The sequence below is a fragment of the Mytilus galloprovincialis genome, chromosome 11, assembly GCF_965363235.1.
Source record: "Mytilus galloprovincialis chromosome 11, xbMytGall1.hap1.1, whole genome shotgun sequence".
Lineage (NCBI taxonomy): Eukaryota > Metazoa > Mollusca > Bivalvia > Mytilida > Mytilidae > Mytilus > Mytilus galloprovincialis.
The window spans coordinates 6,062,320-6,315,470 of record NC_134848.1 but is presented as its reverse complement, the minus strand read 5'-3'; the positions used below and the strand labels follow the sequence as shown (position 1 = coordinate 6,315,470).

The following is a 253,151-nucleotide window of genomic DNA, read 5'->3' as shown; positions in this document are numbered from 1 at the left end:
TCTAGATCATTAATGTAATTTCCAAATTTTGAGAGGAGTATGCAATTCATCTGTAAGACTTTAAATGTTGTGAAACATATTCTGTGTTTTGTCATATTTATGACTGTTTTTTTCTTTAAAAACACAATATTTTTGTTAAGAGTCATTTGTTTTCAACTTTGCCAAACAAGGATAGATAACTCAAAAAGTAGGGGAGATAACTCAGATAAAGTAATTTTATAAAAGAAAATGTTGTGAATTTACTTAATTTACTATGTAGGAAGAAAACAAGTCAGATGACCACCTTTTTTGCTTATCTGAATGCATGTTATGAGAGTTATTTTCTAAATCTTCTCACATCACTCCAAGTGCTCCAAGAAAACCTCTTTCTAAATAATAAACATCTGTTTTATCAGCGATCAAAGACGGCCTGCAGAGTTATTGTGAAACTGCCAATTCTAGAGGTGGCGTGAATCAGATGTGGATACTAAACAATCCAAAGATCTTTTATACTACATACAATCTAAAAAAAATCCCTCTTGCAATAATATTAAAATTTTTGACTTTTCTACACTTTACACAAGTATTCCCCAATCCAAATCAAAAGACATTTGAAAGAGTTGGTAATTGCTTTGATTAATAAAAAAGAATGGCCAACGTAGATACCGTAGTATCTTGTCTAAGGGAGGGATAAATCCTACTTTGTAAAGGATCACTCTGATTCAAACAAAAAATTCTCTGAAACTGGCATTATCAAGATACTTATATTTTTGAAAAGATCATGATAAAAACTTAATATTGACAGATTATTAAAAGATTATAAGGTTTTGAATCAAAACACCCCTGCCACCTTTACTAGGATCAAAAGAAGCTTTATCGATCATACAAAATAGCAATGGGCATACAAAAAACATCTTTTGTCGTTTATATTTTTAAAGATATCACGTGTCAAATTTTAAATTTGTAGGTTTTTTGAAAGAGTTTTTTAAGTTTGGACATGAACTGAAATTAATCACAACAAAAAGTAGGTTTGACAGGAGATTGACGTATTTCGTGAACTTCTGAATGCCTACAAGAGTATTTTACGGTTGAATCTTTATTATCGTCATGCATGCACGTTTATCAATCTTTTCTGTTTTTGGTTCCTCATCCAATTGCGTCGCTACAACTGAATTATAAATATCTGTCATACAAGTGGAACGCATAGCTAGCTATAAAAGCAGGTTCAACATAACATTTTCTTCTGAAAATGCCTGTCCAAGGTACGGACTATGACAGGTGTTTTCAATTTGTACTGTTGGTTTGTATATTCGAGCGTTTGATTTTGTTTTAAGGACTCTCAAGGAACTTACTTTAAATAAATCAAATTTAAGCAGTAATAACTGCCCATTTCTAGATTTAGATATTTCGGTTTTTAAACGGGAAACTCCACACTAAAATTTACGACAAAAAGGACGTTTTTTCGTTCCCTTTGGATATTTTCCGATTTTTAAATGGTGATATTCCTTTTGCACCATCTTACGATGTTAATATTTTAAAGCTCGTTCGCTATTCCCGTGTCTGTTGTGTTGTTTTTGATTTTAACGAACGTAATCAAAGTATTACTGATAAATTATCAAACCAGTGATATCGTTACAATGAATTACTTTAAACCTTTTCTAATTTTTTCCATGGATATAAAGAGTTTGTTTTGAAGTTTGTTTGTTTCGGTAGAAAACTTATTTCAAACAGGAAAGCACAACCTCATTTTTACGGAAATGTTGTTAACCGTACCCTGAAATTTAGAAATGATCCTGGTAAACTTATCGCTCCTTCAAATAAACTTTTTCCAAAAGGTTACCAATTATACACTGTAATAAGATCATTTAATATTGTTTCATTGGTATGAATATTGTTTTTGTTATCATAAATTAAAAGCAAACTAGACCGTTGGTTTTCCCGTTTGAATGGTTTTACACTTGTAATGTTGGGGCCCTTTATAGCTTTTTGTTCGGTGTGAGCCAAGGCTCCGTGTTGAAGGCCGTACATTGACCTATAATGGTTTACTTTTATAAATTGTTATTTGGATGGAGAGTTGTCTCATTGGCACTCACAACACATCTTCTTATATCTAAATACTACTACTATGTTAAATTCTCACTCCTAAATTCGTCCGAATTTTATACAATTCTAATCTATCTACATGGCTAAATAAGAGGGAAGTCAAAATGTAGGCTTGGTTTGCTCGCAGTAACTTAATATTTTCTGCGCGATACAAGATTTAATAAAGATAATAACACATTACAAATATCTCTCAAGAAAAAATACAAATCTAGCTTTTCTAAACCAAACCATTATAAATTAATGCAAATCATATACTCTGCAGAACGTGTCGTACTTTGAAGTTACTGTGAGCACCTCGATACATATTATCCAACTTATATGGGACTATATGGGACTATATAACCCGACCCGTATTCTCGCCTAAGAAATGCCCGTGCAGTACTAACTAAAGACTTATATGTAGATACCATCAAACCAGTTCTTCCAACTTGTTTTACAAACTTTATCTACAAAACCAGTTACTAAATATAGAAATAGATAAGGAAAAATCTAAATATAACGGAATAGAAATAAATGTATATACATATACACATTCATGGATATTCAATCAGTCAAAACCTGTATCTTGGCATTGCACAATGTCAAGTTTTTCTCTGACTGTCCATTGGATGTTGGATGTGTACGGATTGATAATTTAGTCTTAGATGCATGATTTTTTATAGTTGTTAGTGGCTCTGAACTAGCTGTCAGTTAACTGCGAGTACTCTCATATCTGTTGTTGGGATGTATACGTACCCGGCCACGTCTGCTTGTATTTTTGTCCATCTGATGAGTTAAGCCTTTTTCAACTGATTGTTATAGCTCGTTCTTATGTTGTATTGTTATACAACTGTCAAAGGTAAGAGGAAGATTGGGATCCCGAAGCATGTTAAACCCCGCCTAATTCTGTATGCAGTGCCTGTCCCAAGTCATGAGCCTGTAATTCAGTGGTTGTCGTTTGTTTATGTGTTTCATATTTTGTTTTCCGTTCAATTTTTGCACATAAATTAGGCCGTTAGTTTTCTTGTTTGTATTGCTTTTCATTGTCATTTTGAGGCCTTTTATACTGGATTATGCTGTATGGACTTTGCTCGTTGCTGAAGGACGTACGGTGATATATAGTTGTTAATATATGTGTCATGTTGGACTTTTGTGAAGAGTTGCCTCTTATTTTCTCTTTTTCAATTTACCTTTGAGTACAGTATTTATGTAGATATATGTTTGTCGTTGTGTATTTGAGAAAGTTGTTAAGGAATGACGCTTCGTTTGAGTGTAAAATATAGTAGTGGTGCGCTATTAGAATTCCTTGGTTACCGACGATTAATTTTGGTAATCCACCACACTCAACAAATACATGTATGTTTTCAAATATTTTGATAATACGACCTGCATTCATTTGTTGTTGGAATCAGTGTGGTTCTTCATAAGATCAGATCGTTCATGACCCCAAAACAAGTAACAAATAATTAGTACCTACAAGTTATAGTGTTTGGAAATAATCCATCACTGTATTTCGGAAGGTTAAATGTAGTAAAAAGTTCAATCACAAAAATACTGAACTCAGAGGAATATCAAATCGGAAAGTCCCTAATCACATGGCAAAATCAAATGACAAAACACATAAAAAACGAATGGACAAGAACTGTCATATTCCTGATTTGGTACAGGCATTTTTAAATGTTAATGGTACATTTTCAAACGGTAGTAAGAACATCAAACATCTTGATTTATAGATCGTTTTTAATACGGATTTATGTGCGAAGTTTTGTTCTCTCTTATAATAGTATTTATAAAAGGGAGATTTTCAAAATTCTCATCTTTGCGAATATTATAGAGATATTTGTGGTATCCATGTTTGTAGCGAATTCAAAGTTTTTGACTGATACAATATTTTGCTTAAAAAGCACTAATGCTAGAAGCTATGTCTGTTGGGACAAAACAAAATATTAAACATTTCTATCCGCTTGCTTCTTAAAACGGTCCAAACAGCGTGTTCATTGTACATCTTAGTTTTAAAATAACATAATTATGATAACCCTTATTCTGTAAATTTCCAATGAAAATCATTTTATCATTGTATTCATTTTGTCAATACATGATTTCTTAATTTTATACGCAGTTTTGTAATCAGTAAAAATATAAAATAACACATTTAATAATTTATTGCGTCCGAAGCGCTTTTCTGGATTTATCTTCATCAGGAACGCTCAAAGCCAAACATGTGAAATCCGAAGATGTATAAGTACCGAAAATCGTTGAAGAGCTAAATGTTAAAAATACCTAAAATAAATAGCCAAATTCATCTCAAGCCAACTTTGCCTGAGGGAGTTGAAACCTTAGTTTCATAATAATTTCAAAATTTATAAACGGACAATTTTAGTAAAGTTTGTTTAATCATGTCAGTACCGAAGCACTGACTACTGAGCTGATGATACCCTCGGGGACTGATAGTCCACCAGCAGAGGTATCGACCCAGTGATGTAAAAATATAAAACAACACGTTTAATAATTTATTGCGTCCGAAGCGCTTTTCTGGATTTACCTTCATCAGGAACGCTCAAAGCCAAACATGTGAAATCCGAAGATGTATAAGTACCGAAAATCGTTGAAGAGCTATATGTTAAAAATACCTAAAATAAATAGCCAAATTCATCTAAAGCCAACTTTGCCTGAGGGAGTTGAAACCTTAGTTTCATAATAATTTCAAAATTTATAAACGGACAATTTTAGTAAAGTTTGTTTAATCACGTCAGTACCGAAGCACTGACTACTGAGCTGATGATACCATCGGGGACTGATAGTCCACCAGCAGAGGTATCGACCCAGTGATGTAAAAATATAAAACAACACGTTTAATAATTTATTGCGTCCGAAGCGCTTTTCTGGATTTACCTTCATCAGGAACGCTTAAAGCCAAACATGTGAAATCCGAAGATGTATAAGTACCGAAAATCGTTGAAGAGCTATATGTTAAAAATACCTACAATAAATAGCCAAATTCATCTAAAGCCAACTTTGCCTGAAGGAGTTGAAACCTTAGTTTCATAATAATTTCAAAATTTATAAACGGACAATTTTAGTAAAGTTTGTTTTATCATGTCAGTACCGAAGCACTGACTACTGAGCTGATGATACCCTCGGGGACTGATAGTCAACCAGCAGAGGTATCGACCCAGTGATGTAAAAATATAAAACAACACGTTTAATAATTTATTGCGTCCGAAGCGCTTTTCTGGATTTACCTTCATCAGGAACGCTCAAAACCAAACATGTGAAATCCGAAGATGTATAAGTACCGAAAATCGTTGAAGAGCTATATGTTAAAAATACCTAAAATAAATAGCCAAATTCATCTAAAGCCAACTTTGCCTGAGGGAGTTGAAACCTTAGTTTCATAATAATTTCAAAATTTATAAACGGACAATTTTAGTAAAGTTTGTTTAATCATGTCAGTACCGAAGCACTGACTACTGAGCTGATGATACCCTCGGGACTGATCATCATAAATTGATCATCCTTAATTTCTAATATTTTACATAGTCCGAGATTACTCTGACGTCCAACGGCTGTTTTGCCAGACAAGCTGGGGCCGTGGGACGACAGAGCTCGTCCCATATAAAAAAAGTGGATATTTGCCCACCCAAAATAGATGCGCTGCTTTGTCGCTTCTGGTACCGATTGTGGGCCTTGAAATTATATAAATCGGGCATGAATCTGTTCATTTGTAGCTCACCTTGCCTAAAAGGCCAAGTGAGCTTTTCTCATCACTTGGCGTCCGTCGTCCATCGTCCGTCGTCGTTAACTTTTACACAAATCTTCTCCTCTGAAACTGCTGGGCCAAATTACACCAAACTTGGCCACAATCATCATTCAGGGATGATTTCACTATATAGTTTAGGGCCGCTTAACGGCCCTTAAATCGGCAAGCGGCTCCCCAAAAAATGTTTGTAAATATAAATTCCCAATTCAGAAAAATAAAACAAAAATCGGTATTTCCGGAAAAGTTTCCGTCACCGATTAAAGCAACTATAAATTTCACAGTTTGTCGTCAAAACGTAGTAAAATCCTGATAAGAATGCTGACTATGATCGCATTTTATTAACAACGATTAAATTATGTCAACATGATGTAAATAATGTTGGCGGCCGGATTCAATTGAAGTTAAAATGATGATAAACCATTCATGAAATGAGACCCTCTCCCCTAGAATATGATGTCATCATTATGGAACTGTTTCAAAAGATATGAAACTGATCCAAATAATTTTAAAGTTCACTAGTTCTATTGCTTTAAATATCTTATTAATTAAGTACATGTAACGAATCGAAAAAAATGCAAGTGTACAATTAAGGTATGTCCAGGATAAGTATAACGACAAGATGCCAGTGATATAGCATACCAGACGACGAATACAAGTGATGCACCTTCGAAACAGGATTTCCCAATGGATAAAAACTGGTAGCGCCTCCTTAAAGGAAATCCTGGTTACAAGAACAAGGAATACAATAAGTATATCCTTGAAAAATACGGGATCCTTGTGTAGTCTCAATAAACTAGATTGCAGAAAAAGACATAAAGTCGCTGATAAATTCCAATACTGTATTAAAAACACATGTAAAGTATATACAACAACATAGTAGATATAACGAACCAACACTAATCGGACTCTCTATTTCTCTCTCCCTCCTCGCACTAACTCTCTCTTTCCTTTTATACCATACTCTGCCCAGTTACATAACTAACATAAAGATATGCCCCACTAGGGCATATTATTGCTGAGTAATCATTTTAGTAGGGCTCTAGGGCACCATTATATAAACTTTACTAGGGCAAATAATTGCTGACTAAGCAGTTACAGGGCAACCGTGCACCATAATAAGGGCTCAGTTGCACCAGCAATTTAGGTTAATAGGTCAACATGTGGTTTAACTTATTATGTTTCCTTGAGAACAAAGAGATCAATCTAAATATAGCAATTACTACTAAATATATCAAATCTAGAATAATTCTGATGAAATTTCACTAGCACTGAATGAGCTTAACACAATTACTATAAAACTATATAAAAATGGGTATTTCAAATCTATGATAGGGCAAAAACATTACACAGCCCCCCTCTTAACACTGAACCTCCACTGTTCAGTACTTAACACCAAAAATATCATATAAAGCACCTTATAAATCTCATAAAAAAAACCCAATATAAAACTTGGTTCACATGCATGTAAATAAAATAAACAACATTTTAATAAATCCTAACTCATGTAGGTAATATTATGCATAGATATACGTAACAAAAAAAACAAACAAACAAACAACCTCCATACAGTCATACTTTTAAATGCACATTTAAGATAAATGACCAAAAAGGGCTTTAGTTTTTAGACACCAATAATATTAAGGGTCTTAAGCACCAACATTATTAAATTATCAATTAAAATAATACATATAACAATAAGAAAACTGATTGTCCCCAAGGTCAATACAAAATCAATAAAAATAAAACAAAATATAATACTGACTTGTGTATTTTATGACTAGAATCCCATTTAAAAAAAAAACTACATATAACATAATGCTACTATTCATTAACAAGGTACCAAAATGGCACATTTGGGACTCTGAACAAAATTATGGTCCAGGACGGAGCAATATAATATATACATCTGTACGAAAATAAAAGGGCTTGAGATCTCCAAAATTATCAGGGATCAACATGATCAAAGCGTTAAATACCTCCATATTTACCGTTACTAAACAAACTATAAAATAAGAGAAGGGTCTAGCAACACCAAAAATGAAAGGGTTACAGGACACCAAATTCAATAAAAATACATGCCCGAACATATCAAATACTTCTTATAAAATAGAGTATGGAAACAAAAGGAATAATAAAAAAAAATTACAAACAAACAAACAAAAATTGTCTACATAAAAGTACATTGCAATTCGAAAAGTGTCTTTCTCCTCCCTTGGTAATCCTGTTCTGTGTTACTCGGCCTCAGCATTGTCATCTGATAGTTCCTCCACCTCTGCTTCTCTACGATGATCCTCTTGAGCGTGTTTAATTATTTCCTCTTGCACATCTCCAAAGAAGTGGTCCCAGTCTAAATCTCTTGGGTCGTGATGTAATGACGACCCAAACCTATGCTCTCTTCTTTCTGAAAGTAAATTGCCGGTACTTCCTTGAAAGTGTTTTGTTATGATTAAGGTTATAGATATTGTCTCTACAGTTTCAAAATAGTCACTAATTTCCTCGACCTCTTCATTATTATCAGCTTCATCTTCACTTTCTGACTGGTACACTTCTCCATATGATAACCCAGACGAGCCAGCAACTTGTTCATCTTCTGGGTGAATACGTACAGATGTGGACGGCCCTGAAGTTATAGGGGTCTCATCAACAGGGTCAGATGTCACGTGACTACTTGAACTGTAGTTATCTGACAATTCCTTTAAACTGTCCAAAAGTTCACCTCCCACGGCTCCTTCTGTATTGTCGATAGAACTGGGCCCATCAACAGACACCCCTAGTGTTGAGCTAGTGCAAGTAGCGCTCATCTTCCGAACTTTGCGGCGTGGTTCAAGTTCACTCCTGTTGCCTTTCTCCATCTTGGTTTGCCTCACTTTTTCCTTAGCTCCATTGTGGCCAAAACCATGGGCACACTCTAAATGAAGGACTAAGTATTCGGTAATAGAACTTGTTACACCTGAGTTCTGAGTTGGCCACCAACTTCACATAACTGACCTGTTCGTCATGCACCTGATTCCTGTGCCTCCTTAAATTCCTCTTGTTTGCATACTGTTGCCCACAGTCCTCACAAATATGCTTTTCATTATTATTGTTATCCATCTTTGCTTCGTTTTCCTCTACCAAGTGTATAAAATCTTTGAATCTCGCTGGTATTTTAACTGCTCTTCCTTTGCGTGTTTGTTGTTTATGTTTTGGTCCAGTAATTTTCCCGCGCAAAGGTTTACATAAGTATCGGACACGTGTCCGGAGTACGCCCGGACTCCGGATTGTACTAGGGCTGGTGCCCGAATCGTTTGGACTTATTGCATAATCAACATCTGGAGAATTATTTAACTCAGACTTTTCTTTGTTTTCAATTAATGGACTGGTCGGAATTTCACCTCCTACTTGTTTTTCCGTGTGTTGTTTTCCCGTTTGGTCTACTTTATCCTCGATGAAACGAGATAGGGTTGGAAAAACTGCCGGGACTTGCTTTCTCGGAATTTTTGCAACCCAATCGAGTTTCTTATTTCCTCTATATGGTTTTAAATTGTCTCCATGTATAATAACCGGCGGTGATTTCTGTGAATGTTGAATTTTAAAAATAACTTCGCTAAATTTATCAACAACTGCCCATGGGCCAGTCCATTGTCTAGAAATTTTTAATTTAAGTCCTGGTGTATTCTTTTTCTGGTTCCTCCAAACTAAATCGCCTACCTCATAATTTTTAGGTTTCACACGGGCATTGTATAATAATTTCTGTCTTTCTGCCGAAATTTTCAAATGTTGCCTCGCATAGTCATGCGCCTTTCTCAATCTTTCTTCAAGTTCTTGGACGTAATCAGACGCAAATTGAGGTTCTTCCGTATTTTCATCTATAGGTTCCGTGATTATTTCTAAAGGAAGGCGTTTCTCTTGACCGTAAACCAATTTATGCGGGCTAATCCCGGTGCTCTCATGTGGAGTAGAGTTGTAAGCCATAGTGAGAAAGTCCAAATATAAATCCCAGTCTCTTTGGCATGATTTTATGTATTTGGAGAGCATATCATTGATACCTCTGTTCATCCGTTCTATCATCCCATCTGAACGAGGATGTAAAGGAGTTGTTCGGGTCTTATTTATTCCTAATAGTTGGCACACTTCTTTGAACATTGCACTCTCATATTGCCTGCCTTGATCGGAATGTATCTCCAATGGACAACCATATCTCTTAACCCAAGTTCACACTAGGATGTCCGCGATAGTTGTGGTTAGCGTATCGGGTATTGCATATGCCTCTGTTAGCTTGGAGAAATAGTCTCCTATGACTAAAATGTATTTGTTCTTATGGTCAGTTATAGGAAAAGGTCCTGCAATATCTGTAGCAATTCTCTCAAAGGGGGAACCGACTACATATGATTTCATGAAATGCCGCTTCTTATTAGGCGGATTTTTGCGTTCTCCACATATCTCACATTTGTTTACATAGTTCCTCACGGACTCTTGCATATTTTGCCAATAAAACGGTGAAAGTTTCGCTTTTTCACAAGTTTTCTTTATCCCTACATGTCCAGCAGTTTTGTTATCATGTAAGTACCAAAGAACTGTTTCAGCCAAAATTTTAGGCAAACAGATCTTCCATCTAGCACTTTCCGTATTATCTTCCCAGTACATACACAAAACATCATTTTTTATCTCGAGTATTTCCCATCTAGCTAGCCAGAATTTTAAAGCCGTACCTTCTCGACTTATCTCTTCCCATTTAGGCTTTTCATCTTTCATTTAAAATCTAAAATTTGTTTCAAGGTACCATCTGCTTCTTGTTTTTCACGAATTGAATTTAGACTTAAATCGATACTAGGTTCATCTTTATTCTTTGCTGGTTTTGGTCTATTAGGCTTCCTCCCCCTTCTTAGAGTTGGTGTTTCTCCGGAAACATCGTTACCCAATCCGGGCGTAGCGACGTCTGAAATGTCGGGCAAACGTCGTGGACTAGGGCAACTTGCTTCGGGGTCCTCTAAATCTCTGTGTTCCAAATCATCATCGTCTGAAACCATTCCTACAGTCTTACTTTCTTTCATATGCTCAATTTCAAACTCATTTGGTCCATCATATACATAATTCCAGGGCATTTCACATTGTTTACAAATTTCTCCGGATTGTATTACAAGTCGAGACATAGCGTCGGCATTACCATGACGGGCACCAGGTCTATGTTCAATTACCATGTGGAACTGACTCAGTTGTTGTATCCATTTGTGTATTTGACCATCCGGGTCTTTAAAATTCTGCAACCAGGTTAATGAACCATGGTCTGTCTTTAATTTAAAACGACGCCCAAGGAGATAATGTTTGTAATACTTTGTAAAGTAGACTACTGCCAGCATCTCTCTTCTGGTTACACAGTAGTTCCTCTCTGGTTTATCTAGGCTGCGGCTACCATAGGCGATAACGCGCTCTTTACCGTCCTGTACTTGTGATAATACAGCCCCGATGGCATAGGCGCTGGCATCGGTATCCAGAAAAAACTCGGACCCTTCTGCCCGGGGATATGCCAGTATGGGTGATGTAATCAACTTCAGTTTCAGGTCTTTAAAAGCTGTTTCACAAGCTTCTTCCCAATTAAAAGTCTTTTCCTTTTTAGTCAAATCAAATAGAGGCTTGGCAATTTTGGAGTAGTCTTTTATGAACTTCCTGTAATATGAAGTCAGGCCAAGAAAACTTCGCATCTGAGTCACGGTATTGGGTCTTGGCATACTTTTTACTGCTTTTATCTTTTCTGGATCAGTCTTTATACCAGATTTTGAGACAATGTGGCCTAAAAAGGAAATCTCTTTTTGCAAGAAATGGCATTTTTTAGGTTTTAACTTCAAACCTGCTTCCGACAGTCTACTCAAAACTTTCTCTAAATTAACAAAATGGTCATCAAACGATTTACCAAAAACGACTATGTCATCTAAATATAAAACAGCTATTTGCCACTGTAGTCCAGCAAGTGCCTTCTCTATTATTCTTTCGAACGTACTCGCCGCATTACATAGTCCAAACGGCATGGTGGTAAATTGATAAAGGCCACCTCTAGATGTTGCAAATGCTGTTTTCTCCTTGTCTGGTTCTTCCATTGGTACCTGATGGTAGGCCATATCGAGGTCGAGTGACGTATACCATTCAGCCCCATCTAAAGCATCTAGATTCTCATCAATACGTGTAAGCGGGTAGGCGTCTTTGATGGTCTTTTCGTTTAATTTCCGGTAGTCAATACACATGCGCCAAGTCCCGTCCTTCTTCTGGACCATAACTGTCTGTGATGACCATGGGCTTGATGACTTTTCTATTAGTCCCCATTGTTCCAATTTCTCAATCTCTTCCTCCAAAGCCTGTCTCTTATATAAAGGTATTCGTCTAGGGGGTTCTCTAATAAGTGTTTCATCTTTCAGTTTGATCTTATGTGTCCCCAAATGAGTACGCCCTACTTCACCAGGTTTAGCGAAACACTTTTGATTATTTAAAAGAAAATTCTTAAATTTAATTTTCTGTTCTTCATTTAGGTGTGAACAGCCTCTTTCTAATACTGCATTCAAATGCTCAGGTATCGTGGCTGCCATGTTACTAATAGGAGCCACGTTAACCTGTAGAACTGGATCTTTACTCTTATTCAAATTAAAAGTATGTCCTATTCGACTTACTGGAGTAAACAAAGCCATATGGGTGTGTTTGTAAACCACAACATCATTAGGTCCAGGGTTAAATACTCGGGTATAAACGACATCATTAGCTGCATCGACTAAAGTCCTAGCGATGGCTAACCCATATTTCTCCAGAAATGGTCTTTCTGGTGTTAAAATACCAATTAAACTGCTCTCTTCTGTAGTACCTGCCCGATTTGTCACACCTGACTTAATTATAGCTTCATGCCCAGCCGACACTAACATGTTTTCCAGGGCTATAACTCTCCCGGGCCTATTACTAACATCGCCCCCTTCTAGGGGTATTCGGCTGCCCTTAATAATAAAACTAGCCTTATCATGATCCCATACACATCTGTATGTGGATATAAAATCTTCACCTATTAAATTACAATTTACACCGCCAACAACAACCTCGTGTTCAAACACTTGGTTATGAAAAGTTAAAATCATCTTGGCCTTGCCAAGACAATCCAACTTTTGTCCATTAGCTGCAACATAATTCCCACCGACTGGGTGAAGTGCTGGCTTATCAACCATCATATCGTAAGTATTCTTAGATATAAAGGTGCTTTTAGCTCCTGTATCAATTTTCCATATAACAAGGGCTCCTTCTATCTGCCCCCGTATCAACATACATCCAACACCTTTTACACGGACATCTGATGCAACGACCGCCGGATTATCCGAGGCTCCAATTTTAGGGCCAAGTGTTCCAGACGTATTATTATCACTACTACTACTACTACTACTATTTAAAAGAGGCTTACCCTCTTTAAGCCTCCTCCTCTTCTGTTTTCTCCTTTTACGTTTACCATTAAATCCACCATTCCCATTAGGCCGCTCACGAGTGACCGACACCTGGCCTCCGGTGTCGGCCCCTTCTAGTTTAACGGTCTGGCATCAAAATCTCTACGAGGTTCCTCTCGTCCCCGGAAATTCTGTGAACGGTTATCGTATCTAGGGTATCTCCCTCTTCCGCGTGCATTACCTCGGCTGTAGGGTCGTCCTCGGTACCCCCTGCCGGAATCATACGGGTAACTATGGGGGGACTTTTCTATACTTCTATTATTCGCCTCGTGATCTGTTGAACCTATAGTTCGGGAATTCCCATTAGTAGCTACATCTCGTATGTCTACCCCATCATCTACTTCATAAATTTGTCGATTTACTATCTTGCCGTCCTTAGCAAGATCTTTTTCTCCGGCCCGCAAACACTCTTCCTGCATTGCACTCAAAACGGCATCTTGCAGGGTCTTAGGTCTAGTCCGCTTAACGGCTAGACGAAAATCTTCTGCCTGACCACATTTGTCTAGAAAAGATTTTATAGCGCTTTCTTCTACTATTTCAGGACTACTAGGGTACGCCTTCCTATACAAGTCCTCAATTGCCTGGCCAAAGTCTCTTAACGACTCATTAGGTTGCCCTTTTCTCAGCTTGGCCTCACTTACATAGCGTTCTTTCATAGCTGTATGTCCGAATCTCTCTCCCATCTTTTCTTTTAGTCTATTGTTATCTCTTTGTATCACTAATGGAATTCCATAGGCATAAGTCTCAGCTTGTCCTCTTAGTGTACTTAAAAGGACCCTTCTGGACTTTTCGGCATTCCACCTGTTTAAACCAGCCAGGTTTTCAAAATATTGAAGGAAGTCATTCCACACGTCTGTACTCGTCCCAGAAAAGGTTCTTCGAACAGAGTACTCTTGTGTATGAGGAATATTTTCCAAAACGGGTTCCTTACCCTGGTTACAATACCTATTATCAACCTCTGCAGTTTCAGGTTGGTTAAATAATTGCATCGTTCCACGTCCTTCGTCCTCATGCATGGCTGTGTTCTCCATTTTAGGTTTTATCATGGGCGAGATATAGGTCCGGTTAGAAAAACCTGACTCATCTGTTGCCCTGTGCGAGTTATTACATTGTCCATAGTTTTGTCCGGGAAGCCCAACAGGAGGTTGCCTGTGCCCGTTCGTGGTGCATCTTGCATTCCATTCCGTCGGACCCTCGGACGTTATCTTAGGACTATATAGTTGCCCACGTATCGAGGAGTTTGCCAGTTCATCTTCCCCAACATTATCCGGGTAACCGCTAAACCCATAATTAGGATCTCGCATGTTCTCGGACCGTGCTGGAGGGGTATCATATATATCATGAGTGCCAAAAACATAATGCCAAATTAGTTTAAAACAATAGTAAAGACAATAAGTCCAATGATTACTAATAAGCCGGACATCACATATTCTTGTGATCTCTGGACTACTTTATTATTAGGAAAATAGACCCAGGCTACTGCTACCAGCCCACTACAAACAGAGAGCAGACCAACCCAAATTAACCAAAATTTTCTCCAGCTATTCCTTTTATCTATAACTGTCTCCGTCATATGATTATCTTCCTGGACGTCTCTACCTGGAGCATCCCTCGGTGAACTTTGCCCGGCTCTCCGTCTATACGGCATGCCTCGCATTGTTTCCGTGTGGATGTCCCTGGGAGTACCAGTGGCAGGGGATCTGCCAAACCCAGAGTCATCTGGGGAGAATAATCTATTTCTATAATGATAATGTCTAACCTCCGAATTTATTGGAGTCCGAGTAGGTGTTCTTCCTCTAACAATCCTAGGTGTTTCCATTGCAATATCCACAAGAATGAATGTATCTTCTTATTTACAATAAAGTTTTTGAAGTCACACTTATTGTATTCCACCGCTGCCACCAATGTAATGAATCGAAAAGAATGCAAGTGTACAATTAAGGTATGTCCAGGATAAGTATAACGACAAGATGCCAGTGATATAGCATACCAGACGACGAATACAAGTGATGCACCTTCGAAACAGGATTTCCCAATGGATAAAAAACTGGTAGCGCCTCCTTAAAGGAAATCCTGGTTACAAGAACAAGGAATACAATAAGTATATCCTTGAAAAATACGGGATCCTTGTGTAGTCTCAATAAACTAGATTGCAGATAAAGACACAAAGTCGCTGATAAATTTCAATACTGTATTAAAAACACATGTAAAGTATATACAACAACATAGTAGATATAACGAACCAACACTAATCGGACTCTCTATTTCTCTCTCCCTCCTCGCACTAACTCTCTCTTTCCTTTTATACCATACTCTGCCCAGTTACATAACTAACATAAAGATATGCCCTACTAGGGCATATTATTGCTGAGTAATCATTTTAGTAGGGCTCTAGGGCACCATTATATAAACTTTACTAGGGCAAATAATTGCTGACTAAGCAGTTACAGGGCAACCGTGCACCATAATAAGGGCTCAGTTGCACCAGCAATTTAGGTTAATAGGTCAACATGTGGTTTAACTTATCATGTTTCCTTGAGAACAAAGAGATTAATCTAAATATAGGAATTACTACTAAATATATCAAATCTAGAATAATTCTGATGAAATTTCACTAGCACTGAATGAGCTTAACACAATTACTATAAAACTATATAAAAATGGGTATTTCAAATCTATGATAGGGCAAAAACATTACATACATATATATACTTTTGTAATTGCCTTTCTGAATTCGACAATTGGCCAGTTCTTTTGAAATACATTTAAATCAAGGTAAGTTTATAAAGATGATCTGTTGAAAAAATACCCAATGGATGATTTTTTTTTCACTGGTTAATTTGGCAAGCTGTTTTGCTATTTAATCTAACTTCAAGATATCTCATAAACTTTATAAGATATCGTATATAATAGTTCATTAGATATTTGATATAGTTTGAAAGATATCTTATAAAGTTGATAAGATATCTTATATAGTTCAAGATATATCTCAAATAATTTATGAGATATCTTATAGTTTATAAGATATCTCATATAATTTTCTTTATCAGATATCTTATAAACTATATAAGATATCGTATAAACTATATAACATGTATAAGATATCTTATATAAAGTAAATTTGTAAGATATCTTATATAAAGTATATTTGTAAGATATCTTACATAAAGGATATTTGTAAGATATCTTATTTAAAGTATATTTGTAAGATATCTTATATAAAGTATATATGTAAGATATATATTTTAAAATCTATATTAGATATCTTCTATATTATATAAGATATCTGTTTTATATAAGATATCTTATAAAAAATATTATTTATGATATCTTATATATCATAGAAATATTATTACAGATATCGTATATAAATTATAGGATATTTCATATAATTTTCTTAATATGATATCCAATAAATCATATAAGACATTTTATACAAAACATATTTATAAGATATTTCATATACTTTAAGATATCTTAAATAAATCATATATAATATATGTGATATCTTATATATTATGAGATAATTTGAAATTCGAATAAATAGCTAAACGGCTTGCCATGTAGGTTTATGTTAGCTGGTACTTGTGGTATATATGTTTTTGTAATAGGCCTCGCTTACCAAAGTTAAGATAATAGTGCATCATATGCAATGATATTCATGTATTACAACTTCCCTGGTCCGAATCCAATAATTTCTTTAATCAGTGTACAGGTGATATTAACTTAATATTCATTTTTCGTTTTTACAGGAAAATGCTATTATTTCGTCTTAGATTGTTTGCATAAAAAATTCCCAATTGGGATACAAATTCCCTATTTGATATTCAAGGGACCCATTTGAAAACACCTGGAATCATCCCTGTCATTGGGGTATCTTGTTTAGTAAATGTGTCCGGTGACCCGGCCAACCAACCAAGATGGCCGCCATGGCTAAAAATATAACATTGTGGTAAAATGCAGTTTTTGGCTTATAACTCAAAAACCAAAGCAATTAGAGCAAATCTGACATGGGGGTAAAATTGTTTATCAGGTCAACATCTATTTGCCCTGAAATTTTCAGATGAATCGGACAAACTGTTGTTGGGTTGCTGCCCATGAATTTGTAATTTTAAGGAAATTAGGCTGTTTTTGGTTATTATCTTGAATACTATTATAGATAGAGATAAACTGTAAACAGCAATAATGTTCAGCAAAGTAAGATCTACAAATAAGTTAACATGATCAACATGGTCAGTTGACCCCTTTAGGAGTTATTGCCCTTTGTAGTAAATTAGTAATCTTTTACAAAAATCTTCTCTAAAACTACTGGGCCAAATTAATCCAAACTTGGCCAAAATCATCTTTGGGGTATATAATTAAAAAAATGTGTCCGGTGACCTGGCCATCCAACCAAGATGGCCGCCATGGCTAAAAATAGAACATTTGGGTAAAATGCAGTGTTTGACTTATAACTAAAAAACCAAAGCATTTAGAGCAAATCTGACAGGAGGTAGAATTGTGCATTAAGTCAAGATGTATCTGTCCTGAAATTTTCAGATGAATCGTACAACCTGTTGTTAGGTTGCTGCCCCTGAATTGGTAATTTTAAGGAAATTTTGCTGTTTTTGGTTATTATCTTGAATATTATTATAGATAAGAGATAAACTGTAAAAAGCAATAATGTTCATAAAAGTAAGATTTACAAGTAAGTCAACATGACCGAAATGGTCAGTTGACTCCTTTAGGAGTTATTGCCCTTTATAGTCAATTTTTAACCATTTTTCGTAAATCTTATTTATCTTTTACAAAAATCTTCTCCTCTGAAACTACTGGGCCAAATTATTCCAAACTTGGCCACAATCATCATTAGGATATTAACAAATGTGTCCGGTGACCCGGCCAATCAACCAAGATGGCCACCATGGCTAAAAATAGAACATAGGTGTAAAATGGAGTTTTTGGCTTAAAACTCAAAATCCAAAGCATTTAGAGCAAATCTGACAATGATTAAAATTGTTTATCAGGTAAAGATATATCTGCCATGCAATTTTCAGGTGAATCGGACAACCCGTTGTTGGGTTGCTGCCCCTGAATTGGTAATTTTAAGGACATTTTGCCGTTTTTGGTTATCTTGAATATTTATATAGATAGAGATAAACTGTAAACAGCAATTGAACCCTTAAGGAGTTATTGCCCTTTGTAGTCAATTTTTAACATTTTTCATAAATTTTGGTAAATTTAAAAAAATATTTCCCACTGTAATTACTGGGCAAAGATCATTATAAATAGAGATAATTGTAGCAACAAGAATGTTCAGTACAGTAAGATCTACATACACGTCACCATCACCAAAACACAATTTTGTCGTGAATTTATCTGTGTCCATTGTTTAATATGCACAAAGACCAGGGTGAGCGACACAGGCTCTTGAGAGCCTCTAGTTCATTTATCTCTTCATTTATGTAAGTTTCACCTACCTGCCAACCTTTATTTTTCAATATTTATTGAGTTCATAATGCAGAAATCGATGGGTCTCTGTGAAAACTGTTAAAATATTAAAAAATAAAGGTTGGCAGGTAGGTAAAACTTACATAAATGAAGAGATACATGAAAAACGAACAGATTGATGCCCGATTTATATAATTCCAAGGCCCTCAATCGGCACCAGAAGCGACGAAGCAGCGCATCTATTTTGGGTGGGCAAATATCCTCTTTTTGATATGGTACGAGCTCTGACGCCCCACGGCTCCAGCTTGTACGGTAAAACAGTCGTTGGACGTCAGAGTAATCTCGGACTACTTTTTACAGTGCTTCTTTAGTTTTTTTAAACACAATATTCTCTATTCTCAATTTTATTACCTCATTTCGCACTATTTATCATTTTTTTGGCGATTTTAAATCTCAATCAGATCTTTATGACTGGTTATGTTATATTGCATAAATAAACATTCTATGAGTACACAGTCACATTATTTACAATTTAATTACCTAGTGGTAAATATAGTATTCGGGAAAATAAAAATAAGTCCGGAAAAAATACGTTGTTGGTTTACTTTTACATTTACGGCAATTGCAACTGTTCTGTATAGGTGGCACGGTAGTATTTCCTGGCCCATAAGGGATAATGATAGCCTTTTTAGAATGTTCACCACTTTCTAACACTGCAAAAAATTCTACATTCACAGTTAACTGAAGTACTTACATTTTACTATTCAGAAATGAATTTGAATATGTATCATGACCGTTTACTTTTTTTGCTATTTTTAAAATCCTAAGGCCACTAGTACTTTAAGGTATTTTATGGTGGAGTGAATACAAAATTCTCAAACATTCTCAAAAATTCATTTTCATCTGTAGGTAAAATTATTTCATATTTTTCTACACCTCATTCATCCCTCAGTTTGTGAAAGTATGTTCAGTTGATACTGTATTTTTTGTCCAATCACACTGTTTAGATACATTTACCTAAGTATGGTACACAAAAGAGCAACCTAAATTCTGGAATGCAAATACTACCGTGCCACCTATAAGGAAGTCCTAACTTACGTGTAAGTATAATTATTTACATTTAATAACGAAGTGTATCAAATATATCATAAACTACAACATTGGCGGACGGATATTTTTAGAATGTTTATCTTTTGTTAGTGTATCTGTGTAAAATCTATTTGAGATATATAAACAACTTGACACAAAATTAAGTTCTAAAGTTATAATTATTTGGTGTTTTCCAACTAGTGTAATGATATGATAATATTTATACTATATCAATATTCATTCGTAAATAAAAGAAAGATTTATAAATAGGTATATGCAGTATGGATGCCAATCAGACAGCTCTCCTTCCAAGTCACAATGTATAAAATGTATAAAAAGTTCGTTGTACTGTTTTTCTTCAAGCAGCCAATTAAATTGTATACATCTTTACATAGAAATTTAGCGCTATAAATGAGCTCCAAACCATTTTCTACATTTGAAAATGCCTGTACCAAGTCAAAAATATGACAGTTTATGTCCATTCGATTGTGTTTTATTATAAGATTTTGCCATTTGATTAATGACATGCCGTTTTGAAGTTTCATCGGAATTTAGTATTTTTTTATTTCAATTTTTACTACAATATGAAATATCTCTGACATAATCACACACTTTACAATCGGTTCTCGATAGTTACATGTCAGTTAGAATTTTGTATACCACAAAACGCATTAAGAACAAACACCGAATACGCTCCTGCCTAGCATTCGAAACTACACATTATAAGATTAGCTGTTCATATTTTTGTCTCCATTGATAACAGGATCAATTGCATTTTCTACATTACTTTTTTAACAAGTTATATATACATTTGTCGTTTCATTGAAGATCAGTATTTTATTCATATCATAACATAAGTTGTAAATTATAATTTCTTCCTATATTGATTTAAAGTCATATTAACTTGAATTTGTTTTATTGGTTTGAACGGCTAAGCTGTACCATAAAATTCATGAACAAATACCTTTGTTTTATCAAAATCTTCAGAAATATAATGCTATTGGATTAAAATGTTTTCGTACTCTTTTTCCCCGAAAGTTTTTCCGCATGCAGCGAGGTTAACCGCGATGCCTCTCATTAATACTTTGCCTTCTGCTTAGTGCATATGCATGACAAAAACCGCGATAACGGAAAGGTAAAAGAAGAATGTGTCCTCAGTGCACTATAATTTTCTATGTTCAGTGGACCAACAATATGGAGTAAAACCTCTAATTTGGCATTAATATTAGAAAGATCATGTCATAGGGAACATGTGTTCTAAGTTTCAAGTTGATTGGACTTCAACTTCATCAAAAACTACCTCGACCAAACACTTTAACCTGACCTCGACCAAAACTTTAACCTTAAGCGGGACAGACGGACGAAAAGACGGACTCACAAACCAGAAACATAATGTCAATAAAAGGAGCATAAAAAAGTAGGAGGGTTTATTATATAGTGCAGGAATTGCATAAATTGGTTAAGGTTAGTACATTTTCAATACTTAAAGGTTTTTACAATCATAAATACATAAACCTCTTTACATCGAGGAATCTGGACATTTCAATATTAAAATATATAACTATTGTTTGTTTGGCAACTGTCTTTTTGTTATCCAGATACAAAAATTGTGCTATGAGTGCCAATGAGACAACTCTCCATCCAAGTCACAATTTATAAAAGTAAGCCGTTATAGGTCAAAGCACCGTCTCCACACGGAGCATTGGCTCACACCGAACTAGAACCACTTATGAACCACACCAACAAACGACAACTTCTGATCAACATATACCTGACTAAGGCCAGGTGCAAATAATTGCAGCGAATGTAAACATTTTAATCTTTATCACAAACTACACCCATAAGAATGGCCAAAGGATGACAACTATATATAACAACAATAGTGTAATTAAGACATTATAATTTACATAAAAAATAAAAATAAACCAAAAAATTAAACACTTATTAGAAAAATCTTTGTATTCAGGTACATAACCTTCACCCTTATCTGAAACTATAGTGAAACGTCACAACATTGAAATACGCAATATAAAATATCAGTTGAAATGGCGTATATCAATCAAAAGACATAATAACACGTGTGGACATACACTAACGAATACATTTGATCTATAGTACCATGTAAATACAAAATCAATAAAATAAGGGATGAAAAGTTACAGTATTATTCCGCTGTGAAATGGGAAGAAATAAAAAAGCTTGAACCAAAATCCGCCATTTTCTGAATTATTACAGGTAAATGTAAATAAAAGTAATTTCTATGTTCGGTATACATGTACAGTTCAAGTGAAGAAAGGCATTCGAAATATCTATCATATTAAGTAATGTTGATGTTGATAGTACGAGGTAGTGAACATTTATAGTAATATCAAACACTTTAACATACATTGTTTGTTCCTGGTGATTTTATTAGATTTGAGCATCTGAAAACTGCTTTCGCCTTAAACAGACAGCCTCATATGTATATCTAAAATTATGAACAAATACGAACAATCGAGTTTTATCACCAAAATCAATAATATTTAACATTTCTGTTCCTATTCAATATACCCTAATTTTCCAGTGGCAGTCAAAATTTCCCCGACCATCATCCCGAATGCCCTCTATTATGACAAGACCTACCTATTGTATTTATTGTTAAATTGTCCTCGTCCTGAACATGCATGAAATAGTTGCTACTGGACGTTAAGCAACCATCAACTAATCAATAAATCAATGGATTATAAATGTTCATTACATTTGACACTTTTCCATATTGTAACTGTACATAAAAGAAGGCTAAGGGTATATCACAATGCGAGAGCAAACAAACGATAATATACAGATTGAATTGCGCTGTTTTTTGTAAAGTCAGAATTATTTATCTTAGAAAGGACACAACATTCAGAATGAGTAATTGGGTAATTGGCTTCGGACGTGCAGCTCGTCGTTGGATACATGACAATCTATGAGAAGAAAGAGGTAGGTATCCTGTTAAAGATATAAATTCAGGAATATTCACATTACGTTGAGAACAGAATAACATGAAAAAAAAAGAAATCTATGTTGCTTTCTTAACGTCAGTTATATTTTTTGAGAGATGGCTTTCGTGAAGTAATATCATAAGAACATCACTAATATAACACCGCTCTAATTACAAGATTTGAATTCAACTTGGTTCTACGCTTTTATTCATTTATTTATTACTGTATGTATAATAATAATAAACAAAACCAATATAGGATAATCATTAATGACAGAGATTTACAGCAAAATACACGCAAAAAAAAGGTTCTTGAATTTTACAACAGTATCGTTGGTTTATTTTTTTTAAATAAGTAAAATGAAGTAATAGCATTTAACATGATATTTTTATTGTGATTGTACATTATATTTTAGCATGACAAAATCAGCTTTCATTGTGCATTTTTGCAAATCTTTGATTATTTGGCTGACTTTTGCTAAACATTTTCGTCCTTTTTGGTTTATAGCTCCTAGGAGTCTGATGCACAGTAGTTGTTGATTGTTTAGGTAGTTACTATGTGTTTTTCGTTTCTTGTTTTTTATGTACATTTAGAACAGATCGTTGGTTGTCCTGTTTGAATGATTTTACACTAGTAATTTTGGCAGCCCTTCATAGATTGCTGTTTGATGTGAGCCAAGGCTCCGTGTTGAAGACCGTACCTTGACCTACAATGGTTTACTTTTATAAATTGTTATTTGGATGGAGAGTTGTTTCATTGCCACTCATACCACATCTTCCTATATATATTGACACATCTGTGTCGTCTCTGCTATCGTTCACTAAAATATCGTCATTTGAGCTTTATGGACCAGCAATAGGTTGTAATTTATGTTGAATTGGCCAGTCCGACATCTGTGCTTGATCAAGATTCGTAACTATCAGAGCTTCCTCTGCCTCTACATTAACCCTATGTCTGTATTGTTTCCAAGAAAGCTACGTATTAATCAGAAATAGAAGGAATTGAACTGTATTGATATGGAACACGATGTTGACGTTATTGCTGAGAACGTAGTAAGATCACGGTAAGAACGTAGTATAATGATGGTAAGATTGTGCTATAATCGCAGTAGAAGCGTGGTAAGATCGTGTTGCAATAGGATAACTCGTGGTATGGTCGTAACGAGAACGTGATGAGCGTAGAAATCTCTTGATAAGCATCTTTCTACATCTTCTTCATCTTATTTAAGCTTTTCATTTTCAAATATCGTGGCATCGAGCATCACTGAAAAACCATTGATTGTCTGGTGCAGAATAATTAATATCTTTAGATAAGTTGGATTTATAACAAACTGCACATATATATATATATATATTATAGTTAATTGCTATTAATAAGTATTGCAATATGCATTGTGTTTAAATGCAATATCAGTATTTAGTTCTATTTTAATCTTTAATCAATCCTAATTCTATCTTACTTTTGAGATATAGTTTTTGATATGTGACGTAATTTTTCTGCTGTTTCAGAAATTTTATATATTCAAATGTGACGTAATTTTTAATGCCTTTTCATCATCGTATGTGACGTAATTTGTAATGCCTTTTCACCATCGTATGTGACGTCATTTTCATAATTTACTGCGTTGAGGCCTGGACTGAGTCGGATGTGTCTATTCTGTTTTGGTCATTCATTATGTATTCGTGTTTGTTTTATGTAATGAATTAATACTTCAGTTTCATTATGTATATCTGGTATAGTCATTTGATAAAATTTACTGTTTGCAATAGCATTAATTGTTATAAATAATAAGGATGTTCTTATCCGAAGCATAAAAACTTAGCCGTATTTGACACAACCTTTTTCAACTTTTGATCTTCAGTGCTGTACAACTTTGTACTTTTTTTCGCTTTCGATCTTTTATATCTGGGCGTCACTGGTGAGTCTTGTGTGGACGAGGCGCGTTTTTGGCGTATTAAATTTTAAACCTGATGCTTTTTGTTAGTCATTAATCATGTGTTTCTTTGTCTAATACGTTTTCCTATTTATTTGTATTGTAGTCCTGTAATATTATGTTGTCATTTCTATGTTATATTTAACATTGTCATTAAAGTGCATGGTTTGGCATGCCACAAAACCAGGTTCAACCCACCATTTTTTCCTTTAAAAATGTCGTGTACCAAGTCAGGAATATGGCCATTGTTATATAATAGTTCGTTTCTGTGTGTGTTACAATTTAACGTTGCGTCGTTTGTTTTCTCTTATTTTTGAGTGTAAATTGACATTGCGATAAGACGTGTCACGGTACTTGTCTATCCCAAATTCATGTATTTGGTTTTGATGTTATATTTGTTATTCTCGTGGGATTTTGTCTTATGCTTGGTCCGTTTCTGTGTGTGTTAGTTACATTGTAGTGTTGTGTCGTTGTTCTCCTCTTATATTTATGCGTTTCCCTCAGTTTTAGTTTGTTACCCCGATTTTGTTTTTTGTCCATTGATTTATGAGTTTGAACAGCAGTATATTACTGCTGCCTTTATTTATGTTATTGCAAATACATTTTGCAAAATGAACGCTACCGTTTTGTTGTGGCTAACTCAGAATTGCACAAAAACCTTCGACATCATTGAAATTCATGCTTGCTACTTACATGATAAGGCGTACCCTATTATGAATGAACATTATTAATTCTGTAAATTGTAACCCTCCGGTTGTGTCTGACCAAGACCAAGACAGTAAACCCAGGTTTCTTTACAACATGAAAACTAAATAAATGTAAAATATAGAAAGCATCGCAAAACTCTAGCGAAAGAGATATCGATTGATTAGTGAAAAAGTAAATGACTAATATAATGACTTATACAATATTCTTTTTCAAAACACAATTATAAATTTTGTCTTGATGTTTCTAATAAACATATTATTGCTGTAAAGTCCAGTTCCTTTATATGTTATTTATAATGTTAATATGACAACCTATTATCGTCAACCAGTATAATCACAGTATATCTACTTTTAGCGCAAGCGCATGAATACACAAAACTGGCTTTTCACCGTCACGCCCAACTTTAATATACCACCAGACATTTTCAATTTTTGACATCAGAACCCACAGTTTACATAGGCCAAGATTCAGATGCAATAAAGTTATTTCTATTATAAAACAAAATAAATAATAAGTCCAATTAAAATAATTTGTAATGGTAAAATTTCATAAAACGTAAATTCTGCGAAAAGATATCATTGTGTTTGCATGACAACGACACAAAGTGATGTCATATGTATGTATCCGTAAACAAAAAACAAAAACAAAACAAATGTAAGCACCAAGCTTCTTGTACGCCTCAGAATGCATAAATTTACGTTAGAAGAACACATATAACTGAAAATGCGATTAAAAAAAGGAGTATTAGATTATATAAAATTAGTAATATTATCATATAGGGGTAAAGCAGAACAGCCAAAAACAGTATCGTGTGTACAGGGCTTTCAAGGTTAAAAACATATCGAATTTGTCCCATTAGAATCGAAATAACCCATGGCAATTATAGATTTGTTTTCATTTAACCATGGGTTGGGCATTTATATTACTATTTTTACCCCTCGCCTAGAATGTAGACTAATGGGGTGTTAAAAATCATAAATATAGCAAAATAGGGAAAAGTTTACAGAATAAAGAAAAATAGATTAGACAATTAAAAAATACATTATCTGAAAGGTTTGTTAAAATTAAGGAATAAAGAAAAATAGGATAAGTTTACAGAATAGATAAAAATTGATTAGACAATTAAAAAATACATATCTAAAAGACCCCCTTCCATCAAGACCTTCAAATATGCAACATACTCTTGCAGGCAGCCTTATCGTAATAATAATCTGATATTTGCATATGTTTGTTTGTACGATGTCTTGAAACAATAATATTACAATTTTTATTTCAGGACCACGCGAGGGTATGTTTAATCTTTAGTGATACAAATCACCAATGCTTTTGACAGTTTCTTCGGAAAGAATATAAGAACTTAGTTTTTCTTATATATTTATTAAAGGTATTTTAAAAGTCACATGACGTTGTAATGGTCAAGTGATTGTTTACTATAAACACGTGTGTGTGTTTATATCAAGCACATGGTGTGTGTTTACGTTCAATTGGATTGGATGGTATATACCCGTATTGCCAGTTTTACGGGTATATGCCCTCATGATTTTCGTGAAAAGCATGATTAAGTATTACTTAAGGGGTTAGTTTAAGAAAATTAATTTATTCGAAGTTTGCCTATAGTTCAACATAGCAGCATTCGTTATTGTGGTATGTCTGACTCCGAGAAACTTCTAGATTCCGACCATGAATCTTTGCCAGCTGGTACTAGTGTACATTCGTTGCGTGATGGTATTTCTGCACATCATACTTGGAATAACGAGTTGGTGGATACTTTCTCGCTGTTTAAAACCTATCTTGACGGAAAGATCGCTACTCTTCACAAAGATTTGGCAGTTGGCAACGAGAATTTTGCTACTAAACTCAAGCAGGAAGTTTCAGTTAAACTCAAAGTTGAGGGCAACCAGATACAATTCAACTTTAATTGTGAAATCATGGCCGACCTTGTTAAGCTCCAGAAGCGTATTCGGGATGAAGATGCAGCATGTCTTAAATTGTTATCTGGAGCTTTCCTTAAGGTTCAGAAGGGAAATAAACTCATCCGCATTGCAGACAAATCTCCCGCAGGATGGAAAACCGTCCGTGAATATGAAAGCGACGACCTTGCCTCTGACTCTGAAGATGAGAAGCGCATTCGTTCTGCAGAAACCCGTGCCATCAGGAGTATCAAGGAAAAGAAAAGACCTCATCCTTATAGAACCGCTACAGCTGCTGTTTCTGCTCCTTCTGCTGCTATGTCTAATCAACATAACGTTAAACAAAACAACTATCAAAAGCCGCCCTTTCGGACCGTCAGACGGAGGGAACCCTCATCTCATGACATGTGTTACAACTGCAACCAGCTTGGTCACTGTCGAACTCAGGGCCCCCTCCTATTCAGTACAAAACCAGGTGTCCAAGGGACAACAAGGCAACATAATTAATGATAAGTATTTTTATACTACTTTTTGAGATGAAATTAATCTTTACGGACGGTTTGAACTGTTTATGTCACATGCAAAATATTTTGATAATATTGATATTTCATCTGTTGCATACAGGGTGAAATATAGCTTACGTAAGCATATACAATTTTGGAAACATATAGGTGCTAATGAATCTGTTATAAATACTATCAAAAATGGGTACGTTATTCCTTTTTTGCAGACTCCTACATCTATGTCATTTAAGAATAACAAATCGGCTAATGTCCATTCTAAATTTGTAAATGAAGCAATTTCAGAATTACTTAATATCGGGTGTGTTATTGAAACTCCATTTCAACCATTTGTTGTAAATCCGTTTAGTGTTGCAGTTCAAAGTCCGGGCAAAACACGTCTGATTTTGGTTTTAAGTGAACTGAATGTTTTTATTAAAAAAGAAAGAATAAAATTTGAAGACTGGAAAGTGGCTTTAAACTATTTCACAAAAGATTGCTATCAATTTAAGTTTGATCTTAAGTCTGGTTATTTTCATTATGACGTATGTACTAAACAACAAACATATTTAGGATTTTGCTGGCACAATAAATTATACTGTTTTACAGTGTTAGCCTTTGGTCCTTTATCTGCTCCATATGTATTCACTAAATGTGTACGTCCAATTGTATAATACTGGCTAGAAAATGGCGTAGATATTGTACTTTACTTAGATGATGGACTTGGAATGGGTAAAAATAAACAAGAAGCTTCCGAATGTTCATCTTTTGTAAAAACGTCTTTGTTAGAAGCAGGGTTTCTAATTAACATGGACAAATCTATTTTTGAACCAGTCCAATTTTTAGAGTGGTTAGGTTTAGTTTGGAATTCGTCTGATTTTTCAATTAGTATATCAGATAGACGGATTGAAAATACCATAACATCATTGGTTGATGTTTTGAATGACTTTCCTAATTTCGCGTAAATTGGCTCAGGTGACGGGAAAATTAATTTCTATGTGTCCAGTCATGGGTAACATAACTAGTTTAATGACCCGTTATTTGCACTGGGCTTTTGAAAACAGAGTTAAGTGGGATATAAAGTTAATATTGGAATGTCCCGATTGTGTATTCAATGAGCTCTCATTTTGGCTGAATAACATTCTAAGATTGAACAGAAAACATTTAGCAGGTTATTCTTTTCCCCACGTGGTTGTATATTCTGATGCTAGTAATGTAGCTGCTGGTGCTTACTCGATAGGTATTGACTCTAATATTTTTCATCAGATGTGGACTTTACAAGAGTCCATACAGAGTTCTACATGGAGAGAACTTCAAGCTATTTTGTTGGCATTGATGTCTTTTAAAAACTGTTTAAAAAAATAAATGTGTTAAATGGCATACAGATAATAATAACTGTGTTTTCATTGTTCAGAAAGGAAGTACAAAAGTACATTTACAAGAGATAGCTATGAATATTTTTAAGTTGTGTTCTGAATTGAATATTACGTTAGATGTTGTTTGGATCTCGAAATCTGAAAATACTAAAGCTGATTATATTTTAAAAATGATTGATATAGAAGACTGGGGAACAAGCATAGAATTTTTTAAATTTATAGATGATATGCGGGGTCCGCATACTGTGGACAGGTTTGCGAGTAATTTAAATAAAAAAATACTGGAATCCAGGTGTTGAAGCAGTTGATGCGTTCACGCAAAATTGGAATAATGAAGTTAATTGGATTGTTCCCCCATTTCTGTTGTCTGTAGAGCAATTACACATTTGATTTTATGTAAGGCTAGAGGCATTTTGGACAATGATTTTTAAAAGAGGTTCGCATTTGCAACCATATGTAATTGAAGTTTTAGAATTTCAACCAAATCAGAACATTTTTATTCATGGTATGAATAATAAGTCCTTGTTGGGATCTTCTGAATTCGTTTCTAGTGTTTTAGCTATAAGATTGAACGCTGAGTTCACGTAAGAATTTATGACAAGGCTGTAGAGCAAGGTCGCATAGTAAAGACAAGGCCAATTTATTTGCAAGGTCGTTTGTTGATGACAAGGCCAAATTTAATACGCAAGGTTTCACTAACATGGCCAGTGTGGAAAATAAATCCGGCAAGGTCATTTAATTATATTGTAAGCTAGTAGTATATAAGATTATATTTCTATTTCATATGCACGTTTTTCAGATATTTTTTCATGTGGAGTATGGAATTCCTTGACTAAGCCAGTCGACCAAGATTTGTCATCTTTATCTATTTGCCTACCTGAGTTCTGTCTGCGTTCGAAGGCCCAGAATACCAAAAGAAAATTATTCATATGCATTTAACAATTTCTGTAAATGGTGTAATAACTATTTATATGTTAAACCTTTACCAGCTTCAGATTTTTTTGTTTCATTGTACTTAATACACCTATCAAAGACATTTGTTTCGTATGCTAAGTATGAAGAAGCATATTATTCCATAAGCTGGGCTCATAAACTAGGTGGCTATCCCAACCAGTGTTATTTACAGTTGTGTATATCGGTTAAAGAAGGAGCTCATAGAAAAATTGGACATTTTATTGTAAATAAAAAAGAACCTATTACACCAGATATTTTAAAGAAATTGTAATTAAATATGGTCAAGAATGTAACAATCTTATAGAAGTTAGAGTTTGTTGTATGTGTCTTATTAGCTATGCAGGGTTTTTAAGATTTTCTGAAATGGTAAATTTAAAAAGATCTGATTTAAATTTTACTGATACACATGTCTCTTTGCTCATACAGAAAAGCAAAACTGATCATTATAGAGAAGGCACACAGGTTATAATTGCTAGAACAGATACACAAACATGCACTGTTAGTATGTTGAGAAATATTTATTATTATCCAATATTGACGCATCATCTTCAGATTATATATTTAGATCTATGTATTTATGTAAAAAATCTAAGTCTTATAAACTGAGAGGTCTTAAACCTTTATCATATACTAGAGTAAGAGAAATTATATTATCAGCTCTTGATTCTATCGGTTTAGATAAGTCCAAATTTGGATTACATAGACTGAGATCAGGTGGAGCTACTGCAGCTGCATCAGCTGGCATTCATGACAGATTATTCAAGAAGCATGGTAGATGGGCTTCAGATAAAGCAAAAGACGGCTATGTAAGAGAAAATATAAAAGAAAAACGGACAGTGTCTAAAAGTTTGGGAATATAATTTTCATAACTATACTTTATATATGTATTACTCTTTGTTCACATCTCCTTGGCTTTCTCTGTCTTTCAAAAGGCTGCTACAGCTGTAGGCACACTTATCCTATTTATGTGTTGTTTTATTTATTAAATAATTTATATTCGTTCGAGTTGGCGAATTATAATAAATATATTTATTAAAGGTATTAAGTCACATGACGTTGTAACGGTCAAGTGATTGTTTACTATAAACACGTGTGTGTGTGTTTATATCAAGTAAATGAAGTGTGTTTACGTTCAATTTGATTGGATGGCATATACTCGTATTGCCAGTTTTAAGGGTATATGCCCTCATGATTTTCGTGAAAAGCATGATTAAGTATTACTTAAGGGGTTAGTTTAAGAAAATTAAGTTATTCGAAGTTTGCCTATAGTTCAACGTAGCAGCATTCGTTATTATGTTTACCCACCCACCCACCCTTTTATGAGATGGTTATCGTCAATATGAGTATTAGCCTATATTACATTATAGTAATATGAATTTTTCCTCTTTTGTAGATAGTTTTTGATTGTGTCACTGTATATTACTGTGCTATTGTATGATTGGATTGGTAGTGTGCCTGAATACTAAAGTGAAGGACTTTAGTTTGAGAATCATATTGAATGTAAAGTTAATATTAAAGGCTGCTACAGCTGTAGGCACATTTATCCTATGTATGTGTTGCTTTATTTATTAAATAATTTATATTCGTTTGAGTTGGTGAATTAGAATATAAGTTATTTTAATTTGTTTCTTGGGAAGAAGTATAAGACCTTAGTTTTTCTTGTAATTTTAATTCTTCGACTGAAGTACTTCTGTAACTAGACAGACATTAAGTTTAACATAGAACACGATACGCAAACGTTTAAACAAAACACAAATACAAGTCAAGACCAAGATAGGTTCACTTTGAATAAAATGTACTGATTGAAATCATGTTTGAACGTAAAGAAGTCGAAATTATACATGACAATGAAAATCCAAGCGTGGTATACAAATAAATAAATCGAGGGCAGAAATAAAGTTATCTTTTTAAATGCAGATATTCTAACGTGAATCTTTAAAAAAAAACCGACAAAAAAGGATCTGTTGATTCATCATTATCAATTGTTTCCTTTTTGGATGTGATGTTTCCTTGGTCCCTTCATATGGTGTCATTATTCTGTCACTGAATTTGCGTCTGTAACGGCTCCAAAGATTTAAAAGAACGCTATTTGAACAGAGAAGTAATCGTTTCCAAAACTTAGAATAAAACATAAAGAACATGCATACATAAAATTAAAATTGAGAATGGAAATGAGGAATGTGTCAAAGAGACAACAACCCCACCACAGAGTTGACAACAGCAAAAGGTCACCAACAGGTCTTCAATGTAACGAGAAATTCTAGAACCCGGAGGCGTCCTTCAGCTGGCCCCTTAAGAAATATATACTAGTTCAGTGATAATGAACACCAAACTAAATTCCAAATTGTACACACGAAACTAAAAATTAAATTAGTACACGACTAACAAAGGCCAGAGGCTCCTGACTTGGGACAGGCGCAAAAATGCGGCGGGGTTACACATTTTTGTGAGATCTCAACCCTCCCCCTATACCTCTATCCAATGCAGAAAACTAAACGCTTAACAATTCGCACATTAAAATTCAGTTCAAGAGAAGTCCGAGTCTGATGTCAGAAGATGTACCAAAGAAAATAAATAAAATGACAATAATACATAAATAATATCAGACTACTAGCAGTTAACTGACATGCCAGCTCCAGACTTCAATTAAACTGATTGAAAAATAATTATGTCTTCATCATATGAATATCAGGAAAAATCCTCCCCGTGAGGGGTTTAGTATCATACCATCATAACATATATGAGAAGAACATAACCCATGTCATGCCAACAGCTGGTTTATTTATAATAAGTGTGTTTAGTTCCAATGTAAAGACCCTATAAGTGAATCAATATTACCACGAAGTATGCAATCGTTAATGACTTGACAACAGTATCGTAACTATATCCCTTCTTAATAAGTCTATTTAAAGGTTTTGTTAGTTTCTGAGGTGAATACTGACATTTTTGTGCTTTATAAAGAATATTTCCATAAAATATTGGATGTGAAATTCCTGAACGCACAAAAAGTGCTGACTACTTGCTTGTAATACCCTCGGGGAAATAAATCTCCACCAGTAATATGTAGTGAAAAATTATCATTAGATACCTCTGTATAAACACTACTGATTTGGCTTGAAGATAATTGAATTATGCTAATCAAACAACCATGATAAAAATCGGTTGACCTCTTTCTTTCTTAATTGATTAATTAGACATGTTTTGATCGACTCTTGTCAATGAATATGTCATATATTTGTTGTTGATCCAGTTGTAGGTGCTATATTCAAAATAATGGCCGATATTTGTTTTCCAAAAAATTGCTTCCATTGTGAATGCAGTTGTTGCAGTATTAGCACCACAGCCACCACCGCCACCAGATCCACTGAATCCACATAGTTGATGGTACCAGCACTACCTTACAAAAAATGTATTAAAATATTGTCTTGTTTTATATACATTATAAGTAAATTATGAATCTCTATTATGTAAGAACTCGTATGAATATCATTATGACATAAGATGTTCTCTAACGGTATTCTATAGCTGTATTTGTAGTCAATTGTGCTCACCGTCTTTTGCTGTTTTTTTTGTAATTGCGTTTGAAAAGTATTCTTTTTTTGTCATGTTGGATCTTTTTTTATAATTTACAGGTTTCAACTTTATACTGCCTTACAATCAATACAGAAAAAAAGAATATTTTGTTTTATATTCATTACAACTAAATCAAGAATCCTCATTATGTAAGAACATATATTAACATCATTACGAGCAGATGAAACTAACATTAGTTGTGATAGTATTGTATCCTATACATATAGGTGTACTTGAAGTCAAATTTGCCCACCGTCTTTTTATTTATTTTTTGGCGCTAAAATGCTTCTTTTTTGTCGGGTTTGATCTCTTTTTTTTTTAATTTAAAGTTTTCAACTTTTTACTTGTTTGGCTTTTTAACTTATTTGATTTGAGCGTCTTACATGTACCTAGACGAAACGTGCGTTATGCGTATTAAATAATAGGTATGATACCAGTGATGACTATTTACTCACTTTAAGGACGTTTTGTGTCTTTTTTTCTTAAGTATAACCTGTATACATGTTCATTGTCATTCGATTGTGGCTTGGACAAAAAGATAAAACATGTTTACCGTACCGTGACGTGCCCGCCATTATTATTTTACAAAAAACGTATGGCGGAGGAATGTAGAGGACTTTCATCAAATAATATCAAGGATTTGAAGTCTTAGTGTATCAAATTCACTGGATATCTGCAGATATAGTTTTATCTTAGAGTACACATTTACTTTATGTAGGCCAAGTGTTGTAGATTTTCATTAAACATCATCTATGAAATATTGAAGAAAGCATATTGCAGGAGAGAATTACCTTCTATAGATATTAAGCGGTAAGTCTAAGGAAATGTCTTAAGTTATAATATTCTTACATCTAACAGTGCGTAAAATTAAAATTGGAGAATGAATGAAACTTGAAGACGTGCTTACAAAATATGATAAGAAAAAGAAGGGGAAAAAAACAATAGTTAAAAAACTAATTGTTCAGAAAACATTTTCTGAATTTTTTCCAGAATTAACTTTCTAAATGATTGACTTCCTGTTTACTGTAGTTGCTACAGTATAAAAACCATATGTACCGCATAGGCAAATACAGGGGCTGGGGCTGGGTCCCCTTTCTAGGGCAAAATTTGGTTGATTATATAGGGAATATCAGAAGCGTGCCTGAAGTGGACGCCCCTTAGGTGAATCAGCATCCCCTTACAAAACGTTCTGGATCCATCACTGTTCCTTCATACTGATTCTAAAATTGTATAGTTTTAAGATCGCAATTCAAAATACCGTAGGTCCTATTTTGTATGTGCTTTAAGTTCATTATACTTTTTAATCACACATTAGCTAAAATGATAATTTCGTCTTTGCTTTTGCGATAATGTCTGGACTGATGACAAAATTTTACGACCCTCATAACACACATCAATACATGCTTTCTATATTAATGTCAACATGTGTATGTTAATCTTTTAGAATCAAGTCAGAGCTAAACTTGCAGAAGTGACGGATTTAATTAGTTATCAAAGTTATCAATACGCCAGACACTCATTTCGTCTACATACGACTAATCAGTGACGCTCAATTCCAAAACATTTAAAAGCCAAGCAGGTACAAAGTTGAAGAGTATTGATGACCCAAAATACCTAATACGGTTATCTCAACACTCGACAAAAATAGTTTTGATAAGAAGGTAATAGTTATTTCTGTATAATATCTAATACAACTACTACTAGTACATGTAGTGCAATTTTAGGTCCGTATTCAATTTTTCACATACATATCATAAGTTGATGATTATGAACCTAAAAGATTTTATAAAAACTCAAATGCAAAGAAATCGGTTTCTTGTTAGTTAATATGGGGTTTTTAAAACTTATAGTAAAAAAGAATACATTATAAGAAAAAGAACACATGGAAATTACAAGCGATCTAAATGTGTACTATTCTCATTGATTGAACCCTTTGTATGCAACCTTTGATTGTGTTATAAAAGGAGGATCAAATCAACAGCCTCCTACTAGTACATTAACTGTCATATTGAAATTGACGTATGTTACCTAAACGATATTATCATATGATAATTACAAACTAATGCACTACCCAAATATAGATATGTTATCCACATTTACATCATTGTATAAAATTGGACCAATATGTTGAACAACGCAAAAGTAATTAGATAATGATATTTTAATAAGTTATATCATAGTAAACAATTTATCATCATTTTCTACATTTGAAAATGCCTGCACCAAGTCAGGACTACGAAAGTTGTTGTCCATTCAATTGATATATTTAATCAATTGATTTTGTCATTTGAATAGGGAGTTTTCATTTTGAATTTTCCTCGGAGATCAGATTTTTAGTGAATTTACTTTTCAAATAAATGTGATCGAAAAAAATAAACATCTATTTATCTGCAGATAACATCTCACCTTGGATGCACACATTTTGATGTTTCGGATTGTTAATGTTCACATTATATTATCTTGCACAACATTCGGATAAATGAACACTATATTTTATAAACTATATAACATAGAGGTACGTATATATACTTGGATCAATGACCTTGCAAGTTATGAAATGACATTGATTAATTGGTGTCATTTTTTATAAGTGTAGGAAGCTGAAGTGCCTGAGAAACCAAGGACCTTCAAACTGACAATCACAGTCAATTAAGATTAGACTCGAATGCACCTGCACGAGCTGGGTTCGGACTAACATCCTCAGTGTTGACTGGCTAGTAAATAAAGTAGTAGGACTACATAAACCATTTGGCAACCGAGACCTATATGCAATGATATATACGAAAAAAAGATTTGAGCTACTTTATAACTTATTAAGATCGATAACTTTTAAATACATTCAAATACTTTGTCAACTATAATAACATAAATGGTACCAATTTTCCTGCACCAGATGCGCATCTTCAGCGATGCTCGTGTCAAAAACATTTGAAATCCAAAACTTGTAAAGAAAATTTTAAAACTGAACAGCAAGTGTTTCGGTTAAATGAAGACGAAGTCTTTTTTATTAGATAAAACCTATATTGGGTGATATAAATGAAGGCAAAATATCCCATCTATATCTGTTATAAATAAAGCGTAGAAATTTTGATTTTCTATTTAAAACTGTTTTCGTTAATTTTCTTAAAAAAATTAAGCAATGAGATAATTTGAATTCAAATTAAAAATTATAAACGTTAACCACTTTAGATCCGCAATTCTCTTCAACTTCGTACTATTTTGGCTTTATAAATATTTTGATATGAGCATCACTGATGAGTCTTGTGTAGACGAAACGCGTTTCTGGCGTACACATTTATAATCCTGCTACCTTTGATAACTATTAGACATAGATTACCTAAACTGTATTTGGCAAAGTTTTAGGAGTCTTGGTCTTTAATGCTCTTCAACTTCGTACTTTAATCAGCCTTTTTAACTTTTTGGGATTCGAGCGTCACTGATGAGTCTTTTGTAGACGAAATGCGCGTCTGGCCTGAATACAAACATTTGTGCTGGTATCTATGATGAGTGTATTAACTGTAAGCAATAGTATTATGAAAAGAAAATACACGACTTAAAATATCAAGTGGAATAACAATATGTCATTGTCTTTATTTTATGACCTTAACAATGTTTTCAAAACGGTCAAACTGTCCAATACATTGGTTGAATTTCCAACGAATCGTGTTGTACAATGTTGCTTTTCATTTTAGCCATGGCGTTGTCAGTTTTTTTTCGATTTATGAGTTTGACTGTGCCTTTGATATTTTCTGTCCCTCTTTTAAACCTCCAATCCAGTTTTCCATGTATTTTGTTTTGAATGAAATTGTATCCTAAGTTAATTATGTGGATAAAATTAGTGCTCTTTTTCACAGACAGAATATTCTCTGCAGATTATTTGGTGAATATTAAGAAAGTTAGTACACATACGGAAAAATATTATTCTGCATGATTTGTTATTTTCTTTGTTTATGTGTTTGCCAGATTTCATTACACGTAGTATTTAATAAAATTAACGGTACCAATTTTCTTACACCAGATGCGCATTTCGGCAATACATGTCTCTTCAGTGATTCTCGTGGTCAAAATGTTTGAAACCCAAAGCTTATATAAAAGATGAAAACTATAATCCAAAAGGTCCAAAAAGTATAGCCAAATCCGTGAAAGGAATCAGAGCTTTGCATGAGGGAGATACATTCCTTAATATATAATAATTTCTAATATTTTATAACATCAAATTTAATTAACACAAAAAATCCGTATTTTCATGCCAGTACCGAATTACTGGATACTGGGCTGGTGATACCCTCGGGGACTAATAGTCCACCAGCAGAGGCATCGACCCAGTGGTAGTAATAAAATTAACGGTACCAGTTTTCTTGCACCAGATGCGCATTTCGACAATACATGTCTCTTCAGTGATGCTCGTGGCCAAAATGTATGAAATCCAAAGCTTATATAAAAGATGAAGATAAAAGAACATACTGATTTATGGAATACCCTGATTGACACTGAAACTTCATATCAGGATCAACGCAGACAGTCGCTAGACATATTTCCAAAAATGTCATTTCAAACGTAAATTCACAAAAATACTGAATTGTGTGGAAAATTCAATCCGAAAGTCCCTTATCTTAAATGGTATCATCAGTTGACAAAAAACAGCAAACGAATGGACAACAAATGCAACTGTCATATTCCTAACTTGGTACAGGTGTTTTCAAATGTAGAAAACAATTTCCCGATGCCTGCGTTTATCACCCATGGATTGACACTATATGTGTACCATACGAAAATAAAAGGGGATATAGGATATACAACAATGAAACTATTTTATTTTCTTTCATCGGTGAATTTGGAAGGTTTTTTTTCATATTGTCTATTTTCCCTGTTTTTCAGAAAGGAACAGATCAATCACAATGTTCAAAGAAAGCCTAGAAATCACAGTTGCTATTGGGTTAGGACTTGCAGTTGGTCGTTGGATAACTTCAGGCATACCAGAAAAAAGGAGTAAGTATGAATTAGGATGATTTAAATGAAAAGATTTTGTTCAGTCAATATCAATTCGACCTTATCTATATAACAAATAAGGAGATGTGGTATGATTGTCAAGCAAACAACTAAACATCAAGGTAATTAGTAGACAACTCTTTTACAAGCAAACAAACAATAACTGTAAACTAAGAGGGCAATAACTTCAAGCACGGGGACTTATTCTACGACACCAAACAGCTCCAACATCAAACCCTCACATCAATATGAATACATCGTAACGTTGGAAATTACATGCAAAGTTTTGGTAAATAAGTAGTTAGTCCGGTTTTCTTCTACATTGCCTAGAGGTATAGGGGAGGGTTATTATCTCAAAAACATGTTTAACCCCGCCACATTTTTTGCGCCTGTCCCAAGCCTCTGGCTTTTGTCAGTATAATTTTAAATTCTAGTTTCTAGTATGTAATGCGGAGTTAAGTATGACGTCCATTATCACTGAACTAGTATACATATGTGTATAAGGGCCAGCTGAAAGACTTTCCCAGGTGCGGTAGTTTCTCGCTTCATTATACCCTTTGGTGGTTTTCAGCTCTATGGTCGACTTGCTGTTTCTTTTTTTTTTAATTATTCGACGTTACAAATATTCAAACTAAACACTTAAAAATCGGAACTCATTTTTGTATGATTTCTTGTAATAATATGATACATTTTTTTTTCAGAACCCAAAGGAGATGGTATGTATTATATAAAATAACAGATATTACAAATGTCTTAAGCAAATTTCGAAGAAATGAGTTAACAGAGCTCCAGATAAGAAATTGGGTTTTTTTACCCACCATTTTCTTTTATAATTGGGTGATAAAGTTTTTTAATTGCATTATCAATTCCAATTCACCCCTCATGTTAATATTAAATTGGGTTTTTCACCACCAAGCTCCTTAATGTATTGGGTTTTTTCATCAACACAATATTGAATATTTAGGCAATATATCAACCCCAGATTTTTTCCCATCTTAAATATGTTTCTTTCTTTGTTTAGCTGTTTTATTTGGTTTAGGGTTATGGTTAGGGTTATTTGCTAGCTGTTTTATTTGGTTTATTGACTGAGAAGCAATTGTAGGTTTAATTTGTGTTCCGTTTCAAACCTTCTGCCAGTTTTGTATTCTCATATAAACTGTAAAAAAACCGGATATGTGTATTCACAGGCACTCGTCTTATACCTTTATATAATAAATTATGAGACCAGTGCCTGTGTGTGTATTCATTAATTAACCGTAAAATGGAAAAAAAATAGTATATAAACTCTAACTATACTTGAATGTTTTTGTTTTATTCCAATTTTCATAAATCTGGGTTACGTTGTCTTTTATTAGAACTTTTGGTTTCTGATGCTTTATCATGTCATAATTGATTTGGCCTTTCATCTTTCCAAAGACTGATTTCGTTTTTGAGGAAACCCTGCTTTTATTAGCAATGTTCTCGTTAAGGTACGCACACACGCCCGTGTGTTCGATGGACACTTCCTAAAAACACTGGCTGAGTCTTGTTATCATCATAACTTTCCGTAAGCTTTTCAAAAGAAGCAGAAAACATGCTTCTATTCAATATTTTTACCGGATATTCACTTTTGTTTTAATTCAATGTATGTAATGATAAATCCCAAGCAATGCGAAAAAAAGTATGACTTCATGACACACGCTAATTGGATAAACGCCGAGAAGATCGAAATGTTTTCAAAAACATGTGTTCCTATTGAGCAACGGAAAACTCTAACAGGGAACCATTTCAGCTACTTGATGCAGGGATCTATTTTTAGAACGAAAGGAAATTTCCAATTATAAATATAAAAAAAAGTTTACGCGACGACTGTAAACAGATAAGGGTAAATAACGCAAATGGCAAATGAATGGTAGCCAATAAAAGGGTTGAGAACTCATGGTTTTGGAATATAATTGGGTTTTCCTTTGAATTAATTGGGTTATTGAACCCTGCAATGGGCCATTGCATTGGGTTTTTTTATTATTTGTATTGCGTGATCACGCAAATACGCAGCTTATCTAGAGCTCTGTGAGTACACACAACGGTTGTCCGTGGTATTTAAGTTACTCGGTAGCAAGTCATTTCGTATATTATCATTTATTAATGCCAGTCTCGAGACGCCAGTTGTGACTTTATTGACAAGTTTACAAAGTAACAACATCAATGGTATAGCGCAATAATTTGAACTAAAGCGCGTGCCAATACTTGAAAGAAATATCATAAATCCCAAGTTATACTGATTTAAAAAATCAACAAAAGGTGAACTAATATATTTACATCAAGAATTGAAACACATATAAATCTTTCACGAGGTATGAAATGGCATACATATAAAACTTCAAAGAGGTAAGAAAGGGGATCAGTGTTAATCTTTCATGTGTACGAAATGAATGCATATAAACTTCCATGACACACAATAATATACATATAAATGCTCTTCTTAGTTAAGGTATCAATTTGAAATCTATAGTTCATGTTAGTGTCACCTGACTACATCCTTAATCTTGTGTAGCCACATGCCATTTAAACCGGAGTAAATATAAATATAACAACTTATAACAAGTTTCCTTTTCATCATGTCTTTCGTTTGTTTTCGAACGAAACACATGCCAAATGTTTTACATTAGTTCCCTTCTCTTATAACAAGTCCAACATGTACAAAAGTATAAGAAAATAACTCTTAACATGTAAAAGCAATGATGTGGCTGAATATTGAGGACTGATGGACTAAAGCTTTTATTTGTGATACGAGTTCTATGAATAAAAGATACACCATACTACATGTTCTTTTCTGAACACTTTTTCTACTGATTTTATAGTACGTTATTATGTTGTACTGTTATACCACTGTCCCAGGTTAGGGGAGGGTTGGAATCCCGCTTAAATATTTGTGGATGTATGTGTCTGACCAAAGTCAGGAGCCTGAAAATCAGTGGTTTTCGTTTGTTTATTTGTTACATATTCGTTTTTCGTTCATTTTTGTATTTAAATAAGGTCGTTATTTTTTTTTGTTTGAATTGTTTTGCATTGTCATTTTGGGCCCTTTTATAGATAGCTGACTAAGCGGTATGGGCTTTGCTCATTGTTGATAGCCGTTCGTTGGCCTATAGTTGTTCTGTAATTCTGTGGCATCTTGGTCTATTGTGGAGAGTTGTCTCATTGGCAATCATATCACATCTTCTTTTGTGTAGTGAATGTCTTTTGTTATGTGCTATGACATCTTGTGGTCCAGGAAATTCTTAATAAAAACCCGATAATAAGATAATAGCGTTCTTGGATTAGTAAATTATCAATACCATACCGATCAAAATATACAAAAGTTTGCAAAACATGCAAAAAAATAAACCGATGAATTGCAAAAATAAAAACGATACAATTGCATCTTGTTCAATTTCTAGTTATTATTAACATTTTTTTTTTATTTACAGATGATGTTAATGAGAGAACCGGTAAGAATTTTGTATACAGATTTGTTTTCTTTTGATAACTTTCAAATACATGGTCTTGTACATGACTAAAGAGCTCTTGATCGCTGAATCGTTATTTGGTGCAGTAAATTTGCTGCTGTCTTTATTTATTGTCAGAGTACAGCTCTGAGGATTAATTAACTAATTAACGATGACGCTTTAGTTAACTACTGTGTATAATGTCAACAGCTTGGAACAGTCTTTGATTAACATTATTTATATGCTAATATATATGTTCGATTAAAAACTATAGTTTTATTCTAAATATAAATTTAAGTTAAAGGCTGACTGTACTTTAATGCTTTCATTTATTCACATTTTATATCAAATATTGCAGTTTGTATTGTAGCTAGATGAAAATATGCTTATAAAAATATCTCATATTAAAATCGGTTTAATAAATATAGATTCTACCACTGCATGGAGTGTAGTACGATATTTTAACTCTCGAGATTGGATAAATATCGTATTACACGATATTAAGTGATTTAATCTGTTTCTCTAATGATTTTCAAACAATATGCAGGCAAACGTATTCCTTTTTTTAGAATTGAGATCAAACGAACCACACGTTGATTAAATTATTTGCATACAATGGGTGTAAAAAGGGATAAATTAATGAAGAATTAGAGAAATGGTAATATATAGATAGGTAGATGTCTACTTTGTTTATTATATATCGTCTAGTTTTTTTATTAAGGTGTCGGCGAAAGTGACCAAACAATGGCTGAATATTTATACCTACAATTAAACAACACTTGGAATGCAGTTGTGGCAGTAGTGGCACCACAGCCACCACCACCACCAGATCCACCGAATCCACATTTCTGAAAAAATCGTCAAATGATCAGTGCCTGAAAATGAAATTTGGAAAAAAATATACATAATTAGTTAATGACATATTTCAATTTTTTCACTCATTATATTAACATTATCATGAATATTTTTACGACCAAATGAAACTGACAATAATTGTGCTATCATGTTTTTTATTGGATTTTACCTTATATATTTATCAATAAAGTCAAATATGTCCGTCGCTATTTAAAACTCTGTGATTGTCGTTGGTCGATATCTGCCATATTTTTTTTTATCTTCATTGTTTAATCATATACCAGGCCCTATTTTTCATGTAGAACTTTTGATTACTGGTAACGGTTGTATGGTGTCCTATAGTTGGTGATACTTATTTGTTTGGTCTTTGCTAGATAGTTGTCGCATTGAAAATCGTTCTTTATTTTGAAGCAGGACAAACAGAGGAACGAGTGGACGCGCAGACCAATGTGGGGCATAAGACGTTTTGTTTATTGTTACAAAAATTAAACATATTTTTGCAAACATTGAATAAACCATATGTGGATTCTTAGAACAGGGGGAAAATACCAACATGCAAATTCATAAGTCGAAAATTAAATGTGAAAGAGAGAAACACCAGTACACATAACACAACATAGAAGACTGAGCAACAGGAACACACCAAATCAAAGAAAGAAAAGACATCAGTACATATAACACAACATAGAACACTGATCAACAGGAACACACATAATCAAAGAAAGAGAAGACACCAGTACACATAACACAACGTAGAAGACTGAGCAATCGAACCCACCTAATCAAAGAAAGAGAAGACACCAATATACAATGTTTATCCTGGTGTCTATGATGAGTTTATTTGTAATAAACCTTCAGATCACAGTAGGTAGATCATTTAATTTCACTTTCTATCATATGGATGATTTCTTTTCGTTCAACTGATAGTCACACTCATTTGTCAATAATTAACTGACAACTATATACCTTGAAAAGAAATAAGCAAACAGGTGTAAAAAAATATACAAAAAGAATACAACAAAGCCAATTAAAGACTCCCCCCTAACTAAAAAAAGGGTATTCTATTGTGCTCTGAATGTGTAAGCAAATCCTGCTTTAAAAGTTGAATGCGAATTAAAAAGGGGGAATATATACTTTCTACACGTATCGCAAGTTTTATCATTAAGTATGACATCATACAATTGTTCAACGAAATCAATTCCTGATATATGGGTTTATATAATGTTGGTATGATATTATTTTCTGTTCAATATTTGTTATAAAAGAGGGACTAGATATAGCCGAGGGACAGCCAAACTTATAGTCAGAAATGGAATTGACAACTCCATGGTCAAATAAGAAAAAGATAAACAGACAAATAAAAGTCGCAAAATTTCAACAAATATGAGCAGCACAAACGTCACAAAAACATGAATGATATCAGGTGCTCCGAGAGGGTCAGGAGATCCCATTCCATAAGTGACGCCTGTCGTATTGTTCATGTTGGTACAAACCCGGGAATAAACCTATCTCGATTTATCTCAATTTAGGGGAAAGATACGGGATTGTAGTTAAGACATCAGGAACATAACGCGCGTCTGGCGTACTAAATTATAATCCTGGTACCTTTGATAACTAATTATTCCTGAGTTGGTGCAAAATCAAAAGATCACAAACATCAAACGAATGGATAGCAACTGTCATATTCCTGATTTGGTACAAAATAAAAAGATCAAACACATCAAACGAATGGATAGCAACTGTCATATTCCTGACTTGGTGCAAAAACAACAAATCAAACACATCAAACGAATGGATAGCAACTGTCACATTCCTGACTTTTTTCCTATCTTAAAAATGGTTGAATAAACCTGGTTTTATAGCGCTAAGTCTCTCATTTGTACGACAGTCGCATCACATTTCCTTACATTGAAAACGATGCGCAAACAAACAGGCATTATGTGTTCACATGTCAAAACTAGGGGTACATCAGTCAGCATTGTGTTATAATCTTAATCCGAATAAAAACTAACAGATATTTTACAAAGAAGCACAAAAATACATTATGCACACATAAAATTATTCTCAGAAAGTGTAAGAAAAGGCTATAACAGGATAGAACACCATAAAGTATTTTTCTATGAATTCGTACCTTGGATGGGCTTGAGTTTTCAAACCTGGTCGCCTTTCCATCTATTTCTTTGTACTAATGCATTCAGGAAATAATGCTCTTCAAAATACATAATGGGAAAATAACTCTTGGTCTTGTAAACGTTTCCACAGGTAAAAAAAACCTAGTGGTAACAGGAGGGAAATCACCCATGGGGACAATTTGTTTTTGTCTTAAAATTTGCAAAATTTTATTACATGCTCTAGTTATAATATAACAAGACAAATTAGGGGCAAGTTTATTATATAATATATCATATATGTGAGAATCGGACGCCTGTTGAAATAATTTGGATATTATTTGAATGATTTAGTTAAAAAAAAACACAGGGGACAACATGATTTCAGGAGGGGTTGAACATTTAAATTACAATATTTTATTGGAAGAAATAAAAGAATTAGTGTTTAATTGGCAGGAGTTGGTGCATTATATAATTTAGTTTATGCTGAAACTTAAAATTTTCAAAAAAGATGGTTGAATAAAAAAATAATTGCTGGTGAAGTGGGGGGATATGGAAAGTAGACTTTTTCAGATATTGTCTCATATATCAAATTCAACAACCATATTCATTGCTTTCTTTTTTCGTATTTTATCAATATGAAATTTTAATCAACCCATAAAGGATTGAAAAATTTTAAATACTGGGACTGAATCGTTAGATTACCATACAAATGTTGTAGAATTGCGCGTATGACGTCAGAATGTAAACGTCACACAGATAAGGATATACAATAATTCTGTAGATCAAAGTATGAAAAGTCTTTAGTTCGGTTAGGTATATCCTCTGCAGCATGTACATTAGAAGTTTTTCTTGTCCTTCTTACTGTTTGTTTATGTACTTATTGTTTATTTCTTCTAATAATTAACCACGTCATTATGAATCAATGAACAGAAAAAGGCCATATAGAATAAAAACATTTGCGAATGCGAAGGGATGATTTTAAATTCGCCACTTGGAACTCTTGGGGTATTATGAGAAAAAAAGTGCGGAATAACTGCCTATGAAACTACTCTTAATAAGAGACCAACATGACACAGAAATAACAACTATAGGTTATAGGTTACTATACGGCCTTTAAAAATGAACAAAGCTCATAGCGCATTTTGTAATTGAAATAGTGTTTTAAGATAGTTTGGACTGTCTTATCTTTTCATTCTGTAATTTTTAATAGAAACAAAATATCTTCAATTTGCAAGAAAAACAGTTTTCATATACAGTTAAATATGACTGTCTCTTTGGTATCTTTCGTCCCTCTTTTAAACCTGTTTAAACCGAACCTCTTCGGGACTTCAGTTTTTTTTCGGTACTGGCCGATATTCGTTTGTATCAGATGTAGATTACTGAAAGTTAGTTTTCTAACGTGTCTGAAAGAATGAATGAAAACATCGACTTGTTCTAGCGTAAGCTACAGACGCAATTGGAAAATGTGCGATATAAATCGAAATGTAAATTCTGAACTTGAACGTGTACAGGAACATGGATGCTTTTCGTCAAACATATCGTCATTGTCAAAGGTAAAGGCATAGTTACATGAGTAACGGAAGTTTTCCTCAAACCATGAAAATTGGTTCCAATGAAAGTAAATAAAGAGTTGTTCGGTACTGGCCGATATTCGGTTGTATCAGGTTCACAACACATACAATTTGATATGACTGTGCTTAAGAATATGTTTTGTTTATACAGATTTTCGGTTTATGCAGGATTAGGTTTAACAAGGTTTCACTGTTTTATTCATTTATCGAATTCATTAATAGAAATTTATTGTGACAACTTAGCCAAACTTTCCCTTTGCAAGTCATGAAATTATATTGATTCGTTTCGATTAAAACAGAAAAGTAATACAGTTTTAAAAATATTTAACACGTAAAAGGACAAAATACTGTCCGCAATGTAAATGAAGAATTTTAAACAAATAGAGATATCGACAAAACCCACACCAGGGAACTTAAAAAATATTGAAATTTAGCTTTATCTATTATTAAATTTTAATCAGTTATTTCTCTTTTATCATGGTTTGCTAGTTTACGGTTGATAGCAATTGTTCTGAACATCTAATTCAAAAACATCGCGGTTACATTGCCTATGTAAATTTTAAAATTGTTTGTATGCACATTGAGCGACAAATTTATGTGACGTATATAATTTTTCTGACGTCAGACACTCAAATCAATCCATGTGTTCGTAGATAGTAGATGTTTTTGTGTCCTGTTAAATTGTTCCTTTTAAAAGTTTTGGATTCTCATAAATTCTATGTATAACTTTTGGACTTGTTTGAATCTCGGTCTATTTCTGTAAAAAGTAAAATCACAAAAATACTGAACTCAGAGGACAAATTTATTCTTGCATTCTTTTGATTTTTTAACCCTGTATGCGTACATTGCCTATGTAAATTTTAAAATTGTTTGTATGCACATCGAACGACAAATTTATGTGACGTATATAATTTTTCTGCCGTCAGACACTCAAATCAATCCATGTGTTCGTAGATAGTAGATGTTTCTGTGTCCTGTTAAATTGTTCCTTTTAAAAGTTTTGGATTCTCATAAATTCTATGTATAACTTTTGGACTAGTTTGAATCTCGGTCTATTTCTGTAATTTATTCTTACATACTTTTGATTTTTTAACCCTGTATGCGTACATTGCCTATGAAAATTTTAAAATTGTTTGTATGCACATTGAACGACAAATTTATGTGACGTATATAATTTTTCTGACCTCAGACACTCAAATCAATCCATGTGTTCGTAGATAGTAGATGTTTTTGTGTCCTGTTAAATTGTTCCTTTTAAAAGTTTTGGATTCTCATAAATTCTATGTATAACTTTTGGACTAGTTTGAATCTCAGTCTATTTCTGTAATTTATTCTTACATACTTTTGATTTTTTAACCTTGTATGCGTACATTGCCTATGTAAATTTTAAAATTTTAAAATTGTTTATATGCACATTGAACGACAAATTTATGTGACGTATATAATTTTTCTGACGTCAGACAATCAAATCAATCCATGTGTTCGTAGATAGTAGATGTTTTTGTGTCCTGTTACATTGTTCCTTTTAAAATTGTTATACGTTGATGACTGATGTACCCATATTTTGACTATTTTATTAATTGTGACTGTTTATTTAACGCATCATGTAAATGTAGCGGAATTTGATGAGACTGTTTGCTAAAGTGAGAGGGTTAGCGCTATATAACCAGGTTTAATCCACCATTTTCTACATTTGAAAATGCCTGTACCAAGTCAGGAATATGACAGTTCTTGTCCATTCGTTTTTTATGCTTTTTGTTTTTTGATTTTGCCATGTGATTATGGACTATCCAAATTGATTTTCCTCTGAGTTCAGTATTTTTGTGATTTTACTTTTTATTCATTTCGTATGGTTGACTGCAGCATGCAAAAACCTATAGAAAAATAGGTGTGTTTTGTTCGGATTAGATCTTTAAAAAATAAATTTAAAAAAAATGAAGGTAGTGACGTTATTTTTTCTTTTACAAAATGTGATGTCAATCTATACTTGATCTTTGGAAGATGTGTGTGACACTGATGATGTCGAATGTCAAAATCCGTAAATTTCAAACCCAGAGGAGATAATTTATGGACAATGTTATTGCAATACTGCACTTCGTAGATTACTGAAAGTTAGCTTTTTAACGTGTCTGAAAGAATGTATGAAAATGTTCTAGCGTAAGCTACAGACGCAATTGGAAAATGTGCGATATAAATGGAAATGTAAATTCGGAAGTTGAACGTGTACAAGAACATGGATGCTTTTCGTCGAACATATCGTCATGATCAAAGGTAAAGGCACAATCAGTTTATATTCATATTTTATAAACTTACTCATCAGTGTATCGCATAAATGTGGGTTTATTTATTTTCATGGGAACCAATTTTCGTGGATTGAGAAAAACTTTCGTAGACATTTGATTTCGTGCAAACATATATAATCATGTGCGATTCTTTGAACACTTAAGTCCGTGGTTCACCTGCACTGATCAAATCTACTACAAAAATTGGTTTCCAACAAATATTAATGAGGCCATAGTATATATTATTACTTTTGGTGACTCAAGCAGTAAAACATCTATCAAAGCTCAATAGTCTTTAAAATATCTTCATTAAAAAACATAACATTCCCTGAAAAAGATAAACATATCTCTTTGTTTCTATTATGCACATTTAAACTATACGTAACTCATTAACAAAATGCTTCTGGCATTCCAATATCGACACCTCAGATGTATTATGGTTTTCAAAGGTTATCCTCGGGTGAATCAGCAACTCTACATTCATCACAACTCGGCCGATTCCGTAGAGAACCGGCGTCACAACTCGGCCGATTCCGTAGAGAACCGGCGTCACAACTCGGCCGATTCCGTAGAGAACCGGCGTCACATGAAGATTGCCGATTGTGAACCTTTACTTATTTAGATAGTACGCAGTTGTCCGAGTTGTGACGAATTAAAACAAAATGTTACGCAGTTTCCTGTCTAAATTCTACCTTTTCAAACAGTTTTCTGAAGAGGCTTTTCTTATTCGTAGTCTTCAATTTTTAAACTTTTTAATGCGTATTGTTATGACTTTACTTTTCTACATTGACTAGAGGTAAAGAGGGAGAGTGGAGATCTCATAAACATGTTTAACCCCGCCGCCGCAATAATGCGCCTGTCCCAAGTCAGGAGCATCTGGCCTTGTTTAGTCTTTTATGATTTTTAAATCTAGTTTCTTGTGTATATATTTATTATAATTACAGTGATGATTATGTATCACACTTAGATGACTTGCGAAGTACATGTATGTACACTTGATGGAAGGGCAGTTAATCATTGCCTCGTTCTAAATAAATGTTTGCTTCCTGCTCGTCTATTCAATTTAAGTTATGGTGTTTAAAACTAGCGTGATGTAGATGTAATAGCTAAAGAAGGTAAGTAATATTGTTTTTTTTCTATATGTTGCTAGGAAAGATATACTATTATATGTTTTCTTCTATTACGTAGCTTTTGAAAAGCAACTGTGCTTCAACGTAAAGAGGTTCTACATAGTCTTGCATCCTTATAACGTGGGTTTTTAATAACCGGCATAAATTATTCTTGTACACTTTATTTCGTGATAGAATTTAGCAGACAGTGTCGAAATACTAGTTAGCTATGTATGTTATATTTGATAAACAGTGAACATATTCTGTAAAATGTAGATGTGTCATTTTAATTTATTTTAAAAGTTTTAATGGAATTTCCATTTTATCATGGACCTTGTATATTTGTTAGAATGTTTATCAACTAACTGATCAATTAAAATGAGAGTAAAATAGTGTTGCTCGGTAACATTTTAAGATAAAACAAGGCAAGCTGGCTGTGAATCATTTTTGCAATATGAGATGCTAAATTCTAAACCTAGACCATCGAACCTATGATACAACTTGCGAGAATACTCCAACGTCCAACGACTGTTTTGCCAGACCATTATTATCATCTGTGTCTTAATGACGAAAGGCAACATATAATGTTATCAATATATCCTCTTATATTTAATGCGTTTCCCTCAGTTTTAGTGTGTCACCCCGATTTTGTTTTTCGTCCATGGATTTATGAGTTTTGAACAGCGGTATACTACTGTTGCCTTTATCAAACGATTGATAAGCATGTCTGTCTCAGTGACACCAGGCAACATGCAATGTAATCAAACGATTGCTTATCATGTATGTCCCAAATGACACCAGATAATATCTACCTCTTCATTATGTTGTCCCTCCGATTGACACCGGACAACATAAAATAAGAGACACTGATTGATTATCATGTTTGTCTCAATTACGTCACATACCACACAACATAATCCATCGATTGATTATGTTGTCTGTCTCAATGACGTCAGACATCATACAATTTAACAAATCAATTTAATATGCGGTTTGCCATTATGACTAGACACCATATAATAAAATCCATCGATTGAATATGTTGTCTGTCTCAAGGTCAACAGACAACATATAATAGAATCCATCGATTGAATATGCTGTTTGTCTCAATGTCAACAGACAACATATAATAAAATCCATCGATTGAATATGCTGTTTGTCTCAATAACACCAGACAACATATAATAAAATCCATCGATTGAATATGTTGTTTGTCTCAATGACACCAGACAACATATAATAAAATCCATCGATTGAGTTTGTTATCTGTCTCAATGACACCAGACAACATATAATAAAATCCATGGATTGACTATGTTATCTGTCTCGATGACAACAGACAACATATAATAAAATCCATCGATTGAATATGTTGTCTGTTTCAATGTCAACAGACAACATATAATAAAATCCATGGATTGAAAATGTTGTCTGTTTCAATGTCAACAGACAACATATAATAAAATCCATGGATTGAATATGTTATCTGTCTCAATGACAACAGACAACATATAATGAAATCCATGGATTGACTATGTTATCTGTCTCAATGTCAACAGGCAACATATAATAAAATCCATCGATGACTTATGTTGTCTGTCTCAATGAAACCAGACAAAATGTAATAGAACAATGATTTTTGAAAACAACAGAGGGAGGACAGCAAAGGATATATTCCGTCGAAAAGTCAATTGATATTTTATAGTGTGTCTAAATATACTAAATATTTACTACACTCATAATAAAATGTATTAAAACGTACAATATATAAGGTTAAAATTAGCTAATGTATAGAATATAGCGTGTCTACTTAAAACCTACGGATGATTTCAAGTGTAAATATCTATATTTACAACCTATGTCTTCCTATTATGATGAGTCAACATTCAACTTATAATGTTATCACGCAGTACTTATGTTGCTTATGTTTAAAACCTGGTGTTCAAGGTCGAACTAAATGTAATGTGACAGAATATATGAAAAAATAATAAATTACCGGAGTAGTCATTTGTACATTGGCCGAGTGTCATCATCTTTATGTTCGAGTTATTGGTCGAGTTTTATAAAATATACAACATGAGTAGTCATTCCATAGATTTGTAAATAGTTATCTTATATATTGCTCGAGTGGTGTTTTTTTTTTTGTGAAGATTGGTTAAATGTTATCTAATGTATTACCTAAGTAATATTTTTTTTGTATATTTGCCGAGGGTTATCTGATTTTTTCTCACAGGGGTTGATTTGTAAAATGACAGAGTATTGTCTATTAATTACCCAAGTGGTAATTATGGAGATTGAAAGAGTGCAATCTATAACATTACCCAACTGGTCATTTTGTCAGATTGGCCACTGCTCATCTTATTTATTACCAAAGTGGCTATTGTGTAGATTGGCCGAGTGTGGTCTTTGTAGATTTGCCAATTTTGACTTATATATTTACCGAGAAGTCAATTGTTATCTTACATATTGCATGACTGGATTTTTTTGGCATTTTGGGTGTAGTCTAATATATAACCTACGTGGTTGTTTTACAAATAGCAACGTGTTACCGTTTATAGATGTAAGACTCAGGTCGACGTCCGAACTCTAATTGACGTCCGTTCATCAAATCGATGTCTAAATCTGACGTCACAATAAGATAACATTGCAAATCGACGGCCAATGTTATGTTCCTCTTTTCGACGTCTTTTTTGTTGTTCTCAAATTGACGTCTTTGTTCGTTGTTCTCAAATCGACATCCAATTTTTGGCTTCTTCAATCGACCTCTGTTTTATGAACTTGTCGCAGTGAAATCACAACTAGACATAAAGAAAAAGATCGCGTTTATTATATTTCAATATAATTTTCCTTGAAACTTCTACATATTTTTTTTTATACACTTAAAAAACATCTTTTCATGTGTAAATAAAATTTCAAATCGTAGAAAAGACTGTAAATGCCTACTGTTTTTCATTAGACACTTACCAATTACGCCGAAATGTAAAAAAAATCGGCGAGTGTGATATTTCAACGGATTTAATAAAATGAACAATTTAGGACATACTTCAAATAATATTTACTAATGTAATACATAGCAAATTTAACATTCATTGTATAATTTTGTCACAAGAAGGGTAGATCTGTTAATTGTGATTTGGGTCTGCAGCATTCGTTCGAATTTTAAAAAGCTCTTTACAACATGAGAGGTTTGTGTTTTCATACATACATCTATATTGTTATCGATTCCGAAACTTCTAACAAATGCAATAAAAACGACCTGGAAAGCAAAACGTTTTATTATCACCAACACCGTACGCGACGTCTAACCACCTTTTAAAACTGTTTTAGTTTCCATATTATGTAGAGAATCATCAATTTAAGTGCATTTAATATTTTGAATACAAATATTGTTACTAGATATATTTTCATCTGATATTGAACGGAATATGTTGCCCCTTTATGTAATATAAGTTACGATTATTTGAAAACGCTTATTAAACAGCCAAATGGATGCACAAAAGTAAAAATAGGACCCACCAGCACAGAATCAGGACATGTCTAAACTAAGAAAATACACAATTTAAATAAATTGCACAGGTTTTTCACAAAATAATTTTGTGGTGTGGATTTTGGTATAGAAAGCGGACTCCAGAAGCATTTTTGTTTTATTTTTTCAGTTCTAGAATTTCAAAAAATGAGCACTTTTGTGTTACGCTTCCTGAAACAGTTTAGATGGTCACATTTTTAATTGCTTTCAGATGAACCCATTAGAAACAAAATTAAAACATCGTAACTGTTTCCTTCCATTTTTTTGCGAGAAAACGTCAAAAATCTTCATTTTCGTCTTTGTTTACATATTTTTAATGATCTCCAGCACCATTCAGAACCGAATCACCATCACAGAACGTTCTCTCGCAGGACAACCTCACCCACCGTGAATTCGGTTATTGGGGAAAAAAATGGAAATATACCATGTACACGTGCGTGTTCATTATTTTACTTTGAACTGCCTAAAACCCAGTCTTATGATAGAGATAAATGCGCCTAGTCCGACCTTGAACAAATGAAGTAGAACTAAAGAAAAGTACTGCCTACGAATCATAAAAGAACAAATATATGAATTAATTATTCAAACCTTATCAAATTTCGGAATAAACTACACGCTTCAATTTTAACTCACAGTTTATGCCGATCATGTCGAATGCGTATTTTACATTGATTGATACTAATATTTTTATGTTCACTTATCAATAAAATTAACGGTACACATTTTCTTGCACCAGATGCGCATTTCGACAATACATGTCTATTCATCGATGCTCGTGGCCAACATATTTGAAATCCAAAGTTTATATAAAAGCTGAAGAGCTATAATCCAAAGGTCCCAAAAGTATAGCTAAATCCGTGAAAGGAATCAGAGCTTTGCATGAGGGAGATACATTCCTTAATTTATAATAATTTCTATCAATTTGTAACATTAAATTTTAATAACACAAAAAAATCCGTCTTTTTCATGCCAGTACCTAAGTACTGGCTACTGGGGTTGTGATACCCTCGGGAACTAATAGTCCACCAGCCGAGGCATCGCCCCAGTGGTAGTAATAAAATTAATGGTACCAATTTTCTAGCACCAGATGCGCATTTTGACAATACATGTCTATTCAGTGATGCTCGTGGCCAAAATATTTGAAATCCAAAGCTTATATAAAAGATGAAGAGCTATAATCCAAAAGGTCCAAAAAGTATAGCCAAATCCGTGAAAGGAATCAGAGCTTTGCATGAGGGAGATACATTCCTTAATTTATAATAATTCCTATCAATTTGTAACAGTAAATTTTAATAACACAAAAAATCCGTTTTTTCATGCCAGTACCGAAGTACTGGCTACTAGGGTGGTAATACCCTCGGGGACTAACAGTCCACCAGCAGAGGCATCGACCCAGTGTTAGTAACAAAATTAACGGTACCAATTTTCTTGCACCAGATGCGCATTTCGACAATACATGTCTCTTCAGTGATGCTCGTGGCCAAAATATTTGAAATCCAAAGCTTATATAAAAGATTAAGAGCTATAATCCAAAAGGTCCAAAAATATAGCCAAATCCGTGAAAGGAATCAGAGCTTTGCATGAGGGAGATACATTCCTTAATTTATAATAATTTCTATCAATTTGTAACAGTAAATTTTAATAACACAAAAAATCCGTATTTTCATGCCAGTACCGAAGTACTGGCTACTAGGGTGGTAATACCCTCGGGGACTAATAGTCCACCAGCAGAGGCATCGACCCAGTGTTAGTAATAAAATTAACGGTACCAATTTTCTTGCACCAGATGCGCATTTCGACAATACATGTCTCTTCAGTGATGCTCGTGGCCAAAATATTTGAAATCCAAAGCTTATTTAAAAGATGAAGAGCTATAATCCAAAAGGTCCAAAAATATAGCCAAATCCGTGAAAGGAATCAGAGCTTTGCATGAGGGAGATACATTCCTTAATTTATAATAATTTCTATCAATTTGTAACAGTAAATTTTAATAACACAAAAAATCCGTATGTTCATGCCAGTACCGAAGTACTGGCTACTGGGGTGGTAATACCCTGGGGGAGTTATAGTCCACCTGCAGAGGCATCGACCCAGTGGTAGTAATAAAATTAACGGTACCAATTTTCTTGCACCAGATGCTCATTTCGACAATACATGTCTCTTCAGTAATGCTCGTGGCCAAAATATTTGAAATCCAAAGCTCATATAAAAGATGAAGAGCTATAATCCAAAAAGTCCAAAAAAGATAGCCAAATCCGTGAAAGGAATCAGAGCTTTACATGAGGGAGATACATTCCTTAATTTATAATAATTTCTATCAATTTGTAACAGTAAACTTTAATAACACAAAAGATCCGTATTTATCAAAAGTTATGAAAATCAGCAATCCTTATCATTTCGCATGACTTGGTTACTGTAAAACAGAATTTATTCTGATGTTTTTATTATTATTGAGATAAATGCAATCGAGTTATAATTGCAGCACTTTAAACTCGCATTTTGAAAATTTGTATATGAAGAAAACAGTATTTTCAAATCTCAACAGTTTGTCAAAAAGTAAAATAAAAAAAATACTGAACTCCAAGGAAAATTCCAAAAGGAAAGTTCCCAATCAAATGGCAAAATCAAAAGTTCAAACACTTCAAACGAATGGATAACAACTGTCATATTCCTGACTTGGTACAGGCATTTTCTTATGTAGAAAATGGTGGATTGAACCTGGTTTTATAGCTAGCTAAACCTCTCACTTGTATGACAGTCGCATATAATTCCATTATATTGACAACGATGTGTGAACAAAACAGACAAAAACAAAAGGTAAAAATGTCACAAATAGGGGTAAATAGTCTAATTCATTAGGTCACATTTGTGAAAAGTCAAACGGCTGGTTACTTGTTCAAAAATCGGTTAGCATCATGTCTATAAAGTGTCGGGATTAGCCTTAGCTTGAATTTGTAAGGTTCGCTGACGGCACTATAAATCAGTTAGCATCATGTCTATAAAGTTTCGGGAATAACCTTAGCTTGAATTTGTAAGGTTCGCTGACGGCACTATAACAATAAATCTGTAAATTCATGTAAAAACAATAAGGATTATGACAGTTGTTGTCCATTCGTAAGTTGTGTTTAAGTTTCTGATTTTGCTATTTATAAATAACTTTTCGATTTGTGAAATTGCGTTGGAGTTCGGTATTTTCGTTATTTTACTTTCTACAGTACATCCGATTTTGTTTAACAACGATTGAATAAGTAGCCTAATTGACCTTTTTTGAAAATATTATATGATTCCTAGATTTATCAGAGCATATACACGTTGAATGCTTATTTCAAACACTTTCAGAGTCTTAAGTAAAACAAACCCTTCTTTTTATAAATTGTTACTTGGATTGAGAGTTGTCTTATTGACACGTATTGTACTTATTGTAGGGACAGTTTTACTTAATATATTGTCCCTTGGGAACTTATTTTCTAAGGATAATATTTAAGTTTACAATACCACATCTTCTAATATCTACCTTCTGAATCATTATATACAAAAACACATGCTTGCAGTACATTTTAGGTGTTTATTGTTCATAATGCACTTATTTAGTCACATGTCGACCTAACTATCCACCATAATAACTGTTCAATACCAAATATGTCATGATAAAATGAAATGTACTAACTGCATCATGTTGTGTCACGTTAAATAACTTACTTGTATGTACGATACAAATGAACCGAAGACAACTGGCTACATTGAAAAACTAAACTGATGGAGAATAATTTATCTGCTGCTGCTAAATAAAGATATGTCAACTCGTCCCTCACATGCATAAAACTTTAATCTTATTAAGAAAATTATACATATATGCAACCCTTGCTTTTTTAAGATATCGAAATGTGCTGTGTTTATCGCATTGCGTGATTACTGTTATTACTTAAGATTAAAATAAAAACGTGTACAAATTGTCAGACTCTCCCATCCGTAATTTAGTCAATGTATACTACACTCAAAAATGAAAACATTGAATAGTACAGTGAATAAAGTCGAACCAAGCTGATGAAGAGAAAATTATGTTTCCACTTGTAACCTCCGGATGATGTCAAGTTGAAATCGTTAATAATCACACCCTTCATCTTCCTGTTATGATGAGTCTACATTCAATTTATACTTTTACCACGTAGTACTTATCTTGTTTATACATATTTTCAAGGTCGAACTAAATGAACAACACTATCAGAAATGTACAGTCTGACTTATCACATATATTTCCCGAATGTGGTCTTTTTGGGAGACTGGTCGTGTTTAATTGGTAGACATTATATTTGTCCATCTGATGAGTTAAGCCATTTTCAATTGATTTTTATAGTTCGTTCTTGTGGTGTACTGTTATACCACTGTCCCAGGTTTGGGGAGGGTTGGGATCCCGCTAACATGTTTAACCCCGCCACATTATTTATGTATGTGCCTGTCCCAAGTCAGGAGCCTGTAATTCAGTGATTGTCGTTTGTTTATGTGTCACATATTTGTTTTTCGTTCTTTTTTTTACATAAATAAGGCCGTTAGTTTTCTCATTTGAATTGTTTTACATTGTCTTATCGGGGCAATTCATAGCTGACTATGCGGTATGGGCTTTGTAAATGTCTGTGTCATTTTGGTCTTTTGTGGATAGTTGTCTCATTGGCCATTATACCACATCTTTTTTTTTTATATATTACTTGTATTCGTCTGTGCTTCAAAACTGTTTCTTTTCCTGATAAGATATTTCAGATTGCTGGGGTCTGATGCATTCTGTCAACCCTTTTATATACAATTCAGTTGAATAAAGAAAATACATGGTCATGATAATTAGAAACAAAAACAAAATTATTAAGACAGTCCCCCAACAAAATCATTGTTGTGTTTGTAGTGAAATCTGGAAGACACACAACAGCAAAAATTACAATACTATTATTTCAATTATGTTTTTGATATGAACAATATTGTTATCACATCAGATAATTTTAAGTGTGTATTGATGTATCGAATAGAATTTACATATGTAAGAGGCGGTACCAAATTAATTTGAAAAATTATATACGTAGTGACCAGTTGTTCTTTTTGTCCACGGCAGGGTTATCTTTTATAAAAAAAATAATTGTATATTTCATGATGATGATGTAAACTTGCATATGAAGGATACCTCGTTCTAACTAGAATTACTACTGACAACCGGTGTCAGTTGAGTGTTGGTAACTAGGAGATAGCTGTATTGTATTTTAAGTTCGACGACATCAATTGGTGATTTTATGGTCGCAAATTAAGTTAACTGGTGACATGTAAGTGGAGTATCAAATCACCAATTGATGCCGTCGACGCTTAAAACACTATATTTTTATCTACATTCTTAAGAGAATGATGGAAAACAACGGAAAACCACACATTTAAAATATGTCATACGTTGTCTGATCTTTGATACTTTTTATCACGGTGTACATGTAGTGCTTATATAAACATATGTTTTCAATATTGTAATTTCAAAAGCAAAATGTAGAGTTGGCCGATTGTTTTTAATCAGAATCTCTTATATTCTTCAATGTGGTTTTTTTCTGGTCAGATATATCGCTACATATTACTGCGTGTTGATGCGTCCTGTTGAGATCTTTAATAAATTAATTCGACAGTATTGTCCACATTATTATACTTATTACATGCACAATTATTTAAAAAAAGGGAACATTAAATAATTTATTTTAACATTTTACTATTTCAAGACAATGTAAAATAGATGGTTGACGTCTTTTAATACGATTTACCCGCCACATTGTTGGTAAGCCCGTCCATAGTCAGAAGTATGTAGTTCACTGATTGTTCATGTCTGTTGCAATTGCTTTTCTTAAAAATTGGTTTGTTATAGATTAAGACAGTTTGTTTATGTTTCATGTCGATGCCTTTTATAGCCGTGTATATAGTATGGAGATTTCTCGTTGTTAAAGTCTATGCGTTTGTCTACAATTGCTTACATCAATTTCATTCGACATTTGAAGGATACTTTTTTCATTGGCAATCATTCCATATCTCTTATTTTGATATCAATCATTTTTAATGAAATCAGAATCATTAATTATGGTTGTGAAGTTAGCGGTCGGTTCGTTATTCGATATTCGATACTAACTATCCAAACGGCTGCTAGCAGTCGGTTCGATATTCAAATTGAGTTGACAATCATAAAAAAATATAATATTTGATAACATTAAAAGAATGATTTTCAAAGTTGAAAGGAGTAAGACGATACGTAGGAAATCGTTTTATGACCCCTTCAAGTTGTCTCAAAGTTTCGTTATCCTCGAATATAAACTTTTATCAATGCTTATGTAAGTTGCATATTTGTCGTTGTGTAAAATAGATTTCTATCAATAAAACTACGTCAACACTTTAATTTATATCTAACAATTCTTAAAATAAAAACAGAAACCGTTCACTCTAGAAATATGAATAAAAGATATATGAAAAGTCCCCTAAAATATATAGTGAAAACCTACCTGAGACCTCTTAAAGGACGATGAGACATCCCCCTCCCTGTTCTTTTAATGTCTATAGAATTCGACGAAATCATATAAAGATTATATAATAGGATATCCCAGAATAATGTCCTCTTAGATATCCACGCAGGGTTTATATTGTCACTTTTCAGCAAAATATTATCAGCATTTCAGAACAAAGAGTGCATGTCAATACTAAGAGCCCTGTTATCTCTTAATCTGCCTAATATTAAGTATACAGTTAATTGATAGGTAGTTACAAACGTGACTAAAAGGAATATTGGTACACTACCAGTCTTCTATGTTAACGGAGGGCCCAAAGTCCCAGTTTGATATTCAAAATATTCAAAATATTAGCGCAAACCTACCTGAGACAGAATATATCTATGAATGCCCAAACAGAATGAGAAAGCAAACCAACGAAGCAGAACAATCGAGACATCTAAAGTCATTTTTTCAATTTTTTGTTATAATAGACAGATGTCTATACAGAATGAGACAGCAACCCAACTACACAGAAATATCAAGACATCTAGAATCAACATGCGGTCTTTCATATTATACTAGACAGATTTCTTTACAAAATGAAACAGCAAACGCACGACACAGAATAATCAAGATATCTACAGTCACCAAATAGTCTTTTTATCGAGATGTTTATGAAGAATGAGGCAGCAAACCAACGACAAATAATAATCAAGACATCTACAGTCAACATACAGTCTTTCAAAATATAATAGAGATATGCCTATACGGTTTGAAACAGAAAACCAGCGACACAGAAGAATCAAGACATCTACAGTCAACATACAGTCTTTCAAAATATAATGAAGATATGCCTATACGGTTTGAAACAGAAAACCAGCGACACAGAAGAATCAAGACATCTACAGTCAACATACAGTCTTTCAAAATATAATAGAGATGTGCCTATACGGTTTGAAACAGAAAACCAGCGACACAGAAGAATCAAGACATCTACAGTCAACATACAGTCTTTCAAAATATAATGAAGATATGCCTATACGGTTTGAAACAGAAAACCAGCGACACAGAAGAATCAAGACATCTACAGTCAACATACAGTCTTTCAAAATATAATAGAGATGTGCCTATACGGTTTGAAACAGCAAACCAACGACACAGAAGAATCAAGACATCTACAGTCAACATACAGTCTTTCAAAATATAATAGAGATGTGCCTATACGGTTTGAAACAGAAAACCAGCGACACAGAAGAATCAAGACATCTACAGTCAACATACAGTCTTTCAAAATATAATGAAGATATGCCTATACGGTTTGAAACAGAAAACCAGCGACACAGAAGAATCAAGACATCTACAGTCAACATACAGTCTTTCAAAATATAAAAGAGATATGCCTATACGGTTTGAAACAGAAAACCTGCGACACAGAAGAATCAAGACATCTACAGTCAACATACAGTCTTTCAAAATATAAAAGAGATATGCCTATACGGTTTGAAACAGAAAACCTGCGACACAGAAGAATCAAGACATCTACAGTCAACATACAGTCTTTCAAAATATAAAAGAGATATGCCTATACGGTTTGAAACAGAAAACCTGCGACACAGAAGAATCAAGACATCTACAGTCAACATACAGTCTTTCAAAATATAAAAGAGATATGCCTATACGGTTTGAAACAGAAAACCTGCGACACAGAAGAATCAAGACATCTACAGTCAACATACAGTCTTTCAAAATATAAAAGAGATATGCCTATACGGTTTGAAACAGAAAACCTGCGAAACAGAAGAATCAAGACATCTACAGTCAACATACAGTCTTTCAAAATATAAAAGAGATATGCCTATACGGTTTGAAACAGAAAACCAGCGACACAGAAGAATCAAGACATCGACAGTCAACATACAGTCTTTCAAAATATAATAGAGATATGCCTATACGGTTTGAAACAGAAAACCAGCGACACAGAAGAATCAAGACATCTACAGTCAACATACAGTCTTTCAAAATATAATAGAGATATGCCTATACGGTTTGAAACAGAAAACCAGCGACACAGAAGAATCAAGACATCGACAGTCAACATACAGTCTTTCAAAATATAAAAGAGATATGCCTATACGGTTTGAAACAGAAAACCAGCGACACAGAAGAATCAAGACATCTACAGTCAACATACAGTCTTTCAAAATATAATAAAGATATGCCTATACGGTTTAAAACAGCAATCCAACGACAAATAATAATCAAGACATCTTCAGTCAACATACAGTCTTTCAAAATATAAAATAGATATGACTATACGGTTTGAAACAGAAAACCAGCGACACAGAAGAATCAAGACATCTACAGCCAACATACAATCTTTTATAATATAATAAAGATATGCCTATGCGGTTTGAAACAGCAATCCAACGACAAATAATAATCAAGACATCTACAGTCAACGTACAGTCTTTCAAAATATAATAGAGATATGCCTATACGGTTTGAAACAGAAAACCAGCGACACAGAAGAATCAAGACATCTACAGTCAACATACAGTCTTTCAAAATATAAAATAGATATGACTATACGGTTTGAAACAGAAAACCAGCGACACAGAAGAATCAAGACATCTACAGCCAACATACAATCTTTTATAATATAATAAAGATATGCCTATACGGTTTGAAACAGCAATCCAACGACAAATAATAATCAAGACATCTACAGTCAACGTACAGTCTTTCAAAATATAATAGAGATATGCCTATACGGTTTGAAACAGCAATCCAACGACACAGAAGAATCAAGACATCTACAGTCAACAAACAGTCTTTTAAGAGAGACAGAAGCTTATACAAAATGAGACAGCAAAGCAACGACAGAGAAGAATCAAGACATCTACAGTCAACATACAGTCTTTCAAAATATAAAATAGATATGACTATACGGTTTGAAACAGAAAACCAGCGACACAGAAGAATCAAGACATCTACAGCCAACATACAATCTTTTATAATATAATAGAGATATGCCTATACGGTTTGAAACAGCAATCCAACGACAAATAATAATCAAGCCATCTTCAGTCAACATACAGTCTTTCATAATATAATACAGATATACCTATACGGTTTGGAACAGCAATCCAACGACACAGAAGAATCAAGACATCTACAGTCAACAAACAGTCTTTTAAGAGAGACAGAAGCTTATACAAAATGAGACAGCAAAGCAACGACAGAGAAGAATCAAGACATCTACAGTCAACAAACAGTCTTTTATACAGACACATGCCTAGACAGAATGATACAACAAACCAACGACAAATAATAATCAAGACATCTACAGTAAACATACAGTCTTTCATAATATAATAGAGATATACCAATACGGTTTGAAACAGCAATTCAACGACACAGAAGAATCAAGACATCTACAGTCAACATACAGTCTTTTAAGTGAGACAGAGGTTGATTCAAAATGGGCCAGCAAAGCAACGACAGAGAAGAATCAAGACATCTACAGTCGACATACAGTCTTTTAAGAGAGACACAGGCTTATACAAATGGGGCAGCAAAGCAACGACAAAGAAGAACCAAGACATCTACAGTCAACATACAGTCTTGTATACAGACACATGCCTATACAGAATGACACAACAAACCAACGACACAAGAATCAATACATCTACAGTCAACATGCAGTCTTTTATACAGACACATGCCTAGACAGAATGATAAAAACAAACCAAAGACACAGAAGAATCAAGACATCAACAGTCAACATACAGTCTCTTAAGAGAGACAGAGGTTTAAACAAAATTGGGTAGCAAAGCAACGACAGAGAAGAATCAAGACATCTACAGTCAACATACAGTCTTTTATACAGACACATGCCTATACAGAATGATAAAAACAAACCAAAGACACAGAAGAATCAAGACATATACAGTCGACATACAGTCTTTTAACAGAGACACAGGCTTATACAAAATGAGGCAGCAAAGCAACGACAAAAAAGAATCAAGACATCTACAGTCAACATACAGTATTTTATACAGACACATGCCTATACAGAATGATACAACAAACCAACGACACAGAAGAATCAAGACATCTACAGTCAACATACAGTCTTGCATACAGACATATAACGATACAGTATGATACAACAAACCAACGACACAGAAGAATCAAGACATTAAGACATCAAGACAGATGCATAATATCAATATCGAAACCTTCCCATGTCCAAAGGAGTAAAAAGTGATTTAAAATTATTTAGCATAAAAGATATGCCACCAGATACAAGATATTAATGGTGTGTGCTCGATCATTGGAACATCAAATGGTTAATAAGTAATAATCAAAACGTTTAAATAAAGGCAACAGTAGTATACCGCTGTTCAAAACTCATAAAAATATGGACAAAAAACAAAATCCGGGTACTAAACTAAAACTGAGGGAAACGCATTAAATATTAGAGGACAACAACGCCACAACATTAAAATGTAACACACACAGCAACGGACTAAGCATTAGACAAAATCCGATGAGATCTTTACACGTATTGAATGCATTGCTCAAAACTAAATAAGTTGAGGCTGAAGAATTAGATGTTGCATTTAGGTTGTTTGAATACGATTCAACATTGATGTTCACAGTTTTTTTTATAAATTGAACAAAGCCTGATACATCAATTGGACTATAAAGAGATCACTACAATCATGTAGCGAAAGAAAAGTACATGATTGAAGCCCAGTTGTACATTTATCTGAATATTCTAAAGAATGTCACGTAGCGTAGGCAAAGTACACGATTAAAGACCAATTGTACATTTCTCTGAATATTCTAAAGAATGTCATGTAGCGTAGGCAAAGTACACGATTAAAGCCCAGTTGTACATTTCTTTGAATATTCTAAAGAATGTCACGTAGCGTAGGCAAAGTACATGATTAAAGCCCAGTTGTACATTTATCTGAATATTCTAAAGAATGCCACGTAGCGTAGGCAAAGTACATGATTAAAGCCCAGTTGTACATTTATCTGAATATTCTAAAGAATGTCACGTAGCGAAGGCAAAGTACATGATGAAAGCCCAGTTGTTTATTTATCTGAATATTTTGAAGAATGTCATGTAGCGAAGGCAAATTACATGATTAAATCCCAGTTGTACATTTATCTGAATATTCTAAAGAATGCCACGTAGCGTAGGCAAAGTACATGATTAAAGCCCAGTTGTACATTTATCTGAATATTCTAAAGAATGCCACGTAGCGTAGGCAAAGTACATGATTAAAGCCCAGTTGTACATTTATCTGAATATTCTAAAGAATGTCACGTAGCGAAGGCAAAGTACATGATGAAAGCCCAGTTGTTTATTTATCTGAATATTTTGAAGAATGTCATGTAGCGAAGGCAAATTACATGATTAAATCCCAGTTGTACATTTATCTGAATATTCTAAAGAATGCCACGTAGCGTAGGCAAAGTACATGATTAAAGCCCAGTTGTACATTTATCTGAATATTCTAAAGAATGCCACGTAGCGTAGGCAAAGTACATGATTAAAGCCCAGTTGTACATTTATCTGAATATTCTAAAGAATGTCACGTAGCGAAGGCAAAGTACATGATGAAAGCCCAGTTGTTTATTTATCTGAATATTTTGAAGAATGTCATGTAGCGAAGGCAAATTACATGATTAAATCCCAGTTGTACATTTATCTGAATATTCTAAAGAATGCCACGTAGCGTAGGCAAAGTACATGATTAAAGCCCAGTTGTACATTTATCTGAATATTCTAAAGAATGTCACGTAGCGAAGGCAAAGTACATGATGAAAGCCCAGTTGTTTATTTATCTGAATATTTTGAAGAATGTCATGTAGCGAAGGCAAAGTACATGATTAAAGCCCAGTCGTACATTTATCTGAATATTATGAAGAATGTCACGTAGCATAGGCAAAGTACACGATTAAAGCCCACTTGTACATTTATCTGAATATTCTAAAGAATGCCACGTAGCGTAGACAAAGTACATGATTAAAGCCCAGTTGTACATTTATCTGAATATTCTAAAGAATATCACGTAGCGTAGGCAAAGTACATGATTAAAGCCCGATTGTACATTTCTCTGAATATTCTAAAGAATGTCACGTAGCAAGGCAAAATACACGATTTAAGACCAATTGTACATTTCTCTGAATATTCTAAAGAATGTCACGTAGCAAGGCAAAATACACGATTAAAGCCCAGTTGTACATTTCTCTGAATATGCTGCAGAATGTCACGTAGCGAAGGCAAAGTACATGTTGAGAGCCCAGTTGTAAGTTTATCTGAATAATCTAAAAAATGTCACGTAGCGTAGGCAAAGAACATGATTAAAGCCCAGTTGTACATTTATCTGAATATTCTAAAGAATGTCACGTAGCCAAGGCAAAGTACATGATGAAAGCCCAGTTGTTTATTTATCTGAATATTTTAAAGAATGTCATGTAGCGAAGGCAAAGTACATGATTAAAGCCCAGTCGTACATTTATCTGAATATTCTGAAAAATGTCATGTAGCGTAAGCAAAATACATGATTAAATACCAATTGTACATTTATCTAAATGTTCTAAAGAATGTCACGTAGCGAAGGCAAAGTACATGATGACAGCCCAGTTGTTTATTTATCTGAATATTTTAAAGAATGTCATGTAGCGAAGGCAAAGTACATGATTAAAGCCCAGTCGTACATTTATCTGAATATTCTTAAGAATGTCATGTAGCGTAAGCAAAGTACATGATTAAAGGACCAACTGTACATTTATCTGAATATTCTGAAGAACATTATGCATCAGTTGGATCTGTTTGATTGGATGGTGTAAACCAAGCTGTTTAAAAACTAATTGTTGGAAAAGATTTATATTACTTATTTTTTTTGTTGTTGTCTGGCCTTCAAAAAACTATGTCCGGATTACATTACTGACAGATTAAAAACATCAAATGTATATGACAAAAAGTTCTTGTGCAGAATATGTATTGGTCAGTTGTACATTATGTCTATTTAGGGTTCTAACTAACTTATGTATGAAATAAATTATTATCTTTTGATAATCTCAAGTTCAAAAATATAAAATTACACTTCATATTTAAAAAAAAAGCATCCCACAGTGTTGATTCCGATCTAAATTATTGAATAATTATATTAAGTAATCGTTCCGTTTTCTATGCAAACTATCATTTGTATATACTAGGTAATGGAAAAGTTGAGCACTAAAAAACATGTTTAACCCTGTCACAATCTGTATGTGCTTGTCCCAAGGCAACATGAGCCTGTAGTTCGGTGTACAATCTGTATGTGCCTGTCCCAAGGCAACATGAGCCTGTTGTTCGGTGGTTGTCGTTATGTCTTTCTTATTTGTGTTTATAAATGGCTTTGTTATTAGCATGCTTCAATTTTACACATGTGTCATGTCTTGGCCTTTTACAACCGACTATACGATATGGGTTTTTCTCATTGACAAAGGCCACACGGTTGCCTATAATTTTACACATTTGTCGTGTCTTTGCCTTTTACAATCGACTATACGATATGGGATTTTCTCATTGACAAAGGCCACACGGTGGCCTATAATTTTACACATTTGTCGTGTCTTGGCCTTTTACAACTGACTATACGATATGGGTTTTTCTCATTGACAAAGGCCACATGGTTACATATAATTTTTAACTTTCTCTTCTTTTAAACTCTGGTTGATATCAGTCTCACTGGCAATCAACCCACTTCTCCGTATCTTTATACTAAGTACTGTTTATCTGTCATATGAATTAAATCCTATTTAAACTTGTCGTTTATAATGCAAATGTTGTTTCTGTAACTTTCTTGAATTTTTGACAGATTTCAAGTCAGTCAAAGTTCAATGATTAGTTAATATTGACAATAAAAGACCTCCACAAAAAATATGCTGTTGAAAGTACCCCGCCTCTCGGGTCGCGGGATCTGAAAATCCCTTTTTGTTTGGAGGTCTTTTAATGTCAATATTGACTTGCCATTGAAATTTTACTATCAAAGGAAGTTTGCATTTTATCAAGAAAGTAACCTCTTAATTTTAAGTTCACCTCTTTTCTTATGAAATTAATGTTTTGTATCGTATAAGCTAGGTGATCGTGGCGCAGGATTACGATTGAATATTTTACGTGTACATCTTTAGTTTAGCCTCCTTACTACTATAACAATGGATGAATTCATATTTAGGAAGAGAACATGTTAATGTGATATGAATATAACCCGTAAAACCCAGTGGGAAATCTAGTGACAAAATATTACCTCCCCTGAAAACACTGAAAGCTACTAGATCTTCTCTATGTTGTCCCATTTTAGCAAGGACGCTATCGATTATGGTATCACAGAAAAAACATTCTGGTAAATAGTAAAAGTAGAAATTAGTTGAAATAAAAACAAAACTTCCACTCAATGTTATCAGTTTCCTCCTTAAGTAGCAAACGGCAAGTACAGTAGGCTAAAGAAGCGTGGTGTAAAATTGGTTCAAAATGTTGCTAAGCGAATAAATTCTTGGAGTACTTACTTTAATTATTTTTTTGACTGTCTGTATCTCTCTGGAACAAGCTAATTACTCGTATATATGTAGGACTCGGAGGTGCAATGGGGACGCTAAAGTGCGATTGTCTACGACGAAGTGCGATAGTCCATAAGCTGATGCGCGATGGTCTATATATGTTCTTATTTATAGTTTCGTGCTAAATGAGAGATCGTTCTCTTTAATTTTGCTGCATGAGGATGTTTGTCGGTGTTAACAGTTTGTCTTATCCTTGTCCTCATCTGAGATTACTATATGTGTTATAGTACTCTCACCTCAGTCCCAGCTTCCCATTTACCGTAATATCATAACACAAAGAGTATGTCAGTGGACCCATATATAGTTAAAGATTTCCAAGCACAATCGTACGTAAAGGTACTTATTATATTGCGTTTTAAGCTAGCTAGCAGCTATCACATTTTTAGTCATTAAAATAAGCACTATTTTTGTCCAAAGTCTGAGAGTAAACTTAAACGTTACAATTATGACTTATTTACTTAATAAACAAGAAAGCTTCTGCTAGCACAGATATTTACTTCTTCATCGACATGACATGAAAAACACTCAAAATATGCAATTGATGTAACCCATCGCACTGCAGCGTAACCACCATCGTACTTATGCGTAGTTATCAACGACATAGCGTCAAAATGCCACCATCGCACTTCAGCGTCAAACCATAGCACCTCAGCGTGACCATCGCGGTTCGGAGTACCATCGCGGTTCAGAGTCCTACATATATACAGCTAGATCAGAGAAAGTCAGGGGAAAAATTCCAAAGGAATCGATTGATATGCAGCAAAGCTTGGCACTTTTGAAATTAAGGAAACTCAAACAGACCTTAGCTCGATGTAAACATTGAATGTGAATAGATCAAGAAGACCGAAAATACTTGAACAAAACTCGAGACGACCTTTTCTTAAGGGCATCCGATACAGTTTCTCGATATAATGTCATTTTTATGAGTTTGAAATATGTTGTAGGTCTTGGCGAAATAGAACACAAAATAAAGCATAGGTCACCGTGCTTGATTTCGAGAAAATTGAGGCTGAAAATTGGGGATTTGTGTAATTTTGTAAAAAAATTAGGCAATGTTATAAAATGTTTGGAGCAGATATTCTTCGTCGTAAACTATTAAGATCGGGTTCAATTTAAAGCTGTGATAAGTGACAATAAGGGAAAAAAATTCACTATACGAATAACTTTACAATTAGTCAAGCCTTGATTGACATTCCGGACCAGATGCTCAAAGTGGTATTTTTTTAAACCTAAACAAATGGAAATAAAGTGTTTCTGAAAATGTCATTTTTATAATTTTTTTTCAAAACTGCATTTTGTCATGCTTTTTCTAAATCTCAAATAAAAAATATAGGTCACCGTGCTGGATTTCATGATAAACGCGATTTATCCTAAAAATTGCGTCCCCCCTTTGTAACCTCAACGTTAGCGCTAAATTGCATGACGTCGCTGGAAGACAATTTCGACGTTATCTCTGAAAATTACCAGCGACATTTTTCAGATGTATAAACATTGCTTGTAAACTACTATCTATAAATTGGTACTACTGTTTTCGGAAATAAAATCATGTGAATAACAAATACCTCTCTCTGTTTGTGGTCTAAGTGAGAAGCAGCTCAAGAAAACTTATTACGGACTGTTGACAATTTTTACGGCTTATAAAATTAGACACTCGACAATTTAGAACTTAACATACAGGTACATTTACTGAACACACTCGTATATTATTTCATACCGTATGTTGACCTCTAGATGTTGTCCTTTGTTTTGTTTTGTTTGGTGGGCTGCTGTTTCATTACAAATATTCCTTTAAATCCTTTTATTCACGTTTTAATCACTGAGAAATCCGTTTTTGTTGATACGAATTAAAAGTTAACGTCGTTTGGACAGTAAATCAAATTTGACGCGCATTGTAATTAGAATTAGAATTTACGTAAGGACGTAAAACATTTCGAATGCAAATTAAATTAATTCAAATGTTTGTTAATGGGCGTTTTTCAATAAAAACGTATTTTCTTGTCCTAGCCACATTAAAAAAAATGTGTTTGATCTTTGCAAGTAATTTTTTGTGCAGTCAGTACATTGAATTAGATTTAACATTTTTAAGCAAAGAAACAGTTAATTTTTTAAAGGAATTGCTAATTAATTGATTCCTGAATGGTCCAAAACAACCAAAATGGCATGTCCCTAGACCGCCTGTTCAACATTCATACTCTAAAATATCGTAAAAAAATGTAGAAATAAATTTTATTTTTACTTAATATAAGTTCTTTAATAATTCAAAAGTATGTTTAGAGCCAACATATTATAATAAACTGCTTTTTTCAGAAGTTGTGTCCCTAACAAAATGTCCACTACCAAACGAAGTCATTAAAATTTGCTAATAACCCGTTTTATAAAATGAATGTAATTTTTGTTTGCAAGAGATATAAACATTAGGGTCTTACAAAAGAAGTGATGCTTTTATAACGGCAATTAAATTGTTGGTAAAAAAAATTGAGCACATCAAATGGACCAGAGTGATACCGTATTTTTGTAAATGTCCAATACGAAACGGGTCAAATCTCCATCATTATCTGGTTTTAAAACTATGAAAAAAATATCAGTGTACAGCTTAATACATGCTTTGATGGATACAATCAGTCTTGTTACTTTTGCAGTATAGGGATTGTGGGAAAAAAAATAAAACATGTAAATACGTCCCCTACGAAACGGTCACCTACGAAACAAGTATGGGAGAAAAACGTTTCGTAGGGGACAGTACCACTACCATGCAGTCTTTTTTTACTCTTTTTTCAATTATATTCGTGCAAAGCAAATACCAAGGGTTAGTTTCATGTAATTTTTATTATGTTTTTATTAACATAGAATAGGGTTGATGTCAACTACGAAACTTTTTGTCCAATACGAAACGGATTTGTCACCTACGAAACGCATCAAAATGTCCACTACGTAACACGAGTTGTACCTTCATATGTGAAGTACTGTCTAATCTTTATCGATAAAAAATGGTTCTCCAATTCAGAAAAAAATAGATTTTCCTAGTATATAAAGTAAACAAAACTGAATGTCTATAGGAAACATTTAAAATTGCAAACATATGTGTGTTTAGAAGCAGTTTCGTAGGGGACAAAAGTCCCCTACGAAACAGTACTCAAATTATGAAAAAAATATCATTTTAAGGAGTATTTAAGATTGCACTTTTTGTTTACAAACAGGTCTTTAATAGAGGTATTCAAAATAACTCTTGAAATTAAATTTTAGACAAGTTGATTTTCTATTTTTTTTAGGTCTGAAATATACGCTTTTATTGAAAAACGCCCTATTAATGCGAATCGAATTCGAATTACGTGTGAACTCAACATTATCTTGCAGAAGGAACTTCTTTCTTTTTTTTTTACATAAATTGTAGCACATAAATAAGGCCGTTACTTTTCTCGTTTGAATTGTTTTACATTGTCATTTCGTGACCTTTTATAGCTGACTATGCGGTATGGGCTATGTTCATTGTTGAAGACCGTACAGTGACCTATAGATGTTAATTTCTGTGCCATGTTTGTCTCGTGTGGAGAGTTGTCTCATTGGCAATTATGCCACATCTTCTGTTTTATGTGGTCCGAAAACAAAAGAAAATCTTATGAAGGAGAATCTTCAATTTGCTAAAGGATGCTTTTGTCCAGACAGAGAAACTATAATTTTGAAATATTTGATTTGGCAAAAACGATTGAATTAATAGCGAGAGGACTGGATATCTTACGATTAGTTGAGATCAAAGTCTTTCTCTTATAGCGTAATTTTATTGGTAAATAACTATATATTTTTTTCACCACAGCGTGTACATAAAATATTACACGTCCATTCCTCTGTCTGTCTTTCCTGTCCTTCTGGTTAATTACATTTTTCAAGTTTACAATTCTTGCCAACTTTCTATAAAACTGATGTCGTATGGACACGTTCGAAAATCAGTGCATATCAACTATTAAAAGAGTTATGCCATTTGGAAATATGAATTATAATAGAAATTGCAAATATATATAATTGTATTTGCTGTCATTCTGTCATTTCTCTAATATATTTATACAAAAATGTAAAGGAAAAATAACAACTACGAGCGCATGATACGTCCGTCGTGTTATGAAAAAACATAATACAAGTTTTTTTAAATAACACGGGGGTTGTACAGGAAGACAGGCTAAGTATATCCTGACTCATTCATTATGCTTGCTCAATAAGAAATAACATGTTTTATATGATCCCCAAATTGAAGTCCAATAAAATTTCAAGAACTCAAAAATGAATTAAAGAATCATCACGAAAAAGTATACAGATCTTAAGAATAATTTAACTAAAAAGTATGTGAAGTTTTGTGTAATAATTATAAATAGTTTCTTAGATACGGCACGACATGTGAAAACCCCTTCTTTTTGTCATAAACTCAATAACTAAATAATAAATGAAATTCTGAATCATCCTAAAAAAGTGTATACAGATCTTCTCATTAATATAACTGAGAAGAGTGTAAAGTTTTTAAGCAATAGTCATAAATCGTTTTTGGGATACAGCAAGAACTGTGAAAAAAAAATCGTTTTAGTTACAAAGTCCTGTAACTCAAAAAGTTCACCAAAAATTATACAGATCGTTTGACCATCATGACTGAAAAAACAATCATGTACAGTTTTAATTTGGATAATATCCTGTACCATGTTTACGACGGACAGACGGACGCGGGCATTTGTATAACATAATTCGTCCCGTCAAAATTTTTACGGGTGTATAAACATATTGTTGGCTATTGCCTTTTGTTAGATAACATACGTGCTAAGTGGAGGAAATAGGAACTTTGTTCTTTTAAAAAGTTGTATCATGATTGTTTATATTAGCGGCATACCATTATTTTTTTTAACATAAATAAATTGAATAAATTGTTCAGAAAGGAAATCTACTTCTTCGTGTACCTACATTTTAGGTATTAGTTTTAAAATATCATTGGTGTCTTGTGCTCTATAATAAAATGTCAGAAAATCGGATCCGGACCAAATCATTGATGATGAATGATAATAAAATTGCATGATATTTGTAACACCAAAAGGGCCAGTCGTCTTGCGGTTGCTCACTATACGATATTTTGTGGAAGATCTCATAGAAACAATAATGTATTTTATTTCTTATGATATTATTAGACTGCTATTCTGTTTGAATCAAATGCACTAATATTAATGGCGTAGAAGTTAGCATGCGGGAGAAACAGAAATTACAGCATCGAAATTCCACATTACGATTCTTATTATGGAAAATTACACGCCATGCATTACGTCCCGCAAAAAGTGACGTTTTGCATGAATTCAAATGCTTTACGTGGCGCCAAGAGTTAACTCCCTTGAAACTGTATCGGATTCCCTTAAAATTGTATACACAATAGTAGAAAGATACTCGATTTATAAAAATAGTTATCTTTAACTTTTTTAACCTGCATAGAGAGACTTTTAGATTTTTAAGTTCACAAAAAGACAATATTTCTCTGTTGAATGTACATGTGACAAGAGCAGACCGGAGTGCTCGATAACTTACACTACAGTCCAGGTGGACTTTGTCATTTCCACTCGTCCACGGTGGACAAACCAATGCCGTCCACTCTCTGTCCACGTCCGTTGTCCACCGTGGGCGTGGTGCCCACCCTATGCCGTGGACTTCCGTGGGCGTATTGCCCACCCTATACCGAGGACAGCCGTGGGCGTGGTGTCCACCCTATACCGAGAACAGCCGTGGACATACAATGCCCACGCCGGTAAACGGTGGGAAGAAGTATGCACAATTCTAGATATAACTCGTGATTTTCGGATACGTTTGATGCTTTTTAAGGGGTTTATTCCAATAAAATCTTTTTGTAAAGTAGTTTGCAATATTTCATGCACTTTTTATCTTTGTAAGAGACGTTTAAGGGTCAAACCTTTACCAGTTCACCGAATGAATCAACTTTGTCAACAGGTGATAATAAAATTGACAAGTTTGTGGAATGTGGAAGGTTACCGAAGTAGATTTCGCTTAACAATCTGTATGAAAAGATTTCCAATACAACCATATTATTGAGAAGGAATGTTTACATGCTATACTCTCGTACTAGTATTACAGGGTTCTTGTGGCGTACATCTTACACACACAACTTTTTAACGATTTAAAAAAAAAGACAGAACCAATTTAATGTCATATTTTTTTTTTAAATATAACCAAAAGTCTTTTATCTGACAAGAATACCCCTTTTTAGCGGACAAGTAATTTATTCTTTTTTCTGTTATTGAATACCAAGAAAGAAAATAAATCCCGAAATTAATTCGAAACTTTGATACTCAATAGTTTCCCAGCAAAATATTCCCATCCTTTGGTTATAATTAGTGTTCGTCCAGTGGCATATACAACAAATGTGATGACGAGTTCTTTCCTTTGTTCGAGAACAATCTTATTGAAATATAAATCTGTGATTTTACTATGTCCACAACTTCAATGAACCAAAGCAAGTTATACATCGACCTGTATTTAAATCAAATTGGTTCTCTTCTTCTTCTTCTTCTTCTTCTTCTTCTTCTTCTTCTTCTTCTTCTTCTTCTTCTTCTGGTATACAATAGTCTATCGACATTCGATGATTACATACTGTTGGCATACGTGGACTAGTCTATTTACAAAACTTTTACCCCAATTTATTCGAAATAAATTTTTTTCTTATGTTCAATGTATACATGTATATATTTTAAATTGCGCTATCGGCCGTGTACACTGATCAATACCTGCAGAAGTGAAACGATGCATGAACTTGCAAGACCGACAGGAAATCGCTTGAATACCTGGACGTGTCACCTCACACCCCTCACAATACCTTTGGAAGTAATACCTTTAGTCATGCTGGTGATCGGATGAGGGAAGATCAGAATTTATTTGGATAAAAATTATTACTTTAAAGAATTATGAACAAATAAGATTTTCGAAAACAATTTTCACGTAACATTTATTTATGATTTCAACTTTGACTTTATACCTAATTCCAATATTAACAGTTTAAAAACAACAGACCACGGTAATTTAAAAAAAAAATAAGAATATGTTCCGTATCAAGTTAGTTAGTCGGATAAAACAACCATACGATTGACAAGATATCGACACGCAATTACGACTACATCGGTTACTGTAGTTTTGTTTCTTTGTGGTTTATAGACATATCGGTGTTAAAAATCAGGAAAGAAGACAAAATGGCTGAAAGAAGAGAATTGATACTCTAAATTTCAAATCGATGGTGATTGCTTATCTAGCGGAATAAAACTTTAATATCTATGAATTTGAGCATTTTTATACAGAATGAACATAATATCAATTTTTGATTTTTTTGCGAAGTTTCCCTTTTATGTCTGTGTCATTTTGGTCTTTTGTGGATAGTTGTCTCATTGGCAATCATACCACATTTTCTTTTTTATACTTACTCAAATCCAATCTATTAGAAAAACTAATTATTTCAAAAGAATGACCACTATACACTTCCACTGCACTATCATTAGAATACTAGTAGAATAGAATGACATACAAATAAATAAAAATTACATATAACTGTTATACATATATTTGTCGTATTATGAAGCCGTAGTTTACAGATTGTCACCTTATTGTAAGCAATCAGTAAAGAAACATGGTTAATGAGCACGTGTATAACATGTACAATCAGATTATAGTTTATTTAAATGACATATCGATGCGTATTGTGATCGATTGATTTTAACGAGAAAGGTCACGCTAAGATTACTTGCATACGGAAAATATGTCGGCGAATTGCATCCTTTTGAACAACTGGCCCCTGAAATCAAGCAATTTAAAAAGGAATCTTCTTCTAAATGTGGACAAGTTAAATAATTTTCCTCAGAAAAAAGTATATGGCAGTACACAAGTCTTAGCATGAAAACTATACTTATAGTTATAACAAAACATATGCATCCTTTTTTATTTTAATTAGAGGTTTCATATGACTTTAATATAATATATAACAACAAACAAGAGTATACTGATTAACAATATAATAGTTGTTACGGTGAGGTTGAATTCCCGGTCATTTATTCATCATCCACACAGTAACTTGTCTCCGGAAAACATGTGTCTGTGAAGTGTACCTTAACCTCACTTTGGGGTATAGAGATGCGATTTTTTTTCTGATACAAGTGCTTGTCACCACCCAAAAGAATTTGTAGTCATCCGATGTTTTGTCAGTACATTGATTATTTCAAGATTGGTGAATTATTGATTTCAACGTCTGTTTAAAGACAAAAATGGATATGAATAGTAAACGGCACTGGAGAAAAAAAATATATTTTTATTTAAGCTCGAAGACAATTTTGAATAGTTCTTTCAACATGAGGTTTCTAGCACACGGCACTTGATATATGTTTCATTTTTATTCAATTGCAAACTTTTGATAAGAAGCTCGAAGATATACTTTCCCTAATACAATGAATCGACATACATGTTACGTTCCCCGTAAGAGCCTTAATCATTTCCGGCCAATTTGAGCTCGTCTAGTCAGCAATCTATTGTAGAATGATGTCAATTCTTGGTTATAACAATTTTAAATTTAACATGAATGATTGATGTCAAAGTTCGTTTTACGATTTAAAATTGTGCAATAATATTTTATCAAACGATTTTAAATCAATTTCACGGATTTTAAAATTTATTAGAATCGATCAGAGATTCGATCTAATTAGTGTATTCATATTGTTTAACATGTCGTTAATATCAAATGTGTTCTTTCTTTGTTTGATAAATATTTAATTGTATTTTTTCAAATGTTTTATTGATGCTTATTTGTGATGTCAGGACAGTTCAACTATCTATGAGGTATTGAATTTGCTTCAACCCATCACTTAAGACTTTATGGTATCCACTCAAAAGGCAGATATTCATTTTTGAGGATCATGCAAAGAGAACTTTATTATCCTAATCGCTATCAGTATTTCTTTTATATACATGAACACCTGCTCCAAAGTTTTTTGTTTTTTTTTCCCGTCTTTTTAATGCTGAGATACCTCCTTAACAGTTAATAAAAAAGAACTAGATTTACGGCATGAATATAGTTTTAATCAAAAGGTTACACAAGATGCATATATACACATTATATATAATCTCGGTAAAATATCATATATGCATTTGAGAAAACCAAACAGAATAGAATTTGAATCTAATATGTACTGAGTCATTTCTTTTAATATAATTCCTCATAGTTGACAAATACTAGTATACAAGAAACCATAAGAAGAAACAATCCTGCTATTGTATTAGTCTATATATATATATATATATATATATATATATATATATATATATATATATATATATTTATATAAAAAATTATACAAAATTTATAAGTTCAAAAGCCCTTATACATACGAATTATTCCAGAGACTTCAGTTCCAATGTTCTTATAATCTAATCTGAAATTTATTGGTTATTTTAAAGGAACAGATATAATTTTGTCAGAAGAAATATGATTCGTACCAATTTTAATAGCTAATAAAAATATCCTTTTACCAAATAATGAGAAATATGATTCGTACCAATTTTGATAGGTAATAAATATCCTTTTACCAAATAATGAGAAATTTCTAACCGGGAGCGTCTAAACACCACCTAGGCCATCGTGGTGCACTAAGCTCCTGAAACTGCACTAAGCCCATGGTGGGATGGTGTTATGAATAAAACAATCATACCATCGGATGTATTTTTTCCTCAAGATAATATATCTGAATTTTTTGTCAGTACATTTTGTTGTTTTGTCGTAATATGATTTTTTCTGTCATCAAAGGTTTTGTCCGACAGCACGTGCAAGTAATTAACAGGTAATAAAACCACTGATCCATGAAGAAATGAAGAAATAAAGAAAGGTTATTATATAATAACGGTGTCTTCCTCAAATGCCAACATTTTATATGTTACCTATACCTAAGGAGGTTATATTAGAAGCAGAGTGAACACTCTGCATGATACAAAATTAGCATCCCCAGGATATCAGTTCGATCAGAGAAAAATGATAAAATTATAAAGAAGCCGACATGTTTATCACCCACTTGACATGGCCCTCTGATGTACCGGGCTGTTACCGCTAGCAGTTCGGGCTATTGGATAAATCGCATATGTCACGTGATTGTTATCAGTGACTGGGTCATATAGTTCAGGTGAAATTTTGGTAGCAATGCAGTGTAGAGGTGTTTATGATATGATATCGTAATATAACCTCCTTGCTATACCTTAAATGCCATTAAAAATAGTTTTTTTTTGATAAGAGAAAATGGCAGATTTTGGGGTTAAAAAGAGATAAAAAAAATTAAAACATTTTAAAATCTTTTAATAAAAAAAATTTGAAATGATTTTTTTTTTATTCTGACACATAAGAAATTCGAAATATTAAAGAAATTTAAGTGAAAATTTTAAAATTTAATTTAAGTGGGCTGTATGGTAGGGTGCGTCTAAACACTGCTAAGGAGTCCTTAGTCCTTAGTGGACTAAGGACTTATAACATGTCACTAAGGACTAGATGGGGTGCTATTAAATGTAATTTCTTTTCATATTATGGTAGATATTGATATCTAATGCATAAAAAAAATAATCTTAGATAAACGAGATATTCAACATTATTTAGACACGTGCCTGTTTTTCTTTGATATGCCGAAAATCAATGAACCGTTTGACACGTGTCAACTGATTACACGGGAATCCTGCTATATCTATAGTGTTTAATCGACAAGATTGGTAAAGTTGGAAACTAATAAATGAATTGTTGTTGAAATTTTATTCATGTTTTTTTTTCAGAATGATGAAGTATTTTCTCAAGTGTATTTTGTAATTATTTCATATGAATTATAAATTTGTCACCAGAGCAATATATCTAATGCCGGGTTTTTAATTTGATGTTCAAATTAATAAAAGACTAAAATATATAAAAAATTTGATAACAAAATAAAGTGTTCGAACAATAGAAAGGTATGGAGCTGAAACACTTTATTTTGTTTCTTGTGGTGCACTTTTCAAAATTTATTTTCATATATGAAGACTTTAAGCAATGTATTATTGGACAAAAAGAAATCAATTTGATAATAAATCTTTACTACATGCAACCACATTGAGTTCATATATGAACTGGTTTGACAGAGATTATCTTATGCGACCATTTTTAATTTTTTTTAAATATGAAGAAAACGTTTGAGCAATATATTTTAGGGCACAAACGAACTCATTTGCTAAAAAAATATTTACTACATGTACATGTAACCAAACTGAACTTACATGTAAACGGACGTATTTGGACGGAGTTTATATCTTTTGCCTTTGCTATGGTTCATTTAAAATTTATTATCATATGAAAAACACGTTCGAGCAATATATTTCTGGACAAAAACGAGTTCGCTATGATAATAATTTTTTACTACATGCAACATAGACAAGACGATGTGGTATGATTGGACGGTTTCGATTGGACAACTCTTCCCTAGAGACACAATGACACAGAAATTAATAACCATAAGACCCCGTACGGTCTTCAACAATGAGTAAAGCACATAGTCATTATTTCATAAATCATTTCAAACAATATCTTAAAGAGACAAAAAAAAAAAAAAAAAAAATCGGATTTCCTTATAACATACTTGTTCTTCTTTAAGAAAAATAGATATAAAGAAATTGTATATGAAATTATTTCTGTCGGCTATTTTCATTTTTTCACGTGATAGGTTTGGATATAAATATTCAGATTTTATTGTATTACAAAAACTAATATTTTCACATTATGTGCAATTAGCACTCACACCACATCTTCCTATATCTATGGTAAAGGCATATTTGTAAGGCATTCGTACGACGCATTCTCTTCTGTCAAAATTATATATTTAGCTCTGAATTAACACATAACGGAAAATTTGCGTAAATAATGCTTAAAACTGTGGAACATTTTCAAAAACATTTGTCTCTTTTATATAGTTAAAAATGAAACAAAAACTCGATAAATGATTTTTTAAACTTTACTCTTAGAAAAAAAAACAAATGTTGAACAATTACGAACACATGAGTACCGTATGAAGTCTTTGTAAACAGACCTTTTGTCTTGATATCTCTTACATAAACATTTTAACAAGCTGACCACACTCTAAACTGACCAAATTCATGCACCTATTGCAAATAACTTTGTCGGGAATGAAATAAAACAAAAGCAACATTATTTGTTCTTTTAATCATTTTAAATAAGAACAACACATCTACTTATAAATATTAAGCATTTTTTTGATACAATTGTTAATTATTTAAAATAAAAATATTATGATTGTTTAATCAGTTGTTTTGTTTTACAAAATGTAGTTCACAAAGAAGACATTTTGTCTAGTGGTGTGGCTGACTGCATAAAGCAATCCAGGATGTTGCGAAAGTAAGGTCCATTTTGGTCAATTATCTATGTACTAATATATTATTGATATTAACTACTTGTTTAGAACTTTTCCCAACGTATTGTACACATGTTGTATATTTCTTGTGTACAAATCTATAAAGTTTGCATTTTAACCTGTCAGGGTTATTTTGATATAAAGTTGTAAATTAAACTTGTACCTGTATGAAATATTTGCTACTGGACGTTAAAAAGCTTCAGTCAATCAATGATACCAATATTAAGTGTTGCTTCAACTAAATTGAAGAGCGGTTAACTTAAGCAATAGACAATCTAACCGAATTCTAACATCGCAATTCAAATCACAAAATCTTTTATTACTATATCTGATGATCGAATCACAGCTCAATGAATACGTACAAACAACGCTAATATCTTGTGTGGTTTATTACCTGTCAATTTCATGAGTAAAGATAATGAAGATAATTAACAACCGATGTTTTAACAAGAATTTGATTTTAACACTGGTACATATATAAGCGTCCGTCAGTGATCTTTTCTTTCATTTAAAGTTCATAGTATTTTTATTTTTCCTTCTTGAAATAACGAAATGAGGTCGAAAAAAAGAAATTTCACGGCATAATGTTTATATAATAAGCAATATTTTTTGTCGGTTTATTAACAAGGTTTTTCCATGACTTTTTTATTCAAATATGTTCGGGTTGAATCAGTTGTAAGTGACAAATGGGACATATATTTAAGATTAAACGAATATAGTGAACAGCTGATGACTTGTAAGCACGTGGCAATAACTGCCTTCTAAGGCAGCAACCATTTGATTTTCGAGGGGGGGGGGGGGGGGGGGCTATGGATTTTTTTTCCGTACAAATTTTTTTTTTCACCTTCGGCGAAATACAATCTATTTTTTTGCCGACAAGTCGAAAACAATTTTTTTTCTTTCAATTTTAGCATTACATATAGTGGCAGCTGAGGGTGTAACAAACAATTGTTTTTTCTCAGGGTAAAAAACAAATTATTTTTTTTCTCCAAAAACTGGAAACAAACTTTTTTTCTCCAAAAAAATCCATAGCCCCCCCCCCCCCCCCCCCCCCCGAAAATCAAATGGTTGCTGCCTAAGAGCACATGTTACTCTATTGAAATAATTCAGTTGGCATCTTGGTTTATTGTATCTACACGGCAATCAGTATTTACGACAACAATTTTAAAATGGCAAATTCACATAATTTCAATTTAAGTTTATTCATTGGTGTCAAATCAATACAAACTGAACTCTAAACAAAACATTAAGCTAAGGCTTCCTAATTCACGTACAAAACAATGCAAAAATTTCACAATGTTTTACTATAGGATAAATTACTCCATGTACAAAGTGTTAGAAGTGCATATCAATACATTTACAAATCAATAAACATATGGCAACCACTTTACCGATATATAACGTTCATGGATCGACCCCGCCCACCCGATCTCCCGTGGACAGCAGTGGGCGTGGATTCCACGCTATACCGTGGACCGGTCGGTGGGCGTGGACCACAGATGTCCACCCAATGCACACGACATACCGTGGACAAGTGGACACGTGGGCGGGCGTGGACCGAAATGTCCACCCAAATGCACACGCCCACCGTGGGCGCGTGGAAATGACAAAGTCCACGTGGGCTGTAGTGTAGGTGTGAAAATATAGCAAGAACACTGACACTAGTTTAATAGACATCTATTAAAAATATGAGACAGAATGGTGCGATTGTCAATGAGGCAAGGTACCAGTATCTACCAACAAGAGACTAAATAAGGTAGAAGATCATAATGATACATGTAGATAGATGTTTTGTTACAATACATGTATGCCTGTAGATAGATGTTTTGTTACAATACATGTATGCCTGTAGATAGATGTTTTGTTACAATACATGTATGCCTGTAGATAGATGTTTTGTTATAATACATGTATGCCTGTAGATAGATGTTTTGTTACAATACATGTATGCATATATTTGTAAGAAATGTTTGTTGAGGTTTGGAGTTATACAAGCTTGGATTAAACAAAAACAATGACGAGAACCATTGACAAACAAGAACGTAGTTGTATTATTGTAACTTTCAGACAATTTATAGCTTGATATTATATATGTGGTGTATTTTGTGGCGCGTTCATGAAGGTTGTACATTGCCTTAAATGGATTAACATCTGCTTTCTGGTGGTGTTTTCTCATTGACATTGGCAATCATACCACTTCTTCACATTTCGTATTAAGGATGTACTTAGGTGAGATTTTGGAATTGTGTCAAATGTTCGTACTCCTTGGTGTTTTTCCATACAATACAATGTAAAATATTTTGCCCCATAACACCCATTTATTTTTTCATATAACACTTAATAGCTCATGAAAGGTCATTTACCAAAATTTAAGACGATTCTTAATTTTCTTTCTTTTGTTTTGAGACCTAATAATACCAATGCAAACATAAGGTAAAAGTCAGAGTCAGCCTTTTCCCGTCATATTTTAAATCTCAAATATCTCGAAAAGGAGGTCCATGACATATCAAAATTTTAAACTTATTTATATCCTTAGTTGATGCTCTACCAGCTTATAGTATCCATTTTAACTTCTTAATTTATTAATTTTCACCTAACCTCACCTAGGTACATCCTTAAGGATTGTCAGATTTTCGGAATCCTCTGGTTTTATCCATTTGAATGCCTTAAAATTGAGAAGCGAACTCCCTTAAATGTTAAACGTTCAGATAATTAAAGATTTCTAATCTCAGACCTGGCCACCGTTTCACAAAGCCTTCGTAAGTCGACGTGTCATCGTAAGTCCATCGTAAATAAATCGTAGGATTTACAGCCGTTTCATAAAGCCGTCGTAAGTTAAGATGATCGTAAATAATGCGTAAATCCTGGCGTAACTTACTACAGCTATACCCAGTCGTAACTCCATCGTAGTTTTTCTACGAAAATGAATTAATCCATCTAACATGGCTGCAGCGTTCGTTATCTTTGGTCAAGATGCCTCAAATGTTAGAAGACTAAGAAGAATCTTTGATGTGAACAATGTTATAGAACTACACTTAGGAGATAACTGTATTGTATTTTAAGCTCCGACGGCATCAATTGGGGATTTGATGGTCGCAAATTAAGTTTACTGGCGACGCGTTAGCGGAGACAGTAAACGGGTATTTGCGACCATCAAACCCAAATTGATGCCGTCGGAGCTTAAAATACAATATTGTTATCTCCATTCTAATGAAGCTGACAGAAAACAACGTTAAAACATGTATATAAAATCTGTCATATGCCGTCTGCGCTTGCGCGTACGTCCCATAGCATCAATTTTCAATTGATGCCATGTAAGAAAGTGACGTTATCCAATCAAAATGAACGTTACAAACGTTGTTGCATTATTTGTATATGCAAACAACTTACTTAATGCAAATCTAAGGTATTGATAATTGTTTACACATCTTATTTCCTACCGGCGTACGTCTTAACAATTTAATAAATAGGCTTTCTATCACGTCCGCGTTCTGAAATCTATTTATAATTATATCACTATAGGCACAGTGGTAATCGATAAAACGTTTAAAGAGGATGTTTTATTCCCATTTTTAAAGTTATGTGTACAATATAAATCTGAAATCACTGTTTCACAGTCAAACCAGATAATAATTATTTTTTGTTGTTATTTCGGCCAAAAAAGAAATGTATTTTAATTAGAATGTCGAAATAAATATCTGACATAAATTAGTTTCGTGGTTAATGGAATTTATTGCAACTATTTAGATATGTTACTGTATGCCTTTCTAGTGACTATTTTTGGATCGAATTTAATGTAGATCATATATACCAAAACTTATAAAAAGAGGGGTAAGCTGCAGATCAATAAGACTTTGTGTAGATGCGACATGTCGTAACAAATTAATACAGTAGAAAAAAAAATTTGGAAGGGGGAGGGGAAGTTAAATATTGAAAAGTGAAGCATTTTTGTCTGTTTACTTTATATTTTTTTATTTAGGGACATTGCCACATGCACCTGTGTCTATCAATGGGAAGGTCGACTATCAGTATGTAATATATATGTAGGACTCTAAAGTGCGATGGGAACGCTAAAGTACGATGGTCACGCTAAAGTGCGATGGTATACGCTAAAGTGCGATGCCTCCATACGCTAAAGTCCGATGGTCCGCGAAATAGATGTCAGAAACGTAGTTGGATTATGACGTTAATTGATACAAACTAAAAATGAACATGCCGGAAGATGAATTACAAATATTATTTAACAATTTCAATGACTAAATCAATTAAAACCTAACCGTGCTTTGGTCGTCTGAAGCGAATGTGTTTTTTTTTATGCTGGAAAAAAGATTTGTATCCTTCAGTCAACCATTTTACTATTTAGATATAAAAAAGCATTCGCATAAATATCCTATATCTTGCTATTATTGGAACGAGTTCATTAAAAGCATTATGTTTGTTGCAGTTTATTTTGCGGTCCCCGTAAAAATATTGTCGCTTTTATTGTTACGCCGGTAAAATAAAGGTATATGCTTTTAAGCGTAAATTTTATAAATTGTGGACTTTAACATCAGTTTGTGCATTGTAGGAAATTATAACATGTATTTGTACTCGATACGAAAAAGGATAAATCAAGGCGAACACCGCCGTTTTCTCGCACTTAGATTAAAGCTTGTACAAATAAATATTTAAACTTATTCCGACATTGGCTGAATTTTGTATTTGAAATGACGACTGTACGGGAAGGTTTTCACATTATCAATAGACTGTTTGAACGACAAGCTACACAAATTATCCAATACGCCATATTTGTTAAAACTCATTTACAGGAAATACAGTATTTTGTGATAACTTCATTACCTTTATAGCAATTATAACGTGGTCAAACATTTAAATTTATATACAATTAAGCTGTAAACCATAAAGTCTGTCACATCGTATGTTATACCTTAGCATAGGTCTACTAGCTTTTGCAAAAGGACTTGTGTTTTAACATCCATGTACTTTAATGTTTTAGACTTTAAACATTACCCTAGTGTTCCATCGTACTTTATTGTGTTTTACCATCGTACTTTAGCAAACAAACAACCATCGCACTTTAGGATGACACACCATCGTACTTTAGCGTAGACCATCGCACTTTATAGTGACTATCGCACTTATGAGTACCATCGCACTTTAGAGTCCTACATATATATATGGATTGTCGACCTTCCCATTGATAGATCGAAACAAGTGCCTGTTCACATCTCTCCTCGGTCTATTTTCTTTTAAGCATATTATTCAGGGAAAGAAAGCCAATTATTCTATACACAATAGCCGTTTCAGCTATACAAACTGTTGGAAATGTAGGTTATAAGTTAAAAAGATAGCAATCAAATGACAAAGACAAACTAACGACATCCAGAAGGCAACATGGTATAGTATAGTTTTCAACAATATAGATAGATGTCTATGTTCAACACCGTATGCGTACTTTTTCAAAATACGCATACGTCGGACTGTTCGCGTACGGTCTGCTAGATTTTAAGAAGTTGGTCAAGTTTTAATACAAATAAATATATTACAGATCAACATGACATAAATCTCGAATTGATATAATAAGTTCAATTGTAATTGGAATAAAAACTTATTGTTTTGACTATTGTAATAGGTCGCGTTAATTTAATCTGGTATAACATGAAATTCAATATTGCTCACTGATTTGAAGACATAATGAGAGTGCAAAGTTTTTCGAATATTTAGAAACTCTTCTAGAAAAAACGTCAAAACAGCTGTTTCCTTGTGAAACAACAGGTCAGTTCTAGTTTTAATATAAAAATAAAATTTGATAGCAACGATACAAAAAAATAATATTAAATCGCAATTCTCCAAATAATGTAACAATTTAGGAAAAAAAGAAAGAAGCCTAAAAAAAATAACAAATTTTTAAGTACATAAACGCGTATTTCCCGCTTTTCGTTACACTACAAGAAACTTTCCTAGGAGCCGTGGATTGCGGAATATCGTCTGTATATTTCCAAAATATTCACGTAAATTTATGGCGTCGTGTGTTAAAACAGTTATTGGCCAATCAAATCGGTATATATTATTTAATATTCACGGTTGGGAACCCATTTAACACAAACCCCTGCGTCGTAAAAATTACATGCTTTGTATATTCTTTAGCTTTTATATACTTAGTAGGCAACCCTTTTTGTTGGTTGGTTGTATCATAATATTCTCATGCACCGACTTCTAAAAGAGACCACCAAAACTCAGCATCCTATCCCGCTAATAGGCGCTTGAATATCAGATATTTATTTGAAATAACACAAGATATATGAGGTTGTGAATGAGGTTTACAGAATAGAGAATAATGCCCCTCCCCCCCCCCCCCCCCCCCAAAAAAAAAAGAGAGAATATAAAGTAAAGTTTATTAACAAAATAATTAAACTCCGTGTTTTCTGCATACCACATTGAATATTGATATACGTATATTAGACGTTACGCACGGTATTCGGTCTATGTTTCATTTGACCATTTCTTGATGCATAAGTATGACAAAAACAAATCAAATCTACGCATTATTGAATAGTAACTTGTCTTGATTTTTCATTTGAATCGAAATTAAATAAAACCTGATTTTAATAAATTTAATGTTATGTCTCATTACAATGAGTTTGTGTTCATAATTTGCCGTATTTACCGTGTAAGACGTAACAACAAGCGCCAACCATCCATATAAACGAAGAAAAAATACTAACTACTGAATGGATTTCGATAAAATTTGTACAAATGGGATATGATATATTCATATATATTATGCTAAACGGTCACGATAAATATCCTGTCAGTTCGCAATCTAGCAGCCATTTTCGAAATTCCATATAGCTGTAAGATTTGAAAATTCGAGTACACAAAAATGAAAGCTAACACTTCAATATTATAATATTTTTATATAAATAATAGGAAAAGTTCGCCACCTCTACATAAAAATGTGATCTTATTGAATTTTACAAAAGAATTTTTAGTTTTAACATAGCTTCTCCCATTTTATTTTTTTTTAGTATTTTCCGTGTCTCCCGTAAATGTTACCATAGAGCCATTGTTCAAGATTTTTAGTACGATGATAATCTAGGGTATTTTAGATTTGTGACAGACAAATGAACTATGCAAACAAATGTTATTATTGAAATTTGTTTTTTTTAAAAAGATTTGGTTGTGCCTTCAAGGTTAAGGACACGCCAAATTTTTCATCAATTTCTATCAAGTTGTCCGTGTCTCCCGTAAATGTTACCATGGTTACCACGTCCAAATTGAACGATTTTTGCATGGAACATGAATGTAACGTTATCATATATAATTGTATTTCCCATCTACTGAAAGTGTATCATGTTGTGTCTTTAGCATTTGACACGTTCTGTGTGATGATATTATTTTGGGAGATATTTTTTTGAATAATTATTTAAATCAACAAGAAAATTTGACTTCCATCAAAATTGTTAAGCCATTTGCTGATCGTAAAAGCGTTGGATGAATAAAAGTATCATGCAAAAAGTAAAATCATAAAAATACTGAACTCAGAGGAAAATCAATTCGGAAAGTCCATAATCATATGGCAAAATCAAATAACAAAACGCATCAAAAACGAATGGACAAGAACTGTCATATTCAACTGACAAAAGATAAGGTATTTTTTAATGCAAAAGAATTGCATTTAAAACCAAGTGACACAGAAATTAACAATTGTAGGTCCCTGTACGGCCTTCAACAATGAGCAAATCCCATACCGCATAGACAGCTCTAAAGGCATGATTCAATCATGATTTTATTGATATTATCCAGCGATTTTCATGTGTTAATTTACATGTAAATTTATCAAAATATGACTCTAAATTTTCGGATGAATATATATGTAGTACAAGCTTTAAACATGCCGAAGCTTTCGTTTTTGCATTCTAGTAACATAGATGCGTCTGCTAGTACGATTGTATATGTTGTATACACTAAAAAGTAAAATCACAAAAAATACTGAACTTAGAGGAAGATCAATTTGGAAAGTCCATAATCACATGGCAAAATCAAATAACAAAACGCATCAAAAACGAATGGACAAAAACTGACATATTCCTGACTTGGTACAGGCATTTTCAAATGTAGAAAATGGTGGATTAAACCTGGTTCTATAGCGCTAACCCTCTCACTTTAATGACAGTCTCATCAATTTCCGATATTTGTACATTGATGCGTTAAATAAACAGACACAATAAATATAATAGTAAAAATATGGGTACATCAGTCATCATCGTTTAACAATTTTAAAAGGAACAATTTAACAGAACACAAAAACATCTACTATCTACGAACACATTTATTGATTTGAGTGTCTGACGTCAGAAAATTGTATACGTCACATAAATTTGTCGTTCAATGTACGTACAAACAATTTTAAAATTTTCATGGGAATGTTAGCATACAGGGTTAAAAAATCAAAAGTATGTAAGAATAAATTTAAGAAATAGACCGAGATTTAAACTAGTCCAAAAGTTATATATAGAATTTATAAGAATCCAAAAATAGTTAATTCCACTACGCGATTGAATGATTTTGACGTTTGTGGTTCAACGTATATTGTAATTCATAATAGAAATATATCATAATGACATATAATAGAAGAATATCATACTGACGGGATCTTTTAAAGTACAGAGTCACGTTATAAGAACAAAAGAAATACAAAAAGTCGCAAATACAAAACAAACCACAAAAAAATGAAAGCCAATACAAACACATTGACGAGATGTATAAGTACCGAGCCACGTGAAACGGATATCACATGAAACCATTCAACAGTAAAAGTAATATTAATAATAGAACAAAGACAAATGAAAGAACTATAAAACACGTTGTTAAGATGATAAACAACATCAGTACGAAGAATCTATACATCAAGACCATCGTGTATTATTTGAGAAGTTGATACGGAATATTTATCAACAAGGTCTTGGTACCTCCCGATGAACTTTTTTAGAAAAAGAACGAGACGTTCTTTGACATACCCCTGTTTCATCAAAAGTCATTTCCACGCATCCGACAAACAGACGCATTTGAAATTACTCATTATATTTCAAGGACTGTAGATGACATTTTAATTTTAAATAAAATCAACAATTCTAAACTGCCGTTTTCATTTTAAAATCTGAGGATGAAACTATAATTATAGATAAAGCAAAAAGATCATAAATAGTAGCTGTTGCTGCGATTGACCTGAACAAGAATTATTTTCCATTATAATCTTCTTGAAAACATATATTTAAGATGTTGATAATACGAATAAAAAGACCCTGAAATTATATTCGCGAACTGTGGTTAGAAAACTAGTTGAAGGTGGGTTAATCAGTCAGGATCCTATTTCGTCAAAATTATCTCCCCATTACGCCAATTCATTTTCACAATCGTAGAAATGGAAGCCATTGTAGGGATGACGCGCTACCAATTTTGCTCTTGGAAACCGATAAATTTATCCACATTGCACCAGTACGATCCGTATATGTCAGTTGCATTTTATAAGAGAAATGTATCAACTCGCTAATGAACATCAGTTAATGATCTTGTCTGCATTGATTCAACTTAAAACTATTGTCTGATCGGTTGTCAGGTGGATTTTTCGAAAATTCATAAACATTTCAAAAATTTTAATTAAATATTTCGTGGAAGGGCAGACTAGATTTTTTTAGTGGTTGAAGACTATAAACCCTAGTTATCACACACAAAAAATAATAATTTTTCGAAGATATGCATTTTCATCATCCAACTTGAAAGACTGTCGTCAATTACTTTTAGTAAAATAATAGCTATTCGAACACACCTACTCTGTTTTTGTGATTCATTAGATAGGTATTTCACTTGACCCATATATTTCGTCTTTTAGTACTGTGATTTTTATAAGTTATAAAGTCAACCTGTAGCTTTGATATATAAAAATGATAGAATCTGAAGCGAGACGGTGTATGAAATATTTTTTTATTAATATCAGTCGGTGAGTCAGTTAAATTTACTGTCTAATGGTAGGGTGCACGCGAGGGTACAGTCCTTGGGTGGTGTAAACTTCAAACTAACACCATACACCATAACACCATAACACCATACACTTTTACACCATACACCTTGTACCATTACACCATATACGTTACACCTTTGCACCATACACCTTACACATTACACATTACATCATTACGCATTCTATCTACACGATCCGAAATTACCCATAATGCAATTAAATTTCAAATATTAAGATTATTATCATTGTTTAGGTTTACAATTTGAATAAAACAAAATAAAGGGAACTTCGTTTTCAACTAATGAAATGTCATACACCATCATTCACACCTTTCCCGATCACACGTTACACAATCACACCATTCCTCATACACCATTACACCATTCCTCTTACACCATACACCATAGCACTATACACCCTACACCATTGCACCATACACCTAACACCATTACACCAAACACGTTTTTTTGGGAAGTTTGCACCATCCGAGGGCTCTATCTTATCGTCGAGTTGCAAGTTGCGAGTTAGGAAAGTCGAGTAGGGAGTTACAAAGGTCGAGTTGCGAGTTACAAAAGTCGAGTTGCGAGTTACAAAAGTCGAGTTGCGAGTTAAGAAAGTCGAGTTGCGAGTTACACAAGTCGAGTTAAGAGTTACAAAAGTCGAGTTACGAGTTACAAAAATATTTTTGAGGATTGATTCACATTTGATAAACAAAGCATGAATGTACCCGAACTAAGTTATTCCCGTGATGGGGGGATTTGAAAGAGTTACATGTGATACTAATTTATATAAGAGTCTAATATAAGTCAAGTTCTGGAAGTATTTGAAAACAAAAAAGCGGATCCTTAATGGACGATATCGATCTTATTTAACCCAGTGCGTTTACACTACAACATAAAAATTAAGAACCGGTCTGACCATAACTTACCTTATATTTCGTAAACAAATAATCTTAAAAAAAAGAATAGTAAAGGAAATTCTACATCTCGCGCGGACTAAACACACTGCAAGATCTTTGTAGTTTGATTTGAATTTCGTATGGATTTATTACTAATTATTTTGGTTCATACATAACAAGTCATTAAACATGTGTGTAGACTATCGCTAAATATAACGAACGGTCAATGCGTTTGAAGATGAGGATTTCATGGCCTAGCGACCACTGAAGCAAGGACGCAAGGTTAACAAACGGAATGGCCCAATAAACAATCATAATTAAAATCATAACAGTCAAAGATAGAAAAAGTTCGAATGGCTGTAACTATATATATATATATATATATATATATATATATATATATATATAAGTGTTTCAATTTGTCAGAAAGGTTTCCGTGTTTTCTATCAGTTTAGTTTTATTGTGCGTACATCGGTATATACAATTTTTAGACCATCTACTAAACGATCTACGAGATCGTCTTGTCAATCTGGAAGAATGTTTTCTTTGCCCAGATGCTTCTTCCAAACAATCTGAAAAGTTTGAATCGGGACCATCAAAATTCTCATATTTCGCGCCTACGAGTCCGATCTTCAATCAGAAGATCACAAAGTTAAAAGCTACCATTTTATTTTTATGGGGGGGGGGGGGGGTCGGAGGGGGATGAATGTAACATTTTGTTCTACAATGGTAGCTCCCTTACGTACCATTGTAGTTAGAGTTCTCTTTATCTGTGTGGCTTGTGGCAACCCCCTTTCAGTTGTGGTTAATCTTTCGTTCATTCTAACCATAAGTTGATACACGTTTTCAAGTGTTACACATTCCTTAGCCATACAATACTTCTCTACTTTTATTGCTCAACTCCGCAACAATTACTGTGTTTGTAATATCCATTGCCGCACTCGTATAGAGCCTCAATTCCGCTACTGTGTTTGTAATATCCATTGTCGCACTCGTGTAGAGCCTCAATTCTGCTACTGTGTTTGTAATATCCATTGTCGCACTCGTATAGAGCCTCAATTCCGCTACTGTGTTTGTAATATACATTGTCGCACTCGTGTAGAGCCTCAATTCTGCTACTGTGTTTGTAATATCCATTGTCGCACTCGTATAGAGCCTCAATTCCGCTACTGTGTTTGTAATATCCATTGTCGCACTCGTATAGAGCCTCAATTCCGCTACTGTGTTTGTAATATCCATTGTCGCACTCGTATAGAGCCTCAAATCGACTCAAATATGGATTGTATTGTTTATGTATTGTAAATACCCCGGGGCTCAGGTGGTATAAGGTAAACAATTATGGTATATAAACAAGTACTTTCGGGTATTATCAATAACCTTAAGTAGTGTCACAAGATTATCTAAGTTTTCCCCAAAAAATATCGCCTTTCAGCGGAAAGTGAAAACGGGAGCTGGGTCCCACATCCATCGTTCATCATGCTCTCAGTGAACCCACGACACATATATGCAGCGACACGACATGAAATTTGGTCAAATCGTGGGTTATCTGTGATCGTCAGTCGCACGATATTTTCAGCATCGTGGCGCTGTCGTGTGTCGTGGGACGAAAATTGAACATGCACCTGTTTTGCTCTACGATATTTTGTCGTGTCTCTGTCTTGTGGCTGTCGTGTGAGTGTCTTACCACAGACGTGCGACTGTCGTGCGATAAACACATTGTCGTGGGTACCAAAATAAACCATTAAAATAAAAACAACCGTACGACTTTCGCATGACTGTTGTACGACAATCTCGCGACTGTCGCAAGACACTAGTAATACAGTCGCACGATTGTCTCAAGATTACCAAATTTCGTACGATGCTCGCAAAACATTGATTGTCTGTTGTACGACAGTAGTACGTTCGTCGGGCAACATATTTTCGTTTTATTTAGAAAAAATAAAATCTGGCGGGAATGTCCACGTCTCCTGTCTTTTTGTTTTTGTGTTGTCGGGATGTACAAGTACCCGGCCACGTCCATTTGTATTGTTGTCCATGTGATGAGTTAAGCCTTTTTCAACTGATTTTTATAGTTCGTTCTTATATGTTGTACTGTTATACCAGTGTCCCAAGTTAGGGGGAGGGTTGGGATCCCACTAACATGTTTAACCCCGACACATTATGTATGTATGTGCATGTCCCAAGTCAGGAGCCTGTAATTCAGTGGTGGTCGTCTGTTTATGTGTTACATATTTGTTTTTCGTTCATTTTTTTTATACATATAAGGCCGTTAGTTTTCTTGTTTGATTTGTTTTCCATTATCTTATCGGGGCCTTTTATAGCTGACTTTCACAAGACTAACTTGCGACAAACCCACGACAGTACAGTTACAATTCTTTTTTCCTGTACTATACCCATCGTGGAACCATCATAGACATGTCGTAGCTGATATGACCTCTCGAAATCTTTGTTTGGCATTTGATTTTGCACGACAGTACCACGACAACTTTTTTTATCGATCTTCCACGACAAAAAATCGTACGATCTGTTGTGATCGGGGCTTTACATTTAGAACATCTCTATGGACGTCATGGCAATATGGCCGTTACGTCCTGCATCGGGTGTTATTACAATCTCAAACGTGTGAACACTTTATAATTTTAAAACTAAGTGACTTAGTTTTATAAGTTACCAAATACCCAGGAGGGATACTTTAAAAAAAATCTTATTCACGATGTAGCACTAAACATTTTAAATTTTCCAATTAAACCTTACCTGTAAAATGGCGCAAATGTAGTTTTTACAATAGTATCTTTGACGGCTACATGTATAGACTAAAGAATAAAATCGGGGAATGAGTCATAGAGACAGCAACCCAACCAAAATATGCAATTCAACCGGAGGTCATTTGGTCTTCAACACAGAGAGAAATCACACACCTACAGGGAGCCCCGAGCAGGCCCCGAAACACAGTGTTATATATAGTTAGATCAAGAATATTTATGCCATTCTATGCTTCTAAATATAATGATGAACCAAAATAAAAAAAATATACAAGAGCAACAAAGGCTGAAGGTTCCTGACTTAGTTCAGACACAAAAATGCAGCGGGTTTAAACTTGTTTTATGCACGCCCATCATTTCCCCTGTATCTCTAGCCAATGTAGACATATATAATTTTAACGTCCACAATTTTGAGTGTCACTGCCAAACAATAAATTTTGCGGTCCCTAACGATAATTGCCAGGCTCGGCAACTCGACTTTCGTAACTCGCAACTCGACTTTCGTAACTCTCAACTCGACTTTCGTAACTCGCAACTCGACTTTCTGAACTCGCAACTCGACTTTAGTAACTCGCAACTCGACTTTCGTAACTCGAAACTCGACTTGCGTAACTCGCAACTCGACTTTCATAACTTCAACTCGACTTTCGTAACTCGCAACTCGACTTTCTTAACTCGCAACTCGACTTTCTTAACTTGCAACTCGACTTTCGGAACTCGCAATTCGACTTTCGTAACTCGCAACTCGACTTTTGTTACTCGCAACTCGATACTCGACAACAAGTGAATCTCGGTGCACGCGAGGGTGGACGATCAAGTAACAAGAAAATAAGGCTGAAAATTCGGGAGATGATTTCTTAGTAAACAGAGGATTTGACGTATCAGAAAGTGTTAAGACTTTTGTATGCAAAAGTGAAAATTTCTGCGGCATTTCCCAAGGGAACAGGTTAGATAAAATGCCGCAGAAATAAAGCCACCAACAAAAGTTCAAATGCCTGTGTTCGCCACCAACGAAAGTTCACATGCCTGTGTTCGCCACCAACAAAAGTTCACATGCCTGTGTTCGCCACCAACAAAAGTTCACATGCCTGTGTTCGCCACCAACAAAAGTTCACATGCCTGTTTTCGCCACCAACAAAAGTTCACATGCCTGTGTTCGCCAACAACAAAAGTTCAGATGCCTGTGTTCGCATACAAGTTGAACTTGTACAAAAAAATGTACTATTCTACAAAAAAACATTGCCAATTGACTTTCTGAAATAACATGTGTCCGGTCCAACTAATTAGCGACCGGGAGCGCTCGGGTGAAGAAAACGCGCCCGGAAGAAAGAAAAAGCGCCCGGGGAAAAGAAAGGGCGCCCGGGAGAATAAAATAATAATATGTATGATAACAATAAATGTTTTCCTGAATAAAAAAATGATTGGTAATATAAATGGGGATTTTACTGAATTATATGCATCATACACGTGTCACTGAGGTGAATCAGTTTGTAGATACGACACTCCTCCCCCAATTCTAGACCCTCACTGAGGTGAATCAGTTTGTAGATACGACACTCCTCCCCCAATTCTAGACCCTCACTGAGATGAATCAGTTTGTAGATACGACACTCCTCCCCCAATTCTAGACCCTCACTGAGGTGAATCAGTTTGTAGATACGACACTCCTCCCCCAATTCTAGACCCTCACTGAGGTGAATCAGTTTGTAGATACGACACTCCTCCCCCAATTCTAGACCCTCACTGAGGTGAATCAGTTTGTAGATACGACACTCCTCCCCCAATTCTAGACCCTCACTGAGGTGAATCAGTTTGTAGATACGACACTCCTCCCCCAATTCTAGACCCTCACTGAGATGAATCAGTTTGTAGATACGACACTCCTCCCCCAATTCTAGACCCTCACTGAGGTGAATCAGTTTGTAGATACGACACTCCTCCCCCAATTCTAGACCCTCACTGAGGTGAATCAGTTTGTAGATACGACACTCCTCCCCCAATTCTAGACCCTCACTGAGGTGAATCAGTTTGTAGATACGACACTCCTCCCCCAATTCTAGACCCTCACTGAGGTGAATCAGTTTGTAGATACGACACCCCTCCCCTAATTCTAGACCCTCACTGAGGTGAATCAGTTTGTAGATACGACACTCCTCCCCCAATTCTAGACCCTCACTGAGGTGAATCAGTTTGTAGATACGACACTCCTCCCCCAATTCTAGACCCTCACTGAGGTGAATCAGTTTGTAGATACGACACTCCTCCCCCAATTCTAGACCCTCACTGAGGTGAATCAGTTTGTAGATACTACACTCCTCCCCCAATTCTAGACCCTCACTGAGGTGAATCAGTTTGTAGATACGACACTCCTCCCCCAATTCTAGACCCTCACTGAGGTGAATCAGTTTGTAGATACGACACTCCTCCCCCAATTCTAGACCCTCACTGAGGTGAATCAGTTTGTAGATACGACACCCCTCCCCTAATTCTAGACCCTCACTGAGGTGAATCAGTTTGTAGATACGACACCCCTCCCCTAATTCTAGACCCTCACTGAGGTGAATCAGTTTGTAGATACGACACCCCTCCCCTAATTCTAGACCCTCACTGAGGTGAATCAGTTTGTAGATACGACACCCCTCCCCTAATTCTAGACCCTCACTGAGGTGAATCAGTTTGTAGATACGACACCCCTCCCCTAATTCTAGACCCTCACTGAGGTGAATCAGTTTGTAGATACGACACCCCTCCCCCAATTCTAGACCCTCACTGAGGTGAATCAGTTTGTAGATACTACACTCCTCCCCCAATTCTAGACCCTCACTGAGGTGAATCAGTTTGTAGATACGACACTCCTCCCCCAATTCTAGACCCTCACTGAGGTGAATCAGTTTGTAGATACTACACTCCTCCCCCAATTCTAGACCCTCACTGAGGTGAATCAGTTTGTAGATACGACACCCCTCCCCTAATTCTAGACCCTCACTGAGGTGAATCAGTTTGTAGATACGACACCCCTCCCCTAATTCTAGACCCTCACTGAGGTGAATCAGTTTGTAGATACGACACCCCTCCCCTAATTCTAGACCCTCACTGAGGTGAATCAGTTTGTAGATACGACACCCCTCCCCTAATTCTAGACCCTCACTGAGGTGAATCAGTTTGTAGATACGACACCCCTCCCCTAATTCTAGACCCTCACTGAGGTGAATCAGTTTGTAGATACGACACTCCTCCCCCAATTCTAGACCCTCACTGAGGTGAATCAGTTTATAGATACGACACCCCTCCCCTAATTCTAGACCCTCACTGAGGTGAATCAGTTTGTAGATACGACACTCCTCCCCCAATTCTAGACCCTCACTGAGGTGAATCAGTTTGTAGATACGACACCCCTCCCCCAATTCTAGACCCTCACTGAGGTGAATCAGTTTGTAGATACGACACCCCTCCCCCAATTCTAGACCCTCACTGAGGTGAATCAGTTTGTAGATACGACACTCCTCCCCCAATTCTAGACCCTCACTGAGGTGACAAAGGAAAAGATCCTCCTGTTGGGGAAATGGTAGCATTCAGTCAATATTCATTGGCAAATTTATCAGTGACGTAGCTAGGTCATTTTACGTTTACGTCCGAACCTCGCCAAGGGGTCTGAGGGCCTAAGTCATAGCACCTGTTGGTAGTTGGTTCAACGCGGCGAAGCCCCCGTAAGCTAACAGGTTACCAAGAATGAGATACCGTTCCCGTTATTGAAAATTCTCATCAATAGCAACATACTTAAAGAATTTAAATGGTTTATTTTTAATGTTTAGTTTATTCGTGAAATTTTGGAATCTAATGGTCATTGGATAGCGAAAAGTCTAAAACAGTTTCTTAAAAATATGTTTAAAAGGACGTAGCAGCCATTGGGTAATTGTCGTTAATGAACATAAAATAATTAATGTTCGGAAGGTTTCTGTTGAATCCTGGTTCTCGGCTGGAATTGCTTCCCGCGAAAAGTGAATGCATTTATCTATCTTTTATAGGATTTAATCTATTAAGGTTTATATATCATGTGAAAAAGTCCCAGATCGTTAAATTGCGTAAAGATAAGTCCTTCTGTCAGATTAATACTGAAAGTGGAAGAAAAAAATGCTTTCAAAATTTTGATTCAGACATACTTCATGTAATTGCAGTAATTCCGAATATATTTATGGACCCATTTCCCATGTTATAACAGGAGATCTTAACATCGTTCAAGACCGAGAGTTAAAATCATTCCTCAGTAAAGGACCTAAATATCGTCCCCCGTCAATTATTAATTGGAATGAGTGTCGTAATATCATCCACGACTCACTCCATACTTACTGTATAAAATGGATAAAACGGGAAAAAGCTGACAAACAATCTTTGGACTCTTTTTTTAATTCAGTAATGAAGATAGTTGATATACGTATTCAACATTTTAAAGAACATTTTACTATTAACAATAACCAAAATAAACCTATTTCTCGTATCAAACATAAACTAAAAGTATTAGCCAAGGAATTTGTATTTGTCCCGGCCGATAAAGCTGCTAATAATATTATTATTGTTTGACGTAAATTTTACATTGAGGTTCTGAAAAAGGAAATCACCAATTCACCAACATTCCAACTGACTCCATTTTCAGAAAACGAAATCTGTAACAAACATAAACTTTTAGCCACCGCTTTACAAGCAGAGCCAAATACAATGACAGTCCCAACAATGTATTGGCTTCCGAAGCTACACAAAACCCCTTACAAATATAGATTTATTTCGTCTTCAAGCCATTGTTCAACTACTAAATTGTCTATTCTTCTTACCAGCACACTTGGTACAATTAAAAACCTTATAATAAATTGTTCAAATAAGGCCTTCGAAAATAGTGGAATAAATTACTTTTGGAGTGTCAAGAACTCGTTGGAAGTACTTGATAAATTGCATGCTTATATTGGTGATTTTGAATCTATTCAAAGTTTGGATTTTTCTACCCTGTATACCACATTGCCTCACATTCTCATTAAGAAAAAATTCACACACCTAATTAAATGGGCATTCAAAAAATCAGAATGTGAATATATATGTTCAAACTCTTTTAGGTCATTTTTTAGTAGCAATAAAAAAAAAAACTATGTTAATTGGACATGCTTTGATACTATATATGCCCTTGAATTTTTACTAGATAACATTTTTGTTCGCTTTGGGGATTCCGTATATCGTCAGATTATCGGAATTCCAATGGGGACTAACTGTGCACCACTTATTGCGGACCTCTTTTTGTATTGTTATGAGTTACAATTTATGACAAAAATAAGCAAAGACCCATCAAAACAACATCTGATAAACAAATTTAATAATACTTTTAGATATTTGGATGATATTTTGGCTCTCAATAATGACGACTTCAGTATGTATATTAATGAAATTTATCCTGCTGAACTTACTTTAAATAAAGCTAATACTAACAATGACCACTGCCCTTTCCTCGATCTTGATATCTATATCACTAACGGAAAGCTGAATACTAAAATTTATGATAAAAGGGATGATTTTTCATTTCCTATCGTTAATTATCCGTTTTTAGATGGTGACGTTCCCTTGTCACCATCTTACGGTGTTTATATATCTCAACTTGTACGATTCGCTCGTGTATGTAACAATGTTTTAGATTTTAACGAGAGAAATTTATGTATTACTGAAAAATTATTACACCAGGGTTTTCGATATCACAAACTAGTCAAAACATTTACTAAATTTTATCATCGGTATAAAGACATCATTCGTAAATATAGCTCAACATGCAGACTTCTTATACGTTCAGGTATTTCACATCCAATTTTTTATGGAAATATTCTTTATAAAGCACAAAGGTGTCAGTATTCACCTCAGAAACTTAAAAAACCTTTGAATAGACTTATTAAGAAGGGATATAATTACGATACTGTTGTCAAGTCATTAAAGATTGCATATTTTGGCGTTAATATTGAGTCACTGATAAGGTCTTTGCGTCGGAACTAAACACATTTATTCTAAAAACAGTTGTTGGCATGACACGGGTTATGTTCTTCTCAAATATGTTATGATGGTATGATACTAAACCCCTAACGGGAAGGATTGTGCCTGATGTACATATGATGACATCATAATCTTTCAGTCAGTTTAATTGAAGTCTGGAGCTGGCATGTCAGTTAACTGCTAGTAGTCTGTTGTTATTTATGTATTATTGTCATTTTGTTTATTTTCTTTGGTTACATCTTCTGACATCAGACTCGGACTTCTCTTGAACTGAATTTTAATGTGCGTATTGTTATGCGTTTACTTTTCTACATTGGTTAGAGGTATAGGGGGAGGGTTGAGATCTCACAAACATGTTTAACCCCGCCGCATGTTTGCGCCTGTCCCAAGTCAGGAGCCTCTGGCCTTTGTTAGTCTTGTATTATTTTAATTTCAGTTTCTTGTGTATAATTTGGAAATTAGTATGGCGTTCATTATCACTGAACTAGTATATATATTTGTTTAGGGGCCAGCTGAAGGACGCCTCCGGGTGCGGGAATTTCTCGCTACATTGAAGACCTGTTGGTGACCTTCTGCTGTTGTTTTTTATTTGGTCGGGTTGTTGTCTCTTTGACACATTCCCCATTTCCATTCTCAATTTTATTAATCAGAAAAAAACCTTCTTCCATCATAAAATCCAAGAAAGGTTTGACAAAGTAATTGATATATAACAAACTTTTATCCCAGACTGTATCTACTTGTGCAACAAGATGTTTCTTATTCTAAATATGGCAAAATTAAACAAATAATTTCATCATTATGCATTAGATATATAGTACTCTTTTTGTCATGTATAGCTTCTGTCCAACTTCCATACAAAGGTTTGCTTAAGGTATTGATGTCATGTATAGCTTCTGTCCAACTTCCATACAAAGGTTTGCTTAAGGTATTGTCATGTATAGCTTCTGTCCAACTTCCATACAAAGGTTTGCTTAAGGTATGTCATGTATAGCTTCTGTCCAACTGCCATACAAAGATTTGCTTAAGGTATTGTCATGTATAGCTTCTGTCCAACTTCCATACAAAGGTTTGCTTAAGGAATTGTCATGTATAGCTTCTGTCCAACTTCCATACAAAGGTTTGCTTAAGGTATTGATATGTATAGCTTCTGTCCAACTTCCATACAAAGGTTTGCTTAAGGTATTGTCATGTATAGCTTCTGTCCAACTTCCATACAAAGGTTTGCTTAAGGTATTGTCATGTATAGCTTCTGTCCAACTTCCATACAAAGGTTTGCTTAAGGTATGTCATGTATAGCTTCTGTCCAACTTCCATTCAAAGGTTTGCTTAAGGTATTGTCATGTATAGCTTCTGTCCAACTTCCATACAAAGGTTTGCTTAAGGTATTGTCATGTATATCTTCTGTCCAACTTCCATACAAAGGTTTGCTTAAGGTATGTCATGTATAGCTTCTGTCAAACTTCCATACAAAGGTTTGCTTAAGGTATGTCATGTATAGCTTCTGTCAAACTTCCATACAAAGGTTTGCTTAACCCTCTTGCTGCTGGAGGGACACATCAAACTCCGAAACAGTGGTGACGTTGCTTCGCTAAACTATCATCACTGCCACCAGCACTTCGCATCTCTCGGGTCTCTTTAATAGAGGACTTCTTCCGGGATTCAATAACGTAAACAATCGTCTGCTGCATACACCAACCCAGCTTCTAAGATTGAGATAATGGTAAAGGAAACACAAACTGACAAAGCACAAATCGAATGCTATTATGCCTATTACTATAAAAATAACTATTTTGACGGCACCGGCATTTTAAATTTAAAGAAGTGAAATTGCTGCTGATTTTGCCAGTTCTATGACTATGTAAAGAGTGAACATTATTTCAATATTTACTTTTGCACTACGACAATGTGCACTGTCAGAACAAGAGAATATGTTTATTATTGATATACAAGGCATATAGTTAAATAGGAAAAAACAGCTACCAATACTTGAGACACATATGATCGCTTTAAATTTATTTTGTCAATCAAATTTATTATAAATAAATAAACAAATACAAAAAATATTGAGAATCCATTTGCTGCAACGAAATCATGCATCTATCTAAAACTGTAGCTGAAATTATTTCTACATGTATACATAACGCCATATAATAAGGTGTGTATTTCCTAAACTCCCTAAGTACCCTCTCTTCTTTTTATGCTCAAAAATAGCCTACCCTAAAGCTGTATTTAGGCAGCAACCATTTGATTTTCTGGGGGGGGGGGCTATGGTTTTTTTTTCTGTGCAAACTTTTTTTCGCCTTTGGCGAAGAACAATCTATTTTTTTAGCGACAAACCGAAGACAATTTTTTTCTTTCAATTTTAGCATTACATATAGTGGCAGCTGAGGGTGAAACAAACAATTTTTTTTACTCGGGGTCCAAAACAAATTATTTTTTTCACCAAAACCTGGAAACAAACTTTTTTTTCCAAAAAAAAACCATAGCCCCCCCCAGAAAATAAAATGGTTGCTGCCTTAGCTGCATTATTTAATTTGTGCTTTCTTGAACAAAAAAAATCACCATGAACATGATGAATCAGGTTGCCAAAAATTCGGTTATATATATTTTTTATTATTTCTTTTGATAACATTATTTATATAAACAAAATGGAGGAAATTAAAAACAGAAAGCTTAAATGATCCGATCTTATTAATTTTCACATCTTTCTTCTTGACTAAGTCAACATGATGTCAATAATTTATGAATCAATAAGCCTTAATACATGTTATTTCACCTCTAGTCCTATAATATATGCCTTTGCATTATATAATTCACTATTTAATGTTTTCATGTTGATATTTTCATTTTTTATTTTTTGTCTAATGGGTGGCACTTTGATAGTGAAAAAAAAATCAGAAAAATAAATAGAAATAGTAAATAATGCCCCTGAGGTCATATGTTATAGGACTACACCCTCCTCCATATTTTCTATTATGGTTGTGGATGAATTTAGAGGAAAAAATGGTAGGAGTATGAAAAAAGGGAATGCTTGAACAACAATAAATAATGTTCACCAAAGATTTAAACTTAATTTAATAAAAAAAAAAAAGCTGTATTTAGGTGCATTATTTCATTTGCATTTTAGAAACAGAAACAAAAGATCTCAGTGGTTCACTTAGGTGTCAGAAAGCAAATTTATATATAGGATCAGGTAAATGTATAGTAATTAATGACTGGTGTTACACAGTTTACAAAAAATATCTTAACTTGGAAAAACTTGAAAGATTGAATTTTATATTTAGCCTAAATATTAGAATAATAGTAAATTTACAAATCGTTTTTTTATGCTTGCTTATTTTTTGTATAATAATTCCTGAAGTATTGGTTCAGGACAGGGACTAAATTCTTAGTATTTTGTATATTTTAAAGTAATAATCTTTTTCAGTTTTATTTTAACAAGCCTAAACATTTTAATATTTTAATGAGAACAAATATAATTTTGATCAATCATGTTGATTATTTCCAATTGTTAGGAGACCATTTTCATCACTCAATATTGATATTAAGATGATCAGATAATTCTAATTATCAAAACTATACAATTTGTCATCTCTTTTAGAAATGGAAAATAAAGATCATGTGCCAGATACCACACCAACAAAAGAAAACCCATTTGATTGCTGTTTTTGCCTTAGTTCTGGAATTTCTGTTAAATTTAATTTCAATGGAAAGAAATGTTCCGATTATGACTTTAGTTCTAAATTAAAATTAGTTTTTGGTTCAGATAGTTTTGATTTGATTGATGAATTATTTCAAAATGAAGCCTCAGTTTGTAGAAATTGTTTTTCCTCATTTTCTCGTTTATTTGATTTTATTTCATCTAGCAAACATTGTTTTTCCTCTTTTTTGTCTCAAAAAACACAGAAGAAGAGAATGGCCAATTTTTCTCCAGAAATATGCCAGGATTTGGGGTAAAAAAATAGATATAGATTTAGAATATGAATTAATATATTCTATTTTGAATAAGCTATATAATTGTTGTAGATTTGATGCCCCACCTAGGAGCATTACATTTGTGTCTGTGGATTATTTCCTTCATCTGTTATTCTGTCTGTCCCTCTTTGAGTTTCAATAACAAGTTGCAGTAGTTTTAAATGAAGTTGAAGTCCAATCAAGTTGAAACTTAGTACACATGTTCCCTATAATATGATCTTTCTATTGTTAAAGCCAAATTACAGTTTTGACCACAATTTCATGTTCCAGCAGTGGTGGATCCAGCAATTTTCATAAGTGGGGGCCCACTGACTGACCTAAGAGGGGGCCCACTCCATCCACGCTTCAGTGATTCCATATATAAGCAACCAAACCCCCCCCCCCGCCCCCCCCCCCTAAATCCGCCTCTGTCCGGTGAACATCGAAAATGATACTGTGAGTGCTGAATGGGTGTTCTATGAACACATTCTTGTTAACGTATGAAATATAATTGAATACATATAAAAGAAGAGGTCTGTGTCATGTTGGTCTCTTAAGGATAGTTACCTCATTGGCAATCATACCACATCTTATTTTTTATATATATATATTATGTTTTCAAGATTACCCATGAGAAAAATAAACACCAGAAAACAGACTAGTTACCTCTATTTATGTATGTAAAAAAAAAAGGAATAAAGTCCTAAATTCTTCAAGATGAAACATTTATTCTGTACTTTTATTAAGAATGAATATTGGATTATGGATACAATAAATTGGAATTAATTATTTAAGAAACACTTTTACTTGTATTTATACTGAGTATGACAGAAGAACAAGTTTTTTTTTTAAATTTGTAGTTTAGAAAGACTTATTTTTTTCAGATTCACATCAACATCAGTAACAGATGAAGTACCAGTCCCTGATGATACTTTGATATTTAGTCAGTAAGTTTTTTTGTAGACTTTTTGTCTTACGTATTCCTAAAAAGAAAGGAATCCAAAAAGTACATGTACAAAATATTTCGTCAATTTACACAAAAATATTACAGAAACGACTAGGCTAATCAAACTGTTATATAGTGTTTCTCTTAAAATTTAATATTGCATTAGGAAATGCAAATAGCCACAGACAATTATTCAATATAAATACAGCTGGAATTTACAACAACCTTGCAATAGCATGTAAATACATTTATTTATTGAGAAGAGACTGCCAGATATTTTAGCTTGCAGAGGAACTGTTTTTTCTTTTTCAAAAAATTATGTTTAACAATTAAAAAAGAAAAATCTGGCTAGGATTCAAACTCATGCGTCTGAGATATCATGACATATATAATATATATATATAAGTCTATAAAAAAAGGAGCAACCAGCAATTTTACTACGTTACCGGATTGTCTAGGAGAGACGATACTGTGCAGATGAGGAAATAGGGAAATTTTTATGGAAATTTGCAAAAATATGTATATTTCAGTTTAGATGCAAGTATTGTACTACATCATGGAAATGCCAAGGTTAAAAAGACTGTAGGGTTAAGCAAGTAAGTTTCATAAATTTACAAGCAAATTTTCTTGGATTAGTTTTGAATAATCGAGAGAAAAAAAGAGATGCGTTTAACCGATTATGATCTCTTATGCTTATATAAAATTAGATATATTTATAAAATTATATTTTGATACTGCTTGAATTTTTTAAGCAAAATTAATGCTTTTTATACATGAACAACCATGTTCACTGCAAATTATTTATATCATTTATGAAATCTAATTTACTTCTTCACGCTTCTTCAGTCTTCACGCTTAATCACAAATCCTACGACCATGGCTTGTAAAATTGTTTTCGACCTTGTGAATTTCTTCTCTACAAGCCAATTAACATATTCCAACTATAATGTTCCAAAAAATTAATTTCGGGCTTGTGGACTCGAAAGTTAAGCGTGAAGACTGTCTACTTAATGTGTCTTAAAAATGATGTAAATATAACTATAAATGTGTTGATATGCTATACTTACTGATTGAAACTTAAACATATGCTTAAAATTCTTCTGCTTTTTTTGTTGTTGATTGTTATTTCCAAGTGTGACAGCAACATAAATAAAATCTACTTATAAATCAACAGAGAACATGGTTATAGCAAGACACCAAATATCAGAAGATCAACTGCTAGTGTTAGTGCAAATGAGTAAGTTACCTCTTCCATTTGATACTGCCAATCTTATGAGTTTATAATCAATAGTTACAAAATATGAAATTAAATTATCTTATCTAGCATGATTTGTTTAAAAAGGGGATGTTAATAATTTAAATGTTCAATAAAGACAAACAGCACCATAACCAATACATCTTGTATTAGAGCTATTTTCCTAAAGTATGTAGTTTAAAGGTTTGGTTTGGTTTGCTTGTGTGTTTGCTAATTTGTTTGTATAAATTTTGCTCAAGCATCCTATGGCATTATATAGCTTTAGCCCCAACTATCTTTTGATTGAAATTTTAAATTTATTGATTATTCTCAAAGAAACAGTTATCAAAAAAGAAAGCCAAACCTTTGAACTACATGCATTAGGAAAATAGCTTTAAAGGGTATTAAATAAAAAATCAATTCTTGATAACATTTTATATGAACTTTATTTTGATTGTATTTAACTAGTGAAATAGAAGAACATGCCTACAGCAGGCCCAAACCCCCCTCTTGTAGGGAACTATTTCAAGAAAGTGTATTGGACTCTTTTGTTGAAAACATCAGAACAAATGACAAAAAACAGACAGAACCAGGTATTTTGACTCTTAACCTAGTGGATAGCATATGAATTTAGAACATCTTACATTTACAGGATTTGTTTTTAATATTTTTTTTGTCAACATAAGAAATGTTATTATTATACTTCATGTTAAAATGCCATATTTTGATTGGCTTACACGAGGGTGTTAATTTACTGTATCACATGGCTGAGCGGGTAACATTTTTTTTTAATGTCACCCTCTCGTCTGGACCAATCAAAATCAATAATTTAAGGACAATGAAGTGAATTACATCAAGTAATTAAATACAATGCTTAAGTTCTGTGTTTTAGCTAAGATTTTAGTATTCAACTGGCAAAATAAAAAAAAATTAAAAAAATCTTGCCTCACTTTTGTTATTTTTCTAATACCTTGGCTTCACCACGATTGACAATGTTTTCTCAAGGTAACAATCTGCTCTATCACCCTCTCCGCTATGTGTTATTTATATAATGTTGTACCTCAAATATTATGTCAAGATTACATTTACAAAATACAACTGCCTGCATAATATTTATTCCCTGTTGACTTTCTCATAATAAATGAAATAAAACTGGTAACACAAAAAGAAGTACATTAAGTGAAACAATTTGTAAATTGGACAAAAATTTGAATGCTTTTATTTGCAATGATTGAATTTTAGATGACATAAGAGTAAGTGATGTATTTATAATGCAAAGAGCAAGATCATTGATAAATCAGGAAGTTAAAAATGTAAGCACTAAAAGAATGGGAGAACAAAGTCTGCTACTAACCAGGAAAAAAATGGAGCATTTATCAGAAGATTCAAGTAAATTGTGTGATTCCATTATAGAAGAAATGAAAAACAGGTAACAATATAAATTACATTATCCTGATTTAGAGTAACTTCTCACAATTTCATTGGCTGATATTGCCCTAATAAATTTCTGTAGAATTTTTTTTTACTTCAATTGGAATTATCTCCCTTACACCATTGACCTAATAAAAACAATTGAGTTGCTTTATAGGCCTAAAATTTTGAATTTTATACAGATTTAGGTTAAATATGTAACATATATTTTGTTGATAGGTTTGGCTTCCCTTCACCTGATATGAATTTTATTGACCCGATAAATAATGGTACTGGGACAATTGAACACTGTGTAACTAATAATATAGCAGGTATCCTGCTCTGAGCATTCCTGTTAAAAAAATTTTTTTGTTTAAAACATTTTTCCAAGTATCATTCAGCATACATTTTAAAAATTCCAATCTTCTTTACAGTGCTGTATTAAATAATTGATTTTTTTTTCAGAAAAAAACTTCCATCACCAAGGGGAGATAACTGTATTGATTTCAATAAGACACAATTTGTGTTTCTTGAAGTTTTTAGAATATATAAATCATACGTTTAAATTAACAATGCTCAATATTGTATTCAATTATCAGTATAATCATGTTCATGTTTTAACTACTGATTAATTTAGGACACCATTTCTATTGGAAATAATGCTGTCTGCATTTGATGAAAAACATCTACAAGGGCAAAAAAGCAGAATAACTGGATCATTGGCTAGAGTATACAGCATTCTTATGTTTGCAAGAAATGCGGAAATGAGTGCATTCCAAAGAATGATGACAGCAATTTGTATAAGGGGACGAGCAGAAGATATGGTATTAAAAAAAAAAATGTTCAGATACTCAGTTAATTTTTTATTTTGAAAAATTTATAGATAAATTTTATATTTACTGTAATACATGCAACTGAAAAAGTCTGAATTCTTAGTATCAAATGTAATGATTGATAACAAGTAATAGTAAATTACAGAACTATTTATACATTGGTCTGAAATGTATTTCGAGGCACACGTTAATAATTATAGTTGTAGAAATATAAATTTAACAATTCATTAATCATGTTAATAGATAATAATTTTTTTATTCATAGAAGGTTTGATAATAGTGTCTTCTGTCCAAAATGTGTTTGATTAATTTATTACTTTTAGCACTTATATATCATTTCAATGAAAGATGCACATTTTGTTTTGTTTCATAGCTTATTACTAGATTGAATAGAGTAGGTGTTACATTGTCACCAACCAGTAAGCAGAGATTGATAAAAGAAGCAGGAGAAATCAGCCATAAAGCTCTGTGTGATTATTTGAAGGAAAAGCCATTGCTAAAAATTACTGGTGATAATCTGGACATCTACATTAAAAGTCGATGTGTATCAATAGATAAAGGAAATACAGATTTGCATTTATTTGCCTCGAATGCCTTAACTAGCAGGTTATCATCTGTAGACATGGACAACAGAACCCCTTTAGTTCCTGAAGTTAATAGAGATGTTTTAAAACTAACAGAAGCAGAAATTGACAACATGAAATATTCATATTCAATATTGGTAATAATTTAAGTAGATGAATATAAAGTAATTGATAAATAATGTTGAAATTGTTTTGTAAATTTTATCCTACTCTAATTTTAGAAAGGAAAAAAACGTTTTTGATTTTATTTATACACAACTTTGTTCGAATATTTCTTTTATCTCATTGTGGAGATAAGCAGTTTGAAATGGTAAGTATATAAACACATGCATGCTTTTCTGCTTATAAAAAATGCTTAGATGTATATCAGTTTTCAACTAACATCTAACATGCTTACATTAATGGTGGTGGCTTTTTGTCTTTATCCTTCTTTTCAGCTTAATTGCACTTACAAAATATATGTAAATTCAGAGTTTTAAGTTACTTACCTTAATAGAAAATTTATTTCTGTATTTCTTAAATGTGGATGCCAAAGGATATTATATTCAAAACTGGAATGATGTTTCAATTTTTTATTTAAGTTTTAATAACACCATGAATATCTGAATTTACAGTAGTTTGGTCAGTTTTATAGAAATAGTTAAACTCAACTAGCTTACAATTGCTGCTTAACATTTCCACTGCATTTATATTTTGCCTTTCCAAGCTTTAGCACTAACATGAAAATTGTACAAACAGAGTCTTTATCAGGTGAATACACATGTTAGTGTAAGTTGGATCGACCCCAACGGGAGACCAGAATAAGTACAATGCTACTTTATATAACATTTAACAGTTACTAATAGAAATTAACCTTTTGGAATATTATGACAAATCATTCTCTTAAAATTTCCTATATATTTTATGTTTAATATAAAGAGCTAAATATTACCTATACAAATTTCCAAAAGGTTGAATTCTATGTAATTATAGCTTATGCTTGAATATTGCACGAAAACAGCTCAGCTTTGCTTATAGCTTCGCAACTTGTGAAACAGAAAACTGTTTAACAATCTAGGAAGCAGGTTCATTGTGACTTTGAGAATATAAACATTAAAAAAAAACCTGTTCATTTGCATTTTGAGTGTGGTCTAAGGGAGTCTTTGTAATTATGTTTATCAACTCCGAGAAAATGACTTATTAAAATTTGGTAAAGCTTTGTTTTACTAAAACAGGATTTCTTACAAATTTTGAAAATATGAAATTTTGTTTGGAAATTTTGGTTCCATCATTGTATACCACAAAGTATTGACTGACTGACATTATCATTTGATATAAGTTATTAATTCTTCATTGACTAGTAAATAGATGGTATTAAAAGTATAATGAATTTCTTGTTTATCTTGTAAACTGTTCTTATCTAATATATTTTATTCAAGAATTAATGTTGAAGTTTTTAGTTGTGTGGAAAAGTTGAGGAGAAAGCTATTTACTTTCAGATTGCAAGAATTTTGAGTACATTGGATCAATTTAAATGGATGTCAACAGTAGTACCAGTACACATAAACCATGGCTATAGTGCTGGAATGTCCCAAAAAAGCCAAGTGTTCCAGTTACCGATCCAACACAAAAATGAGGCCAAATATGAAGATATTCTTGATATCATGGATTCTTATGAGAAACTACTGCAAAAAACATTTCAGGAATCCCATGGTTTGTTGTTGTCAGTTGTAACTCACTTAATTACTGTTAGTGTTTATTTGAATTAATGTAATATTATTTTGACTGAATGTAATGCTGTTATATACAGAATGATAGGTAGTTTCGTTTTTGATACTGACTGTATCCTGTGGAATATCAAGACGAGACCCTTAGGGCGAGTTAAGATATTTCACATGATATAGTCAGTATCAAAAACGAAACTACCTATTATTCTGTTTAACGGTAATTATGACGTCACACAATGTATTGCCTGATATTTTCAGTGATACAGCCAGTACGTTGATACTCGAAAATATTAGGCAGTAAGATCAAAGGGAAAATATATGAATTACTGATAAATTGAAAGTAATGCTAATATATTGAATGTAATGTTATTATTTTGAATGTAATGCTATTTTGATTCCCTAAATTTTAAAGTTGTTCATTTTCAAAACTGAAATTGTTGCAATATTAACAAAATTATACACATTTTGATGTTTTTCAAACATGGACATCATTTTTCTTGTCGTCACAATAGGAACTTCAATAGAAATTAAGAAAATTAAACGTCAGTTTTAAATTTCTATACCACTTATTTGCTGAAAATTGATATTTCACTGGTGAGGAGAAATATTTTCCTTACACCACTCAGGATATGTGAAAAAGCACGAACAGAAAGTAAACAATTTAATTCATCGTATTGCCTTCAACAATGAAAGCAATGAAAAAGCACACACCACATATCCAGTAGTAAAAGGCAGCAAAAAAACAAAATGATGTTATATATGGCCTGATTTATCTGCAAAAAAAAAATAATCAAAAATGAATATGTAAAGTTCTTCTACATTTTTATTCAGGAACAGTTGAAATGTTAGATGAATTTGGAGTTATTGCATCTGGTGACCAACTAACCAAAGTCAGATTTGAAGGGGCAAAAAAACTACGTCTCATGTCTCCAACAACATCGGGAAGACTTGACCATTTGAGACCAGTAGTTATTGAGCTGTGGCATCTTAAGCAAGATTACTTAGAAGTTTGTATGAATAAAATATCTTTTTAATTATAGAATGCAGCCATAATTAGTGATGGTTTGGCCAAATATTACCTCAAATAATGGGGTCAGATTTTACTCTTGTTAAAATTGGTTGCAATTGAAATCACAAATGATACCTTAGCATTACAGCTTTTCTATAGAGTTCGGTTTCGGTGGAAGGGTTGAGCGCAATAAAAAATGTTATAAAACATAACTAGTCTACAATAGCACATAATAAGTAAACAAATGACAACATGAAAATCCTAACATGTGACTAAATATTCCTAGCATTGCAACATGAAAATAATAATCCTCTCTCTATCAAGTAAGAATTGCAAAATATGAGAGTACCAAGTGGAAAAGTATGTTGATTTTCTATAAAATTTCCATATCTTTAGTATTGAATGAACACATGGGTACATAGTCCTCAAACATGATAACATATTTATTATAAAATTGAGAATGGAAATGGGGAATGTGTCAAAGAGACAACATCCCGACCAAATAAAAAACAACAGCAGAGGGTCACCAACAGGTCTTCAATGTAGCGAGAAATTCCCGCACCCGGAGGTGTCCTTCAGCTGGCCCCTAAACAAATATATACTAGTCCAGTGATAATGAACGCCATACTAATATATATCTATAGACAAAGACTTTGTTAAGGCATGTATATCAGTTGTGAACTTTTAACGAGGTCAATGCCTTATTATGCTTATATATGGATCTGCATTTTTTTCAACTGTATCATGCAAGAAATTAAAAATGAAATTGAAAATTCAATTTGTTTTAATAACTGCATAGTTTGTTGCATTACCATTCTTGTATTATTATCATCTGTATTAAACATAACATTCTTGAAATCTCATGATAAACTTGCAAATTTTCTTATCTGATGTTGCACTTCCTCTCTGTTTGTTAAGTGTATCATGATGTCTCAAATCTAAATTTAGCAAGATTTTTTTTACATTGATCAATAATATACATATAATTCGTAACATGGGATCAATATATGAAGAAATAGAAACAATGCGTCAGATTTGTAAAATAACAGTTGAATCATGTGATTGTCATATCCAATGAAAACAGTATAATGCTACTCAATCTCAGAATAATTATGTTTCCAATTTTTTTGACAGAAAACTTTTAAAGCACTTTACAAAATGGATTCCATAGACAAGTTAGGTACCTTGGCATTTTGGAGAAACAGACTGAAGAAGACTGATGTAAATGGCAAGGTGAAGGGTCACTTCAATTCCCACAGCGAATTTTTTAAACTTATAGTAAGGGAGCTTATTCGAGAACAGGCATTTGAACTCTTTAACATTAATATCGAAAACACTACAGCTTATCCACAAAATATCAGCAAGGCAAGCAGACTCACCAAAGAAAACAAAATGATGGAATTATCAGGTGAAATACTTCATAAATTTGATGTTATGCGTACAGGGGTACCTTCAGAAAGCAATGACGAATTATTTAATTACAGTACAAATTTAACAATTAGGGGATTACACTACCTACAAATGGAGGACACTGTAAAAGAAGGTGACATTTCTAGAATCATTCCAAACCTGAAAGTGTGCATTCCAATTTTTTATGCACATTCTTGCCTTTCAAAATACTTATTTGAATGTGTAGATTACATTACTAAGGTAACCTGTTTTCTTTCTCCTTTGGAAAAACTTAGAGTGTTGGAAGGCAGTATGGTGAATTTGAGAGGTGGACAAGGCAATAACATCGAGGCCGATTTGGTACAGGAGCATTCCGTAAGGAATCAAAAAGAGTTGATCAGGGGTCTGGGCGCCAATAAAACTGAAACAGCTATTTCTGCTGTTACTGCAGCAGCACCAGTTATTTCACAAATATGCAGGAATTTTGATGCTGAACACAACATTGCAAAAAAAGCTTCAAGACACAGTAAAATTATATCTACAGAGGATATCAAAGTTGTTAGAGAAAGTTTGAGAAAAATGAGACCATTTTCAAATACTAATGATAGAAAATGTTCTTTCCCTAATTTACCATGTCAGCCTTCTGCAAATGTAGATAGGATCAAAATGGACATTGACTTGAATGTGATGCTAGGTAGGGTGGGCAGAGGATACATATCTGTAGTTAACGAGGAAGATGCAGACATTGGTACTGATGATGAAGAGGATGATGATGAAATTCCAGATATTCCTCTTTGATCCAGGTAATTCCAACTTAATGTATGGTATTGATGATATAAAATCACCGTACATTATTTGTGAGCTTCTGCTGTTCTTTGGTGGGGTTGTTGTCCCTTTGACACATCCCTCATTTTAATTTTATTGTCTTGAAATTTTATAATACTAGTAACATGGCTTAGAAACAGGTAGAAGAGGAGGTTGGTCCAACATTTCTATCCTGTTTAAAAAAAAAAAATTATCTACTGCAATAACCAAAACTGTTCCAAATAAAAAAAAAAAAATTTATTTGATGCAAAAAAGATAACATTTGAGCAAACTTATATTCTTTATTAAACTCAATTATCAAATTTCATGAAAACACCAAGTCATCCACAAAAACAAGTTGCTATACAGTCAATGCAATGTAACTGCACAAAAATCACAGATGCAATATCTAGATATGTAATGAAGTCATTATAGAAGAGATATTGGAATTGCTAAGTCATGGTTTGTTAAATCTTGATTGCAAAAATTTTAATATTTTGTTTTCAGTGTACATTTTTACTAATGATTACTTAGATCTTCAACATAACTTTCATTAAAAACAATTCAAGCTGTTACTTTTTTATTTAAGGAATGACTGTAATATTTTTTCTGTCTATGAAGAAATAACACAAAAAAATGTGGTGCACACTGAATAACGTGTGTAGCGGGTTATTTAACAGTGTGCATCACATTTTTTATGTTATTTCGAATAGACAGAAAAAATATTACAGTCATTTCTTTATAATTAAATTTAAATTCCATTTTAAACCATTTTAAACAATGAAAAAACGTTGATGACGTCACGGTCACATGACTAAATTATGTGTATGGGCTCCTAACAAACTAACATAAGCCAATCAGAAGACACGTTACATCCAAAATTAAATTATTCAAAGATATGGTTATTTCATTGAATGGTTAAGACAATGAGAAATACAAAAACTGGAGTAAGTCATACTGAGCTGCACTTATATGGCAGTTTAGAATATTCATTTAAAAGTATAATTTACATTATATACTGGTATCATTTATATTACATTTTACATATACAAACATAGAGATATACATTACAAATGTGTTGATGAAAATATTTGTTTTTATAATTTCAGTAATAACTCAGTGCAAGATTACCTGCAATATGTAAAAAGAAGTAGTCTTACATGATGAAGAGGCGTAAATACTTGTCATGTAATGTTACAAATTATTCAGAGTTACCGTAATGAATTACAGTTATACACTATAAATTTAAAATGTCCTGCAGACATCCCTGTACAATCAGTGTAGTCAATTATCCCTTCATGTCTTGTTTAAACTATAGAACATTGTAGTTATTACTAGATTTTTTATTTTCTTACTTTTATAGAACATTAATTGTATATTGATTTTTTTATCTGTTACTATTGGACTTATAATGTTATATGTTATTTTGATATTGATAACAATGCAAATGTAATAATTAGATGTAGCTAACTTATTTCCCTTGCCAATTGTCTCCCCTTTCCTCTAAGATATGAATTCTCAAAACAAATGTGAAAAAAAACATATTCTATATTTAGTAAAACTATTTAATGTGTATTTCAGGTTTGGAATGATTCTAGAAATGTCACCTATTTTTTTTTATTTGTCATTTTTTTTAAGCATCTATTACCCCTATTGTTTCAATACAAATAAACAGTACTCTTAGAGTTACCATTTGATTTTCAAACAGGCCACATTCTTTAAAAAATTTTAACAGTTAAAGTGATTTATACTTCTAATTTATCAATGTAATATCCCTTAGTCACCTTAAATTTATCATGACCAAAATGTATTTACAAGTTCATTTCATCAACTACTCTTACCAACTGACAGTTTTCACACCTACATTGTAATGAACAAAAACTACAACACAAACAACCTTCAGGACTATTACTTGATTTTTTGTATCCAAATATTTTCAAGAGACATTCTCGATAACAGGCCTTATGCCTACAATAGCATAAAATGTCGTCTTGAATTCCTGGTAGGTTTTTTGCTAAGTCCATATTTGTATAGTATAAAGTTGCAGTTGACATTTGACCTCTCCTTCCAGCTCTACCAATTTCCTGAAGGTAATTTGTTAAACTTCTTGGTGGTTTGCAATGGATAACCTGGGTCACTGAGGGAGGGTCAAAACCCATACCAACTACTGTTGTTGTAAAAACAAGCCTAAAACGAGGTTGAACACTCTGGAGATCTGTGATAATACAATTCAAAACTTCAGTATCTTGATTTGAGTATAGGCAACCAAAAACAGCATTATTTACTGTAATTTTGCTTACTCCACCGAATGCATAATAAGCATAGCTCATAGCATGTGCAATGTATTCCATTGGCATAAACATTAAAGTTACAGGAAAATTATTTCTCTCAACAAGTAACTGGTCAATTTGACTCTTATAAATGTTTTCTATTTTTTCATAAGAGGTGCCTTTAACCTTTTCACATACCATGAGTTTTAAATTAGTTTTTTCAGGACTTACAGAAATGACTTTAAAATTGCTTATAAGCAACTGCTTGGATAAAGCATTTATATGTTTTCCTGTTAGTGTTCCACTTAAACATGCTATAGGGACATTGTTGAAAAAAGATTTCAGAACTACTAATTCTGAAAAACTTTTTCTGAATTCTCTTCCCCTGAAAAATAAAAACATGTTTTATATAATGGGTAAAGTGAATAATAAGACTAAAACTAAATAACTTATGTTTTTTTATGTTGTTTGTAATATAAGTATATTTAGAAAATACTGTGAACAGTCTAACTTTAAAATCAATCCTGTGTGTGTGTGTTACACAAATTATGTTACATTACCGGTATATATTTTATAATCAAAAGCATTTATACTGCTGATGACAGGTACTGTTTTGTACTGATGATTCCATTTAACTGAATGTGATGCTATATAAATTTTACTGAATGTAATGGTACTTAGATTGAATGTAATTCTATTTTAATGAATGTGATGATATTAAGATTTGTTGATACTTCTTTTTAACTTAATGTGATGCTATTTAGATTAAATTTAATACTACATTTGTATCTAAATGTCAAATGAATGTGATTGTATTTAGAATTAATTGAATACTATTTTTCTGAATGTGATTTGAATTGAATGCAATACTATTCTACTGAATGTGATTTAAATTGAATGCGATACTATTCTAATGAATGTGATGATATTTAGCATGTTTAGCTTGAATGTAATACTATTTTACTAAATGTGAAGATATTAAGCTTGAATGCAATACTATTCTACTGAATGTGATATTTTAATTGAATGCAATATTATTCTACTGAATGTGAAGATATTAAGCTTGAATGCAATACTATTCTACTGAATGTGATATTTTAATCGAATGCAATACTATTCTACTGAATGTGATTTAAATTGAATGTAATACTATTCTACTGAATGTGATGATATTAAGCTTGAATGCAATACTATTTAATGAATGTGATGGTATTGAGATTTATTGTTCAGCCCATGAATTTTATATGAATCTGACAAGTAATTGTTGGGTTGCTGTCAATAAATTTTAATTGAATGTGATGCTCTTAACTAACTTAAGTGTTATGCTTTTTTGATTCAATGTTATTCAGCGTTAATTGAGTATGATGTTATTTTGATAGTGCCATTCTATTTTGAATGAATATGCTATTTTGATTGTATGAATGTGATGCTACTTGAATCAATGTAATGTTAATTTGATTGAATGTAATGCTATTATATTGAATGTAATATATTCTGATTGAATGTAATGCTATTTTGATTGCAGGCAATGCTGTTATATTGATTTTAATGCTACATGTATTTTGATTGAATGCAATGTTGTTAAATTGAATGTAATACTTTTTTTTAATAACGATACTATTTTGATTGAATGGGCTGCTGTTTTATTAGAATATAATGCTTTTTAAATTGATTGTGATGCTATATAGATTGAGTGTTATTTTATTATAACTGAATGTGTTGTTTTTTTGTTGTTGAATGTGGTGCTTTATTGATTTAAAGTGATAATATTTAATTTAATGAGATACCATTTTGACTGAATATGCTGCTACATTGATGTTCATTAATGTGTTGATTTATTGCTTGACTGTGATGTTAAATGTAATAATAGGTATAATATAAAGAATTTTACAATCTGTTTTACATGTTTAAAACAGGGTATATTAACTTTATCTAAGAAACTATGTAAATAAATATTGCCTTCAATCATATGAAATGGAATGTGATATAGTGATTATATGAATTAGAAAGAAAAAAAATCTGTGATTGTAATTATTTGTATGTGGTGCATGTATGAATATATTGGTTTTCTATCTGTGACTCTATTTATTTTGATGTTTGTTCAAATATGAATTAATAGTATTTGTACATGTATAAAATAGTGAATAAACAATTATTGTGTACTCAACGTAAATTAATGATTTAATGTATTGTACCTATAGATACTGTAACAAGTTATATATCTGTTTAAAAAAAACCTTGTGCAAATACATATGATTAAAATAGGGTGGTTGGAAAACCTCTTGTTAACAACATTGGAAATTTCTATAACAAACCAAGTTAAGTTAACTTTCAAAACTTTGAAATTACAACAACTGAAACACTTAAGAAACCAAAGTACGTTCCAAAAACTAATAAAATTGTTTTCCTTGTTCAAAGAGAAGTTATGAAAGGCTCAAGTTAACAACTTTTTGTTATTATAAAAAAAAAAAAAAAAATTGACATTTCAAATTGAGTTATTTCCCTTAGTCCATAATGTTACCTTAAAATTTCTTCTGTGTAAACATGCCAACCAGGCTATAAATCAGTAATAAATCGAAAAGAATAATGTATTCCACTTGAAATTGAATTAAATTAATTTTGTTAAATTATCAGAGTTCTGATAAAAGTGATTTTATGGCTACTGGTAATCTGTACTGCAATAGTGTGCATAAAACTACAAAATAACTAACAAATAACATTTTAACTTTCAATAACAATTTCAGAAATTATACAAAATACAAAAGCCTTTAAAAAAATCTAATGTTCAACAATGGAAACTTCTGAATTACCAGTCATCAATTTTGTGACATTCATCAATGACAATTGCGCCAACTTTTCCCTCCAATGCTCGTAACAATTTAACACCATTTTCTGCAACTAACAGTCCCTCAGGGTGTGTTAGAATGATACTGGCACTAAGTGATTCCTGTATGACTATATTATATACATAGATAAGTAATTTGTTCAGTTTGAGAAGTAAGGGCTTGACCTCAAAGGGATTCGATCCCATGCATCACGCAACCCTTCAATGTACATCAATGCCAATATCCATTTAAAAATGAAGATAAAGGCACCAATATGAGGAGAATCTTTTTCACTTTTGAGTATTTAATATTTCTTAAATAATACAGTAATAAATGTGAAAATTTTCTTAGTTTCTCAGACAGTTGATTTGTCATTAATCAAGTTAATGTTTCATTTCGGCAGAAAAAGATAAACCTCAATTATATTAAAGAGGTCTTTCCCATACTGAACTTATTACAGAAAATAAACTCAAATTATTAAAGTTATTTTAACATTTACATTCAGAATTGCTAATAATGAAAACATTATAAAATAATTCCTTCTTATTCAGAATCAGGTATTGTTTAGAAACAAATGCAAAAAAGTATATGTTGCCTTCTTGATGTTATTGTTTTATGCTACATTTTGTATATTGTTTGGTTGCTATATATTCATCATGTACATATTGATAATACCATGAATACATACCATTTTCACAGCTGTCTTTGTTGTTCTCAATGATCTGGCACTTCTGGCTAAGCTGAACAACCTTAACATTAATCTTGTTCAATTTTTTACATTGATCTTCCATAATGGCATTTAGAGGAGACACCACCAATACCTTATTCTGCACTCTTCCAAGGTCTTCAAATATTTCTTTAAAAAATATAAACATTCAGAGATATACAACTGCAAGTAATATTTTTTGTATGTAGAATCTGTTGGCCGTTTGCATGAACTAACCCCATTGGAAAAAATCTATAGAGCTTAATCATTATTATTATTATTATTATTATTATTCAGAAGCATACATTTTAGTAGCCCAGAGCCCCTATCAAATATGTGAGCTGTAGTCACAATAGTTGTCCATATTTTTGATTTATCATATTGATGATTCAAAATAAAATTTGCTTAGTTTCAAGATGTCCCCAAAATTGCTTGGTCTTGTGTAAGAGAGGTTGGCTGAATCGCTAAAATACCAAAGAGATATTAAAATTCCAACAATTCAAAAATGAACTGAAAATACAATGGCTAAAAACATGAAATGCAAAATTGACAAACAACAGTTACATGTATATCAAAAACACAAGATAGAACCTACACAGAACACCAGCCTAACAAAAACTGGTGGTGATCTAAGGTGCCCAGGAAAGGTAAGCAAATCCTGCTCCACGTATGGCATCCAATGTGGTTATACTTGGATACAAACAAAAATATGGAAACAATTATTCAGTATATCTATCAAATCGTGTTACAGGAAGCACTCTTACAGTTAGGTGTGTACATGTATTTTCCCATTTTGGCGCCTGTGGATTTTTGAAATAAGAGAGCAAGATGCAATAAAATTCTTGTTTGGATATATAGCTGAGGATTAATTTATATGAACATGAAGATTATGTAATGTATGTAATAGAGGCTGTTTCCTGTATGTCAGTCGGTATTTGCATATCCATACCAAACATTGGTCCAGCATATATTGTAACGTTCTTTTTCAATTTTTTGGGGGGAACAAACTTTGTGATTATACATGTACATGTATATTAAGAAAAATAATGAGGCGAAATAGACCCATTTTTTATTTGATCATGTCATAAGGTAGATTACTGTCAAGAGTTTCTGAAAAGGAAACGCTCAAAGGCATTGTAATTCTAGTTCAGTTCAAAATTGAAATTTTATGGGGGATATGTGACATTTTCACCCCCTTTTTGCAATATTCCATGGTAAATAAATGCAGAATGTTGCCATGAATACACATAGAGGAATTATTTTTCACCATTTTAACTTTTGAAAATCTTTGGAAGATACTCATTACATGTATATGCACATGTATAAGCTTTCGGGTCGATCCGGCCCCACATCGATCCGGGCCATATTTAAAGTCGATACGGCCCCTCAAAAAAAAGTTTATAAGGATAAGGAATGAAAATAAAGATATATATTAATTGTAATTCATAAATGTTTATGATTTATTATATACAACCCCGGCCAGGATTTGATTGAATTTAGTGATTACAAGTGGCATTACCTTAGTTCACAATCATCAGACAATTGTTGAATAAACAAACCAATTATAGACTAATGATTTCGTTTATATATACTGTTCAAATTTGTCACGAATTCCTCCATATAGTGAATATAGTTTATTCATATTTTATTATCGGGCCGGATCGACGTGGGCCGGATCGACTTTGGGCCGGATTGACTTGAGGACGGATCGGTTTGGGGCCGGAACGACCGGATACCCATGTATAACACAAACAGCTAAGGTTAATGTATTAGAAAGTCAGGAATAGAGAATGATAAAACATTTTGTGGTTCAATTTTAATTTTATTTTCTTACGGTGAATAGTGGAGTGCTACCATTATATAACTAAACCACAAATTAACAGGTTGGGAACAACCCTTCATATATATACTTCTTATATTTAGGGGTACATTTCAATTTTGTTGTAAAAACCCATTTTTGTTACAAAAGGGCACACATCTGTATTTTTGAAGATAAAATAGCCTTGCCCGTGTGACATCACAATTATTTGAACTCATCTACATTGAATGTTTCCACATTTAAGTTATGTTTTTCTTTTTAATATATTATAAATGATCACTTGCAGACTTGGTCCTTGTCTGAGCCGAGGGACAGTGACTGATTTCAGGCCTGAGCGATTCTTTTTGTTAGGTGGTGTTCCGAACCCGATTTAGGACTGGAGAAATATTTAAAAGAGCCGTCAAGATCGAATTATAATAAAAGTTATAGTGTACAAAAATATATATTTCCACGATGTTTCATAATTTGTTTGATTAGTTCAATATAAATAGTTGATGGAATTAATATACTCACTGGGCAACAAATGGAATATTATACTCTTTCCAAACCCAACAGGCAGATTGACTATAATATTATTTCCCTGGAGAATGTTTTTTATGGAGGAAATTTGTTCTTTTTTCAGTGTCAACTGTGGATACAGCTGACATTGTACGTTCCGTATCGTCTCTGTAACATCCATGTTGGATTTGACAAGGGTCAAATAAGTATACATACACCAAAATATATCTCCAGTTTAAAATATCATTTTCTAAAAATTACTGCTAGCTTATATTGTAGTCTTTAAAATCTGTATTCAATTATTAATATAGTATAAAATTCCATACAAATAAAAACAATTTGGACATATTTAATTTTTTTTCAAGAATGTTGAAAAAAACCTACGCTAGCGTTAGGAGTTGGTGGCAGTGGTTAAAGTCAACGTAGCGTAGTAAAGAGGACGTAACCGCTGTTTCGGAGTTCGGGGACACATGTGTCCAAACCGGCAGTGCCGGAGGGACACATATGTCCATGGATAAATTTATGCAAGCTTCTCATCAATGCTGTATCTCTTTCAATTAAAATACCGAAGATTAAACAGGGTTATGTTTTTCTTGAATGGGTTCCAAATGTAGTGGTCATTATGTCGTGACGTCATATATCGAATGACGTCGTTGTTTGGCATGTTACGTCACAGACGTTGAGCTGTCGTATTTTCCGGCATATGAAATGCAACCTTGAAAAACGGTCGGCAGCAAGAGGGTTAAGGTATGTCATGTATAGCTTCTGTCCAACTTCCATACAAAGGTTTGCTTAAGGTATTGATATTTAAAATAAACACCTTTTAACCGCACACTTATCATAAAGAGGGGGGGGGGGGGGGGGGGGTGTCAAGAGATACACCACCGACGAAATTTCGAATCGCATATGTCTTGCTTTTGCAACATATCATGCATATAGAAATGTTACAGGCTCGACAAAAATGCAAACCACATATCGAATCACAGAATATAATGAATTCATTTAAATAAAAGGAAAGTTGGTAGAATTCTCTGAAGATTCACAACTAGTAGATTCAGACTTGGAGAGATAATACACATTATCGCTAACCCCGGCCGACCCGGCCGCTTGAACTTTTGACGCATTCAACAATCACTTTTCCATTTTGGCATCAATGTTTTGTTTTGTGACATCAAAATTTTACGGGAACCTGTGTGATATCCAGTAATGGCGGATAAAATAGCGATAAGGTGTATTAACAAATCAATATAATATGATATCTTTTGTTCGAAAAGTAAAATTCGTCACTTTTATTCGCAATTGAAAAAAGATTTACAGGGCTATTTATAAGTAATTTCTATTTTATTTAGATAAAATATATTTTTTTTTTTTATCAAAATTCAAGTGTACGCCCACGGGTACGCGCCTGTTTATGTGAATCAATGGCTCCATTTGACTTAATTTTTTTAATGTACATCGGCATGATTAAAACAACGAAATTTTGTCAAAATCATGTTTTAAAAGACAAATCGGTCCGGACCAGTTTTTAAGACAATTAAATAAAATTAATTTGTTTGGACGTTTTTGTACTAAAAATCTAAATACACCGTGAAAAATATTTACTATTTATTTTGTGATTAAACGGGAGACTGCTGTCTATCGTCCCTACCCCCCTTTTCCCCTTAGAATCAACCACTTAGAAGAACCTGAAAAGCGTTCTTAAATGGACCCAATCAGTGTTTCACATTGTTCCGAGTCTTTGAAATTGTTGAGAATCGACCTTAAATGAGCCCAATCAGTGTTTCAAACTGGTCAGATCGTTCAATTCTTTAAACCTGGTCCGAGTTTTCCTGGTCCGACTTGTTCCAATCCGTCACTCAGTGTCTCGTTTTGACAAAACTTCCTGTTCTCAAACTACAGACAATTATTTTTTATTTTTAACCAAGAAGATGTCATTTCAATGACTTTAAAGGGTAAGTTTTGAATATTTCTGTTATATCTGACTCACGTGAAGAAATGACATAGGCCCTACTCATTTTATCTCATTTTAAAAACATTTTGAACACAGTAACAGGTCAATGGAGACATTTCCGGGTTTCCATTTCTCTTCTTCTTTGGACGAAACTTTCTAAATAATGACTGAGAAGAAATTTTCAATTGAACATTTAAATGAGTATTTTTATTTTCTTCAAGGTTAAAGAATTTATGAAACCAAATTTGAAAGTTAAAAGACAGTAAAACTTGGTGCGCTGAATTTGAACTGTTGAAGATATTTTAGCCACCAGGCGGCGCTGATGTTTGTCACTTTTTTTGTGACAATTATTATACCCCCCCCCCCCCCCCCCCGCTTTAAAAAAGGGGGAGTATACTGTTTTACCTCTGTCTGTCTTTTCGTCAGTCCGTCAGTCAGTCCGTCCGTCCCATGAATATTTTTCGTCGCATTTTTCTCAGGAACTACAATTAATACAAGGATTTCTGAAATTTGGTTTCAGGGTTTATCTAAGTCAGCTATACCGTGTGATGCGTTTTCAGATTGATCACTTGACAACTTCCTGTTTACCAAACACTTGTATGATTTTTATACCCCCGCTTTAAAAAAGGGGGGGTATACTGTTTTACCTCTGTCTGTCCTTTCGTCAGTCCGTCAGTCAGTCCGTCCGTCCCATGAATATTTTTCGTCGCATTTTTCTCAGGAACTACAATTATACAAGGATTTCTGAAATTTGGTTTCAGGGTTTATCTAAGTCAGCTATACCGTGTGATGTGTTTTCAGATTGATCACTTGACAACTTCCTGTTTACCGAACACTTGTATGATTTTTATACCCCCGCTTTAAAAAAGGGGGGTATACTGTTTTACCTCTGTCTGTCCTTTCGTCAGTCAGTCCGTCCGTCCCATGAATATTTTTCGTCGTATTTTTCTCAGGAACTACAATACAAGGATTTCTGAAATTTGGTTTCAGGGTTTATCTAAGTCAGCTATACCGTGTGATGCATTTTCAGATTCATCACTCGACAACTTCCTGTTTACCGAACACTTGCATATTTTTACACTATTTAAATATTATCCACTTGCGGTGGGGGTATCATCAGTGAGCAGTAGCTCGCAGTTTCACTAGTTTTTTTTATAAAAAGCTTGTCGTGAACCTTTCATTTAGACTTTTATAAATGCATTTAGAATCAAAATTGTGCATACAATATAAACAGGTCAGGAATTACCATTAATTGGTGGATTATAACTCAATTCAGGTATAATCTACCATCATGATAGTGACCACTAATTAGTGATGACATGTAATTGATTCTGACACTTCGTGCTGCAATTTGTTAGTTTTTTTTTTTAGAGAAACCTAAAAACTAATGTAACCCTCCTTTTTCTACTGATAAATTCTGAGTTTTCATCTATTAAATCTTATTTTTGCTCTGTAGTCTCTTCCTGTCCATCTGGACTTACAAATTTTAAAGTTAGAACTGATGCAGACTTAAGGAAACCAATTGTGAATATATCTGTCGATTGGTTGATTATACCTCAATTGAGGTTTAATCCACATTTTTCAAAACACAGCAGAGGAAGTCAGAAGCAATTACATGTCACTAATGCAGCATTTACGATTAACTTTAGAGTCCACAAGCCCGAAGCTCAATTTAAAAAAAAATTTAGTTGGATTTTGTTGGCTTGTAGAGAAGAATTTTACAAGTCTGAAAGCAATTTTAATTACCAGCCAATGCCGTAGGACTTGTGGTTAAACGTGAAGACTGCTAATGAGTACTCATCAAAGCTTAAGATGGTATATGAAAAAAGATGCTCGAATATCTCTTTAAAAAATTTTTATGATAAAAACTGCATTATACCTCAACATGCATCAGTGACACTCGAATAAAAAAAAGTTTAAAAAGGCCAAATAAAGTACTCAGTTGAAGACCATTGAGGACCAAAAGTTCCTAAAAGTTTGCCAAATACTGCTAAGGTAATCTATTCCTGAGGTAGAAAAGCCTTAGTATTTCAAAAATTCAAAGTTTTGTAAATTTGGTGTATTATACTGTCTTCTGATTGGTTAAAAGTATTAGTTTTATTTTCAATGTTGTCAATTTTTATGGCGACACGCCCACTCTAACCTTGTGTATTCATACGCCAACATGTGTAGACGTTGTTATTGTTAATATAAATAGTATAAAAAGTTCTTTCCATATTTTTGATAGAAATTTATTGATAATGAATGGCAATAATTTATTTTGAATTTATTGAACCATAAAATTATTTTTTGACTTCACATTTTACATAATCGATTATCCGCTAAATAAATTCAAAATAAATAATAGGCATTCATTAATTATGACCATATCAATGATAATTTACATGTTTAACATTTTTATATAAATAAATCTTTATTTGCAGATTCTTATCAGGCTAATTGACTGGTGGCAGATGGGGTAAAAATGTATGTAATATAAAGTGGCATTAAGGCCATGAGGACAGACTGTACAATAAAATGCTGAAGTTGCAGTAAGAGTTTGACGAAGGCCCCCGTGTAATCCCTTATTGACAATTGCAGAACTGACCAACAGATTTCACATTGGGTATTTAACATGTTTCATCATTTAATCATATTGATAATTAAACAGAGGCTTTACTTAAACAAGTTTCTTTCAAAACAACGTAAAGGCAAAGTGTACACAATTAACTACTCCACAGAATTTTTTTATGCCCCGGCCGTAACGGAGGGGGCATTAAGTTTTACCCTTGTCTGTCTGTACGTACATACGTCCGTACGTCCCAAAGTTGGTTTCCGTTCTCTTACTTTAGTTTGCCTCAACTAAATGTATGAAACTTATACACAATGCTTATTACCACAAAACACAAATCAAGTTTGAATTTTGGTGGCGTCACTTTAACTGTTCTAGAGTTATGCCCCTTTACAAATGGACAAATTGCTTAATTTTCATTTCCGTTCTGTTACTTTAGTTTGCCTCAACCAAATGTTATGAAACTGATACACAATGCTTATTACCACAGAACACAGATCAAGTTTGAATTTTGGTGGTGTTGCTTTAACCATTATAGAGTTGTGCCCCTTTACCATGTTAACAAATGGAAAAAAATGCTGAATTTTTCGTTTCCGTTCTCTAACAAGTTAGCTTCAACCAAATGTTATGAAACTTATACACCATGCTTATTACCACAAAATACAGATCAGGTTTGAATTTTAGGGGTGTCAATATTACTGTTCTACAGTTATGCCCCTTTATAACGTTATATGATATGCAAGCGGGGGCATCATCTGTGTCCCATGGACACATTCCCCATTTATTTAATTATCACATACATGTATTTGGAGTCTGCTTGTAAAAATACACCAGAAAAATTTTGAATGTGTTTTTCACTGTAATGGTCAAATGTCATGAATGTAGAACCCCCTTTAACAAACTTTAACAAAACAGAACCGATCAAACTTTCATTAATTTTCATGATTATATTTTATGTTTTTTTGTTTTTTGTAGTTAATGCCCCTTAAAAATATTTCTCTTCAAATTACAACTCTTGTGTACAAACATGATAAAATGTTGTGTTTTTCTTTTACAGGATATAATGGCAAGTTGGGATCGGGTAAGATTTTCTTCTTTAAAGTCAATGGTCATGTGACCAGTATGTTGTCTATAAACTGTACATAAAGATACAGGAGTGTAGTATTCTCAGAGTCAGTCAGAGGGAGAATAGGAGAAATTAAATTGACTACAGTGAACAGAATTTCAAAATACAAAATCATTTTATTTTACAAAGTTTTCCTTTGATCTTATTAACTGATAATTTCCTTTCTCAGCACTGTAGAGTGATACCAAAAATTATTGCTAGAAACTAAGGGTGCACATGCCGTTGTCAATGAAATTGTGTTTTTCTTTTACAAGATATAATGGCAAGTTAGAATAAGGTAAGATTTTCTTCTTAAAAATCAATGGTCATGTGACTTATATTGTCTATAAACTGTACATAAAGATACAGGTGTGTAGTATTCTCAGAGTCAGTCAGTGTCATGTGACCTATGTCATGTGACCTATGTTGTCTATAAACTGTACATAAAGATACAGGTGTGTAGTATTCTCAGAGTCAGTCAGTGTCATGTGACCTATGTCATGTGACCTATGTTGTCTATAAACTGTACATAAAGATACAGGTGTGCAGTATTCTCAGGGGAGAACAAGAGAAATCAAAATGACTACAGTGAACATAATTTCAATATACAAAATTCCAGGAGACAAAAAAAAAAGGAACGTAAGATATTGTAGGACATTCACAACTCTTTTAAGTCAAAGAGAATCTGACAACGCCATGGAAAAAAATGAAAAACAATCAAAATTCAACAGTCTACATTAGTCATTTCAGGGCCTTTTATAGCTGACTATGCCATATGGGCTTTGATCATTGTTGAAGGCCGTACGGTGACCTATGGTTGTTATTTTCTGTGTCATTTGGTCTATTTTGTAGAATTGTCTCATTGGCAATCATACCACATCTTCTTTTTATATTAAAAACATTACATAGAAAACTAAAGACCGAGCAACACAAACCTCAACAAAAACTTAGGCTGATCTCAAAACTGATGCATAATACAATTGTCTACAGACTTTTCTAAAAAAAAACCTCTGAAATTATAGACAACAATTTCACTCCTTCTTGGTAATCACTGTATTTGGTATAAACTGTTGGAACTGTAAACATGTAGCTTGTTAAATTCAATTATTACATTTATAATACATTTATATGCTCTAGAAGAAAATGTAAAAGCTTTGTTTTGCTTACAGAAACTTCTTACAGCTGCAAGGGAGGGGAATATAAAAAAGGTAGAATTATGTGTAAAGAACAGAGCTAACTTGGAATGTAGAGGAACTGTAAGTAAAGTAAAATGTTTAACACATTTACAGATATTTATTATGTAGTACACATAATGTGGATCAGTTAAACACTGCCCTTGATAGTGTTCAGTGATTCAGTGTACATTCTATTTATTGCAATTACTCTTGTCTTCAAAATATTAAGAAACATAGTATTATGATATATTGTGATTTACTTTATTACACTGATGAATACCACTCCAGTTTGTATGTCAAAGGGTTGCTGTCTGATACTTCGTAACTGTATACAACTGAAATATTGTGATTTACTTTATTACACTGATGAATACCACTCCAGTTTGTATGATTAAGGGTTGCTGTCTGATACTTCATAACTGTATACAACTGAAATATTGTGATTTACTTTATTACACTGATGAATACCACTCCAGTGTGTATGTCAAAGGGTTGCTGTCTGATACTTCCTTACTGTATACAACTGAAATATTGTGATTTACTTTATTACACTGATGAATACCACTCCAGTTTGTATGTCAACGGGTTGCTGTCTGATACTTTCTTACTGTATACAACTGAAATATTGTGATTTACTTTATTACACTGATGAATACCACTCCAGTTTGTATGTCAACAGGTTGCTGTCTGATACTTTCTTACTGTATACAACTGAAATATTGTGATTTACTTTATTACACTGATAAATACCACTCCAGTTTGTATGTCAACGGGTTGCTGTCTGATACTTTCTTACTGTATACAACTGAAATAGTGTGATTTACTTTATTACAACATATATAGTATTCTACACAAAAAACATAACTTTGGCCATGACTTGAGACATGACACCTGATTATACAACTTTCATTGACCACTCCTGTTCTAAACATGTCATATGACACCTGATTCTAAAACATATATATTAACCACTCATGTACTGAACATGACATGTGACCCCTGATTTTACAACATACATTTACCACTCCTATACTGAACATGACATGTGACCCCTGATTATACAACATACATTTACCACCCCTGTACTGAACATGACATGTAATACTAGATCATACCACATACATTTACCTCTTCTGTACTGAACATGACATGTGACAACTGATCATACAACATTCATTTACTAGTACCACTCCAGTACTAAACATAACATGTGACACCTGATCATACAACATTCATTAACCACTCTTGTACTGAACAGCACATGTGACACCTGATCATACAACATTCATTTACCACTCCAGTACTATTAAAACATGACATGTGACACCTGATCATACAACATGCATTACCACTCTTGTACTGAACATGACATGTGACGCCTGATCAGACAACATTGATTTACCACTCCAGTACTAAACCTGACATGTGCCACCTGATCATACAACATTGATTTACCACTCTTGTACTGAACCTGACATGTGCCACCTGATCATACAACATTGATTTACCACTCTTGTACTGAACCTGACATGTGACACCTGATCATACCACATACATTTACCACTCTTGTACTGAACAGCACATGTGACACCTGATCATACAACATTCATTTACCACTCCAGTACTATTAAAACATGACATGTGACACCTGATCATACAACAAGCATTACCACTCTTGTACTGAACATGACATGTGACGCCTGATCAGACAACATTCATTTACCACTCTTGTACTGAACCTGACATGTGACACCTGATCATACAACATTGATTTACCACTCTTGTACTGAACCTGACATGTGACACCTGATCATACGACTTTCATTTACCACTCTTGTACTAAACCTGACATGTGACACCTGATCATACAACATTGATTTACCACTCTTGTACTGAACCTGACATGTGACACCTGATCATACGACTTTCATTCACCACTCTTGTACTGAACATGACATGTAACACCAGATCATACCACATACATTTACCTCTTCTGTACTGAACATGACATGTGACACCTGATTATACAACATTCATTAACCACTCCAGTACTAAACATGACATGTGACACCTGATCATACAACATGCTTTACCACTCTTGTACTGAACATGACATGTGACACCTGATCAGACAACATTGAGTTAACCACTCCAGTAATAAACATTACATGTGACACCTGATCATACAACATTCATTTACCCCTTTTGTACTGAACATGACATGTGACACCTGATTATACAACCTGCATTTACCACTCTTGTACTGAACATGACATGTAACACCTGATCATACAACATTCATTTACTACTCCTGTACTGAACATGACATGTGACACCTGATTATACAACCTGCATTTACCACTCCTGTAATGAACATGACATGTGACACCTGATCATACAACATTCATTTACTACTCCTGTACTGAACATGACATGTGACACCTGATTATACAACCTGCATTTACCACTCTTGTACTGAACATGACATGTGACACCTGATTATACAACATTCATTAACCACTCCAGTACTAAACATGACATGTGACACCTGATCATACAACATGCTTAACCACTCTTGTACTGAACATGACATGTGACACCTGATCAGACAACATTGAGTTAACCACTCCAGTAATAAACATGACATGTGACACCTGATCATACAACATTCATTTACCCCTTTTGTACTGAACATGACATGTGACACCTGATTATACAACCTGCATTTACCACTCTTGTACTGAACATGACATGTAACACCTGATCATACAACATTCATTTACTACTCCTGTACTGAACATGACATGTGACACCTGATTATACAACCTGCATTTACCACTATTGTACTGAACATGACATGTGACACCTGATCATACAACATTCATTTACTACTCCTGTACTGAACATGACATGTGACACCTGATTATACAACCTGCATTTACCACTCTTGTACTGAACATGACATGTGACACCTGATTATACAACATTCATTAACCACTCCAGTACTAAACATGACATGTGACACCTGATCATACAACATGCTTCACCACTCTTGTACTGAACATGACATGTGACACCTGATCAGACAACATTGAGTTAACCACTCCAGTAATAAACATGACATGTGACACCTGATCATACAACATTCATTTACCCCTTTTGTACTGAACATGACATGTGACACCTGATTATACAACCTGCATTTACCACTCTTGTACTGAACATGACATGTAACACCTGATCATACAACATTCATTTACTACTCCTGTACTGAACATGACATGTGACACCTGATTATACAACCTGCATTTACCTATCCTGTACTGAATATGACATGTGACACCTGATCATACAACATTCATTTACTACTCCTGTACTGAACATGACATGTGACACCTGATTATACAACATTCATTTACCACTCTTGTACTGAATATGACATGTGACACCTGATCATACAATATTCATTTACCCTTTTTGTACTGAACATGACATGTAACACCTGAGCATACAACATTCATTTACTACTCCTGTACTGAACATGACATGTGACACCTGATTATACAACCTGCATTTACCACTCTTGTACTGAACATGACATGTAACCCCTGATCATACAACATTCATTTACTACTCCTATACTGAACATGACATGTGACACCTGAGTATACAACCTGCATTTACCTCTCCTGTACTGAATATGACATGTGACACCTGATCATACAACATTCATTTACTACTCCTGTACTGAACATGACATGTGACACCTGATTATACAACATAAAATTGAGAATGGAAATGGGGAATGTGTCAAAGAGACAACAACCCGACCAAATAAAAAACAACAGCAGAGGGTCACCAACAGGTCTTCAATTTAGCGAGAAATTCCCGCACCCGGAGGCGTCCCTCAGCTGGCCCCTAAACAAATATATACTAGTCCAGTGATAATGAACGCCATACTAATTTCCAAATTGTACACAAGAAACTAAAATTAAAATAATACAAGACTAACAAAGGCCAGAGGCTCCTGACTTGGGACAGGCGCAAAACTGCGGCGGGGTTAAACATGTTTGTGAGATCTCAACCCTCCCCCTATACCTCTAACCAATGTAGAAAAGTAAACGCATAACAATCATGACAATACGCACATTAAAATTCAGTTCAAGAGAAGTCTGATGTCAGAAGATGTAACCAAAGAAAATAAACAAAATGCCAATAATACATAAATAACAACAGACTACTAGCAGTTAACTGACATGCCAGCTCCAGACTTCAATTAAACTGACTGAAAGATTATGATTTCATCATATGAACATCAGGCACAATCCTTCCCGTTAGGGGTTTAGTATCATACCATCATAACATATATGAGAAGAACATAACCTGTGTCGCATTTACCACTCTTGTACTGAACATGACATGTGACACCTGATCATACCACTTTCATTTACCACTCTTGTACTGAACATGACATGTAACACCTGATCATTCCACTTTTATTTACCACTCTTGTACTGAACATGACATGTGCCACCTGATCATACAACATGCATTACCACTCTTGTTCTGAACATGACATGTGCTACCTGATCATACAACTTTCATTTACCACTGTTGTACTGAACATGACATGTGACACCTGATTATACAACATGCTTTACCACTCTTGTACTGAACATGACATGTGACACCTGATCAAACAACTTTCATTTACCACTCTTGTACTGAACATGACATAACACCAGATCATATCACATACATTTACCTCTCCTGTACTGAACAAGACCTGTGACAACTGATCATACAACCTGCATTTACTACTCGTGTACTGGACATGACATGTGACACCTGATTATACAACATACATTTACCACTCCTGTACTGAACATGACATACCACTCCTGTACTGAACATGACATGTGACACCATTGCTATATTACCCTTACACTCACCACAAACATACACCATTGCTATATTACCCTTATACTCAGCACAAACATACACCATTGCTATATTACTCTTATACTCAGCACAAACATACACCATTGCTATATTACCCTTATACTCAGCACAAACATACACCATTGCTTTATTACCGTTATACTCACCAAAAACATACACCATTGCTATATTGCCCTTATACTCACCACACGCACACACCATTGCTATATTACCCTTATATACTCAGCACAAACATACACTATTGCTATATTACCCTTATACTCACCACAAACATACATTTTTGCTATATTACCCTTATACTCACCACAAACATACACCATTGCTATATTGCCCTTATACTCACCACACACATACGGCAGATTTTACAGTATTGTGTTCTGTCTCCTACTTTCATGTTGCTAATGTGACGGAGACAAAAATGAGTAACGTTAGCGACATTTGGACATGTCACATGAGCAACAACATCTTTAAAAGTTAAAATGTATGCACACAGTGATGTTTAATATATGCCTGGAGTAATAAAATTGTACAGTCTGGTTTAGAATTTCTAAATATACAGAATGTCATTTGCAGGTGTACTTTATATCAAATGAATACACAAGAAACCAAAAAATTAGTAACGTTAGCGACATTTGGACATGTCACATGAGCAACAACATCTTTAAAAGTTAAAATGTATGCACACAGTGATGTTTAAAATATGCCTGGAGTAATAAAATTGTACAGTCTGATTTAGAATTTCTAAATATACAGAATGTCATTTGCAGGTGTACTTTATATCAAATGAATACACAAGAAACCAATTCGTAATAGTAACATTAGCAACATCTACTATCATGACATTATGTTTTGTTGCGAACGTCTTTTTGATGGACGGAATACATTTAAGGTCCTCTTGTAACGATATTACATACAACTTACCTTCTTTGCTTCCCCATCATGTGAAGGAACTGACTCCGAATCTATTTCTGCAAAGGGCGATATCGTAACTCCTATACAGGAGAGTTACAGATATAAATATATGTTGCTCACGTGACACTGATTTGGACGGAAACCTCGAACAGTAACGTTCGCAAAAAATAAAACAGCCAATGATATTGATTCCTCAAGTCCTTTGACCCCCTTACGTCATCCAAATTTAATATGATTGCTATTTTCAATTATTTATAAAACCCGGGATAAAAATAACTACAATGGGCTGTCTGAGAACTAACAAGAAAATTGCGATCGTGACATACCACAATGGACGGAAAAGACGTGACGTTAGCAACAATATTATTAAATTACCTTTTTTATCCTTTACCAATAAAAATCTGCCTTAAAGTTATGATTAAAACACAAAAGAAGACTTTTTATTAAAATATAAGTCCATGTTATTAGGCTCCACTTATAAATAATACTTCAAAATTCCACTCCAAATAAGCTGGATGTCAGTAAAGTAGGTCATTATGTCTATTCCATGTCCAATATTTTGAAATTGAAAACCCTCTAATTCTAACATAAAACACAAACACAGAGTAATTTTTATTTTTATTTACTCAGAAAGACACATTTTATTCAATAACATAATGCATTACTCCATTACACAGTCTGTTTCACAGTTTCAGCAATTGCTTTTTTGATGGATACAAAAAACAATAATTCCTTCTTATTGTAAAATCTGCCTTACACCATTGCTATATTACCGTTATACTCACCAAAAATATACACCATTGCTATATTACCCTTACACTCAGCACAAACATGTACCTTTGCTATATTACCCTTATACTCACCACAAACATACACCATTGCTATATTACCCTTATACTCACCACAAACATGTACCTTTGCTATATTACCCTTAAACTCACCACAAACATACACCATTGCTATATTACCCTTATACTCACCACAAACATGTACCTTTGCTATATTACCCTTAAACTCACCACAAACATACACCATTGCTATATTACCCTTAAACTCACCACAAACATAATTACACCATTGCTATATTATCCTTATACTCAACACAATCATTGCTCTATTACATTTTAATATACTCACCACAAACACACACCATTGCTATATTACCCTTATACACAACAACTCATAAGATATGAAGCAACATTTTACACGGAAATACCACTAAATATTTTCTAAGCTTTGATCATTATTTTTAATTTACACAAAATGATGTTGTTAATCAGACAGGTTTAATGGACCACACATTATTGTTAGAATTATATAAAGTGGGATCTCATTTTATTCGTAACACAGAACTGAATCAGATCGTTATGGTTTTATTTTTTTCTTGACGAAAAATTATTTTGTAATTATTTGATTTTAATGAGAAGTTAATGAAAACAAATTGTGTTAACATATTTGGTAAGATAATGTTAATTCTACAGATCTAATGTAAAACATCTTTTAAAAATAACAAATACTTGACAGAATTATATAAAGTAGGGTCTCATTTTTCTTGTCTCTTCGTACTGAATCAGAAAGTATAACTCGTTTTAATGTTTCTTGAAAAATGTTGTTTTTCAAACTTTGATCATTCTACGTAATCATTGTTAATCAGACAGATTTAATGGACAACAAATATTTGTTAGAATTATATAAAGCGGGGTCTCATTTTATTCGTAACACAGAACTGAATCAGATAGTAAAGGTTTTATTTTGTTTCCTGACAAAATATTATTTTGTAAACATTTGATTTTAATGAGAAGTTGATGAGAAAAACTTATGTTTACATCTTTAGTAAGATAATGTTAATTCTACAGATTTAATGTAAAACATCTTTTAAAAATAACAAATACTTGACAGAATTATATGAAGTGGGGTCTTATTTTTCTTGTCTCTTCGTACTGAGTCAGAAAATATAACTCGTTTTAATGTTTCTTAAAAAAAGTTGTTTTTTTTAACCTGACAGTTCTGATGGAAGTTCTGACATCTCACAATAAAACATGTTGTTTATTTACATAAACATAAATAAAAGTGTGACTGGTCATTTTATTCAGTTTTGACCACTGATTCATGTGATATATATTTTGTTTATATTTATTACACAACATTGTCCAGTTTATGACACAAGTTTTGATGTCTGTTATATGTTGATATTACAGGATGGAAGGACACCATTAATGTTCGCGGCTAGGGGAGGACAGCTGGAGGTGGTGACTTTCCTAGTCACTCACAAAAGTCAGTTAGAAGCCACAGACAGGGTAATGATAGATTAATCAACTTACTCTGACTAAACACCATTTTATACAGAATCTACACAAAATCATGTTGTTAATCAGACAGGTTTAATGGACAACAAATATTTGTTAGAATTATATAAAGTGGGGTCTCATTTTATTCGTAACACAGAACTGAATCAGATAGTTAAGGTTTTATTTTGTTTCTTGACAAAAAATTATTTTGTAAACATCTGATTTTAATGAGAAGTTGAAGAGAACAAATTGTGTTTACATCTTTAGTCAGATAATGTTAATTCTACAGATTTAATGTAAAACATCTTTTAAAAATAGCAAATACTTGACAGAATTATATAAAGTGGGGTCTTATTTTTCTTGTCTCTTCGTACTGAGTCAGAAAATATTACTCGTTTTAATGTTTCTTGAAAAAAGTTTTTTTTTAACCTGACAGTTCTGATGGAAGTTCTGACATCTCACAATAAAACATGTTGTTTATTTGTTGTTTATGTAGAATATAAATACACGTGTGACTGGTCATTTTATTCAGTTTTGACCACTGATTCATGTGATATATATTTTGTTTATATTTATTACACAACATTGTCCAGTTTATGACACAAGTTTTGATGTCTGTTATATGTTGATATTACAGGATGGAAGGACACCATTAATGTTGGCGGCTGTGGGAGGACACCTGGAGGTGGTGACTTTCCTAGTCACTCAAGGATGTCAATTAGAAGCCACATCCAAGGTAATGATAGATATAATGACCTTACCCTGACCAAACATCACTTTATACAGAATCTACACAAAATTATGTTGTTAATCAGACAGGTTTAATGGACAACAAATATTTGTTAGAATTATATAAAGTGGGGTCTCGTTTTATTCGTAACACAAAACTGAATCAGATAGTGAAGGTTTTATTTTGTTTCTTGACGAAAAATTATTTTGTAAACATCTGATTTTAATGAGAAGTTGATGAGAACAAGTTGTGTTAACATCTTTAGTTAGATAATATTAATTCTACAGATCTAATGTAAAACATCTTTTAAAAATAACAAATACTTGACAGAATTATATAAAGTGGGGTCTTATTTTTCTTGTCTCTTTGTACTGAATCAGAAAATATAACTCGTTTTAATGTTTCTTGAAATTTTTTTTTTTTTAAAAACTTTTGATCATTCTATGTAATCATTGTTAATCAGACAGATTTAATGGACAACACATATTTGTTAGAATTATATTAAGTGGGGTCTCATTTTTATTGTCTTGTCCAGCTGAGTCCATTGATATAAATATTGTTTATGTTTCTAGAAAAAAGTTTTTTTTTTAACCTGACAGTTCTGATGGAAGTTCTGACATCTCACAATAAAACATGTTGTTTATTTGTTGTTAATGTAGAATAAAAATACAAGTGTGACTGGTCATTTTATTCAGTTTTGACCACTGATTCATGTGATATATATTTTGTTTATATTTATTACACAACATTGTCCAGTTTATGACACAAGTTTTGATGTCTGTTATATGTTGATATTACAGAATGGAATGACACCATTAATGTGGGCGGCTTGGGGAGGACACCTGGAGGTAGTGACTTTCCTAGTCACTCACGGAAGTCAGTTAAAGGCCACATCCACCCAGGTAATGATAGATATAATCACCTTACTCTGACCAAACATCACTTTATACAGAATCTACACAAAATCATGTTGTTAATCAGACAAGTTTAATGGACAACAAATATTTGTTAGAATTATATAAAGTGGGGTCTTATTTTTCTTGTCTCTTTGTACTGAATCAGAAAATATTACTCGTTTTAATGTTTCTTGAAAAAAGTTTGTTTTTCAACTTTGGTCATTCTACTGAATCAAAATAAAATCATGTTGTTTATCATACATGTTAAATGGACAACAAATACTTGTTTGGGTTATATAAAGTGAGGGTTGCTATTATTTGACTTGTTTCACTTATATAATTTAGAGTTTACTATTTTACCTTTTTTGTTTCACTGAATCAGAAAAAGTGAATTTATATCTTAATCTACCATTTAATAGTTTATACACAAATATAATTGGATATTTTCTTACCAGATGTTTTATTTCTTACATTCAGTAAATTGTTTGACTCCTCTCATGATTTTGTTATGACACACCATTAACATGTTTATATTTTTCTATTGTTATAGAGTGGACGAACAGCTTTACATTATGCTGCTGAGTTTGGACGGATTGATGTAACAAAATTGTTAACAGATAAAGGATGCAGTCCTTGGGTGAAAACAAAAGAGGTAACATTCAGTTTTATTGTTATTAGATAGATAGATATTTTATTCTCTAAAAACTAAATACAAGTCAACAGAGAAAGTACAATTACAATATAAATACAAATACAATAGTTGAGGATAAACAGCTGCAGATAAAATATAATAAAGTACAACTTTATGATGAAATACCTGTATAATAAACAGGTTAAACTAAATATGAAAAAATCAGTCTGTGCTTAACTTTTACATGGAGGGAAAAACCTTTTTATTAATACACTTAATAAATGAACACAGTTTTTTTAAGGAGGCTCGCGGGTATAAGATTTTCAGAAAAAAATTAAACAATAATTTTTCATTACAAATTTCATTTATTACCTTAAGTAGTTATTACTTTATCATTATGGTACAAGAATCATTCCAAAAAATCAATTGGTGTGGGCCTCAGGTGACTTTTAAAATGTAGATATCATTGGAAAAGCTCCAAATTATTTCCCTTTTTGTGCAAAAATGTCATTTTTGGCATTAAAATTGAAATATCTTTTTTAACTCATCGGTGACCTATATTTTTTTTTGTTGTTTTCGAAAAAAGCTGTACATAAACTAAATAATTGTAAAATTTAAGCGATTTCTGTAATTTCCATCTCATCATACTCTACCAACACACACTACATCAATCATATACTACTGACACAACTACCATCTCATCATACTCTGCCAACACACTTAACATCAATCATATACTACTGACACAACTACCATCTCATCATACTCTACCAACACACCTAACACCAATCCTACATTACTGACACAACTACCATCTCACCATACTCTACCAACACACCCTACATCAATCCTACACTACTGACACAACTACCATCTCATCATACTCTACCAACACACCCTACATCAATCCTACACTACTGACACAACTACCATCTCATCATACTCTACCAACACACCTAACACCAATCCTACACTACTGACACAATAACCATCTCATCATACTCTACCAACACACCCTACATCAATCCTACACTACTGACACAACTACCATCTCATCATACTCTACCAACACACCCTACATCAATCATATACTACTGACACAACTACCATCTCATCATACATCTGCAACTCACCTCACACCAATCCTACACTACTGACACAACTACCATATCATTATACAGCACCAACACACCTAACACCAATCCTACACTACTAACACAACTACCATCTCATCATACTCTGCCAACATACCTAACATCAATCCTACACTACTGACACAACTACCATCTCATCATACTCTCACCAACACACCTTACACCAATCGTACACTACTGACACATCATACATCACCAACACACCTAACACCAATCCTACACTACTAACACAGGTACCATCTCATCATACTCTGCCAACACACCTAACATCAATCCTACACTACTGACACAACTACCATCTCATCATACTCTACCAACACACCCTACATCAATCCTAAACTACTGACACAACTACCATCTCATCATACTCCACCAACACACCTAACACCAATCATACATTACTGACACAACTACCATCTCATCATACTCCACCAACACACCTAACACCAATCATACATTACTGACACAACTACCATCTCATCATACTCCACCAACACACCCTACATCAATCCTACACTACTGACACAACTACCATCTCATCATACTCCACCAACACACCTAACACCAATCATACATTACTGACACAACTACCATCTCATCATACTCCACCAACACACCTAACACCAATCCTACACTACTGACACCAATAATACACTACCAGCTCATCAACCATCTAATTATACTCCAATTACACATCTAATTGTATCAGTAGTGTAGGATTGGTGGTAGGTGTGTCAGTAGCATATGATGTAGTAAATTATAATCCTGGTACCTTTGATAACTAACTCCAATAATACACTACCAATTCATCAACCATCTAATTATACTCCAATTACACATCTAAGTCCAATAATACACTACCAGCACATCAACGAACTAATTATACTCCAATTACACATCTAACTCCAATAATACACTACCAGCACATCGACCATCTCATCATACTCCACCAACACACCTTACATCAATCATATACTACTGACACAACTACCATCTCATCATACTCCACCAACACACCTCACACCAATCGTACACTACTGACACAACTACCATCTCATCATACTCCACCAACACACCTAACACCAATCCTACATTACTGACACAACTACCATCTTATCATACATCACCAACACACCTCACACCAATCCTACACTACTGACACAACTACCATCTCATCATACTCCACCAACACACCTAACACCAATCCTACACTACTAACACAGGTACCATCTCATCATACTGCACCAACACACCTTACACCAATCCTACACTACTGACACAACTACCATCTCATCATACATCACCAACACACCTAACACCAATCCTACACTACTAACACAGGTACCATCTCATCATACTTTACCAACACACCCTACATCAATCCTAAACTACTGACACAAGTACCATCTCAGCATACTCTACCAACACACCCTACATCAATCGTATACTAATGACACAACTATGATCTCATCATGCTCTACCAACACACCCTACATCAATCTTATCATACTTTACCAACACACTTGATACCAAGCATTCACTAATTAATCAATTAGCCAATATAAAAAGTATAAAACAAGAACAGTGTTACCCACATATTTCAGCCTTTTATAATGCAGGTGTCATTTTGCTTGTAAATAGAGAAAAATGATACTCCACAGTAACATATATTACAGTTTTCTTCATGTGTCATTAATATTATGATAATGAATCGAACACAAACAAGAAAAGTGACACTCCGCAGTAACATATGTTAGCCTTTTACTCATGTGTCATAGTTGTTGTCAATAAAGCACATTATAGAATAATAATATTATTATTCGTGTGAATCGAACACAAAGCACGAAAAATGACACTCTGCAGTAACACGTGTCAGCCTTTTACTCATGTGTCATAGTGGTTGTCATAAAGCAAGTACTAGAATAATAATACTCTCATTGTCAATGTGAATCGAACAAAAATCACGAATAATAACACTCCACAGTAACATATGTAAGCTTTTTACTCATGTGTCATAGTTGTTGTCAATAAAGCACGTACTAGAATAATAATATGGACTCTCATCATCCATGTGAATCGAACAAAAATCATGACTAATAACACTCCAGGTGTCATAGTTGTTGTAAATAAAGCATGTACTATAATAATAATATGGACTTTCATCATCCATGTGAGTCGAACAAAAATCACGAAAAATTACACTCCAGAGTAACGTATGTCAGCCTTTTACTCGTGTGTCATAGAAGCTGTCAATAAAGTATGTACTAGAATAATATTACTCTGAATTGAACACAAAATACGAATAATAGAACTCCACAGTAACAGGGGTAAATTCAGTAAAAAATCTCCCATTGACTTTAATGCTAATCTATGTGTGGAAATAAATGTATACCTGATTTACCTTTAGAAATTAAAAACTTTCATATATCATGCATGAAAGTACAAATGTAGCCCTATCTTTTGCAACAATAAAAACATAGGGTCATGCGGCATTTTTGGGCATTCACATGGCCTTGTTTACAAACAATGTAGATTCGCACTGAATTCCTATACTGACCCCCATTACTTTTCAATCCTGTAGGGGAAAAAAATAGTACATTCAGCATTTATTTATTTTATTTTTTCAACTCTAGTTTTGATCCATCTACCATAAAATATTTATTACAAACATTATCTACCAATCAGAAGAGCACATGACTTCACTTTTAGACAGAAAGCTCTCCCCCAAATGGGCGGTCCCTGATGACGTATATTTATTTACTGAATTTACCCCTATAAGGGACTTTTTTACTTCTTTTCCAACTTTTTTTGTAATAAACATGTAATGTATCCAATTTCCAAGTTCCAGTTTCAATACAACCTTCATAAATGCTGAATTTGTAAAGATAGAGTAAAATTTATACTACAGCCCATACTGCGGCCAATGTATATTTGGTATATAAAGTTGCGCATTGACTGTTTTTAAAAGAATGGTGTAAAATACTATGTTTAATACATATAAATTGTTTTCTGTGTTTGCTTTGACCAGTATTGCAAGTACATCTAGAAACTAAAGTCTTGGTGTACTCTTGGTTAGATTTTTCCTTATATGGAGGTTTTTGATTAAATACCATGAAAAGACCACAAAAAGACTTTTCAAAGGCTTTTTTAAGCAGTATCATACCAAATAAAACAACAATTATGTTTCCTTATACCAAATCTGTGTTTTAATTACTTGTAAATTTCACAAAATGTCATTGACAATCACTCTGCAGAAATTCCTGTTACCCCAACATCAGGATGGGTTCTTCGCCAAAACTAGACAGCCAGAACTGAAGTAGAAAAAAGTGCCAAATATGAAAAAATAAGATTAGGTATGACCAAACTTTACATTTGGGAGATTCAAGTAACAATTTAGAATATTTAAAAGCCATTATTTAACATAAAAATCCAATTACAAACATTTCAACACTTGTTTCATAGATGAAGGACATGTACATTTGTAATCATGAAAAGTTGTCTAGCATATTCTTTAAATAAAGAAACGCAATGCGTTATGTAAAAATAAATGAATACCTTCATGCGGTTAGATTATTCGAGTGTTAAAATACTAGAAAAGTGCTTATTAAACACTTGTTCTACAACTTAACATGGGGAACACAGCTAAAAAAAACACACTATGTCAAAGGGAGGTAATCCATTTTTTTCATATGATTTTATACATTATGAGGAGAAATATGTGCAAAATATGATGTAAATGGGGAGAATATTTATGCCTTTCATTGATATCATAACTTTCAAGTGTAATTTCTATTGTTTCTTTCAATCTGGACACAAAAACTGATTTTTACCATATACTCCATGCTTCTCTCACAGTACACTGAGTGCATCCTGGATAGCCGCGGTTAAAGATAGAAATTTGTGTAAAAAGCAACTTCAAAAGGTTCCGAAATCCTTCCATTACATTAACATTTACAGGAAATGAGTTTTGTGATTATTGTGTGGCCTTGGCCAAGTACAGTGAAAAAGTGCATATTTTCCCATAGGGGTAAATTCAGTAAAAAATCTCCCATTGACTTTAATGCTAATCTATGTGTGGAAATAAGTTTATACCTGATTTACCTTTAGAAATTAAAAACTTTCATATATCATGCATTGAAAGTACAAATGTAGCCCTATCTTTTGCAACAATAAAAACATAGGGTCATGCGGCATTTTTGGGCATTCACATGGCCTTGTTTACAAACAATGTAGATTCGCACTGAATTCCTATACTGACCCCCATTACTCTTCAATCCTGTAGGGGAAAAAAATAGTACATTCAGCATTTATTTATTTTATTTTTTCAACTCTAGTTTTGATCCATCTACCATAAAATATTTATTACAAACATTATCTACCAATCAGAAGAGCACATGACTTCACTTTTAGACAGAAAGCTCTCCCCCAAATGGGCGGTCCCTGATGACGTATATTTATTTACTGAATTTACCCCAACACATGTCAGCCTTTTACTCATGTGCTATTAAACTTGTGAATATAGAGCAAGCAAGAATATACTAGGAGTTGCACATAAACATGATTATTTGTTCAAGAAATAATCAGAGATATGTATGAATAAAGAAACAATCCCAGCTGTATTTTGCAGAATGTATTTTAATATAACAGTTGTACCAGTATGTTCCAAATATGTAGAGTTAGTAAAATCCCTAAACACTCTGTTGTTACTTATTACAAGTTAATGACACAGACAAAATTAACTGTAGTTTCCAAACAGATTGTTGAATTATCATAAAGATAGCTTTATTTCTTGTAGTTTGTTTGGTTTTAATGTAAATTTTACATACTGCAATAATTTCTTTAACAGTAAAATCTCAAATACTATTCATTGATTTCTTTATAATGACACTTTATATTTGTTGTTGGTCTAGGTTTACTGGTCTTTATGTCAAGTATAAATAAGACTATTCTGCATTGTATACTTTATATTTGTTGTTGGTTAAGGTTCACTGTTCTTTATGTCAAGTATAAATAAGACTATTCTGCATTGTATACTTTATATTTGTTGGTTTAGGTTTACTGGTCTTTATGTCAAGTATAAATAAGACTATTCTGCATTGTATACTTTATATTTGTTGTTGGTTGAGGTTCACTGTTCTTTATGTCAAGTATAAATAAGACTATTCTGCATTGTATACTTTATATTTGTTGTTGGTTTAGGTTTACTGGTCTTTATGTCAAGTATAAATAAGACTATTCTGCATTGTATACTTTATATTTGTTGTTGGTTAAGGTTGACTGTTCTTTATGTCAAGTATAAATAAGACCATTCTGCATTGTATACTTTATATTTGTTGTTGGTTAAGGTTCACTGGTCTTTATGTCAAGTATAAATAAGACCATTCTGCATTGTATACTTTATATTTGTTGTTGGTTAAGGTTTACTGTTCTGTATGTCAAGTATAAATCAGACTATTCTGCATTGTATACTTTATATTTGTTGTTGGTTTAAGTTCACTGTTCTTTATGTCAAGTATAAATAAGACTATTCTGCATTGTATACTTTATATTTGTTGTTGGTTAAGGTTCACTGGTCTTTATGTCAAGTATAAATCAGACTATTCTGCATTGTATACTTTATATTTGTTGTTGGTTAAGGTTCCCTGTTCTTTACGTCAAGTATAAATAAGACTATTCTGCATTGTATACTTTATATTTGTTGTTGGTTAAGGTTCACTGGTCTTTATGTCAAGTATAAATCAGACTATTCTGCATTGTATACTTTATATTTGTTGTTGGTTAAGGTTCCCTGTTCTTTACGTCAAGTATAAATCAGACTATTCTGCATTGTATACTTTATATTTGTTGTTGGTTAAGGTTCCCTGTTCTTTACGTCAAGTATAAATAAGACTATTCTGCATTGTATACTTTATATTTGTTGTTGGTTTAAGTTCACTGTTCTTTATGTCAAGTATAAATAAGACTATTCTGCATTGTATACTTTATATTTGTTGTTGGTTAAGGTTTACTGTTCTTTATGTCAAGTATAAATAAGACTATTCTGCATTGTATACTTTATATTTGTTGTTGGTTAAGGTTCACTGGTCTTTATGTCAAGTATAAATAAGACCATTCTGCATTGTATACTTTATATTTGTTGTTGGTTAAGGTTCCCTGTTCTTTACGTCAAGTATAAATAAGACTATTCTGCATTGTATACTTTATATTTGTTGTTGGTTAAGGTTCACTGGTCTTTATGTCAAGTATGAATCAGACTATTCTGCATTGTATACTTTATATTTGTTGTTGGTTTAGGTTCACTGGTCTTTATGTCAAGTATAAATAAGACTATTCTGCATTGTATACTTTATATTTGTTGTTGGTTTAGGTTTAATGGTCTTTATGTCAAGTATAAATAAGACTATTCTGCATTGTATACTTTATATTTGTTGTTGGTTTAGGTTCACTGTTCTTTATGTCAAGTATAAATAAGACCATTCTGCATTGTATACTTTATATTTGTTGTTGGTTTAGGTTCACTGTTCTTTATGTCAAGTATAAATAAGACCATTCTGCATTGTATACTTTATATTTATTGTTGGTTAAGGTTTACTGTTCTTTATGTCAAGTATAAATAAGACTATTCTGCATTGTATACTTTATATTTGTTGTTGGTTTAGGTTTACTGGTCTTTATGTCAAGTATAAATAAGACTATTCTGCATTGTATACTTTATATTTGTTGTTGGTTTAGGTTTACTGGTCTTTATGTCAAGTATAAATTAGACTATTCTGCATTGTATACTTTATATTTGTTGTTGGTTAAGGTTCCCTGTTCTTTATGTCAAGTATAAATAAGACTATTCTGCATTGTATACTTTATATTTGTTGTTGGTTTAGGTTCACTGGTCTTTATAGCCTGGTGCAGCCAAATATTTCATTAGTCATATTTAATTTATCTTTAATGCATTTGAAAGATCTTTTAAAAAGAAAGAAACTACATTTTATTTCATGGAGATTGGATGTATAGTTTTTGAGGTACGACATTTTGAATGTGTTGAATATGTTATATTTTTAGACCGTTTCTATGATAACTTTAATACAGTAATATGGCACCGAAAACAGTTAAAAAAGCAAAAATCAAATAATGAAAATAACAGAACTTTTTAATGCCTCAACCTTTTGATGTAAAATTTTAAATACATATAAAGAAATATAAGAACCTTAAATGAGTATAAGAATTGAATTTTTTTTTGTGTTGGAAATTGAAAAAAAATCCATAGTTACCATGGTAACGAAACAGAAAAAAATGAAAATAACTGCTTTGAGGGCTTTTTACTTGCAATAGTATCTACATAAGTCAGCTTTTTTATAGGAATTGTTAGTTTATTGATAAAACAAGTTTAGGGGTTCAATTTCTGCTGTTGTTTTCTGATATTTGATTATAAAATTTTCAGTTACCATGGCAACAGAAAGCATTATTTCGTATTTTTCGTGAAAAATTCTTCTCAAATGATAAAAATTCAAAATGTTGAAACTTTTCTGTAACTACAAAAGATGAGGTTTATTTTTATGACAATTTTAGAGTTAAAAATGCTTAAAATATAATAATATATGTATTTTTGTTTCCATAGCAACAGTATAAATTCTGAAATTGTAAAAAAAATTAAAAAAAATATCAAGTTGTTACGACCAAATCTTCATACATCTTTAATGAATCTGAACAGCTTGAATATAAGAAACACTGACTGAGTGACATTTATTGATACAATTATTGTAGTATTGAGTTTACTTATTGTTGAAGGCTGTATCAGTATGCGGATAAATCTCGGTCACTGACTCTGGTAGATGGTGGATGGTTGTCTCATTTGCAAATATATATCATCCTTAATTTTTTTTGGTTTATAATGACTTTTTGAGTTTTTCTTTTCATTTAACATTGTTAAAGTATATTCTCAAAACACATATACATGTAGTTGGTTAGTATATATTTGTTTTTGTGATTATGCATGTACTGTCAATTGTCACCTTTTTTCAAATATTCTTTTCAATGCAAATTACCTCCAAAAAAAAAATGCATATAAAATCAGAAAATTGAATTACCACATATTTATTAATAATTAATAATAAATAAGACCTGTAAGTAAGAAGAACTTCACAACACTATCAACAAAAAAAAACCCTTTCACATTTAGTTAGAACTAGAGCAGTAATTTCTATATTTGGTAGTGATTGATAGCAAACATTTTTTTTCCAGCTTCCATGATCGAAGAGAAGAATCATTTGGTCCAATTTCATTATCAAAATCAAAATGAATTACAGTTTTAATAAAAGTAGTTTCCACTGCTGGTGGTGAACACCACTTAAATGTACATGTATTTGTATTTGATCTTTCCATAAAGTTTACAGTTGCAGTTTCTTCTGATAAAATGTCTTCAACCTGACCTATATACCAATCTGAAAGACCTGCGACAGCAATCCACTGATTTACTTTAAAATCTTTATAATTACTAATAAAAGTCATATTTGTATTGATTTTTACATCATGGCTTCTCTTATGTTTTTTAACATGTTTAACCGCTGAAGTTTCTTCCTTTTCATTTTCAAGCTTACGTTTCCTTGTTTTGTTGGAATTATGTAGACCGTTTTTGCTTAAAACTGCGCTTTGTTTTTTTACAACCCTGACATTTTTTAAATTGTCCTTTTCCGACTTTAATAATTCATTTCTTTCTGTTAATGGTCTTAAATGTTCTTCTTTCCTAGGGACATCTAAGTCAATGTCTACACCAATATGTATATTAGAAGAATATTTTTGAATAATTTTGATAAGATTGTTTTTTAACATTTCTACACTAAATGCCTTTCCTTCAGATGAAAATTTGTAAAACACATTATTTCCTTCAAAACTTAAAACACATTTATAATACTTTAACTGAAATTTTAAAGCAACTAATTTCAAATGAGAAGTTTTAAATTTTGATAGAAGTTTCTTTACATCCGCTTCAGTTTTGCACTGTCCATATCTTAATATGTTATCTATTATCTTTTGTTTTTCTGCAATTTTTTTCATTTTCTTTCTTTTGATTTCATCGGCTCTTATTTGTAACATTTCAATTCTTTTTTTTTTTATATCTTTGGATCTTTGTCGCCACTTTTCTATAAATTTTGGCAACAATTTAGATACCTTTTGCATAATATCAGCCTCATTACATTGCGTGTCAAGCCAATCAGAAGTTTTATTATTAACATATAAAACCATTCCTTCAATATGAGCTGTGGTTGCATTAGGTTTGAATCTTTTAATTCTGTCTAACTGACCAAAATTTGATTCATTTGATTGGTTTGTTTTAGGAACAGATTGACTAATCAGCATCAAATCCTCATTGGGATCAGAATGCTTCCCTCCAGTTAAGTGATCGACTAACTGCCTTTTAATAACGCTTAAAATACTGGCCAATATAAGTTCTAAAGCCTGTGTTGTTAAAACATCCAATTCTTCATTATTTTCTTCCACAGCATGTAAAGCAAAGAAACCAAACAAATCTTTTTCGGGAGGGTAATTTTCAAACATTTGATAATTTTCATCAAACATCGGAGAAGAATCTTGTACTAAATTTGAAATACTATCATGTAACTTTTGGTAATATTGTGACATGTCAGTTATAGATACATCATTACAATCAAGAAGTTTCCATAGTGGACGATTGATATGGACATCAACTAAACCAAGAGCTCTAACACCAGCAAGGGCAATTTTGGATTCAATGTCAGCATTCACAGATAGTAACAGATTGTTACCAGTACCATACATTTCAATAAAATCTTGGATATGTGTCAAATGACCATATACTGCTCTTGCATTTTGAAATAAAATGTTAAACCTATTCCCACGGAAAGGTACAAGATAATTTTTTAAACCATTTTCAAATAAATAGGCATTAAATTGCTGTGGCCTACCGGCAGTTTCACAACCATGTATTTGCAATAAGTTACAACACGAGCGTATTAATCTTTGCGCAGCAGACTCACTCCTTGTACCCCAATTACTAAATTGTGACAAAGTTTTCATACCAATTTTTTCTGCTGTACTAATTTCTTCAAATTTTTTCAACGATTTGTTAGAATAATCAGCAAAATTTGTTAGTAAATGTAAATAACAATAAAAATCATGAATATCTAAAATTGATTGCTGACATTCTTCATTTAAAGTTTCCCAGTTTTCTAAAGCTTTGGGTAATAATGATTTACGCCATTCTTCAAATAGCTTAACATACGGTTTGTTTGTTGGACCTCTATCGCTCATAGTATTATGAATAGTTTTTACCATTTTGCTAATGACTTTTGTTAATATTTCAGGATTTTTTTCATTAGTCAATGATACATAAATTTCACCTAATTCGTTAAACAATGCTTTTGTTGCATTTAATTGTGTTGCACTGTTTTCTGTTGCTAAGTCCATCAAACTTGCTGAATATGTTTTTTCTGAAGTTGTTATGTCAAAAGTAAAAAAATGTTCCCCCCACTTGCTTGTGCCATCAAACTGCAACGTGTTTGCAGAGTCCTTGCTTAAAATAGTATCTGCCAATTGAAATTTTGCCATCAAATTAGCTTGCAGAGCCATTCTGTTAGCAAATGTAACTTCTGGCATATCATTCAGTTCTTGACCAGTCATATTTTTTATGACTGATTTAATTACATTGCTGCACATGTTACAGCTTACACCTAATGATATTAATTCCATATATGTTTTTTTCATTTCATCACAAAACTCTCGCGACCCATCTTTTCTCGTTTTAAAAATAGGTATTTTTGTGCATTCTTCAATTATTTCCTGTAGGATGGCATTCGATTCTTGAAGTTCCTTGTTTTCATCGCGCAATTTAGAAATATTTTCATTCTGTTTATTTTCAAAAAGTTCTGGTTTTGACTTAAGATATGATATTCTTTTTTGTAAATTTCTTTTATCCTCTTTTAAGACTAAGATTTCTTTTTCACTTTGTGTTATGCTTTCTTCCATAAAGGAAGATTTTTCTTTTTCATTTGTTAAAGTTTTGTTTATAGTCTCTAATTTAGTGTCTCTTCTCTGAATTTTTTTGTTAATGTTCCTAGTATTATACTTTTGAAGTTTGTTAATAACAGTTTCATATTTTTGTTTCAAGTCTGAAAGTTCTTTGTCTGATATTGTTTTATCTTTTATGATTTTATTTAGTTGATCAGATAATTGCTGATTTTCCTTATATTCTTGTGTAAGTTCTTCTTCAACTTCTTCTTTTTCATGTTGAAGTTGGTAATTTAAATTTTGAATTTGTTGACAGCACTTTATTGTTTTTAATTTCTGTTTCGAACACTTAGGATTTTCACAACCCTCTGCCAAGTTGTCTGTAGAGCTTGCTTTATTAGTACCCATTTTTGGGTATGTATATGTTTCATTCAAAAACTGTTCCGAAAAGCTATAGCCCTTTCTACTCATATCTAAACGATTCTTTAATAAAGATTTAACGGAGTAACGCATGGCATGTTCTGAAAAAGTTTCGCTTTTAAGCCCCACTATATGATGAACCCACTTTGTTAATTCTGTGAAAGTGTAATTATTTGAGCTACGAAACTTTTCAAGTTCATATACAACACCATTCGTGACTTGACCACAAACAAAATTATACAAATTATTTGAAAAAATTCTGAATTTTGAACAATGAATTCCTATGACGGTTGAATCTTCTGACAACAATAGAACTTCTCTTAAAACTTTTTCTTTTAATTCTTCTGTATTTGCTTTATCAAACTTGTTTTCTATCTTCCTTATCAAATCACTTATTTTACTTGGTATCTTTACTCTTGAGTTTACTTTCTTAAGGTAACTTTTCTTGTATATTTTGTTGTTCGTACCGAAGAATATCTCGTAACTGAATCACAAACGCATAATTTATGTCTGAAAAATAAAAAAAAAGTAATCTACATTTTTGTGAAAAAAAATCCCCTACCCCTCTTGCTGGGATATTAAATTGTCTTTAAATTTCATTTTTCTCTCTCGAATATCTTTATCAAGCAGAAATCGTTTTTTTATTTTAAATATCTTATCAGGAAAGCATTATACTTATCTGAAAAACAATGAAAAGGAACCTACATTTATTGAAAAAAAATGCATCCCCCTCTATTGCCTTTTATTTCATTATTATATAAAAATTAGATCACTTTTTTTCTTGAATTTATGCGACAGTGTGGGAAGTTTTTTTTTCGAATAATTATTCAAGTTTCATTACAAATATCTAGTTTATTTTATGTTAGGAAACTATATTTATTTTATATAAGTTCTTCATAATAGGATTGCGTAAAATCGAAAGTGAAACTTGATTTTCGTATTGTTTATCAATAGTTCACGTAGTTCATTCATGTTACCGTTATCCGTAAGTTCTTTATTTTAGCAAAGAAACATTTATCCGTATATTACTGCGCTAAATTACCTATGTTTTCACGTTTACACGCGTCTTCTACTGATTTAAACACGCCATTTATTTGCGCTGCGGCTACAGAAATCGAATTCATTTTTATCTGGAACGTTATCGACTTTCAGAAAATTTTGAAGGTCGTGACCTTTTTTCAACGAAGTAAAGTCAGTATCGCTTTAGTTTCGCATCTTTTGACTAGTTACTGTTTGGAAAGAGCTAGTTTTAAATTTTTTATACGTATAACTTTTATCAATTACTTTTATAAAATTAATATTGAAAATTTTAAACGAAATTGTTTTTTAAATTAAAAATTTTGATACAGCTATAATATCTTCAAGAAAGTTATACGAAAATAAAGCTTAAAATACGCGCTTTCATTTTATGTTAATTTTAAATGTGTAAACAAACGGGCGAAGGTGGCAAATTTAGTCAGAACTCAAGATCGCTCTAAATTTACGCTGTCCAACTATCATACCGCGTATAAATATCGGAAACGTCGCCGAGTTTTAACATTCGGAGGGTAAGTGTTAATGTACAAATGTTGAATAAAAAAACAGATGAAATTAATCTACAAATGATTCTCTTTCGATTGGTATAATTTTCGTACACATATTTAAAGAGGAAAATAACTAAAATAGCGTTTTAAAATCTTAGACATTATGCAAAAATCGTGACGTCTAACTGAACGTTACACTACACATGCACCAGGCTAGTCTTTATGTCAAGTATAAACAAGACCATTCTGCATTGTATACTTTATATTTGTTGTTGGTTAAGGTTCACTGTTCTTTATGTCAAGTATAAATAAGACTATTCTGCATTGTATACTTTATATTTGTTGTTGGTTTAGGTTCACTGGTCTTTATGTCAAGTGTAAATAAGACTATTCTGCATTGTATACTTTATATTTGTTGTTGGTTTAGGTTCACTGGTCTTTATGTCAAGTATAAATAAGACCATTCTGTATTGTATACTTTATATTTGTTGTTGGTTTAGGTTCACTGGTCTTTATGTCAAGTATAAATAAGACTATTCTGCATTGTATACTTTATATTTGTTGTTGGTTGAGGTTCACTGTTCTTTATGTCAAGTATAAATAAGACTATTCTGCATTGTATACTTTATATTTGTTGTTGGTTAAGGTTGACTGTTCTTTATGTCAAGTATAAATAAGACAATTCTGCATTGTATACTTTATATTTGTTGTTGGTTAAGGTTCACTGGTCTTTATGTCAAGTATAAATAAGACTATTCTGCATTGTATATTTTATATTTGTTGTTGGTTTAGGTTTACTGTACTTTATGTCAAGTATAAATAAGACTATTCTGCATTGTATACTTTATATTTGTTGTTGGTTTAGGTTTACTGTTCTTTATGTCAAGTATAAATAAGACTATTCTGCATTGTATACTTTATATTTGTTGTTGGTTAAGGTTTACTGGTCTTTATGTCAAGTATAAATAAGACTATTCTGCATTGTATACTTTATATTTGTTGTTGGTTTAGGTTTACTGGTCTTTATGTCAAGTATAAATAAGACTATTCTGCATTGTATACTTTATATTTGTTGTTGGTTAAGGTTCACTGGTCTTTATGTCAAGTATAAATCAGACTATTCTGCATTGTATACTTTATATTTGTTGTTGGTTAAGGTTCACTGGTCTTTATGTCAAGTATAAATAAGACTATTCTGCATTGTATACTTTATATTTGTTGTTGGTTTAGGTTCACTGGTCTTTATGTCAAGTATAAATAAGACTATTCTGCATTGTATACTTTATATTTGTTGTTGGTTAAGGTTCACTGTTCTTTATGTCAAGTATAAATAAGACCATTCTGCATTGTATACTTTATATTTGTTGTTGGTTAAGGTTCACTGGTCTTTATGTCAAGTATAAATAAGACTATTCTGCATTGTATACTTTATATTTGTTGTTGGTTAAGGTTCCCTGTTCTTTATGTCAAGTATAAATAAGACTATTCTGCATTGTATACTTTATATTTGTTGTTGGTTTAGGTTCACTGGTCTTTATGTCAAGTATAAATAAGACCATTCTGCATTGTATACTTTATATTTGTTGTTGGTTAAGGTTCACTGGTCTTTATGTCAAGTATAAATAAGACCATTTTGCATTGTATACTTTATATTTGTTGTTGGTTTAGGTTCACTGGTCTTTATGTCAAGTATAAATAAGACCATTCTGCATTGTATACTTTATTTTTGTTGTTGGTTAAGGTTTACTGTTCTTTATGTCAAGTATAAATAAGACTATTGTATACTTTATATTTGTTGTTGGTTAAGGTTGACTGTTCTTTATATCAAGTATAAATAAGACCATTCTGCATTGTATACTTTATATTTGTTGTTGGTTTAGGTTTACTGGTCTTTATGTCAAGTATAAATAAGACCATTCTGCATTGTATACTTTATATTTGTTGTTGGTTAAGGTTCACTGGTCTTTATGTCAAGTATAAATAAGACTATTCTGCATTGTATACTTTATATTTGTTGTTGGTTTAGGTTCACTGGTCTTTATGTCAAGTATAAATAAGACTATTCTGCATTGTATACTTTATATTTGTTGTTGGTTAAGGTTCACTGGTCTTTATGTCAAGTATAAATAAGACTATTCTGCATTGTATACTTTATATTTGTTGTTGGTTTAGGTTTACTGTTCTTTATGTCAAGTATAAATAAGACTATTCTGCATTGTATACTTTATATTTGTTGTTGGTTTAGGTTTACTGGTCTTTATGTCAAGTATAAATAAGACTATTCTGCATTGTATACTTTATATTTGTTGTTGGTTAAGGTTCACTGTTCTTTATGTCAAGTATAAATAAGACTATTCTGCATTGTATACTTTCTATTTGTTGTTGGTTAAGGTTGACTGTTCTTTATGTCAAGTATAAATAAGACTATTCTGCATTGTATACTTTATATTTGTTGTTGGTTTAGGTTCACTGTTCTTCATGTCAAGTATAAATAAGACTATTCTGCATTGTATACTTTATATTTGTTGTTGGTTTAGGTTTACTGGTCTTTATGTCAAGTATAAATAAGACTATTCTGCATTGTATACTTTATATTTGTTGTTGGTTTAGGTTTACTGGTCTTTATGTCAAGTATAAATAAGACTATTCTGCATTGTATACTTTATATGTGTTGTTGGTTTAGGTTTTCTGGTCTTTATGTCAAGTATAAATAAGACTATTCTGCATTGTATACTTTATATTTGTTGTTGGTTAAGGTTCCCTGTTCTTTATGTCAAGTATAAATAAGACTATTCTGCATTGTATACTTTATATTTGTTGTTGGTTAAGGTTTACTGGTCTTTATGTCAAGTATAAATAAGACTATTCTGCATTGTATACTTTATATTTGTTGTTGGTTTAGGTTTACTGTTCTTTATGTCAAGTATAAATAAGACTATTCTGCATTGTATACTTTATATTTGTTGTTGGTTAAGGTTTACTGTTCTTTATGTCAAGTATAAATAAGACTATACTGCATTGTATACTTTATATTTGTTGTTGGTTAAGGTTTACTGTTCTTTATGTCAAGTATAAATAAGACTATTCTGCATTGTATACTTTATATTTGTTGTTGGTTAAGGTTTACTGTTCTTTATGTCAAGTATAAATAAGACTATTCTGCATTGTATACTTTATATTTGTTGTTGGTTAAGGTTTACTGTTCTTTATGTCAAGTATAAATAAGACTATTCTGCATTGTATACTTTATATTTGTTGTTGGTTAAGGTTGACTGTTCCTTATTTCAAGTATAAATAAGACTATTCTGCATTGTATACTTTATATTTGTTGTTGGTTAAGGTTTACTGTTCCTTATGTCAAGTATAAATAAGACTATTCTGCATTGTATACTTTATATTTGTTGTTGGTTTAGGTTGACTGTTCCTTTTTTCAAGTATAAATAAGACTATTCTGCATTGTATACTTTATATTTGTTGTTGGTTTAGGTTTACTGGTCTTTATGTCAAGTATAAATAAGACTATTCTGCATTGTATACTTTATATTTGTTGTTGGTTTAGGTTCACTGGTCTTTATGTCAAGTATAAATAAGACTATTCTGCATTGTATACTTTATATTTGTTGTTGGTTAAGGTTTACTGTTCTTTATGTCAAGTATAAATAAGACTATTCTGCATTGTATACTTTATATTTGTTGTTGGTTTAGGTTCACTGGTTTTTATGTCAAGTATAAATAAGACTATTCTGCATTGTATACTTTATATTTGTTGTTGGTTAAGGTTTACTGTTCTTTATGTCAAGTATAAATAAGACTATTCTGCATTGTATACTTTATATTTGTTGTTGGTTTAGGTTCACTGTTCTTTATGTCAAGTATAAATAAGACTATTCTGCATTGTATACTTTATATTTGTTGTTGGTTTAGGTTTACTGTTCTTTATGTCAAGTATAAATAAGACTATTCTGCATTGTATACTTTATATTTGTTGTTGGTTTAGGTTTACTGGTCTTTATGTCAAGTATAAATAAGACTATTCTGCATTGTATACTTTATATTTGTTGTTGGTTTAGGTTCACTGTTCTTTATGTCAAGTATAAATAAGACTATTCTGCATTGTATACTTTATATTTGTTGCTGGTTAAAGTTCCCTGTTCTTTACGTCAAGTATAAATAAGACTTTTCTGCATTGTATACTTTATATTTGTTGTTGGTTAAGGTTCACTGGTCTTTATGTCAAGTATAAATAAGACTATTCTGCATTGTATACTTTATATTTGTTGTTGGTTTAGGTTTACTGGTCTTTATGTCAAGTATAAATAAGACTATTCTGCATTGTATACTTTATATTTGTTGTTGGTTAAGGTTCACTGTTCTTTATGTCAAGTATAAATAAGACTATTCTGCATTGTATACTTTATATTTGTTGTTGGTTTAGGTTCACTGTTCTTCATGTCAAGTATAAATAAGACTATTCTGCATTGTATACTTTATATTTGTTGTTGGTTTAGGTTTACTGGTCTTTATGTCAAGTATAAATAAGACTATTCTGCATTGTATACTTTATATTTGTTGTTGGTTTAGGTTTACTGGTCTTTATGTCAAGTATAAATAAGACTATTCTGCATTGTATACTTTATATGTGTTGTTGGTTTAGGTTTTCTGGTCTTTATGTCAAGTATAAATAAGACTATTCTGCATTGTATACTTTATATTTGTTGTTGGTTAAGGTTCCCTGTTCTTTATGTCAAGTATAAATAAGACTATTCTGCATTGTATACTTTATATTTGTTGTTGGTTTAGGTTTACTGGTCTTTATGTCAAGTATAAATAAGACTATACTGCATTGTATACTTTATATTTGTTGTTGGTTAAGGTTTACTGTTCTTTATGTCAAGTATAAATAAGACTATTCTGCATTGTATACTTTATATTTGTTGTTGGTTAAGGTTTACTGTTCTTTATGTCAAGTATAAATAAGACTATTCTGCATTGTATACTTTATATTTGTTGTTGGTTAAGGTTTACTGTTCTTTATGTCAAGTATAAATAAGACTATTCTGCATTGTATACTTTATATTTGTTGTTGGTTAAGGTTGACTGTTCCTTATTTCAAGTATAAATAAGACTATTCTGCATTGTATACTTTATATTTGTTGTTGGTTAAGGTTTACTGTTCCTTATGTCAAGTATAAATAAGACTATTCTGCATTGTATACTTTATATTTGTTGTTGGTTTAGGTTGACTGTTCCTTTTTTCAAGTATAAATAAGACTATTCTGCATTGTATACTTTATATTTGTTGTTGGTTTAGGTTTACTGGTCTTTATGTCAAGTATAAATAAGACTATTCTGCATTGTATACTTTATATTTGTTGTTGGTTTAGGTTCACTGGTCTTTATGTCAAGTATAAATAAGACTATTCTGCATTGTATACTTTATATTTGTTGTTGGTTAAGGTTTACTGTTCTTTATGTCAAGTATAAATAAGACTATTCTGCATTGTATACTTTATATTTGTTGTTGGTTTAGGTTCACTGGTTTTTATGTCAAGTATAAATAAGACTATTCTGCATTGTATACTTTATATTTGTTGTTGGTTAAGGTTTACTGTTCTTTATGTCAAGTATAAATAAGACTATTCTGCATTGTATACTTTATATTTGTTGTTGGTTTAGGTTCACTGTTCTTTATGTCAAGTATAAATAAGACTATTCTGCATTGTATACTTTATATTTGTTGTTGGTTTAGGTTGACTGTTCTTTATGTCAAGTATAAATAAGACTATTCTGCATTGTATACTTTATATTTGTTGTTGGTTTAGGTTTACTGGTCTTTATGTCAAGTATAAATAAGACTATTCTGCATTGTATACTTTATATTTGTTGTTGGTTTAGGTTCACTGTTCTTTATGTCAAGTATAAATAAGACTATTCTGCATTGTATACTTTATATTTGTTGCTGGTTAAAGTTCCCTGTTCTTTACGTCAAGTATAAATAAGACTTTTCTGCATTGTATACTTTATATTTGTTGTTGGTTAAGGTTCACTGGTCTTTATGTCAAGTATAAATAAGACTATTCTGCATTGTATACTTTATATTTGTTGTTGGTTTAGGTTTACTGTTCTTTATGTCAAGTATAAATAAGACTATTCTGCATTGTATACTTTATATTTGTTGTTGGTTTAGGTTCACTGTTCTTTATGTCAAGTATAAATAAGACTATTCTGCATTGTATACTTTATATTTGTTGTTGGTTTAGGTTTACTGTTCTTTATGTCAAGTATAAATAAGACTATTCTGCATTGTATACTTTATATTTGTTGGTGGTTAAGGTTTACTGTTCTTTATGTCAAGTTTAAATAAGACTATTCTGCATTATATACTTTATATTTGTTGTTGGTTTAGGTTTACTGGTCTTTATGTCAAGTATAAATAAGACTATTCTGCATTGTATACTTTATATTTGTTGTTGGTTAAGGTTTACTGTTCTATATGTCAAGTATAAATAAGACTATTCTGCATTGTATACTTTATATTTGTTGTTGGTTTAGGTTTACTGTTCTTTATGTCAAGTATAAATAAGACTATTCTGCATTGTATACTTTATATTTGTTGTTGGTTAAGGTTTACTGTTCTTTATGTCAAGTATAAATAAGACTATTCTGCATTGTATACTTTATATTTGTTGTTGGTTTAGGTTTACTGGTCTTTATGTCAAGTATAAATAAGACTATTCTGCATTGTATACTTTATATTTGTTGTTGGTTAAGGTTTACTGTTCTTTATGTCAAGTATAAATAAGACTATTCTGCATTGTATACTTTATATTTGTTGTTGGTTTAGGTTTACTGTTCTTTATGTCAAGTATAAATAAGACTATTCTGCATTGTATACTTTATATTTGTTGTTGGTTAAGGTTCACTGGTCTTTATGTCAAGTATAAATCAGACTATTCTGCATTGTATACTTTATATTTGTTGTTGGTTAAGGTTCACTGTTCTTTATGTCAAGTATAAATAAGACCATTCTGCATTGTATACTTTATATTTGTTGTTGGTTTATGTTTACTGTTCTTTATGTCAAGTATAAATAAGACTATTCTGCATTGTATACTTTATATTTGTTGTTGGTTTAGGTTCACTGTTCTTTATCTCAAGTATAAATAAGACCATTCTGCATTGTATACTTTATATTTGTTGTTGGTTTATGTTTACTGTTCTTTATGTCAAGTATAAATAAGACTATTCTGCATTGTATACTTTATATTTGTTGTTGGTTAAGGTTCCCTGTTCTTTATGTCAAGTATAAATAAGACCATTCTGCATTGTATACTTTATATTTGTTGTTGGTTTAGGTTCCCTGTTCTTTATGTCAAGTATAAATAAGACTATTCTGCATTGTATACTTTATATTTGTTGTTGGTTTAGGTTTACTGGTCTTTATGTCAAGTATAAATAAGACTATTCTGCATTGTATACTTTATATTTGTTGTTGGTTTAGGTTTACTGTTCTTTATGTCAAGTATAAATAAGACTATTCTGCATTGTATACTTTATATTTGTTGCTGGTTAAAGTTCCCTGTTCTTTACGTCAAGTATAAATAAGACTATTCTGCATTGTATACTTTATATTTGTTGTTGGTTTAGGTTCACTGTTCTTTATGTCAAGTATAAATAAGACTATTCTGCATTGTATACTTTATATTTGTTGTTGGTTTAGGTTCACTGTTCTTTATGTCAAGTATAAATAAGACCATTCTGCATTGTATACTTTATATTTGTTGTTGGTTTAGGTTCACTGTTCTTTATCTCAAGTATAAATAAGACCATTCTGCATTGTATACTTTATATTTGTTGTTGGTTTAGGTTCACTGTTCTTTATGTCAAGTATAAATAAGACTAGTCTGCATTGTATACTTTATATTTGTTGTTGGTTTAGGTTCACTGTTCTTTATGTCAAGTATAAATAAGACTATTCTGCATTGTATACTTTATATTTGTTGTTGGTTTAGGTTCACTGGTCTTTATGTCAAGTATAAATAAGACTATTCTGCATTGTATACTTTATATTTGTTGTTGGTTAAGGTTCACTGTTCTTTATGTCAAGTATAAATAAGACTATTCTGCATTGTATACTTTATATTTGTTGTTGGTTTAGGTTCACTGTTCTTTATGTCAAGTATAAATAAGACCATTCTGCATTGTATACTTTATATTTGTTGTTGGTTTATGTTCACTGGTCTTTATGTCAAGTATAAATAAGACTATTCTGCATTGTATACTTTATATTTGTTGTTGGTTTAGGTTTACTGGTCTTTATGTCAAGTATAAATAAGACTATTCTGCATTGTATACTTTATATTTGTTGTTGGTTTAGGTTTACTGGTCTTTATGTCAAGTATAAATAAGACTATTCTGCATTGTATACTTTATATTTGTTGTTGGTTTAGGTTCACTGGTCTTTATGTCAAGTATAAATAAGACCATTCTGCATTGTATACTTTATATTTGTTGTTGGTTTAGGTTCACTGTTCTTTATCTCAAGTATAAATAAGACTATTCTGCATTGTATACTTTATATTTGTTGTTGGTTAAGGTTTACTGTTCTTTATGTCAAGTATAAATAAGACTATTCTGCATTGTATACTTTATATTTGTTGTTGGTTTAGGTTCACTGTTCTTTATGTCAAGTATAAATAAGACCATTCTGCATTGTATACTTTATATTTGTTGTTGGTTTATGTTTACTGTTCTTTATGTCAAGTATAAATAAGACTATTCTGCATTGTATACTTTATATTTGTTGTTGGTTAAGGTTCCCTGTTCTTTATGTCAAGTATAAATAAGACTATTCTGCATTGTATACTTTATATTTGTTGTTGGTTTAGGTTTACTGGTCTTTATGTCAAGTATAAATAAGACTATTCTGCATTGTATACTTTATATTTGTTGTTGGTTTAGGTTTACTGTTCTTTATGTCAAGTATAAATAAGACTATTCTGCATTGTATACTTTATATTTGTTGTTGGTTTAGGTTCACTGGTCTTTATGTCAAGTATAAATAAGACTATTCTGCATTGTATACTTTATATTTGTTGTTGGTTAAGGTTCACTGTTCTTTATGTCAAGTATAAATAAGACTATTCTGCATTGTATACTTTATATTTGTTGTTGGTTAAGGTTTACTGTTCTTTATGTCAAGTATAAATAAGACTATTCTGCATTATATACTTTATATTTGTTGTTGGTTTAGGTTCACTGTTCTTTATGTCAAGTATAAATAAGACTATTCTGCATTGTATACTTTATATTTGTTGTTGGTTTAGGTTTACTGGTCTTTATGTCAAGTATAAATAAGACTATTCTGCATTGTATACTTTATATGTGTTGTTGGTTAAGGTTCACTGGTCTTTATGTCAAGTATAAATAAGACTATTCTGCATTGTATACTTTATATTTGTTGTTGGTTAAGGTTCACTGGTCTTTATGTCAAGTATAAATAAGACTATTCTGCATTGTATACTTTATATTTGTTGTTGGTTTAGGTTGACTGTTCTTTATGTCAAGTATAAATAAGACTATTCTGCATTGTATACTTTATATTTGTTGTTGGTTTAGGTTCACTGTTCTTTATGTCAAGTATAAATAAGACTATTCTGCATTGTATACTTTATATTTGTTGTTGGTTTAGGTTCACTGTTCTTTATGTCAAGTATAAATCAGACTATTCTGCATTGTATACTTTATATTTGTTGTTGGTTAAGGTTCACTGGTCTTTATGTCAAGTATAAATAAGACTATTCTGCATTGTATACTTTATATTTGTTGTTGGTTAAGATTTGCTGGTCTTTATGTCAAGTATAAATAAGACTATTCTGCATTGTATACTTTATTTATTTGTTGTTGGTTAAGGTTTACTGTTCTTTATGTCAAGTATAAATAAGACTATTCTGCATTGTATACTTTATATTTGTTGTTGGTTAAGGTTTACTGGTCTTTATGTCAAGTATAAATAAGACTATTCTGCATTGTATACTTTATATTTGTTGTTGGTTAAGGTTTACTGTTCTTTATGTCAAGTATAAATAAGACTATTCTGCATTGTATACTTTATATTTGTTGTTGGTTAAGGTTCACTGTTCTTTATGTCAAGTATAAATAAGACTATTCTGCATTGTATACTTTATATTTGTTGTTGGTTGAGGTTCACTGTTCTTTATGTCAAGTATAAATAAGACTATTCTGCATTGTATACTTTATATTTGTTGTTGGTTAAGGTTCACTGTTCTTTATGTCAAGTATAAATAAGACTATTCTGCATTGTATACTTTATATTTGTTGTTGGTTAAGGTTCACTGGTCTTTATGTCAAGTATAAATAAGACTATTCTGCATTGTATACTTTATATTTGTTGTTGGTTAAGGTTCACTGTTCTTTATGTCAAGTATAAATAAGACTATTCTGCATTGTATACTTTATATTTGTTGTTGGTTAAGGTTCACTGTTCTTTATGTCAAGTATAAATAAGACTATTCTGCATTGTATACTTTATATTTGTTGTTGGTTAAGGTTCACTGGTCTGTATGTCAAGTATAAATAAGACCATTCTGCATTGTATACTTTATATTTGTTGTTGGTTTAGGTTGACTGGTCTTTATGTCAAGTATAAATAAGACTATTCTGCATTGTATACTTTATATTTGTTGTTGGTTAAGGTTCACTGGTCTTTATGTCAAGTAGAAATAAGACTATTCTGCATTGTATACTTTATATTTGTTGTTGGTTAAGGTTCACTGTTCTTTATGTCAAGTATAAATAAGAATATTCTGCATTGTATACTTTATATTTGTTGTTGGTTTAGGTTCACTGTTCTTTACGTCAAGTATAAATAAGACTATTCTGCATTGTATACTTTATATTTGTTGTTGGTTTAGGTTTACTGTTCTTTGTGTCAAGTATAAATAAGACTATTCTGCATTGTATACTTTATATTTGTTGTTGGTTTAGGTTCACTGGTCTTTATGTCAAGTATAAATAAGACTATTCTGCATTGTATACTTTATATTTGTTGTTGGTTAAGGTTCACTGGTCTTTATGTCAAGTATTAATAAGACTATTCTGCATTGTATACTTTATATTTGTTGTTGGTTTAGGTTTACTGTTTTTTATGTCAAGTATAAATAAGACTATTCTGCATTGTATACTTTATATTTGTTGTTGGTTTAGGTTCACTGTTCTTTATGTCAAGTATAAATAAGACTATTCTGCATTGTATACTTTATATTTGTTGTTGGTTAAGGTTTACTGGTCTTTATGTCAAGTATAAATAAGACTATTCTGCATTGTATACTTTATTTTTGTTGTTGGTTAAGATTCACTGGTCTTTATGTCAAGTATAAATAAGACTATTCTGCATTGTATACTTTATATTTGTTGTTGGTTTAGGTTCACTGGTCTTTATGTCAAGTATAAATAAGACTATTCTGCATTGTATACTTTATATTTGTTGTTGGTTAAGGTTCACTGGTCTTTATGTCAAGTATAAATAAGACTATTCTGCATTGTATACTTTATTTTTGTTGTTGGTTAAGATTCACTGGTCTTTATGTCAAGTATAAATAAGACTATTCTGCATTGTATACTTTATATTTGTTGTTGGTTAAGGTTTACTGTTCTTTATGTCAAGTATAAATAAGACTATTCTGCATTGTATACTTTATATTTGTTTTTGGTTAAGGTTCACTGTTCTTTATGTCAAGTATAAATAAGACTATTCTGCATTGTATACTTTATATTTGTTGTTGGTTAAGGTTCACTGTTCTTTATGTCAAGTATAAATAAGACTATTCTGCATTGTATACTTTATATTTGTTGTTGGTTAAGGTTTACTGTTCTTTATGTCAAGTATAAATAAGACTATTCTGCATTGTATACTTTATATTTGTTGGTGGTTTAGGTTCACTGTTCTTTATGTCAAGTATAAATAAGACTATTCTGCATTGTATACTTTATATTTGTTGTTGGTTTAGGTTCACTGTTCTTTACGTCAAGTATAAATAAGACTATTCTGCATTGTATACTTTATATTTGTTGTTGGTTTAGGTTTACTGTTCTTTATGTCAAGTATAAATAAGACTATTCTGCATTGTATACTTTATATTTGTTGTTGGTTTAGGTTTACTGTTCTTTATGTCAAGTATAAATAAGACTATTCTGCATTGTATACTTTACATTTGTTGTTGGTTTAGTTCACTGTTCTTTATGTCAAGTATAAATAAGACTATTCTGCATTGTATACTTTATATTTGTTGTTGGTTAAGGTTTACTGTTCTTTATGTCAAGTATAAATAAGACTATTCTGCATTGTATACTTTATATTTGTTGTTGGTTTAGGTTTACTGTTCTTTATGTCAAGTATAAATAAGACTATTCTGCATTGTATACTTTATATTTGTTGTTGGTTTAGGTTCACTGTTCTTTACGTCAAGTATAAATAAGACTATTCTGCATTGTATACTTTATATTTGTTGTTGGTTTAGGTTTACTGTTCTTTATGTCAAGTATAAATAAGACTATTCTGCATTGTATACTTTATATTTGTTGTTGGTTTAGGTTTACTGGTCTTTATGTCAAGTATAAATAAGACTATTCTGCATTGTATACTTTATATTTGTTGTTGGTTAAGGTTCCCTGTTCTTTATGTCAAGTATAAATAAGAGTATTCTGCATTGTATACTTTATATTTGTTGTTGGTTAAGGTTCACTGGTCTTTATGTCAAGTATAAATAAGACTATTCTGCATTGTATACTTTATATTTGTTGTTGGTTTAGGTTTACTGTTTTTTATGTTAAGTATAAATAAGACTATTCTGCATTGTATACTTTATATTTGTTGTTGGTTAAGGTTCACTGGTCTTTATGTCAAGTACAAATAAGACTATTCTGCATTGTTTACTTTATATTTGTTGTTGGTTTAGGTTCACTGGTCTTTATGTCAAGTATAAATAAGACCATTCTGCATTGTAAACTTTATATTTGTTGTTGGTTAAGGTTCCCTGTTCTTTATGTCAAGTATAAATAAGACTATTCTGCATTGTATACTTTATATTTGTTGTTGGTTAAGGTTCACTGGTCTTTATGTCAAGTATAAATAAGACTATTCTGCATTGTATACTTTATATTTGTTGTTGGTTAAGGTTCACTGGTCTTTATGTCAAGTATAAATCAGACTATTCTGCATTGTATACTTTATATTTGTTGTTGGTTTAGGTTCACTGTTCTTTATGTCAAGTATAAATAAGACTATTCTGCATTGTATACTTTATATTTGTTGTTGGTTTAGGTTCACTGTACTTTATGTCAAGTATAAATAAGACTATTCTGCATTGTATACTTTATATTTGTTGTTGGTTTAGGTTCACTGTTCTTTATGTCAAGTATAATTAAGACTATTCTGCATTGTATACTTTATATTTGTTGTTGGTTTAGGTTCACTGGTCTTTATGTCAAGTATAAATAAGACTATTCTGCATTGTATACTTTATATTTGTTGTTGGTTAGGTTTACTGGTCTTTATGTCAAGTATAAATAAGACTATTCTGCATTGTATACTTTATATTTGTTGTTGGTTAGGTTTACTGGTCTTTATGTCAAGTATAAATAAGACTATTCTGCATTGTTTACTTTATATTTGTTGTTGGTTTAGGTTCACTGTTCTTTATGTCAAGTACAAATAAGACTATTCTGCATTGTATACTTTATATTTGTTGTTGGTTAGGTTTACTGGTCTTTATGTCAAGTATAAATAAGACTATTCTGCATTGTATACTTTATATTTGTTGTTGGTTTAGGTTCACTGGTCTTTATGTCAAGTATAAATAAGACTATTCTGCATTGTATACTTTATATTTGTTGTTGGTTAAGGTTCACTGTTCTTTATGTCAAGTATAAATAAGACTATTCTGCATTGTTTACTTTATATTTGTTGTTGGTTTAGGTTCACTGGTCTTTATGTCAAGTATAAATAAGACCATTCTGCATTGTATACTTTATATTTGTTGTTGGTTAAGGTTCACTGTTCTTTATGTCAAGTATAAATAAGACTATTTTGCATTGTATACTTTATATCTGTTGTTGGTTTAGGTTAACTGGTCTTTATGTCAAGTATAAATAAGACCATTCTGCATTGTATACTTTATATTTGTTGTTGGTTAAGGTTCATTGTATAGATAAAACTGATCCTATTACTTTATTATTTATTGCATTATACATGTTATATAGGTAACATTAATGCAACAACTACCTATTATTTATCGTTTTACATTGTACATGTTGTATAGGTAAAATTTATTCAACAGTTACCTATTATTTATTGCATTATACATGTTATAAAGGTAACATTAGTGCAATAATTTACCTATTATTTATTGTTTTACAGTTTTTTGAAATAAAAGATATATATATGTATAATTAATGACAGGTTATTTGATTGTTTTTCAGGGTAAGACTCCTTATGATCTGGTAGAAATAGGAAAATATGATGATGAAGAGAGTAAAAGGAAGAAGGAAGAAGTGATGAACTTTCTTAAGGTAAATACTCTTGTCTTACTTTGAAAGATATTTACAGATTATGAGAGACAAAACAGACTTGGTACAAAGAAATTACAATTCAGTTGCCTGTAGTTTTCAATGTCATTGTAGTAATTTTTGTCAGTTAACAATTCCAAGCTTGTTGCCTAATATACATGTTGGCATATGTGAAAGACAAATGTTTAAAATCTGTGTTCTCATCTGTTGGATGTCTCTTATTTTTAGCTCACCTGGCCCAAAGGGCCAAGTGAGCTTTTTCCATCACTTTGCGTTCGGCGTCGTCCGTCGTCGTTAACTTTTACAAACATCTTCTCCTCTGAAATTAATGGGCTAAATTTCACCAAACTTGGCCACAATCATCATTGGGGTATCTAGTTTGAAAATTGTGTCCGGTGACCTGCCAAACCAACCAAGATGGCCGCCATGGCTAAAAATAGAGCATAGGGGTGAAATGCAGTTTTTGGCTTATAACTCTAAAAAAACAAAGCATTAAGAGCAAATCTGACATCTAGTAATATTGTTTATCAGGTCAAGACCTATCTGCCCTGATATTTTCAGATGAATCGGACAACCCGTTGTTGGGTTGCTGCCCCTAAATTGATAATTTTAAGGAAATTTTACTGTTTTTGGTTTTTATCTTGAATATTATTATAGATAGAGATAAACTGTAAACAGCAATAATGTTCAGCAGAGTAAGATTTACAAATAAGTCAACATGACCGAAATGATCAGTTGACCCCTTTAGGAGTTATGCCCTTTATAGTATATTTTAACCATTTTTCGTAAATCTTAGTAATCTTTTACAAAAATCTTCTCCTCTGAACTACTGGGCCAAATTAATCCAAACTCAGCCACAATCATCTTAGGGGTATCTAGTTAACAAAAATGTGTGGCGTGACCCTGTCAAACCAAGATGGCCGCCATGGCTAAAAATAGAACATAGGGGTGAAATGTAGATTTTGGCTTATTACTCTAAAACCAAATTTGGCATTTAGAGCAAATCTGACATGGGGTAAAATAATCTATTAGGTCAAGATCTATCTGCCCTGAAATTTTCAGACAAAACAGACTACCTGTTGTTGGGTTGCTGCCCCAGAATTAGTAATTTTAAGGACATTTTGCAGTTTTTGGTTATTATCTTGAATGTTATAATAGCTAGAGATAAACTGTAAGCAGCAATAATGTTCAGCAAAGTAAGATCTACAAATAAGTCAACATGACCAAAATTTCAGTATACCCCTTAAGGAGTTATTGCCCTTTATAGTCATTTTTTAACAATTTTCATAAATTTTTGTAAATTTTTAGAATATATTTTCCACTGTAATTACGGGGCCAAGTTCATTATAGATAGAGATAATTGTAGCAAGAAGAATGTCCAGTAAAGTTAGATCTACAAACACATCATGATCACCAAAACTAGGGACTCTGTGGGATTTTTTTAAAGTGACATAAATACACAAAAAGCATGTATTATTTGAAATATATAGATGGTAGAAATATAATAGGACCAACGTTTTCATTTATATGTTTGACCTTTGACCCCAAGCATCTGCATGGTATTCATGAATATATACATTTTGTCTGTCAACATTTCAATTTACCATTAAAAATACTTAAAGACTTAGTAATATAAATACCACAGCACACGTCATACACAGGATGAGCAGAAACGTTTCAAAAATTAACTATTTTTAATAGCGTATGATCATTGTCCATACAAATCTCAGTTCGCACAGGGAAATATGGGAAATTGAACAAGTTAGCACAATACATTGAAAACGATTTTTTTAATTTTTTTTTTTTTGATTAACATGTAGTACTTGACCAAATGACTTAAACACATACCAGTTTCTTCTTTTAGAAGTGCATCAAGTATTTAGTAAGGCTATCATTGGTCGGTTTGTGGGTCAAGGGGAAGGAGGGGAAGGAAGGAAGGGGTAGAACTGCATGTCTCCACCCTTTCTACCATTTTTTTTTAAATGATACAATTAAAGAAAACAAGTTTTCTCTTTCAATATATATATCAATCTTTCCATATGAATCCTCTGCATAGACCATGATGACTTCAAGATTTCAGGTAGATAGATTATAACTTGAAGCTAAGCTGTGTGTCTTTTTTTTCGACGCTTTTGAGTTAAAATTTGCAGTTAACATGATAACCAAATTATGTGCAATATGATGCGTGTCTGAATATGTTTTTGTGATTTTTATTTCAAATTGTTTTTTGTTGTAACGACGCTGTCATGTTCCGTTATACAAATCCTTTCACTCTTGAGTCAAGGTGAAAATATATTGCATTTTGTTTCATGTACAGTGGCAAATACTTCAAATACAATCAAGATGAGAACAAATTATCAATAGATTCAAAAGGTATTTTAGGGATTGATCGGGTAAAAGTAGAGGAATTTCAATAGCCACCAGCTATAAGGAATAGGGACAGTGTAGGTGTATAAGGAATAGAGACATAATTGTTCTCCCTTGCATCAGCAAACAGACCACACCTGGACCCACACAGGAGTTGTTGCAAAAGTTCTTAACGTGCAGTAAGCGTGAAACTCTTTCTTCTCGAGACCCCTGACTCGTCCCTATTGTGACCGGACATGGCTGCGTATTCATACATCCTGCACAGCCACTTATACATTCATTTCAAAATATGGACTAAAATTGTGAGCAATCTCATTATATGTTATGAATTACAATCTATTTAATATGGCCATGTTAAGATAATATTATGTTGGTATCTTCTTCTGAAAACGGTAGAACTTAATTTCTCTGAATATCTTCCAAACTATTTCCAGAGTCTTCATCATTAACAAAATAAACAGTATGAAAGCTTCTAAGGTATACCTTGAAGGTCTAACCACAACATTATGACATTTCTTAAATAGATATTTCACCTAATTATGGGTCATAGCAGCTACTCGGGTAAATTGTTACAGGTACGCACATGTACCACAACAATAAAGCAGAATGGTATACTTTACCAAAACTAATAAAATGAAGACAGGAAATTGCCGAAGAGACAACAATCCGACCAAATAGCAGAAAAAAGACGTATAATGTACACTAGCACTTGTTCTTTGCACTGGACTCCACACTCCGAAAGCAAAGCTTCTTTTAGTTTTTCAGATACATGTCAATTAAAGTTATTATAAGAATATGTCTTTCAATGCAAAATTTTGAATATCCTTTTATAATATTTTGCCGCGGATATTGTTTTAAAACTGTTACCAACAATGTAATATATATTTGTAATTTTTTGTGTGAAATATTCAATGTTAAGTATTAATTTAGACTCTAAAATACTTCGGATTTGTTACCTACAAGTGAAATAAACTCGTTGAATAAAAGGATGTTATTTTTTTTATATTTCAATTGAAATAATTCAATGCATGAACATTAAGTATGCGAATAAATCTGTCTGGTGGTGGATGAAAACGCCAACTATCACACAAGGGAGTCTAACCAACTAAGAAATGCTTCATCAACTGTAGATTTTTTTTATAAGAATCGATGTGTGGTATTGATTATACTTGGTTCAAAATTCAGTGGCAAGTATTTCATATATGCGCAGTTACTGAGATAGCAAATCAAATTATTCGTTCAATTATGGTCTTAAAAAATAAACGATTGCGGGATGAATGACAGGAAGACTTCAAACGTATTAGTGTGAACTTGCTGTCAGTAACTGCAAGTACTCTCAATCTTTACCTACTAGTGTCTTTGTTGTTGGGATGTACCCGGTCACGTCCACTCTGTTTGTTTTTTTGTTGTGGTAATTACAGTTTCTAGTTTTGGACATGTTCAATTTTTCTTTGTAAAGTTTACGCAAACCAAAGTTAAGTTTTCGAATATTGTTATCACAAAGGTCGTCTTTAATCGACAGAAGTTGAAAATGACCTTTTAAGGAGCTCGTGATAGAGAAGTGACGCTCCATGCGTAACTGATTTAGTCAAAACAAAATCCCATTTGTAAATAAGTTGATTTTAATCGGAATACAGCTAATTTCCTAATGCATGTAAAGCAAAACTTTGGTTGGCTTACTTGCTTTGTTTGTATAATTGTTTATACAAGCTTTGTAAATAAGATTCACATCTTTAAACAATATATATAGGCATAGTTTAACCTGTATATATCATATTTGAATTTAATTGGGTGTTATCCTAATGATTGTACAATATACAAACAAAGCAAGCAAGCTAACCAGAGTTTTGTTCTACATGCATTAGGAAATGAGCTGTAAAATGTATTCAATTCAGTGCTAACGCTTCATGTTTGTCAGTATTAAATCCAATCAGGGTCGTAACTAGCGTTTTTTAAAAGTGAGGCAAAATATATTAGACGAGCGAAGCGAGAGCGAGGTGAAAATAACCAATTGGCAAGGGGTCTGGCGGTCACTAAAGGCTTCCAGAAGCTGTAAAAAAAATGACGCAAACTCATGCATTCTGAGCGTTTTCCTGACTCTTACTCTGAAACGCAATTATTTTTGCTATATTTTTCGACAATATATATAAATTCATTGTAATTTAAGACTTTCAGGTTTTAGGGAGAACATCAAAAGACCAATATGTAGGATAAAGCAAACATCTTAATTCTCATAATCATTAATACCGTGTTCTTGTCTTGTATTGTGTTTAGACTTTGGTGAATTGTTTTTATGACTGAATTTAAATATACATAGTGACAGTGCAATATTATACCTTTTAAAAGTACCCCTTAATTCGACACTAGGGACCATCTCGACCTTATTTTATGGTATTAATGATTCTTTCATTGTTGAAGACCCTTCAGCGACTATCAAGATAAACCGGAATAAAAACCCTGACCATTGCTAATTTGTAATTTTGATATGCATTGACTATGTGTGCGATTAGGTCCCATGCAAGTTTACTCCGTATTAATTTTTTTACTATTAAAGTGTCTATCTGGACATGACTTAATGCAAGTTTAGTTTAACTCTTCAATGTAAGAGGCCATATGGCAATACACAAAAAAGAGAGCTAGTTTTGTATTTTTTAATGTTAAAGTTCAATTCTTGAGGGGGGATAGGACCTTTATCGGGACTCCGGGATCGGGTGTTTTTAAGTTCGTGATTTCGGGATCCGGGATTTCGGGATTTCGTGTTTTTAAGCCCGGGATTTCGGGATCAGGACCCCTCCTACCTCCCTCATTCTTCATAAAGAAACGCCAAATTTTTCTGTGTTCAGTAGCATCATATCTTCTAAAAATATTTTTTCGCACAATGTCTGGACATCGGTGGACATGCAAGATTGCGAAACCAGACATTTGCAAATGAAAATTTACACGTAAGATTATAGTCATAAAGTAGGACAATAAATGAACAAAAGACAATCGACACTGAAAACTAAAAGTAAATCAGAAATATGGACCATGCTTCTTGCAAGACATTCGCCGTGAAAACAATTTGATATGAAGACAAGCTTTTGTTTCAATTTGTTTTTGGAAATTTCCAACATGAGACATTTGCCTCATTTGCCTCATTTGCCTCCTTGAACAATTTGCTTTTTTTTTTTTTTTTTTTATTTTAAATGTCTTTTTCTTTTTCTTCGTGTTCAGTTTGGTATAATTACAACTGACCAGTTCAGTCTAGAAACAGCTGCTTCATGTTTGCAATAAATGTGTTTTTAACCAATCTAACATGCCATAATTTCCTTATTTTTATTTATTTCATAATATAAATGTTTTAGTATTCCGTGTCTATAAATAGTCTTGATCGGGGAAGCAAGATTTATTTTGCCTGTTGGTTGCCTAGCTATCGTAAACAAATCGGTATTGGATCATATTGTAATCTCAGCGTGTAATTTTTATTTCAACTTTTACGTTTGCATCAGGACGACGTTAAAAGCGAAAACGTTCATATTTTTAGAGTGACATTCGTTACTTTAAACAGAAATCGCTTTTGTCTTTTAAAAATTTTTGGCAGTTAAAGACCGGTTTCTAAAAGAAAAACTTTCATACAATCGAATGAACTAAGTATAAGCTTCGGGAAGATCAGGAAATATAACATACTGTTCGTAATTCTGAAAAAATCGAAAATTTACGGTAGTTAATGGTTGAATTGAAGCTTTATACCTACATAAAAATCTTAATGAGCTAAAAGACTTTCATTTTAGTCATCTCTGGTCTATTTCTGATGGCAAGGTTTAAAGCGATAACAGACGAAATATGCTTAGTGCTGCTAAAAAACGGCCCATTTTCCCGAACGTTGCGATCAACACGCTTTCGTAATCGTAAATAAAGGTGAAAAAAAACCATTATTTCGTGCACATATATTACAGATTGAAACAAAATACAATCTTTGCTTCAGAGATATTTACTTTTATATAACTTTTCTGCCTCAAAAACATTGATTTGGCAGTTTTTAGAAAGTTCATTTTTCCATATTTTGTACAGTGGCAGATATAACGTCTTTGACGTCGCAATCCCACAGAGTCCCTACCAAAACACAATTTTGTCATGAATTTATCTGTGTCCATTGTGTAATATGCACATAAACCAAGGTGCGCGACACAGGCTCTTGAGAGCCTCTAGTTTTATACGCAAGTCAAAATTTTGACGGGACATATTATGGGATACAAATGTCCGGTGTCTGTCCGTCTGTCTGGCGTAAACATGTCGCACCATAACTTGAGAACACCTTATTTAAATTTCATGAAACTTAATATAGTTGTTTCTTATGATGGTCAAATGATCTGTATACTTTTTGGTGAAAATAAGATTTAAACTTTATGAGTTACGGCACTTTGTAACTAAAACAGTGGTGTGATTCTTTTTCACATGTCGCACCGTATCTCAAAAACGATTCTTGATTATTGCTTGATTATTGCTTAAAACTTTACACACTTCTTAGTTACATTAATCTTAATATCTGTTTATCACTTTTTGGTGATGATTCAAAATTTCATTTTTGAGTTATTGAGTATTTTGTAAAAAAGGGGGAGGTTTTTTTTACATGTTGCCCCGTATCTCAAAATTTATGATCTGTATACTTTTTGGTGAGTATTGAGTATTTTGTAAAAAGGATCTATTGTAAATAGACTATTTTCATATTACTGACTCTTGACTCCGGATATGTGTTCCATTTTTGTCTCACCTGTGACGAAAGTCGTAGAGTGAGACATGGGTATTACTATCCGGTGGCGGCGTAAACTATTTGTCTGTCATATGTCCATTGTCCTTGACCTCATTTTCATGGTTCAGCGACTGCTTGAAAAAAAATTGGATTTTTTGTTATGTGAATTTCTCACTTATGAGTAAAAGGATAACTATATTTGGTATATATGGGTTCCTTGCAACGTCTACATGTACGTCAGATAGGGGTCACCTGACCTCCACCTCATTTCATGGATCAGTGATCAAGGTTAAAGTTATGTGATTAGGTCCATTTCTCGGATACTATAAGCAGTAGGTCAGCTATGTATGGTGTATAGAATGATTGTAAGGAGTACAAATCAGTCTGGCAGGTTTCATCTGACCTTGACCTCATTTTCACGGTTCATTGGTCAATGTTCAGTTTTTGTGTTTTGGTCTGTTTTTTCTAATACTATAAGCAATAGGTCAACAGTACTTGGTGTATGGATTAATGATTGTAAGGTGTACATGTCTGACTGGCAGGTGTCATTTGTCCTTGACCTCATTTTCATGGTTCATTGGTCAATGTTAAGTTTTAGTGTTTTGGTCTGTTTTTCTAATACTATAAGCAATAGGTCAACTATGTTTGGTGTATGGAATGATTGTAAGGTGTATATGTCTGTCTGGCAGGGTTCATCTGACCTTGACCTCATTTTCATGGTTCGTTGGTCAGTGTTTTAAGTTTTCCTGTTTAAAGACCAAACAGCCTATTCATTTCTACCAGTGATTTTTCCTTAAAATTTTGTGTGAAAGTATTTCATGATTTGAGGAACAAAATATGATGAAAAAAATTGGGGGTCACCGACTTAGTTTTGTCGCTATAGCAACCTCAGTTTCGTGTTTTCCCGAATATTAACATAATATGTGCTTGTTATATAAACTCTCCAAAAAATACTTTATATCAAACCTACAAGCATAATTCTTGTTTCACGTTAAACAGTAGATTTGTATCTATCAAATACAGGTTCAAGAGTTTTAGACCCGTATTGTTTTGATCTTTAAAAATATGATTTATTTTATTCCCGCCAAAAATAAAACGTAAAAATGAAAAACGTTTCCAGTATTAAAAAATATCTACCAGTGATTTCTTCATAATAATTTCAAGAAGGAAAGTGCCATGTGTACTCTTCAAAATAAAGCAATAAAAAGTGTATGTCACCGACCTTTCAAAAAAGTTATGAGTAATTTTCATGTTTTTTTCTCGTTCATTTTGAAGAAAAGAGTTGTCTTTCTTCAGAACATTGCACCTGACGTCATAGTACAAACTTTCCTTGCTGGCGCACTATTTGAAAAAAATCGCAAATTGGACGTTTGAAACCCACATTTAAATTTCCAAGAATGACAACTATATTCACCTACTTTAATTATTATCCGGTAATACAAGAGATTAAATGCATGTGTCAGTATCAGATCTTACGATGTTGCCGCACAATATTAACCTTCAGAAACACCATCCGTCGGAATGGAAAATTGTTTAAAATAACCTTTCACGCCGCTTTTGTTTTTGTCCTCTGCCCCTCATTACAAATTATTGAAAAAAAAAGATGAAAGAAGGCACTGGCTAACTACTATATCAGACTAGATGTGTGTGGGTTTTTTCGCGTCAATTTCAGAAGTTTGCCGTATCGAACTCATTTGCTACTGTTGACAGATGGATATACAAAAGCACGGACGGACTTCTTCATACCATTAATTTTTCCCGATTAAGACGAACGTATAGACATTATTCCATCAAGTTTGTGAATTCTTTATTTCTGAATATTTAAGATATAAGGAAATTAAAATTATAGGTACAATATATGAATTAAAGTTTTTGATTCTAAAACGTTATACATCTATCATAAAATACAATCCCTGTTATTACTTCCTCACGTGTTTTGAATAAAAGAGACAGTAAATATAAAATACAAAAAGTTTTTAATTCAAAAATTTATTTAGAAATAATTTGTCTGTTGAAAACTACAAAGTAAAATTTCTCCAACAGGATAAATTATTATACATGTAAATCTAAATTGCTAATTTTGGAAATTAAAACAAAGACGAGGTTGTTGCCGGCATTGAAAATCAAAATTTGTTTTCAATCTTTCCGGTCATAGTTGTAGCTAAATGAAAGGGAGAGACTTTATGTTGGATATTATTCTTGGCGTAATTGTTTTGTCATAAGTTAAATTTACAACAATTTAGTTTTAAACACAAACACATTTTGATTTTAATTCATATTCGCTGAGTATTAATTTTGTCATACAGCTAATTTCCTAATGTATGTAGGGTAAAACTTTGGTTGGCTTCCTTGCTTTGTTTGTATAAATGTTTTTTCAAGCTTTGTAATTAAGATTGACATCTTCATATATAGGTATGTTAACCTGTAGATTTGATATTTAAATTCAATTGGACATTATCAAAATATAATTGTACAAAATATACAAACGAAGAAGGCAAACTAACCAAAGTGTTGATCTACATACATTAGGAAATTAGCTGTAAGCTTCAGTCAGAACAGGCGAAATGATTATCATTTCTTCTTAAGACAATTTGAAATGAAACAAATGACAAACGACAATGACCCTTTAGCATAATTTTATTTTTATTCTAAGATTTTGTCAAAAAAGCAGTATAAATAAATTTTAACTTCATTGCAAGATCGAACGTTATTGTACTAGAATCATCCAGACATCAGTGCCAGTATGTCAAAACTTCTAGGAATAATTTTGTATCGGCCTGACCTTCTGAATACTCAATTTTTGAAATTTTTGAAAAATTGACATTAAAATTAGAAGGATCAGATCATAGGGAGACTTCAACTTCATCAAAAACTACCTTGACCAAAAACTTTAACCTGAAGCGGGACGGACGGACGATCGAACGGACAAACGGACGCACAGACCAGAAAACATGAATTGGGTATCTAGTTTGTAAATTGTATCCGAAGTTATGATCTATCAACAAACATGGTCGCCATTGCTAAAAATAGAACATAGGGGTCAAATGCAGTTTTTGGCTTATAACTCAAAAACCAAAGCATTTAGAGCAAATCTGACGTTGGGTAATATTGTTTATCAGGTCAAGATCTATCTGCCCTGAAATTTTCAGATGAATCAGACAACCTGTTGTTGGGTTGCTGCCCCTGAATTGGTAATTTTATGATAATTTTGCTGTTTTTGGTTATTATCTTGAATATTATTATAGATAGAGATAAACTGTAAACAGGAATAATGTTCAGCAAAGTAAGATTTACAAATAAGTCAACATGACGGAAATGGTCAGTTGACCCCTTAAGGAGTTATTGCCCTTTATAGTCAATTTTTAACCATTTTTCGTAAATCTAAGTAATCTTTTACAAAAATCTTCTCCTCTAAAACTACTGGGCCAAATACTTCCAAACTTTAACTGAATGTTCCTTAGTGTATCTAGTTTGTAAATTGTATCCGAAGTTGTGATCTATCAACAAACATGGTCGCCATTGCTAAAAATAGAACATAGGGGTCAAATGCAGTTTTTGGCTTATAACTCAAAAACCAAAGCATTTAGAGCAAATCTGACATGGGATAATATTGTTTATCAGGTCAAGATCTATCTGCCCTGAAATTTTCAGATGAATCAGACAACCTGTTGTTGGGTTACTGCCCCTGAATTGGTAATTTTAAAGAAATTTTGCTGTTTTTGGTTATTATCTTGAATATTATTATAGATAGAGATAAACTGTAAACAGCAATAATGTTCAGCAAAGTAAGATTTACAAATAAGTCAACATGACGGAAATGGTCAGTTGACCCCTTTAGGAGTTATTGCCCTTTATAGTCAATTTTTAACCATTTTTCGTAAATCTTAGTAATCTTTTACAAAAATCTTCTCCTCTGAAACTACTGGGCCAAATACTTCCAAACTTTAACTGAATGTTCCTTAGGGTATCTAGTTTGTAAATTGTATCTGAAGTTATGATCTATCAACAAACATGGTCGCCATTGCTAAAAATAGAACATAGGGGTCAAATGCAGTTTTTGGCTTATAACTCAAAAACCAAAGCATTTAGAGCAAATCTGACATGGGGTAATATTGTTTATCAGGTCAAGGTCTATCTGCCCTGAAATTTTCAGATGAATCAGACAACCTGTTGTTGGGTTGCTGCCCCTGAATTGGTAATTTTAAGGAAATTTTGCTGTTTTTGGTTATTATCTTGAATATTATTATAGATAGAGATAAACTGTAAACAGGAATAATGTTCAGCAAAGTAAGATTTACAAATAAGTCAACATGACGGAAATGGTCAGTTGACCCCTTAAGGAGTTATTGCCCTTTATAGTCAATTTTTAACCATTTTTCGTAAATCTAAGTAATCTTTTACAAAAATCTTCTCCTCTGAAACTACTGGGCCAAATACTTCCAAACTTTAACTGAATGTTCCTTAGGGTATCTAGTTTGTAAATTGTATCCGAAGTTGTGATCTATCAACAAACATGGTCGCCATTGCTAAAAATAGAACATAGGGGTCAAATGCAGTTTTTGGCTTATAACTCAAAAACCAAAGCATTTAGAGCAAATCTGACATGGGGTAGTATTGTTTATCAGGTCAAGATCTATCTGCCCTGAAATTTTCAGATGAATCAGACAACCTGTTGTTGGGTTACTGCCCCTGAATTAGTAATTTTAAAGAAATTTTGCTGTTTTTGGTTATTATCTTGAATATTATTATAGATAGAGATAAACTGTAAACAGGAATAATGTTCAGCAAAGTAAGATTTACAAATAAGTCAACATGACGGAAATGGTCAGTTGACCCCTTTAGGAGTTATTGCCCTTTATAGTCAATTTTTAACCATTTTTCGTAAATCTTAGTAATCTTTTACAAAAATCTTCTCCTCTGAAACTACTGGGCCAAATACTTCCAAACTTTAACTGAATGTTCCTTAGGGTATCTAGTTTGTAAATTGTATCCGAAGTTATGATCTATCAACAAACATGGTCGCCATTGCTAAAAATAGAACATAGGGGTCAAATGCAGTTTTTGGCTTATAACTCAAAAACCAAAGCATTTAGAGCAAATCTGACGTTGGGTAATATTGTTTATCAGGTCAAGATCTATCTGCCCTGAAATTTTCAGATGAATCAGACAACCTGTTGTTGGGTTGCTGCCCCTGAATTGGTAATTTTAAGGAAATTTTGCTGTTTTTGGTTATTATCTTGAATATTATTATAGATAGAGATAAACTGTAAACAGGAATAATGTTCAGCAAAGTAAGATTTACAAATAAGTCAACATGACGGAAATGGTCAGTTGACCCCTTAAGGAGTTATTGCCCTTTATAGTCAATTTTTAACCATTTTTCGTAAATCTAAGTAATCTTTTACAAAAATCTTCTCCTCTGAAACTAATGGGCCAAATACTTCCAAACTTTAACTGAATGTTCCTTAGGGTATCTAGTTTGTAAATTGTATCCGAAGTTGTGATCTATCAACAAACATGGTCGCCATTGCTAAAAATAGAACATAGGGGTCAAATGCAGTTTTTGGCTTATAACTCAAAAACCAAAGCATTTAGAGCAAATCTGACATGGGGTAATATTGTTTATCAGGTCAAGATCTATCTGCCCTGAAATTTTCAGATGAATCAGACAACCTGTTGTTGGGTTGCTGCCCCTGAATTGGTAATTTTAAGGAAATTTTGCTGTTTTTGGTTATTATCTTGAATATTATTATAGATAGAGATAAACTGTAAACAGCAATAATGTTCAGCAAAGTAAGATTTACAAATAAGTCAACATGACGGAAATGGTCAGTTGACCCCTTTAGGAGTTATTGCCCTTTATAGTCAATTTTTAACCGTTTTTCGTAAATCTTAGTAATCTTTTACAAAAATCTTCTCCTCTGAAACTACTGGGCCAAATACTTCCAAACTTTAACTGAATGTTCCTTAGGGTATCTAGTTTGTAAATTGTATCCGAAGTTATGATCTATCAACAAACATGGTCGCCATTGCTAAAAATAGAACATAGGGGTCAAATGCAGTTTTTGGCTTATAACTCAAAAACCAAAGCATTTAGAGCAAATCTGACATGGGATAATATTGTTTATCAGGTCAAGATCTATCTGCCCTGAAATTTTCAGATGAATCAGACAACCTGTTGTTGGGTTGCTGCCCCTGAATTGGTAATTTTAAGGAAATTTTGCTGTTTTTGGTTATTATCTTGAATATTATTATAGATAGAGATAAACTGTAAACAGGAATAATGTTCAGCAAAGTAAGATTTACAAATAAGTCAACATGACGGAAATGGTCAGTTGACCCCTTTAGGAGTTATTGCCCTTTATAGTCAATTTTTAACCATTTTTCGTAAATCTTAGTAATCTTTTACAAAAATCTTCTCCTCTGAAACTACTGGGCCAAATACTTCCAAACTTTAACTGAATGTTCCTTAGGGTATCTAGTTTGTAAATTGTATCTGAAGTTATGATCTATCAACAAACATGGTCGCCATTGCTAAAAATAGAACATAGGGGTCAAATGCAGTTTTTGGCTTATAACTCAAAAACCAAAGCATTTAGAGCAAATCTGACGTTGGGCAATATTGTTTATCAGGTCAAGATCTATCTGCCCTCAGGGATGATTCCACTATATAGTTTAGGGCCGCTTAGCGGCCCTTAAAAGCGGCCCTTAAATCTGCCAGCGGCCCCAAAAAATGTTTGTGAATATAAATTCCCAATTCAGGAAAATAAAATAAAAATCGTTATTTCCGGAAAAGTTTCAGTCACCGATTACGGCAACTATAATTTGTCATAGTTTGTCGTCAAAACGTAGTAAAATCCAGATAAGAATGCTGACTATGATCGCATTTTATTTACAACAATTTAATTATGTCAACATTGAACTTGAGGTAAACAATTTTAGCAGCCGGATTCAATTGAATAAAATGTTATGGGAGTATTTGAATTCGCAAAAGTGGAGCGCACAGCATTGCAAAAATGCTTTTTGTCAAAATTGGTGTCAAAGCAGACCTCGGCAAAGAACAAATTCAAATTTTGATACAACATTGATGAATAAATTTTAATGGGTGCTGATCTTATAAAAGCAGATCGCCCAGCAGAGCCGGTTATGTAACCTGATTAAAACTTGTTTTGTAAAAGAAATTATTTTATATTTTGCTCTATTTCCTCAAAAGACAAAAGTTTGCGCGTTTTTGAAAATAATGTTGATGATAGACCATTCATGAAATGAGCCTCAGCGGTTTTTTTCAGTGGTTAATACGGCATGCCATTTTGCTATTCAATCTAACTTCAAGATATCTCATAAACTTTACAAGATATCTTATATAATAGTTCATTAGATATCTTATATAGTTTGTAAGATATCTTATATAGTTTGTAAGATATCTTATAAAGTTTATAAGATATCTTACATAGTTCATGAGATATGTTATAAAGTTTATGAGATATCTTTTATAGTTTATAAGATATCTCATATAGTTTTCTTTATCATATATCTTATAAACTATATGATATATATTATGAACTATATATAAGATATCTTATATAAAGTATATTTATAGGTTTCATAACGAGTGAGAATTAGATATCGCTTGATATCAACTCGAGTTATTTAATTTCAATATAATAATAAACGAGCCTGTGGCGAGTTTGTTATTACTATTTAAATTAAATAAAGAGAGTTGATATCAAACGATATCTAATTCTCCCGAGTTGTGAAACCTATTTCTCTTATGGTAAACATGCTTTTTGTGCTTAATAAAAAAAATCCGCGAAACGTCGACCCAGTCGCTTGAACATAACTGCATTGTGACGTCATATGTCCTGTTCGTCGTCAATCTTCAACATAAGACTTTTTCAAACATTTTGTACGCTTCAGAATGTAATAATATTTGAATAAGAATATATAATAAGGTGAAAAGTGTGCGTATTTTATATATTATTGAAGAAATCGCGTATCTCCGTTGCAATGGAGGAAATGTACATCATTGTGACCTTTAACTGTCAACAATGACCTAAAGAATAGCCAATGAAAATGCCGCAATATCGTTTCAGGAGGTTTCGTTGGCCAATCAAATTAACGCATTTTTCGTATCACTTTTTCGTATCACACTCCGGACAGTGTGATACGAGAATTATCTATTCATGCGAGAAATAGATAACAGGCCCCAACCATAAGAGAATATAAGATATCTTATATACTATATAAGATATCTTATTATTAGCGATATTAGATATCTTCTTTATTATATAAGATATATATTTATATAAGATATCTTATAAAAAAGATTATATAAGATATCTTATATATCATATTAGATATATTATTAGAGACATCGTATAGAAATTATAAGATAATTCATATAATATATCTTATATAATTTTCTTAAGATGATATCCAATAAACTATATAAGATATCTTGTATAAAAAATTTTGATAAGATATTTCATATACTTAATGAGATATCTTATAAACTTTAGAAGAAATCTTATAAAGTATATAAGATATCTTATAAGTATATAAGATATATTATATATTTAATAAGATATCTTATAGTTTTTAAACTTTATAAGATATCTTATTAAATATATAAGATATCTCATATAATATAAGATAGCTTTAAAATATTAAATTATATAAGATATCTCATATATCAAATTAGATATCTTATAAAAATCTTATATGTTATATAAGATATCTCATATATTATGAAATAATTTGAGATAATTTGAAATTCGAATAAATAGCTAAACTGCTTGCCATAGGTTTATGTTAGCTGGTATATATGCCTTGTTTACCAAAGTTAAGATGATAGTGCATAATGGTATTCATGTATTACAAGAGGGACGAAAGATACCAAAGGGACAGTCAAACTCATAAATCTAAAACAAACTGACAACGCTATGGCTAAAAATGAAAAAAGACAAACAGAAAAACAATAGCAAAAATGACACAACATAGAAAACTAAAGAATAAACACGAACCCCACCAAAAACCAGGGGTGATCTCAGGTGCTCCGGAAGGGTAAGCAGATCCTGCTCCACATGTGGCACCCGTCTAGTTGCTTATGTGATTACAAATCCGGTAAATAGTCTAATTCGGTAGGTCACATTCATGAAAAGGAAGGGGATTGTAGTTACGACGTAAGGAACATATCCGATATCATTTGTGAAACGGTTATTCCATAACGGTCAACCAACTCGTGATGGCGTCCGTAAAATTTACGAAGGGATGATTTCAACTTCACCATTTGGAACTCTTGGTTTAATATCTTCCTTGTGAGCAGTAACCCTCTATCAAGAAAATCATGATAGGAAATGCAAGCACGGGAATATCGTATCAATTGGGAGATATATACCCCGTATGCAGGTGCTGCTGGAATGTTGCTACTTAGAAATGGAAAGTTCACAATTGGAAAGCTGAAATCATGTCTTTTGTCGTAAAGTTTTGTTTTCAACCGACCCTCATTGTCAATTTCTAGATGTAAGTCAAGATATGAAGCCGACTTAACTGTATCTGTAGTATCCTTTATCTCCAATTCGATGGGATACCGTAGATACTCGCTTATAAGTCGGAAGTTTGGGAGTAAAATTCAGAATCCAGAGAGGGGTATCGACTTATAAGCGAGATCCCGAGACCAGAGGAAAAATCCAAGCTCGAGAAAAGTGGTCAGGAGTGAATTTCCTGGTCAAAACTACGTTGGTGATTGCCAAACCTACATAAATCCTTGAATAAAAAGTTTTTGTTGAAAATAAATGACTAAAATACTGTCTTTGTGTTTTATTTGTACTTTGTTAACTTTTTTTCTGTCAATTTGTGTTGAATTTCCGACTGTTTCCGGTTTGTGTATTGATTTTCATGGTCAAATGGTTTGTGCATAAACCCAAAAGAAAGAGCCAAGAACCAAAAATGAAAACGAGATGACAATGTACCAACTATGTAAAAGGATGTATTCAGCGGAGTTATTGTGTCATTATTGTGATATCATGATATCAATTCAGTACTTATAAATCATACAATTATCAAAAATAATTTTAAGATTCATTCCCAAGATCAAAATATTATTCATTAAAATGTCTCAGGTAAACACAAAGATTACAAAATTGATTGGCAAGCCAATATAATCCATTGATAACCCCTAATTAAGAGACAAACAGTTGTATTCACTCAAGGTGTGAAAAATATCAGTGATAGATGAACAGATGACACTAATGAGTTGGAAGTTATTTTAATATAAAGTTGATTAGCTTCACTTATTTTTTTTAATCCTTTATCATCACAATATAATAAGAATTTAAAGTGTACAATAGTATTAACCTGTTATGTTTAAACGTATGTGGTATTAAAAATAGATTACTTTACCCTGAATTTAAATCCCTATTGTGTAATCATGATATTATCTGTCTTACTGAAACCAAACTAGATGATTGCGACGTAATTAATTGTGATGAATTTGTTTTTAGTTTTAAAAATAGACAGAAGCTTTCTAACTATAGATCTGGTGGTATTGCATTGTGTTACCGAAAGTATTTAGAAAAGTATATTAAACCTATTGAAACTGAATGCAAATTTGTTTATTGGTTTACTATTGATAAGAAAGTCTTAAATTTATCTGAAAACGTTTATATTGGTATAGTTTACATACCACCAGTAAATACAAATTATACATCTGAAGAAGCTTTTAATGAGATAGAAATTGAACTTCAGAGATTTTCTGAAAAATCTGATTATATTATTTTGGTTGGAGACTTTAACAGTCGCACAGCAAATTTGCCTGATTTTTATGATGAAGATGATATAGATGATTTTGTAATTGACAACCTTACTGATCAATCAGACTTTACTGATGTATATATGTTAGATGATTTAAATATACCAAGAACAAGAAATAATCCAGACAAAGTTGTAAATTGTTATGGTAGAAAATTTCTTGAATTTTGTAAAAATAACAAAGTATTTATTCTAAACGGTAGAGTTGGCCAAGATGTTATTGGTCGGCCTACCAGTAGAAGTAATAGTGTTATAGATTATATTATTTGTACTTCACACTTTTTAAGATGCGTATCGAATTTTGAAATTCTTGAATTTTCTAAACTTTTTTCTGATGTTCACTCACCTTTGAAACTATCTTTTAATAGAGTGAACCCCACATTTGAACTACTCACTACAGAGTTATCTTATCAAGAAGAAAATAAAATTGGAAAATGGAAATTTGAGCAAGTAAATGATTTCAAAAATAACATAGATGAAGACAAAATAAGAAATGTTATAGATGAATTATCTGTTTATAGTAATAAAGAAAATGTAACAAAATATGAAATAAATACTGCAGTTACAAATATTACTGATATTTTAATAGATTCTGCCAAAGCAACATTTGGTACACAAACTTTTAATAGAAATATGCTGAATTGTAATAAAAAGCATAATAAACAATGGTATAATTTTGATTGTAAAAAAGCAAAGAAGGAACTGAGAAAGGCACAAAGAATGTATAAACATTATGGGTCAAATTTATTTAAAGAAAGATTACGACACTGTGAATATTATTATAAAAGTCTAATGGACGAAAACATCAGGAAGCATAATAGAGAAATAAGTGATAATATGAAAAAATTAAAATCCAAAAATCCCAAGGAATTTTGGAAATTATTTAACAAAGGTAGACAAAGAGAAAAAAGCAATATATCTATTGAAACTTTATTTGATTTTTTCAAAGAATTAAATGAAAACAAATTTGAAGACAAGTTTGTCATTAATAATGATTTGAACTCAAATCTTGTAAATGAGACACTGAATGGTGTAATTACCCATGACGAAATTATTAAAGCTATCAAAAAGGCGAAAAATAACAAATCGCCAGGTGAAGATAAAATAATCAATGAATATGTTGCAAATTCTCTTGACAGTATGATTGATGTATATGTTAATTTGTTTAATCTTATTTTTGATACGGGTATCCTGCCGGAGGCCTGGCTTATTGGAAACATAATACCAGTATTCAAGAATAAAGGATGTAAATTAGACGCCAAAAATTATAGGCCTATTACTTTATTGTCATGCCTTGGTAAGATTTTTACATCTATTCTGAATGATAGATTGGGGGAATTTGTTGATGAACTTAATATCTTGAACGAAAATCAAGCAGGCTTCCGACATGGATACTCTACAAACGATCATATTTTTTCATTGTATGCACTCTTTGAGTTGCTATGTGTTAAACGAAAAAAATTGCATTGTGCATTCGTTGACTTTGAAAAAGCCTTCGACTTTGTTCAAAGAAACTCTCTTTTGTATAAGCTTGTTTTAAATAAGATAACTGGTAAATTTCTTAGAGTTGTAGAAAATTTGTATAAAGATGTGAAATCAAGAGTTGTACATAACAATGAAGCATCTGACATGTTTGTTAGTGATATTGGGGTCCGCCAAGGGGAAAATCTTTCTCCTTTATTATTTTCTTTATACTTAAATGATCTTCATGAATTTTTGGAAAATAGTGATTTAAAAGGTATACATTCAATTACATCTGATATAGAAGATGAACTGGATATTTATTTTAAGATATTTGTCTTATTGTATGCTGACGACTCGATTTTACTCGCTGAGACAAGCACAGATTTACAATTACTTCTAAATAGTTTTTCAGAATATTGTGAAAACTGGAAACTTAAAATTAATATTAACAAGACAAAGGTTATGATATTTTCAAAAGGTAGACCACAGAATAATTTGAAATTTTATATTAATAATGAAGAGATAGAAATTGTTAAGAACTATAAATACCTTGGTGTTATATTCTCTAGAAATGCATCTTTTTTTGCAACTAGAAAATATCTTAGAGATCAAGCTACTAAAGCTATGTATTGTGTTATTAAGAAGTGTAGATCAAACCATCTATCTATAGAATGCCAGCTTGACATGTTTGACAAAGCTGTTTTACCTATACTTTTATATGGGGCCGAAATCTGGGGATACGAAAATCTTGACATTTTGGAAAGAGTACATTTGAGTTTTTGTAAGCATGTTTTACGGTTAAAAAGATCGACTCCAAATTTTATGGTTTACGGGGAATTGGGAAGATATCCGATTTCTTTATACGTTAAATTACGGATGATAAAATTTTGGTGCAACCTTTTTAATAACACACTTGATAACAAGATTTCGTCAATGTTATATAAGTTGATATATATTAATTATAATAAGTATGGAATTGAAAACAAATGGTTGTTATTTATCAAAAGTATCTTTGATAATTGTGGTATGTCAAACATTTGGCAAAATCAAGATTGTATCTCAAAAAATTGGATTGTATTAAGTATTGAACAAAAGTTAAAAGATCAGTTTAGACAAGAATGGTTTGCAAATGTAAATCAATCATCAAAAGGTTTATGTTATAAATTATTCAAAACAGAACTTAAATTTGAAAATTATATTACAGTTTTATCGTTAAAAAATGCACTGAAACTATGTAAATTTAGATGTGGCAATCACCGTTTGCCAGTGGAGACGGGGAGGTGGCAAAATGTTCAAAGACCAGAGAGGCTATGTCACCTTTGTGAATCTGCTGACATCGGCGATGAATTCCATTATGTAATGTCTTGTCCTTTTTTCAAAAAAGAACGATATAAATATTTACCACACTATTGTTGTACAAATGTTAATATTCTTAAATTTAGAAATGTATTCACTACAGTCAATATTGTCTTGCTAGAAAAATTGTGTAGATTTATTAACTATATATCAGTGGAAGTCTGTCCTCCTGGTTAAACTACATTTATTTATGTATATTTCACACATGCAAAATATGTTGTATTGTATATATTATCATCTCTGTAACTATGTTATTTAGTTAATGAGAATAAAGATCTATCTATCTATCTGTTCTTTTAACACTGAGTTATGTGTGCTGTGAAAAATATTGATTGACTTTAAATTTTTTCAGGTTCATATTGGTTTATGTTTGCTTTTCTCAAACAATAGGTTGTTAGTCATACCCTACAAAATCATTGATGCATTACGTAAACAACACATGGCTAATCTGTAATCAAACAGTGAACAAAATAACAGGAATAAATACATCTTTATTATTAACAGCTATATAAATTATCATAATCAACATCAACTAAATTCAAACCAAACAAACATTCATGCAGAAAATGAATATTTTTGCATTGGTTTTACCGGCGTTCAGTAACTGTCAGCTGCCAAAAAAATGTCAAAATTTTGTCGACTTATACGAGGGTCAAGACTAAATCCTCAGAATTTGGAGCTGAAAAGGGCATCCGACTTATAGTCGGATCGACTTTTAGGCGAGTATCTACGGGTAGATGCGTTCCACATAGTCACCAAATTTTGAATTGTTTAGTGAAAGAACGTCATCTATATAGCGGAAAGTAGAGTTAAAGGATATTGCTAACTTCTTATCTGTTTTCCTAAGAAGTTCCTGCATGAAGTCAGCCTCATAATAATAAAGAAACAAGTCGGCAAGTAGAGGGGCACAGTTTGTTCCCATTGGGATGCCGACAGTCTGTTGAAAAAACACGTCCTCCGAACGTTACAAATATGTTGTCAATCAAGAAATCAAGCATCTTGATAATATCGGTTTCAGAGAATTTTTTGTTTGCAACTTCCCTGGTCTGAATCCAATAACTTCTTCAATCAGTGTACAGGTGAAACTTAAAATACATTTTCCGTTTTTATAGGCCAGGAAAATGATATTATTTCGTTTTTGATTGTATGCATAAAAAATTCCCAATTGGGGTAAAAATTCCCAATTTGATGTAGTCAAGGGACCCATTTGAAAACACCTGGAATCATCCCTGGCCCTGAAATTTTCAGATGAATCAGACAACCTGTTGTTGGGTTGCTGCCCCTGAATTGATAATTTTAAGGAAATTTTGCTGTTTTTGTTTATTATCTTGAATATAATTATAGATAGAAATAAACTGTAAACAGCAATAATGTTCAGCAAAGTAAGATCTTCAATTAAATCAAATTGACCAAAATTGTCAATTGACCGCTTAAGGAGTTATTGCCCTTTAAAGACTTTTTTCACAATTTGTTCATCATGTTGACTTACTTTAAAAAATCTTCTCCTTTGAAACTGCTGTATCAATTTCAGCCAAACTTAGGCTAAATGAGTTTCAGAGTATCTAGTATAAATTTTATATTTTATTTCCTTGTATGTCAAGAAACATAGCTCCTATAGCTAAAATAGAACATAGGAGAAAATGATTATTTTTTTTGGCTTTTGAAGAAAATAGGACGATCCAAAAAACATTTAAATAAATTGAAAAGCCAAAATAATCATTGATGAGAGATTTAACCAAAAGAATTAAGGTGAGCGATTCAGGCTCTTGAGAGCCTCTTGTTTTTATTTTACTACTATCTTGAAAACTATAATAGATACAGCGGTAAAGATGATGAACAAGACAAGTTCTACAGATAGGTCAACATGATCAAAGTTGTCTATAGACTCCTTATTAGAGTTATTGCCCTTCGCTGACCAATCTTTTCGTTTTTATGGCCCACCTACGATAGTAGAGGGGCATTATGTTTTCTGGTCTGTGGCTCCGTTCGTCTGTTCGTCTGTGCGTCCGTTCAGGTTAAAGTTTTTGGTCAAGGTAGTTTTTGATGAAGCTGAAGTCCAATCAACTTGAAACTTAGTACACTTGTTGCTTATGATATGATCTTTCTAATTTTAAAGCAAAATTAGACTTTTGAATCCAATTTCACGGTCCACTGAACATAGAAAATGAAAGGGGGAGTTTCATGTTAAAGTTTTTGGTCAAGGTAGTTTTTGATGAAGCTGAAGTCCAATCAAATTAAAACTTAGTACACTTGTTGCTTATGATACGATCTTTCTTATTTTAAGGCCAAATTAGACTTTGACCCCAATTTCACGGTCCACTGAACATAGAAAATGAATGAGTGAGTTTCAGGTTAAGGTTTTTGGTCAACGTAGTTTTTGATGAAGCTGAAGTCAAGTCAACTTAAAACTTAGTACACTTGTTGCTTATGATACGATCTTTCTTATTTTAAGGCCAAATTAGACTTTGACCCAATTTCACAGTCCACTGAACATAGAAAATGAAAGAGGGAGTTTCAGGTTAAAGTTTTTGGTCAAGGTAGTTTTTGATGAAATTGAAGTCCAATCAACTTGAAACTTAGTACATATGTTCCCTATAGTATAATCTTTCTAATTTTAATGCCAAATAAGATTATTACCCAATTTTTACAGTCCATGGAACATGGAAAATGACATTGCAAGTGGGGCATCCGTGTACTTTGGACACATTCTTGTTTGCCTTCTATCTTAAAACTATATTAGACAGATAGAAAATTAGCTAGACAAAAACGATCAGCAAAACAAAATCTACAATGAAGACGATATGGAGGAAATGGTCAGACGACTCCTTTTTGGAGTTATTGCCCTTAAAAGACGATTTTCACCTTTTTTTTTGCGTTTTGTCATAAATGATAGAAAATTATAATAGATAAAGATACACTTTAAATCACAAAATGATCAGCAAGTCAAGATCTACTTACAATTCAAATTTTGCCGATATAGTTAAGTAGACTGACTCTTTAAAGAGTTGTTCAACATGTTCAATAAGAAAAAAAAAAATATATATATATATATATATATATATAACTCGTCTAAACATCAACCCAACAATGTTAGATCTGTAAATTTGCATTTTTGGTTCTTCCCTCGCCGGGATTCGAACCCATGCTACTGTGATATCGTGACACCAAATCGCCTGCACTGCAGCCGTCCCGCTAGACCACACGACCACCTGGGCTCTCAAAAAAAGTACGCCGCTAGATTAAAACTGACGAGGAAAGGTAACATACGGCCAACGAAAGCTCTTTTTTTGAGAGCCCACGATATCACAGTAGCATGGGTTCGAATCCCGGCGAGGGAAGAACCAAAAATTTGCGAAAGCAAATTTACAGATCTAACATTGTTGGGTTGATGTTTAGACGAGTTGTATATACATTATGTACACAGCCATGTATCACCATCATTGATGGCGATCCGATGGATACATCTGTTGTAGAGTTGTCACTGACTCAGACGTACCTATATATATATATATATATATATATACATGATATATGTCATTTGTGGATAGATGTCTTATTGGCAGTCTTACCCCAGATGTCTATAGTTTTATACCATATTCATTATACATGTATTAGAACAGTCAGGGGTGCTACTTAAACAAGTGATTTGATTATCACTTGTTTCAGTAATTTTTTATATTCAGTTATCACCTATTTAAGTGATTTTGGTGTTTTCTTTGATCTTCAAATGCTAATTTCATTGATTTTCCATATTTTCACAAACTTTTCTATAATTTTCCTACATAAATAAATTATCCCTTTATCTTTTGATATCAATTTCACCAGTGGGCTTGGGCAGTAAGTTAGTGCCCTAAAGCTTATAAAAGTACCCTTGGGAATTGTTCTGTAATCAAATATTCATTAGCTACTCTTACTATCAGACAAAGGTCAACAATATTAGGTGACCTGATTGGTTTTCTTTAGAATTAGAATGATTTATTTTAAGGTTATGTCCTGATCTACAAATTATTCCAGTTTTTGCATATTGAAATAAACTGTAAACACTGGCAGGCTTATCAAGCAAATGACAATTTCTGCATGTACATAGTCGATTTTTCAATGGAATTCTGGTCTTTTTACCAATAAAAAAATCAAGCTTGTGAGAAAAATATCCAAAAAATGTTATAAACACTTATTGAAGTGATTAAATTTTAACTTCTCAAATTTCTTGTTTCAGTGATTTTGAAAAGTCTGTGCAAAAATTTTAAATATTTCACAGCCAAAATCACTCAAAGAAGTGATTTTGAAATCACTTGTTTAAGTACTACCCCTGACTGTTAGAATATTCTTATTAGTATATTAGTAATACTTTATAAAACAAATTCTCTTAATAATAAAATAAATATGTCTCCTGTCTTACACACTTGATAATATATAAATTAATGCATAAATATATTGTCTAAATTTTTTCTTCACTGTAAAAAGTTAAGAAGACACTTTAAATATCACTATTTTGAACTAAATGTGCATACACACTTATTCAAAATGGTGGAAACTCTAATGCAATGTACTTACCAAAAGATGTTTCCATAAATATTTGTTAAAACATCAATCTTCCTAAATCCAAAAGTCATGCCATCAGAAGAATACACTGCACGATTCAATGTCTATACAGTTATTAGTAAACATCCATTGTAAAATTCTTATTTTATTCATGATAGCTAGAAGACATCTTTGCTTGCCATGTGCATGCTCAAGCCCAGTTCAAATTTTAACTTTGATTGAGGTTTTTTAGGGTATTGTGACAGTGTGATCCCTTTAACATTTGCCCCTAATAATAACTATTAATTACCAAAATCTTGAATATTTGATCTTATAATAAAGAAATACTGTTTGTTTTTTTATTGTCATGTTATGAGTTATAGTTAAGTAAATACCTGAAGAAAAATGTATAAAAACATGTGCTTCCCTTAATTTTGCCTCAAACTCTGTGTTCATTTACAATACAATGTCCTGTCTTCTTGTACTTTACACATGTACACAGAGATAAATTGAAAACAGATGGGGCACATAACATTTATATCACCAGCTCATATTTCTAATTGCTCAACTTTTGCTCAACTTTTGCTCAACTTTTGCTCAAGTACATGAAAAGTTAAATCAAAGATCAATTGCTCAACTTTTCTTCAACTACAAAAAAAAAAATCAAAGTCTGAATGCTCAACTTTTGCTCAACTATATGAAAACCAAAGATCAATTGCTCAACTTAATGGCCAGGTTCAGGTGAGGGCCAGATGAGCGACATCTATCAAACATACAGTGCTTGGCAAGGTTTGAGTTGAGCTATAAAATTGAGAATGGAAATGGGGAATGTGTCAAAGAGACAACAACCCAACCATAGAGCAGACAACAGCAGAAGGTCACCAACAGGTCTTCAATGCAACGAGAAATTCTCGCACCTGGGGACATCCTTCAGCTGGCCCCTAAACAAATATATACTAGTTCAGTGATAATGAACACCATACTAAACTCCAAATTGTACACAAGAAACTAAAAGTTAAAATAATACAAGACTAACAAAGGCCAGAGGCTCCTGACTTGGGACAGGCACAAAAATGCGGCGGGGTTAAACATGTTTGTGAGATCTCAACCCTCCCCTATACCTCTAGCCAATGCAGAAAGGTAAACGCATAACAATACGCATTAAAATTCAGTTCAAGAGAAGTTCGAGTCTGATGTCAGAAGATGTAACCAAAAAAAGCTGCTCAACACCTAGCCCTCAACTATTTTGCTTAAAACAGCTAGCTCTCAAATGTCCTCCACATAGCCCTCAACTGGCCCTCAACTTTTTTTTCTGTAGGGGTATTAAACTATTTGACAAGTTTTCACATGGGACATGATAGTCTATAGCATATTTTTCTTTTGTAGACTGTCATGTCAAAGACATCCCCAGAAGTAACTCCTGACACCCATTTACAGGAACCTGCAGCACCAGTAGTTGAAGGTAATTATCTAATGTTAATTATTCAGATACCGGCTGAAATGATTTATAATTACTTGTTTCTAATATACGGATATTTGTTGTCCCAGGTACATCCATACTTTTCTGAGAGTATTGCCACAGTGGGATATAGCTGATCTGCCTAAGACAAGTAAATGGATGTTTTATGTTCTGCCTACAATAGTAGAGGGTCATGATGTTTTCTGGTTTGTGCGTCTGTCCCAGTATCAAGTTAACGTTTTGAAATAAACATGTAGTTTGTGATCACATCAACTTGAAACTTAGTTAATGTATATAACTCAAGCAATTGAATATTTGATTATAATTGAGAATGGAAATGGGGAATGCGTAAAAAAACCTTCAACCAGATCAAAAAGCATAAAACAGCCCAAGGCCACCCATTCGTCTCGAACACAGCCAGAAAATCCCACACCTACAGGCTGCTTCAGCTGACCCCTAAACTTTAATGTATACAAGTTCAGTGAAAATGGATGTCTCACTAAAATAAACTATCAGTATTCACAAAGTGTGGAATATTAAAATAAAATTAAGTAAATAGACAGGATATCACACAATTATGTATTGAAGGGTTTCTTTGCAAGAACAAACTGATGGACGCCACTAGTGGATCAATAATTGTTCTCATGGACGTTTGGTAAGATTTTTGCTCTATCTGCAATTTCATGTTTAATGTTTATAATGGATTTGTGTTTGTCTTGATGTTGATTCTAATGCGAATAAGAGGAAGTTGAATTGCTGAAAACCAGCTATCGGCTTAACTGGATTATACAGAATAAGTAGTTTTTTGGCATATTAATGCATTGACACATAGACAGACAGACACATTGATCAGTTGACCTATTAAAAAATCGACATATTAATCAATTGACATATTAAAACATTGACAGATCATCATCTCAAAATTGAGGTATCAAAAGAGTATCAAATTCAAACATTGACACAGACATATTGACACATTGACCAGTTGACAAATTAACATATTGACATATAAATACATTGACAGTTCTAAAGCTTTTTACACATCAACACCTTGAAAGATCAACACTTAAACAGACTCATATACTGACACATTGACATATCCACACTTAGACAGATCAACACAATAACAGACTCATATATACATCGACACATTCAGGCCTCTACAATAACTTTTTTTTCAACTTGTCCAGTAGGACAAGTACATACCAAAACTTACCTGTCCAAATGAAATTGTTACTTGTCCAAAAATTTTTAACTAAAAATAACCTTTTTACATTCTAAGTTGATTAAAGGAACAAAACGGATTTAAATAATAGAATAGAATTTGATGAATTTCTTTTGAAATACTTTTCAAAAATATGAGTCAAGTACAACTGAATCTAGTCATGTCACAGGACTTAGGTTCTAGTTTTCACCAATGCCAGTCTCATCAGAATCTAAACATTAGGCACCATCTGATAGGCCTGTACACTCATCATTGCTCATTGGATTTGTATCCTGTTTTTTTTAGTTGAAAAAAGTTTTATTCAAATGCAATCACTAAAAAGAAGATGTGGTCTGATTGCCAATGAGAAAACTCTCAACAAGAGACCTAATGACACAGAAATTAACAACTATAGGTCACCATATTACAAGTATTGTTTTTTTTCTACTTATGATCAAATATGATTTTGTGAATTTTATGAAATTATGGTAAATAAAAAAAATATTTTTGTGAAAAAATTACCGGTATGGTATTTATTATAAAGAACATAATAAGGTAAGAAAATGAGATACTGATTTGTCTTGGTCCCAAATTGTTTCCTGTCTTGCCAAACTGTCTTTCAATCATGTCTACTAAATATGTGTCCTACAGTGCCAAACTGTCTTAAACTTTGAGCTAAACCTGTCCAAGTGACGAACTGTACTGTAAAATTACCTTATCTATAAAGCGCAGCATTGATTCGGATCAGTATGACTGGTTTCCGAGAATAGTATACTTTTGACTTGTTAAAAAGTACCTGACAAAGAACCAGTTAAAAATTATCGATTGCAAGTAAACATGTCGAAGAAAAAAGTTTTGCATTTGAATAGACAGAATACAGAAACATGTCAGATTAATATTTGTTTTGTTTGTTTGTTGTTTATAATTATACTTTGTTCATCAAAGTTGGATGAAGTTTATTTTCTGCAGAATAATTGTACTTGTCCCAACGGACAAGCTTGATACAGCTTTTACTTGTCCGACCATTTTTCCCTCTGGTACCGGACAATTGGACAAGCATTATTGTCGAGGTCTGCACATTGCTATATTGACACACTGACAGATTAATACTTTTACAGATTCATACATTAGCACATTGACATATCGACAAACTAACAGATCAACACAAAACAGACTCATCAATTGGAATATTGCTTCACTGACAAATCAACACATAAACAGATTCATGCATCAACACATTGTCATATCGATACACTGACAAATCAACACATAAACATATTCATACATCAACACATTGTCATATCGATACACTGACAAATCAACACTTAAACAGATTCATGCATCAACACATTACCATATTGACACACTGACAGATTAGAAAAAATAACAGACTCATATATCGACTCATTGACATATTGAAACACTGACAGATCAACACATCAACTGACTCATACATCAACATTTGATATATCAACACATTGACAGATCAACATATAAACACACTCAAACATCAACAAGCTGACATATTGACACACTGACAAATCAACAAATAAACAGACCCATACATTAGCACATATACATATTAACACAATGACATATTGAACAGACACATTGAAATATTGACACACTGACAGATCAACATATTACCAGACTCCCACTTCAACAAATTGACATATCGACACACTGACAGATCAACACTTTAACAAACATATATCATCACGCTTGATAGATCAACACATTGATAGGCTCATACATCAACACATTGACATATTGACACACTTACATATCAACATATAACCAGATTCATTCATCAATACATTGACATATTGACACACTGACATATCAACATATAACCAGATTTATACATCAACACATTGACATATTGACACACTTACATATTAACATATAACCAGATTCATACATCAACACATTGACATCTTAACACACTTACATATCAACATATTGACAGGCTCAAACATCAACACATTGACATATTGACACACTGACATATCAACATATAACCAGATTCAAACATCAACACATTGACATATTGACACACTGCCAGATCAACACTTTAGCACACATACATCATCACGCTAATAGATCAACACATTGACAGACTCATGCATCAGCACATTGAATATTGACACACTGACATCAACATATTACCAGACTCAAACATCAATACATTGACACACTGACAGATCAACATGTTACCAGACTATAACATCAAAACATTGACATATTGACACATTCCCTGACTCAAACATCAACACATTGGCATATTGACACACTGAATTTCTACATCTTAGCAGACTCAAACATAAACACATTGGCAGATGAACACATTAACAGACTCATACATTGACACATTGACAGATCTACACATTAACAGACTAAAATATTCACACGTCGCCAGGATCATACATCAATACATAGACATATAGACACTCTTGAACATATTGAACCACAAACATATTGAACAACGCATACATTAACACATTAACATATTGACACACTGACAAATCAACCCATTAACAGCCTCTAACATCAACAAGTTGAAATATCGACACATGAACAGACTCACACAACAACACATTGGCATATTGACACACTGACAGATGAACACTTCAAAAGATTCATAAATCTACACATGACATATCAACACATCAACATATCAACACATTAACATACTAAAACATCTACACATTGATACATCGACACACTGACAAATCAACCCATTAACACTCATACATCAAGACACTGACAGATCCACATATAACAAGACTCATACATCAACACAATGACATGTTGATACTTTGAGAGACTAAAAATCAATGCATTGCCATATAAACACACTGACAGATTAACACATTAACATATTCAAACATCAACACATTAACAAACTCATACATCAACACATTAACACTCATACATCGACATATAAACATATTGACACACTGACATATTAACTAAAATTTCAGACTCATACATACACCTTGACATATTGGCACACTAACAGATAACAAATTAACAGACTTGTACATCAACATGTAGACATATCAACACACTTATAAATTAACACATTAACAGATAAATTCATCCACACAGAGATATCGACAAACTGACATTTTAACACATTATCATGCAGACTCATACATCGACACAGACATATTGACACACTGAAATTTCAACACATTAAAATATTTATATATCAACACATTAACATATTAAAACACTAACAAATTAACACATTAACAGACTTCTACATCATTACACCAATAATTCAATACATAAACAGGCTAATACATAAAAACATAGACATAAAGACATTGTGACATATTTAACGCATTGACATATCGAAAAGATGACATATCAACATATTAACCAACAAATGAGGAGAAATTATCTATGAGTGTTTGTATGGATACATTTTTTTTTTCACAACATGAACAAATCAAAACTTTCCAATTTTTTTTAATTATTTTTAGATTCCATCGGAAAAGGGCAACAGTCTGCCATGTTAAATCGTTTATTAGGGAAGGGCAGCTATGAATCTTTTGATATGAGATGCATGGTAACTGGCCAATTTTCTGTTGGGAAGTCGACTCTTGTTAAGCTGTTAGCTGGAGAAATTATACCTGATGGTCGACACCCGACAGATGGGATTTCTCTGGTAGAAGGTCGCTGTGGCCTAGATATTCTTACAAAAGAGTGGATTCTTGTTGATCCAGGTGAGAAAAGGCATAAGTACAAACATCTGACCACATTTAAAAAAAACTCTATTGCATGGACTGCGCTATCAGCAGAGATGTTATAGCACTGATTTAAATTAGTTTCACATTGTAGCCATCTTTTTTGTGCCTTCTATTCACGCACCATATTAATTCAATATCAAATCTTATTTGTGTATGAAAATCTTAACATCATTACTAATCTCATTAGAAAGATGTTAAGGTTTTTATATTTTGAAATTGAATTTAAATGTTAAAATTATGCAATGAATTAACATTTATTTTCCATAATCAATAATTTCATCAATCAATCAGTTAAAATATGACTCTCTTTAAAATGTGTTAATAGCATTATATGAATGTTACACCTGATAAGATATGATTCTTATCTTAATTCTGATTTTTCTTACATTCTTCACTTGGTTTTGACAGCCTGCATCTGTTTTGGATTTGATTTGCCTGATGTATTAAATATAATTTCAGACTCTTACAATGCCCTGGATGTTGTGTATCATAAGGTTTTAATGACCTCTCTGGAAGAAGAGGAGGAGAGTGAACTTACCAACAAAGCTGCAGATACAAGCTCAACTGGTTATGCCAAAGCTACACTTTCCTCTTTGCCCTCAGAACAGTCTGCAGCAGCACAATCTCTACCATCTACGAAATCCTCCAATGTGCCTCACACGGTAAAACAGATGGAAAAGAAAATGAGAACAAGAATGACTAAAGAAGAAATAAGAAAGAAAATGGAAAAGGTCCTCAAAAGTGGGAAGTATAAGATGAAAGTTGGACGTCTTATCTTCTGGGATTTTGGTGGACAATATGTTTATCTAACAACACATCAGACCTTCATGACATTCCGGGCATTGTTTCTTGTAGTATTTGATGGGAGCAAAGATTTGCATGAACAGGTCCCTGATGTGATGTGTTTTCCAGGGCAGCACATGACGCCAACCCCAGCAGGTAATATGCATGTTATTTACACTCAGATAATGAAAACAGGATACATTTCTATAACAGCAAGGTGATAATTAAAAAAACAATTAAAATTGTCTAAATATTTAAGCCAATCTAAATGTTTATGTAACTTGTTTACATTGCCACTATGAGCTTGTCACAAACTACAATATTAACCTCAATATGTCTCACATTTTGAAACATTGATATGAGGTAAGACAATACTATTTATTAAAGATACCAGGTTTGAATTTTTGTACGTCGGAAAGTGCTTTAGATTTTTGAATGAGTAAATTCTCACAAAAAAGGAGCTGATGATTTTATCATAAGCATGAACAGAGTGTTGCATTTATTGACAGACAACATTATATTTTTGCGGTCATATATTGGTATGAAGTTAGCTTCGTTGTCGTCAGCCGAAGACAAGTTGGTTTTTTGCACAATAACTTAAGTTTAATAAATGGATCTCTTTGAAATATTACCATAAGGTTCAATACCACAAAAGGAAGGTTGGGTTTGATTTTGGGGGTTATGGTACCATCATTTAAGGAAAAAGGGGCCAAAAATAAGCATTTTTGTAACTTCCAGACAATAACTTGTGTGTTAGTGTATGGATCTCTCTTACATTGTACCACAAGGTTCCATATCACAAAGGAAATGCTGGGATTGATGTTGGGGGTAATTGCCTCAAAATTTTTGGAATTAGCGACCAAAAAGGGTAAAAAAACATACATTTTTTTAGTTTCAGGACAATAACTTTTGTGTGAGTGTATGGATCTTTCTGAAATTATACTACAAGGTTCCATATCACAAAGGGAAGGCTGGGTTTGAGTTTTGGGGCAATTGCCCTAAAAGTTTAGGAATTTGGGACCAAAAAGGACACAAAAAAGCTTTTTTTCTAGTTTCCAGACAATAACTTGTGTTCAAGTGTATGGATCTCTCTGATTAATTGTACTGCAAGGTATTATACCACAAAGGGAAGGCTGGGATTGAGTTAAGGGTGATGAATCATAAGGGGTTCAAAAAATTTGGGGGGGATTTTTTTTTCTTTAATTATTTTTCTTTTAAGTTGTTTATTTCTATATATATATATATATATACGAGTCTAAATTGAAAACTACGTTCAAACCTATGATTGCGTTGGATAAAAATCGCAATTTTTATACGTGTGCATGTCAAACAAATTTCGTTATAGAAGGGTATAAAAACAGCACAAACAACATTTTCCAAAAGACCAAAAAAGTGAAAAAGTATATTTAAACAAAACGCATTTGACTAACAGGTCGAACAACTGATGTTCTTTAACCCTGCTGACTGCCATTGACGATTGCCAAATTAAATTGATCACAAGATGTAACAAAATGGATTTGAATATAAATTTAATACGTCACAGAAACAAAAAATTGTTAACTTGTGGCTACGATGTTGTGCCACAAACATTCGGTGTCAATATTTCTTTCGTACACCAGATATATATATATATATATATATATATATAAAAGCAAATAATAATGATATGGCAGGAGATAAATACCAAACAGGATATGTGAATTATTATATTAAGTATTGCGCTATAGCAAGAAATCTTCAATTGCACAGTAATGCACAATAGCAAGAAATCTTCAATTGCACAGTATTGTAGGTGTGATCTGACCTTAACCTCATTTCAATTCATTGAGTTTTAGTATTTTTTCTAATACTATATGTAATAGGTCAACTATATTTGGTGTATGGAAATATTTTATGATGTACATGTCAGTCTCCATGTATCATCTGACCTTGACCTTATTTTCATGGATCATTGATCAATGCTAAGTTTTCATGGTTAAGTTTGTTTGTTAGATACTATAAGCAATAGTTCGACTATATTTAATGCATAGATTGATTGTACGGTGTACATGTCTGCCTGGCATGGTTCGTCTGACCTCCTTTTCATGGTTCATTGGTCAATGTTAAATTTTCTAGGTCATATCTATAAATTAACTGTTTACAAAACTTTTGAATTTTTAAAATACTAAGGCTTTTCTACCTCAGGAATAGATTACCTTGGGTGTATTTGGCAAAACTTTCAGGAATTTTGGTCCTCAATGCTCTTCAACCTCGTACTTTATTTGGCCTTTTTAACTTTTTTGGATTCGAGCGTCACTGATGAGTCCTTTGTAGACAGACCGGTCAACTACATATAGTGAATTGAATGATTGTTAGGAGTACATGTATTTCTGTTTAGTTTATCTGACCTTGACCTCATTTTCTTGGATCATGCTAAGTTTTTTGTGATAATTGTAGTAAAACTTTATATTTAGGACTATCAACATAATACAAATGGTTAGTAAAGAAGGCGAGAAATTTCAGTGTGTGCACTATTGTTGTTATTCCTTAATTCTATTTTTGTTAAAACTTTGTATTAAATAGCAGCAAAAACAAATGTTATCCTTACTTGTGTCAAAATATGTTTATTTGTTGTAAAAGTAAGTTAAGCAATGTATTGTCAAATTCACAATTAATGGCCTTGTCATTAAGTAATGTTAACAACAATGTTTTCCTATAGAAAGTCAGATTGTTTTATAATGAGTAAACCAAAAAACATATTTAATGTTAGAATGTTTACATACTTGATTTCTCAAAATATCTACCCAAAGACTAAAAATTGTAGTTTTGATGAAATTTTTCTTCATACACCATCCAGATTTATTTCCTTATATGTTATGCCTAAAAAAGTAAGTAGGGGAATAGAATTACTTATTAAATTTGTTCATGAATTTGTATTCCATCTGCTTCCTTTGTTTAATATTCACATAGACCAAGGTGAGAGACGCAGGCTCTTTAGAGCCTCTGGTTTATACTTTTTTTATGACAGATTTTGATTTTATTTTGTAGTATTCTTGCAATATTGGGTCAATTCCATCCTGACCTATTGTAAGATTGTATATGCAGGCATACCAAAAATCTTGTTTGTTGCCACTCACAAGGACAAAGTACCAATGGTGAGTGATCTTATGTTAGAAATATAGTAGTAAGTCATTGCCATTTGAAACACTTGAATAATGTGTAAAAACTGCTTACATGATGATAATATGCCCATATGTCTTAACTTGACCAAACTTCGTATAAAGCTACACTTTCGAAAGAAAAAAAAATCCTAATTGATTTGTGGGTAATAGACTTAAGATCAGATTACAGGGACTATAACTAGAGTAGAATATATGAAGAAACACTTATAGATAAGAAAATGATATTGGTTAGCATTTGTATTAATATTCAATTTGATATATCTCATTGTCATGGAGATTCTCTGCCGTGTCACTCTCGGTCATGGTCTATTGACTTTAAACAATTGTTCAGTTTAAATGTTAAAGTTTGTATTTTCTTTGCCTTGTTACTATCGGGCATGGTTTATTGACTATAACAATTGCTCAGTTTAAATGTTAAAGTTTGTATTTTCTTTTTAAGTCAGTTTTATTTCAACAAATATGCTGACAATATGAAAGTTTAGTGATGTTAGAGGCCAAAATATTTGAAATTCCAAAACGTAATACAAATGTTGATGAGTTGGTGAAATAAAAAATCGGGACAGGTAATGCATGAGGACGATTTATGATTTGTTTTAAAATAAGTTTAATTTTATCAACAAAAAATTGAAATTAAACAATATCCATATGTTCATGCAAATACCCTCTTGACCTGTTTTAGATTTATTGCCAACTTATTAACTGTGACTTATGTTGTTTACTTGCGTTTCTTTACTAGGTAGGTAAAGTGAATTACCAAACAAAAATATCAATAGCAAGTTTTTCTTTCAAAATACCCTTTTCATTTTATTTCCCTTGGAAGGTAAGATTTAACAACTGATAACAGTTTCAGTCTGTTATCTTTGAAAGTATGAGATCTAGGTTAAAAGTGTAAAATTGACCTTTGAGAGAAGATGTTTGTCACTTGAAAATTTGAGATTAATCTAATTGTAGAACGCGTTATTAATGATGGTGATATCAACTTAACAGTCCTGTTGGATTTTAAGAAAGCTTTTGATGTAGTAGATCATGATTTTCTCTGAAAAAAATTTGAAATTTATGGATTTGATAATACTGCTGTTTCTTTTTTAAAATCATATTTGAATGAAAGAACTCAACAAGTACAAATTGGTAATGCTCATTCTGAAAAACTTTATATCAAGTATGGTGTCCCCCAAGGCTCCATATTAGGCCCCCTTCTATTTATATTATACATAAACGACCTTCTTTTTTATATGAAAAATTCTTTCACTGTTATATGCCTATGATTCAACTTTACATCTTTCTGGTAATGGTTATCAAACTCTACAGTCAAAGATACAAGAAGATGTACATGGTGTTGAGGAATGGTGCAATGATCATGATGATAACAATATGTTCATCAATAAAAATAAAACAAAATATATGATTATTGGAACGAAGCAAAGAGCAATGCCACATTACAATGAGAGTTGTTTAACTATTAACAATCAAGTGATACAATCTTCCACATGCAAAGGTATTTTAGGAATTCAAATTGACCCTTCCCTCACATGGACAAACCAAATTGATGTGATCTGCTCAAAAATATCATCTAGACTATATCTACTATTAAAGATTAAAAAAAATTTAAATCCAGACTGCAGAAAATTATTCTATATTGGTTTTATCTTGCCACTAATTGATTATTGTTGTTAAGTGTGGAGTAGTTGTAGCAGTGAGGATATTAAAATTACAAAAGAGAGCTGCTAGATTAATACTAGAAACTGACCCTTTCGCTCCGTCTTGCCCTTATTCAAACACTTAAACTGGTTGACAGTTGAACAGAGAATAAAATATCACAAGTTTGTGATGACATTTAAGTGCATTAAAAATGACGCCCCATCATATCTAACTGACAAGTTTCATTATGTTTCAGACAGAAATACATACCCCTTGAGAAATGCTGTTCAAGGAAACCTCATACTCCCTAAACCAAGAACAGAATTGTTCAAAATCTTTTTTACGTATTCGAGACCATTCTTGTGGAATAATTTGCCAATACCGTGAAAAAATATTACAAATGTTAATTCTTTCAAATACAACATTTATAACAGATCATTTATTGAAATCAACCTAGCTGTATAAATAATATTAAAAACTGATTATGTCATCATGTTTATTTATTCACCACATTTTATCAAGTTGTATTGAACATTATTATCATACTTGACTTTTTATACTAATGTATGCAATGTATATGTTTGCATTTTGTTTGAATTTTCACGATGAGGGCCTCAGGGAAGATAAACTCATTGTGTAACTCTCTTAAAACAATGTATTGTTGTTGTTGTTGTTATTCCACCATTGAAGATGCATTTAAATCACCAGGTGTGCGATACAGTGTTTTATTCTGTCAACTTTTTATGTTTAACAGGAGAATATTGAGACCAGACGTGAAGAGCTTTACAGAGGAATTGAGGAGTTGTTTAAAGACCACGAGGGAAAACATCATCTGGTCCTTAGACCTCTAATATTTGTCAATGCCAAAGATCAAGCCGACCCAGAAATAGAAGTTCTGAAGAAAACAATAACAGAACTTACATTCGACCACCCATGCTGGGGTGAAAGAATGCCCAATGCTTGTGTTCCACTAGAGCTAGAGATCGCTGAACTAGTGGCAGAAGGAAAACAAATAATGTCATTGGCTGAAGTTAAAGAATTAAATGCTATCAGCGAGGTGTCTGTCCTGTCCCCTGAGCAGTTGACTGATTTCCTACATTTTCATCATTCACTGGGGAAGATTGTTTATTTCGATACCCCCCAGCTGAGAGATAATGTAATGATCAATCCTCTTCTTATGGTGGAAGTTATGAGATCTTTTATCACAGGTGCGTATGTATTTTCATTGTGTAGTGAATATATATATTGCAGGTAAAAATGTTCCAATATCCAAAAAGTGTTTACCTACCTTTTATTAGAGCGTGACAGACTGTTTGATAATATCCTATACTAATATTTATGTTGGTATGTGAAACTTTTATGTAATATATTAGTAAAAAGATTAATATTTTTTTTATCCACAGTGTTAAAAATTGTGAAATGCATGCAATTTTTTTAACATATTTCTGAATGAAAATGTTGTTTTTTAATTGGTGATGTACAGCAGCAGGCAACGGAGGAGTTTACTTAGATACTTAGATCAAATTTGAATTCTGTGGCGTCACTTTTATTATACTAGAGTTATGTCCCTTTAATTTATAAATTGGTAAATTGCTGAATTTTTTGTTTCCATTTTCTAACTTAAGTTTGCCTCAACCAGGGACTTTCTATACTAACGGGACTCGTCTTTATTGATTTTAACTGATTACTCAGCCGCCTGTTTAAAGCTACCACCCAACAATAAACTTAGTTTCTTATCTCTGATTTATACAATGCTAGTAGTTATTTTCTTATTTCACAGTACATTGTAATTGTATAATTATTATTAATTGTATATATAAAATCTGATAAATAGCGATTTAAGATGAAAAAAATATAAGATTTTGAAAGAATGATGAATTATTTAACTGAGACGTATCGTTTTTAAGAACACCCCAGTTGTCTAAAATGGTTTACATATCACACAAGATGGCGGCCACTGAAAATTCAACGAACAAATTCCTCAAAGTTCAAAGATCGATATTTAAAAAACAATCCGAGAGAGAAATCTTTTGAAAAACAGCATTTTGCAATGAAAAAATGTATAAAATTTCATAAAAACATTTTTTTGTTAAACTTGAACATATAGTTTATTTGTAGTTATGAAGAATACTTCGTAAAAGTGAAATGATTTGCTATAAAGTCACGTGACATCAGCTACGGGCGAGATCAGACTGATAATTTAGATATCGTTATAAGTGACCAGTCCCGTTAGTAAAAAAAGTCCCTGCCTCAACCAAACTTTATGAATTCTATACAAAATGCTTATTACCACAAAACAAAGATCACGTTTGAATTTTTGGTGCCTTCCCTTTTACTGTTCTAGAGTTTTTTTATGCCTTTTACAAATGAAAAAAATGCGGAATTTTTCGTTTCTGTTCTCCGACTTATGTTTACTTCATTGAAATTTTATGAAACTTAAATATAATGCTTATTACCAAAAAGCAGATCATTTACAAATTTGGGTAGCTTAATATGCAAGCTGGGGCATCATCTGTGTCCCATAGACACATTCCCTATTTTTTTTTTTTCTATTTAAACTGAAACTGATATTTATTAAGTATAAAGGTATGGGTATAACTATAGAACTGCATGGTTTCAAAATATAAAATATATTTGAACAATGCTAAAAAAAACTTTGAGAATGCAAGTAGTTCTATCTCGGTATGAGTTGATTTCCAACACAATTATGTTTTGAGAAAATGTGTAGTTTTTATATATTTAAACTGAAACTCTTATACTAGGCTTTTTATAGAAAGTGAATGTAGACGTGGTTAGTGTGACATTCAGTTTCACTAATCTAACATACATTATTGTTTAGGGACCAGCTGATGCACCCCTAGGGTTGCGAGATTTTTTCGATGTGTTGGTGTCCTTTGATGTTTTTCTGCATTTCGGTCAGTTAGTTGTCTCTTTAGCGCATTCCATGTTTCTATTTTCAATTTTATTGCAGGATCAATGCATTTTGACCACAAATGAAACACAATTTGCAAAATGGTATAAGTGTCCATATTGATGTCTAGTGTTACAAATTAAATTATTCATTGGTTCCCATTTTTGAAATATTTGTCAAAAGATAAAACAAGTTTTATTCACAAATTTAAATGACATATGTATTTAGATGGAAGATATCCTGGATTAATCAATTGTCTGAAAGTCTACAGACATTTATTCTCCATGATCATGAAATATCAACTATTCATACTTAGTTCTCGCATCATGTTGTAACTGCGTCACTTTCTATTTGTATTTGGGAACAAATTTCAACCTGAAATCTGAACCTCACCAATGGAGCATGAATTCCTGCTAAATTAAACCAATAGTTCCAAATGGTAAAGTTGAAAGAAATTTTTACGGACACCATCACGAGTTGGTTGACCGTTATGAAATATTCGTTTCACAGATGATAACAGATATGTTCCTTATGTCATATCTATAATCCCGTACCCTTTTCACGAATTTAACCTACCGAATTAAACTTGGTACCACTTTTGTACTAAAATGAGCAACACGGTGGGTTCAACATGTGGAGCCGGATCTGCTTGCCCCTGATTACCACAAGTTTTTGGTGAGGTTATTGTTGCTTATAGTCTTTAGTTTTCTATGTTGTGTTCTTTGTACTGTTTGTTTTTTAGTTTTTAAGCCATGGCGATGTCAGTTAATGAGTATGAATGTCCCTCTGGTATATTTTGCACTATTTTATAATATCATATTTGTCTGTTTGTCTTTTTCTTTTTTAGCCCTGGCGATGTCAAATTATGAGTTTAAATGTCCCTCTGGTATATTTTGCCCCTATTTTATAATATCATATTTGTCTGTTTGTCTTTTTTTCCCATCACTTTGCGTCCGGCGTCCGGCGTCGTCCGTCGTCGTCCGTCGTCGTCAAGATCTATCTGCCCTGAAAATTTGAGATGAATCGAACAACCAATTGTTGGGTTGCTGCCTCTGAATTGGTAATTTGAAGGAAATTTTGCAGTTTTTGGTTATTATCTTGCATATTATTATAGATAGAGATAAACTGTAAACAGCAATAATGTTCAGCAAAGTAATATTTACAAATGAGTCAACATGACCGAAATGGTCAGTTGACCCCTTTAGGAGTTATTGCCCTTTATAGTCATTTTTTACCACTTTTTCGTAGTATTTTGTAACCTTTTACAAAAATCTTCTCCTCTGAAACTACTGGACCAAGTTTAACTAAACTTGGCCACAATTATCATTGGTGTTTCTAGTTTTAAAAATGTGTGGGGTGACCAGGCCAACCAACCATGATGGTGGCTATGACTAAAAATAGAACATAGCGGTAAAATGTAGATTTTGGCTTATAATTCTGAAACCAATTCTGGGTTAAATTGTTAATCATGTCAAGATCTATTTGCCCTGAAATTTTCAGACGAATCAGACAACTGGTTGTTTGATTGCTGCCCTGAAATTGGTAATTTTTAAAGAAATTTTACCGTTTTTGGTTATTATCTTGAATATTCTTATAGATAGAGATAAACTGTAAACATCAATAAAGTTCAGCAAATTCAGATCTACAAATAGGTCAACATGACCAAAATTGTCAGTTGACTACTTAAGGAGTTATTGCCCTTTATAGTCAATTTACAAAATATGTTCCTCTGTTACAAATGGGCAAAGTTCATTGTAGATAGAGATAATTGTAAGTAGCAAGAACGTTCAGTAAAGTAAGAACTTCAAACACATCACCATCTGACACCAAAACACAATTTTGTCATGAATCCATCTGTGTCCTTTGTTTAATATAGACAAACACCAAGGTGAGCGACACAGGCTCTTGAGAGCCTCTAGTTTTTTTTTTATTATCTTGATTCTGAATATAAAAAGGAGACTGTAAACTTTTATTCAAATTGATACCTTGAATTGGTTGAATCAAGGACTTATATAGGTCCCTGGTTGAATATATATAGAAAACTTTTTTTCCCTTGTTGGTTATTATCTTGAATAATATTATAGATAGAGATAAACCGTAAACAGCAATAATGTTCAGCAAAATAAGATCTACAAATAAGTCTATACTACCGAAATAGTCAGTTGACCCCTTTAGGAGTTATTGCCCTTTATAGTCAATTTTTAACCATTTTTTTGTAAATCTGAGTAATCCTTTACAAAAATCTTCTCCTCTGAAACTACTGGGCCAAATTAAACAAAACTTCGCCACAATCATCATTGGGGTATGTAGTTTAAAAATTGTGTCCGGTGACCCGGTTAATCAACCAAGATGGCCGCCATGGCTAAAAGTAGATAATAGGGGTAAATTGCAGTTTTTGGCTTATGACTAAAAAATTCAAGCATTTAGAGAAAATCTGAAATGGGGTTCAATTGTTTATCAGGTCAAGATCTATCTGCCCTGAAAATGTGAGATGAATCGAACAACCAATTGTTGGGTTGCTGCCTCTGAATGGTAATTTGAAGGAAATTTTGCAGTTTTTGGTTATTATCTTGAATATTATTATAGATAGAGATAAACTGTAAAAAGCAATAATGTTCAGCAAAGTAAGATTTACAAATAAGTCAACACGACCGATATGGTCAGTTGACCCCTTTAGGAGTGATTGCCCTTTATAGTAAATTTTTACATTTTTCATAAATTTTTGTAGATTTTTAGAAAATATTTTCCACTGTAATTACTGGGGCAAGTTCATTATAGATAGAGATAATTGTAGCAACAATAATGTTAGGTAAAGTAAGATCTATAAACACATCACCATCATCAAAACACAGTTTTGTTATGCATTTATCTGTGTCCATAGACCAGGGTGAGCGACACAGGCTCTTGAGAGTCTCTAGTTCTTTTTAGCCATGGCGATGTCAGTTTATGAGTTTGAATGTCCCTCTGGTATATTTTGCAATATTTGATAATATCATATTTGTCTTTTTCTTTTTTAGCCATGGCGATATCAGTTTATGAGTATGAATGTCCCTCTGGTATATTTTGCAATATTTGATAATATCATATTTGTCTTTTTCTTTTTTAGCCATGGCGATATCAGTTTATGAGTATGAATGTCCCTCTGGTATATTTTGCAATATTTGATAATATCATATTTGTCTGTTTGTCTTTTTCTTTTTTAGCCATGGCTATGTCAGTTTATGAGTACGAATGTCCCTCTGGTATATCTCGTCCCTATTTTATAAATATCATATTTGTCTGTTTGTCTTTTTCTTTTTTAGCCATGGCGATGTCAGTTTATGAGTTTGAATGTCCTTCTGGTATATTTTGCAATATTTGATAATATCATATTTGTCTGTTTGTCTTTTTCTTTTTTAGCCATGGTGATGTCAGTTTATGAGTATGAATGTCCCTCTGGTATAGTTTGCCCCTATTTTATAATATCATATTTGTCTGTTTGTCTTTTTTGTCGAGCCTTGCGACTTTATTCGGAGAAGCGAGACATAGCGATCCTACATTCCGTCGGCGTCGTCGTCGTCGGCGGCGGCGGCGTCCACAAATATTCACTCTGTGGTTAAAGTTTTTGAAATTTTAATAACTTTCTTAAACTATCCTTGAATTGTACGAAACTGGGACAGAAAGATTTTTTATGTTCATAAGATAGTATCCAGAAGTGAATTTTGTAAAAATAAAATTCCATTTTTTCCGTATTTTACTTATAAATGGACTTAGTTTTTTCTGCCAGGAAACATTACATTCACTCTGTGGTTAAAGTTTTTAAAATTTTGATAACTTTCTTAAACTATCCTGGAATTGTAAGAAACTTGGCCAGAAGCTTGTTTATGATCAGAAGATAGTATCCAGAAGTAAATTTTGTAAAAATAAAATTTCCATTTTTCCCGTATTTTACTTATAAATGAACTTAGTTTTTCTTCCAGTTAACATTACATACAGTCTGCAGTTAAAGTATTTAAAACATTTTTAAGATTCTTAAACTAGCCTGGATTTTTACCTAACTTGGACAGAAGCTTCTGACAATCAAAAGATAGTATCGTGAGGAATAATTTTATTGATTTTTTAAATCATTTTTGATGAGTGTGTGATTAACAGCAAAAGTAGGCGAGACACTGGGTTCCGCGGAACCCTCACAAATTTTCTTTTTTAGCCATGGCTATGTCAGTTTATGAGTTTGAATGTCCCTCTGGTATATCTCGTCCCTATTTTATAAATATCATATTTGTCTGTTTGTCTTTTTCTTTTTTAGCCATGGCGATGTCAGTTTATGAGTTTGAATGTCCCTCTGGTATATCTCGTCCCTATTTTATAAATATCATATTTGTCTGTTTGTCTTTTTCTTTTTTAGCCATGGCGATGTCAGTTTATGAGTTTGAATGTCCCTCTGGTATATCTCGCCCCTATTTTATAAATATCATATTTCATGTATTTGTCAAGGAAAAAAATCACATTCAGTGTATTTAACATAATTGTCTTCTTTATATATACGATCACAGCTTGGGAACTTACCTCAAAACTAATAAATTACCCATCCAAAAGGAATGTATTTAATCAAGGTAATCATGGTAATAGACATTCAAAATATTTGTTTACTTCATGTACTTAGAATAAATAGTAACTGAGGAGTAAACTTTATGTGCTAAAAGCTGGGAAATAAAAATATGAACGACAGTAATTGACTGACAAGATGTCATCATGGATGACTGCCATGCTTCATTCTTAGTGTTTCTTCTACAGATAACATGTACAAACCATGCTAACATTTGAAAACTATCAGTTTTCCCTCAGCACATGCAAGCCTTGTTTCAGATTATTTTCTTACAAATGGGAAATGATTCAACTTTGATCTGATATCAAATCCTGTTATAACAGACTAGACAAAAAATATTTTTTGATGTTTTCTGATATAAAAGACATTTAATTTAAATATTAGGATAAATTGTTTTTTTCCAGTGATGATCTAAGTGAGCGATACCAATTGTTTGATCATGTAGCTTTTATAGACCGGTATTACCTCATAATATAAACTATATTTTAAGTCTGAAGACATATTCTTTATATCATTTTTTATAGATGTTGCATTTTGGCCCAAAGAAAATAAAACAAGGAAAACCTTCAAAAAGATGTCTGAAAATGGAATGATACAAAAAGTAGACCTCTATCAGATTTGGGAACAAGAAGAATTCCGTCAGATTTTACCATTTAAAGAGTACATATTTGATATGCTGATACATCTAGATATCGTATCCGAGCAACGGAGATATGATACAAAAACAGGAAGTCGTCTACCAATAGAAAACTTCTTTGTACCCTGTATGCTTACCCAAAGAAATGATACAGATATCTTGACACAAGAATGTACACCAGAGAGGACACTTAGTTTGGCCTTTATTTTCAAAGGAACCATCATACCTCCTGCCTTACCAAATCGTCTCATATGTGCATGTCTCAGTATGTGGACATTAAAAGAATACCAAGGACGGAAACTTATGTTTTCTGGGTTTGTTGGGTTATCAGTTGATAAAGAGCATGATATCGTTGTCTGTGTAGAAGGTAACAAGATCTTACTGTACCTAGTCCACAAACGCTCCAAGGGCCTGATAGTTCCTGAGATAGCCACTAGTGTCAGAGAATGTTTGCATTTAACATTGGAGAGGATTTCGGAATTTTATCAGTCCACTGTCCACGAAAAAGTCATCAGTCAACTACCATTTCACACTGAGTATTCCTGCTCAAGATTTATCTGTTACTTTCCAGAAGAAAGATTAGCTTTAAAAACAGATGAGTGCGTTTGTAACCATGGTGACGACATTACACTCAACTGGAAGGTTTGGAACCAGAAACAGGTTTGAATACTAGCATTGAATATGAAAGTTTTTTTTTTGTAATCAATTAATTTCCCCTACCACAATAAAGAGATGTAGTTGAAGTTGAAACTTTGTACACAAGTTCCCTATGATCTTTCTACTTTTAATGCCAAATTAGAGTTTTGACCAAAATTTCACGGTCCACTGAACACAGAAAGTGATAATGCAGGTGGAGCATCTATGTACTATGGACGCATTGTTGTTTTCTTATTATAACATGTGACGAGACAAACAGAAAAGAAAATCTAATCTTTTTTTGGAAAGCAACCAATTAAAGTAAAATAGTAAATTTACGATTGGCTAACTTTTAATCCATTTAAATATATATGTACAATTTGTTAAAAAGGTATGGTTCTTTTTGCTCAACAGGAATTTCAAGACATAACTTACATTTCACGAGGGAGTTTACCTTATTGAGTTTTATTTCAACTCTTAAGGTTAATCTGTTTGCAGTTAGCTAATAAGATATGTACAGAAAGATATGTCCATGTTAATCAATCGAATTCGGGTCATAGTTACTGTTAATAGATTAAATTGTTGTGTTTAGTATATGCTTTGTTATAATAAGTGTCTGTGCAGTTTCTTGTGGATGTTAAATTTACAATTATATGTTTTCCTTTAATAGAAACAAAAGCAGTGTGATCCGGATTGTACAGGTATAGTTATGTGTTTTGTATTTAACTTTGTGTTTTGTTATTGATAGAATAATACCTAAAGAGTTAATAAAGAATTGACATGACCTCTCAGTGATACTTCCTTAACTGACTGAACTAATTAAACCATGAAGTTGTAAATGATATAACATATGAGAATTATTGGATTTCAATGCTCTTGGGTTTCGTAATAAACTTCTTTTACTATTTAACTGTTGATTTCATTAGACACTGAATTATACCAAGTTCGATTCCCCATTCACAGGTCAGTTACATCTTTTGATTAAACAGTGAGGTTTTTTTTTCACAAAAAAAAGGAATGATAGAACCAAAGTTCTTGTTTTTCGTCATCAAACATCGAATTTGTGAAGAACTTCCTGCTACGATTCCAACCAAAAATACTTTGAAGATGACATCAAACTGCTCATATGATCTTAAAAAGAAATACACTGAAAATAACATAAATATTCTGAAAATATACATTTAGACTATGACCTCAGAGGCTAAATATGGCAAGGAATCAATAACACTTATATTTGAACAGACTATCGGGTGTCCAATTGGTTCTTAGTATGCATCACCGAATTCTCATTGCAGATGATGCATAATACATTAGAGGGAAATTAAATGAAATTTGTTTTCTCGTTAAAAAAACAGTTCTATATATGAACTAAATATCTGCTTTAAATGAATTCATTGGAATTAGAGACGATTGATGATTACTGGTGTTAAACTTTTGGAACAAATCAAATCATAAGAAAATCTCTGGAGCTAAAAGTGGAACGATACCAGATGTTTTAAAAGAAAGCATTACCTACTGTGCTTACAAATTATACCAATCAAATGTGCATTCAGTTAAAATTTCACAATAAAATAAGAAGCTATCGGTAAATTACAGTTCAGAAGACATTTTGTATCTTAATATGCAATTCCATAAAACAAGTCTTCTGTTGGTTTTCTTTTGTATCACAGACACATCATGTATATCGACCAATGTCTATAGGCGACTTAAACTTTGTAATTTGAGAAAGATTAATAGTACATATACCAAGAATGTAAGAAAGATGTTCCATCAAATATTATGTGAAGCGGGCTAAGTATACAGCGTTCTATTACAATTTTTGAACAGTTGCGTTATTCAATATAAGTATAATATTTTCATCTACTTTAATTTTATATCAAAACTCAGTTTTTATTAATAATATAAATAAATTAGTCGTATACTGAGATCATTTGACTGCTAGATACAAATTATTGTCAAGTTTTCCAATTATCTATATTTGGGATTATCATCAAATTTTGTCAATATAATGCGGCTATTAACAACTGTCAATTAAAGGGGAGATTTATCTTGCTATAAAAATAGGTTTAACCATTTTCTTAGGAAATATGATAGTTATCCTTGTATAAATATGTTATATGTTGTTAAAGCTGTATGTTTATGTAGTGTATCTGTAAATATATATTTGTTATATATTGATTTAAGGTTTGAGTGAAGATGCATTATCTAAGATTCCAAGTAACATAGAGTTACTTCATCTGTCTGTTAATTGTGAGACACGCATGGTACATGATTTAGCTCTTCATCTTGACATGGAAGAAACAGAATGGAATGATATGGTAGAGAATTACCCAAGAAATACACAAATGGTCAAATTTTTAACACTTATTGATTTGAAAGAGAACAATGGAATACGTTTTGGAGATTTGGCCAAAGGCTTAAGAGAAATGAAGATAACAACGCATACCTTATGTATGGTAAGCTATTTATGATACTGATAAATTACTCATTTTCTTCATGTCTTTTTCTTCTGTTTTTTTTTTTACCCTCCAACTCGCCCCTACAGATTCAGGAGACATGAACAAAATGTCGCTCTTTGTGTTATTTATGTATTTTGTTAAAAATAACTTATGGTAAAAGATCAATATATGGTAAGCAGTTATAATTCTGAATGCAATTGTATCGTCAAGGCCACTTGGATGCAAAATTTACAATAAGAGTAACTTATTATTCAAGTCAATAAATAAGTGTGCTTTTAAACAAGATATATCCGCTTTAGTACAATGCGTTTTTATTTTTGGCTACAAACAAAACATATATCTATGTTAACAGTTGTATATATTATATAACAAATCTTCTTGCATATAGTTATCCATGCAAATCTAGAAAATCAAAATTGGAAAAGGACAATTTTTGTTATTTGTAAATTAGTTCACTAAGGCAAATATCAGTTGAAAAATTAAACAATATATGATTTATGGCATAACATCAAGGATCTACATTATTATTTTCTGTAGTATATGAAAATAAATGATTTTAGGTAATTGAAATAAGTACATTTTATATTAATTTTGATAAAAGAAGAACATGCCAAATATTTCTAACAATGAATGTTCATTCTTTTACCTGTATTTGGGTTATTTTTAGACAAGGTGCCATGTTCTTACAACAACTCGTCGGAACAATGGGAAATGATTAATAGTTTGCGTTATTTTCTCAAAATAGTTATTTTATATTTTATTTTCATTATTATATACAGTTTTCATTATTTATAGGTAACATGTTTCAGTAACTGAAAGTGATCTTCAAACCTTTCAAATATCCACTTGGTGTTTGTTAATACTTTGCAATTTTACTTCAACCAAACAGATTAAAATAAAAACATTTTTCAAGGATTTGTAAGTTGTTACGAAGAGAATAATTTTCTATACTGTCTGAAGCTTTCTGATTTTTAGTTGTAGTATGAAGCAGTTTTTTAGTCTGTCGTTTACCCAATGAAAATATGAAGGGATGTGAAGTAAATGTACATGAGACAATATTGATATCAATACATGGTAAAACCCAAATATGGAACGTTTTTATTGTTGTCCTTTATTTCAAGTCACCATAAGGCATTCAACAATGATCAATATTTCTCAGAACTGGTAGTAAGTTTAAGTTGACCCTTCGCATCGGTTTGAGCAGATTTCATGGTTAAATGTCATACAAAGCTACATCAACCTTTACATGCTTTACTGAGAGGAATAATTTGATATTTGTTTGCTTTAAGCTTTTTATATCTTTTGTCAAACGAAGTTGGCGAAGGGATATAGTGTTTCATCTGTCCATCACAAAGTTAAATTCCATCTATCTAGTTTAAACATATTAAGTTTATTTATAGTGGATTGGGAAACAAGTTATAGCAACTTATATTAATCCCTTTCCACTTTGCGGGTGCGAGTGCTATTAGCCTTCTTTTTTTCGATATCTACAAGGGTGTCTTTTACGTGCAAGGGATATGGCTCTCTCTTAACACGGGTCAGCCATTTATCTCCCCCTTCCAATGGACTATCATCGTTTCTCAAGACCACACTCGCAAATGGTGTCAAGAGAGAGTCGAAAATTCAGTCCCTGAAATGTTCTCCCCAGAACGGGGGATCAAACCAGGAACATTAGTGTTAGTAGTCCGATGTACTTACCACTACACTACGGCTCTCCATCTAAATGATCTATCTGTGGAAGTATAAGTCATAGTTCATGATATTTTGTTCATGAGATTTTGTTCATAAATGCGTCTAATAATAAGGTTATCGTGACCTCTATTACACATATGAGTGACTGATTAAAGTTTGCGTTTGAGATTGAGATGAGGAATACAAAGATTTTGTCAGTAGATGCAACTTTGATAGTCACGAGTTTCAAAATCAAGTCTTAAAAATGAATTAGATGATATTCCATTTCATCAACTGCACTTAAAAGATATTGGATTTCATAAACTGCACAATTAAGATATATTTTATAGCATTATCATAACTTGAATTGGACCAATTTTGGCAATTGAGGATTAAAGTCGAATCAATATACAGATTGTTTATATAATATTTTGCACTTTTTTTTCACCAAAAACCTCCGGCCAACAAATTTGGTGCATGCACCAATTAACTCTCTTGTAACTTATTGTTTTCATTTTTTACAGCACTTGGTCGATACTATCAGTCCCTGAGGGTATCATCTGTTTAGTAGTCAGTACTTTGGTACTGACATGATTTATAACAAACGTTTCTGAAGTTGTCCTTTTATAAGTTTTTTAAATATAAAGATAAATAAAGGCAACAGTAGTATACCGCTGTTCAAACTCATAAATCCATTGACAAAAAACAAAATCGGGGTAACAAACTAAAACTGAGGGAAACGCATAAATATAAGAGGAGAACAACGACACAACACTACAATGTAAATAACACACACAGAAACGGACCAAGCTTCAGACAAAATCCCACGAGAATAACAAATATAACATCAAAACCAAATACATGAATTTGGGATAGACAAGTACCGTGACACGTCTTATCGCAATGTCAATTTACACTCAAAAATAGAGAAAACAAACGACGCAACATTAAATTGTAACACACACAGAAACGTATGCTAACTCCCTCAGGCAAAGTTTGCTTTAGATGGATTTGGCTATTTTTTTTGCGTATATAACTCTTCAACTGTGTCAGTTCTTATACATCCTTGGCTTTTAAATATTAGGCTTTGAGCTTTACTGATGACGGTAAATCCAGAATAGTTCTTCCAAGTCTTGAAACTTATTACATGTTGTTTTCATTTGTATGGGTAAGTGAATGATCAGTTACCAATTCGCTATTTGGTGATGCCTCATTCCTTGATATAATTTATGAACAGACTATATAGTAGTTACATGGCGACTGGAACAGAATCTTATAGCACATATCAACCATGGTTTAAAATGAGGTTCGCTTTGCTCAGTCTTTAGTTTTAGTGTTCTGTATACTTGTTGGTCTTTCGTAATTTTTATACGACCGCAAATTTTGAAAAAATTTTCGTCGTATATTGCTATCACGTTGGCGTCTGCGTCTGCGTCGTCGTCGTCGTCGTCGTCGTCGTCCGAATACTTTTAGTTTTCGCACTCTAACTTTAGTAAAAGTGAATAGAAATCTATGAAATTTTAACACAAGGTTTATGACCATAAAAGGAAGGTTGGTATTGATTTTGGGAGTTTTGGTCCCAACATTTTAGGAATAAGGGGCCAAAAAGGGCCCAAATAAGCATTTTCTTGGTTTTCGCACCATAACTTTAGTTTAAGTTAATAGAAATCTATGAAATTTTGACACAAGGTTTATGACCACAAAAGAAAGATTGGGATTGATTTTGGGAGTTTTGGTTTCAATAGTTTAGGAATAAGGGGCCAATAAAGGGCCCAAATAAGCATTTTTCTTGGTTTTTGCACAATAACCTTAGGTTAAGTAAATGGAAATCTATGAAATTTAAACACAATGTTTATGACCACAAAAGGAAGGTTGGTATTTATTTTGGGAGTTTAGGACCCAACAGATTAGGAATTAGGGGCCAAAAAGGGACCCAAATAAGCATTTTTCTTGGTTTTCGCACTATAATGTTAGTATAAGTAAATACAAATCTATGAAATTTAAACACAAGGCTTATGACCATAAAAGGAAGGTTGGTATTGATTTTGGGAGTTTTGGTCCCAACAGTTTAGGAAAAAGGGGCCCAAAGGGTCCAAAATTAAACTTTGTTTGATTTCATCAAAATTGAATAATTGGGGTTCTTTGATATGTCGAATCTAACTGTATATGTAGATTCTCAACTTTTGGTCCCGTTTTCAAATTGGTCTACATTAAGGTCCAAAGGGTCCAAAATTAAACTTAGTTTGATTTTGACAAAAAATGAATCGGTTGGGTTCTTTGATATGTTGAATCTAAAAATGTACTTAGATTCTTGATTATTGAAGTTTTTTTGGTCCAGTTTTCAAATTGGTCTACATTAAGGTCCAAGGGTCCAAAATTAAACTTTGTTTGATTTCATCAAAAATTGAATCCTTGGGGTTCTTTGATATGCCAAATCTAACTGTGTATGTAGATTCTTCATTTTTGGTCCTGTTTTCAAATTTCAAATTCTACATTAAAGTCCAAAGGGTTTAAAATTAAACTAAGTTTGATTTTAACAAAAATTGAATTCTTGGGCCTCTTTGATATGCTGAATCTAAACATGTACTTAGATTTTTTATTATGGGCCCAGTTTTCAAGTTGGTCCAAATCAGGATCTAAAATTATTATATTAAGTATTGTGCAATAGCAAGTCTTTTCAATTGCACAGTATTGTGCAATGGCAAGAAATATCTAATTGCACAATATTGTGAAATAGAAATTTTTTTTTTAATTAGAGTTATCTTTCTTTGTCCAGAATAGTAAGCAAGAAATATCCTATTTGTGCAATAGCAAGATTTTTTTTTAATTGGAGTTATCTTTCTTTGTCCAGAATCAACTTAAATCTTTGTTATATACAATATACAATGTATATACACTTTTTACTACCAACTGATAAATTTAAATAATCTTTACCATTCAGTGATAACAAGCAGTTTTTTTACATCTTAATATTTTATGATGTATTTAAATGAGTAGTTATTGTTGCAAACTCCATTAGAAATTTGAATTGATATCAGTTTTGAAAAAGGGAAACGGGGATGTGAAAAAAAAGGGGGGGGGGGGTTAAATTTTTCTCATTTCAGATTTCATAAATAAAAAGAAAATTTCTTCAAATATTTTTTTGAGAGGATTAATATTCAACAGCATAGTGATTTGCTCAAAGGCAAAAAAAACCTTTTAAGTTCATTAGACCACATTCATTCTGTGTCAGAAACCTATGCTGTGTCAACTATTTAATTTTAGATTTAAAAAGTTTGAAGAAGAAATCTTTAATTGATTTGTAAAATCTTGGCATTTGTTTTGTGTAAAAAAAAACCATGTAATGTCAAAAATTTGATCACAATCCAAATTCAGAGCTGTATCATGCTTGAATGTTTTGTCCATACTTGCCCCAACTGTTCAGGGTTCGACCTCTGCGGTCGTATAAAGCTGCGCCCTGCGGAGCACCTGGTTCACTTTTGCCATGGCTTTGTCAGTTTATCTTTGATTTAGTTTTGATTTTTTTGGTATTATCTGCCCCTTTTTCTCTAAAATGCAAGGAAAAGATTCAAAGTAAGATAGCAGTCAAACAATACTGAATCCATGGAGACACAAGTCACGCTTTTCGTTAAGATGGTTTGAATTTTTTAATAAACTTTGGCAGAATTGTGTTTACAATTCTTTTGAGTTGTTTCCATATGGATGTACCATCCTTATAGTAAGAAATCTTGAGGAGATAGACATATCATTATAAATGGGATTCTTTTCCTGTAAATTTACTCTCCATAAAGGATTGAAAACCCTCGAAATTTCCTCATATCAGTTCTCAATTCTATAAATTAGCATTGACACAACCTTTTCATATATATGTTGTTAATGCTTAAATCAGTTTCATTATTGATTATTATTGCATTGGTTTTCCAAAGATTTTGGTTTAAGCTCCACTAATAAGTTGAGTAGCAAGGCTGATGTTTTCAATACACTTATGCATTTATTGTTAATATTTCGAAAAAAGTTTACAAAATTGGCACAGACAATTTATTTATATTTCAACAGGATTTCCGAAGGAAAAATCGGTTTTTGATTTGGGGATGTACAGTGGGCAGGTGGTCGAGCGGACTGGTGCCAAACAGTGTCCGTTCAATTACATGAAAACCCTTTGACAAATGTAGATATTTTGTTTCATGTGACTAAATGAAAGTCAAGTACAATGTTCATGATTTTAGCTTTTCTCGTTGTTGAGTTATCGCCCTTTCCTAAGAATTCAACTTTTGATGAAATACTTCTAAATTACTCCATTTCTGTTCAAAGGGAAATAACTCATTTTTTAAAAGATTTTTAAACCATATTGTATTAATGATAAATGACATTTTGGATTTTTTGTCTTTTCTTTGGTAAATTGTTTGAAGAATTTTGTTGTAGTTTTGTTTGTTATTCTGTATAAACTAATCTTCTGAATGCTATATACATATATATATATATATATATATATATTTATATATATATATATATATATATATATATTTGATGAAGTGAACTCCTTTAACTAGATAATTATCTTTGTATTAAGGATATATTTGATTACATTACATTGTGTAGATAAAGTTGTTGACATTGATTGATACCTTGCAGATTTACATTAGTTTGTGACAAATGAAAGAAATAATATTTGGAACTATTAATTATATTTGATTAAAATTTGAAAATAGATATACATTGTGTAACATCATACCTAATTTAAGTGGTTAAATCATATCTTATTTTACAGAACTGTTTGTTTTATTAGTTAAACAATGTCTGTTCAAATAGAAATAACTTAAACTTGTTCCATGAACCAGTAATGATAAAAATAAGTATATGGCTTCTGTTCAATTAATTTTAGTCAATAGTTGTCAAAATTTCTTTACTTCTATTCATTTTAAGTCATGTGTGTTATGAAGGTAGATATCACAGTTGTTATGTGGTATTTTATTTCTGTTGTGTGTGTTAATGTTTAGTTTTTACATGATGCTGTTTGGGGTTCAGATTTCCAACCATCATTTTCATTATTAATTAGATACTGATCTATTTTAAATATTCAATCACAATCCAAATTCAGAGCTGTTTTAAGCTTAAATGTTGTGTCCATACTTGCTCAACTGTTCGACCTCTGCAGGAAATGCCGGTCTGCTGTCACTCTGAAAGCCTTTTGTCTAAGCATATTGTTTAAGTATGATTTCTTGTTTAGAAGGGAAATGATTCCTTCCTTTAGCTAGTCTGTTGACAATAGTCTAATATAAACATTGTGTAACATTTGATTTCTTGTTTAGACATGTTACAAGGGGGATTGATTCATTTCTTTAGCTTGTCTTTTGACAATAGTGTAATAAAAACATTGTGTAACATTTGATTTCTTGTTTAGACATGTTAGAAGGGGAAATGATTCATTTCTTTAGCTCGTCTGTTAACAATAGTCTAATATAAACATTGTGTAACATTTGATTTCTTGTTTAGACATGTTAGAAGGGGAAATGATTCATTCATTTAGCTCGTTTGTTGACAATAGTATAATATAAACATTGTGTAACATTTGATTTCTTGTTTAGAAGGGGAAATGATTCCTTTTTTTAGCTCGTCTGTTGACAATAGTATAATATAAACATGTGTAACATTTGCAAAAGCTGTTACTGCTTAGTCATTGAAACAATTTAATGTCTGGTATTAATCGTTTACAGATGCGGAGGAGAAAACAAGTGATGTCTAGTAAGTAATTAGAACTATAAAAATATTTACAACATAAATCAGGCTTCTTTCACTCGATCATGATTATTAGTACTTTTATTATCCCCTCTCCAAATAGATTTGAAGAAGGTATTTAGTGGTTTGTCTGTGCGATTGTCAAACATCTGGAAATCAATGATCACTCATCATTTGATGCAAAATGACGAAAGTTCACACATATATAAAATTCCTTAACCTTTGTTTTACACATGCATGGTTTTGATTAAGTTTTGTGTTTATGTTTACAAAGTTCCGTACGTTCCATTGTATTTATACATCCCTCACATTGAAATGTTTCAGTTTGAGCGTTCCTGATGATGGTACACCCAGAGTTAGTTTCTGACGTTTCCTGGATTTTCTAACATATTAATTTTAATTGCGTAACGTGCATTTGTTGTTAATCAAAATATTCAATGAACTTGATTGTGAGCACTTATTGTTATGATTTTATGCTGTTTGTATTAATTGCACTATTTTGCAAGGAAAGATCGAATTCATTTTCATATTTCATTTACATTGTTTCTAGATCAGAATGGTCACACGTATGATTTAATAAAATTACTAGATGCCTAAGAATTTTATTTAAATATATGTTCCTTGTGCTGAAAAGGCCAGCAGCATTGTTACATCATAAAACAGAGTAAAACAATGTAGTTTTTAGTAGTTCCAGTGTTCGGAAATATTTTATAAAAAGAATTCCTCCAAATGTTTACCTAATTTCTATTTTTGGAAGCATAATACATATGTTTTTCATACAGATATTCCAGACGATATCTTAGATTCAATTCCTACAGATGAAATATTAGATAAGATTTCACCACAAATTGGTAAAATGGTCTTTCAACTAGGAACAGAACTTGGATTGTCCATAGCAGATTTAGAGAATATAGACAAATGTAATTGTGACTTGACTGCCCAGAGTAAGGAAGTTTTATTTACTTGGAGGAGAGACAAATTAGTACGACCTACAATACGTGTCCTTGAACAAGCTTTGGTAAATAGTAGAAAAGGTGCACGGTGTTTAGAGGAGGTTGTGAAGAATGTGGATGCTAAAACACTGAGAGATGCAGAAAAAGTAACAGGTAATGCTTTCTTCAAAGTCGGTAAACATTTAATATGTCTGTAAGCCTTTTGAATAAGATAAAGTATACAATCCATCAAACATAAAATATTTGTCGTACTAGCTTTGAAACAAAAATTAATAACAATTAAAAACCAATTGTTCAGAGAACAATTGAAAGTCTTTCCACATCAAAGAAATTTTAATAAGATAGTTTCTTCATACTGATGCGATAAATAATGGTTTAATTATATTAATGAGTGATATAAGGGAGATAATATGCTACTTCCGGTAAATGAATATCACTTCCGGTCTCATATTATAGCTTCTTTTAAACTGATTCCAAAAATATATAGTTTCTATATAGTTTTGTATGTAGAATGGGAGCTAATTGGCTACTTCCGGTTTTTTGGAAGTCATTTTTAGTCTAGAGTATTCGGTTAATGTATCTATATGACAAAATATATTGATACTGAGTACTTTTATATGACAAAATTGCAAAAAAGAGTATTTCCGGTTTTCTCAAGGTCACTTCCGGTAGTCATTTTTCAAGGTCATTTGTCACCTAACCTTTTGTACAAGGTCAAATGCCTTTATCATGAACTTAGTTGAAGTTATTATCAAATAACCTCATATCAAGACTTTTCAGGGGCACCAACTCCTATAAGCATGATAAGATGCCATTAAATTGTATAAGACTAAATGTAGCATATCTTCATTACAATAAGGCAGACATTTTGCACTTGTTCATTTATATTGTATCTTTCAAAGTGTCGAAGAAAATTCAAAAACAAGCAAAAGTCACAATTGAGAACTTCACCTTGACCTTTGACCTTGATCTCATTTTCTAAGTTAGGACCTAGGGGACTCAAATAAAAACATTCCACGGTTAACTGTTGATGAGTTAAAAAAACATACCGACAAATTTATTTTGTAAAGGTAGATAACTCCTATAAAATTTCATCGAATCGCTTCGATCCAAATTATCCAAAACTTCCTAAGGATGTAACGAACAATTTGTAAAAAGAATTTTGTCGATATCTTTTTTTGTTACAAAGGAGATGCACTCTGATGATAAACAGTGAATAGGGAGATAACTCTTACAAAGAAAATGGTTCTCCTTAGCAGGGTGAAATCTAAAAGTGCATAAACTATACGATACCATATGTGAAATATCTAAGCGACATATTGCGAAACAAACATTTATCGCAAGAACAAAATTTGGCGGAAGAAAAAAAAAATTAAAACCAATTGTTCAGAGAACAATTGAAGGTCTTTCCACCAGTTAATATCTATTTTGATATTAAAATATTAAAAATCAGTCTAAAATGTCAGTTCATATGGCTTTATGATATATAGATATGAATTTAAAGCAAAGGTCAAAATCCAGAACGTCAAATTAACCTATGACCTTGACCTCAATTTCAAGGTCACAAACTGAGGATCTCAAGTCAAAAGACCGTAGGTCTCTAATATTTATGGTTAGTAAGTTATATCACTTTACATATAATTTTAGATATGATAGGGGCGAAAACTCCCATTCATTGTCTACGCACCCTTTCAACTAGAATTATTAAGTTACGACATGTCGCAACTAACAATTTAGTCGAAATTATTTGTCGATATCTTATAAAGTTAATGAAAATGAGTGAAAATAAGCCAAATTCAAAAATGAGAATATGACCTTGACCTTTGACCTTGACCTAATTTTCATTTTTTTGGACCAAGGACCTCAAATCAAAAGATCCTAGGTCTCTATCACTTATGGTGTTCCAGTTTAAAATACATTTCAAAATTTCAAATACAAAAAGGGAAATAACTCTCATATGGAGCGTTCATATTGCTTCGGTCGAAATTGGATAAATCATGCGAAGGATATAACGAGCAATTTTAGAAAATAAATTTGTCGTAATCTTTTACGGTTGCGAAGGAGTTGTGATCACAAGGAAAACAGTGTTTGGGGAGATAACTCCTACAAAGAAAAGTATTCGGTTACGCAGGGTAAATTTCAAAAACTATTCGATATCATATACCAAATATCTAAGCGACATATTGCGAAACAAATGTTTATCGCAAGAACAAAATTTGGCGGAAGAAAAAAAAAATAATCAGAAGAAAAACAATAGTTCTTTCCACAGAAAAGTGGAAAGACCTAATAATAATCAGAAGAAAAACAATAAGTCTTTCCACAATTTAATTATTGTCGTTGTTTTTTTCGTATATAAACTTACATTAAAAAAAACAATCAAACAGAATCATTTTAACTCATTACAAAAAAATCAATCAAAACTGAAAAGCTGCAAAATCGGTACAGGCTTTGTAGCCTGAGAAAGATTTATTAGTATCATTATTTAGCACTGATCATAATTGTTCATTTGCCATACACTTTTTCAAATTTCTCTCAATCTTCAAGATAAAATTGATGGAAATTCACAAACTATGAATATTTGCCTTGTATGCATCAGTCTCTTTGGCTTCCAAAAAAACATGCAGACAGTGCCCTTGTTAACATATCAGTGTTATCTATTGGTTGCATAATAAAATAGGAAAAAGAAATTTTAATGTAAATATAGTTTAAAGGAATTTATATCTTTATTTACTCTTACATTGCATACCATATGTAAAAAAAGTCTTACACTAATGATCTAATGAATAATACATCTTTTTGATTACAGATAGAATTAAAGATAATGCAGATAGAATCATACAGAACATACAAACCAGCCAAATTTTAGACCATATGATGACACATCTGGTGATATCAGCAGACGACAGACGTGATATTGAACATTATCCTCGACAAGATGACCAGAACAAAGCATTGCTGGATATTGTGAGTAATAGGAGGGAACCTGCTTACAGTGTATTTGTTGATGGATTACGTAATTATGGATATGCAGATATCGCTAATGATTTGAAATGTGCTTCAGAGAAAATGGGCCCAAGTACAACATCAGTACCTGATGAGAATAAAGGTATAGTTAGCTTGTTTTGTGTACACTCACCAGGTTGCTTTTGTTCTGTTACTTTGTTACTTTGGCACATTTGGATTTAAAACACCAACACTGACAGAGTCAAGCGATATATAGGTATGCTGTTTCCGAAGGCGACGGCGGCAGTGGCATCATCATTTGTATTAGTTTGAGATCAGGTCTAGTTTATCTCTGTTTCTATCAGTAAATAATACAAAATTTGGTCACTATGTTGAACGAATCTACCCCATCGGACTTAAGATAAAGGATACTACAGATATAGTTAAGGCTGCCTCATATCTGGACTTACATCTAGCAATTGACAATGGAGGTCAGTTGAAAACAAAACTCTAGACAAAAGAGGTGATTTCAGCTTCCCAATTGTGAACTTCCCATTTCTGTGTAGCAACATTCCAGCAGTGCCTGCATACAGAGTATATATCTCCCTATTGATACGGACGCCATCACGAGTTGGATGACCGTTATGGAATAACCACTTTACAGATGATATCTGATATGTTCCTTATGTCGTTATTACAATACCCTTCCCTTTTCACAAATTTGACTTACTGAATAAGACCATTTACCGGATGTGTAATAACATAAGCAACACGACGGGTGCCACATTGGGAGCAGAATCTGCTTACCCTTCCGAAGCACCTGAGATCATCCCCAGTTTTTTGCAGGGTTCATGTTGCTTAGTCTTTAGTTGTCTATGTTGTGTCTTCTGTACTTTTTTGTCTGTTTGCATTTTAATTTTTGGCATGACATTGTCAGTTTATTTTCAATCTATGAGTTTGACTGTCCTCTTGTATCTTTTATCCCTCTTTTATGGTGAACGACTTGTAGTAGTTCATTGATCTTTGGTATGCAAATGTATTAGCATTGACACATCTTAGGTTCAAAATAATTATTTGATCCTGCCCCTTAGGCATGGTCTATTGACGTTTTAACTTTTGCTTACTTCACATGTATTAATTTGTGATTAGGTCAGTGTATGGGTAACTACTAATGATATTTGATATGCAGTTGTATAATCATTGGCTTATCTCATTTCCATTGAGATTGTTTGGCTCCGCCCCCTCAGTCATAGTCTATTGACTTCAATACTTCAGAAGTTTATATGTATTAGCTTGGGCAGGCCATTCAATAGGAGGCGTATTCCTTAGGAGGGGTACCCGGTACTTTTAACCTCCTATGCTATTGACAAGTACTGCCTAAATGTAGGAATTTTTATATAAGATATTCATGGAATAAATTGAAAAGTACCACCTAGAAACGTGGAAAGTACCAGTCAACATGAAAGATAATGAAACCCCTGTTCAGAAGTTGGGATAAGCTCAGTTTAAAGTGAACCCCTTATGTTAAGTAAAGGATATTTGGTATGCAAATTTATTGGCATTTGCAAGTCTCGTTACAATGTAGACCCCCCTCATTCCTTTACTTTGAAACTTTTGCATAGTTTACAAGTTTGTGTTTATGTTTGTTTCAATGGAACAACTTATGTGTGTCTTCTCCTCTACTTGCCGACTTGTTTCTTTATTATTATGAGGCTGACTTCATGCAGAAACTTCTTAGGAAGAAAGATAAGAAGTTAGCAATATCCTTTAACTTTACTTTTCGCTATATAGATGATGTTCTTTCACTAAATAATTCAAAATTTGGTGACTATGTGGAACGCATCTATCCAATCGAGCTAGAGTTAAAGGATACTACAGATACAGTTTAGTCGGCCTCATATCTTGACTTACATCTAGAAATTGACAATGAGGGTCGGTTGAAAACAAAACTTTACGACAAAAGAGATGATTTCAGCTTTCCAATTGTGAACTTTCAATTTCATTTCTAAGTAGCAACATTTCAGCAGCACCTGCATACGGGTATATATCTCCCAATTGATACGATATTCCCATGCTTGCATTTAGTATGATGATTTTCTTGATAGAGGGTTGCTGCTCACAAGGAAGCTATTAAACCAAGAGTTCCAAATGGTGAAGTTGAAATCATCCCTTCGTAAATTTTACGGACGCCATCACGAGTTGGTTGACCGTTTTTAGCCATGGCGTTGTCAGTTTGTTGATTTATGAGTTTGACTATCCCTTTGGTATCGTTCGTCCCTTTTTTTTTTTCTTGCGTCGTAACTACAATCCCCTTCCCTTTCATGAATGTGACCTACCGAATTAGACTATTTACCGGATTTGTTATCACATAAGCAACACGACGGGTGGCGCATGTGGAGCAGGATCTGCTTACCATTCCGGAGCATCTGAGATCGATCACCCTTAGTTTTTTGGTGGGGTTTGTGTTGTTTATTCTTTAGTTTTCTATGTTGTGTCGTGTGTGCTGTTGTTTGTTTGTCTTTTTCATTTTTAGCCATGGAGTTGTCAGTTTGTTTTAGATTTATGAGTTTGACTGTCCCTTTGGTATCTTTCGTCCCTCTTTTATGATAAGTCAATGATATTTGGAATGTAGTTGTATCAGCATTGGCATATCTCATTTCCATGGATATTGTTAAAACATGTACTGTCAGTCATGGTTCATTGACTTGCATAACTTACTTGTTAATGTATTTGCATTATCAAAATTACAAATAGGCGAGACATATCTCTGTGTAAACAGTTTATATTTACAGAACTACTTTTTGTCGTTTCATTGGGATCTGGTTTCTGAATCGCCATTTTGATTGATTTTTTGTTTGTAATTCGTTTTAGGTGTACTTCTACCAAATCATAGTACGTAACATGCGGTTGCATAAGAAAAAGACTTGACAAACACTATATAAACTCGAAGTTGCATGGTTGATAAAGTTTTTATACAGGGAAAAAAAGGGTTAACAATTTGATTTGTTAACTTCCGGTGAAGGGTATTATCTTTTTATCATTGAAATGTTATTCAAAATTTTACTCATGCCAAGTAGTATTTGAAACAATGATAAATTCTGCCCCATTTTTTTAAAAGTGCAAATTTAACAAATTTAACAAAAACAAATATTGGGAAACAATGGTGGTATTACACCTTAGTCTTTCCTGTAATTACAGCGGATTCCATTGAGTGTGTAGCCAAAGGTAATATCTTTGGTTAGCTTGCCTGTTAGTTGAACCATGAAGTCATTGTTGATTAGGTAAACTACCCTATTTTAGAAATAGACTAGTCCGACAGAAAACCAATCGATCTGTCTGTTGGACTATGCTACTTCGAAAGGAGGGTATTTTACCTGACCAAATAATGACTTCACGGTTCAGCCAACAAGCAAGCTAACCTAAGATATTACCTTTCGCTACACACTCGATGGAAACCGCTGTAACTGCCAATCAAGTGTAGTATGATAATCATGATTGCCGTCAGGAGATATTTGCTAGTAATTGCTATTCACCTGTGTTTTTAGTTCACATATGACAGCGAGCACAAGCTCTGAACTAATATTATAGAGACATGAAAATTCCATGACAACTTTCCTCATTTTTTAATATATGTCAACAAACAAAGAACATCGTCAATTCTGTTTTAGAAATTAAAACTTCATTTATAAACATGAAGAAAAGGAAACGTGTTTGATTTACTTTGCAAAACGCATCTGTGAAATAGACGGTTAATCGTGAAATGCATAAGATGTCTTGCTAAATTAAACAAGTGCAACTATTATCTATGTTTTTCAAACACTTTTAAAATTAATAAAATTTTAAATTCAATGATTTCCGGTTGATATTTGATAAACAGACAAATCCCAGAAATGAATCTGGAGTTATTCGTACTTATGCTTTGGACACCTGAAATTCCTTTATTTTATTTTTTTTCATTTCTAGTTCACCTGGCCCACAGGTCCACAGCTGTTGTCGTCCAGCGTCCACCATTTATCGTCCGTCGTTGTTGTCCGTCGTCGTCTGTTAACATTTACAACGATCATCTCCTCTGAAACAATGTGTCTAAGTTAACCAAACTTGGTCATAATCATCATGTGGTATCTAGTTTAAAATAAAGTCCGGACAAGCTTGTCTGCCAACTAAGAATGTCGACATAGCTAAAATAGAAAATATAAGACTACATGCAAGTTTTGTCTATTATTTTGAAAACTATTATATATAGAGAAAATCTGATTGGAACAAAACTGTTCAGAAGGTTGAGCTCTACCATTTGTATATATGTCAAAACTGTCAGAAGACTTTTTATAGATGTTATTGCTCTTAAATGACAAATTTTACCATTTTTTCATGTTTGCCTACTATCTTGAAAATCATAATAGATAAAAGAGAAAATTTAAATAGCAAAAATGATTAGCAAAACAAGTTCTACAAATAAATCTGCATTGTCGAAATCGTCTGTCGACGCCTTATTAGAGTTATTGCCCTTTGGTGACGATGTTTACCAATTTTTGGCGTTTTTGCCTTTTATCTTTAAAAATGATAAAAGATAGATAGAAACTTAAATAAGCGAAAAAATGATAAACAAGACATGATCTACAATTAAGACAATTTGGAGGAAATCGTCCGACAACTCCTTATTGGAGTTATATCCCTTTAACATGTTTAATGACGATTTTTCATTGTTTGTTAACTTCTCCAAAAATCTTCTCTTCTCAAACTACTGGGTCAACTTTTACCAAAAGTGGGAATACAGAAAATAATGGTAATAGAAATACATCTCAAGTATTTTGTTTGTCATTTCTGTGTGCGTACAAACCCTCATTTTATTCCTGTGGCATTGGCCTGGTGTGTTTTCGCTGCTTTCAGACAGAGTACATTCTATCAGAGTATCTAGTTAAAAAAATGTGTCCGGTGACCAGTCCAACCAACCAAGATGACTGCCATGGCTAAAAATAGAGCATGGGGGTAAAATGCAGTTTTTGGGTTATATCTCAAAAACCAAAGCATTTAGATCAAATCTGACACGCGGTACAATTGTTAATCAGGTCAAGATCTATCTGCCCTTAAATTGTCAGATGATTCGGACAACCCGTTGTTAGGTTGCTGTCCCTGAAATTGTAATTTTAAGGAAATTTGCGGTTTTTGGTTATTATCTTGAATATTATTATAGATAGAGATAAACTATAAACAGCAATAATGTACAGCAAAGTACGACCTAAAAATAAGCAAGGAGTAATTGCCCTTAATAGTCATTTTTTAACAATTTTCATAAAATTTGTAAATTTTTACTAACTTTTTCCACTGACACTGTAATTACTGGGCTAAGTGTATTATAGATAGAGACAATTGTAAGCAGCAAGAATGTTCAGTAAAGTGAGATCTACAAACACATCACCATCACCAAAACCCATTTTCGTCATGAATCCATCTGTGTCCTTTGTTTTATATTCACATAGACCAAGGTGAGCGACACAGGCTCTTTAGAGCCTCTAGTTTATACAGTTATCGATCTTTAAAATTCTTTTTAATGTAAATAAAATCTTTAAAATTTTTACCATTTCGGAGGGAGTAGTGGGGTTTGGGTATATTCCTCAATGTCGATAGACTGCTCTCCATCTTCTCATAAACAGCCACGCCCAGTCAGAATTGGGACATATCTTATGTGTAAAGTTAATGCCACATACTGCATGCTAATAATCCTTGGAATAACTCTATGATGTCCTTAGGTGACCTATTGCGGGACTTTATGTTTGTCCCGTTTAAAACAAAAGTATAAATATAATACCGAACTCCAAGGTAAATTGAAAGAGAGGTGTCCATAAAAACTGACCAAATCAAACGTGCTCATTTAATAGTAGATTTACAGATATACCCTCATTTAATAGTAGATCAACAGATATACTCTCAGTGGCAGTTAATTTGTTTTCCTTCATCCTGGTTGATTCTTTAGTACAGGACCTACCTACTGTATTTATTGTCAATTTGTTCTCATCTTGGACATGCATGGACTATTTGCCACTGGACAATAAGCAAATATACCATACAATTCCCTCTTTAGCGGAGTGTGTTTTTTTTTATTAGATAGCTTGGTCACACTTTTTATTAGTAAAGCAACATATTTTCTATATATAGAATCATGGTATATCTTTTCTATTTCGTTATACTCAAAAGAAAAACCAGACATAAATAATACCGGAATAATGGGGTGACACATATTAAGGTGTAGGACTAATGGGGATGTCGGAATATCGGGCCGACCTCTGATTCACCGCTTTTTAAAATTCAATGAACAGTGTGCTTCAAATATGTTTGCTAACAGTTCTTGTTTGATTTTTGTTAACATTGTACACTCTATTGATACATGCTTCTTGTTTCCCTGTAATCTTAATATCAAGTTTGCTTTGTCAATATGTGGTACTGTATTAGTACCATGCTGCTTCAGATGAAGCCTATATTATCTTTGTCAATATGTGGTACTGCATTATTACCATGCTGCTTCAGATGAAGCCTATATTATCTTTGTCAATATGTGGTACTGCATTAGTACCATGCTGCTTCAGATGAATCCTATATTATCTTTGTCAATATGTGGTACTGTATTAGTACCATGCTGCTTCAGATGAAGCCTATATTATCTTTGTCAATATGTGGTACTGTATTATTACCATGCTGCTTCAGATGAAGCCTATATTATCTTTGTCAATATGTGGTACAGTATTAGACCATGCTGCCTCAGATGAAGCCTATATTATCTTTGTTAATATGTGGTACTGTATTAGACCATGCTGCTTCAGATGAATCCTATATTATCTTTGTCAATATGTGGTACTGCATTATTACTATGCTGCTTCAGATGAAGCCTATATTATCTTTGTCAATATGTGGTACTGCATTAGTACCATGCTGCTTCAGATGAATCCTATATTATCTTTGTCAATATGTGGTACTGTATTAGTACCATGCTGCTTCAGATGAAGCCTATATTATCTTTGTCAATATGTGGTACTGTATTAGTACCATGCTGCTTCAGATGAAGCCTATATTATCTTTGTCAATATGTGGTACTGTATTATTACCATTCTGCTTCAATTGAAACCTATATTATCTTTGTCAATATGTGGTACTGTATTAGTACCATGCTGCTTCAGGTGAAGCCTATATTATCTTTGTCAATATGTGGTACAGTCCGTGTAACGTAAAAGTTAACAATACGAACGATGCCCGAACCATGTACGGACGATGCCCGAACGATGTACGTACGCTTACCGAACGGTGTACGAATGCAAACGAAACGCTGACCGAGCGTTGTACGGACGCTGAACGAACGATGTACGAACGAAACCATGTACCATAAACCATTCCATAAACGATAACATAAGCGCCCTTTTATCGTATATCTTATGGTTTTGCGTAAATCGTTTCATTTAGCGTATACCGTATCGTTTAGCGTACATCGTTTCGTTTAGCGTACATTGTTTCGTTTAGCGTATATCGTATCGTTTAGCGTACATCGTTTCTTGGCGTGCATAGTTTCGTTTAGCGTATATGTTGGGTTTTTTTTAAATATAAAACATGAATTGTGTTCTGTTAAATCTTTTTATATAGGTGATAATATGCGTAAAATTCGGATCACTCAACATTTTTTTGAAAATAGCCTAAGGTACGTATCACCCTTTTTTTCCAAATGAACAATTCAAGTTATTTAAGATTGAAGTCGGAATTAATATAATGTTCTTACAAAAATATGTTCGGGGTCTTAAGGTTGACATCTTGTTCAAAAAGATTGTTAAATATTTTTTATGTATTCTCTTTTATAGCATGTATTTTAAAAACGACTGAATAGAAGTTTTATCTATATGTCGTAATTAAACAATTTATTTTTTTATTATAGATTTGATTATTCATTTTAATATCAGACGAAAAAAAAAAAAAAAATATTCGAGAAATTTCAAACAAAAACAATTACTCATTATGTGCCTCATCAACTCCAAACATAATTCCCTACCAATGTACAAACGATTGTGTATTATTTTTACCTATAAAGGCACTTTACTTTAAACAATCATCAACAATTGTCCGACAAAAAACTAGACCATGTCCCTCTATTCTTGAATTTTCTTATACCATGTTCCTCTGTTCTTTATTTTGCCCGTTATACTCTTTTCTAATTTTGTATTTTTTTTCTTTATTTTCCTGTATTTATACCTTCTTAATTCGGAGCAACCCACACTAAATATACATATGATACACACGGTCTATAGGTCATCGCTTGTGCCGAAATACACATATTTGCATAACACAGGATGTCCTTGTTCATATTTATTTTAAGTACTGAATGCTTTTTTTTGTAACTTCATTGGGGTGTAAAAGCGTTGACCGAAGTACATTTTGTAAGAAGCGCTTTCGCGCTTCATTCTAAAAATGTGCACACGGTCAACGCTTTTACAACCCTATGAAGTTACAAAAAGAAGCATTCAATACTTATAATATAAATACATTTTTTAGCTAGGATTATGAAAACACGATTTTTATCAAGTTTTTTTTTAATTTACCTGTGCACTCTATTGTGGGACCTCGTGTCATCTTGAATGATACATTTTATTGTGTAATGAAATTGAGTAAGGAAGAACGCAAAATTGCAGTGTAGCCAATCAGAATAACGTATTATAATTCAATTCAAATCTTTATTGCCATAAAACTACATATTTATAGTATGTGACACAACATATAATGAAACATACATCTAATCTTATGTAAATGCCCTCCTAATGATACATCTAAATGTTGCCACTGGACATTAAACAACTAACTATAAATTCATCCGTCATATTCTTAGTTTTGTTATAATGTGAAAATCAAACAACATGATGATACAATAATTATTGCAGATTTTCACTAGGGAAATAATGGGAAATAATTGTAAACAAAACCACTGACTCACATCCCTACGACACAAATTAAAGTCTAGCCTTTTCACATTAAAATACGATATTTTCATCTATTCATAATTTTAAACAATTTCAAATCAAACGGTCATTTTTCTTATTTGCCGTAAAAAAACAATTATTTTCATTTCTTATTTTAAACAGATCGATTGTTTTTCAATGGTCGGTGCAATGGTCAGGATTTATAAAACCGTGTTTGCCAGGGAAAAAAAGCTACATACATGTACAACAGGAAAATAACAATGTCTTAGAAATACTTCGATTCCCTACATGTATTTTCTAATTTCTGTTCTAATGTGGTGTAATGCAAAGTGGTAATTCCTGAATACTGATTTGTACCCATCAAGCATCTGGGGTTAATAAGTGTTACAAATATATGGACAGTAGTCTCTGTTTCTTTACTCGAAAAGTATTCACCTAAATCATGTTTTATTTATGAAAATTGCTCATTGCTGGCGAATGCTAAATATTGATCTCTAGGTTTTCAATTGTTTAGTTGTTAGGTTACTGTCTGATCTCGCAAACCTGACATGTCATGGTCATTATTGTTTGCATCAAATTGCACCAATGCATTCAAAAGATATAAACGCGACACCGTACAAGAGACGTTATTTTACATAAACTATTAGTAATTTTTTTTTCTTTAACGCAATTTCCTTTGGGGTTATTGTGCTTGTCTTTTGACAAAATATAGCCTTGTTTCAAAAATAAAACGTATAAGAGTAATATATATAACTGAACTAGAGTGAAGAGTTGAGAAGTAGGAATTACAAATTTTAATTGAATGTTCTAAATCTTAGTGTATTTCTGATTATGATTGTACAGACTCAAACATGTCTTTGTTTTGCTGAAATGAAAGGTCACCGTCGTCAGCCAATAAAAGCAAAATGGTTATAGTAGATCTTTCTAATTTTGAAAACAATATTTCTCTTGCTCCGTTGATAAAAGGGCACTTACAAAATAGTGAATACTATCCTCACCAAGATGACCACAGCTGCTTGCGGGATTGGGTTTAATATTGATAATGTTTAAATCTGCATTTGAATAACGGCACCATATTACTCAACTGCACTGGTATTAAACTGATAACCGTAACTTGAATTACGACTATCCCAATATGGCGACGGCAGATATATGTAAAATCTTTACAGCCATTTTTCTCAAATGTAGCATGTTTTTGTCAATAGTCAGTCAGCTGCAAGATTTTTCTATATCAATGATTACATCGTATTTGAATCGTAACGATGCACTGTAATAGTCTAAGCGCTTTGAAAATTGCCGTTGAAAAATTCTGCCAGAATCTGTTACAGAAAAAAGGTGTCAAAGTTGAGAAAAACGCTTGGTACTTTTATATACTTTGTGGAAAGATAGAAAAACACTATAATTTTCGGCAGAACTCAAAGATTCTTCGATATGTCCTATTGTCTTCTGAATATTTTTTAAGATGAACAATTTAAATTTTTTATACCAAACATTTAAAATTTTACTCGGCGTTTATAAATAGCATTGAAAGTGCAACATCTTATAAACGATAATCATTGATACAATTGATGTAAATGAGCCACTCTTTCTCAGGTTGAGATGGAATATGTTCGTTATTTGATTTAACGAGTTTAACAATCGAAACCCCTGAAATATCGCCTTATGACAAGCACGAAAAATGGCTAAACTAAACTACCAACAGCGGACAATTATTTATAATTATACGATATTCTTTCAATGGATGTTTTAAATATAATGCAGAACTTATCAATTAAGACATTTCTTATCCCTTTTCAAATATGAAGTCACATGCACGAACAAGTTTGTCTGACAACATATTCATCCTGGCCACAACTCCCCCACCCTTACCCTGTAAAAGTTTAATGGTATTTCCCTAGTGTTGATTTCGACAACGAGCTTTAATTGTAACCGCAGATAAATAGTCAATTGTAAGTCGGTGTGACTCTATCCACCACCAACACATAACCACAAGCTGAGTGAGGAGACTTTCTTGCTATAAGACGTCTAGAACTATTTTGAACCTTGTCGTCTTATTTCTTAAATTACGTTTTAACAAAATATTCGTTCCCGTGAAAACTAAGATTTGTTTAACTTTCAAATTTTATCGTGGTCTCTTCTCAGGATATAGCGGTTATCTGTTTGTTGGCTTTACAGCTAATTTCCTAATGCATGTAAAGCGAGACTTTAGTTAGCTTGCTTGCTTAGTTTGTATATTTTACAATTGTAATTGGGATAACCAATCAAATTTAAATATAATATATACAGATGAAAATATGCCTCTATATTGTTTGAAGTTGTCAATGTTATTTACAAAGCTTGAATCCATGTTTATACAAACAGAGCAAGCAAGCCTATCAAAGTGTTACTCTACAAGCATTGGGAAATTAGCTGTAAAGTTGACAAGATAACAGGTTAATGTATTCAAGTGAATTTAAGATTTGTTGCAATTCTAAAGTACAATGGTTAAATCAATCTTATCTTTGATGTGCCATATGGGCATCCCTATAAAATAAGACAGTCCATGTGTGACCCATGGCATTAGATATTATGCATGTCAGTGGATATTTTCTTTGTGAAGCTAGCACTAGTAAGTAAAATGTAAGCAAGTAAGTAAGTAGGTAAATTATTGATTATAGTGACATGTGGTTTTTTTCACAAAATATTGTATTATACAGTGAGATATAAAAACAATAATTAGAACACCCGACCCTTTGGGTATATAAGTCACTTTAAACATAAATAAGAATGGTACGGCGAACAAAAATAAATAAATGTTATAGAAAATTTTAATATAAAAATCTTACGAATAACCTATATTATTTACGTGTCTGAAATATTTTGAAAAGTGAAATTAAACTCTTGAACAGACCATTTATGAACGTCGATTCACAGGCACTTGTCTCAAATTTTGTTTTCCTATATACATATAGGATTTTTTTATTGAGACAAGTGCCTGTGCGTCGTTTGTGTGAATTCGGGATTTACACGTATTAAAACCTCTTCACTTTTCGGGATTCGAGGAAAAAAAATATTTAGCAAACACTGTTGAGGAACACAAATAAAAAAATAATTCTGTATCATAAATTTAATTTGTTAATATTTGCAACTCTTAAAACCAGCTGATATTTTTTTTTTATTTCTTTGTGTTGAATAACCTAACACATGGGGATACATGTATCCACGACTTCCCAAATTTAATCTAAAATTCAACTACGTTACCCAATACTTTTAATATTGAAACAATGCAAGATATAAATATATTTTTGTTTATCAAATTCGAATACTGGGAGCTATCTGAAGTCTGTTCATAGGATCTCAGTTTTAATATAGGCGTGGCAATCCATCACTTTTATCCAATCAACTGTCCTTAATAATAAAGATTGACGTGCAATTGTGTCTGTGTCAAGTTAGATAAATATATTCATATTTCTGGACGTACATATGTCAGAGTTTAGGCTTTTTCATTCGATAGTAGCAGATGAAAAAAAAGGATTTTCTGATATTCTATCTATAACTGAAAAAAATGGCATTAAATCGTAGAGGCAGTCCCACTTTATGTGAAGAATAGAACGTATTCAGTTTTTTTGGATTTTCTTCTGTCCACTAGCAAATGTCTGCCTGTACCACTGAAAATATATATAACTGCTGGACTAGCGAACACAGGCAACCTAGTAACTAATCTTCCTGCTTCCAACTGAACGACATGTTCCAGATTGTTGTAATCTTGTTGAGTACAGTCATCCCATAACTCACGTGCATATTACATAATTGGTCTTATAAGTGTTAAGTTTATGTGAATAAGATAATTCCTAGTCAATACATATTTCAATTTTTTTTGAAATTTAATCTTGTGCTTTCACACTTTGAAACGTTTTCTATATTGTATAGAATTTACCATTGAAATCAAAAGTAATACTTAAATGTTTATGACAGGAGACAATTCTACTACTTGATTTTGAAGTTCTATTTTATTATCATCTGGAGAAATATTACAAGAGAATAGCATAGTAATAGTCTTGTTCCGATTAAAAACAATAAACCAATCCTTAGACCATACTAAAATTTGTTCTAAATCGCTATTTAAGACATTCGCTAATATGTTAGGACTAGTACTTGAATAAGAAAGGGATTTTTCATCAGCACACAATCGAGTTAGACTTATCAAAATTAATTACCAGCTATGTCATATACATGAATAAGGAATAGTAGGGAACCTAATACAGAGCCTTGTGGAACTCCGGCATTAGTATTCTCAAAAGGCAAATATGAACTTGAAACAGAAACACATTTTGTATATTTGAAATATAACTAATTAAGTGATTAAATACGTTTTTAAATACATTTTTTTTCAAATATTTTCCTACTACTGATAATAATGAGATTGGTCTAAAATTGGAAATCAGTGATTTGTACCCGGTTTTGAAAATAAATAAATGCTGAAAGTCAACTCATTTTAAAGAAGTTTTGAAAATAAAATGGTCAAATGCATTTTTTTTTACATAAAGCACAAATAAATTTACATGTTACATTATGAGATCAAAATAACTTAAATAACCCAGTCCAGAGATATCGTGTATATTCGACTGAATATACCATATCCAGTATTTTACATTCATACTTGTTACGTAACAAGATCTGGGCCCAGGTAAAAAGATCCAGCAGGCGGTGTATATTCTAAAGTGTTTATCGCCTTCCATTATACATGCTGACGATGACATTTAGCTTTAGGGCCATTTTGTTTTCGCAAAGACAAACAAAAATTAAATAATTTTATATATAAAATATTCTGTTGAAAAATTATTTTTTTAAATCAAAGGTAAACAGATAAGCATTATGTCTTCGCAATTTCTTGTTAAGATCCATGGACACAGATGTCAGAAGGAATAAGAAAACACTAAATTCTTAAACAAATATATTGTAAAATGGACACCAAACACATTTTGATAGAGTAGTGTACTGATAAATTTTCTTGTGTATTTTCTATGTTCTGGAAACTTCAACATCCCATCAACAATACTTAAATTAAAGTCCTAAGTTTAATAGAGGAAATATATATTTTTTTTAGAATATCATTTGCAAGGCTGCATGCCCTGCATGCCCATTGCATCTATCGTTTTCATATGTTTCTTTTCCGCCATGCATAAGTTTAATCTTTACTTTGACTTTATTCTATATAATTATATATAATTTGTTTCAGAGATCGATTTATGAACTTTATGCTTAAAATAATTAACCCACAATATATGTATATGGTATACGGCATTTTTTTGTATATATACATGTACATGCATAAATTAATAATAATCCCTTAGATATATTTTAGTTGATTGATTGTAAGTTGTTTTATGTCCAGTGTAAACTATCTCAAACATTTTTATGAAGAAAAGAGTTTCTAATTCGCAGGAAGAATTTACGTCATATTTTGCACAATGTAATTTAAAGTATTATTTCCTTGTTTCAAAGTAAAAATAATAAATATTATCATATTTTAAAAAAAACGTGGATTTGTTTTGTGATCAATAGAACTTACTGCGACCAATTAAATTGTATTTACAATGAGATTTATATTTAGGTGTGTGCCAAATAGGGAAACAATAAACTGGTAAGTTGGTGACCATTTAGACTTCGTTTAGATAACACACATCTTCAAAATTAATAGTTTAAAATAAAATTTTGGGGAGTTAAAAATTGAAAAGTGAAACGCTAAAATGTATATACAAACCTATTCTATCACTTTCCTCTGAGCAAGGGAAATATATATTGAAACTGTAGGAGATCATAGTGGGTTTAACGACAACGAGACAGCAATCAAACAACAAAAACACACAAGGACAGCTAGTGGGTAACATTATATAGTTTAGTTTAAACATATTTTATTTGCTGAATTAAAGCAAAATGGATTAGACACAAGTAAATCATACTTATGAAGTCTTCTCCATAATACAATATAAAGTTACAATAATAGTATAATATAATGGACATGCATATAAAACAAACAATTTATACAATATAATACTAGCTTTCATAAGTGAACAAAGAGGATAGAAAGTAAAAAGAGAGAAAGAAAGTTTGAACAGTCGTATAATGCTTTGACGATGACTTGTGATTTGATGACAATGATGACGTTCAGTGTCAGTAATAATAACGCTCTATCAAGGCATAAGAAATCTGTTTGACCTTTTTATGAAATTTTGAACATGTTTGAAAATTTGAATATTTTGTTCGTTCGAAAGTTCCAAGTGTCCGCAAATTAATAGTTTTGTATCTAAAACAAAGTTTTCAGATAGCCAGTTAAGGTTATGGAATAAGGTTTTTCTACATAATGTGTATTTTGGGCAAACGAAGAAGTAATGGTAGACATCCTCAATATCGGACCCACAATGGCAAGAAGGATCATCTATAATATTAGCTCTAAATAGGTCATTGTTTAAGAATGAAGCGGAACATCGCAATTATATTATATAGTGTTCACCAATTATAGATAGGTGTATATACAACATGCCAATTTCTAAATCATCCCTTATTTCTTTATCATTGTGAATAATTTATCTCGGAAAATAAAATACATGTACTACAAGTCTTTGATTTAACAAATGATAAGAGATCTGGCATAAAAACGTGATTCTCAATATAATTTAAAAATTGAGGAGAACGCCAGAATAAGAAAGTTATACAATTTAAAGAATACCAATCTTTAAGTTTTACTACTAAGAGGTACATTGTCCCCCTTCTTTTAACCTACAAGAAAACTTCATGAGAGCTGATGATTAAATATCCACCTTAATTTTCCGAAATGTTCATATATAATATTAATACGGCGTCAAGTGGTTAAACAGTTATCAAATCGTTATGCACGTTAAATAAATATTAAAAATGTCATATGAATAAATAAATGCTTAAAAAAATGATGCAATTATGTTATCAATCTAAAAATATTAATCATGAAATAATAAATATATATATGTTTATATTAATTGACTGAAGCAATTAAAATTCTTAAGGATATTGTTTCAATATTGCCGAAAACTGAGACAACTATAACTGTTATACAATGTACATGTAGTAGTCTCAGTCGAAAACAATACGTAATAATATATAATATAAGCAAGTGTGACAAACCAATCAAAAATGTGTTGTTTGGGACTATTCATGGTTGACTAGTTCTATATTAACCAGTGACACTAGTCCTAATTTTTAAGAAAAGGGACAGACAAAGTATGAAACAAAAATAACCGGTTTTTCAAAACTATATTTTCAAAATGCACTGCATGATTTGAACCGCTTTAAAGTGTTTCATTTTATTTTATGTTTGTGCGTCTCGAAAAATTGATAGCAAGTTAAACTTCAATGTTCATAATGTTAATGTCTGTGTCATTTTGGTCTTTTGTGGATAGTTGTCTCATTGGCAATCATACCACATCTTCTTTTTTGACTTACGAGTATTATATTTCTTGTGAAATCGATAGATGAGCGTTTTTTTTTCACAAATACCGAACAAAAGAATATAGCGTAAACGTCAATTAATGAACAAGCAACCCAACGAGAAAAATAAAACTTAAGAGGCATCTACATGTACATGTATAACTAGTTTTGAATTAGAGAAATCATTCAATGCCATATGATTCTATTCAGATTTGTGCGTTTTTCGATTTACGAATAATTCAATAAGATAAAAAAAGTAATTGAAGCAACAACAAAAAAAAAAGATACATGAAATAACGAATTAACATAAGTTTACAAATACATACCAAGGTGCATTTAATAAAACAACATTTGAACTTATTAATACATTTTTTCAATTGTAATTTTATGTACCCGATATGGTGTTCTTCTAAAAATAAAAATCACTTGGATGGGTATTTATGGTGTATATACATGTATCACACGTGCTATCTACATGCACAATATACGGAAATGACATGGCTGGGTATTGTAAAGTTACTGAATGAAGATTACTGTCAGGTGTATATCACCGGGCGAAGAATTTACTGGTTTGTCAAAACGGTTAGGTGTAATTTGTCATATTGTAAAGGTTTGAATCGCGCTCATCTCTTCTTTTTTATAATATGAATTGCGCCAATAAATGGAACTTGACACTTCTCAATTTTATTAATTGTGTCATATTTACCTCGAAACGATTAACCTATTTACACGTACATGTAACATTTAAATACTGACTTCAACTGTTAAATAACTAAAATTACTAAAATTTGAAATTATGAACTTCTCCTTCCGTATGCCATGTTTTTTTTGTGTCAATTTTATCTTTCCATCAGGTCCTAGTGCACTATTTTGTTCTAAGTGCTCTAAGGAGGCCCTTGCGGTATCTGTACCTATAAATACCGGAAAGGACCTCGTCAGTGCACTAAGAACAGTCAAACATTTGAAAACAAGTCTATAATATTTGCGCAATTAAATGATTGTTTTATTGGCACGAATAAATGCTGCAGTTTTTACAATAAAGTGATGCAAAAAAGAATTGGCGTAATTAAGTTGTGGCTCAAATAATTCTTTTTTAGCGAAACTGGATATCGGCCTTCAAAACATGGTGTGTACACAAACAAAACAGTATTCATCTTTTACGCAGTCTAGCCGGAGAATAAAAGTTTTTGCAATTTGTGTAGGATTTTAATTTTAGAATGTAATGAACAAGTAAGAAGATCGTTAGAAACCTTAAGTGAATCGGAAAATGAGGTATGCACGATGAAAGGGAAAAGTTTAGTGCGTCGATAAAAAATTTCATAGATGCATGTGATAATTGTAAAATTTCAAGTCTTTAAATAACATCCATTTGTAGAACTGATTATTTCGATCCTTCCAATATGTATAGAATATAATAATAAAAAAAATATATTATTTAGTCTCTTTCATATAAATATTGTAGATTTGTATTTTATCATCGATTGCAAACATAACGTCCAGTAAGAAATATTTCATGTATGCGTACAAAGAACAAATCAATTTCTTTTAGAATACAATTGATTGGTTATTTAAGGTAAATGATTTGCGACAGAATAAGTGAAACTTGGCCAGAAGCTTACCTCTAAAATAAAGAAATATAAAAAAGGTAGAGTTATTTTTAAATTCTGTATTTTACTCATACATGGACTTAAGCACTTTTTACAGTAAAAAAAAAACAGTTTTAACACCAACAGCAGGAATCACAAACGACACTGGTTCCATAGATATCTTTAACGAATTTTTATATATCTCTGACAGTTTTCGGTTTATATCAGACTGACATTGAGGAGAACAAATACCATGGATGTGTTGTATTTTTTTTAATACATTTAAATATAAAACATGTACTTCATATAAAGCCTCATTTATAGAACATTCTTTATAATTTATTGTGTCAAGGAAATATTTGGATGAGAGAAATGTTTGGCGGAGGAGAGAGAGAGAGACATAGAGAGTCTGACTTATATCACGGTATTTGGTCTCATGTTATTCATGTCAAAATGTGATGGAAGAAACGTTTCCTATTCGTTTTATATATATTCCATAATGATATAAGTTGGAAATTTAATCCAATTCAAACTAATAATTGTGTTTTTTTTTTTATCCCGCATCTTTTTATATTAAATCATTTTAACTCAAAACTATAATAATTGAAATAACTTTATAAAATAAAACCAAAACATACGTGTATATCAGACGCTTAACAAAACGATATACCATACGATTGATGAAACGCTAAACGATAGCACATACCATACGATAAACGAAACGCTAAACGCTAAACCATACCATAAACCATACGACAAATAAAACGATTAACGATACCATGAACCATACGTTATAACAAAACCCTCAACGGTGACATTTACCGTACGATGAACGAACGATGAACGAACGCTGACCGAACGTTGTACGGACGATATACGAATGATGTACGAACGATGACCGAACTCTATACGAACGATTACCGAACGCTGTACGTACGATTCCCGAACGAAAAAAGTGTTAACTTTTACGTTACAGGGACTGTACTGTATTAGACCATGCTGCTTCAGATGAAGCCTATATTATCAGACGAGAAATCATTATATCTATAGCTGGAAAACGTACTCAAATAAACATGATTTCAATCCACACCAGCGTGTTTCTTTTAGCTCGTGAAAAATGTCATTATCTTTAAACTATTCGTATCTCTACACCATACAAATGTGGTCCAGTCCTAAATAATGGACCAAAGATATTAACGTATGTAATGAATGCATCGGCAATAAAGATTAGTCAGACAAAACCAAACAAAAACATTTCAAAGCAACAGAAAAAGAAAAATAAAAAAATTATGTAGTTCAGTAATTGTCTTGTCTATCATTTTCCTGATCATCTAACAACTTAGTATTATAACAGTGTGATTGTAATTTATGTCATGTTTTATGTATTTACAGGAACATTTATGAAGTTGTTACATTGTGTACTTTATAGTTCAGTCATAAATCACTTTCGATAATGATCTTCTGGAAATGTAGATGCTTCTGGAATACATCTTTGTGCATTCATTGTTGACAGTCAGTGTTGACACTCCTATTCTAAATAAATCATCCAGTGTTGATTTGTTTTATTCCACACTATACCAGGTTATTTTTATTATAACCACCTTGTGATTACTGGAAATCTTATATTAAATGAAATATTCTATATTTTTGTAGGATTATCAGATAGGACGGTTCCATTGTTTAAAATTCGTCTGCAGAAAAATTATTCAAATATCATTACCAGTGTGAAGCATGATATAATAGTAGATTATTTGATATCATGTGCGGTATTGACAATTGGTGATTGTCAAAAGATAAATGCGTGGCCATCACAAGAGCAAAAGAATAGACAGTTAATGGACACACTTTTGCATGGAAATGAAAATGGATTTACCGAATTTCTCAACGCTCTACGAAATGACTCAGTATATGCAGATCTAGCAAATAGAATAGCATCAACAGAAGTTACAAGCACAGATAGATCAAACATTCAGAGTTGTTACAATATAAATATGGGCTGAATGTACACGAGACAACAACCCTGCTGCCCAAAAAAAACTAAAGAGAATTAGAGGTGAACAATTGTTCAGTGAAATATCATTCTTGGTAAAACTGTGTTCATGTTTACGATACATTATGGGTTTTGCCCATTTTTTAAGGCCATACAGTGACCTATAGATGCTTACATTTACTCAATTTGTTTTTTGGTTGATAGTTGTCTTATTGACTATCAAAACACGTCTTCTTATCTTTAATTTGTCTTGCACTTCAATAATGCAGCATAGGTATAACTGGTTAATTATAAATCCAGTGATTTTGTTACGTCAAATTGATTAACACGTTTTATTAATTTGTTTCACTGATGCAATGATTATTTTTAAAATCTAGCTGTACCTATAGATATATCAACTAACGAGATATTTGATTCTAATTTGTACTGACATATTTTTCTAGGCGCTCATGAATACCGATTTTTCCATGTTCAACATATAAGTCTTAGGATACATTCATTTTTCAAGGTTTTCAAATTTGCATTGTTCTTGCAAGTTTTCTTCAAATATACTTAAAATAATATATTGTTATCGCGTCTATGACAGATTAAAATGTTTGTCAAGTTTAGAGCATTCGCTATTGGTAAGTCATTTTAAATGGAATCGCTTTTGGTAAATTGATGCATTTGGTATGCAGAAGTATTGGCAGGTCTCATTTCCATCAGTTTAAAAGAAACCACTTATGGTATGGTAATTATATTTGGTATGCAGTTGTAATTACATTTACCAATCTAATTTGAATGGTTGCATGTTGATTCGTTTCCCCCTCCTCCGCTCACTTTCATGGACTAGTGTGTAGGTAATTTGTCAGTTAAAGAGAAACCAATCGTGGTATAACGTAAATAATGTTGTTTTGTTTACACCCCCCTCCTCCGCTCACTTTCATGGACTAGTGTGTAGGTAATTTGTCAGTTAAAGAGGAACCAATCGTGGTATAACGTAAATAATGTTGTTTTGTTTACACCCCCCTCCTCCGCTCACTTTCATGGACTAGTGTGTAGGTAATTTGTCAGTTAAAGAGGAACCAATCGTGGTATAACGTCAATAATGTTGTTTTGCAGTTGTATAAAAAAATTGTCACTTCTCATGTCCTTAGAGATTTGTTTGTTACTCTTGAGTACATTGACTTTGAACATTTGCAAAATTAAAACATTAAAGTGTTGAGTTTAATTAAATTTTGCATTATTGCATGAAGATCCGACACAGGTGAGGCATATTATCTCTGTGTAAACAGTACATATATGTTCAATAGTTAACTTGTGTATCTATTTAAAAAAAACGTTTAATGTAATTTGTGGTTACAAAAGCACGACTTAATTATACACTTAACCTGAATTACAGTCATTTGAGTCTTAAATGCATTTTACCCATAATTTTGTTTTAAGTCGTAAGTCTTAGTTTTAAACGTAGGTGTGTTTTCCAGTATTGAATTTCTTTTAAACTTGGTTTAAATCAAACTGATCAATTTATTACGTTTGCAAGATAAATACATGAGATCTCTTTTTTTTTTTTTTTTTTTTTTACCTTGAGTGCTTGTGTGTCTCATAAGTCTTTATAAGCTTGGTTCTGATTTTTTTATGTGATTGTACTTGTGTGTCTCATAAGTCTTTATAAGCTTGGTTCTGATTTTGTTAATGTGATTGTACTTGTGTGTCTCATAAGTCTTTATAAGCTTGGTTCTGATTTTGTTTATGTGATTTTACTTGTAAATATTGAGTTTTGTGTAAGATCAACATGTGATACTTTAATAAAATAAATTTTTCTGATCTTTATCTATCTTTTCATTTGAGTCTTAAATGTCACAATGCACACTGACATGGCTAACGTAAGTGAAAAGTAAAATCACAAAAATACTGAACTTAGAGGAAAATCAATTCGGAAAGTCCATAATCACATGGCAAAATCAAATAACAAAAAAGCATCAAAAACGGATGGACAAGAACTGTCATATTCCTGACTTGGTACAGGCATTTTCAAATGTAGAAATTGGTGGATTAAACCTGGTGCCATAGCGCTAACCCTCTCACTTTGATGACAGTTTCATCAAATTCCGTTATATTTACAATGATGCGTTAACTAAACAGACACAGTAAATAGAATAATCAAAATATGGGTACAGCAGTCATCATCGTGTAACAATTTTAAAAGGAACAATTTAACAGAACACAAAAACATCTATCTACAAACACATTCATTGATTTGCGAGTCTGACGTCAGAAAATTTTATACGTCACATATATTTGTCGTTCAATGTACATTGCATCAATTTTAAAATTTCACATAGGCAATGTTAGCATACAGGGTTAACAAATCAAAAGTATGTAAGAATAAATTTCAGAAATAGACCGATATTTAAAATAGTCCAAAAGTTATATAGACTTTATAAGAATCCACAAATAGTTAATTCCACTACGCGATTAAATAATTTTGACGTTTGTGGTTCAACGTATTTTGTAATTCATAATAGAAATATATCATAATGACATAAAATAGAACAATATCATACTGACGGGATCTTTAAAGTACAGAGTCACGTTATAAGAACCAAAGAAATACAAAAAGTCGCATATACAAAATACACTACCAAAAAATGAAAGACAAAACAAACACATTGATGAGATGTACCGAGCCAAGTTAAACGGATATCACATAAAACAATCCAATAGTAAAAGTAATATAAATAATAGAACAAAGACAAATGAAAGAACAATAAAACACGTTGTTAAGATGATAAACAACATCAGTACGTAGAATCTATACATTAAGACCATCATGTATTATTTGTGAAATTGATACGGAATATTTATCAACAAGGTCTTGGTACCTTCCGATGAACTTTTTTAGAAAAAAGGAAGAGACGTTCTTTTACATATACCTGGTTCATCAACTTTCTACTCAGACACTGATGACGTTTTACAAAGTCTGAGTAGGAGCTGCAAGCTCTTGAATATTGAATAAGTTGGGAATATATATATCCCATATCCAGGTGAAGTTAGTATATTGCTACTAAGGTGGGGGAAATTTATAATTTCAAAATTAAAATCGTCTCGTTTGTCATAGATTATGGGACTGTGTAAGTCAAATTCGAGATATAAGTCTAAAAAAGAGGCAGAGGAAGTGTTTCTTTAATTCTAGTTATAGGGGATATATTAATGGAACCCAATCAGAAAGGTTCGGAATGTTTATGGAACGAACATCATCAATATATCTGAAAGTGAAACTAAATAATCTGGCTTCTTTGATCCTCTTGTTTTGACAAGTGTCTGGAGGATTCATATGAAAATAAGAAGAGGTCGGCAAGAAGAGGTGGACAGTTAGTTCCCAATAGGAATGCCGACAATTATGTTGTCGATAAGAAACTACAGCATACTGACCACTTGTTCTTCTGTGTAGCATGTTTTACCTTTTTGTTTGTCACTATCAACGAAATAAGCCTGATGAAATCCCAAAGTAATATATTTATAGCGTATGCTACCATTTTTATGTTGAAAGGTATTGTGGATTAGTGATATACACATACCTTTAGATGGCTTGGAAGTATTCCTCAATCTTAGATTTTGAACAATAGCAGATATTAATTGGTCTAGATCATTAATGTAATTTCCAAATTTTGAGGGGAGTGTGCAATTCATCTGTAAGAATTTAAATATTTACGACTGATTTTTTTTTCTTTAAAAACACAATATTTTTGTTAGAGTCATTTGTTTTCAACTCTGCCAAACAAGGATAGATAACTCAAAAAGTAGGGGAGATAACTCAGATAAAGTAATTTTATATTAGAAAATGTTGTGAATTTACTTAATTTACTATGTAGGAAGATAACAAGTCAGATGACCACCTTTTTTTCTTATCTGAATGCATGTTATGAGAGTTATTTTCTAAATCTTCTCACATCACTCCAAGTGCTCCAAGAAAACCTCTTTCTAAATAATAAACATCTGTTTTATCAGCGATCAAAGACGGCCTGCAGAGTTATTGTGAAACTGCAAATTCTAGAGGTGGCGTGAATCAGATGTGGATACTAAACAATCCAAAGATCTTTTATACTACATACAATCTAAAAAAAATCCTCTTGCAATAGTATTAAAATATTTGACTTTTCTACACAAGTATTCCCCAATCCAAATCAAAAGACATTTGAAAGAGTTGGTATTGCTTTGATTAATAAAAAAGAATGGCCAACGTAGATCTTGTCTAAGGGAGGAATAAATTCTACTTTGTAAAGGATCACTCTGATTCAAACAAAAAATTCTCTGAAACTGGCATTATCAAGATATTTATATTTTTGAAAAAATCATGATAAAAACTTAATATTGACAGATTATAAGGTTTTGAATCAAAACACCCCTGCCACCTTTACTAGGATCAAAAGAAGCTTTATCGATCATACAAAATAGCAATGGGCATAAAAAAACATCTTTTGTCGTTTATATTTTTAAAGATATCACGTGTCAAATTTTCAATTTGTAGGCTTTTTGAAAGAGTTTTTTTTAAGTTTCGACATGAACTGAAATTAATCACAGCACAAAGTAGGTTTGACAGGAGATTGACGTATTTCGTGAACTTCTGAATGCCTACAAGAGTATTTTACGGTTGAATCTTTATTATCGTCACGTTTATCAATCTTTTCTGTTTTTGGTTCCTCACCCAAT

General features: G+C 32.5%; 2 protein-coding genes and 1 pseudogene across 2 annotated transcripts; all 3 read left to right on the top strand.

The window, feature by feature from the left end:
- Positions 1–30,334: 30,334 nt before the first annotated feature.
- LOC143051554 (uncharacterized) lies at positions 30,335–30,992 on the top strand (annotated as a pseudogene).
- A 71,434-nt stretch (positions 30,993–102,426) lies between these two features.
- On the top strand, positions 102,427–116,065 carry LOC143051525 (uncharacterized). The gene is made up of 14 exons (XM_076224416.1): positions 102,427–102,584; positions 103,992–104,057; positions 104,771–104,817; positions 105,703–105,765; positions 106,295–106,360; positions 106,939–107,001; positions 107,467–107,591; positions 108,241–108,427; positions 109,046–109,232; positions 109,615–109,962; positions 111,304–111,517; positions 112,363–112,538; positions 113,675–114,732; positions 115,843–116,065. Exons 3-13 carry the CDS (start codon positions 104,780–104,782, stop codon positions 114,725–114,727), a joined length of 2,520 nt encoding a protein of 839 aa, XP_076080531.1. The 5' UTR covers positions 102,427–102,584; positions 103,992–104,057; positions 104,771–104,779; the 3' UTR covers positions 114,728–114,732; positions 115,843–116,065.
- An 8,647-nt stretch (positions 116,066–124,712) lies between these two features.
- Positions 124,713–250,265, top strand: LOC143051532 (uncharacterized). Its single transcript, XM_076224423.1, has 21 exons — positions 124,713–124,803; positions 127,226–127,407; positions 128,411–128,434; positions 129,628–129,714; positions 137,706–137,804; positions 138,433–138,531; positions 139,326–139,427; positions 139,972–140,073; positions 168,626–168,715; positions 195,345–195,420; positions 200,113–200,355; positions 200,839–201,318; positions 204,190–204,296; positions 206,716–207,169; positions 213,982–214,754; positions 215,401–215,431; positions 216,915–217,186; positions 224,575–224,602; positions 225,379–225,702; positions 228,356–228,655; positions 248,123–250,265. The coding sequence occupies exons 3-21, from the start codon at positions 128,417–128,419 to the stop codon at positions 248,467–248,469; spliced, it is 4,032 nt and encodes a 1,343-aa protein (XP_076080538.1). The 5' UTR covers positions 124,713–124,803; positions 127,226–127,407; positions 128,411–128,416; the 3' UTR covers positions 248,470–250,265.
- Positions 250,266–253,151: the final 2,886 nt, after the last annotated feature.

Coding starts and splice junctions, on each gene's coding strand:
- LOC143051532 (XM_076224423.1), top strand. Junction 214,755..215,400: donor AGGTTTGGAACCAGAAACAG/GTTTGAATACTA, acceptor TTCCTTTAATAG/AAACAAAAGCAGTGTGATCC. Junction 217,187..224,574: donor CAACGCATACCTTATGTATG/GTAAGCTATTTA, acceptor AATCGTTTACAG/ATGCGGAGGAGAAAACAAGT.
- LOC143051525 (XM_076224416.1), top strand. CDS start 104,780: ATGGCCAATTTTTCTCCAGAAATATGCCAGGATTTGGG. Junction 109,963..111,303: donor AATATTCATATTCAATATTG/GTAATAATTTAA, acceptor ATTTACTTTCAG/ATTGCAAGAATTTTGAGTAC. Junction 112,539..113,674: donor TTAAGCAAGATTACTTAGAA/GTTTGTATGAAT, acceptor TTTTTTTGACAG/AAAACTTTTAAAGCACTTTA.